At 39.3% G+C, this 285428-nt stretch overlaps 17 protein-coding genes across 26 annotated transcripts; 7 read left to right on the plus strand and 10 right to left on the minus strand.

The window, feature by feature from the left end:
• Positions 1-794: 794 nt before the first annotated feature.
• On the minus strand, positions 795-14813 carry ggt5a (gamma-glutamyltransferase 5a). Its single transcript, XM_041788148.1, has 12 exons — positions 14647-14813; positions 13879-14006; positions 13707-13802; positions 10620-10806; positions 10356-10516; positions 9975-10121; positions 9620-9741; positions 6470-6654; positions 6127-6218; positions 1985-2091; positions 1714-1824; positions 795-1635 (listed from the first exon to the last, which is right to left on the minus strand). The coding sequence occupies exons 1-12, from the start codon at positions 14811-14813 to the stop codon at positions 1489-1491; spliced, it is 1650 nt and encodes a 549-aa protein (XP_041644082.1). The 3' UTR covers positions 795-1488.
• Positions 14814-23158: 8345 nt separating this feature from the next.
• On the plus strand, positions 23159-34318 carry asphd2 (aspartate beta-hydroxylase domain containing 2). 3 transcript variants are annotated; one of them, XM_041788397.1, is made up of 4 exons: positions 23159-23600; positions 24595-25800; positions 29588-29701; positions 29885-34318. In XM_041788397.1, exons 2-4 carry the CDS (start codon positions 24936-24938, stop codon positions 30013-30015), a joined length of 1110 nt encoding a protein of 369 aa, XP_041644331.1. In that variant the 5' UTR covers positions 23159-23600; positions 24595-24935; the 3' UTR covers positions 30016-34318. The 3 variants fall into 3 exon arrangements, with proteins under 3 accessions (XP_041644331.1, XP_041644332.1, XP_041644333.1); XM_041788398.1 differs by having other exon boundaries at positions 23159-23596; XM_041788399.1 differs by lacking the exon at positions 23159-23600 and adding an exon at positions 24093-24169.
• A 19790-nt stretch (positions 34319-54108) lies between these two features.
• cabp1a (calcium binding protein 1a) lies at positions 54109-80866 on the plus strand. Of its 3 annotated transcripts, none has more exons than XM_041786738.1 (7): positions 54109-55056; positions 73148-73178; positions 73339-73482; positions 73591-73700; positions 73783-73857; positions 77812-77884; positions 79851-80866. In XM_041786738.1, exons 1-7 carry the CDS (start codon positions 54220-54222, stop codon positions 79874-79876), a joined length of 1296 nt encoding a protein of 431 aa, XP_041642672.1. In that variant the 5' UTR covers positions 54109-54219; the 3' UTR covers positions 79877-80866. The 3 variants fall into 3 exon arrangements, with proteins under 3 accessions (XP_041642672.1, XP_041642673.1, XP_041642674.1); XM_041786739.1 differs by lacking the exon at positions 54109-55056 and adding an exon at positions 64045-64281; XM_041786740.1 differs by lacking the exon at positions 54109-55056 and adding an exon at positions 73014-73071.
• A 6723-nt stretch (positions 80867-87589) lies between these two features.
• mlec (malectin) lies at positions 87590-99395 on the plus strand. 3 transcript variants are annotated; one of them, XM_041787581.1, is made up of 6 exons: positions 87590-87763; positions 88190-88410; positions 88915-89093; positions 90811-90987; positions 95168-95225; positions 95449-99395. In XM_041787581.1, exons 2-6 carry the CDS (start codon positions 88209-88211, stop codon positions 95694-95696), a joined length of 864 nt encoding a protein of 287 aa, XP_041643515.1. In that variant the 5' UTR covers positions 87590-87763; positions 88190-88208; the 3' UTR covers positions 95697-99395. The 3 variants fall into 3 exon arrangements, with proteins under 3 accessions (XP_041643515.1, XP_041643517.1, XP_041643516.1); XM_041787583.1 differs by having other exon boundaries at positions 95452-99395; XM_041787582.1 differs by lacking the exon at positions 87590-87763 and having other exon boundaries at positions 88120-88410.
• Positions 99396-109112: 9717 nt separating this feature from the next.
• On the minus strand, positions 109113-112541 carry si:ch211-170d8.2 (uncharacterized protein LOC571755 homolog). The gene is made up of 3 exons (XM_041788021.1): positions 112022-112541; positions 109711-109855; positions 109113-109596 (listed from the first exon to the last, which is right to left on the minus strand). Exons 1-3 carry the CDS (start codon positions 112443-112445, stop codon positions 109251-109253), a joined length of 915 nt encoding a protein of 304 aa, XP_041643955.1. The 5' UTR covers positions 112446-112541; the 3' UTR covers positions 109113-109250.
• A 2394-nt stretch (positions 112542-114935) lies between these two features.
• Positions 114936-130505, minus strand: hps4 (HPS4 biogenesis of lysosomal organelles complex 3 subunit 2). 2 transcript variants are annotated; one of them, XM_041788520.1, is made up of 12 exons: positions 130155-130505; positions 126821-126911; positions 125992-126135; positions 125761-125868; positions 125206-125322; positions 123204-123298; positions 123034-123106; positions 121788-121906; positions 121041-121689; positions 117912-118038; positions 117424-117535; positions 114936-117115 (listed from the first exon to the last, which is right to left on the minus strand). In XM_041788520.1, exons 1-12 carry the CDS (start codon positions 130184-130186, stop codon positions 116944-116946), a joined length of 1839 nt encoding a protein of 612 aa, XP_041644454.1. In that variant the 5' UTR covers positions 130187-130505; the 3' UTR covers positions 114936-116943. The 2 variants fall into 2 exon arrangements, with proteins under 2 accessions (XP_041644454.1, XP_041644455.1); XM_041788521.1 differs by lacking the exon at positions 114936-117115 and adding an exon at positions 117736-117762.
• A 6413-nt stretch (positions 130506-136918) lies between these two features.
• On the minus strand, positions 136919-143843 carry LOC121510032. Of its 2 annotated transcripts, none has more exons than XM_041787908.1 (7): positions 143547-143843; positions 143276-143453; positions 140815-140885; positions 140563-140739; positions 138766-138857; positions 138094-138181; positions 136919-138006 (listed from the first exon to the last, which is right to left on the minus strand). In XM_041787908.1, the coding sequence occupies exons 1-7, from the start codon at positions 143560-143562 to the stop codon at positions 137879-137881; spliced, it is 750 nt and encodes a 249-aa protein (XP_041643842.1). In that variant the 5' UTR covers positions 143563-143843; the 3' UTR covers positions 136919-137878. The 2 variants fall into 2 exon arrangements, with proteins under 2 accessions (XP_041643842.1, XP_041643841.1); XM_041787907.1 differs by having other exon boundaries at positions 138086-138181.
• A 3057-nt stretch (positions 143844-146900) lies between these two features.
• LOC121509266 (cytochrome c oxidase subunit 6A, mitochondrial) lies at positions 146901-152401 on the minus strand. Its single transcript, XM_041786500.1, has 3 exons — positions 152251-152401; positions 147315-147457; positions 146901-147218 (listed from the first exon to the last, which is right to left on the minus strand). Exons 1-3 carry the CDS (start codon positions 152351-152353, stop codon positions 147129-147131), a joined length of 336 nt encoding a protein of 111 aa, XP_041642434.1. The 5' UTR covers positions 152354-152401; the 3' UTR covers positions 146901-147128.
• Positions 152402-153031: 630 nt separating this feature from the next.
• asgrl1 (asialoglycoprotein receptor-like 1) lies at positions 153032-158079 on the plus strand. The gene is made up of 8 exons (XM_041787473.1): positions 153032-153097; positions 154135-154255; positions 156797-156880; positions 156985-157071; positions 157158-157211; positions 157298-157437; positions 157549-157661; positions 157752-158079. Exons 2-8 carry the CDS (start codon positions 154174-154176, stop codon positions 157903-157905), a joined length of 714 nt encoding a protein of 237 aa, XP_041643407.1. The 5' UTR covers positions 153032-153097; positions 154135-154173; the 3' UTR covers positions 157906-158079.
• Positions 158080-158156: 77 nt separating this feature from the next.
• Positions 158157-165466, minus strand: LOC121509808 (phospholipase A2-like). The gene is made up of 5 exons (XM_041787475.1): positions 165408-165466; positions 161906-162022; positions 161638-161779; positions 159841-159974; positions 158157-158497 (listed from the first exon to the last, which is right to left on the minus strand). Exons 2-5 carry the CDS (start codon positions 161955-161957, stop codon positions 158379-158381), a joined length of 447 nt encoding a protein of 148 aa, XP_041643409.1. The 5' UTR covers positions 161958-162022; positions 165408-165466; the 3' UTR covers positions 158157-158378.
• On the plus strand, positions 163995-165238 carry LOC121509807 (phospholipase A2, minor isoenzyme-like). Its single transcript, XM_041787474.1, has 4 exons — positions 163995-164132; positions 164313-164469; positions 164551-164678; positions 165082-165238. Exons 1-4 carry the CDS (start codon positions 164093-164095, stop codon positions 165204-165206), a joined length of 450 nt encoding a protein of 149 aa, XP_041643408.1. The 5' UTR covers positions 163995-164092; the 3' UTR covers positions 165207-165238.
• A 1671-nt stretch (positions 165467-167137) lies between the features above and the next one.
• Positions 167138-176206, minus strand: prkab1b (protein kinase, AMP-activated, beta 1 non-catalytic subunit, b). Its single transcript, XM_041787472.1, has 8 exons — positions 175890-176206; positions 175517-175689; positions 172979-173148; positions 172806-172899; positions 172581-172695; positions 172201-172334; positions 172051-172119; positions 167138-168003 (listed from the first exon to the last, which is right to left on the minus strand). The coding sequence occupies exons 2-8, from the start codon at positions 175664-175666 to the stop codon at positions 167926-167928; spliced, it is 810 nt and encodes a 269-aa protein (XP_041643406.1). The 5' UTR covers positions 175667-175689; positions 175890-176206; the 3' UTR covers positions 167138-167925.
• An 11752-nt stretch (positions 176207-187958) lies between these two features.
• On the minus strand, positions 187959-231090 carry msi1b (musashi RNA binding protein 1b). Of its 2 annotated transcripts, none has more exons than XM_041786572.1 (15): positions 230881-231090; positions 230577-230617; positions 230035-230116; positions 229780-229864; positions 215677-215718; positions 209480-209572; positions 198752-198800; positions 198211-198293; positions 198004-198121; positions 195094-195174; positions 192605-192661; positions 192163-192225; positions 190810-190964; positions 189681-189726; positions 187959-189581 (listed from the first exon to the last, which is right to left on the minus strand). In XM_041786572.1, exons 1-14 carry the CDS (start codon positions 230937-230939, stop codon positions 189685-189687), a joined length of 1050 nt encoding a protein of 349 aa, XP_041642506.1. In that variant the 5' UTR covers positions 230940-231090; the 3' UTR covers positions 187959-189581; positions 189681-189684. The 2 variants fall into 2 exon arrangements, with proteins under 2 accessions (XP_041642506.1, XP_041642507.1); XM_041786573.1 differs by having other exon boundaries at positions 230820-230930.
• Positions 231091-240570: 9480 nt separating this feature from the next.
• On the plus strand, positions 240571-249225 carry hnf1a (HNF1 homeobox a). The gene is made up of 10 exons (XM_041786576.1): positions 240571-241191; positions 242154-242353; positions 242467-242647; positions 244426-244628; positions 244869-245011; positions 245661-245802; positions 245888-246076; positions 246156-246268; positions 246355-246439; positions 248610-249225. The coding sequence occupies exons 1-10, from the start codon at positions 240896-240898 to the stop codon at positions 248747-248749; spliced, it is 1692 nt and encodes a 563-aa protein (XP_041642510.1). The 5' UTR covers positions 240571-240895; the 3' UTR covers positions 248750-249225.
• Positions 249136-252050, minus strand: c5h12orf43 (chromosome 5 C12orf43 homolog). Its single transcript, XM_041786577.1, has 6 exons — positions 251920-252050; positions 250372-250402; positions 250050-250148; positions 249893-249960; positions 249709-249796; positions 249136-249620 (listed from the first exon to the last, which is right to left on the minus strand). Exons 1-6 carry the CDS (start codon positions 252035-252037, stop codon positions 249287-249289), a joined length of 738 nt encoding a protein of 245 aa, XP_041642511.1. The 5' UTR covers positions 252038-252050; the 3' UTR covers positions 249136-249286.
• A 4145-nt stretch (positions 252051-256195) lies between these two features.
• On the minus strand, positions 256196-263899 carry unc119.1 (unc-119 homolog 1). The gene is made up of 5 exons (XM_041788634.1): positions 263607-263899; positions 261113-261226; positions 257318-257426; positions 257001-257173; positions 256196-256876 (listed from the first exon to the last, which is right to left on the minus strand). The coding sequence occupies exons 1-5, from the start codon at positions 263839-263841 to the stop codon at positions 256764-256766; spliced, it is 744 nt and encodes a 247-aa protein (XP_041644568.1). The 5' UTR covers positions 263842-263899; the 3' UTR covers positions 256196-256763.
• A 562-nt stretch (positions 263900-264461) lies between these two features.
• Positions 264462-269520, plus strand: pop5 (POP5 homolog, ribonuclease P/MRP subunit). Its single transcript, XM_041787941.1, has 5 exons — positions 264462-264511; positions 264597-264739; positions 268139-268288; positions 268389-268472; positions 268733-269520. Exons 1-5 carry the CDS (start codon positions 264492-264494, stop codon positions 268864-268866), a joined length of 531 nt encoding a protein of 176 aa, XP_041643875.1. The 5' UTR covers positions 264462-264491; the 3' UTR covers positions 268867-269520.
• Positions 269521-285428: the final 15908 nt, after the last annotated feature.

Raw genomic sequence — 285428 nt, forward strand, 5'->3', positions numbered from 1 at the left:
GCCAAAATTGGTTTGGTCCACTCAAAACTGAAATCCTGGCGCCGTCTCTGATTTAGATGAAGAGACGAAGTCTGTTTTCTGGCTCAAATCTCTGTTATGATGCTTTAAATGATCCATAGACCACTGTGGCTGATAGATTTGGCAAATTTTCTTCACAATGAACAGAAAAACAGCATTTAACTGATTGTTAACTTTCAGTAAAGGCAATGACATCAGCTAGCGACAGACTGTACTGAGATGAACTGCTCTGTGATTTTATATTGTGGTGTTAGAGGGGCGGGGTCATTCCCCACTGTGGGCCCACGTATTAGCCCCGCCCACATGAAACCATTAGCCGGGAAAGAGGTGAAAAACTTTCTCACAGTCTCAATCCAAAATTCAATCACATGTAGATCTCAGTGTTTTCACATGTTTACAGCAACCATACTCCAACATATCTAGAGTGTTAAGACAAAACGTTGTGTCGACCTTGTAGAGAAACCAGCTTCTTTACTGAAGAAAAATTCAAGGTATAAAATCTCTTGACCCAGACAGGTCTATACTTTAAGTCATGTCTAGGAAAACATCAAGTTTTGTTACATAGTTCTTTTGTACATTCGACCGACATACTGCATAGTCAGCAGCAAGGACATGAAAGCTTTTCAGAACCTTGGTGTCATAAACACGGCTAACTGCACTTATATAGCTCACTAATCAAGTCTTTGTAAATTATTCCTTTAAAATGTGAAATAAACACAATGCAGTGATTTGCAAATCTTACTTGAATTAGAGACATTCCCCATACAGGGCTTTAAGCAGAGGTGTAAACCTCTCTGTATTTCTCTCCAAACTTTCTCCCAAGAATCCACTCTTCAGTGTGCCTCGGTTTGATCTGATTATCTATAGCTCCAGCTGCTGCGTGCTCTGGCACAAAATGTAAAATAAATATTGTGACATCTACCATGTTGGTCTGTAATACAATATATGTTCAAATCTTGGTCAAGGGGGTGCAACTGGACTTAACTGAGGTTCTTAGAGAGGTATAACCTTAAGATCATCAGCATACCAATGGTCAACTTTTTTTCTAGCACTGGTCCCAGTCACTTTAGCACTGAAGAAGCTTATTTGGAGAAAACCTCAATTTGGATAACTATGACCTAGGTAAATGAGAACCTCCACAGACGATAGAATGCATGAAAATGTCCACACTAAGAATATAAGGATGTAAATATTGACAAGAGCCAAGTGCTTAAAATGTGTAAAAGTAAACTGAAAAAGTCTCAGGAGGTCAGACAGACTCATGTTTCTCCAGCACAAGTTCATCTTGTCCCGGTGTTCAGCTGTAAAATGTTCCTGTTCACCTGAAGAGGCTTATAATTTATCACTTTGTTCATGTTTTTTCAGCAGGATAAAACTCCATCTGTTGCAGTCCTTGTGCTTTAGTGGCTGCAGGGCGTTCTCTATAGCCTTCAGGGCCTCCTCAGTAGCGACTGTCGTTGACCTTCTATCTTAGTAACCGGCAGCTTCACCCAGTTTCCTGGCATCAGACACGGCACAGATACAGCCGTCCTCCTTCTCTACAGCATTGACCACATTGTAGAAACGCTTTGCCGTGTCTTGCTCATGCCCCATCGCCATCAGAGCCTCGATCACATCCTGAAAGACAAAAAGGAGAGCAGGCTCAGATACAGATATGATGTGTTTTTAAAGTTAATAATGAGTTTAGTGTGTTACCTTATCAAATTTGGGTTCAAACTTTGCCGCATTTTGAGAGTCGACAAAAACAACAGGAGTGGCGACGGCCTCCTTAAGGCTCTTTCCAAACCAAAGGTGGTTCATGAGCGTCTGGAGGGGAGACAGTACAGAACATTTCAATCTGTCTGATGGGAAAGTGATGATTACAGAATAGATTATGGACACGCTGAAGACGGCTCTTGCTATGACAACAGTGAGGCGGCAGCAATTTATCTTAATGGCACTTAGCGTGATTGCCCTTGATACGTACCGAGGCAATCCCAGTCGTGATCATGCTGCCACCAGTCGATCCAATCACCAGCGTCTTCGACCGAGACTTCAGCACAGTGGGGGCCATGGAGGAGGGAGGCTGCTCCCCTGTGAGCACAACAAAAGCTTTGATTGACAGAACAGACGCGTCAATGTGAGAAGAATGAAAAGACAACGATTATAAATGCACGCCATCAGGGGGCCGCGAGACAGTGAATCAAAGACGTCCATCAGAGGATGAAGGGCAGTAATTCAACCCCGGCATGTGATTCACCTTTGTTCAACATTTTTCATCCTCTTATAAAAAATAACCAAATATTTCAGAAAAGATGCAGAGGGATATTAAACAGAGTGCCAAATGAAAATTTAAAAAGCCCATTGTGCCTCTATAATTCATGTTGTTATGAGAAAATGAATGCCAAATAAGGTTTAGTATTTCTGTCCAAAAGGAGTACACTCATCCATTTAACAAGAAATATTCATGACACAAGGCTAAAGTTGAGCAGAATCATTTATTTACTCACTACCAAAGATCCTGTGAGGACTCTAGTTAACTCAAAATGAAAAAAAACTCTCAAGTTGTCTTTTTTGCACAACTAAAGACATCTCTGATGTTGACGCTTCGGCAGAAAGCTGTCAACATGAGCCTGTCCAAGTAACCCGCACTGCAATGTGCAATGGGGACGATGCCCAACATTGGGAACCACCGACCAAACGACGCTGGGCTTACCAACTCAATGCTCTTTGACCCCTTGGTTGCTATTTGACCCACCTATCAAATCTTGCCCAATCAAGTGCTTGGTTAACAGAGCAATGTCACATCTGCTTTGCTAAAGCAGGAAGCAACAGTAAGAATTCCAAATCACAGTAAAGATTGTTCAGTTACATTAGTGTCTGGCTATAAATCAATTTATCATGAGGGTTAAGGATTAGAATGAGGGTTGTTTAGGGTTAGGGTTACAGTTTAGGGACAGTGATAGGTGGATCAATAAAACACACCAAAACAAACAGTACAGAGCAAGATTTGGTAGGACGGGTCAAATAGGGTTGCGTGGGTGGTGCCTAATGTTGGGCATTGCCCACATTAAGCGCTGTGTTGTGCACCACCCCCTCTTGCTTACTGCAGTGAAGGGCTTCTTGGTCTACTAGACAAACACCATCCAGCCCATGCTCTGTTCAGGTGGAAGGATTCAGGGTACAACCTGAGGCACCACAGGCCACAGAGCATCCAAACTCACAAGGCCCGCTTCTACAACAGCTTCTTCCGTGCTGCTGTCAGACTAGTTTCACAGGACATTAAAGACCCTGTAAAGTCAGATCCAAAGTTTTTGTCTTAACACTCTAGATACGTTGGAATATGGTTGCTGTAAACATGTGAAAACACTGAGATCTACATGTGACTGAATTTTGGATTGATACAGTTACAAAGTTTTTCATCTATTTTCTGGCTTGGTTTCATGTGGGCGGGGCCAATATGTGGACTTGTGATGTCATGAGCCCACAGTGGGGAATGACCCCGCCCCTCTAACACTACAATATAAAATCACAGAGAAATTCATCTCAGTCCAGTCTGTTAGCTGATGTCACTGCCTTTATTGAAAGTTAAGAGTCAGTTAAATGCTGTTTTTTTTTTTGTTCACAGTGAGGTAAATTTGCCATATCTATCAGCCACAGTGGTCTATGGATCTTTTAAAGTATAACAGAGATTTGATCTAGAAAACAGACTTTGTTTCTTATCTAAGTTTAACAAAAGGTCAAGAGGCTAATGGTGTGAGTGCTTTCCTCAGTTCAGATTGTAGCAATTTCTTAATTTGAGAGGATCGTATTTCTCCTGAGCGGGCGTGGCTTCAGCTCATTAAACAGACACGCCCACACCATCCTGGAGGAGATTTTACTGCCTCATTTTTCATGATTTTGAAGCTTAATTTTATAAACTTAAAGATGTTTTATTTGACTGAAACTTGACTTGGGGATTCACAATACAGTGTCCTGTCATACAACAAACCTAAATACAGATCTATTTTCACGTTACAGGGTCCTTAAAGTGGGAAGGACATATCAGACACATCTCCTGCTCAGTGGACACTTAACTACCTCTCTGGTCATAACACATTAGTAACAAATGTGCAATAATAACTACTGTCAATAAATGCAATTATTGAAGTGTGCAATAACTTGTGTGAAATTATCTCTGTGCAACAACCAATGCAAGAAATCTAAGGTACAATGACAGATGTAGAAATCTTAAAAGTTTTTACAGCTATGTTATTTTATCTATCTTACCTTTTTAAAATTTATTTTGCATTTATTTTATTTTATTTCATTTTATATACTCTTTTAATTTTCATATGTATACATGTGTATTTGTGTACAGTGTACATTCCTTGTGTATTTTGGTAATACAACTTTATTTATTCTCAAGTCTTCTTTATTTTATTGTTATATTTTATACTTTCCTATTTTTATACTTTTTAGTCTTTTGTAGAGCTGACTCAAGAAGCAACACAAAAAATTCTGACCTGTACTGTCCTGCACCTGTGCATATGGCAATAAATATCTATTCTATTCTATTCTATTCTATTCTATTCTATTCTATTCCTGCCCTGTAGCTAGTGAAGGTTTACGTTGCCACTGTAATGGGGCTAAATATTGTCAGTGCTCATGATGGTTAACGCTGGTCTTCATTTCAACAAGGTATATTCTTTATTGTAATATTAATGGTTAATGCTGGTCTATTATAATAGGACACAACAGATAGTATGGTCTAGACCTGCCCTCTGTTGAAAGTATCTTGAGATAACTTTGGTTATGAATTGGCGCTTTTCAAACAAAGATTGATTGACTGATGTTGATGAGGTTGTTGATATAATGCATTGACAAATTTGGGCTTTCAGATACCAAGTGACCAGGTGCTTCCATATCATGCTTTCACATCTTCAGTGTCATCCTCATACTGAAACTCACTCATCCACCTTTGATGTCTACATAAGCTCAAACATCCCTTCCGTGGCTCTCGTACCATGGCTTGGTTATTCTTGCAAAGCAGATGGATTTGCCAGACTCGCTCTCTGTCATCAGGCAAATCCATCTTGAAAAGCTCCCATCCACATTGTTTGTGTCAAACTGAACACTGTTCGGACCAATCAGCATCATTTGAGGAGAACAAGGTGGTAGCTATGGGGTGTGTATAAAGGTGTGTATATGTCAGTATCTGTATCACTAAATCAATTATGGAAATACATGCATATCTGCAAAAATCCAATATCATGCATTCCTATCCAATAGTGACTGATTACAAGCCTAATATATCTGACCTTGGACCATTTGGCACAGCAGTGCCTTTATTTAAATGATAACATGTCCATGGTGACAAAAGCATCCTTACATTAACAGGGTGGAGTATCCTTCTTCCTTATCCTGCGTGTGCATAATAGCATTCACTATAAATACACTTAAAAAGCACAGAGTAGCTCTACTTGATGACAGCATAAATCACCAAAGATCTAAATATTTATCCAAAAAGAGCACTGTTATCTGTACCAGAAATTTACATAACATATCCACTGATGATTTATGTTTAACATGGATAATCACCACTCTTATCAAAAAAGCCAAAAATTAAATTTACTTTTTGCTGTAGTAAAATATAGCGTTATCAAAATTTTAGCCCGGTTTCTTAAATCAAAATTCCCTGTTATTGTAAATGTCAACAACAGTGCAGGAGAAAATTGACTAAAATATTTGGAAAGTAATGTCAGAGTTCATAGCTAAGCTGTGATGTGCACAAATGTCTGGATGCCAGAGAATAAAGTAGAGGGAATGGAAATAAGTGAAATAATTCAGGGAAAGGCAAAAATGGGTCAAGAAAGGCCAAAAAAATGGATGAGAAAAAGGTCTGGTATGTGAATACCATTAAAATACCTCATGATATTAAACCTAACATCAACTACAGGCAGCTGTGAGAGACCCAGGAATTAGAATGTGATATTTAGTCATGTCTGAGTGAATGTAACTCTATTATTCCAGGTAAATAAGGAACAAGAACCTGTTCTAATAGTGTTTAGATAACTTATCTGTACTTGGCTCTCATTTTTCATGATGGCTGAATGAAAATGGACAATGGTGTCATGCTGATGTGATTACCAGGAGAGATGCTATCTACCCTTCCACAGAAGTCAGACAGCTCGTTGTTGAGGATGACTCCGGTGCTCGCAGAAAAGACCTTTGAGCCAAATCTGTGAACGTCAGAGGAAGAAGATTTGAGCTGGTGCAGCCTTAAATACATAAACATGAAGTATTAACGCCGTGTATTAACTGGAAAGCTTTTGGACTGTGAGTACTGAAGTCTCATAAAAAAACAGAGATTTCTTTTTTAAATTCCTTTCACAAAAACACTTGCTCCATAATCTCTTAAATCTTCTTAATCCTCTGCTTTCCAACCAACAACAATATCTGGCGTTTGGAGCAGAACCCTGCGGGGACTGACATGTGGTTGATGGTGCTGGTTACAGACACAGCAGATCCGTCCTCAGCCAGCACAGACACATGCGTGGTGCCGATGCTGTCCAGGTGCGGGGTGATGTTGTAATACTGGGGTTTATGGGTCCTGTCATCACTGATCAAGTTCCGGATGTAGTCGGCAAAGCTGTCTTCTGTGAATTTCTTTGCCATCTGTGCAAGAACAGAGCATTAGAGAACACCCACACAAGAAGAAAAGACATGTTTTAAATCTAAAGTTTTAATCATAATTCAAGCTTGTCACTGCTCTGCAGAGAGAGGGAAAGTACCTGAAAATAACTACATTTTAAAAGCTGATTTTAACCCTTAAATCTTTTTAAAGCCTCCAAACTTTCTTGAATGTTTCAGGCATTGCACACATGCTTGTTGAGGATAATACGTGATGCCAAACATTAAAGTTAAGCTTTATGGTGGATTTGCACATATAAAATTAAGCACATTAAGTACAAAAATGTGTGTTTGGTAGATTATTTCTTTGTTGTAGCAATGCTTCTTGGCAAAAACATGTATACCATTGGAAAGCACGATTATGCCCCGACATTTTACATTTGTTGTAGTTGGCTATTTGCTTGTCTCCATCTCTCTCTTTCTGTCTTTCCAAGTCCGACACAGTCTTTGGAGTTCAACCAGTCCATCCAACCTCTCTCCATCAACATCAAGCCTTCCTCCAAAAACCTCAGAGTTGTTTTGACTCACATTTAAACTTTAACAATTAACAATTAAGCTGGTTCAATCGTGATCTTTCAGTTAAGAGACACTACAAAAATCTGTTTCATACTAAACCCACTAAACCTTTTAACCGCACCTTATTCTTGTCCTGGATCGACTATTGCAACTTTCCCTGCACTGGCATGACTTACTCTTCCATATCACCTCTACAATCGGTACAAAAGGCAGCATCTAGATCACGGGTGTCAAACTCAAGGCCCAGGGGCCAAATGCGGCCCGTGGTGCAGTTTTACCCAGCCTGCAAGAGTTACAAAAGCTTTTAAAATTTGGGAAAGTAGAGAGCAGAAATAATGAGATAAAAAGCCAGGAATGAGGTAAAGAAATGTATTTGTGTTTTCATTATGCATCCCAAGAAAATGATTGCAACTTAGGATTTGGACTTTTTATTTCATATTTTGACCTTTAAAATTCACAATTTTTCATTTTAAATCAAATCTTGACCTTTAAAACTCCTAACTTTGACTTTTAATTCCATGTTTTCATTTTTTTAAACTACTAATCTAGAATTTTATCTCATATTTTGACCTTTGAGAGTTACAATTTTGAATTTTATCTTCTATTTTAACTTTTTAAACTCTTGATTTTGTATTTTATCTCATATCTTAACCTTTAAGTCACGATTTTAACTCTCTATCTCATATATTTGCCTTTAAAAGCCTTATTTTTACTTTTAATTTTGTATTTTGACCTTTAGGATTTAAAGAGTTGACTTTTTATCTCAGATTTATTGATGCTGTGAAATTTAATAATTTTGACTTTTTTTTTTTTAGAAATCTTAAAATCATTTATCATCACTGTTCAATTTTCCCCCAAATTCATTAACTATAAAGGGGGGGGGGGCTTTGTCTGCTCTAAAACTGATTTAGCACACATTAAACAAAATCCTGATACATAAAAAAACGACATATTTTATTCATATTTTATTCACAATAGAACTTAATAACATATCAGATGTTGAATCTGAGACATTTTACTATTTCATGAAAAATATAAGCTCATTCTGAAATTTATGGCAGAAACACATCACATATAAATTGGGACGGGCCAACAAAAGGCTGGAAAAGTAAATGAAAAACAGCTGGAGGAGCATTTTGCAACTAAGCAGGTTTATTGGCAACAGTGCAGTAGCCTGACTGGGTATAAAAGGAGCATTTTAGAGAGTCTCAGAAGTAAAGATGGGCATTGTAGAACAATTTCAGGAAAACGTTCTTCAATGTAAAATGGCTTGGACTTTGAATATCTCACCATCTACAGTACGTAATATCATCAGAAGATTCAGAGAATCTGGAGAGATCTCTGTGAACATGGACAAGGCTGAAGGTCAATACTGGACACCCGTGATCTTTGGGCTTTCAGGCAGCACTGCATCAAAAACAGGTATGATTCTGTACTGGATATCACTGCATGGGCTCAGGAACACTTCCAGAAATCATTGTCTGTCTACACAGAAGGCCATGCCATCCACAAATAACAGAACGTTGTATCGTGCAAAGAAGAGGCCATATGTGAGAACAATCCAGAAACAACGCTGTCTTCTCTGGGACGATGCTAATCTAAAATGGACTGAGGCAAAATGGAAAACTGTTCTGTGGTTAGATGAATCAAAATTTGAAATTATTTTTGGAAATCACAGAACCTGTGTCCTGTGGACTAAAGACAAGAAGGACCATCCTGCTTATCAAAAGCCTGCATAAGATCTACTTACTCAAGGATGAACCATTGATTCGTTTCAAAGACGAGTTTCTCCTAATGAGGGAGAAAAGCTGTTAAAAGGGGCCTTCCCAGTTCGCAGTGTGAACTTTACACTGCAAGCTCACAAATCATCCTCAGATCACTCACAGTGTTAAGCAGGAAGCCCACTTTTCACAGCTTTTCCCCCCCTCGTCAAGTGAAATTCATCCGTGTAAAAAAATATATTGGACTATTTAATACATAATTCATATTAAACACTCTTTATGGAGTGCCGTTTTATTAAGAAGACTCCTCAATTCAAAATTTCAAAATAGCAAATGAGTCCTGAAGGTGGTCCAAACCGAGCTGCACCTCTCTTCTCCATTTGGAAATGTTTGGGACCATTGTGTTTTTAGGCTTGGGGAATGGGGGGTTTACACGTTTTAAGATAAGTTTGAGCTACAGAACATGCAGCCAGTGTCAGAGAATAATCATGGCCCATCACAAGAAAGCATCACAAAACATGAAAGAGATACAGCAACAGAACAGCAGTGTCCAGTAGCAGGTTTTTTGGACTCAAAGGGGGTGTCGGGGGTGATTAGAAGAGTATGATGGTTTACAAACTGTCAATAAAGGAGGTTAAAACTTCCGCTCCTTGGTTATAAGGAACCTAAATGGTGAACCCTGTATATCTCACTCATCATTTTCTCGAGTTTACCTGTGCTGAGCTGGACCAGATGTCTTTCTTTATCCCATTGACAAACTTAAAGGCCTCTATGTAGTGATGATAAGCCAGTTTCTTTTTCTCACCGGTGAGAGAGCCTGGATTCAACCCATAACCTGTGAATAAAACACAGCTTTATCCTTTACATTCCAAGTGTATCTCACATCCAAGCATGTGTTGTATCTAGATTCTCCTGTAACAGACACTCGGAGTCAACAATAGTGTGAAACAGCCTATGACGGTACTAATTTGGCACAGCTCTGCTCACTTCATGAGTGAAGCTAACAAGCTTCTTTATGTGATCTGAGCACATGGAAAAGCAGCTCTGCACACTGCATGCAGCACGAACCTTTCATGATGTTCAGGACGAGGCTGAGTATGATGCCTCCTGCAGGGGGTGGGGGGATGTACATCTGGTACTCTCCCAAAGGAACAGCCCACGCATCCGTCACTGAAACTCTGTATGCTGCCAAGTCCTGCATCGTGAGTGTTCCTCCTGAGCAAAAGCATTGAAACAAATGGTACTGCTGAGCAAAACTGAAAGAAAAGTGTCTCAGTTCCACATAATGGAGACTTTTAATGCATCCAGGCAGCTCGCGGTCTGTGAGTGATCACTGCAGCGCTTCACAGATACAATTGATTTGTTCTTTTGTAATTAGATCACAGAGCCAGGCCGAGATAGAAAATGGTTGAAAAGAGAGGAAGATGAATTAAACCCGTCTGACAATACCTGCCTCCTGTATGTCTTGGATTAAATCCTTTGCTATGCTCCCAGTATAAAAAGGATCCGCCCCGTGGTTTGCAATCACCTCCAAAGTGTCGGCCAGTTTCTCAAACTTTACAATATCACCAGTCTGCAGCAGCCTCCCATTCTTATCTGAAAACAGCTTCCTAAAGGTCAAACACAGTGACAGATGATTTATGCATGAGGTTAAATGTTCTGTTCTCTTTTTGACATCACATTTCTGAGTCACAATGTGAAAGTTTTCTGTACCGTAGTGACTGGGTCTCATTCGAATCAATAAATGAGAGGTATCGGCCCTGGATTTGTGGGATAGGAAACCCTTCTCTGGCCAGCTGGATGGTCGGCTCGAAGAGGGCTTTCCACGGCAGCTTCCCATACAGCTTGTGGGCCATCTCATAACCCCGAAGTTCTCCTGGGACCCCGATCCAGGTAGAGCCTGGAGAGACAGGTGCATGAATGTACAGGTGGGTCAAAGGCCTTAATGGTGTGCTTAAATTTACTACAAGAATGTAAAATGTAAGGGTTTTTTACTCAGAGACATCTATGGCCAAAGGTTGGGCTTTTTGTTGCAGAAATGGCCAAATGAAGTAGTGTAAAGGGGTTAAAATTTTCAAAAATGAGTTAATATTGGTGCTACTGGGGAGGGGCCCTTCTCTGGGATTTTCAGGGGCCCAACTAATTCTGTGGGCGGGCCTGTCTCCTTGTGGCCTGCTGCATTATAGATAATAGGGATAGAGCTCACTGGTAATGCCTAAAAATTTCCTGCATTACAAATACTAGTATGATATTTTTGTTTATTTGAAAGCCCCCTGAGTCTCTGTCTAGACTACATCTGGCCCTTGTGTAAATATACCTGATGACCCCTGCTGTAGAGCATTTATGAGGTCAGGCACTGATGCAGGGCCAGAAGGCCTGGAAGGGGTGGAGGTTAGGGCTCTGTGTGTGTCAGTCATGTTCTTCCACACAATCTCATCAAACCTTGTCTTTATAGTCCTTGCTTTGTGCACCGGGGCACAGTCATGTTGAAACAGAAAAGGGACTTCCCCAAACTGTTGCCACAAAGTTAGAAGTATAGCATTGTCCAAAACATCTTGCTTTGCTGAGGCATTAAGACTGGCCTTCGCTGGAGATAAAGGTCCTAGCCCAAACCCTAAAAAACAGCCCTATACCATTATCCCTCCTCCACCAAAATACACAGCTGGCACAGTGCAGTCAGGCAGGTGATGTTCTTCCAGCATCCACCAAACCCAGAATCACTGCTCCACAGTCCAGTGTCAGTACACATTACATCACTCCATCTGACGCCTGGCATCGGACTTGGTGATGTGAGGCTTGCATGCACCTGGAATGGAAACCCATTCATGAAGCTCCTCCCACACAGTCTGTGCTCTCATTAATACCAGGAGAATTTCAGAACTCGTCAGCTGTGGAATCAGCAGAGCATAGGCCACTTTTACACACCATGCACCTTAGCTGTCGTTGACCTCGCGCTGTGATTTTACTTGGTGGTTGAGTTGCTGTTGTTCCTAAACTCTTCCACTTTGCAGTTGACTGTGGAATATCCAGCAGGGATGAAATTTCACAAACCATCTTATTGCAAAAGTAGCATCATCACGGCATACTTGAAGTCACTGAGCTCTTCAGAACGACCCATTTCATGAGTCAAATGTATGGCTAATGCTCGACTTCATACACCTGTAGTAACAGGTCTGATTGAAACATCTGAATTCAAAGACGAGTGGATGCTGTTCTATCTGCAAAAGGTGGACCACATCCAGAGTTTGAATACTTTTGTCCATATGTATAGTAGTTCTGTTGATCAGTAATAGTCCACATTTTGGCATCTGAGCACAAAGTGTTTAAATTTTTAAATTTGTGTTATAACTGTGCATAGTGACCGCCCTTTATGTCTGACATCCAGGGGCGTAACTAGGGATTCTGGGCCCCCAGAAAGAATTTACACAGGGCCCCCATTAACTGGCGAGACAAGCAACATATGTGAGTCGTGTGAGTCTTTTTTTACAAATATCTATGCATTTTAAGGTATTTTTGAACCATAATTTCCCCATTTGGGAACAACAATTTTACTATGGTTAAATTAAATTTACTTGCATTATTTCATAGCGCTGTACTACACCATTTGGACATTTTTAAGGTAGGAGCAGTATTGTATTTTACTGTGCCAATGCTGATACTGATTCTGAGATATATATATATATATATATTTTTTTTTTTTTTTTACACGTATAAAGTGTGAGGTTACATGAGGCTGTAGTAAACCACCCAGCTCCTCTTATTAAAAAGCAAAAAAAAAAAAAATGAATTGAATTTAAATGTATTCAAAACAAATTTATTTGAACTACTACTAAAAATATATATCAACATTATCCAAAAAACAGGCTTGAAATCCCTGTCTATAATAATATAATGCAATTAAGTGGCATTTAATTGCAAAAGGCAGCTTAAACGGCCATTGAGGATCACTGCTTTAGTCACGTTTGATATAATAATGACACTTATTACTAAGAAATAAATCAAAACACACTTTTCATTGCAGGCTTCCCAAGGGTCCCTCCCTACTGTGGGCCCAGGTAATCAGTACCCTTTATCCCCCCTGTGCTATGCCCATGCTGATATCACCATCTTGGCAGCTGCGCCTGGCATTAACAATATGGAAATCATCAGTCTTGTCAGTGATAGTCTTATTTGTTTCTGTGGCTCATAAAGAGGCATCAGTATCAGTTTCCTCTGTGACATAACTTCCTGAAACTCCTCACTGGATCTGATGTGAGTTACATCGGTGTACTGTGACATTTACTTTAGTAAAGAGTCTTACTGATGCCATTATCAAGGTAGAGTACAATAAAAGATAACAAACATGATTTAACTGAGATGTCCATACAAAGAGCATTGTGAACAATGCTGCTTTTAAAGACTTGTTTTTCTTTTATTTGAGGTATATTGTACATAAAACCACTTTTTCCCTTCTCTGATAACGTCCTCACTATCATACACAGATAAAACTCCCCTGTCTGCAGAAAAGCCTCACAAGTTCATGTCCCAGCAAGATTAATTGCTCCTGTTCCTGTTCCAGGAGTTTGTGTGTGGTCTTGGCTGAAAGCTCAGCGCTGGGATTCATCCTATACATCAGGCCTTCTGGGCCCCAAGTGTGTAAACACTCAGCAGCACAACAGGAATAACTGGAACTCCTCAGCCAAACACTGAGCACGCATCTGTCACGTATGTGGCTGCAGAAGCACGGCTGGCCCGGTGTGAAACATACTAAGACCCTTTAAAAGCATGCAGTTCTTTGAATGGAAAACAGCAGAGCAATACCTGGCACCATCTGAAAGGTCTTGGGACATAATTTCAGCAGGTCTGGATTAAACTTCTGTGGCACCGTCTCTCTGGAGTTGATTATTTTGACATTGCCTTTGAAAAGAGGAGAGATTATGAGTGCAAACAGCCTCCACAGAGGAGCAATCTTCATTCGAGACGCTGTTCTTACCAGATCTGTCCATCACTGTGAATATGGAGCCCCCTCCGATGCCCATGCTCTGTGGGTTTACAAGGGAAGTGCACAGCAGCGCAGCAATGGCGCCATCTACCGCCGAGCCTCCTCTCTGCAGGATGTCCCTGTGAGGTTACAGGCTGATTACTGGTCATGTTGCGCTGTTTTTTTGCCATGCAGTTTGCAGCTGAATGCTGGTATTTTGCAGAGGATGGTGTCTGTGATAGGCTGAGGCTCGAAAGGCTCAAAAAGGGAAATGTTTTTGGGAAGTGGAGGACTGTTACTGTTACTGTTCTGCTGCTTACTTGGAATGTTATAAAAATCCAGGAAAGTTACGTCTAAGTGAAGACCCACTAACAGTGCTCAACGGCTCAAAATAATTAGGAAACAACTGATCAGTAAAGCATATGATCAATTTACAGATAATCATGATCAGATGATAATTAAATGGTGCATTAAATCAAATAACACAACTTAATTGCTCAGAAAAATGAACACTGGAGTGGTAATAAAGTTCCTATAATGAGTTACCGTAATACTTCGAGATATTGCCGGTAAATTTGTTTTTTCCCTTTAAGAAACAATAGCTGAAACATAAAAGTTGATCAGGACTTAAACATTTAAAACATCAAGTTATTGATTAGGGTTACAAGTCGAAAATTTGTATCGTTTTGATTACCGTAATGCCAACGAAGGCGCATTGGGAACAGGAACTTGGTGCGTAAAGATCTTTCAGACCCATACTAAAGGAGAGAAAACACTCACCGTCCAATCTCTGAACATTTCTTGGAGTCTGCAGCCACAGCAGCCTTGGGAAAAGTGTCATCCGGACACTTGCGCCTGATAAGAACAGCAATTAACACAATGACAGCAACCACACACAACAGTATCAGTGCGCAACACCCGCACACCCTCGCCTTTGACCTCGCCATGGCTGGAGTCAATATCCTGTACCTCCGCGGAGATCATTAAAGATCCGTTTTGAGTTTACACGTCATCTCCTCAGAAATATCTAGACCTCACTGACTGAACGCCAGGTTACCCGATCAGATGGGGGCGGGCACCGGGCAGCATGGCTCCACCCGCTTGCCTGGAGCGCACGGAAGAGGGAGAAACAAGAGTAAATGACTGAGTTGATTTTTGCCAGAGGCGTTTTCACTTGAAAGCAACGAGCTAGTTTATGTGGCAGCCACCCAGCAGGGTGCTGGATCAAAGCCATGGAGCAGACAGAAGACTCTGGGTGCAAACATTGAACCTGAGAGCAAACATTGAACTCAAGAGCAACAGAGACAACATTTAAAGTAAGAAAAGGCGCAGATTCAACCAACAGAACACTTTAATATTTATGAGGTTTTCTTAAATATAAGGGCACTCAGCCAGGAAAATAGTCTTTCTGCTTAAAAAAAAAAAAAACTTGTTTTGTAATAAAAAAAATTTAAATAAAAGAAAGTCTACCCTCATGTTTAAAGGAGGCTTTGACTAATGAAACTAAAATGTGCAGCAGTGTTCATGATTCCACTTGCTGTCATTTGCTCTCATCTACACTTTTGAATATGTAAACACTGCCTTTGATGACCTTTACACAAACAGAGGCTACAATGACATTGCATTCAAATACACCTACGTTATTATGGAGCTGGCCCTGCTTTTGCAGCTATAACAGACTCCACTCTTCTTGGAAGGCTTTCCACAACATTTTGGAGTGTTTCTGTGGGAATTTGTACCCATTCATTCTGTAGAGCACTGATCATCAACTGGCAGCCTGGGGGCCAAATCAGGCCCCAAAAGCTTCCTGTCCGGCCCTGAAAGATCATTAAATTCAGAAAAGGAGGAAAAGGAGATTTTAAGAGTATCTGTATATGCTTTAAATGTCTGCAGCTGTTAAATCCATCTCACAAAAAATTAAGATTGAAATAGTTTAAGAATGACTAACCATTTGATCAGTTTTTACAGAAATTTACTGACAAAATTAGTCGATATTTAAAAAATGGTTAAGGTTGGCAGAAGTGTTGCAAAATTTGGCAGAGAAAAGTTGTGAAAAGAGGTTAGAATGCGTCAAAAAATGGTAAAGGAGTAAAAAGGGGCAAAAGGTATCAAAAAATGGTTAAAATTGACAAAAACTAGTGCAAGAAAGTAAAAAAAAAATAGGTTAAAAAATGGCAAAAATAGAAGAAAAGTGACAAAAATGGATAAAAGAGTGGCACAAAAGGGATAAAACAAAAGTGGTTTAAAGGGGGGTTAAATCTTTCAAAAAATGGGTTAATGAGGCAAAAAGGGGTAAAAAGAATCAACAATAGGTTAAAAGTGGGAAAAATGCTTTAAAGTTGCAAAAATTGTTGGAAAAAATGTAATTAAAGGGGTTTAAAAGTGGCAAAAACAGAAGAAAAGTGGCAAAAATTGATAAAAGAGTGGCACAAAGGGGATAAAACATGCAGAAAAAGTGGGTTAAAAGGGCTTAAAACCATGCAAAAATTGGGTTAATGAAGTAAAAAGTATCAACAGTAGGTTAAAAGTGGGAAAAATGCTTTTAAAGTAGCAAAAACTTTTGGAAAAAATATATCAAAGGTGCTAAAAAGTGGCAAAAAACAGAAGAAAAGTGGCAAAAATGGATAAAAGAGTGGCAAAGAGGGGATAAAACATGCAGGAAACATGGTTTAAAAGGGCTTAAAATCATGCAAAATTGGGTTAAAGAGGCAAAAAGTACCAAAAAGGGGTTAAAAGTGTCAAAGTTATAATTGTTGCTAAATGACAGTTAGGGAGGGCCCATTCTCTGGGATTTTCAGGGGTCCAGCCAATCCATTAATCAATTATCAGGCCTGTCTCCTTGTGGCCTGCTGCATTATAGATAACAGGGATAGATCTCACTGGTAATGACTTAAAATGTCCTGTAGTTTACAGGAAAATACAAATACTACTGCAATAGTATTTCAATCACACCAAAATGTTCATATAATTTTGTGTATTTGAAAATCCAGCCCCCTGAGTTTCTGTTGAGACTAAATCTGGCCCTGGTGCAAATGTACTTGATGAGCCCTGCCGTAGAGCAATTCTGAGGTCAGGCACTGATGTTGGTCTAAAAGACCTGGCTCGCAATCTTGGTCTCATTTCATCCCAGAGGTCCCTGATGGGGTGGAGGTCAGGGCTCTGTGTGGGCCAGTCAAGGTCTTCCACACCAAACTCATCAAACCATGTCCTTGCTTCATGCACTTGGGCACAGTCATGTTGGAACAGAAACTGGCATTCCCCAAACTGTTGCCACAAACTCGGAACGTAGCATTGTCCAAAACATCGTGGTATGCTGAAGCATTAAGATTGGCCTTCATTCAGGATAAGGGGCCTAAACCTGAAAACAGCCCGATACCATTAATCCTCCTCCACCAAACTTCATAATTGGCACAGTGCAGTCAAGCTGGTACTGTTGCATGAGCATCCATCAAACCCAGACTCAGCCATCTGACTGCCAAGCACAGAACATGTTTCATCTGCTCCACAGTCCAGTGTCGGTGTGATTTACACCACTCCATCTGGTGCTTTTCTTTGGACTTGGTGATGTGAGGCTTACATGCAGCTCCTTAGCAATGGAAACCCATTCCATGAAGCTCCCACTGCACAGTTTGCGCTTTTATTACTGCCAGTGGAAATTCAAAACCTTTCAGCGCATTTCAGAGCATTGGCCACTGTTACGCACCAAGCACCTTAGCAGTCGCTGTGGTTTTATGTGGTCTTCCACTATTAGGTTGAGTTGCTGTTGTTCCTTAATGCTTCCACTTTCTCATTATATCACTTACAGTGGACTGTGGAATATCCAGCAGGGATGAAATTCCATAAACTGCCTTATTGCAAAGGTGGCATCCATCACAGTACCACACCTGAAGTCACTGAGCTCTTCAGAGCAACCCATTGTGTTTAGACTGCATGGCTCGGTGATTGATATTATACACCTGTGGCAACAGGTCTGAAACACCTGAATTTAATAATTAACAGGTGTGGCCAAATACTTTTGTCCACATAATGCTTCTAAGTTTCCACTGGAACTGGTACTTTTTGTAACATGAGCGCCCTCTGCTGGGCCCCCTGACTTCATTCTCAAATGCCGGAGGATTTTTAAAGAAGAGCTCTGTGACTTCAGGCCCAAACTAGGCAGCAATGAGAGTAGAGAGTGGAGAGGACTAATGTCATCAGATGTTGGACCAGTGTTTTGTCCCTGTTGACATTAAACCAGCAATCACTCTGTGACAGCAGGGCTCCTCACCTGCCAGCTTGTTAACTGATATACCGCTTATCCTGTTTTGGGTTGCAGGGGCTGGAGCCTGTTGTCATTGGGCGAGAGGCGAGGCAGGGTACACCCTGGGCTGGTTGCCACTCAATCACAGGGCTGACAAATAGAGACAGGCCCAGTCTCTTAGTCCACATGCACAAACTCACTGACTTCAAGGTGCATTCATACTAACTTTTTGCACCCTCTCCATGAGCATGAATATCTACAGAGAGTTCCTGGAGATGCAAACCCTATAAAAGCAAAGCGTAAAGGGCAAGGCGGAAAACAAAAAACATGGAAGGTGCAAGAAGCGTTGGTGCTGTAAAAAAAAATTTCCTGTAAGTATATCCTATAAACCAGCCAAATCCACTGAGGAAACTGATCTATAGACAAGGCATGCTTGTTTTTCTCTTTGTTTTTTCTCTGCAAGATGCCCACTGCCCTTACAGCCTCATGCACTCAGTCACTTTCCAGGTGCAGTCAGAACGGCTGAGGGCTCGGGGTTTAGGAAGGAGATTGAGATTCAGCCAATTAAGAGTCACCAGTTAACCAAACGAGCATGTCTTTGGTGGTGGGAGGAAGCCGGAGTACGCAGAGAGAACCCACACAAACATGCTATAGTTTAAACATTAAGATCCAACTCATTATGATGGTTAAAATACACATATGTGATGTCTGTTTGGGAAGCAGGATGGGGCAGTTCATCCTGTTTGATGGGGAGAATCTGAACAGATATTCATGTACAATTAAAATTGTTTATGTTATAGGGTAATGAAGAAAGTCCTTGTTTAGAAGAAGTCACCATTTTTATGTTTTACCCGCTGACCACTGGATTAAGGCTCCTAATAACCACTAAACTAAACAGTTTTCATAGTTTAAGCTGTTAAATTTGGTACAATTTCAGTCAGACTAACACTTAGATGCTGTTAACAGTCCAGTTCACTAACAAAGACCACGCTAGTCAGATATTAGTATGAATAGCTCAAGCTTGGAATGATGAAATGTTAGAGAAATGGAGAGATTAAGGGGTGAGGTAAAGGGTTGAGGGGTGAGGGGATGAGGGGATCAGGGGATGAGGGGATGAAAGGTTGAATTTATGAGGAACTGAGCTGATGGCTGGAGAGATGATGTGGGGTATCCTAAGTTGGTCCAATCCGAGGAAAGCTGAAGGTTTGGGACTTTCTTTAGTAGTGAAGGTTGATCTAAGACAGATGATCGAGGGGTCCGCTGACTTGCTGGTATCCCCAGCTGTTGGTGCAGCCTCCGGGAACCACAGGGGTAGAGACTCAGGGTGGGGGGACCTCTCCTTGTCGCTCTCAGTGAGGAGCACCCTGTCGTTCCTGTAATAAGAGAGAAATTAGAAATAAAGGGGTTTTGGGGGGGGGGGGTGAAAGCAGAGTCAGAGGCGCATGGATGAGTGAGGCGTGCTTATATGCATTGGACAGCGGAAATGGGATTAGCCAGAGGTGTAGTCTTGGTTCCTGAACTAATTTTTTTTAACTACATTTGTAGTTGGACTAGCCCATTAATTAGAAGTTTTCCAGACTTTTTCGGCAGTTTCTCACAGGATATTTAAGCAAAAAAACTAGAATGATCATATCTTTGTAAACTTAAATTAAAGTGTGTGCTGTAAATATTTAACTGTTAAGATATATTCACCTGTATTTATATACCTCACATAATCCCATGATTACTTTCTCCATATCTTTTGTTGAATTGCTTTTGTAAATCATGTTTTTATTTGAAGCACTTCATTTTTGGCAAGGTTCCATAGGAATAAGGGTATTAATTAACTATACACAGTAAAAGTCAGCTGTTTATTACAACATGCCTACAGTTAGATTCCTGTATGTCTAAACAAAAAAATCCCAGCTCTGACTTGTTGATCTGATAATTTTCATACCACAGGTATTTGTCATTAGATAGATGACGCTGCTGCAGCCTTGTTTTATGACTCTCCACAGGTTAAGTCATGAAGAGCAGAGTTTAAAGTTACATCTGCACTCAGACTCTTAACCAGTAAAAGTTTCTGACCCTGATGTCCTTTTCTGTCCCCAACTATCGCTGTCAAACTGCTGCTCTCATGGCATGGTGTGAGCGCAGTCTAAGGAAGGCGCAGTGCATCCTGGGAAATGCTGTCTGCAGCTACATATCGAGCAGTGGTCGATGGACGAGCCATAAAACACACGGAAGAGGGAGGCTCTCTGATAATAGTCAAGTCCCACAGACATAACCAATCAATACAGGATGTAGGGTAAATCTGCCTTCAAAGTAAAATCATCGTGTTAGTGACGCTGCAACTGACAACCATCCTCATCTTAAAACTTGATCTTTGTATCAGGTAACTCAGAATTATTTTTTCTTTTTTTGTTTTACTTTTACTTGAGTAGCTTTATAGACCAGTAGAAGTAATTTCATTTCTACTTAAGTAAATTTCAATCAGAGTAACTGTACTTTAACTTCGGTTCAATGTTCTAGAACTTTCCTAATGAAAAAGGTATCAGAACCAAGATTGAATCCAGAGTTTAATAAAACAGCCTAAAACGACTGTCTCAAATATCATTCATCTTGGAAAGCTCCCAACGAAAGCGTTTGAGAAGGGCAGGACTTTCTGGGAAGATGATTGGAGGAACGTTTCATCTGTCACATTCATGAAGGGCCAATCAGATGCAATGACATTTTGCAAATGCGCTTTTCTAGAGCTGACGGGTTGCCGCTACAGTGGAGTTGTGAATAGCGGAGCTTGAACAAAATTGATGCCAAGGCCGGTCAGGAGACGAGCAAACACATCTTCTCTGTCGAGAACATATTTCAACCCCAAGTACTTGTTTTAAAAAAGAAATGTGGTCCAGTTCCAGTTGAACTGCTGCTTTCCTACAGCTACATCCAAGCTAATGGCTACTGCAGCAGCAGCCTATGGATACACCAGCACACCAAACCTGTAATGATCACAAACCCGTGCAGAAGCAGACCTGGAGAAGAGCAAAAACATCTTTCCTGTCATGAAAAGCTTTCAGTGTGGCTTTCTGCCCTTGTTTTCTTAAATAAATGTTGTCCAGTTCTGACAAAACTGCCGCTTGGCTAAATCAGCTAATCACTCCTGTAGCAGCCATTGTGCACAACAACTCACATGACGACTAACCCTTTCCCCCCTAACTTTCACAAACTCATACCGAAGCAGGTCAGCAGAAGAGCTAAAACATCTTTCTCCTTACCAAAAGCTTTCAGAGTTGTTTTTATTCCTTAATTTCATACAGAAATAAGGTCAAGTTCTGCTAAAATTGACGCTACACAAGAGCTGCATCCAGGCTAATAACCACACTGGAGGAAGCCATGGCAAACGGCATTGAGTACAACTTAACCCCACCTGTAGCAACGGCCTCATTCTCCTCAGCATGAAACCACCCAGGAACCTCCAGCATTTTCCACGCTCTATACACCGCCATTAGATATCACTGTCCCTCCACTGATGCATGTTGCTACCCGATCCATCCCGGAAACCTGATTTGTACTGCGCATGTGCAAACGCGTCTACATCAGCGTCTACATAAATTAATTCTAACCCTAAGCAGTGGAAATTAAAATGCTAAACCTAACCTAAAGCTAATTAAGGCCTATCTAAACTAATGTAAGTTAACCTTAAACTAAGCAAATAGCACAAGGTGGCAAATCCATCTTGCAAAGCTCCCATCTGAACCGTCTGGGCCCGGTTAGAAAGTGACAGGACCAATCAGCAACGAGGGGCAGTCCCTTCGGGCGTGGCAGGGTTGTGACGTAAGCAAGCAGCGACAAAAGGCCGGTGCATCTATGGCGGAAGACATTAGCGTGGATGCTGCTAAAGCGCCAGTTTTATCAGAACTTGACGACATTTCTTCGTTAAAAGAAAAACAAAGAACAGCAGTGATTTTTTTTTCTCTTCAAAAACGACAAAAGTCACGTGCTGACATGTCTACAGTTGCCATGGTTCACGTTGCGTAGGTCTCTATGGAGTTTATTCCTCGGTAGCGGTGCATACGCATCTCAGTAGCGGCTAAGTTGTCACATGTTTTGTTGCTCTGATTGACCTGTAAAGTTGTGACAGACAGAACGTTCATCCAATCACCCTCTGCGATTTTTTTTTTCAAAGGCTCTGCCCTTTCCCAAACACCGTCTACCAGAGGTTTTCCAGATGGATGTGTTTCACATCAGGTTGTCTCTGTACAGCTCTGAAAGTATAGTCAGCCATTCACTCAGTCAGTCGGACACATACAGACCCGTGTGTAGGGCTGAGCCCAGCAGTCAGCCTTTAGGTTAGGGTAGGACTTTAGGACACTACAGCTGATCTTTGATATCAAGAGTGGATTGATGACTTTGTAATGATTTTTTAAAAGATTAATTTGGGGGCTTTTTGCCTCTCTTTTGGTAGGGCAGCTGACCAGAGGCTGGAAATACAGGAAGAAGATACACACCAAACAGCACCAGGATGCATGCAAAGGACTGCAGCCCTTACATATATGGATACCTGCTCTATGAACCAAACCAAATCAGGGCCATATCTAACCACTAATTTTCACCCTGTGTCTTAAAATTGACATAAATAGTAATTGGAGTTTATTTATGGAGAAATAAATGTTTATTTTTCTATCACACTATAAGCTCTGGGGTGCAAATGGGCTAGTGGTTAGGTGGCATCCCATGTGATCAGCCAGTCTGGGTTCAAGTCCAGCCTGTGGCTCCTTTTCTGACTCTATCCTTCTGTTTAAATAAAGACATAAAAAGCCACAGAATGTCTAAAAAACAAACAAAAACTTAAAGCTTCTGTGAGAAGGCTTTCTGTTGATTTTGGGGCCCTCTGTGGACAAAGCGGTATCTTTCATCTCCACATGCAGAAATAGTTGGGAAAGCTTTTTGTCTTTAAAGCAAAAATGTCATGATCTGGTTTGCTTTTGTAGCTCTTAAAGTTGCCTTAGTATTACTTCAAGTCTCTTTCATACCCCAGTTTAAAACTCACCACAGGAGCTTTAAGTCAGAAGTTGCTGCAGTGCTCTCCTTGCTTGGACACTGGACGAATTATAGCAGCCCCCGGGGTTTTTGCTGACTGTGCAAGACGTGGCGGACTTTATTTCGAAAGTCCGACCGGAAGTCTTGCTACCCATTCTTGCGGGAGCTTGACGCTTGGGGTGGCTTTCCTGGTGGAGCTTTAGTATTTACTACAATATTATCAGAAGCCTGTCCGTCGCTGCTGTCCATCACGGACAGACAGGGAGTCAAACCGTCGCGTGGACACTTTTATTTTGTTTATGAGTGTTTACGGCGCGTGTCGCTTCCTGTTCGGACTTCTTTGAAGCATTTGGGGAGATTTCCTATAATGTTGGCGAGTGATATCCGTCTACCGTGTGCACTGCAGTGGTGCGCAGCTTCGCCTGGAGAAACACCTGTGCGCCTCTCCTCTCCACTGGCCACAGGCATGAATGTTGAGTAGGTATGGATTCAAACCTGCGCACGAGCCCACGCACTAAACATCCACGTAGCTTTAGTGTAGGAAACCCGAGGTCTGATACTGCTGTCTTGCTTGTTTACGATGTGTTATTGAACGCTTCAGCTCATCAATGTGTTGGCCGTCAGTTGGTGTGGCAGCTCGGCCGTGGTGGCAGCAGCTCTGTTTTGAAGTATTTGGAGGAATTTTGGAGGTTTTTGGGTGGTTTCATGTTTGGGTTTGGTGGTCAGTCTTTCCTGAAAGCAGCAGGGGAGGTGGGGGGCGTCTTGATGCTGTCAGACAGGATGTAGGGGAGGATCTATGGGAGCAGGATTACCCGACCATTTTTGGCGAGAGAGCATCGTGGACTTCTGATCACAGTTGACGCATTGCACTCCCCGCGTTTTGGCTACTGGTCCATTATAATTATATAATCACACTCCAGTCATGTAAGCGAGCCTTTTTCTTTTTTCCTTCACAGCATACGGCTACAGGGAACAGCTCGCCCCCTCCCTCCCCTCGAGGATCCATTTATGCAGCTCCTGCTGAGCAACCCATGAATGCCAATTATAAATGTGGGTGGGCATCAACACTGTTAAGTTTACATAATTCCGTTTAGTGCGCGCGCTCAGTGTGCGTGGTGCGCAATAATACAAAAGGGAGAGATTTTGGTTAAATGCAGCAATGTGCCCATGACTCATGGGTTTTATAGAGTGCAGCACAAGTGTATGTGTGTGGTGTGAAGTCCACGGTGTGTGGGTGAGTTTCAAGCAGGTGTGTTTTACATGAAGTGCATACTAGATAAAAAATTTCTGAGGAGGAGGATGTGTGTAACTGGCACAAAGTGTGACATTGATCCCTGCATCAGTCCAACTCTGCAAACCAACACTTCACCAGTAAACAGAGCGTTGATATGAACTGCAGTGTCCCTTTTAATGTGAGGTACAGTGTGCACGTCTCTTCTGATCCCTCTTTCTCTCCTTCTGTCTTTGTTTTCCAGAGAACAGATCACCCTAAGGCGCGGTGACTGTCTGCATTCATCTAAAAGAGCAAGAGAGGGAGCAGCACAAATACCGCACAGCCAGACATCATGCAAGGAGCAACCTTCCCTCGCTGCAGAGTGCTGAAATGTTAGCACAGAAGAGCAAGAGTGTCAGATCAAATCAGCAGACTGTTTACATTAGGGGCGGCGATAAGAGCTGCCTGACACCAGACTCCCTAACGCCCTGTGTGTGGTTTAAGGCCCCTTTCAATCACCATCAAGGAGAGACGCGTTAACTGATCTCTCATCAGCACTTTTCTGTTTTTCCGTCAGATTCAGCACTCCCGCGGCGAGCAGAGATGGAGTGGTCACTGGAGAATGTGAGAGAGATGGTGGCAGGAGGGATGCAGTCTATACGGGAGTGTGAGGTCTGCGCTTTCGCTATAGGCATGTGTGTGCTGCTGCTGTTTATGTGGTACTGTTACAGGGTGGGCCGGGAGCATGGGTCCAGCCCTCTGCGTGGGAGGTATCTGACCGGGCCGGGCAGGATTGGAGGAGTGGTGGGGGGCTTTATGAGTTCAGACTGCAGAGGAAGGGGCAAAGGGAAGCATGGATTGTTGCTGGAAGAGCAGAACGGCTTTGCTTTCTGCCAGTCGCCAGAGTGCTTCCGCTGCACCAGTGCTGGAGAGAGCCTTAACCAGAGGCTCTATCACAGCCTGCAGGATTACGCCAAACGCTACACCTGGTCAGGTATGGGCAGGGTGCATAAAGGAGTACGAGATCAAGGCCGATACCTGAACAGCCGTCCCACCATCCAGCGGCCAGAGGTCTTCTTCCTCCCAGATCTGCCATCAGCCCCGTTCTTCTCCAGAGAGATCCAGAGGCACGACGTGGAGCTGCTGGAGCAGAGCTTCCCCGCCCTCCTGGCCGAGTTTGAGAGCATCTATCACCAGCCTCCAGCCCGCAGCGGCTCCTCCCTCCCCCCTGGGTGGAAAGTCAACAACACTCCTCGTGGGCAGTGGTGGACCTACTACCTGGTCAACCAAGGCACGCCTCTGGTTCTCAATGTGAGGAGATGCCCCAGAGCGTGGAGGGTTCTGGGCCAACTGCGCACCTTCATCGCCAACAACGTGTTCGGAAACGCCTGCTTCTCTGTGCTGACGCCTGGGGCTCTCATCACCGAGCATTACGGTCCAACAAACGTCAGGCTGCGCTGCCACCTGGGTAAGAGAGAGAAGTGTTTAGTGAGCTGAATCTGATTCAAACATGTGACGTCTGATGGCTCAGTGGGTATTCAGCTTGGCACAAGAGCAGATGATTACAGTAATAAGCATATTTTACCAGAGCGGTGCAGCTCAGGGAGTCAGCTGCTTTAGAGTGAAAATGTGCATGCTCTTGGATCATGATGCCACATAGATGGGAACGTGACCATACCTTGAAATGCAGTCAGAAACCAGTACAAACATGGGCACTATGGTTAGATTAGACAAATATGAGAACTGCAATAACCAGTAGAAGGTGTTGATTATTTTATAGATGCTTTTGTAATAACCCAACCTTGCAAGGGGTTAATGAAAAATTGTGTTAGATAAAATCTGCATCTTTTAAATGCATAGTATGTGAAATTCAACTTTCAATCAAAACAATAACAAAAGATGACAAGTAGAGATGTGCAGCTCAGCTCTGTCGTGTACTTCTTGTTTTGAATTGAGGTAACCTGAGACACCAAATACATTGTTTCATATATTCATTGCATGGGATATATGACCGGACGAACGCTCTGTCTGTCACATTCATTATGGGCCAATCAGAGCAATAAGACATAGTGATGGAGTTGGCACGGCCAGCTCTGGTGAATATCCTACCTGACATAAGCTTGACAGGAAGGCAGGTGGAGTCATTGTTTACCAACGGTAGAGCCGGTTGCGGAGTAAAACTCATGCTTATGCCGGATGGCTGAAGAACAAAAAGATCTGTCTACTAAAAAACATTTTGTTGTAGTTCTTTTCTCCTCTCTAAATTCATACTTTCCAGTTCTGAGAAGAATTGCCTCTATAGGGCTGAACAATTAACTGAACTTCAGTCGGGAATACTTGTGTTGTACATTTAACCATTTATTGCAAAATGGATACGCAGTTTTACTTGGTGGAGAAGGCTCTGCTCTAAAGATGCTCACAAAGCTAGAAACCTCATATGGATAGATAAATTTATGCCAATGTGTGTTGAGTACAATAAAAGTAGTTAGGAAGCAGTTAATCCACAGTAGCATGAATCTGAGTGAGGGTGTAACAAGCTTTATGCTATAAAGGAGGAGGCTGGGCTGGAGGAGTAAAGGCTTTGCCAGCAGAAGCAGTGTGGTGCATCAGCATTAATGAAGCAGGGATCCGTGAGAAGAACATCATATTTAAATGGACTGACATGTTGAGAGAAAGAGCTGTGATTGGCTGTGGGAGCTGGGAGATAATAATTGGATCAGCTGGCCATCAGCTGATCCTGGCTGGACGTATGCCTTCCATTTCCATAAACCAACACTACTCTTCATTGTCTACAATTTGGACATCTCCAATTTCCAAGTAGCAGGAGGTGCGGTGTGTCTTTAAAGGGAAATGTGTGTCAAAGAATCATTCCAAGTACCATTTTGGTTTCAGTATTTTGCAGCAGAGATGTCCTGGCACACATTTTATACAAAGATGTAAGAATAAATCATGTGCATTTGTGCAGAACTTGCAAAAAATCAAACTCATCACTCATTTTTATACTCTTTAAATAATCGTTTGATATGTTTTTCATTAAAAAAGTGAATAATTATATAATAAATTGTCACTCTTTTGTACAAGAAATCGTGTGGAAATAAAAATATAAATCAAAATAATGTAAAGCAATATAATTTCACAATCCTTTAGCCTTACTTGATAGCTTCATCAGAAATAATTGCTTCACCAATAGCAGCCATTGTTTACTGGCTTGCAGTATAACTAAACCACAACCGTAGCTACCGCCTCATTCTCCTCAAGCACACCTCTAGGAGTGCCGTTTTTAATGAACAGAGTCCTCAATTCAAAACTAGAAGTGAGCCATGGTGGTGGGCAGAGCTGATCTCTGTGTCGGAGCACTGCTTGACATGCAAAACCTTCTGGGGCTACGATGTTGTGGAGGTTAGAGAAAAAGCCTGGTCCATCTCAAGTAAGCAGCACAAAACATGAATGAGATACAGCAACAGAAGAGCAGCTTGCAGTAGCAGTTCCTTCTTCATGATGTAGCAGTTTTTTAAAGTATCATCCAGCATTTCCATGCCAAGACAAGTCCTGCCACAATGGCTCTGTAACAAGGCACATCCCATTACAACTATAATTTCTCTGGCCTTCAAAGTTGTTGGAAATATTTGAGATAATGTAAGATCTTAATTAATATATATATAACATGACAGTCATCATTTTTCAAAAATATTTCAGTCATGGCAGGCCTCCTGGCATTCCTGTGAGACTGGAGATCAGCTGCGTGCAGTCTGTTCCAGATTGCCTGGGCAGAGACCCGCCGGCCAAATCATCCTGCAAACCTTGACTGCAAATCTGGTCTTAGAGTGTAGTCTTCTTGGGAGGTCCACTTCATGGCCTGTCTCTGGCATCGCTTGTTTCTTGGAACTTGGCCCTCAGTTTGGAGATGATAATGCAGTTTTGCAGAACAACCCCTAGGTGCTCAAAACAAGGGTCAATAGCAACAGCAGAATAAGCTGTTTGGCATTGGCAGAGAAGAATTGGATAATTTTTCATGGGTGCAACCCACATACTCAGCTCTGCTGCTCATCCCACAGATGCATGATCCTTACAAATATGGCACCATTCAAAAGGGAAATAAACAGGCTTTAATAGTAGATGATTTGTTAGAAGCATTGTACATAAAAAACAAAGAACTAGCAAACACAAATTTCCTTGCTTTTGTGCTAAGTTTATTTAATATCCACTACGATTAGAAAGAAATCTCCTTTTTTGTTGTCATTTAGAGGAACACTATATCCACTTCAGAACAAAGTATCTGAAAGTATTATGATTGTCTTTACAGTTTGACATCTCTTGCTTCTCCAACTCCTGTGTGCCTTCTGTCTTTGCACGTGGCCATTATACGCCCTTATATGGGCATGTAAAAGTGGCGTTTCTCCATGTTGATTAGGAGAAACATGTACAAACCTCCAGCTTACAAACACCTGGCGTTCAATTTAAGAATGCAGGTGTGATCAGCTCAGCAGTTTAGAGCACATCATGAATCCAACCAAAGTTTCTAGGCATTTTCTTCTGCATATCATTCAATTATATTCAAGTGTTAGAAAAAAAAATGCATTTGGCTTCGCCATTCTCAGTCTAGCATTTTGAGTGCTGATTAGTGCAACACTAAACATTTTATTTTACGTTTCAACCACAATGAAGTTGACGCAAAGAAATGTAGGTCATCTTTTCTTCTCTCCTTTGGTGAAAGATGGTCTAGTATTTAAAGGAGATATTAAAGGAAGGAATGAGGCTCTTTATCATTTAGAGAATTATAACAGCCTTTATCATGACCAGCACTCTCTTGGTAATTTCACTCAGTTAGGGACTTGGGTTTAAGTCTGGCTTATGGCTCTTTCACCACATATTCTCCACTTTCTCATCCCTGCTCCGGTTGTATCCTCTGTCCTGTCTCTTTTAAATAAAAGGAAAAAAAGCCCCTAAATTAATCCCCTCAAAAACGGTGTGTAAGAACAAATTTCTTCTCCAGAGCGTTCGTTGACTGTGGCCCTCTGATTCTGCTTCCTCCTGTGCCCTTTGTGATGCCTATAAATAGTGATTGTAATTGTTGTCCTTGCAGGATCTTTGGTTGGACGCTCTAACAAAGCAAACTGTAGCTATGAGAGCAGGTTTTCTTAGTCTGGGATATTTCACCTGGTGAGGTTGCTAAGCAACACAAACTGCTTTAAAATGCATCTATTTTGCAGGTTTCATAATCACACATGGATGGCCTTGTTGTGTGTCTCTGGCAGGTCTCAGAGTGCCCCCTTCCTGTGAGCTGGTGGTCGGTGGAGAGCCACAGTGCTGGTCTGAGGGCAGCTGTCTGCTTTTCGATGACTCCTTCCTCCACAGGGCTTTCCACGAGGGTAAGAAGGGATTAAAATGTAATCTTGTGTTTCACTCTGCCCTTTTTATGTATTCCTCAAAGGAGGACTGACCTTAAAATGGCCTCGTTCGGAATCGTCGAGGAGAACTGGAGGAGCCTTTTAATGTGAGTTTGATCTGGATTTCATGTTGCACTGTTTGTTTTTCTGATTTTTTTTGTGCAGGCGGGGCAGAGGATGGCCCCAGGGTGGTCTTCATGGTGGACCTCTGGCACCCCAACGTGGCCGCTGCTGAGAGACAAGCCTTGGATTACATTTTTACTCCAGGCCGCTTAGAGGACAAAGAGGGGAAATAGGTGTGAGTGAGAAACCATGTCGACCAACAGACCCATGGAATAGAGAGAGGTGTTTGTAGGATTGGGGAGCATCTCTTTTTCTGCCTCCAGACCAGCTCTCATATCCACGGTGTACATAACTCCGTCCCATACAGTATCTCTCATAACTCCTTTAGCTGATGAACGAACATTGGGCCTCTTTTATCTATAATTATTGTCCATTAACAGTAGAAGAAAGACTCACTTACTGAAACTCAGTAGTAGGGCTGGGCGATATGGCCCAAAATTACATCTCAGTTTTTTCTTATTTTTCTTAATTTGCGGTTTTTTAAATCGATTTTCTTTCCTGCTTTGTATTGCAACATGTAGGTGAGTTGTTTAGAGAAAAACTGACATTTTCAACCAGGAATCTTATGTGGATAAAGTTGATAAAAATGCTTAGATGGTTGGCAGATATAGTCTGAAACTCTCCCCTCTTCACTGCACTCCTGCTCAAATGCATGTGTGTATTTCTGCATGTGTTGAGGAGAGGGAGAAATATTAAGCCTGTGCACAAATGTTTCAAATATTCCTCATTCTGATGAGGCTTTTCCAACCAGTTTGCTTGTACTAAAGTGGGCTGAGAAGGTTCAAGAGATCATCTAAATATTCACGTTTGAAATCTACTTTTTTTACAAATATGATTAATCTTAAAAAATAAATTTATTGCCCAGGCCTACTGGACATTTCAGCCAAATCATCAGTGCTATTTTAGCTATGGTCATTTTTGTTAAACAATGTGGCATAAGATCTGCTAAGATTTTTCAATTACTGATCAAATCATCAAATATCCAGATGATTTATCAGTAATTAAAGGATTTTTTAGAATACGAATGTCAAATATCTGCTTGTGCATTTAAATTTTATTGAAAAAAGTGACCTTTGAAAAATGATTTCAACAAAAGAGGAAATTTAAAGGCAACATTTAAAGCTTTTTAAATTGTGATTTAAAAACTTTATATGAAAATTTTTGTCTAAACAAGAACGTGAAAGAAACATGAAAATCATAAATTCTAGGCCTAATTAGCATGAAACATTTCCATTTGACCCTTTTGTCTGATTTTTGAACTCAAGCATACGTGCTTCCTCATAGTATGATGTGTCTCTGTAGGGGGTTGGGGGTCTCAGGACAAGGGATGGAGCTTGTTCCTTTTTTTGGTAATGATTGTTTTTATTGAAACGCCATAAGGCCGGCTCAGACTGCACAGATTTTGGCCAGACTTCAACATACTGTGATGTAATTAACAACCAAGCGTAAACCTTAAGTCCTGAAAAATAAAGCCAACGTGGAAGTGAAAAAAACTGCAATATGGCGAGTGTCCACTTGAGGCTGGCTGCAGGAATACCAGAAGTCATGTACACAACACGTGTTAAAAAGCTTTTTTTACACTAGGAATAAACAACTAAATGAAATACTTCTCATTAGATTATGTCTAAAGGTCCTCACACTGAACAGGGAGTGATTTTTTTTTTTTTTTTGTTCCACAATCGTTTCAATTTTATTGAGTAAAAACCTCCCTGTGCACTGATTTGCGCATCTTATTTGATTGACAGCTTGACAGGCAGACGTTACCACCAGAAGGCTAGCTTTAGTGATAGCTTAGCTGACAGGAAGTCCAGCTTGGTGGGTGGGCTCTTGTCTGCCTCTAGGTTGATCCAAAGTTTGGTCGAGACAGCGATTTCAATATGAAGGCCACTTCAAAAGCTAAATGCGCTTATTGTAATTGAACAGCTGACGTCACACAGGCCTTGTCCAATTCTTTTAACAGTCTTTGTTAACAACACGTCCAAGACCACGATTCAACAAGACTAGAATACCAGAATTTTTCGTCTTGTGTGACGCCCTGGCCCGACGACAACGATGTGAATCCTGACGCCTACCAACAGGAGAGTGTTTGCTGCTTCATCTTTTTCCATGTTTTCTTCCTCTGGAGATTTATGTATACATACAGTGATTTCTTTTTACATTCATACCTCAAGTTCTATGTGGAGGAGAGCCAGTCCATATTGTCCTCCTCTTGATTTAACTGGAAGAGTCCATAATTGTTCTCTTTCTGTTTTTTTTGTCTTCATTTCAGAGCAAAAGACCGCATGTGTCACAAAGAGCATTTCACTCTCTCTGATCCGCCCCCCCATGACCTCTGAACCCTTGCACAGTTGCAGAGACAGTGGTGTCATCAGCATACAACAACAGTCAGGATCACTCTTGTAGTTTGGCCAGAGTATCATCCAAGACCGGTCAGGATATTAGTTGTATCATCTGACATGGTGCCATTGTGAACAACCAAAGAATCTCTTTAGTCTGAGCCGGCCTTTATAGATACCACTACTGACCAGTTTCCATTGTTTAATACACTTTTAACAAAATAAGAGCTAGAAGCTGAGTAGATCTTGACTGGAAAACTTGAAATCTATTTGATATTGCTGAAAAAACAAACACATTCCTCAAACTGAATTTTAATTTTCTTGATGGGACATTTGAACACATCATTTTATTTACATCTTCTTAGTCGTCCTTTTTACAGAGCCGTCGTTGAACACATCATAATGTAACCATCTGCCTGCTCGTCAAGTCCGCTAATGAACTTTTATTCTGCTGATTTCAACACAGATTTCTGCACTTGATTCATATTTTAACAGAAGCAGCCTTACACCTACACCTTTTTCATGTGATTTCAAAGTCGCAGACAAAATTCTGAGTAAAGTCAGAGTAAAATAATGGGAGTCTTGCTAAAGTTGCAGCTCGCTCCCGTTGTCTCAGTCTTTAAGTGTAAGGTACGGTGGTCATAAGACTCGATTTTAGCAGTTTTAAGGCGGTCTTTCTTTAGTCTTGGCGTTATTAGTAATTAGTCTGGTCATATACAGATTGTGTTTTTCAGTGGCGTGACCATCGTCTACGACCATTGGGAGCCAGTGTTGTGCATAGACACTGTGAATCAATTCATTCTTCAAAATATGAATGTGAGCGTAGATAATTCTAGAGCTGCTGAATATCCACTTAGAACTCAAGAGATTGAAAAACTTTTCTGCTCAGAGCTGCAGTCAGATCTCTGTTCCTGTGTGTTTGTGTCTCGTCTGTCAATTCATCAAGTTTGACATGATACGTACGGTAAACCGCCACTGGGATTTTCAAAGTAAAAGCCAGATCAGTTTGTTTCTGTGGTGAGACAACTCGCATTTTCATATGGTCCTTTTATTCTGAAGCATTTCCGGGATAGTTTCTCGGTTGTTGCAGTAACAGGCAAAGTTGCTTCGGTGTTTAACTTTCCCATCTCCTTCTACATCTTATTCTCTGCTTAAAAATTGTTGATATGAATTTCCACCAGATGCATGATGGGAAAAAAATCTCAAAGAAATCTTCATCTGAGACAAAAAAAACTCCAGACTTGCTGACATATTGTCTTTAGATGTGAGATGTCAGTCTTTTTAGAGTCTTTGAAAAGTCCTCTGTTGTAAGGCCGGCCTAAAGGGACTTTGTAAAAAGTTTGAGACACTTTTCAGTGCTGATCTGAGCAGAGGAGGAAGAAAACTGCAGCTGAGGCCAGTGTTATGGTTGCATGCTACTCCCACCAGCTTCAATTTGATGTACAGTGTTTGAGCTTATGTTCTCCCCAGCAAGTACTGATATTTGTTGTAGCACCAGTGATATGAGAAAAAAAAACTCTGTGAGACCCAATGGCAGTGTCCATAAGCTTAAAGGTTATTGATTTCTAGGTTTTGAAAAAAGAAAAAAAAAAAAAACAGGTTCCAATCTCCATCACATCACTCCACCACTACTCCTAGCGACAGAGTATGAAAATATGATTAAGTATATGATAAGATGATAAGTATATTAGAACTGAATGATTCACGGTAGCAATGAAACATTTGAAAAGAACATAGAGGCAGCTTCAGCATCACGATGTTCATGATGATCACACCGGTCACACAATGACCGTTAATAAACATTGGGACTGCATTTTAGATAAGTCTTTTTGAAAACTATGTTAGCAGGCTTTGAAATATGAAAGAGCTTTAACAGGCCATGGACTAACACACAGAAAAACATGCATACTCTTTACTACAGGATATTTTGCCTTACCTCATTCCTCGCTCACATATACATTTAAAGATTACACTGATGACAATACTAACATTTTTGAATGAAGGGCCTTTCCTTATAGTGAGATGCACAATGTGGACAAAAGTATGTAGGCACCTGACCATTACACCAAAAGGGATTGTAATGACATTGGCACAGTCATGTTGGAATAGAAAAGGGCCTTTCCCAAAATGTTGCCACAAAGTTGGAAGTACAGCATTGTCCAAAGTGTGTTGGTATGCTGAAGCATTAAGATCAGCCTTCACTGGAGATGAGGGGCCTAGCCCAGACCATGAAAAACAGCACCAGACATTTTTTTTTCCATTTTTAACACATTTTTGCCTTTTTCGACTCATTTTTTGCCACCTTTAACTGCTTTTCACCACTTCTGCCACTTTTTGCCTTTCTTAACCCATTCTTGAGGCTATTAGCCCATATTTGCCTATTTTGAACCATTTTTGCCTCTTTCAACCAATTTTTTGCCACTTTTAACTGCTTTTCATCACTTCTAGCATTTTTTGTCTTCCTTAACCCATTTTTTAAAGCTGTTTTTCTGTATTTGCTTCTTTTTACCCATTTTTTGCCACGTTTTACCGCTTTTCACCACTCCTGCACCATTTTTTGTCTTTCTTAACCCATTTTGGAAGCTTTTATCCCATATTTGCCTCTTTTGACCCATTTTGCCCATTTTAATCATTTTAATCTTTTTGTCTTTTTGATTGTTTTATTATTTTCCTCATAAAGTTATTTAGTTCTTTCTAATTCATCCTCCTGCACCCTGACATTTGTGTATGTCATGGCTTAGCCATGAAGTCTGACGTAACTCTCCAAATGGTTTAGTCAGTGCATGAAGAAGAAGAAGAAGAAGAAGAAGAAGAAGAAGAAGAAGGGAATTCTGTTTTCAGAAAAGGACGTGAACATTTTGAAAGAGGCTTTATTGTTTTTCACCACAAATATTTTATTTGTTTGTTTGAAAAGAGTGATTATTGTTCAGGTTAAATATAGAATATGGTAATCACAGTGAACCATAATTTTCCTGACCCCCACTTAGCTGGGTCCCTGAGAGCTCTCAAGTTTTTGGGTAGCTTTGGGTAGCCAAAGCTCACATTGCACAATAGTGCCAAAAACAGAGGCATTCTGGGAGCAAAATAAAACACTTCAAGAATTTCTGGTATAGCATGCAGATGAACCAGCGTCATTTTTTTGCCCCATTTTCACCTAAAACCTGCTAAATAACATGTAGCAGCTATACCTATCTGTTATGCTGTATAGCCTAGCTTCCTTGCCTGTACCAACAGCAAGTCTTCTTAAAAGGACAACACGCACCAAAAGGAGGATAGTGCCACTGCTATCGCCAAGTGCCTCATATGACCCAACTTCTAAAATACTGAAATATCCCTTTAACAAGGCCACTTATTAAACTGCTACACCTGTTCTCAGCATCATCACCAGTGAAGGCTTTAGATCAGCAGTCATCAAGTACATTTGCTCAAGGGGACAGATTTTGTCCTGAAAGAGACTCTTGGGGCCGGACTTTCAAATAAACAAAAATTAGATACATATTTTGGTCTGGTTAACATATTATTGTATTAGTGTTTGTATTCTTTTCAAAAACACGGGACATTTTTATGCCTTACCAGTATGATCTGTCCATATTATCTGTAACATGAGGAGACAGGCCCGCCCACAGAGTGGGCTAGGCCCTCGAAAATCCTGGAGAATGGGGCCTCCCCAGTTGTGATTTAGCACCAGCATTTACTCATTTTGGCACTTTTTAACCTCTTTTCATTACTGTGTTTGGCAATTTCTGCAACGTTTTTTGCCATTCTTAAACCCATTTTCACTACTTTGCCAGGCTATTTTTTGCCATTTTTAACCTGTTTTTCATACTTTCTGCCCCCTTTTTCCTCTCTAATCAAACTTTTTGCTATTCTTTTCCCCCTTTTGAACCACTTTTCCTGCATGTTTTATCCCCTATGTGCAACTCTTTTATCCATTTTTTCAACTTTTCATCTTTTTTGCAACTTTTTAACACCTTTCATTACTTTTTTGCACCATTTTTTCCACTTTTATCTCATTTTTGACACTTTTTTCCCCTTTTTCCTTTGTTAACATTTTTTGCCACACTTTAACTGCTTTTCACCACTTTTCCTGACATGTTTTGTCCCTTTTGTGTAACTCCACAACCCATTTTGACACTTACCGCCCATTCTTCCACTCTCTAACCCCTTTTCACCAATTTATCAGGCCATTTTTACAACATTTCTTTCTTTACCTTTTTTTTAATACTTACCCACAGAGTTGGCTGGGCCCTTGAGAATCCCAGAGAATGAGGCCTCCCTAGTTGTGATTTAGCTCCAGTATTAATTCATTTTTGCCACTTTTTAACCCCTTTTCCCTACTGCATTTGGCAATTTCTTTCTTTTTTTTTAAGATATGTTTTTTGGCCTTTTCTGGATAGAGGAGGAAAGTGGATAGATTCAGAAACAGGGACGAGAGTGGCAGCAAAGGGCCTCAGGCCGGATTTGAACCTGGGCTGCCCGCGTACATGGTACGCACCTTAACCACTCGACTACCGGTGCGCCCTGCATTTGGCAATTTCTGCAACATTTTTTGCCACTCTTAACCCATTTTGATCATGTTTGCTACTTTAAAACCTATTTTTGCCACTTTTTGCCACTCTTTAACCCAGTTTCACTACTTTACTAGTCTATTTTTGCTATATTTTTGCCCGTCTTAACTTTTTTTAATATATACTCAAAACAGATCAAATGTTAAGTCATTGTAGAAATTTTGATACTAATTGTTTTTGGGATGGATTTAAAAGCTGCAGACATTTAAAACCACAACATCTTCTTTTTCTCCTTTTCTGAATGTAATGATCTTCTAGGGGCCAGACAGGAAGCTTTTGGGAGCCTGATATGAGCCTCAGGCCACCAGTTGATAACCAGTGCTTTAGATTTATGATCATTTTTCACAGACAAGTTTCTGATAAATGCTTCTCTTGCACAAGTGAACACATTTTATTCATATTAAAGTATTTCACAATTAAAGCACAAGTTTTCTTTGTTTATTGTTGTAACTAGTCGATAAAAATGCAACAAATATAGGCTAAAAATGGCTGGAGCAGATCCTGAAATAAGCACCTCTGATAGAGAATGACCTGTTAATCAGGAATTAGTTTAACCCCCAAAACTGGATTGGAATCATGATGTACTGAACAATTAATGTGTAGTTTATGTCACCCTCCGGCATCAGCAGAAAATGGCAAAACAACATTTTTAAATAGCATCGCTTTTACTCTTCACATCTCAAGTATCACTAATTGTTTTACTCTCACTAGAACCACCTACATGCACTCAAGCAAGGGCTACGAAATCTAATCATTCATTCTTCCACAACTCATCGTATCCAGTCACAAATCTGTCACACTTAAAAAGATTTTTTTTTTTTTTCCAAAAAACTCCCTCTGACAAATTTAGGACTACCATTCAGCTGTTTGAATATTTATGAAGGTGTGCAAAAAATGTCTGTCTTGCAAAGTCGTGACATATTTTTTAGGCACATTAAACCAGATTACAATTCTGTGCAGTAGAAGCACACTGGTTATATTGCCTTACTGATGTTTTAATTTTAGCTGTGCTACTTTTCCTGCTGCACAATAAGGACTATATAAAATACATGGAACCTGTGACTAGTTCCTATGCTTTTTGCACAGGATGCTAATGCATCAGCTACATAGATTATTACAAAGAGACAAAGAAAAGTGTGTGTTCTGATAACTGAGGTCCAATGTCGATCATGTCATGAATGTTTACAGACGTAGCTACTATATCTGTTCTGACTCCTGCTGGTGTGGTGGTTTGTCGTGCTCCTCTTTCAAAAATCAATCCTGCTTTCACGAGACGTGGTTCGAAAAGCACATTTTTAGGTCACATCGTGTGAGTCGGCCTGTGCTGTGACACTGGAGATGAAGTGTTTTTGGTAAATTTACTAAACTCTTGTAATTTGGTTGCATTTGATATCAGGTTTGTATTTCTGTAAATAGAGTGGAGGTGAAAAGAAAGCGGTCGGTCTGAGATGTTTTGAGATGATTGTCTTTAATGCTATAACTATTGTGAAGTCTTGATTTGCAGCTAAAGCGAGTGCATTTCTGCAAAAGCCAACCATGAACTCATTTTGATAGATGACGATTTGTAGAACCTGTAAAATGTTTATGAAGTACTATCTCTGTTGTTCTGTGGTGTATTTTCCTTTTTTTGATTTTGCAGCGCCACACATTGCACAGTGTAAAAGGTAATGCAAATTAATCCTCTGCAGCTTTACAGGTCCATCGCAACTCAAAATACCAATCCATTCAATCCTAATGTTTACAAAAGTATGATTATTTCTGAGCTGTTTACAACATGGGAGGAGGCTGACACTCACATTGAGCTGTCCTTAATTAGGTTTAAAATCAAGAGTGCTGTTACCAAGAGAATGAATCATTCCCAAAGCATTTGCTTTACATACACAGTACATGGTGGAGCAAACATTTTGTTTACATTTGAATGAAGATTTGTCCTTTAACACATTCTTGTGTGGATTTTGAACAGTATTTCTGTACATTTAATAAATGGACTAGTATCTTATTTAACCAGCTGTTGTCAGGAGTGTTATTTTGACTGCATGCATTAGGGGTGGGAATTTCAGGGTCACTCACAAATGACACGATAACAAAACCATAGTGGCCCCTTTTGAAAACAGAGGCTTTTTCCTTTAAACACAGGGGGTTGTCTTATGAAAGGGGCCTGGACTTTAAAATTCATATATATGTCTAAAAAAGCACAAAGAGCGTGTTAAGAGTGAGGGAGGGGATTCACAGCTGCTGTGTCACAGGGAGGGATGGTGATCGTCCAGAGCAAAGTGGATTCAAGGTGACATATCATTCCCCTTATCCACCTTTTAACACAGTCGCCTGTGGTCTAAATCAGTGTTTTTCAAACTTTTTTCCCCAAGGCACACCTAAGGTCTGGCCAAAATCTCAAGGCACAGCATCTCCATATTCATGCAGAATTGCCTCTTTAACATTTCTTTATTTGTAGCTTTTTTTTACTTGTAGTAATAATGCATGGTTGTTCAAATTCACAACACACACCTTGATGTTCCTTGCCTTCACTATTTGAGAACAACTGAAAGTACACAAATACACTCAAAAAACGTATGTTTTTGCAGCATACACTTTGGTTATTTCTGCCTTATTTACAGTTAATTCTCTGATTAAAGCAATCTGCTGTAGCAAAACCACACTTTTTGCACCTGTTACTAGGCATTTTTCATTTCCATCTGTTAGAAAATGCCAGAAGTACCACATAAAGAGTCTTAGCTTGCAATAAGGCTTTCAAAGAGAATGTCCAATTTTTATGATTCAACTTTTAACACGATGTTTATCATAATAATGCTTATTTGAATCAATGATAGGATCAAAAAATATCAGTACCAGTGCAGCTTTTCTCAGATTCAGTTCAGTTTAAACTAGAAAAGCACTCAGAGAGTGCAGACCTCTGCCATTAGCCCTATCAGTGAACAACAACAGTGAAGAATCCTTTAAAAACATTCCTGGACCCAAACAGTGATCTGGATCACTCCAAAAACCTAATTCGTCAGTTACTCCTTCCCTAGTGAGGTGGACACATGGTGAAGCAAAGCATTGGCTTCACTACGTGTGGACGGTCATGGTGGAAACATTGCCTGCCGGTGCCATCAGATGCACTGACATCTCACCCATGGTCTCACTGGACGACTGGAAGTCAGGGTGAATATTCCTCTATTCCTCCCAGCATTGTGAGTATTCTCACTACAATTCACTGTCTTTCTCTCTGTTACGCTCCGACTCATCTCCTCAACCGGGTGTGCGTCTTTCAAACTCTATAAACTCCAAAACTTTGAATAAAAACACACCAAAAACATGCTGCTGGGATTGAAGTTACTCATGTCCGCCATCTCCTGGTGTGAAGTGGTAATAGCGCAGACCTCCACCATTAGCCCTATCTCCCAATAGTAAAGAATCCTTTAAAAAAATTCCTGGATCCAGATGGTGATCCAGATCAGTCCCAAAATCTAATCAGTTCTTCCTTATGCCATTTCTGACATTTCCTAAAATTTTCATGAAAATCCGTCCACAACTTTATGAGTTATGTTGCTAACAAACTAACAAACAAACCCACCCAATCACATAACCTCCTTGGTGGAGGTAATAACTTAATTTGTCCCCAGGGGGCAATTCAAGGCACTTAAAGCTGCAGCATTACAAAAAAATCAAAGAGCAAGACTCTGTCAAAGATCACAATTAAGAATAAAAAATATAATTTCACTATGCAGAATGTAGTTGTCGCAGAGAAATGGGTTATGTGTCTGTAGTTCCTTTTCTGTAATAGTGTTTTGTTCCTGGATGTGTGTGCCTTGTTTGTCTGTTGCTGCCACCTGCTGGTGAGGCTTGGTATTGAAATGGGTGGTAGGCATGCGCTGTTCACATAGTTGATTGGGAAGGGACACATGGCTGCTGGAGGCTGTCGACACTCAGATGTGGAGAGAGTACGTTTGTTTTGGGGAATTTGGAGAACATAAGGACATGACTGTAACAACTCCTGAATTCTAGTCAGAAGGCACACGCGGTATGTGATGGATGTCCTATTACATAAATATGTTATAGAAAGACTAAAGTCTAAACCTTTAGGGCAGAGTAAGGGGGAAATGTGGTGAGTAGTATTATCTAGGGCAGTGGTTCTCAACAGGTGGGTTGGGATGCAAAAGTGGGTCGTAGAGCTGTTTCCAGTGGGCTGGGAAGAAAAATTGCCAGAGTCTCTGAAGTGCATTCAAATTTTTATATTTTTTTTCCCTGTTCAATTTTTTGAGAGCAGAAAGGAAACTGAAAATAGTGCTTGACAGATTTTTTTTTTTTTTCCGTTTTTTTTTTTTTTTATTGGGAATTAAACTTGAAACTATGAGTAATTTTCCTGGTAAATTTTTTTTTTTTTTTTTTTTTTTTTTTTTAGAAAACTTAGGTCATTTCCCCAAAAGGTTTTAAGAACTTCTCTTTAATTTTTTGGACGTTTTCTGAACGTTTCTGGACGTTTTTGGATTTTTTTTCTGAAACTTTTGTTAAATTCTCAAGGACTTTTCCTATAAATCTCAAAATATTTCTGGAATTTTCAGCATTTATTATGAGGATATTTTGCATTTCAGAACCTTTTAGTAGTCTGTTCTAGGAGTTTTCCAGGGATATTTCAGGAATTTTTGCTGGAGACTTTGGGGAATGTTTGAAAATCTTCCTGGATGCTTTGTGGAATTTATCTTGAATGTGATCTAGAAACTTCCTGGAATCTTGTGTGATACTTTATTGGGAAAAGTTTGGGTATTTTCTACTTTATTGTCCCATTCTGCATTGGTTGAGGTCCAAACAGCACTACTAGTATGTTTCATTTAATACAGATAATAGAAAAAAGAAATTGGGTAGCATTTATTCATTGAGGGGTTGGCGGTGGGACTGGAGGCAGAACCAATTGAGAACCACTGACCTAGGGTACTGTCCAGGCAGGTAGTCAGGTTGCCATTAGCCTTATGTCCTGCTGTTGATGCCCCAAGGGCCCAAAAATCACTGACGGTCTCTGGGCAAACTACTGGTTTTAAAAAAAAAAAAAAAAAAAAGGCCTGGAAAAAAGGGACAGTTAAGTTAACCTTGGCTGTCAAGTGACACACACACGTGTCTTCACTGCTCTCAGAGCTCCATGAGCCTTGGTAAGAGAGATGACTGAGAGCCTGACGGTCACTCTGACTGAGCTCCAGAGATCCTGTGTGGAGATGGGACAACCATCACTGCAGCCCTCCAGAGAGGCAAGACAGAAGCCACAGATTAGTTCAAAATATCTGAGATAAACTTGAAGATGAGAAAAACCCTTTTGTTGCCATAAACTCATGAAATAGTAGCAGTTTTGAAATCAAAATTTCAGGTCTAAATGGGTAAACCATAATCTGCCTTCATCCCTCAAACATTCATCCATGTCTTTTATTGGTTTGGTCTTTTTTTAGTGAATTTCTGTTATATGTGCCACAATGAGGAGTCTTTAATGCACAGATGTCAAACTCAAGGCCGGGGGTCCAAATCCGGCCCATGGATCAGTTAAATCCGGCCCACAAGATGATCTGATATTTCTGTTATAGCTGGCCCGTCAGTCTGAGGCCTGCAGAGTTCCTCAAGTATAAAAATGTGAACTTAACCTGTATGATTTAAGATATCCTTGTTAAGTCACAGAATCTGAACAAGTAAGGAGTAAAAATAGATAACAAGTCAGAAATGTGGGAAAAGAAATTGATAAGTGTTTTAATTTCAAATTTTCAATTTAGTATCTCACAGTTAGGACTCAAAATTTTTATTTCATAGTTTGAGCATTTCAACTCATAATTTTGGCTTCTCGTTTATTATTTTGAGCTTTTAGAGGCATAATTCTTATTTTTAAGTCATATTTTGACCGTTTTAACTAATTATTTTGTTTTTTACCTCATATTTTCAACTCCAAACTTTGACGTCATAATCCCATAGTTTGACCTTTTAGATTTACAATTTAAAATTTTGAATCATATTTTGACTTTTAATTTTATGATTACAAATGTTATTTTATATTTTGACCTTTTAAACTCATGATTTTGACTTTCTTTCTAATATATTTGCCATTAAAAAAAACATATTTCAATTTCAATTTCATGTTTGACCTTTTTGAACTAATACATTTACTTTTCTCAGACTGTGAGCCTTTAAATTTATCTTTTTAACTTTTTAAATGTAAAAATCATTTATCATCAGTGCTAAGTTTTTTTTTGTTTGTTTGTTTGTTTTTTTTGTTTGTTTGTTTTTTTGGTGTTTTCTTACCGGTGAAACAAGGTTGACAGTTTATGGTTAAAAAGGTGACCCTGTTAGGCCCTCAGGTTAGTCCTGAATCCAGAATCCAGCCCCTGCTGTGATTGAGTTTGACACCTCTGCTTTAATGCATTTAGTCACAGGTAAACAAACCTGTTCATTGCGCTGAATCCTTTAAATCAGAATGGGGATATTTGGATCCAGTGGTTCCATATTTATATCAGAAGTCAGGTTGATAATATGTTGCTGTTTTCACATTTTCCCCACCCCTAGCATGCATGCTGTTGAGCTAATTCTGCTGACTCGGCCGTTTCATTGATTAGACTGCTCACACAGCCACTACCTCAGGGCTCAAACGTTGATAAAAACACGCTGCAGAAGCTGAACAGGTCGGCACAGAGAGCATCCTGCAGGAATGCCACTCTGGTATTGATTCTTGACTCAAAATAAAATCAAACCAGGGACTAAATAGATGATGCTTTCTATTTTCAGCCAGATGCAGTTTGATAGTAGGGTCACAGGGAGGCGTAGGCATGCAGTGTTTTCTCAGCAGTTATTTATTGTTTGAGTCTCTGGAGGAGATGAGGCTGGAGACATGCTTAGGTAACATCAGATTTAAAACACTGGTGTCTGTGTCCATCACAGAAGAAGAAATTCTGATCACACTTCAGAGCACTTCTGTTTCAAATAGGCTGAAGTGTGTCTGCCATGGAGAGAGGCACATGTTGACATGAAGCTGACGTCTGTAATAACATCAAGTTCATTTAGAAACACTTTAGTCCTTGTATTTATAAGCCAGGCACAGAGGTGTTTTGTTCCAGTGTCACGGTTCCTGAATTATCACAGCAGGCCCAACGGTTGAAGGAGAACAGAAGGCTAAAGCATGGTGGGAGGTGAGAACAGTTAAAGCTCACGCAGGTATACATGTATGAGGATGCATCTACATCACCCGCTCATGCAGCCTTACATAATAACAAGCACACGGTGCAGAAACATAAGAAAACCAGCCTCCTTTCTAAACCGGTGGGATGAGGAGCTGCAGTGGGCTCAGGGGACCTCTAGGTGTAGCTGATGTGGTGTTATGTGATCCCCAGACGACGCGAGAAGTGCAGATGAGCAGCAGAAACTGAAAATGAAGAGGAAAGAGAACCATTAAATCCTGTGAATTGTTGTTTTATCACCTTATTGTTGTGTTATGATGAAGTTAATCAGAGCTCAGCCAGCAGCTGGACAAGCAGAACACAGCAAATCTGCCATAAGGGAACTTCTACTCAGTAAAATGATCTATTACTGAAATAAACAACAAAAATGAAACTCGCCCAAAGGTGATTAGTCTTCCATTTTCACCTATTTTTTTGTTTTCTATGTTTTATTTGTCCAAATTTATAGTGTAGCCAACGAGAGCAAAAGATGAAGTATTCCCAGTTTCCAAATTCAGCACAACTTGGTAGAAAATACAGAAAAACCGGGCAAAAGCTACAAGGAAAAAAGGATTCACCACCTGGTGGTTGCATGCCTCCACGAGGTACAACTGCTAGACAGTTTAAAGTACAGAGGTAGGTCAAGAAGGCCGGCTGTGGTGGTCTTTGTGGTCAGGGATGATAATGACCTCCATAATGTGATCATTTTTTCATTCATCCTTGAGTCAGAGTGGACATTTGTATAAAGTTTGATGACCTTGACCTTTGGCCTCCAAACACTAATATGACAGTTTTTGAATGAGTGGACTGTTGACTAACACATTATTTTCTTAGTATTTTCTTTCAAAGACAGGACGTTTGAGGCATCACCAGTGAGATCTTATCCTAACATAGACCACAAGGAGACAGGCATGCCCACAGAAATGGCTCAGCTCCTGAAAATCCTGAAAATGGGCACTCAACAACTGTGATTTAGCACCAATGTTAACTCATGTTTCACACTTTTCACTGCCTCACTGCTTCATTCTGCCATTTCTGCAACATTTCATGCCATCTTTAACCAATTTTTGCCCCTTGTCTAGTGTATCACTCTTTAACCAACTTTCAAGCCTTTTCAATACTTTGCCAGTGGCTATTTTTGCACCATTTTGCCACTTTTAACCCATTTTTGATACTTTCTTCCCTTTCTGTCTCTTTAACTCATTTTTTGCCATTCTTTAACTCCTTTAAACCACTTTTGCCTGTCTTAACCCTTTTGTGCCACTCCTTTATCAATTTTTGCCACTTTTTGTCTATTTTTGCCACTTTTCATTACTTTTTCACCATTTTTGCCACTTTGAACCCATTTTTGACATACTTTTTGCCCCTTTTTTCCCATTATACTGATGGTTTGCCACATCTAACCTCTTTTCACTGTGTTTCCTGCAAGTGTTTGTCCCTTTGTGCTACTCCACAACCCATTTTTGCCACTCTCTAACCCAGGGATGTCAAATTCAATCACATAAGGGGCCGGATTCTGGATTTAGGTCTAACCTAAGAGCCTACTAGGGTCAACACTAACCATAACTGTCAACCTCATTTTTACCAGTAATAAAATAAAAAAACAGCACAGATGATAAATCATTTAGAAATTCCAACAAAAGTAAAAATGATTACTTTAAAAGCTTAAAATCTGAGATAAAAAGTCAAAAATATTAGTTGTAAAGGTCAGAACAACAATTAAAAATAGAAAAAAATGTTTTTAAAGAGCAAATGTATAAGTAGAGTTTGAAAGGTCAAAATATGAGATAACATTTGAAACCATAAGTTTAAAAGTTAAAATATGACTTAAAATTTAAAGTGTTAGTCTGATAGGTCAAAATAATAATTATGGGATCAAAAAGCCAAAGTTAGGGGTTGAAAATGTCAAAATATGAGCTAAAATTCAAAATAGTGACTCAAAAAGTAAAAAATATGTCTTAAATTTAAAATTATGAATCTAAAAGGTCAAAATATGATAATAATAAAAATTCCAAATTAGGAATTTAAAATGTAAAAATATGAAAAAAATGTCAAAAATATGAACAAAATTTTAAGTCAAAACATGGGATTTAAAAGCCAAAATAATGAGTTGAAAAGGTCAAAATATGACCCAAAATTTAAAATTGTGAATCTGAAAGATAAAAATATGACGTATAAAGTCTAAATTATGAGTTCAGAAGGTCAAAGTTTGAAGAATTAAGACAAAATCATAAGTTTGGGTCAAAATATAGAGATGCAAAATTCTGACTCGTTATCTAATTTTTCTTACTCTTTACTTTGATTTCTATGGCTTAACAGGGATTTTTTAAATAATCAAGGTTAAGTTTACATTTTCATACAGGAGTAAATCTGCAGACCTCAGACTGATGGGCCAGTTATAACAGAAATATCAGATCATCTTGTGGGCCGGATTTAACTGATCCACGGGCCGGATTTGGACCCCCGGTCTTGAGTTTGACACCTGTGCATTAAAGACTCCTCATTGTGGCACATAAAACAGAATTTCACTTTGATTCCTATGGCTTAACAGAGATTTTTTAAATAATCAAGGTTAAGTTTACATTTTCATACTGGAGTAAATCTGCAGACCTCATACTGGTGGGCCAGGGATAATAGGATTTGAGATGATCTTGTGGGCCTGGTATAACTATTCCACAGGCTGGATCTTGGCACCCCTGCTCTAACACCTTTTCACCACTTTATCTGGCCATTTTTGCCTGTTTTAACACATTTCTTTAATATTAACTCGTAATGGCTGACAAGTGAATTTCTGTAAACAGATCAAATGTGAAGTCGTTCTATAATAGTTTGAGTATTAACTGCTTTTGGGGTGGATTTAACAGCTGCAGACATTTAAAGCCAAAAGATACTCTTAAAACCACAACACCTTCTTTTTCTGCTTTTCTGAATTCAATGATCTTCTGGGGGCTAGACAGGAAGCTTTGGGGGGCCTGATATGGCCCCCGGGCCACCAGTTGATGATCAGTGTTTCAGAGTTTGCATTCACCTGTTGACCTCGATACTTGATCTATGACTTCCACAATCTAATCATATCATCATTGAGTGAGAGTGGACATTTGCACTAAGTTTAAAAAACCCTCTAAATTCTACTTTTGATAGCTTTTTGTAATGGTCCTGGTCCTTGAGACATTTAGTTCAAGAGCTAAGGGCTGGACAAGACACCCTATAATCCTGACCTTTGACATTTACCCTTACAAACCTAATTGCTCATCCCTGAGTCAGAGTGGACATTTGCACCGTGTTTGAATGAATCCCTCAAAATATGCTTGAGATATCTCACCCCAAAGCAAATATGGTAATCAGGTCCAAGTACCCTGATCTGTCCTCCAACCTCTAACCAGATCATCTCTGTCAGAGTGGACATTTGTTCAACATTCAATGAAGGTCCCTCCATGAGTTTTGAGATGAATAGCATAAAAGCAAGGGGTTATACAAGAGGTCCCTTACCTGAGCTTTTAAATTTGCCCTCCGCAGTCCAAGGGGTCAGAGTAGATGTTTGTGCAAAGTTTGATGAAAAATTCACAAATCTTTCTGAGATATCACTTTAGAAACAAGAGATGAACACAAGACCTACGGACCTTGATATGTGATCCATGACTACCACAATCTAATCAGATCATCCTTGAGTCAGAGTGGACATTTGCGCCATGTTTTAAAAAAACAACAGCTCCATATTCTACTAGTTCAAAAGGTAAGGGCTGGACAAGACACCCTACGACCTTGACCTTTGACTTTTGCCCTCCCAAATCCAGTCAATCAGAGTAAACATTTGTGCAACACTGATGATTGTGTGCTCAAAATTTGTAGCCACAATGACCCTCACCTTTGACCTCCAAAATCTTCTCAGTTTATTGAAGAATCAGCAGGCATTGTTGGCTAGTCTGAGGAAAATCTCTTAAAGCATTTTTGATTATCATAGTCACAGGAAAGGAATGGCCATGCGGCATAATGGCCTTAAATCATGATCTGTGACTTCCAATCTTTGGTAAGTTTATGCTTGGGTTGTAGAAGAAATGTCTGCTAAGTCTGAAGAAAATCCCCAAAACATTCTCAAGATATCGCCTGCACAAGGAATGACCATGTGGCCCAATGACCTTGATCTTTGACCTTCAAGACCAGTCAGTTTATCCTTGGATGAGAGAGGACATGCGTGCAAAGGTTGAGGAAAAGCCCTTAAAGCATTTCTTAGGTATTATGTCCACAGGACTGGCCTGAATGGATGGACGAGCAGCCTGAACATAATACCTCTGGCCCTGCTATCACTGATGCAGAGGCATCATTGCATCAACCAATAAATCAGCAGTGTTCAGCAATAATATACTGGATGTGTTTACACTGCTTAAATACTCCTTTGACTGGCTTTAAAACCCTCTAACCATAAACAGCACTCATCTTTGATGATAATAACAGAAATCCTCAACTACTGCAAACCTGGTGTCTGATTTCAGGGCAGTGAGACTGGATGTATGCCTCTTTAACTCTGGGCGAGATGGACTGAGGAAACACGTGAGTGGTGAGACAATGAGTCATTTTACCCAGGAGCCCCTAAGCAGGTTAATCTGCCCCTGGATACAATACAACAGTGTTCTGTCTGTGGTATTTTTTCACCAGGAAGGGCCGAAAGTGGCAGACACATATAGACTGCTGTTATTTTGATTTCCTGCAGTTTCTTCCTTTTTCATCACCAGAAGTAAGCGACTCGCTGCTGTAGCCTGTTAGTTTAAGTCTTATTATGGATGCTTAGTGAATATTTCATTCACTTTAGTTTCATAGTTAAAGCTCCAGTGAGGATTTTTTTGTTTGGGTCAGTTTTGGTGGCCCCTGTGAGAGAGGTTTCTAAAACAGTGACATTAAACCACTCATCAAGAATCATTGCTGTACAATGACCAAAAATTCCAAAAAAGTTGGGACATGTGCTAAATGTAATTGAAAACAGAATGTTATGATTTTCAAACATCATAAACCCATATGGTATCCACAATAAACATAAACAACATATCAGATGTTGAAACTGAGACATTTTAGAGTTTCACAAAATAATATAGCTCATTTTGAATTTGATGGCAGCAACACCTCTCAAAAAAGAAGGGATAGAGCCATGTTACCATTGTGCAGACCCTCCTCTTTTACTTTATCAACAGTCTGAGAAATGAGGAGACCAGTTGCAGGAGTTTTGGGGGAGGAATGTTGTCCCGTTCTTGTCTGATGAAACATTCTACCTGCTCAGGCAGGCCAGTTCAGCATCCTGACTCTTCTACTGTGGAGCCATGCTGTTGTGATGGATGTGGTTTAGCATTGTCTTGCTGGAATATGCAAGGCCTGTTGCGCTAAAACCTCAATCTACTCTTCAGCGTTGATAGAGCCTTTCCAGATGAGTAAACATAGGCATTAATGCAACTCCATATAACAGAGATGCAGGCTTTTGAGCCATGCACTGATAACAAGCCGGGTGGTCCTTTTTCTCTCTAGTCTGCAAGACCAACCTCCATGCATGGTTTCCAGAGATAATTTATATTTTGATTAGTCTGACCACAGAACAGTTTTCCATTTTTCCTCAATACATTTTAAATTAGCTTTGGCTCAGGTCATGATCTCAGCTGTTTTCTCCTCCCTAGTCCTTTTGTTTCAGCTGATTTCCCATCCCTACTATCTGTTGTCTGTTGGTGTGTGTGGCAATCACACGCACCTGTTGCCACTCCTGCTGCCAATCCTGCTACACACCTGAGACCCATCCACTGATCAAGCTGCTGCAGTATACATACCCGGCTCTTCACTCCAGTCTTTGCCTGATTGTTCAGTTTCACCATGTGGTAACTGCTCCTGGCTCTAACCCTTGAGAAATTTTGAAACTTTGAATTTTTGGGAAACTCTGGACCCTTATATTAATCTCTGCTCTCCTTGTCCTAGGATCACTGCTCACCTGGATCAAGTCCAATAACCCCTCCATCATTCATTTCCTGATTGCTACAATAAACATCTTGGAAGCTTCATCTGTGTCTGTTTTTGGGTCCTAAATTTCAACAAACTTGACACATTTATGGCTTGTTTCTCATACGGCATCTTCTTTGTTTTCTGCAAGTGATCCTGAGCCCATGCAGTGATTTCCAGCACAGAATCATGACTGTTTATAATGACTCACTGCCTGAGGGCCCGGAGATCATGAGCATCTGACATTGACATTTATTTTTCTCCCTTGTGCACAGAGATTTCTCCAGACTAACATGATCTTTTGATGATGTTATGACTTGTTGATGGTGGCATTTTAAAAGTCTTCATAATTTTACATTGAGGAACATTTTTCTAAAATTGTTCCACAATTTGGAGACGCAGTTTTTCACAGATTGGTGAACCTCTGCCCATCTTTACTTCTGAGAGACTCTGCCTCTCTAAAATTCTCCTTTTATACCCAGTCATGTTACTGGCCTGTTGCCAATTAACTTATTCAGCTGCTAAATGCTTGTCCAGCTGTTTCTCATAAGTGCTGTTTACTTTTCCAGCCTTTTGTTGTCCTGTCCCTACATTTTTTATTTGTTGCTGCCATCAAATTGAAAATTATCTAATATTTTTGTAAAATGGGAAAATTTCTCAACATCTGGTATGTTGTTTATGTTCTACTGTGGATAAAATACATGTTTATGAGTTTTGCAGATCATTGCATTCTGTTTTAATTTGCATTTTACACAGCGCACCAGCTTTTTTGGAATTGTAGTTTTACACTGCTCTTTATTGTCTCATATCAGTTTATGAATTCAAATGTCATCTGCACCTTTAATTATCAAATATTTACCTTCTTACTGTCCCCTTACTTCCTTTTTAAATCCATTATAAGTTCCTTTTTCCATGGTTAAGTTAATGGCATAATCTTCAGTCTATCCAAAATTTCATTTTTCTTTCTTTTTTAAAATATAGAGCAGGTTTGTATACAAACAGGAAGTCAATTACCCTTGGTGTAAGATGGTGCAAAATTTCAAAATAAAACAAAGACAGGGAAATTTTAACATGCCACAAATTGTGGATATTAACCATGATCAGGAGCGTAGCTAGGAAAAAAATAACAAAGGGCCCCCTTTAACCAGCTAGCCAAGCAACCAATGTTGCATCATGTTTACAAATATCTATGCATTTAAATGTATTTTTGAACCTTTATTTCCCCATCAAAAATTAATATTTTTACTATGGTTAACACATTAAAGCCTGAAAACAAAAATTATAGCCAGAAAATTTGGAACTGAAATGTTTATTTCACTTTCTACTGAAATCCAAAAAAAATTCCATAAAATTTCACATATATATTTTTTGTATCTCATTTGATACATTAGGTGTTTTTGGTAATGGATAATCCACTTGAGGGCATTTTTATCATTTATCCGACTGTATTCAGAATTTTTTTTTAGTAATTTATTGATCTTATTGATGAGATAGAGGTATCATAAAAGTATGTATCAAATAAACTTAAAACAAAAAGTAAAGCAATTTGTGTTTGGTGCATTATTTCTTTGTTGTAACAATGCTTCTTGGTAATAAATCTTATTCTGTTGGAAAGCTTGTTTATTACCCTTTTAAATGATGCCACATTTGTTAGGATCATGCATTTATGGGATGAGCAGCAGAGCTGAGTATGTGGGTTGCGCCCATGAAAAATGTGCCAAATCTTCTCTGCCAATGCCAAACAGCTGATTTTGCTGTTGCTATTGACTCTTGTTTTGAGCTTCTGGTACCCCCAGGTGCTGCCAATCAGGTGCCTGATTGGCAGCACCTGTGAGCATGGGCCCTGCTACAGTGGTCAGTAGATGTCTGCTTCAAGAATCGTCATGCCACGTTTGACTGATCTGGATAGGGCCCGTCGGTTGGGCAACTTCAAGCTGGAGTTCCACAAAACCAAGTTGCAGCATTGTTTGGCGTGAACCCTAGTACCATCTCCAAACTGAAGGCCAAGTTCCATATAACGGGGAATGTCAGAGACAGGCAGCGAAGTGGGCGTCCCAAGAAAACAACACCCCAAGAATACTGTTTTCTCACCCTATCAGCAAGAACTCTACCCTCCACAGAGCGGGGTTTATCAGAGACTACCTCCAGTATTTAGGAGTGGAGAGGATGGAACAGCCTGCCAGCAGTCCTGACCTCAACCCCACTGAACACTTGTGGGATCAGCTTGGGCATGCCGTTCGTACCAGAGTGACCAACACAACCACATTGGCTGACATGCGACAAATGCTGGTTGAAAAATGGGATGCCATCCCACAGCAGTGTGTGACCAGGCTGGTGACCAGCATGAGGAAGAGGAGCCAGGCTGTTGTGGCTGTGTACGGTTCTTCCACACGCTACTGAGGCTCCTGTTTGTTAAATGAATTTATGTCTTGTTTCTTCAAACTTCAATCATCCAATCCACCAAACACCAAATAAGAATCAATGGCAGAATCAGCTGTTTGGCATTTGCAGAGAAGATTTGGCACATTTTTCATGGGTGCAACCTACTTACTCAGCTCTGCTGCTCATCCCACAAATGCAAGATCCTTATAAATGTGGCATCATTTAAAAGGGTAACAAACAAGCTTTCCAACAGTATAAGATTTATTACCAAGAAGCATTGTTACAACAAAGAAATAATATACCAAACACAAATTGCCTTACTTTTTGTTTTAAGTTTATGATACAACAGGTTTTAAGGGGTTAAATTAAATTTACTTGCATTATTTTTCAGCGCTGGACTACACCATTTGGACATTTTGAGTGAGGAGCAGTGCCCCCCCAATGTTGTATTTTACTCTATTTGATGCAAATTCCTAACCTGACACACCAGATGGATTTTTTCACACATCCATCTGGAAAACCTTCAACACTAAGTGTTTGGGAAAGGGCAGAGGATTTGTGTGATTGGATGAAAATTCTGTCTGTCACATCTTTACGGGCCAATCAGAGCAACAAAACACATGACGTAGCCGCAACCGAGGTGCGCGTGCGCAGCTACCAAGCAATAACGTGAACCATGGCGACTGTAGACATGTCAGTACACAACTGTAGTCGTTTTTGGGGGTCTTCCCCCAGAACATTTTCAATTCAGTAGAACCCATTTCCTGTATTCTAGTGCATTTTAACACCATATTAGCACCAGATAATCCAAACTGGTTCTGTGAGATATAGTTCTGGCTCAATATAGATCATTAAAGTCATTGCAGTAGTAATGTTTCACAGTATTTCTTGGTCCTAATGGTCTTCTGGAGTTTAGTGTGTTTTTCTTCACCCAAGAGGGCAGTTTAGTGTGTGTTTTGCCAATGAGCAGGGCACTTTAGCACGCGTTTGGTTCTCGAGGGCACATAAGCCCGTGTTTTGGCTCCGAGGAGGGCACTTTAGCCGCGTTTTTCAACAACTGGGCCACGAGGTGGAGGCGACCGCTGTGCGCACCACTGCGCTTTAGCAGCATCCACGCTAATCTCTTCCTCCATAACTGCACCAGCCTCCTGCTGCTGCTTGCTTACGTCACGACTCTGCCGCCCCTGAAAGTGCTGCCCCTCATCGCTGATTGGTCCTGTCACTTTCTAACCGGGCCCAAAAGGTTCAGTTGGGAGCTTTGCAAGATGGATTCACCAGTGAGAAACACGGAAACGGGCGTATCCATCTGCTTTGCAAGGTTAGCAAACTGCAGGCTGTTGACTGATTCATTTAGTGACACTAGTCATCAAGAAGAAATGAATAAAAACGTTTCATTGTAGGCTTCTCGAGGGCCCCCCCTACTGGGGGCCTGGGTAATCTGTACCCTTCTCCCCCCCTGAGCTACGCCCATGATCATGAGGAACTACAGAAATTGTGTGACAGTCCTACTAATAATATAAACTTAAATATAACTCACCATTCAGACTGAACATCAAGAATATCCTGCATCAATAAGAATAATACTTTTAGTGTTTCTCTAGTAAACAATATTTTCCTGGCCTTTAGTCCATCCATCTTATTATTGATTTATCTTAAATCTCGGTGTTGCCCAGCCCCATCTGTGAGCATTGTTTCTCCGTTGTCTGTGTTTGTAGTGGAAAAGTTGCCATCCACTGGTGGGATTGATCATACTACCGTCCACACCCACGTCACAGCCACGCTGCAGGAGCTCAGCTCTCACATCAATGAAAGGTGACGCGCTCCGCAGCGACGTGTGTGCCCCTGTGTTCGCTGTCTGCGCGCGCTCCTGCCGCGCTGCCGCACAGCATCCAGGTGCTGAAATGTAGCCTAACTTACCGCGGCAGCCCAGGCTCTGCTACATGCTAATATGGGAGCACAATGGAGAGGAGACGGGGTGTGATGTCGACGATCAACACACCGACACGGAGCAGACCAGATCCGCAGCAATGAGCTCTTCCTTTCCAAAATCTGAATCCACGACCTCCTTACTGAAATCGTCCTCCGCGGCGAGGAGACCCACACACCTCCCCGAACGCAGCGCAGAGAGCCGGAGAAGTCAGCACCACCATCAGCATCAGCACCAGCATCACCACCGTCCCGCCGCAGTCCACAGCAGCAGCAGCAAAGCCGAGGAGTCCTTTTGGTCGGCGGAGTGCGACGTCAGCGCCCGGAGACCCCTGTGCCACCCGTCCCTCGTCGGCAGCCAGGACAGTAGTAACAATGCAGCCACGCGGGGCAAGTGCAAGTCACACGCCCCTCACAGCCAAGTCCCCGAGCCACCGGAGCCCAACGGCGAGGCGGGCCGAGGTGTGAGAGAGCGCTCCAGCAGGTCGTCCAAGTCCACCACGCACCACCGGCACCACCACCGCAGGAAGCACCACCGGGAGTCCGAGCGTCCACCGGAGGCTGGAGCCGGAGGACCTGAGCCTGAGCATCCACGACGCTCCCACACGCACAGCCGCACGGTCCCCAGGGTGCCCTCTCTGTCGGATAGCACCGACGACAGGGCTCCTCTGTGCGAGCCGAGGGACCCCAAAGGAGCCAATGGAGGGGGTCAGGTCAGCAGTCCGTCCCCGTCCTCCTGCTCTCTTGTCCCGCTGTCCAGCAGGTCCTCCAGGCGGTCCAGGAGGTCCAGTGCTGCGTCCTCCGCATCTGAGATCAACTTACGCACCATCCTGAACTCACTGTTCGGACAGGTAAGGACCTTACACTGAAATATAAAGAGATCTGTCACTTATGTGCTCCTTAATCACATTCACAGCTGAGAGAGAGAGGTCAGTAACCTGAAGGACCAGGTAGACGTCAGTGAGGCCCTTTAGACAGTCACAGTCAGGGGAAAAACATCTGAAGCCACAGAGAGACATGACTACAAAACATTAACAGATATGACAAAGAAGTATTTTCATATGTGACAGGATAACTCAAAGTCTTTATATGATGGTAACAGGCGAGGTGGAACTTGAAATGAACAATATAAGCTCACAGATTCATGCTTTTAACTCTATTTTTATGCCATTATACCACACAGTAATCCACAGTTTCATTCCATGTCTCCTCCTTAGATCCACTGTATCACAGTCTGTGGGTCTGAAGAAATTGTGGGGGTTTTGATGGGCCAGAGCTCCCACAATGGACATTTTTATACCACTAAATTCTATTTTGATGCTATTTTTATGCACTCTTGGCTCTTTATTTACATTTTAAATCAGGAGTGGGCATCTGGCAGCCCATGGCCAGTCTGTGAGACCCGCAAATGGATTTGAAATATAAAAACCTTAACCCTCCGGCATCATAGGGACATTTTTGTCCATTTGGGCAAATTTTTCCTCTTTCTCACCATGTTGGCTGTGTTAGTGCATATGGTTTAATTTTTTGCAACAAAGTTTCTTTCTGGGCAAATTTTTAAATTCAAATTTCAATCAGTCTAATAGGTCAGGGGAACACTGGGAAACAAATTTACTACCATTTAAAGCCATTAAGGACAAAAATGTCCACGTCCCAAAAACTGCTATAAAACTTAACAGATTTTTTTTTTCTGCTTTTTTTGCAAAACACCCCCCCCCCCCCACACACACACACACACACACACACACATTAGTTATCTGGAATAATTACTGTTTTGTGTGTTTTTTAAGAAAAAATATGACCATCCTATAATCAAACTGGCATTTAAAGGGTTTAAATCCTGAAAATTATTCAATAATTGTTTTAATCAGAACTGAAGTTGATCAAAAGACTTGACCAAAAAAAGTAGGAAAAAGTGTATAGTATTTTTCTTGCCATTTTTGGAAGTGGGCGTTTTTGTCCTTAATGACTCAAAGGGTAGTACATTTTAAATGGGATGCTTCACAAAAACTAAACATGCATCAAAGTCAATACTTTAGCTAATCGTTGATATATCCAAGCTGGATTTAGAAATAATGCCCCAGCCATCCAATATCTGGTTAAAGGAAGATATCACATTTTTTCACTTTAAAAAAAGGGTTAAAATCCTGAAAATAATTAACCTGACATGTCAGATGGATTTGTTTTACACATCCATCTGGGAAAGCTTCAATGGGAAATGTTTGAGAAAAGGCAGAGGCTTTGAAAAAAAACTCAGAGTTTGATTGGATGAACGTCCTGTCTGTCACATCTCTACGGGCCAATCGGAGCAACAAAACACGTGACGTAGCTGCTATAGAGCTGTGCGTGCGCAGCTACTGAGGAATACGTGAAGCATGGCGACTGTAGACATGTCAGTACTCGACTTTTGTTGTTTTTGAAAAGAAAACAAATCACTGCCGTTCCTTGTTCTTCATTTAACGAAGAAATGTTGTCAAGTTCTGATAAAACTGGCGCTTTAGCAGCATCCACGCTAATCTCTTCCTCCATAACTGCACCGGCTCTTGCTGTTGCTTGTTTACATTACGACTCTGCTGCGCCTGAAAGTACTGCCCCTCGTCGCTGACTGGTCCTGTCACTTTCTAACCAGGTCCAAACGTTTCAGATGAGAGCTTTGCAAGATGGATTCGCCAGTGAGAGACACAGAAACGGGCGTATCCATCTGCTTTGCAAGGTTAAAAAACAGTTGAATGTTTGGTAGTTTTGAGCACAGCTGAAGTTGTTCAGGAGGTTTATGCAAAAAAAGCAGAAAAAATATTACTCTGCTAAGTCTAATATTGTTTTTTCAGTGCCGATACTGATACTGATTGTTAGTAGTTCATAAGACCGACAACCTGTATTTAAAAACTGATATGCATTTATTATGATGTACAAAATGTATATAATGTGGCAAAAGTAAAATTGCATGATATCAAAACAGGAGCAAAATAAACATTGACATGAGAAATGGCACAGAGCAGCACGGCAGAAGCAGGGAAACAGGAGCAGTACCCAGGATTAAGTGTTGAACAGCTAGTAGTACTAAAATGTGACTAAAACTAAAATGCATTTGATTTAAAGACTAAAACTAAGACTAAAATGAAAAATAGCTGCCAAAGTTAACTCTGGCCAGTAAAATGAAATGCCGGTACAGATAGCTGGCCAAATGCTAAATATCAGCGTCATGAATTGGTCAGGCTGATAATCGATTGAGCCCTAATCTTTAGTTCTTTGCAAGAAATATGAGCTATGATTGGCTCCATTAATATCTATTTACATTGTAACCTGACATTCCAAATTGACTGTTTCCTTTATCAATTGTGAAGATATGCTTGACAATCATGTGGGAAAGCTCTCATACAAAGTGTCTGGGAAGGGTGGAACTTTTCAAAAACTTCTTGGATAGTAATTGGATTAACGTTCGGTCCATCATATTAACGGTGGGTCAATCAGAGCGACGAGACTAAGTACGTTAGTAGGGATGCAGCTCTGGCAGTAACCTGAGCTCTACCGTTTGGCAGTTGTTGTGGTAGTTTATGAAGAGCAGAGCTTGTTGTTGGATAAAACTCATGCCGAGGCGAGTTGGAAGAAGTGCAAAAACGTCTCCATCAAGAGAAGCTTTCAGTGTGGCTTTTTGCTCTTGTTTTAATATTCAGAATAAAAACATGATACTTGCACCCCACGAAAAGGATCAGCACACAGTGAAGAAATCCCTTACCCATTTCTGTTTGCCTCCTCAAGTCAGCAGAGCTGGCTGATGGGTAGCAAGACGCCAGCACTTCATCAGGGTTGTCAAATGGGAACCGTCCCTAGCCAGTGTTTTGTCCGGTTCAGTCAGGAACACTCCTGTCATACATTTTACAGTTTTATTGCAAAATGGATTTATACAGTTTTACTTGGTGGAGAAGATTCTGAACAAAAGATGCTCTCTGTGTTAGTCAAGCAGCTGCTTTGACTTCCCAGGGAGCGCATGGCTAGAGACCTGATATGGATGGATAAATTTATGACCATGCATATTAAATACAATGAAATTAGTTCAAAAGCAATTCATTCATAGCAGCATTAATCTGAATATGAAGGTGCAGCAAGCTTTATGCTATAAAGGAGGAGGCTGGGGTGGAGGAGGTTAAGTGTCAGCAGCAGTGTGGTGCATCAGCATTAATGCGAGTAGGGATTAGTGAGAAGTTTCATATTCTAATACACCACCATGTTGAGAGAAAGAGCTGTGATTGACTATGAGAGCTGGGAGGCGATAATTGGCATCAGCTGATCACAGCAGGGCGTATGACTACCATGTCCTGCATGAACTACCGGTAAGCTTTATTAGTCTCAGAGGGCTGAAGAGTGAATCCAGCATCTCAGAGCAGTCGCTCCAGATTAAAGAGATCTGGCCCAGTTCTGATAAAACTGCTGCTGTTGCCACATCCGAGTTAATCGCTGCACAGGCAGCAGTCATTGTGCATACCGGCTTACAACACAACTAAACTGCACCCAAAACTCAGGTCCTTTTTCAGACCTGGCACAGTTGATCCATATCAAATGTTTTGTTAAAGGCATTGAAAAATGGCTTAAACTGGCTTAGTCCTTTCATTTTAGCATTACTATTTACATTTGGGTTCAAAAACATAAACGCTGGTATAATAATTTCAGATGAAATTGTTCCTTTGGTTGAATTGTAAGCAATTAATTTGAGAGTATCCAACATTTAGTAGTATTTGGCCCCTTGGCAGTAAGGATGAAATTAATGTGGTCCTCCTCATCATCAAAGTTTGCCCATCCCTGCTCTGAATACTCATCTCAGTTAGTGAAATAAATCTGGTTGGATGCTCACATTGCACCTTTGCCTTGAGGCCCCTTAGTGCACAAGACCCCCTTTGCCTAAGGGTAAAACCACCTACGTAACTAAGCTCCTAAAGTGCATGACTGCTCCTTGACCAAAGCAATCAAAAACTAGAATTCCAATTATGTGAAACTGACTTTGTAGAGCCTTTTCCCCCTGGAGTGACCTGCTGAAGAAATATGATGGTTTTACACATTAATTTAAATGGAACAGGCTACATTAGTTCCTCGAAAAGTACATAAAAAAATCTGATAAATTAAACTCAGTCAGTCTGGCCATGCAGAAATGTTGTTTTTACCACAAAAACACAGATATGAAGTGGTTAACTGTGATTTTCTGGCTCCACTGACGACTTGTTTACAATCAATATACTCTTAATGTGCTCTGTGATGCAGCCTGTAAAACACTGTCATTTCTGGACAGACTATAGAGGCAGAAGCTTCCTCTACACATCCACTCCTTATGTAATTTGTAAATCCAGCACCACCTCCTCAATCAGCAGCCCTGTCTCATTGAAGTGGATGTGCCAGGGCAGATGAAATGTTCTGCTGCAGAGAGGTGGAAATCTCTGATGTGCTAATGTGTATTTGGGAAAAGGACAAAAATATATTCATGATGGTAGCGCTCAATCAGATAACACTGCAGCGATTGTTCTGCAGCGTTTGAAGGGAATCACTTTGATGCTTCTGTCTTAAATAGAGGTTCTATTTCCAGTCTTAAATTTATATTTAAGACAAAAGAAAAAAGAGCTCAGGTTCATCTTGAATTCATCATCAAGCAGTTTTATCTCTCTGCTGATAACACACTGTCTATCTCAGGTGTATTTTTAGTCAAAAACCAGGAAGTAATTCACCTTTACTGCTGAATTAGGAAGCTTTCTGCTCTGAATAGGCTCAGCACAGGAACATAGAGACGTTCCATTGTGGCTCCAAGAGAGAAATCTTCTCGTACTTATAGTATGAAAGCACCAGTCTACAAATAACCTGTGAGTCAGTGAGCGAGCTGCTCTGTGAAAACATTAGTGTGACCTGAAAAAGGTCTTTGATGAGCAAGCTGGATGGAGAGGAGTTCAGTGACGGGCAGAAATGGAACACATGGCTTGAGAGATTCATACTTTGCTTTTGGCATTCGATGGATTTTTTGGGAGGCTTTGGGTTCGTTTTGACGAGCTGGAGTGGGAAAACATGTGAGCAGATGGTGATCTGGTACCTGGGGAGAAGGATTGTTTGAGTCCTTTCACAGAGGGAGTCACATCCTCACTAATTAATTTCCTATGTGGCAGAGATTACCTCACTAGCTATCTTTACTATGCTCTTGATTCTGCAGAGCATCACATACATGTCAGTGTAGAAATGGACTGCACAGTGAGTGCATTGTTTACATGGTGACAGTCCTCATGCACGGCTCTTTGTTTCCACGAGGCTGCCAGAGGTCAGAGTGACCTTGTCTCTTCCTGCAGAGGGCAGAGGAGGATATGATGGGAGTGGGGGTGGTGAAAAAAATAAAAAGAAAATGTGCAGAAATATTAAATGCAGCATATGCATTTAAATGCACAAGGCAAGAATTCAAATCTAAGCAGGTGTATCCATCTAATTTATCACCAACATATCTGATTACTCTTATTTAAGTCACATTCAGCTGATGGGTCCAGATAATCCTCTTATTTCAAGATATAAAGAGCATGATATATGACCTGAATGGCTCATTTATTTAACTAAAAATTTCAAGTACTGGTCACTTCAGGATAATCAAAAAGGCCATTTGCTGACCTCAGTGGCGTTTAGACAAAACACATGTGGTGAATGAAGCAACGACACCATAAAGGCATGACATAGTGTATGTACTGATGATGCATGAAAGGTATTTATCAGAACATATAACTGATAAATACCTACCTCTGACGGCTGATACCAAAAACATATCGAATCTATACAGTATTGTGAAGAACCTTGAGGCATGTTTGGGCCAAAAATTGAGGCTGAAGTAAGGCAAAGATGTGGCGAGTGAGCTGCCTAAGGGCAAGAAGGATTGACACAACCCCAGCAGTGCTCTGGATGTCTGCATATTACCAAGGGCACGGGAAATAACCTGTTAAAAAAATAACAATGTTCACTGGATGTGGCAAGTAAGCACAGCATAGGGTACCATCCGGGTTAGGGTTGCCAAGAGCACCTGGTTGTGCTGTGGATGTCCCAAGGTTCCTAAAAGCACAAGCGGTCTCCAGGTTTATTGCCAAGGCAGAAAAAGAGATGCCATCGAGCTTGACCTAAGCTTCCAAGCAGGCACATTTACACACAGACATCAAAAGGGGCTTTTTCTTCCACGAGAGAAAGCGCCCTTTTTCTGAGGCGTTTTTTTTTCCTCTTTAAAATGAATCTCTCTCTATCTTTTCATATATATATATATTGTATATTCCTGTTTGCGCACAGCTTTCCTGTCAAGGAAACCTAGATTTTGAAAAACTCTAAATAGCAGGTCGGGAGATGACGAGTTCCGATGCCCCCTGCACCCCGCCGCCCCTCCCTCTCCCTTCTCCTGCAGCTGCTGTGAACACACAGACACCAGCAGCAGACTCTAGCTCTCCCATCACAGCCTGCTGCTGTTTCTGATCTTGTGTGGAGGAGAGTGCTAAAGAACAGAGGACTAGAGTTTACAAAAGACCAAGTAGCCTATGGTTAGCGTGGGTCATGCTAACGTTCACATATGAGCCACTAGCTGGTGGCCCCACAAGCTACTAGCGGGGCCCAAAACCGAATGTTCATTCTCATCAGAGAGGAATTAAAATGGCCTGTCTTTATTCCTTATATGCTTATAAATAAATGTCAGAATAAAACAAGCCGCCATGATACACTGAGGGTGTTGTGCAGATGTCTGCAATGTCTCAAATATTTTTCACTTAACATTATTTTAGGATTACTTAAGATTAATTTGGTAAGTTAAGAGTGTATTTTATAGGCCTAAAATAAAAAAAAACCTAGTTATTTATTTTGTGGCTAATAGATATTAGGTCTGTTTTTGATTATTTTGATTTTTGTAGCAGTGGATAATTGCTAACTCAACTGAGTTAGTCGCAGTGTCCCTCTTTTCCACATTTATTAGAACATTTATTGTGACAATACAGTTTGCTAGTTTGATAATCCTGCCTCCATTCCTACAGTTGTGTTACATCAGGTTACCAGCATCTCCGCCATAATTGCACCGGCTTATTGTTGCTGCTTGTTTATGTCACAACTCCGCTGCGCCTGAAAGTACTCCCCCTCGTCGCTGATTGGTCCTGTCACTTTCTAACCGGGCCGAACAGTTCAGACGGGAGCTTTGCAAGATGGATTCACCCATGAGAAACACGGAAACGGGTGAATCCATCTGCTTTGCAAGGTTAGCCTTTATTTGGACAGGACAGCTGAAGAGGGACAGGAAATATAGGGAGAGAGAATGAGAGGAAGACGTGCACCAGACAGCGCCGAGACCAGGAATCAAGCCAACAACCACGGTGTTTAGGACTATGATAAAAGAACTAAAGGCTTGGGCTTAAACAGCGATAAAGCGCATCCAAAGGCACATAACAGGCTGTCATGCTTAATAAATGGAGAGGTTCGGGGGACAGCTGTGTTATTTTAGTGTACAAGTCAGAACTAAAAGAGAACTGATGTTTTTTTCATAGGAATTAAAAATATGCACTGACCTAAGTCATATTAGAGGTAGGTAAGAACTGTAAAGTGCACCCTTGATATAAAATAAAGGTGTTGAATGTGGTGAAATGGATGTTGTCAGACTGTGAATTTGTAAAACCAAATCAGACAGAGCCAGCTGGGATACGCGGCAGATCACAAGACTGTCAGAATGATTTTATCATTAATAGCTTTGCCTTTCTGCTCTCTGGCAAAATCTCTGCAGTTTTTAAATTCCTGTTTAATCGACACTCCACCTTCGGCTTGGTGTTACTGATACTCACAGTACCAACCTTGAGGTCACTGTAGCTCTTCAGAACGGCCCATGTAGGATCACAAATGTTTGCAAATGGAGACTGCATGGCTAGGTGTGGCCAAATACTTTTGTCCATATAGTGTAGTTATGCATTACATCTGTGACTGAATAGACAAAGCTCACAGCTGACAAATGCTCAAGGATACAAGGGATCACTCTTTTGTTTCTTCACATTTAGAGTAAAAGTACTTGATGTATTTCTGCAAGGGGAAAAGTGAAACTTACAGGACACAGAATTAAATGTTCCACATGTGCAGTGTGAGGAGTGTGTGATGCCATGCAACATCTAATGCTTTGCATGCTGTTAGGTACTTGTAGACCAGAGCATAAGGAAAGATGGTTGGGAACCATTGATCTACAGGTATTGTGCAAGGTTTTGTTTTATTTCACCCCTAGGCGAATCGACTGGTCAGTACATGGATGTAACTTCAGTTATCTTAAGTTGACTACAGCCCTGTAAACATTAGTATCAGTGAATCTCTAATTTACTCATCCGCTCACCCTGACTTAAAGCAAAACTTCCCAGCAAAGTCATTGTAAAAACATCAGCAGTTTGAATTCATGCATGCAGCACACCGAAAAACTCTGGAACTGTCTGAGAGTTTTTTGTTTGTGTGGGAACAGCTTAGGTCGCAGATTTGCCTTCCAGTTGAAGGAGCAGGTGAGGAGGACAGCAGGGCTAGAAACAGGTCGTCACACAGTGTTCTTGTAAAGCTGCACAGTCGAGATTTTCAGGGAAAGAGCAAACACAGAGTTACTGACCCTGAAGTTCAGGAATGCTGCCCCGTCATTTTTCACCTTTGTCTTGTTTACACTCATATTCCCGGTCGGTCGGAGCGTGTGGACTTGTTTATGTTGTTTACAGCGGGAGAATAACAGTTTAGTCAGTGTGACAGTTGTGTGAAATATCTCACAGACAGCGCATCACCCTCCTCTCCTTTAATAGGCATCTTTCTGTTTCCCTCCCTGTCCCACTTCACTCTCATTTAGCCTCACACTCCATGACTCCCTTCTTACCCAGTGTTGTTGCTTCAGAAAGTACAGAACCGGACAAGTCACTGTTTTTTAAGAGTAGACGAGCATCCTGGACTTCATGGGTCTATCTGTAACCAGAGTTTGTACTCCTCTAAGGATCCAAACGGCACATTTAAGGGAGAAAAGGTCATCATGGTCCTTTCTGGTGCCTCTGCTCTCCTTTGGAATGGGAAACTGTTTAGACTGGCCTCTGAATATGGTAGGTGTCTTTATAGACGTCTCCTGTGGTTTTTTCCTACATGTGACAGTCTAAAGAAATTTTCTTGATAATTCTGCATCCATTTTTTCACTAGAGTCATATTTAGTCCTAACTAAAACTAACTAAATAACCAAGACTAAAATTCAGAAATAATTTTGGTTAACTGAAACTAAATAAAAACTAAACTTTACCAAAGAAAGGAAAACTAACTAAAACTGTATAGTGCGCTTACAAAACTAACTAAAATAAAAAAGGAGACAAAATATCCTTAGTTTTTGACACAACCAGACTGACTGGCACCGACACACATGACTCTAGAGTGTGTAAAATTGCCTGATCTGATTGGTTAAGACTTCACACAGTGGTAGTTTAATGTCTGGAGTTGTATTCAAACATCATCATTAAGAAAATAAAATAATAAGTGAAGAGAAGCCTGTTTTAATATGTTTTTAAAAATATATGATGCTCACTCAGCCCTGACATCTATCTGTAAAAAACTAAAACTAACACTTAAACTAATCAAAACTAAACTAAAACGAAGGTTTTTTGCAAAATAAAAACTAAACTAACGAATCAGCAGTCAAAATTAATAAAAAATAAACTGAAATCAAACACAGAAAGTGAGAATGAAATAAAAATAGAAACTAATGAAAAATCCAAAACTATGAGACAGTTGCATAGAAGAGAAATGAATCTACCAAAAATCAAATTTTAGACATTAATAACAAGAAATCACACAAAAATGCTTCAGACTAGGGTTGAATAATTCTGGATTTATACCGATATCTGATACGCTGTCATTTCCAAACTCATTTTAGCTGAACTCAAAGAACTCAAAGTTTCTCACGCGCTAGAATCAAGCTGTTATTGAAATTACATCTCTTATGAAAGGCAGGTTCCCGTGGAGGTTCCCAGAGAGAATCGTGGCACAGTTTTAGAAATGAAAAAAATTGCACAACACATCACTGTCAAGTGTAAAAAAAACAACTAGTTGACCTAAAATGTAAGTCCTTACTGCAAAACGCTGAAGGACTGTGGGAGATCTCAGCTGAAGTGTACGTCTGTTGATTCTGCTCTAAACTGCACAAACTGATATGGGTAATTTTCACATCTGCTAAAGTCTGTTTGCTGATGACGTTACATCACAGCGAAGAACTCAGATGGATGGCAAGAAGTGATTTCTGCATAAGAAAGCACTATCAAAAAGTTTTGTGCTGTCAGCAGTCGTGCAAACCCATGTAGTTATGGCTACTTTTGAGTCTGGAAAGTTGTGACACTACCAGGCAAAAGAATGTTAAGTTCTCACGGTGAAACAGCAGCAGACATGGATTAAACATCTGTCTAAAGATAGGACGAGTGGTGTCACACAGCGCTTATAATGGTCTGTGCTCACCAAACAGTCCGGTTTGGTTCATTACATGATGTCACATTTTGGCACAGGTAACCCTGATCTTACTTGTGTTTCCAGAACCCGGTCCAGCCTCAATTGCTGCGATAGAGAATCTCTTTTTAGGGATCTAGATTATCTGGATCAGCTCAATAATGAGAGCTGGTCTTCTGGCTCTAAAATGTCTCTTTGTTTGGTACTAGTTTGGCTTTTTAAACATGTTTTTACCCTCAGATGAGGTTAAAGAAATTTGTACGCTAAGAGGCACATAAAAAAACAATAAAAATTATATCATTAAAACTTTTTTCCAACTTCTTTTGAATACATGTTTTAATCAAGATCAGCCCTGATCATATATATCAAATTTTAATTAATTTTGGGGATTTTTTCCTTTCGATGGCAGTTTAAGTGTAAAACTCTGATGTTTTAATGTCAACAAAAACAAAAGAAAGTTTTTTTCACGTACAAAATGCAAATTGGATTTTCTTAAAGGGGATAATCACAGCCTTGAATGTATCAATATCTATTGATTATTACTGTCGGGGTGTAAGTGACCAAACATGGATGCCATGCATTATTATCCTTAAAAATACCACACATTAAAAAGAATACATTTTTTTTTGCATTAATTTATTAATCAAGGTCAGACCTGATCATAAATATCAAATATTGATATGATTTTAGAAACTGAACCCTTTCAAAGCCAGTTTAAATGATAAACTCCTGATGACTGAAATGTAAAAGAAAAACAAAAAATATACAGTATATTCAAATACAATCTAGAAAGGCTGGGCAATCAAATCGAAAATTAGATTGAATCCAAATATGGCCTGGTGCAATTTTAAATCGCAGAAGCTGCAGTATTTCTTTTACCTGAAATTTGTGACAAAATGCCAGTTTAAAACTTTTTTTTTCAGCAGAGATGTTTTGCATCACATATCATGCAATCATTCATGTGTGATTATTTTGTAAAGGGTCTACTAAAAATCCTACTTTCTTCATTTTGTACATTTTTCTTTTTAAATATGAGAATTAAATAAAAATTATCACCCTCCCTTCAATAAAAATGTTCATCTTTAATTTGCAATACCAATCAAAGTCATCACAGATAGATACTATTTTCAAAATTGTTCAGCCCTTGCTTAATCTAATATTGTGTTGGTTACAATATAGAATGATTTACTGCTTGTGTTTTCCAGAAAATACCGAAGATGAGGGCCTTAACAAATAATTGCATATTAAATCAGCCCTACTATCTAGCCACATTTAGCCTGTTTATTCCTTAATAGAAGCAGGAAGCTAATTGCTAGCCAAATTAAGCCTGTTACATTTTTTACGTTAAGATTTTTATAAACTAAAGCAACAGGAAAAAGGAAAAAAAAGGGGGGGGGGGGGGGGGTACAATTATAGTGGGGTAGTAGCGTTGCCAGGAGCCCCTAGTTGTGCTGTGGATGTCAGCAGTCAGCGGTCTCTGTGCAGTATGAAAAGGCCCAGACTAAAGAGATGCCGTCAAGCTTGACCTTGAGCCAAGTGACACTCGTGTGTTGGCGTGTTGAGCTGGACTCTGCCCACCCCCTCTGGGCCCAGGTTGTGACCTGTGATGAAACCTTAGCGCCCTTCATGCCTAAAGTTCTGCACAGGACTGTATGTAGAGACTTTCTAATGACAACTGCAGCGTGCAGGTCCATTTCCTCCATTCTCATCGATTCCTAACTGCTGTTCTTCACCTCCTGCCCCCATCTGATTTTTGCACGACAGGATCGCATGATTACAAACAACCCATACCAATGATTGACTTCCAGAGCTATTATCTGCCAATATTATGCCAAAAATATGCATCTCCATGTTGGACTATTGCCATGATACAGAGAAAATGATTGATAAAATGTGATTTCTAGTGTTGTGTCAAAGAGTAAAAAATCAGCCCTGTAGGAATCAAAGCCCTTGTATTGGATTTATGTCATTAAACATTCATACTGTTAAATGTTGGTGGTTTAGGGATTGAAATGACCCTATGAATCCTGTCTTATTCTTAGCTTGCACTGCTGTTGTTGGCTCTGGAGTTTATTGTGTTAAACACGTCAGTTTTCCGGCGTCAGAATTTGGCAGACCTTGGTGTGCAACAGGACTTCTTTTTTTTTTTTTTTTTTTACAAGTACAGGATGTCCCACAGAGGAAGATGTTACATAACATCTTCAAAACACAATGCCTTTTGAGAATTCAACACATATAGCCCCTCTCCTGGCGGCTCAGCTCGTCTTTTTCCTGCTTCTGAGCATGTTTACTGTTGAGCTGACTCTGTATAGGTGTGAGGTGCCAGTCCCTTCAATGTGGCAAGTAAACTGTTGTGAATGATGAGCGGAAAGTTGGCAACCTGCTGTTTTATTGTTGCATTTACCTTTCTGCTATGTCTGTCACACACTTGCATAAACACAGTAAGGTCTTTTTGCATCATTTCATGTGTTGCTTATTTTCCAGGATTTACTTTATCAGATACACTTCCTCTCTGGGCATATTTGTGCGCTCATTTCTGCTCCAAATATCTAAAAGTGTTTGTGAGGCTTTCTGAAGATGCTCCAGGACACTGAGAGGGTGTTCAGAGGTGGGCCAGGCCCAGTTTTTTTTTAGTTCTATCAGGGGAAGTTTATGGCACAGTGCTGCATGCTTGGGGACAGAGTACATAACTTTAAAAACTTCGGGTCAAAGCAGCAATCACTCCCAATGCCAGTGACACAACTGTAACAGGACGTGTCTTGTAGTGGAGGCTGTCATGGCGGAGCCACCTTGACAGATATGACTTATTTACCTAAACTAGAAAGCACAAGCTCTTCACTGTGAGTGGAGCCAGTTGATCAATGAAATTCTTTTCACAATAGAGCATAAAAAACACATTAGATGTTGTTGCTGAGACATTTTACCATTAGGCGTCTGAGAAGTGAGGAGACCAGCTGTTGGAGTTTTGGGAGAGGAATGTTGTCCCGTTCTTGTCTGATGTAGGATTCTAGCTGCTCAACAGTCCTGAGTCTTCTTTGATGGATTTTTCCTTTTCTGTTGTCCTAATGTACTCACTCAATGGAGGAAGCAATAATATCATGGACTTAGACCGAAAAGGATGATCTCTGCCCTCTGATGAGGGCTGCACGCCATGGCGTAGCGCTCTAGACTCACTTCCAGTGGGCTCACTCGCTCGCCTTCGGTCGGACCAAACCTTGGGTGCTTCGGTGCACAGCGCAGTCACCCTATGTGGAAATTGCATCTTAGCATTGTCTTGCTGAAATAGTCAAGGCCTTCCTTGAAAGAGATGTTGTCTGGATGGGAGAATATTTTAAAACCTCTTTATTTTTTTCAGCATTGGTAGTGCCTTTCCAGATGTGTAAGCTGCCCCTGCCGTAGGCACGAATACAACCCCATAGTATCAGAGATGCTTTTAACAAGCTGGATGGTCCCTCTCCTCTTCAGTCTGCAGGAAACAGCAGCTGTGGTTTCCAGAGGAATTTTAAATTTTCATTCATCTGGCAACAGAACAGTTTTTCATTTATCCTCAGTCCATTCTATATTAGCTTTGGCCCAGAGAAGACAGCTGCATTTCAGGATCTTGTTCACATAATGGCTTCTTCTTTGCATGATACAGCTTTAACTGTCATTTGTGGATGGCATGGTGACCTATGTGGACAGACGATGATTTCTGGAAATCTTCCTGAGCCCATGCAGTGATTTCTAGCGCAGAATCGTGGCTGTTTTTAATGCACTGCTACCTGAAGGCCCAAAGATCATGAGCATCCAATACTGACCTTCAGCCTTGTCCATTGAGCACAGGGATTTCTCCAGATTCTCTGAATCTTTTGATGATATTTTGTACTGAGTGGGTGGGGTATCAATTCAGATAGCTTTACTTTCTCCCCTTTAAGGGCGACCCTGAGTACAGTACCCTAGTGACTAGCTTCATTTCTGTCCACCACTGCATGTTAGCAACTCAGGGTGATCTGCTTTCCTGAGTAAAGGAGATCAGGACTACTATCCCTTTTATCCACATTCATTTCTTTTTATATCAGCTTTATCACTAACATGGATAGACTTTATCATTTCCAAGCACACTGGCACAACATCTACTTCCGAGCAGTTGTGGGGATACTTGCCTTTATTTTCCATCTAAATATTTTACTATTTCTACTCTCAGTTGTCAAAAAGGATCATGCAGGTTTGGGAAATGATCCTTAGAGTTCACTCACGGTCATAACAGTGTTCTTGAGGAATACAGGTGTATAAATACAGTGCTATTGAGTGCTGTATTATTCATCGTGTCTGTTCTTCACATTAAATGTGTCTTTTCCAACCTCTTTTGTTTGACTGATACTCCACTCATGTCAGACAAGTAAACATATTACTGGAGCTAGCAGCCAATGAGCTAAGCTTAGCACCAAGGCAGGAAACTGTGGAAAACTGCTGGTCTGTGTCTGTTTGGATGTAATAAATGTCATCTGCCAGCACTTTTATATCTCTGTCATTAATGTGTCAAATCTTGTTTATTTAATCCTTTGATAGGGTTTAAAGCAGTGACCCCACTCACTCTAAAAACTAAGCCCCTGAAGCATGCTCAAGGGAAAAAAAACAGTTTCTGTCAAAATCAAAACTGAATTTTAACTGATTTTATAGGAAACCTGAATTAGATGTGTGGCTGATTGAATAGTTTCACATTTCAGAGTGAATAACCAAGGTAAAGATAGTGTGAAGGATTTTGGTAACTAAGAAAAACAACCTGTCAACCATGATGTGAACTTGTTTCAAAATGATAAAGAGGGGAATGCAACAGATTGGAATGAATCAGACAGACGAAATGGAATGATTTAGACTGACAGAATGGAATAGATCTGGAGGACAGAATGGAATGAATCAGACAGACAGAATGAAATTAATCAGACAGACAGAATGGAATCAATCAGACTTGACAGTAGGAATCAATCAGACAGACAGAATGGAATGGAATGAATCAGGAGGACAGAATGGAGCTATTCAGACAGGCAGAATGGAATGAATCGGGGGACAGAATGGAACTATTCAGACGGACAGAATGGAATGAATCAGGGGGACAGAATGGAATCAGAACAAATTGAATCAAACAGACTGACAGGACGGACTCAATAATACAGACAGAATGGAATGAATCTGGAGGACAGAATGGAATCAATCAGACAGACAGAATGGAATGAATCAGGAGGACAGAATGGAGCTATTCAGACAGGCAGAATGGAATGAATCAGGAGGACAGAATGGAACTATTCAGAGGACAGAATGGAATGGATCAGGGGGACAGAATGGAATCAGAACAAATGGAATCAAACAGACTGACAGGATGGACTCAATAACACAGAGAGAACGGAGTGATTCAGCCAGACAGAATGGAATGAATCAGGAGGACAGAATGGAACCAGTCAGACTAAATGGAATCAATCAGACTTGACAGAATGGATTCAGTCAGACAGACAGAATGAAATAAATCAGACAGAATGTAATGACTCAGATGGACAGAATGAAATCAGTCAGACAGACAGAATGGAATGATTCAGACGAACAGAATGAAATCAGTCAGACAGACAGAATGAAATAAATCAGACAGAATGTAATGACTCAGATGGACAGAATGAAATCAGTCAGACAGACAGAATGGAATGATTCAGACTGACAAAATGGAATCAGTCAGGCAGATGGAATGGAACTATTCAGACAGACATAATGTAATGAATCAGGCAATCAGACAGAGAATGAATTTAGTCAGACAGATGAAATGTAAATATTTTTACTGTTCCCTTATTTCCCTGTTTATCTATAACAAATTCTTTTTTCTGTGTTTATTCCTGTCACAATCTTCAACCTACTCAAAGTACATTGTTGCCTTAGAAAATAAAAGCAGGCCAGTTTCCAAAGAAGACTGTCACCCTTGGTTTAAGATGATAAAAAAAAAATTCAAATGAAACAAAAATAGTCTAAATGCAAAATAATTGAATTTCAAAATGCAGAAAATGATTGTGGTTTACTACATAAATTCTGAGATTGATCATGATTTATTTGAAAGCTCTACTTTGTTGGTATATGACATCTTAAGTTGTGCTTCGAATTGTTTGATATAAGCTCATATGATAGCCTGATACGAAAAAAATTTGGAAGAATTCTTTTATTGTAGTATCGCATACCATATTTTACGCTTCTGGCTCTGCCATGTTTCCAAGTCAAGTGAACTTTATTTAAATAGCACATTTAAATAAGTCAGGGTCAACCAAAGTGCTTTACATAGAATAATAATCTCTCTTTTGAAATAATATAATAAGATAATAGTAAAAGTAATATTCTGATTTCCTTGGGTCTTTCAAACTAACGCTGGAATATTTCTAAAAAATCTTTAAGGCCAGCTTCATTAGTAAACAAAAACAGATTGTACTCAGAATTTTTTGTCCTGCAGATGCCAAGTAATTAAAGTTGAAGTGAGAACACAACAGGAAATATTCAGGAAAACTCACCACAGGTGATTGGTAGGGGTTGATGGTGTTCTTACTCCAAGGCACAACTGGTGTAGCTAGTGTGATCTGTTTGTGTGTAATGAAACTGCATCATGATGTTTTTTCTGCTGACCTTTGTGATTTTGTTGATACAATAAATCGAACTACATGTAGCCTTGATATAAAGGAAATAATCTCATCACAGCATCTGACTCAAAGAGTTTTGTCCGACAGTTCTTTCTACAGCATGTCTTACCTCCTGAGACTTCTTTGTCAGGGATGTCGCCCGTCTGTGTTTTGCTTTTGTGAACTCACTCTTCACTATTATGCCATGCAAACGCAGGTAAATTGCATTTAAAGAGCTGCCTTGATAACACAAGGTCATGTCTGTGGAGGTGTTTGTGCCGTGACATGAGTAAAGTGATGACGCCTGCAGCCATCAGTGAAGTGGTGACGGTTAATGAACCGACTGTGATTGATTGACACATTAAAGTGCTGATGGGGACACATACGATCGGCCTCCGTGTCCTAATGTCAGCGCTTCTGGTCAGACGGTTGTTTTTGGGGCCTGACGTCAACGCTCATGTTGTGTTTAGACATCTCTCTGCTCCTGCTGTTAACCCCTGAGGGTTCTGGGATATGTCTGCCTCTCTCTCTGTCCTTTAAAGGTTGCGTTTATTGTAAGCAAGTGCTGAAAAAATAGAAACAGTCACATTCTTCTGTGAACTCCAGGGTTATGGTCCCCAGTCATGCATGATAGGAATCTGACTTTTCATACTGGGAGGTTTGGTCATCGATATGGGGAAGTTTCAGCCCCCAGATTTTCTCCTTACACCGTTAGCCTTCCTGAGGAGAGTTATGGAGAAGATCGCTGGTTTAGGTTTGGGCATCAGAGTCAGAGCGTTGTCAAGGGTATATTTATTATGTCAGGATGTGTGTTATGATTGCTGCTTTTTTTCATATAGTTAATTTATGTTATTTCTTACAGGACAGAGAGCTGAGGCCAGAGGAAATGGATGGTATGTCCTCTTTTTAGCGTTTACTCACAAAATGATCCATGCAATAATTAAACACTGCTCCTTTTCTAGAAAAAGATGACATAACTTACATTTACATGCAAAAATTACAAGTGAATAAACTGAAAATCTTCCTTATGATGCTTCTAATTTTTCTTAACAGAGTTGCGGGATGCTTTCAAGGAGTTTGACAAGGACAAGGATGGTTTCATAAGCTGCAAAGACCTTGGAAACTGTATGAGAACTATGGGATACATGCCCACAGAAATGGAGCTGATCGAGCTGAGTCAACAGATAAACATGAACTGTGAGTACTTCACTGGCCTGTGCATTTAAATGTGAAGCGTTAAATGTTGTTTTACCCTCTGTGTGGACATTGGATTAATTTTTTTTTTGCCTTTGTGTTTTTCTAAAGTGGGAGGTCATGTTGATTTTGAGGATTTTGTTGAGTTGATGGGCCCTAAACTCCTCGCTGAAACTGCAGACATGATCGGAATAAAAGAGTTAAAAGATGCCTTTAGAGAAGTAAGAGTCCTTTGGTTCTCAGATTTCTGATTTTTTTTCTGTTCCAGTTTTAATTTTCTTGATCTGTTTTTGTTGTTCTCAGTTTGATACCAATGGAGATGGTGCCATAAGTACGTCTGAGCTCAGAGACGCCATGAGGAAGCTGTTGGGTCAGCAGGTAATATCTGGATCCTATTTAACCCTCTGATGACACCTTTTGTTTTCACACTCACTTTGCAAAGACAAATTATTGTTATATTATTTTATATTTCACTTTCAAATTCATGATGAAGACAATTATCTGACATTTTTAACAAACTGTAATCTGGAAAAGTTGGGACGCTGTGTAAAATCTGAAAAAAAAAATCAGAAAATAATGATTTGCAAATTATTTTTAACCTATGTTCAACTGAAAATAGCACAAAAACAAGATATTCAGTCAGGAACACGCATACATTTTACCATGTTATTTAAAAATGGAGCTACAGTTTTACTTGGGAGAGAAGGTTCTGCTCTGAAGAAACAGTGCAAACTGACTATAATAACATTAGTTTAAAAGTAATTTATACGCTATATTGCCAAAAGTATTCACCCACCCATCCAAATAATTGAAATCAGGTGTTCCAATCACTTCCATGTCCACAGGTGTATAAAATCAATCACCTAGGCATGCAGACTGTTTCTACAAACGTTTGTGAAAGAATGGGTCGCTCTCAGGAGCTCAGTGAATTCCAGCATGGTACTGTGATAGGATGCCACCTGTGCAACAAGTCCAGTGGTGAAATTTTCTCACTCCTAAATATTCCACAGTCAACTGTCAGTGGTATTATAACAAAGTGGAAGCGATTGGGAACAACAGCAACTCAGCCACCAAGTGGTAGGCCACGTAAAATGACAGAGCTGGGTCAGCGGATGCTGAGGTGCATAGTGCACAGAGGCTGCCAACTTTCTGCAGAGTCAATCACTACAGACCTCCAAACTTCATGTGGCCTTCAGATTAGCTCAAGAACAGTGGGTTGAGAGCTTTATGAATGGGTTTCCATGGCCGAGCAGCTGCATCCAAGCCATACATCAGCAAGTGCAATGCGAAGCGTCAGATGCAGTGGTGTAAAGCATGCCGCCACTGGACTCTAGAGCAGTGGAGACGCATTGTCTGGAGTGACAAATCATGCTTCTCCATTTAGCAATCTGATCGATGAGTCTGGGTTTGGTGGTTGCCAGGAGAACGGTACTTGTCTGACTGCATTGTGCCAAGTGTAAAGTTTGGTGGAGGGGGAATTATGGTGTGGGGTTGTTTTTCAGGAGCTGGGCTTGGCCCCTTAGTTCCAGTCAAAGGAACTCTGAATGCTCCAGCATACCAAGACATTTTGGACAATTCCATGCTCCCAACTTTGTGTGAACAGTTTGGGGATGGCCCCTTCCTGTTCCAACATGACTGTGCACCAGTGCACAAAGCAAGGTCCATAAAGACATGGATGAAAGCGTTTGGTGTGGATGAACTTGACTGGCCTGCACAGAGTCCTGACCTCAACCCAATAGAGCATCTTTGGGATGAATTAGAGCGGAGACTGAGAGCCAGGCCTTCTCTTCACAAATGCGCTTCCGGAGGAATGGTCAAAAATTCCTATAAACACACTTCTGAACCTTGTGGAAAGCCTTCCCAGAGGAGTTGAAGCTGTTATAGCTGCAAAGGGTGGACCGACATCATATTAAACCCTATGGATTAAGAATGGGATATCACTTAAGTTTATATGCAAGTCAAGGCAGGTGAGCGAATACTTTTGGCAATATAGTGTAGCATGCATCTCAGTATGAGGGTGCAACAAGCTTTATGCTATAAAGAAGGAGGCTGGGGTGGAGGATGTTAAGCTTTGCCAGCAGCAGCGCGGTGCATCAGCATTAATGCACGCAGGGATTAGTGGGAAGTACAGCACGTCATATTTCAGTACGCCGCTGTGCTGAGAGAAAGAGTGATTGGCTGTGGGAGCTGGGAGGTGATAATCAGGATCAGCTGGATATCAGCTGATCACGGCTCGGCGTATGACTACCATGTCCTGCATGAACAAATGCTGAGCTTCATTTAATACTCAAGCTGATAAACTTTATTGCCTGGAAAAATACACACATTCTGAATTTGATCCCTGCAATATGTTCCAAAAATGCTGGGACAAGAGCATGCTTACTACTTGTTAATAATAATAACTATTTCTATTGCACTTTTAAAAACAGGGGTTTATAAAGCACTTTGACAATAACCAGAGGTACAAATAAAACAAAACACAACAACAAAGATAAAACCCCAACAAGAGATCCCATGGAAAAAGTCATCCAACATTGTTATCTCAAACAGCATAAGAACTCAGGAGACATAAGGTATGGCTATTAAAAATGAGACTGTGGTTCACAGTCACACCAAGTGTGTACTAAAGGTTGGGTATTCACACACAACTGCTGTAAGTTTACAAGAAGTGATGTTTTTAGTTCACTGCTAGCTACAGAACAGCGGGTGAATCTTTCAGTACATTAACTGAGGTGTATGTGCATGTCATGTGCATGTGTGTTTGAATGGCACAAAAGATTTAGTGAAGGCAGAGAGGCTGTCCAAGACCATGGACATTCTGGGCACTTATGCACATCAAAAACTTCTGAAAACATTCAACAGACTGAACAAATCTTTTAAACATTTGCAACTCAGTATAAGAATGATAGCGGGAATTGTCTGCATTGATAAAGAGACAGTTTGTCATATTTTGCATGAAAATTTGATCATGACAAACATGTTGTCCCAAAACTTCTGACTCCTGATCAAAAGGAAAAACACAAGCAAATTTGTGGAGACATTTGGAACAAATTGAAGGAAACCCAGATTTTTTTAGGAGGGATTACATGAGATGAAACTTGAATCTTCCAATATGATCCTGAGATAAAACGACAGTCAATGCATTGGAAAACACCATCATCACTAGGATGTTGATAGGACAAGTCCATATTCAAGGGCATGTTGACTGTTTTCTTTGACATTAAGAGTTTAATTTTGGAGGAGTGGGTTCTGAAGGGGTCAACAGTGAATAAACACTATTACAAACAGGTTCTATAGAAATACAAGAAAAAGTCTGGAGAAAGAAACCACAGATGTTGAAAATAGTTTCATTCTTAATCAAGACAATGTTCCAGCTCACACTGAGCTCTCAGTAAAGCAGCTCCTAAAAATAGTTCACCTGATCTAGCACTGTGTGACTTCTCTTTTTCTAAGATCAAAACTGTGCTCAAAGGAACACGTTAAGAGTCTGTGTCAGAAGTTAAGAAAAGAACCACAGAGGTTCTGGGACAGAAGATCTACTGCACTGCTTTGATCAATGAAGACCTGAATGCAGGAAGGAGAGGAGACTGAAGGAGGAAGACAACCAGCAGCAGTTGGCTTGTGGAGCTCCTCAACTCCAAAAAGCGCGGAACACACATCCAATTCTACATTAATTTTCACAAAACTGTAAACATTAACAATCATAAACATCAATTTCTTATCTCAAAAACTCCCAGAAGGGGATTTAGTAATGAAATACAAAAAGTCTAAAAACACTCACTCCCTCTGTCTCCTGCTGCCTGCACTGCTCACAGCATGAAAGTTGAGAGTCTAGCGGTTCGATGAAAACACAATCTTTTGAGGCAGAAGAAACAAAATTACACGAAATGATAAACAGTGATTATTTAATCACTTTTATTTTCACTTTAAAAACATTTTCGTTACTTTGTATTTTAATTCCCATGCATTCATTTTCATTAACTAAATTTGTAATTTTTTGTTACTTCATCAAAGCCCTGTTCCTTAAACAACAAATGAAAATGTTTGAGCTGAAAATGAGAGACGGTGAATGAAAAACTTACAAAATGATGAAATGAAATGATTTTTTTATCACATTGCAACAATTTTCATGAAATCAACCTTAAATTTATCAAATCCCTTCATAATTTATCTCTTCATTTTTTAATTCAAATGGGAGTTTTTATTTCTTATCTTTCTAATTCTTGCATTTTTATCACCTCCACTTTTATTGTTTGTTGCTACTTATAACTCTTCTATGAATATCACCTCTATGTGTTTCTCTATTAACTGCTGCCTGTCTGTTGTTTCCAGGTTGGCCTAAAGGAGGTAGAAGATATCCTGAGGGATGTTGACTTAAATGGTGACGGGCTCGTAGACTTTGAAGGTAAATCACCTTTTCTTGTCTACTGTTACAGTTCCAATAAGAAGTATTCACCCCCTTAGATGGTTAACCCCTTTATTTGATTTTATTAATCAATGATGGTCAATATAATTTGGCGTTTTTGACCAAAAAAAACAAAACCTCTTTAATGCCAAAGTGAAAACAGATTTCTACATAATGATTTCAATTGAATAAAAAATATGTGATGAAAATTAAGTGACTGCATAAATATTCAGCCCCTTCAAGTCAGTATTTAGTAGAGTCACCTTTGGCTGCAATCACAGCTCTGAGTCTGTGTGGATAGGCATCACTCAGGCTTGCACATCTGCTGCAATTTGATTCAATTCTTCTTTGCAGAACTGCTCAAGCTCTGTCAGGTTGCAAGGGGATCAGGTGTGCACAGCCCTTTTCAAGTCCTATTGGATCGAGGTCTTGGCTTAGACTCGGCCACTCCAGAACATTCACCTTGTTGTCTTTAAACTATTTCTGTGTAGCTTTCTATGTGTGCTTCAGGTCATTGTCTCGCTGGAAAATAACTCTTCTCCCAAGCCGTAGTTCTCTTGCAGACTGAGTAAGATTGCCCCAGGATTCTCCTGTATTTTGCCACCTGGGTCCAAAACTAAAACTCACTAATTACATTAGATTTTGTCTCTGGCTGATAAATTTTTGAGACCACTCACCACGCTGGCGAGTAATTTTTTTTACCAGCAAAAAATTCATTTTTTTGTTACTGGAGAACGATGCTGGTATCGGCTGGTTTCCTGGCAGAGTAATGTGTATTTCAGACTGAGACCATCTTTGGTCACTTGTGTCAGTCATGATGTCATTCACAGCATGCTGAGGTGGATAGCTGGTTGTTACTGTACCCATACCTCCTTGCTTGTAGAAGAAGAATAAGAAGAAGTAGGAAAAAAGCATTACGTGGCAATGCTGGCCACATGGTGCCTCCTGCAAAAAAAATAAAAAAATAAACCCAAAGAACCTGCTGAGACTGAGGTTTTAATGACCGGCGACCAAAAGACGGAGGTTAATGTTGCTGCTGCCACCACCGCCACCCCCCAGTCTCATCCACCGGCAGCCAGTGGTCAGACATTCATGTTTATATTGGGCTGTTGCAGTCTGGTGGAGCTAAAATTTTATGTCTCAACTGTCCAAAGGAGACTGAAGTCAGTGATTCAGGTAAAATTCCTTACTGAAAGATTCTTTTTGCACTGTAGTAAGAATACTACAGACTTTATTAACCCAAATATTAAAATTAACTTTTGAAACAGTCATTTATATTTTAGCATACATTATTGCTAGTATTAGTGCATACTATGAAAATATTGATTGAGAATCGCATACAAGACCCAAATGACATGTTAAATAATACTGATAGCAAATTACAACACTTAAAAGCAATTTTTATTTGGTTGGCTGGTAAAATATCTGCCTGGCTGGTAAAAAATTTGCCACATTTATTTTGCCCTCTACCTTTATAAGCCTTCCAGTGCCATCTGCCGAGAAGCATCCCCACAGCGTGATGCTGCCACCACCGTGCTTCACAGTGGGGATGGTGTGTTTGTGGTGATGTGCAGTGTTTGGTGTCCCCCAAACTTTCTCCCTCTTGACCATGGAGTCTCCCACATGCCTTTTGGCTTGTTATTGTTTTCTTCAACAGAGGCTTTCTCTTTGCCACTCTCCCATAAAGCTCTGACTGGTGAAGAACCCAACAGTTGTTGTCTGCAGAGTCTCTCTCATCTCAGCTGCTGAAGCTTGTAACTGTCAGAGTAGTCACAGGTGTCTTGGTGGCCTCTCCCACTAATCTCCTTCAGTTTGTGAGGACGGCCTGATCCGGGCAGATTTAGGCCATATTCCTTTCATTTCTTGATGATGATTTAACTGAGCTCCTTTCAAAGAGGTGAACACATTCTATAGTCTGTATTTTGCATTTCATCATTCTCCTTTACTCTCTCTTGTCTTTCCACAGAGTTTGTACGAATGATGTCTCGCTAAGATCCCTCAGTGATCCGTCCTGAATGTGAAGCCGCGTCCTTCTCAACGGAAGACACGCTACGATGTCTGAGCCACCCAAATCTGAACGACACTGGAATTTAAACTCCTTGAATGTTGTGGAGCGAGGAGTCACCTCACACTTTCAGTCAATAAGTGTTCTTCCTGAAAAGTCTCCAGTTCAACTGAGGCAGAATTTGCTGTAGCCTAGCTGATGATTGTCCAACTTTTTGATTTTTGCACTTTAATTCTCACTAAATAACTTCCTGCGTGGATAGATCGCTGGTGTCTTGTCTCGTCTTCTACACGATTTTAAAAGAGTGTCTCACAACATGTCGCCGTCAATGTACATCTGTGTCAGGATGAGGGAGTATCTGTAGAAGAGATATAAACGGTCAGTGCACTGTCAAACGTTTCAGTATGTTTCCACACAGTGTGTGTTATATTTTAGAAACTGTAAGTGGATCGTCCTTTGTGTGACATTGGTGCTCCTTCTAGGAACCCATGTGGCAATATAACACCTGTATTGTAACTGTGTGACCATCTGTGATTCCTCACTGTGCCAGTCCAGTCCTAGAAAAGAATCACTGTCTGAGGAAGCAAATCTCCAATATTAACCAGAGACAGAACTGTGTAACACATTTCATACATGTTGTCCTCTAGTGTCTTACATAAGGCTGGATTGGAATGCTATTTGAAGAAAACTCTCAAAATTTAAACAAAGAGAAATAACGCGCTGACCGACATTTCCTTGTGTAAGACATTAGAGCAGGGTTGTCATATCTGGACTGTATTTACATTGAATGTGATTCTGTTGTTCTCGTACTGTACGTCAATGTCAATATGATTGTAGTTGTGGTTACATTCCACACATCTGTGTTGTCAAAGCAATTTTTATGCATGCCAAAGAAAATTTATTAAATTCAGTATGCACATTTGCATTTTTGTCTAAGAAAGTCAACAAAATAGTTTGCCAAGTTAACTGTAGAACAATAAAAGGTGTTTACATTTGAACTCTCCTTTTCTGCGGTGTTTCTGAAGAAAATACACATGCACCCGTAGGAATCAGATTGGATTTGAGAATGAAATGATATATACTTCAGAAAAGTTTTTCCAAATTGGGGTCCCTAACACAGGGGGTTCACAGAAACGTGGAGGGAAAAAGGGGAGAAAAGAAGTCCACTGATAATCGGCAGTCTGACAGCTTTACCAACACAAACACACTACCTAAAAAGCTCAATTTTACCATTTCTATTCCTGTTGAATATTGTTAAAGGGATATTTCTGTGTTTTTTAAATTGAGTCGTATGAGGTGCGTACATAGACTGTAGAAAGAACTGGACTAAGCTTGTGTGACGTCAGCAGTTTGATTACAATAGGCGGACTTAAACAGCTTTCGAAGGTGGCCTCCATATTGAAATCGCTGTCTCAACTGAACTTTGGAATGGCAGACAAGAGCCCGCCCACTGAGTTCCACTTCCTGTCAGCTAGGCTAGCACCAAAGCCGGCCTTCTGGAGGTAGCTCTTGCCTGTCAAGCTATCTGTCAATCAAATGAGATGCGCCAATCAGTGCGCAGTGAGGTTTGTCCTAAATATAATCTAAACAATTGTGGTAGGAGTGTGGACACTCACTGTATTGCAATATTTTGCACTTCTGTATTGGCTTCATTTTTCAGGACAGGAGGTTGCCGCTTGGGTGCATAGCAGTAGTAGTTGCATTAGCCTCCAGTGATTCGCTCCTTTAAGAAAGAGGAGCCAGGAAGCTAGGCTATACAGCTTAACAGGTGGGTACAGTTTCTCCTTGGTGGGGTGGAAACATGGTGAAGTAAGGCATTAGCTTCACTACAAGTGGACTGTCATGGTGGAAGCGTTGCCTGCTGGTGCCAACAGATGCACTGACAGTCTCACCCATGGTCTCACCGGATGACTGGAAGTCATGGCAGTGGGTGAATATTCCTCTATTCCTCCCAGCATTGTGAGTATTCTTGCTACAATTCGCTGTCTTTCTCTCTGTTACACTCCGACTCGTCTCCTCAACTGGGTGCGTCTTTCAAACTCTATAAACTCCAAAACTTTGAATAGAAACACACCCAAAATGCTGCTGGGATTGAAGTTACTCATGTCCGCCATCTCCTGGTGTAAAGTGGTAACAGCGTAGACTTCCACCATCAGCCCTATCTCCCAATAGTAAGAATCCTTTAAAAAAAATTCCTGGATCCAGATGGTGACCCGATCAGTCCCAAAATCTAATCAGTTCTTCCTTATGCCATTTCTGACAATTCCTGAAAATTTCATCAAAATCCGTCCTTATCTTTTTGAGTTATGTTGCTAAAAACTAACAAACAAACTAACTAACCCCCCCAATCAAATAACCTCTTTGGCGGAGGTAAAAATTAGGCAGTAAAATCTGCTCCAGGATGGTGCGGGAATGAGCTGAAGCCACACCCACTCAGGAGAAATATGATCCTCATTTTAAAAATGTTACAATCTGAATGGAGGACAGCACATACACCATTATCCTGTCTCTTGACCTTTTCTTGACCCCAGAAGAAGAGACAAAGTCTGTTTTTTGGCTCAAATCTCGGTTATGATACTTTCAATGATCCATAGGGCAATATGGCTGATAGATTTGGCAAATTTACCTCAAAATGAACAGCAAAACAGCATTTAACTGACTGTTAACATTCAGTAAAGGCAGTGACATCAGCTAACAACAGACTGGACTGAGATGAACTACTCTGTGATTTATACTGTAGTGTTAGGGGGGCGAGGTCAGACCTTACTGTGGGCTTGTGACATCATGAGCCCACATATTGGCCCCACCCACATGAAACAAAGCCAGAGAAAGAGGTGACAAACTTTCAAATGGTCTAAATCCAGAATTCAGTCACATGTACATCTCAGTGTTTTCACATGTTTACAGCAACCATATTCCAACCAGCATCTGATACTTTGGTCATTATTTGCTGGTGAAAACAATGTTATTGATGGCGAAGATGAGAGGTTTCCCGTTAATAATTTGTTGTGTCATTACTAATGTTTATCATTAAAAAAAAACTTTTTCAAAATCACGCACATTGCCTCTGGCACTAAATGGCAGCCCCTATGCCGATTGGACTTGAAGCACTTAGTGGCGCTAACTGATGTTGTTTCCTCCTGTCTAGATCTTTGTTTGTGTTGTACTTATTCTCAGATGTACATCACTTTGGACCAAAACATTTGCTTGACGACATTGTAACCAGGAAGGCAATTTAGAGGCCCCATTAACCTAATTAGCATATCTTTGGACTGTGAGAGGAAGCCAGAGGGAACCCATGCATGCACTGGTAGAACATGCAAACCCCTCTCCATGGGACTCAAGCCTTCTTGCTGTGAGGCAACGGTGCAAACCCCACATAACAGCTCTATATTTTTTTGTTTTGATTTCAATTAAAGACAGAAATGATGTTTAAAAAACTGAATGACATTAATGACCTCAAGAATTTGAGCTATTATTTGAAATTAGTAAGATATTGTTTAATTATTGATATTTGCCATTGTACTGTATAAGAATTTTAAGAATTTTTGTATGTCGGGGTCCTCGGCATGGTAGTTTAGGGAACCTCTAGTTTACTGAAGAAATCTTTTATTTGTTAAGCTTTATTTCCTCGTCTTTATTACCAAGCTGTATCAAAATGTCATTATAAACATATTCGTGAAGCACTCTGTGCTGTCACTGCATATCTTGAAGGCAAACCTGATAATATCTATTATTCATACATGTCACTGAAAGACTGCAGGCTGCATACACACAACCTGAGCTGCACAGCAGACACAGCATGAACCAAATGAAGACAGATAACTCCCTGAAACCGAGAAGTAATTATTTTTTTCCTACAGACATGTAAAATACAACTCCAATCGCAAGAAAGTTGGGGTGCTGTGTAAAATGTAAATAAAAACAGAATGCAGAGATTTACAAATCTTATAAACCCATATTTTATTCACAATAGAATATAAACATATCTGATGTTGAAGCTGAGATATTTCACCGTTTTTGAAAAATGTTAGCTCATTCTGAACTTGATGACAGCACATCTGAAAAATATAGGCAGGGCCATGTTTGCCAATGTGCAGCATCCCCTCTTCTTTTAACAGTCTGCTAACGTCTGGGAAGTGAGGAGACTAGATGAAAGGAATGTTGTCCCATTCTTGTCTGATGCAGGATTCTAGCCGCTCAACAGTTCTGGGTTTTCTTAATTTCTCATTTTATGATGCTCAAAATGCTTTCTACTGGTGGAAGGTCTGGCCAGTTCAGCATCCGGACTCTTCTGCTGTGAAGCCATGCTGTTGTGATGGATGTGTATGCAGTTTAGCATTGTCTTACTGAAACAGTCAAGGCCCTCCCCGGAAGAGACATTATCTAGATGGGAGCATATGGTTCTCTAAAGCCTCTATAAGTATTGATTGTTCCTTTCCAGATGTGTAAGCTGCCCACACCATAGGCACTATTCTGCCCCATACAATAAGAGATGCAGGCTTTTGAACCGTGCGCTCATAACAAGCTGGATGGTCCTTCTCTTCCTTAGTTCACAGGACATGGCATCAATGGTTTACAAAAAGATATTTAAATTTTGATTCATATGACAACAGAACAGTTTTCCATTTGGCCTCAGTCCATTTTAAATGAGAACTGGCTCGGAGAAGACGGTGGTATTTCTGGATCGTGTTCACATACGGCTTGTTCTTTCCATGATACAGTTTTAACCTACATTTGTGGATGGTATGGTAACTGTGTTGACAGACAATGATTTCTGGAAGTATTCCTGAGCCCACATGGTGATTTCCAGTTCAGAATCATGCCTGTTTTTATTGAGAAACAGTATTTATTTAAATTGAGAAACATTTTCCTGAAATTGTTCAACAATCTTTGAGTGCAGTTTTTTGCAGATTGATGAACCTCTGCTCATATTTACGTCTGAGAGATTCTGCCTCTCAAAAATGCTCCTTTTATACCCAGTCAAGTTACTGATCTGCTGCCAGTTAACCTAATTAGTATGTTCCTTCCACTGGTTTTTATCAGTACCACTTCCCCAGCTTTTTGTTGCCCCGTCCAGGGTTAATTTTGTTGACTAAAACAATGACTAAAAATGTTGTTGACAGCCTTTTTTTCCACAACACAAACTTGACTAAAACTAACAAAAATAGATCTGTGATGGCTAAAACTGACAAAAACTAAGTTTAGTTTTCGTCAAGATGACTAAAACTACACTAAAATGTAATTTCGTTTTCATTGGACATTCAAAATCTGTGATATTTCTCCACTGTGGGTAAATCTGTCAAAAAACAATTGATCTGTAGCTATTCTGCCTCTCAGCTGTAGAAAACAGGGACCCCGGGTTTAGCAGAGTGCAGAGAACACACAACCATGCTTGAACTAAAAGTAAAGACTAAAATGTGAGGACTTTTCATGGACTAAAACTAGACTAAAACTAAAAAGGATAGAAGTGACTGAAATGGGAATAAAACTAAAATGCATTTCATTTAAAGACTAAAACTAAGACTAAAATTAGAAATAGCTGCCAAAATGAACACTGGCCCCATCCCTATTATTATTATCTTTTTTAGATATGTTGCTGCCATCAGTTTCAAAATAAGCTTATACTTTAGAGGGTAAGATGTCTCAGTTTCAACATCTGATATGTTGTTAATGTTCTATTGTGAATAAAATATGGGTTTATGAGATTTTACAATCATTGCATTCTGTTTTTGTACATTTTACAAAGCACCCCAACTTTTTGGAAATAGAGGTTGTAGTCATAGGTTGTGTAAAATATATCATGTCAGAGGGGGTTTGCTTTAGTGCAGCATGTTGAAATTTTATAGAAACGACAACAGTTGAACATAAACAAGCATGCCTGGTGTAAAAACTGTTACTGATAAAAATAGAAGAAATAGTTGCAGTCACAGCGACACCCACAATACTATGCTGCCTCTTGGAGAGCAGAAGCAATGAGGTGGGCAATATGCTTGCACATATGCCAATGCAAAGTGCTTGGTAGGAACATGTCTTTGTAAGAAGTTGATTGACAAGTCTACAGCTCGTCTGTTGTTGTCAAACGTGTAACACTACTGGGCTGGTTAGATCACATTTAGAAAAGAATTGAGTACATTTCCCTGCATGTTTACCAACGCTGCGTTCGGTTAAAAACAGACACAAAACACCTGTCATCCAAAAAGGTATCGCTGTTGCCATAGGAACTATCTTCATTCATTGCTTTCTGGTCTGCTGTCGAGTGCGTGGTGTGCGCGCTGCGTTGGACTCTGCTGATTGGACGAAACTCCGACCATACCACACCGGAAGAAAGGGGGCGGAAAGTCTACTTAAAGAGGACGTGCAGTATTTCTCTCTGGAGGAATTTCATGTTGGGTTTATTTATAAAGTAAGAAGGAAATAAAAGGTCATAGATGTCTAAAATTTGGTTGTGTCTTCTTAGCAGTGTTCATTTTGGCAGCCTTTTTTAGATTTACTTTTGACCTTTAGATTGCATTCTTTAAGTTTTAGTCCAAATATTTGTCATTTTTGAACTTTATAGTATTAGTGCAGTTCCAGTCAACAAAAACTCAAAAACGTTTAAGTCAAGTTTTAGTCAATGCGAAGTCCTTAAACGTTGGTCTGATTTTGGTAAATGCATTTATTTCTTTGTACTAATTAAATCAGCTAAATTGTGATATAAATAAATTTTTAAAAAGACTAACATTTACCCACTAACGATACTTTGCTGATTTAGAATATACTGATTCAAACATGACAGTGGAGAAATATAGATTTCCAGTGCCCAATGAAGTCTAGCTCTAGTCTCTGTGATGATAACTAAACTTGTGTTTTGACAGAGTTTTCATCACAACTGATCTAATTTAAGCTTTTCTTATCTTATTATATTATCATTATTATTTTATATTATTTATTTTTTATCATTTATCATATTTAGTTTCCTCTTAGTCTCATCTTTCTCATGGAAAAAACGGTTGTAAACTAACATTTTTAGTCATACCTTTAGTCCACCAATCAACACTGCTTGCCAGTAGCCTAAATTGATATAATCTTTAAAATTGTGAGTGGAGGATTTATATTGAACAATTGAGCAAAGGAAACCACAATTTTAATACTACATAAGGCCAGTTTTAGAAAGTGAGAGATGCATAAAAAACTGTAAATTTCCCTCCAGTCATAGTTCAGTGGCTTATTTGCCTGTGGTTTTGTACTGATCTATTTTTTTTTTCATTATTATTATTTTAAGATTTCAACGGGTTTCTATCAAACTTCCTCCTATACGTTATCAACGTCTTGTTTGTCAGTCTTTCATGATAAGGGGTGTGTACAGACGCTGTGATTTTTGCCTGCAAGGCTATACGCAGGGCATAGAAAAACTCTAATTTCCCACTTGACGTGGAAAAGGGCAGTTTCCTAGTTCCGTCCATATGAGTTACAATATGGGCATACACTATTTAAAACCCACAAACGCCCTTACCCGTCGTATTCTTGCCATTTGTACATTTTATATAGCGTAAAATGTGATTAACTCATTCTACAAAATGCTATTTAATGGTACAGGAAACCTCAACGCGAGGATGTGATTGGACAGAGAGCCTGTCAATCACTGGTCATTGGAAAGCTAACGTTAGGTAGCTCTGCTCCGCCTCCTGCACACTGGCAGCCACTGTAGCTAGCAGCAAACGGTAGTTTGGATGCACACATTGAATGAAAGTCAGGCTGTAACCACCAAAAACTAAGAATATCAGTAGCAGTAAAGTTATCCACAGTGTACAGACACCCAGTGAGGCTGAGTTAAGACTGATAGATTTACTCACTGGCAAAAAACGGGTTGAAGATATTTAAGGAAGGGGAAGGTAAGATGTATGTGCATTATCGTTAGCCGGTTTCTCATAGACCAAGTATTTCTGGTTAGACAGGTAGGTTAGCCTAGCCTAAATGATAAACCTCACCAGCTGTTAATGTATCATCCTTTTCATTTGTCTGTATAGTAAATGTATAGTACATCATACATTTGATAAGTCGGCATACTTGTTTTTAATTTCATCTGATGTGCTAGTCTGCTAGTGCTACTACCGGTATGGTGTTGGTAATGTTACATTAGCATCCTGGCTAACCTACACATATCATGTTGCATGTCATTAAGACGATCTGGCTAGCTACTTGCGCTAGCTCACCTTATGTGGTTTGTGTTACATTTGGAAAGGTTGCTTCCGTACAGCTGCCGAGCCTGTGCAGCAGGTTGGAAGATACCGATATTGTCTGTCTGTGTCTGTGTCCAGGACCGGGCTGTGTGGGGCAATGCAGCGGGTCACGGCGCAGCTCGTCGTCGGGCTGGTCGCAGCGGTGCTGTCGCTGCTGGCAGAGCAGTGCTCCGCGGACAGCGGGGGCCCCAGCCTCGCCGAGCGGGTCATTTGGGCAGTAAACGCCGGGGGTGAAGCACATGTAGACGTGCATGGTATTCACTTCAAGAAGGACCCGTTAGAAGGGAAGGTTGGCAAAGGTGAGTCGATGTGAATGTGAGTGTGCATGAGTTTGCCTTCATTGCTGTGTTTCACGGACGTGTGCTTCTTGGTGACATTGTTGAGGTAAAAGTGGTTTATCAGAGAAATAGGTAGATCCAGCTGGGACCCTGCATGCTCTGGCTTCCGCAAGTAATCACAAACTAACGAGGAGTCAGCATAAAGCAGCACAGCTCCGCCCCTCTCAGCCAGTAAGAGGAAGCAGGTGATGATATGATCAAATACACTGCAGGGAGTAATTTTTGCCTCTAGTTATGAGGCTAAGATTCTGTAATTGCAAGTTGGAGTAAGCACACTGTGGTAACTTGCCATTTGAGACAGAAGGGCTCTGTGTTTGTGAGAGTGCAGGAAAAGGTCAAGGCTTGTGTAATGTGCAATGTGGTGCTTTGCTTGACTTAAGACCTGCTCAGATTTCCAGTTATGCTGCTATTAATGTGATATGGTGAGCACAGTGCACGCTTAAATAATGCTTTTCTTTTTTGTAGCATCTGATTATGGGGTACGGCTGCCAATACTGCGCTCCAGTCCCGAGGACCAGATTCTGTACCAGACTGAGCGCTACAATGAGGACACATTTGGATATGATGTTCCCATACGAGAGGAGGGGGACTATATCCTAGTAATGAAGTACGCTGAGGTGTACTTTGCACAATCCCAGCAAAAGGTATGGCAATAAATATATCAGATAGTTCTGCATACTTTGTACATGTGTGACCATGCATTAAGCATTTATACCAAAGCCCAGGCAATAGAAACATTAGCCATGATTTCCAAGCAACTATAAGCCTGTTGAATTTGCCTTATGTGCAGATATTACACCCTTTTTACAGATCTAATAAGGCAGAAAATGAAATAGTGTAGTCAAGTAGTTTGTCCACAGTGCATGATCCAACTGCATAGCTTAAAATATTGCTGTGCTGTTTGCAGCACCTAGAGCACAGCTGAGCAGACTAAAGCCAAGGTCAGACTACATATTGTTTTTGTCTGTAAAGATGGTTACTAGGTCACATTAGGTGATCATAGAAGAATAAATTTGTGCCATGACTTCTCTGACAAACTTGACAGGCAACACTGAGGTACACCATCAGTCATTGCTGTCAATGTGATGATGCTGGAAGGAGGAGGGGTGGGGCTAGACTCATCATCTCATCTGGAAAGAAGAGGCTCACACCTGCTTTATAATTGAATTCAGGTGTTTCAATCAGACAAGTTGCCACAGGTGTATAAAATCAGTCACCTAGCCATACAGTCTCCATTTGCAAGCGTTTGTGATATACAATGTGTCTTCTTGAAGAGCTCAAGCTTGGTATTGTGATGATGCCACATTTGAAATAAGAGAGTTTGGGAAATTTCATCCCTGATCGATATTCCACAGTAAACTGTAAGGGATATTTTAGAAAGTGGAAGTGTTTAGGAACAAAAGCAACTCAGCCATAAAGCAGGATACTACTACACAGAGTGGGGTCAATGAGCGCTAATGCTCTGCTCCATAACTTAAGAGTTCTGAACTTCCAGTGGCTTTAATGTAAGCACAAAACTGTGCAGTGAGAGCTTCATGGAACGAGTTTCCATGGCTGAGTAGCTGCATGCAAGCCTCATATCACCAAGTCTAATGCCAAGTGTCATATGGAGCAGTGCTCTGCTGAGTGATGAATCATGGCTTTTTTTTTTTTTTTTGGCAGTCAGATGGGTGAGTCTGGGTTTGGCTGATGCCGGCTTGTTGTTCAGGATTTGGGCTAGGTCCCTTATCTCCAGTGGAGCCCAGTCTTACAGCTTTGTGGCAACAGTTTGGGGAAGGCTCTTTTCTATTCCAAGGACTATAAAGACATGGTTTGATGAGTTTGGTGTGGAAGAACTTGGCTGGCCCACACAGAGCCCTGACTTCAACCCTACTGAGCACCTTTGGGATGAACTGGAATGGAGATTCTGAGCCAGGCTTTCTTGTCCAACGTCAGTGCCTGACCTCGTAAATGCTGTTCAGAACAAATGGGCACAAATTCCCACAAAAACACTCAAATCTTGTGGAAAGCCTTCCATGAAGAGTGTTAGGTGTTATACCATTGTCTATTATTAGGAATCAATGCTCTTAGTAACTTAGGTACAGTCATAATAGTTCCTGCCATATTCCGAATTTGAGGTTTTTCCTTTTAAAGTAATATCTGCATAGTGTCAGAAATCTCATACCGGCCACATTTTGATTGTTTCTTTTTGTTTTCAGATATTTTTGTCATTGTCTTCTTCCTTAGAATACTTTACATTGTGTTTACCAAGAGATGTTTGAAAACCCATCCCTTTTCTTTGCTGATAGCAGCATGAATCTAAGCTGTCTGTGTGGGTGTTTATCATGTCAGCCAGAGCTGATGTTGAATCTGTTTTTCAAGGTGTTTGATGTCCGTCTGAACGGCCACACAGTGGTGAAGGACTTGGATATCTTTGAGCGAGTTGGTCACAGCACGGCTCATGATGAAATAGTCCCTTTCTCCATTAGACGTGGCAAACTGAGCGTGCGGGGAGAGGTGTCTACTTTCAACGGCAAGCTCACTGTGGAATTTGTAAAGGTAAGCCATTTTCATTTGAATGATCTGAGAAATTTGCTTTAAGAGACTGTCTGATTTGTTATTTTAAATCGTGTTCACTTTGTCCTCTATTTGTTGATCTCTCTTGATGAGGTTGAACATAAATTGAATAACAGTTTTTTTCCCCCAAAGTGTGAAAAATATCACTAACAGACTAAATACAAACTGTTACTGTGTTTTATTATTCACGCTGATACGTTTCCATCATTTGTATAGATAAGTGACACTGATGACTTATTCAAACATGAGTGCAGCTTGCACATTTAGTTTATGAGTGTTTGGCAGTGGGAGTGTAAGGGCTATGCAAATATCTAACATTCATCCCACATCTGTTGGCCTTTCATCATAGTCTTTTACTTCACCAATTAGCTTTGCTCACAAGTGTTCATCAGATTACCACAGTCTCTGCATCCATTTTCAGTTTCCCTGCTGTTAACCCTTTCTGCATGTTAGTCACTGCTTGGTTCCAGTTGAAATAGATATACACACTTTTCCGGCCGTGGGCGTGCAGCAGCTCTGGCGTTAGAAACATTTTTGGTGCAAGTGTCTCCCCTTCACATTATCCAACATCCACTCTCTACTTCCTAGACACTTCCTTCAACCTAGTGTGTATTATTTCACCTTTTCATCAATACAGCGTGAAATACGGTACTGCTGTACTTCCTTCACTTTTGACGTGACTTTTTATTGATTGAGAAGAGGAGGAGAGATGAGTAGGACAAAATAAAGGTAGAAGACTGTCTTTTAGCATGGGTGTAATTTAATCTCTGGCTGCAAAATTTGGTATAAATGTTCAAGATCAAGATAAGAATACTTGCTTAAATCTCTAAAAGTGAAACTTTATCTTGAGTGTAGTTTTGCTGTCAGCTGACTTTTGGCTAGAGTTATCTCATCAACGTTTATTCTACCTATTCTTGTTGTCTTTTCGTATTTAAATCTCACTCTAAATCTTCCAAAGAAGCAGAATATCTCCATACAGTCAGGTCAACTTTGATTTAGTTTCCAAATTTGAAAACTCTTTAAAATAGAGGTGATTTTGCTGCAGGCCTTAAGACTACTGCATGTTTTGTTGTCTTTTTCTACCAACATAATTACTATTCCTTTTCAAGCTCTTGGTTTAAACAAATGAAAGACTTTATGCCTGTAGGCTGACTCTGTAGGGTGACTTGCATCTAAAAAGTTTTCTGCAGTGACCTCTTCCTTTTTGTTTGTGTGTGTGTGTGTGTGTGTGTGTAGATCGCTTTTTCTCTCTGTAAAAAGATCCAAGTGGGATACACTGTCCTTGCTTTTTGCAAACACAATAATTATTCTTATTATGAAATGAAAAAAACTCCGATGTGCAGGTGTTTTTTGTTTCAAATCCTAGACTTATCCAGCATGATCCCAACCTGCACCTCGAAATGATTCATTTTAGGGATGCACAAATTCAGTTCTTGCAATTATCTGATAGGCTGATATTTCTAAATTCATTTGGATACTGATAGATTAATGTAGTTCAGACATACAGTTTCGGTTCTTAAAACACACCTGAAACGTAAAGGGTTAAGGCTGAACTAGAACTTAGGCCTACTGGCATTGCCTTGAACTCCACAGAAGTATTCGTGCACAGGGCCGGTATTTACATCCTTATAGGCTGTTATTAACAGCCATACAGTGCTTAACAAATTTATAAGACCACCACCCAAAGTAAGGTTTATGCCACAGCTGCCCTAAATTAACAGCATTGGTAATTACCAGAATCATTTTTTATGTTTTTGCAATTGTTAATACACCAATACGTAGAAGCTCTCTAACCCAAATGATATTTTAATGCTAAAATATCATTGTTACTGTTATTGTTCTACATGAATTTTCAAATTTACTGATTTACGAAAAAAAATGAAAAAATAGTGAAGCACATTATTATTTATTGACTAATATGTCAAATTATAGTTATGTACTTGCATTTCTGAACAGAAAAATGAGTTTTAGTGGCTGAATGTTATGCTTGATTAATTTCTGACTTCTCAGAGAAGCCCAGTGAGCCGGCTCAAATTTGGGTATAAAAAGGTGAATTCAGTTTAAAATTCCTCATTCCTGTTCAAAATGGTAAAATGTGGAGAGCTCACTGAAAATAAAAGCGTCCATATTAAAGCACTTCATGATGCTGGATGGTCTCGGAGACAAATATAACAGGTGGTCTAATAAATTTTTTAAGCACTGTAGGTCCATGTTTAGAGCAAATATTTACAGCTAATATAAGCTGTTATTTAAAGCTGGTACCAGTGTTAATTTTGGCAGCTATCTTTAATTTTAGTCTTAGTTTTAGTCTTTAAATCAAATGCATTTTAGTTTTTGTCACATTTTAGTAATTTCTATCCTTTTTAGTTTTAGTCTAGTTTAGGGCTGAACAATTTGCAAAAATAATCTAATTTTAATTTTTTCCCAAATATTGCGATTGCAGTTTCATATGCGATTATTCCTGGGTTAATCTTAAGTATTTTTCGACAAATTCAAGAAATAAATAATTCCATGAACAAGACGATGGGTACTGAAAACAATGAAATTATTTCCAAAGCAATTAATCCATAGTAGCATGAATCTGAAAATGTTGGTGCAACAAGCTTTAAGCTGTAAAGGAGGCGGCTGGGGTGGGGCATATGAGGCTAGCTACCAGCTGATGGCAGCCGGTGGATGACTTTCATGACATAACGCTAGGCTTCATCAGTTTTAGATAGAATGTGCTATTTTTGCTCATATTGCAAATGTGCTGTCATTTGCTTTGTTTAAGGGCATTATCATTTTTATGTCACTCATTTTGATTAAGAAAAGCATACATAAAACCCAAAAAAGGAGAATTTTTGTAAACCATTCTAAAAAATTGGCACTTGAATGTTTTTCTAATGTGCATAAAATCTCTGCCGCTGCAAAAACAAAAAAAATTTATTTAACTGCTATTTTGAAACATTTCAAGTTAAATAAATATTGCAACTTCTATGATTTGAAAATTGCAGCAGGCAATATTGCGATTTAATCTAATTTGCAATTGATTGCCCAGCCCTAATCTAGTTTTAGTTGACGAAAACTCAAAAACATTTTAGTCTAGTCCATAAAAAGTCCTCTCATTTTAGTCTTTACTTTCTTTTAAGTTGACTAAAGTAACACTGTGGTACAGGTCGATGTTTACTGTTGATATTGGCCAATAATTACAGCTTATCTAGGTTAATATTCACAGCTCATATGGTCTATTTTTAGAGCTGATTTTGGCAAATATTTACAACTGATATGGTCTATTTTTAACAACTGATATAGGCTGTTATTTACAGCCGATATACAGTAGGTCCATGTTTACAGCTGATACAATTATTTACAACCATACAGTTCAGTATTTACAGCAGATATAATTTGATATTTACAGATAATATAATTAGATATTTTCATACTATACAGGCCAATATTAACAGTCGATAAATATCAATATTTACAGCTGATATAGATATTTATGTATAGATAATATAGGCTTGTATTTACAGCCATAGTAGGTTGATATCAACAATCAAAATAGGCCAATATTTACAGCCAGTATAGGTTGATATTTACACCTGATATAGGTCCATATTAAGAGCAGATATGCGATATCGCAGATATTATTTACAGTGATATAAGCTGTTTTATACAGCTGGTACAGGTCAATGTTTATGGTTGATATTGGCCAATATTTACAGCCTATATAGGTTAATATTTATAGCTGATACAGTCTATTTTTACAGCTGATAGAGGCCAATATTTACAGCTTATATGGCCTGTTTTTACAGGCGATATGGGCCAGTATCTACAGATAATATTAAGCTGATATTAACAGCTGATTAAAGTGGACATTTACAGCCAATAATCTTTTTTTTACAGCTGATATAGGCTGATATTTAGAGCCCAGAAGGTCGATATTTGTTGTTTATTTAGATAGAAAATTTTGTCAGAAATATTGAGAGCATTGGAAGAATGTCAAACAAACCACGCAAATGAATGTTCTCAAAGAAAAAAAAAAATAGAACTTTGCCGGGGAAAAATGTTTAAAAACTTTAAGTGTTATTGCACTGAACAGTTTTTCTTCTTCACATGTTTTGACTGCATTTGTGCCTGTTGTGCCTGTGTACATATTGAGCTGATGTGTTCTGTCTTTAAGGGTTATTATGACAATCCCAAGATCTGCGCTCTCTATGTAATGAAGGGGACTTCAGAAGGTAAGACCCCAAAAATACCCTTTAGCATTTTACTTAACACTCATTTTAACTTGTTTATAATGATATGCTGCTCAACCACAGGGGAGTAGTTTAAAATAGTAGTTGTAGAATTAGTTACGAAAGTGTTAAATGAGCTTTAAAATGTCTGTAATTGTGCACAAATGTCTTATGATGTCATTAACACCCTCCTGACCCATCTTCCCTTAACCTTTCTTTTACTCAGCAGATGTGCCCAAACTTCAGCCCCACCCTGGCCTGGAAAAGCCAGAGGAAGAGGAGGAAGAAGAGGAGGAAAGTGAGGTAGGCGAAGACGGTGGGAAGAAAAAGGTCCCTGCAGGTTCAAAGCACAGGGTCCAGTCAGGCCCACGAACACCAAACCCATACGCAGCTGACAACAGCAGCCTCATGTTTCCCATCCTGGTGGCGTTCGGGGTGTTCATCCCCACACTCTTCTGCCTCTGTCGGCTGTGAGCCACGCCCAGCGATCGAGGAGACGTCAGACTGACGTGAGTGACTATGAAGAGAGAGAGGCAGGGAAGGGGGAGGGGGTAATGGTGACGGCAGCACAGGTAAAAGCATACACACAGAAGAGAGCTGGGAGAATACCACGACGACGGATGACAAAAAGAGACAATAACTTTTCAGGAAGCAGCTAGGGGAAGAGGCAGATGCTGCTGCTGTATTCTGATGTTGATGGGGGAGAAGGGAGGTGTAGGAAGTGTTTGCTGCACGCTTCTTTGTGAATGTGTTTCGCATCCACCTCTGCTGCCCCTTTTGAACAATGTTAGTCATTTCCACTCAGAGACTGGGCAGGATTTACAGTGCACAGTTTGAAACCATGTCAGCAGCTGAGAGATGCACAGGAGTGATTAGTCTGGGCCTGTTTTATAAAATTAAAGCATTGTTTGTATCGGGTGTAGCAGAAGCGTACACTCTTTGACACTCCTGCTCAGCATCTGGTCAGATGTGATACCCTGAAATTGGAAATGGTGCTGTGTAGAAATAGGTCGAAATAACAGAAAACTTGAGTCAGACAGTTAGTGGGGGTGCAGTTTCCTTTTGAATGGCTCCCATTTTTTTCAATTTGTCACATTTTTTGTTTTTTTTTTCACTCAGATGTAGTTAGTCCTTTGACGTGCCATCATCCATTTGCCATAAGTCTTTTTAAAGAAGAAACTGGAGGTGTGGAATTATTCAGCTTTGCCTTCATGAGTACAGTTTGCATTTGAAAAGTTTTTGTTCGTCAAAATACTGATTCAGGGCCATGAAAATTGTCCTCAACAATACTCAGATTTTTTTTTTCCACTGAAGGATAAATCCATTTAAAACTCACACTTTACAAGGTTAAAATGTTGAACATTCAGTGGCTGCTTTTAGTGACTGTTGCACACACGAATGCATTTAGTGAGAGGCAAAGTTCATGCTGTGAAGTGCTTCAGCTCAATCTTTACATTGCTTGCTGTATTTTCTCTGACCTCTGCCTTCATTCATTAATTATGCATGCCTGCTTTTTATTTCACCAAAGAATGTCTTTATTTTACTGCATTAGGAAAGGAAGGCTTGGTGGTCTGATTTTAATTTGACACATACTTTGCATAAACAAGCTTCTGTGACGCCTCTGTGGCATTTACTGGTAGTTGAAATGAGATATATTTGGACTTATTCTGCCCTCATGCATCACAGTTAAATTACTCTGGAAGGACAGAGGGTTAGCTACGCCACTGGGAAGATAACAGGTAATGATCAGTGTTGGGTAGCATTACTTTTGAAAGTAATTAATTACTTAACAAGATTACTGCCATGAAAGAAAGTTTTTCTGTTTACTGCATTTTATCCTAATGTGTTAAGCCCATTTAGGACTAAAGATCTATAATGAGTTAAAACATACAGCGAAAGACCATTCTGCAAAATTCTGAAAGCCTGTAGTAGGGCTGGGCGATTATGGCAAAAATCAAAATTATGATTAATTGAACTTTTACCTCAAACACGATTAATGAATGGTTATTCCACCCCAATCTCCAACTCTGTTTTGTAAATATTTTAAAACAAATAACTAAAAGGAACATACAAAGAAAAAAAATGTATGGTCATTTATTGAAGCAACTAAAATTAAAACACACATCAGCTGAAATGAAACTGATGTTCTTGTGTTTCATACACATGGACCAGATGTGGCCATTAAATAGGCTGGGTGGATCCAGCACCGTTTCGTTCATAGAGCAGTTTCAGCAGCTGTTGTATAAAAAGTAGGAAATAAATCTGCTGCTCACATTGCACAGTTGGTTGAGTTCTCGTGGACTGGATGGGATGATGTCACATGACTAGAACTTCTTCTCTTGGGTTTCCAGCGGGCTCCATACCTTGCAACACCTGGCAGCCTATCACGTGACTACACAGCTAGTAATTTATATTTAAGGTTGGAGGTGCATAAGTAGAGAGCGATATTACAAGGGAAAAAATTAAAATAATTGACATGTCAGGTTTTCGTCAGTTAGAGGTTCTAAATGTCAGTTTCGATTAATTGCCCAGCTCTATTCTGTGGTTTACAGCACTGCAAGTGGAGGAGACAATGCATCGTTCCTATTGCAATGAATCTCATTGTCACTCAGTTTAAAGTGACTGATTCCTGCTCAGCTCTAACTCCGTTGCCATCACCACTGTAGCGTCAATTTGTAATTTCAGAGCACATAAACACAAAAATGCTTTGCTAGTTTAGTCTTGTTATTAAGATATCTGCTGAAAATAATATTTTTCCATGGACAACTTTAGCTACTACAGTCTTCAGGTTGTCATATATTAGCAAATACAGTTATGCTTACATGCACAGCCACTGAAGGAGACAGGAGTGTTTGCAGGCTTAAGTTTCCATGTAAAAAGAAAAAAAAAAAGAAAGCTGTAAGACTGATTCTTTCCAAAATTCACAGCTTGATTTTTATAACCTATCAAAATAAGTTTCCCATTTCACATTTATCTGCTTGTGCTGTCCAAAAAACAGCTGTCGGCATTTTCAAGAACTGAATCACAGGAAACATCTCTTCAAGCAATCTCCTTGAGTTGCAGATGTTTTTGCATTACTAAAAAAAGAAACCCTTCTGCCACTTGTAACACATCAGAGACACTGTCTAGACGACAGCCAGTACTTTTTGTCCATCTACCAATGAATCTGTCGACTCTATGGTTTACAGCTTAGTTTACAGCCCATTATCAGTGATTCTGCAGCATTACAGAATAACGGACATGATAACCCTAACAGCTTTTTAATACGCTCACTGTCTGACAGCTGAGCAGAGGCATTCACTATGAGCAACAGCTGTTTCAGTGATTACAACATGGGATCTAAAGCTCATGTTTCATAACAATGTTGCTCTTGTCTCTTTCGTCCAAAAATTCGACATAATGGGGATATTTCTATAAATATAGTCCTCTCTGACATCTCCATTGTTGTGTATAGCCAGGCATACATTGTGCAAATTTCATCCAATTCAGATATTTTGATCAAGGAGATGGCCAACTTTCATTCAGATGGTTTGTCATGATGTACATGGGGACATGACAGCCTGACCGGCTGCTCCTGAATGGTCATAAGAATTTCTGGCATGTTTGATATTTTGGTCATACATCTGCATACACACAGTGAGAGCAGAGCCCTGAGCAGAATCCTCAACTTTGAGGCATTTTTCCTGTTTGTACACTGCCAGACAATGTCCTAAACCACCAAGAAAACGGCAGGAATGGCTTTCTAACCCCCCAAAATAATAATCAAGGAAATAGACTACCAGGAAATATGACTATATACAACTTCAACCTCTGTGTGAGACTTTTTCAAAGTAAACGCCACAGATTTCTGTCGCACTACAGTGTGAGCACTCATGCAGTGCACGACCATCAGACCTTATCATGTGAGTACAGAAATCGTGTGCAATGGTTGTGCATCATAAGCAATGCAGCTGCTAGAGTCTGCTTGAAATCCCACAGTGTATGCCGGGCTTTAGCTATACATATCCCCTGACACAGCTGTAGGTTTACCTTTTGTAGGTACACAACTACACACAGACAAGTAAAGGAAAACCAGAAACAGTGCAGATGGTTTAGGGGTTTCGGTTGTTGGGGGGGAAATGGGAAATACTTTTTTTTTTTTTTTTTTTCCAGATTACTTCTATAAAAAGTAATGAACTAACAGATGACTTGACTTGCAGAAGTTGTGCGTTGTATCATTCTTTAAAACAGGAAAGTAATATAAGCACATTAGATTATGTTCCAAAATCGTTCAGCCCTAGTTTGGACATTCTTCAAAATAAAAGGCATCATTGACCCACTGACAATGGCTTTGTGACCCACTTATGGGTCCCGGCCCACCAGTTGAGAACCAAGGCTCTTACAGGTCACTTTGTAATGCTTTACCCCCAACACTGATGATGATCATTTAGTTTTGCAGTTGAAATCTAAATGCTGAGTAGACTCTGTGAGGCCATGAACTGACGTCCTTCATGTTGTTTAAAAGTTAAAGAAGAGGCTGCAGCAGTGTACTATCAACATAGTGAAATTAGAGTTAAGACATCAGGGCTTCAGAGTATGTTTTCTTACCGGCAGTGAAGCATGAAAGCTTCACACTGGTGGCGAGTAGAAAATCAGTTGTTTACTAGATGTTTAAAACCATTGTTATTGTATGTCCCTTTTTTTCTCTCAGCCTTTTCGGATCTGTTGTCTTAAAACTTTACAGCCTGAACTTTACCATCATGTTACTTCAATGTAAACCTTGAGTGCAATGTTGTTACATGATCTGATCAAATGTTAGGGACTGTTTTAATTTGAGCCTTCTTTTAATCTCTTTTGCCTTTTTTTCTACATTGCCACATCATAGAGTCCTCTTTGTGTGTTTAAGTCTGGCCTTCGTATATCCCTTTCTTCTTTCTCTGCGGATTGAAAAGCAGCTTTGTTCTTCATTTTTCAGCCCAGTTGTGTCGTGAACCCTCCTATTTATGTATCTTATTACCTCCCTTAAGTGCTTAGCTCGACTCCAAGGAAGATTTTGTAACTTTGCCTGTCTCACTAATGCGTCTTAAATGTCCCCTGACTCCTGCCCCCTCTGCCAGTATTGCGGTTACCCAGTGCAGTACTGGGGAAAAGAAACAGTTAATAATTCAGGTGTTGTGGATCCTTTCTCGCTCCCTGATTCTCCTTTCCATTTTTGATCAATGAAAGTTTGTGCCAGAACATATTTGGTCAGTTTTTGATGTTTTTATTTCATTTATTTTTAAACTTTAAATCATGTTTAAGACATGTAAGCAAGCACCTTTTTTTCCTCTGAAAAGATGCAAAAAAGTCACTGAAATCAGCACCAAAGTCACCGTGTTCTGTCCCTCTGCTCGTCTACACAGCTGCGTGTGTATATAAGGTACAAGATCACACTATTTATGGTGTGACAACGGTTTTCTTTTCACTTTGAGTTGTAGCTGAGGTGTTTTTTTTGTTTTTTTATTTTCTCCAGAGGAAGACTTTGTGGCCTTTCTTCTCGGGGAGGAACGTATGTTGGTACAGAGAATAAAACAGGCGGTTAGATGAGCTGACCGCCGTAAAGTAGAATAAATGAGATTATATCTAAAAATGTGGGATCTTCCATTCTATTTTATCTAATTTAAATCAGAGAGGGGCTGATCTGGAGATGTTTTATGATACGCTTGGATTTCTATGTTTGAAATTTTTTTCCTCAGGATCTGTTTTTGTTTTGAGTTTTTAAAACGTGATATTTTATTGGTGTGACATTTTGCACTGCCTCATGTATTTTAAAATCTTTTTTTTGTGTGTGTTTGTCTTTGTTGCCTTGATTTATTGATTACATTGTGCTTTATCGTCATCCGCCTTGAGGTTGCTCTTCTGTTGGCTTACTTCAAATTAGTCTCTTTTCTTTTTTTTCTTCTCTGTTAAAGTCACTCTTCAGGGCTGGATTTTCATTCCACACACAAACACAAACACAGCTCTTGTTGGGATGTATTTAATACATCTCCAGTTAGTGTGTCACACCCTACTCCTTCTCAGAGCAAAGCCAGTCAAAAACAAATGAAAGGTTCATTGTGAGAGTACTCTGTCAAATGTTTATGTGCAGCTGTCTTGTCAAACAGTCTTAAGATGCATTTCCGCCAAGCAGTCTGGCTTAGAGAGGTATGGTATACAGATGATCTATCACCAAACCCTGCCCCCACTAGGACAAACAATCAGCATGCTGCCCAAGTTAACATTAATGGTTTTATGCTGGATGGGCTTTGACTACAATTTAAGCTACATTTAACACTGATGTTTGATTATTTAAGAACAAAAATATGATGTTTAAAAGTTAATATGATGACCTAATGTCACAAAACTAAAGTTGGCCATAATGTTTGCAGCAATTTCCTTAACAGAAATGCCCTGGTGTATAAGCTGCAGTCAGTCTTTTGGACTCTCCCAAATGAAAAGGGTTTAAATTTTTCTCCCGTGGGACAATTTCCATTTTGTTCAGAAAATTCACCATATTGATTTTGCACATCTACAGCTACGGTACGGTAGTTGAGCTCTCAGCCTCGTCTGCTGCTTGCTATCACTATCGTATACTTCACATTTCCTTTAAATCCATGGTTTTGATCTAACAAGGGGGAAAAGCAGTTAAAAAGCTGTGCCAAACCCTACAGGTCTTGTCTGTGTTGTTATGTATTCCAGCACATATTAAGCAGCGTTTGCAATGCACAATAAATGGTATAAACTTTCAGTTGCATTATTTCTTATGCAGCATATGACAGTGGCAGCTGCTCCACTTGCTGTAGATGTCTCATGTCTCAGCCCTTTATGCTGGTATATTTACCGCCCTAGTATTTAACCCTCTGAGATTGGCATCGTAAAAGACAAGGAGAGACATGGTTTATATAAAGTTATATAACTTTTGAATTATAAATCGATACCACTTACTTTTTTCCTCTGAAGCCCTCCATTGTGTCATTCTAATGACGCTATCCATGCTTTTGTAGCCCTTCCAGTGGCTTGTCCAGCAAGCCTGGAATTTGGGTAACTTATGGGGCATTTAAAAATTAAATCCACACCAGTAACACCAAAATTGAACATCTTTTTATTCATTTTTTTAATCCATTTTTGATCATTTCTCCTGTTAGCTTAGCATTAAGCACCATATTGTTTTCCTACAATGGATGTCACATGGGCTGTGACAACCAATGGCAGGCTGTTCCATTGTTGCATCATTTTGCCAAACAAGGCATGTCTATACACTTAGAACCTGGAGGAGACAGCCTGAGTGGCCAATAATGTAGAGAAAGAGACACAGAGAGCTTGTGATGTGTCCCTCTGTGTCTCTGCTGACAGTAATTTATGTTTTCACAGTAGAGAGTTGGGAAAGTACCACAAAATGCCATTTGCCCTTTGGCCGGGATACCAAACTCATCTTTCCAATGTAAAAAGTGGAGCTAGACTCACTGTAATCCACTGATTAGACTAAAGAAGCATTATTTCCTGTTTTGGACAAACACAAAACCTGCCATGTTTTGTGCTGATCTGAACCGCTTTTCTCCCTCCTTTTGTAATAAACATGCTCTACAGGAAATGGTGATTTACTGTTTAGTACAGTTGTTCCCAACCTGGGGTCCAGGACCCACTAGGGGAGCACCAAAGATCTCAGGGGAGGGTGCGAGGCTTGGTCTGCTCTGAGGCTGTCAAAATTAGATGCGCAAATATCAAGTAAAGTCATAAGATACCTAATAAACAGTAAATACAATGGTATTTTGGTAAGAAAACATATGTAGACCCTCTCTCTTTGGGTTTTTTGAATCAGACTATTGAATGGATGTTGATTTTTGGCAACAGTATTTCAATTTTTTGCTGTGGGTTTTGGGGAGGCGCCAAGGAAAAATGGTTGGGAACCAATAGTTTAGTAAATCTCGTAGGTCTCTGGTTAGACTGAAAAAACAAACTGCAGTGACATTGTCATTCTTAAAGCTAGCCACTTTTAAGAGCCGGCTCTTCAAAGTGATCGACGTTGTTTGACATTAAAAGCCAAAATAGTACCAAATGAAGAGCCATTTGGGACCTAAGAAACTGGCTGTTATTGCTAAGCTGAGCCGGATGATCCAGATCTCTACAAAAATCTGATCCCATTACTACAAGTGAGACTGGACAGACATCAGCAAGATCAGGGTTTACTGTACCAAACTGGACTGCCTGGTGGAAACACGCACTTTTACTTGTCATGTATGGAGCATCTTACCAGCCTTTTTAAAAATGACTTTAAAACATCCTATAATTGAATGACCTGGAGTGGAATGAAGATCTACTCTATGTTTTTTACATGAAAACCAAAGAACTCCTGTTAATCCATTATAATTCTTAAACATGGCGTCCAAACAGGACGTTCAGGTTCTTCATTTCTATCATCCCTTTGTTTTTCTCGCCTGGTAAAGCTGTGAATTGACCAGGGAGAACAAACATGTCTCATCTTGTCACATTTGTTGTAACTCATGACACCCATCTTGAAAATGTCATCCTCTGTCATTATTTCAATTGCTCTGCTCTCATCTCTGTACATTTGTTTTGAGATTTTCTGCATATTGCTCTATTTTCTTTCTCATTTAAAAAAAAAAAATCTGTGAGATGAATTGAAACTGAGACAAATTTGAACAGCAAAACATCAGCCAGCCATCGTCCAGGCAGCAGACCACATACAGTGAGGTGACACGGTGTGAGTGTGCTTAAAGAGTCCTACTGTATGGAAGTACATGTGTCGGGGAATTAAATGCTTCTCTGAGGGCTGTCAGGCGGCAGCAGGTGGACTGACAAATGCATCGGAGACCCCTGATCTTACTCAGATGTGGCATATTATCTGCAAAATGGGAAATGCTGATAAATGCTGTCTCTTTTTAATAAATGTGCTATTTTATCAAAATGTGTTGCTGTTTTATTTTAGTCAACATTCTCAGTACTTCAAAACTTCAAAACCAGGTGTTCTGAGTAGGGCTGTCACAATTAATCTTACAATTTCCACAGATGATTGCAATTAATCTTCCTGTTCTGTCGCACAAAAATCCATTATTTCAAAATATTAGAATATTACAAGTAAGAGTTTATAATACAGAAATGTTGACCTTCAGGAAATGATGCTCATTTAGGTATTCAGTAATTGGTTGGAGCTCCTTTTTCACAAATTACTGCATCTATGTGATGTGGCATGGAGGCGATCAGCTTGCGGCACTGCTGTCCAGGTTGCTCTGATAACAGTTTGTCTATTGTTGAGTCTGGTGCCTCCTACTCCTCTTGACTTCTCCCCAGATATTCTCTGAGGGGTTAATGTCTGGCAAGTTTTCTGGCCATTTATACACAGGAATATGATGGTAATTCAACCAGAGTTTGGTGCTTTTGGCAGTGTGAGCAGGCGCCGAGTCCTGCTGAAAAATGAAATAATCATCTCCATAAAGCTTCTTAGCAGATACAATAATTAAGTGCTCTTAAATCTGGTAAACAGCTGAGCTTATGTACTTGTCACTGGTGGACCAACACCAGCAAATAACATGGCTTTCTAAATCATCACTGGAAACTTTACACGGGACTTCAAGTGTCTTGGATTCTGTGCCTTTCTGGTCTTTCTCAAGACTCTGAGACCTTGATTTACAAATGAAATGCAAAATTAAGTTTAATCTGAAAAGAGGACTTTGGACCACTGAGCAACAGCCCAGTTTTTTTCTCCTTAGCCCATGTGAGACACTTCTGACGTCTGGTTCATGAGTAGCTTGACACAAGGAATGCAACACTTGTAAATTGTAAATTATTGAATGTTTAGGGTTTTTTACAAACCTCTCAAGGCTGCAGTTATCCCTGTTGCTTGTGCACCATTTCCTACCACACTTTTTCCTTCCACTCAACTTTCTATGAATATTCTTTGATACAGCACTCTGTGAACAACCGGCTTCTTTAGCAATGATCTTTTGTGGCTTAACCTCCTTGTATCAATGACTGCCCTCTGGTCAACAGTCTTACCCATGATTGTGTAGGCTACTGATCCAGACTGAGAACTTGAACTTTATCACAATATTCACACCAAATTCAGGGTTTTTATTAGCTGTAAGCCATAATCATTATAGTTAACAGATATAATGGCATTAAATATTTCACTCTGTGTGCAATCAATCCATCCAATTTATTGAACTACTGGAAAATAACTTCCTCTGAACTCTAATTTTTTTAGATGCACCTGTAATGGCATGTTTATTGTCTCACAGACAGTGCAGGGGACAAGTCAACACTCAGTCACACAACTTAGGTTCCTTTTTCTGTGATTGAGGTCATGCCATAATCTTCAATCTACCAGAAGTTCTTTATTTCCCTTCAAAATAAAAGCAGCTCTGTATCCAAACAAGAAGTCAATTACCCTTAGTTTCAGAATGTACAACAATCCAAAGTTAAAAAAACTATTTTAGATCCAACATAGAAGATTTTCAAAATGTGACCTAAAGGCAAATTTAATTGTTATTAACTACAGAAATTCTGAGATTAATCACGATCAAAATGATTAATCTTTTCATAGCTCTAATTTTACTAATTATTCAAATGCTCCTAAGTCAATTAAGAAAATGATAATTCCTTGTTAAGCCTTAAGGTTTTAAATAGATAATCTTGTGGTTAATTCAAAGCTTTCACATTGACTTTTTTAATATGTAAAAGAAAGTTGTTGACCTGAGGCAATAACCAATGAGACAAGCCTTAGCTATACATCTACAGAGCACCATCTGAAAAAGAAAACCCATAGAGGAACAAAAATGGATTAATTCCCAATCCTGACATCAAATATTTAGTTTATTACTTGATCAAAATATAATTCAATGGTTCCAAAGTGGGAGTCAGGACCCCTTAGGGTTGCAAGATGCAGTTAGGGGGTTATGAGATACCTTTAAAAAAAATAACTTTAAGTAATACAGTGTTATTTTATATTGAAAGGACGAAACCAGGCACTCAAAACATGAAAAAAAGTTTCAAAAAATGAGGAGGGAAATACTTAAAAAACCTTTATTATAATGCCAAAATCCTTTAAAAACTTTGTGAATGATTTGTCCATTATAATAAAGGCTCTTTAAGTATTTCCTTCCTCTTTTTTTCTTTACATTTTTAATGTTTGAAGTGCCCAGTTCCCTCCTTTTGAACTGCACATTATTTTTCTCTGTTTTCCAAGAGCACACATTTTTTAAAATTCTTCCTCTTGAGTCATACTGAGCAGTCAGTCATCCCCTTTATTCCCTACGGTGTTTTAGAAATGTTCTCATGTCTGTGTTGGGAAAGCTTATTAATGAGTGTGAACTGCTGAGCACATTTTATGCTTTAACCATCTCTAGGGACGGGGATCCTGATACCATCATTCAGTGAAGTGAACAAGCTAATGTTAGCTGATTAGCACTCCCCTGTACTCTGAAGATGGAGAATTTTTGCTTTTTGTTTTCCAAGCCGAGGCTTGATAACCAAACCCATCCTGAGTGCATAAAACTGTCCATACTACTGTCTACTCTAGAGATACAGATACAGAAAGTATTAAACATTTTCATCCTCATTAATCTACCCTCAGTACCTTACCATGACAAAATGAAAACAGTAACTTTGCAACAACACAAAATTTAGCTCAGGTTCCTCCCATTTCTCTGGATCTTTGCTGAGATGTTTCTACACCGTGATTGGAGTCCATCTGTCATGAATTAAACTGACTGGACATGATTTGGAAAGGCACACACCTCTCTATAGAAGGCCTCACAGCTGACAATGCATATCAGCAAAAACCAAAACATGAGGTCAAAGGAACTGCCTGCAGAGCTCAGACAGGATTGTTGCAAGGATTTAAAAATTTCAGCTGCACTGAGGGTTCCCAAGAGCACAGTGGAATAAGTTTGGCTCAACCAGGACTCTTCCAAGAGCTGGTCGCCTGGCCAAACTGAGCGATCGGGAGAGAAGGGCCTTAGTAAGCGAGGTGACAGGGAACCTGATGATCACTCTGGGTGTTTTCAGACACGGTTTTGGTTCTGGCACTGGTTCTGTTCTGGAGTCTCAGAACCTCGGTGCTTTCTGGCAAACCAGCCCACGTTCACACCAGTTTAAGCAGAACCAAAGTGGGAGGACATGATGGACATGTATTACCACATCCTGCTCCACTTTTGCACAAGTCTTTCATGCTGTCCTGGTATTACTTCTTCGGTTTCTTAAAAAAATTAATTATTTGGTCTGGTGTTCAGGTGGACCCAGCCTTTGCACACTCTTCCGTAAGTTCAGCCTATAACTTGCTCTTCCTTGTTCTACTCTCCAGCTTCACCTGGAATTCTGTCGATGACCAGATCAAAACCAAACATTTTGTCTCCCCAGCAGACCCCTTTTTCTCAGTTTTCTGCTCATCTTCACAAGCTGGAATGTGATATGCCCACTGATGATGTCACAGTTCCCAAGAAAGAACCAACTATTTTTGGTTCCAGCTGAGAACCAACTTTTCAGGTTCAGAACCAATTTTTTTCCCGGTTTCTATGCAACGGCAAGTTCAAATTAAAGTTCAGGAACCGGAACCAACACGGAGCCCTGCCAGTCTGAAAAGCCTATCTGACTGCGCTCCAGGGATTCTGTGTGGAGATGGGACAGCGTTCCAGAAGGACAACCATCACTGCAGCCCTTCACTGATCTGGGCTTTATGGCAAAGTGACTAGACAGAAGCCTCTCCTCAGTGCAAAACAAATGAAATCCTGCTTGGAGTTTGCAAAAACTCCAAGTAAGAGCCAAGTAGGCTTTTATGTCTTTTAAATCGAGCTACTCTTGCTTAGTGTGACCAGGAGACCATTTTTTGGAAGAGTCCTGGTTGTGCCAAACTTCTTCCATTTGAGAATTATGGAGGCCATTGTGCTCTTTGGAACTGTCAGCGCAGTAGATTTTTTTGTAGCCTTCCCCAGATCTGTGCCTGTCAACAATCCTGTCTCTGAGCTCTGCAGGCAGTTCCTTTGACCTCATGGCTTGGTTTTTGCTTTGGTTTCATTGTCAGCTGTGAGGCCTTCTGTAGAGAGGAGTGTGCCTTTCCAAATCATGTCAAATCTATAATTTATCACAGGTGGACTCCAATCAAGGCATAGAAACATCTCCAAAACTGGGAGACATGAGAGGAACCTGAGCTAAATTTATAGTTTCATTGCAAAAGGTCAGAATACTTGTGTCACTGTGATTTCAGTTGTTTATGTCTAATATTTTTGAAATAACTGAGTGTACGTCACTGATAGCTAGGAATATGCATGTCACTGTTAGTTTTTTGTACTTTAAAGTATCTCTTTCCAGAGCTGCAGACCTGATGTCTCATTTAATTTAGATTAAAAACTCAGTATATTTCCCAGTCCTATCAGGACTTTTGTTACCTTGGTATCAAAACAGCTGTTGATTTAGTTAACTAGAATGTTGTTGTAGTTTTAAAACCCAGTATCATGACCACCATATTTCTGAGTTGTCTTTCGTGACTCTGTGCTAAATAACACTGAGGCCTTGTGTTAGATTTGATTAGTCTTAATAACACAAACTGTGCCTGTTAATCTGCAGCATGCCAAGTGTGAAGCATTTTGTTGTTATGCAACTCTGAGAGCATCGACTTCTGTAAAAATCTGTCTGTAAATGTGGCAGGACAACTTAGCAGCAGAGTTCATCAGGGTCACAGCACATGTACGGGCCCTTTGCTTGTCCAGGTGTTGTTTCCCACCAACTGTGAAAACTTTAAATAGAAGTTTGGACTAAAAGAGGAACACAGCTGAACAAAGCTGACTGACCACTCACAGAAATGGCCACACACCTGTAGACCATGATGCATGATTAGATCAAGCTTTAATAAGCACAGAACAACTCCATAATGATACAGTATATCCTATTTACATATGTGTATATATATTTAACAAAAAATAACATTTATAAATAATAGATTTGATGTTGAAGTGCATCACTTTGATCCCTGAGTCAGCTGTATGAGCCAGCAGAGGATGTCTGCAGTCCTGTCAAACTTCACCTATAGTACAGAGCAATGAAAGGTGTATGTACGAGGTGAACACCACCAGTCCTGCAGTTCTCCCCTGATCCAGCCCGACTGCAGCTCAGGACCAAGCCCAGCTCCAGAGGAGGCACAGCATTAGCAGCACCATCCCCCCACCCGTCGCCATCAGAGTCCTGCAGAGCTCCCGAAGAGGGCTTCTCTCCCGATCGATCCCCTCTGGAGGAGAACACCACCCGCCGCATGTTCACCAGGCTGGGACCCCCTCTGGCAACACCTGCCGCCTCCTGCAGACTCTGGAAGAGGAAGAGCAGATCCACCCTCAGCTCCACCGTGTCGCCTCGAGACCACAAGCTGTACCTGGAGGAGACGAGAAAGATGGGAGTTAAAATCAGGCCCAGAGGTGTTCAGTTAACACTCCAGTAGTCCTGCTGAGTCTAACGAGGCTCTAACGACAAATTGAAGAGCTGTTACCTTGTCGGAAGGTCACGTTTGGCTAAAGATGAAAGCACAGGATGGATGTCCAGATGTTGAGGGTTGGAAAGTTGAAGGTGGAGCTCTGCCCTCATAACCGTCAGTGATAAGTTATCCCTAGTGAGGAGAAACTCCACACCGCTATCTGAAGAAGAGAAGGAGAAGAGTCAGTTTACTTCACATTAACAGCACATACTCATGTGTCAGGCTTTATTTGGATAAATCCCAGGGATCAGAGTAATATCTCCACCACAGAGGTGATGTTTTCATTCCTAATGCCTCGTTAATCTGTCAGCAGGATTTCTCCACAATACTTAGAGGGCACATTAAGCCAGCTAAACCCCATTTGTATGCAGATAACATTGTCCTCTGCATGAATCAAGCTGTAAATGCAACAGCAGCTTTCACTTTTACAGCTTATGACATTCCTGTAGTGTCACTATTTCACACCATGTGTGTTTCCATATGGCTGCTCATCATGCATCTGTTCTTCTGATACGTGGCACGCTCATTCATTGCTGTACTCAGGAGCTTCTGTGGGTTTGAATGGGATCTTGTACGCTAATGAGAAGTTTGGCTGCTATATAAAACAGAGCAGGGGATATGAAGTGGTGCAGCATTAGGACCCTCTTCAATCTCCTAGATTAAAATATTTTTGGTTTTTGTCACATTTTACTCACGCTGTAGAGTTTTCAGCCACAAAGAAGCATTTCAGTCCACAATTAGTCAAGTAAAAGTCTTTCCATTTCAGTCAAAACAGCTATTTTCTTTAAACTAGTTTTACCATATCCTCCTGAGACCTGAGCTTTCATTTGGAATGCCTTTTTAGTTTCACCCATTTCTGATTTATCAGTCAGATCATCTGACTAGTATTAAGTCTTGTCTTTGAACAGGTTTTTACCAAAAAATTATGCCCACAAATGAGGGCAACAGTCTTACATTACAATGTAACATACACAAAATATAGATTTTTAAAACTGTGTATACATTTTGAGTGTGTTTTGACCAGTTGATAGGAGGTTTTTCAGTCAGTAAGAAATGGTATCAGTCATTCAGAGACATACAATAAAGTCCTTTTTCTGATAATGGACCTGGCAGGTATAAACTAAATTTTAACTAAAATTTCTGAAGATCCCAGAAAAACTTCCCTTTAACAATAATGAGGGATTCCCAAAACATAAAAAAATATCCCCTTGACTATAAGAAAAATTCCCCCAAATCTCCTCAAATGTTCCCCAAATGTTTCAGTAAGCTTTTCTGAAAAGGCCTAAATATTTACATAAAGTTTTCACCTAAATCCCATGAAAATTCCTGAAAAAAATCTAGAAAATTGCCCAAAAAATTCTCATCAAATTAACAGAAATTTACAAATAAATTCGACCCACATTTCCAAGGAAAAATTCCAAACATGTTCCCTCCAAAATCCAAGTTAATTCCCCAAAAGTTCCATAAAAAGTCAGGAAAATGTCAATCAAATCCCCCCAAATTCTAGGAAAAATTCGAGTCCAAGCAAATAACTTTTTAACTTTTCTGAAAATGTGGACAAATACCTCTGAAGTTGGAATGGCAGAAATTGTTACCATGTTGTAGGAAAGTCAAAATGCAATGATGTCCTCTACTGTGCACACAGGGTCTCAGGAGGATATTGTGCATTTAATATAAAAGTAAAACATTCAATGCATTAGCAATACATTAAAATATACCAGAAAAAATACTTATCTTCAGTGCTCTCTACTCTGTATTTCCTTGTGTTCTTGTGCACAATGGAGAAAAATGATGTTTTTTTGTGTTTTTTTTTCCAGTCAAAACTCTATTTTTTAGCTTGTCTTAGTTTTGTCCTTCCACCCAAAATGGAATGAATCGAATAAAGCCTATGTGCATGGAAAGGAAACTATTTCCTCTTAAGTGCATGTTTGTAGAAGTCAGCTGAATTTAACCCAAAATGTGCAACCTAAGTGGAAATACAGTATGACTCAGAGTCTCTGATAGATTACCCAATCACAGGTTACAGACTCAACAGCTTCATACACAACAGTGCACACTAAAAGTGCCTGCATGACCCATTCACGTGCCCCAAACCACCAGCTGAGAACCATAGCTCCATCCAGAAAGGCGTGATAGACCCATACAGACTATCTAGTTTTGTGCGAACTTTATTGAGAATCTAAACGTTTAAATTCGTCATGGGTTCTCGTTTTGCAGTAACATCCACACACAGCTGCTCACTAAAGCCAGGGTGGTGCATTTTTAAATCACCAGTGGGCCAAATAAAAAAAGGTCCATGGTAAAACCTGGACGTCCTTTGTCTTACCTCCTCTCAGGCGACCTTGTATCCCCTTCACGCTCCTGCAGTTCAGCCCCTCCTGACAGCAGCGGTAAACCCTCCGGACGAAGCTGAAAAGATGCTTCCCTGGGAACACCAGGCCCTGAGATGCGCCAGGAGAAAAAGGCCGAACGCGGAGCTGCAGCACTGTTGGATTATCGTCCACAGATTGTTTCGTGTTGTCCAGCCAAGGCGCCGCCAGCTCCGCGCACTGCCCCCCGTGCGTCCCCGCGACTCCGCGCCTCATCCGCGTCGACGCGCCCGTGCGTAAAGCCAGCCCGGGGGATCCATCTGTGGATTTCAGCGGCTGTGACAGAAATCCCTGCTTGTATACTGCACGACCAAGTACTCCACTGTCACTTGTCATAGAGAAAAGAAACACAGCAATCCAAATCCAGCACGAGAAGGCCATGATGGGGACTAAATCCTGCTCTTTGATCAGGGTCTCAGCGGTGCCAACTCTCCAAACTCTGCCTCCTGCGCGTTCACCCTGCCTGCTATATACCCCAATGACAATGGACACATCTTACCACTTAGAATTTGAATCCTGACCCTCCTCACAGACCCTGCCCCTCTTTTTGTTCGTGCCCTCAACCACCCATTTGCCCCCCGCTGCTTTCTTTTAATGCGCGTGCATAATGAGGCGCCCCAAAGAGCGCCGACCCCGTCCATTCACATTCAGCTACTTAGCTAATGACTCTAATGACTCCATATTTGGATCATCAAGAACCATCTTATTTACAACACATGCGTGCAGAAAACATTCGCACACAAACGTGAATAAAAACATTTTGGGAGCATGTCTTTGGTGTTCCAGATAGGCTCGCGCATGTCTTTCAGCCCCGGGCCAGTCGTCCCCACTTTGAAACAAAGCGTTAAGCTCGAGGCTGAAAACAATGAGGCCGGATTTCAGGGTCACATGCAGGCCGATGATGGCTCTAATAAGTCCGTGTAGCTCCTGTGGTTTCAAACAAGCTTCTACAAAAGTAGCAGGACTCAGTGAGAGGATCATGTATTCATTTAATTTCCACTATTAATGCACTACAGCCAATCACAGGGAAGCTCTTCTCAGCATACGTTACAGCACAAATGAAGACTTTAAAAAGGAAGAATGGAGCTGAACACTTCAATAAAAAACAAACAGGTGATCTGAAATAAATAGACATTTCAAGATGAACTGTGGGGTAAACGATGCAGTTTAGCACGTGCTCTGAGGGCAGTGGTTCTCAGCTAGTCTAGCTTCAGGACATAAAAGAAAAAATCTGATTAAGTGAATTAGAAATGCTGTAGTTTGGACCTTAGATTTAGAAAACATTTCTAAAGCCATACAGGCTCTAAAGCAAATTATTATAAAAGCCCTAGGATGCATGCAAACATTTTATTTACTTAATTTCCTGTGATAAAATGTGCATTTCAGTCTTTTTCTACAGATCACTAGACATTCAATAACCCATCACAGGAAAATCAGCCTTATTATTTGAATATAATGAGAAAAAATTGAGATTGTGAGAAAAAAAATGCAAATTTTACTCCTCATCATGAAAAATGGAGTAAAATTAGGGATGCACAATGTTGGATATCTGACATATTCAAAATCATTTTAGTCTATACAGATTTATAAATATAGCCCAGGCCTTAAACTTCAGTCCTTAAAATGCAGTTTAAACTTTAAAGGGACATGTCTGCATTTTTTAAGTTGGGTCATATGAGGTACCCAGTAATAGCAGTGGCATTAGCCTGCAGTGATTCCAGTGAGCATTGCTCACTTAAGAAGACCAGCTGGTCGCTCCAGTGTTAATTTTGGCAGCTATCTTTAATTTCAGTCTGAGTTTTAGTCTTTAAATGAACTGTATTTTAGTCACATTTTAGTCATTTCTATCCTTTTTAGTTTTAGTCAACAAAAACTCAAAACATTTTAGTCTAGTCTTAGTCCATAAAAAGTCCTCATATTTCAGTTTTTACTTTCAGTCCAAGCATTTATTTTCTTGCCTTAATCTGGTGCTAAATCATGGTTGTGTGTTCTCTGCACTCTACCAAACCTTGGGTCCCTGCTTTCTACAGACATGAGGCAGTATAGCTACAGATGCATTGTTTTTTGACAGATTTACCCACAGTGGAGAAATATCACAGATTTTGACTGTCTGATGAAAACTAAATTACATTTTAGTCTAGTTTTAGTCATCTTGATGAAAATGAAACTAAGTTTTTTGTCAGTTTTAGTCATCACAGATCTATTTTTGTTCGTCTAGTTTTTGTCATGGGAAAAAAGGCTGTCGCATGGTTTTAGTGGATGAAGTTAACACTTGATCGTTCAAACGTAAGCTGTATTGAAACATTTTTGAAGCATGTTTTTTTTTCCCACAGAGAGCCTCTGTGTTTAGCACTATTTTGCAATGCAAGCTGCAGAGTTCCCTGCCTTACTGAACGCTGATGTTTTTCAACTTTCCAGAGGTAAATCGGAGAAACCGACCCGACCAGAAGAGCTGAAAAGAAACTTGATTGTTAGGTAAGTTTAAGGCTGCTGCTTTATTATTCTAATGGCTGGTAACTAAAGATACAGTCGGTACGATATGTTTACTTTATGAAAACACTGTGTCAGCTGCAAGGTTTTTATAGATAACTAAAACTAACTAAATAACTAAAACTAAAATTCACAAATCATTTTAGTTTACTGAAACTAAATAAAACTAAGCTTTACCAAAAGAATAAAAACTAACTAAAACTGTATAGTGCGGTTCAAACATCATCAAGTAAATAAAATGATAAGTGAAGAATAGCCTGTTTAATATGTTTTGAAAAATGTATGACGCTCACTCAGCCCTGTTATCTATCCATAAAAAACTAAAACAAACACTAAAATGAATAAAAACTAAACTAAAATGAAGCTTTTTTTTGCAAAATAAAAACTAAACTAAACTAACAAACCAGCAGTCAAAACTAATAAAAACTAAACTGAAATCAAACACAGAAAGTGAAAACTAAATAAAAACTAATGAAAAATCCAAAACTATTATAACCTTGGTCAGCTGTTGGAGTGGAAAACTGGGCTGAAATAAGTAGTTTTAGTTTGTTGTTGTCTGTTCAAACAGCTGAGGGTGCAATGCTCAATGAAATCACCGCAGGCTAATGCTCCTAATATTGCTAAGTACCTCAATCGACCCCACTTAAAAATGCCAAAATATCACTTTAAAGAATGATGATAAACAAGAAAAAGACCTCAGCTGAAGTCTGATGATCCCGCCTTAAACTACACAAATGTTTTTATACATACCACCAATATGACAGCTGCTATATCAGCTGTAGATCTCTGCAGAAATGTCATTTCTTTTGATACTGATATCATGCCAATAAGATCATGCCTACCTAGTTAAAATAAAATGTCTGCATGTATTTCTGCTTAGAGCTTCTGTAATGTTTTGCCCCGTTTACATTTTTGCATTAATGATGAGACCAAGTGGCTGCACTTGATCATTACTGTGCTCTGACAGTACCTGATATCAGAACAGCTCACATATGATTTCTGTGGTTTGGTATGCGCTCACAATGAATGGTGGTGAATTAGTGAATTAGCTAAGAGGCTGGCTGTGCCTCTTTAACAGCTTTTCTCCCTCATTTTCTCATGAACATGTTTTTAAAGGACATGGTGATACACCATCGAACATATGATCTGGTTAGATTGAAATAACAATTTAAGACAAGTAACGAGGGAGTAGTTATGTGTTGTTTGTGGACAAGGTGGTTCAAAGAGCTCCAGTTTAAGAGACTGTTTCTTTTTTTGTTGATTTAAAGATAAAAAAGGTAAAATGGTTCCAAATGAAGAGCTGTTTGGGAGCCAAAAGATCTGAGACAAAATAGCAGGATCCCTAAAGAGATCAGAATTCCCATCACTGTGACTGGATGGACATGAATAAAGCCATGCTTTTTGTTTACCACAGATCACATCAGCTGATGGGTCTTTAGTGCATGCCAGCACACGCTGCATGTCCACAACTAACCCAGTCTGAATGAAGGCATACCAGAACACCTCTGTATCCAATCTGAGCTTTTTGATATCAAACCGTTTTTAGTAAATTATAAAGGATTACCACTTGGTATTTGACGGTCCAGTTATAAATCCCTGATAATGATTTTCTATATATTTTTCCAGGTGCACATTCATGACCCACCTTTGGGTCCCAAATCACCAGTTGAGAACCACTGCTTCAGGATACTATTAAATGATACAAAAAGGGAATGTGGCCTAACAGACATTAAAAATTAGGAGCAAAAGGTCACAAAATGTGTAAACAGAGAAAGTTTTTAGTTCTGGATACAAAAACTAAAGGTTTTCAAACACATTGCTCAACAAAACTAAAATATAAGCAAGTTTATTTGTCTGAGTTCCTGTCAAACGTATCTACATGTTTTAAACATTTGCCTAACAAGTCTAGATACAAATCTCATTTTAAGATATAAAAAACAAAAAATAGGCAGGTATTGCTTGCATTGTTAAAAAAAAATAATCTGCCAGTGAGGCAACCACTTTACTTTTCTCGACTTTCTAAGTGAATTTTCTTTAGTAAATGTGTTTGAAAAGAAATTAGATGAACATACTTGCTTTAGATTTTGCAATAAAGAAGAAAATTGTGAACAAACTATTTTCAAACTCAAAAAAAACGTTGTAAACGTAACTCTAGCTTCCAACAATGCTCTCTGTCAGAGCAGATTCAGAGCTATTGCTAAAAGTTCTGAATATCAGTGTAGTAAAGTTTCTTACATAATAAGTGCTCACATCTATTTAGAGGTAAAACTACAGCAGCTACAAAACTGAGGAGGCTGAATCATATCATAAACATTTCTTAGATTTTAAAGTTACTCACAGGACAGCTCCTCACCGGATAAACAAAAGCAGACACCTTGATGCTGTCCACTCAGAGCAGGTTAACTCCGTGTTTCAGTAGTCTGTGTCGGGCCTTGCTGGGCAGCGAGAAAGCACTGTCCTGGTGGTTAGGGATGCCCGAGTTCCTCAGTGATCCCCCGTGCTGTTGGAAGTAAGTCTCCTGAGCTACGCTGCGGGTTCCATACACAGCAGCCCCAGCACTCCTGGAGAGAAAATGTCCCACACATTAACATTTCAAGCACGTCGAACAATGAAGCATGTAGATCAATGAAGAGCAAACTCATCATAAGAGGGAAATAAAAGCATCAGATTTGTGTTCTTTTAAGCTAGTGTTGCATGTTTGAGAGTGTCTGATACTAGTAGAGGAGAATTATTTAGTTCTGCAGGTATGTGATGATAAACAGGCAATGACAGATCCGACCCCAACCCCCGACTTTTACTCCAGGAGTCATGAAAGGCTCAAGAAACACCCCAACCTCCACCACCACCACCGTGTCACTGCCATACCGACCTGATAATAGCCTCCTGCAGAGTTTCAGTGTTACAGAAATGCGAGTGAAGAAGTGATGTGGCTCTGACAAAAGGACGCTCCGGGGCTCCCCCTGGTCGACCAGACAGGTTGGCTGCAGAGACACACAATAACAAGAGAGTCAGTACCACAGCGGCACATTAACCTGGACAGGCATGCCTGCTGCACAAAGGAATGCTGATCACAGTCTTACTAATTAGCCGTTAGCTTATGCAAAGACAAATATAAACAAGCAACCCCACCCCCTATCCCATGGGCCGCCCAGGTAGAGACGGAGGGGTTTGTGGTACTCACTCTAAAGGAAAAGTGAAAACTGGGAAACTGGAAAAGAAAGATAAGAAAGAGGAGTGAAAGACAGACAAGCAGAGTCAGAGACAGAATTCAGAGAGGACTTACATTAGTATAATAGAAAAGAGAGGACGCACAGTAGTTATGAAGGAGAAAAGAAGAGATTATTACAAGAGCCTCACCTGTCAGTGTACTCTGAATGCAGTCAAAATGGGCAAAGACGTAGGGTCCCGGAGCCCCTGGGGGTCCTGGAGAGATGTTTCTCAGATGGGCCTCCAGCCCATTGAGTGACGCCAAGCTACTGTGATACTGGAGACAAACCATAAATTCATATAAGCATAATAACAGCAAAAAATACAGGTAAAAGTAGGGTGTGGGACAAAATATTGATGCCACAATATATCATAATCCTGACTCATGCAACTATATGAATATATATACATATATATGTGTGTGTGTGTGTGTGTGTGTGAATGGAAGTTAATTGGCAGAAGAAGAAGGTGGCAGATACATGACATCAAGCAGCAGTAACAGGAGGTCAGGGCTTAAGCATAACAAGAGGAAAAAAATGAAAATTCATCAAATTCAGCTAATCGGACAGAAAAATATTTACATTTGAAATTGTTTTGAAGTCTAATTAGTGTAGAACACTGTATTATGATGACTGTATTATATACTGTGAATAACACTGTGAATCCAACCAATAATATAGAACAGTGGTTCCCAAAGTGGGGGTCGGGACCCCCAGGGAGGTCACGAGATAGGGAATGAGGATCACTGGAAGAAATTAAAATATGATTTATAATCAAACATTTTATACATTATTGTAAAAGAACATTATTAAAAAGAGTTCAGTTTAAAATAAAAACATAGTTATCAAGTTATATTTGTGCTTAAATGTAAGTAAAAGTTTTAAAAACTACCTAAAATGAAAGTTTTATGTAACATCGTGCACTTTACCCCCTCAAGGGAAGGTGGGAGTCCCTGATCTCTGACACTTTTATTTTAGGGGTCATGGGCTGAAAAGTTTAGTGTAGAACAGGGACGTCAAACTCAAGGCTCGGGGACCAAATCCGGCCTATGACACAATTATATACAGCCCCCAAGATCATCTCAAATTCTTTTATAACTGACCCACCAGTATGAGGTCTGCAGATTTCCTCAAGTGTAAAAATTTAAACTTAACCTTGATTATTTAAAATATCCTTGTTAAGTCATGAAAATAGGAATAAGTAAAAAGCAAGAATAATTAGATAAAATATCAGGAATATGGGAAAATAAATTAATATATTTTCATTTCATATTCTAAATTTTGAAACTTGAAATTATGACTAAAACTTATGATTTTGACTTTGTTTCATACTCTGACCTTTTCAACTCACAACTTCCTCTTTCTCATATATTTGCCTTCTTAAACATTATTTTCTATTTTAATTTCCTGTTTTGAGCTTTTCAGCTAAAAGTTTGCTTTCTAATTTCAGATTTTGAGCCCTTAAATTATCACTTTGACTTTTTGTTAATTTAAATGATTTATCATCAGCGCTAATTTATTTTTTCATATTCTATTACTGGGGAAAATGAGGTTGACAGTTTATGGTTGAAGTCTGGCCCTGTTAGGCTCTCAGGTTAGACTTAAATCTAGAATCTGGCCCCTGCTGTGATTGAGTTTGAAACCCCTGGTGTAGACGATGACCTACTGCAGCTTATTGTATGACATTATATCAGCTGTATCATATTGTAGCGTTCTGACCTATTGCCCTGTCTGATCATATAGTATTGTATCACGGACAACTATAACGCACAGTATTTTATTATGTCACATACTGTTTCGTATATTGTTTATCATGTCATATTGCATTGTATAATATCATAAACTATATGGACAAAAGTATTTGGCTACAGTTGTTAATTTTTGTACAGTTTGTAATGGGACTTGGCATCCTTGACAATGCTTGAATTTAAAAAAAGAGTTTTCAAGGGTTGAACAGTGCTTGGAATTTATATAAAGTGCTTAAAATTGTAATTGTGTTTTGCTTAAGTTCTAATGTAGAGAAAGTAAATTGGACCCTTTAACATAATAAGCTACAAGGACAAAAGTATTTGGCCACATCTGTTAGTTAATAAACTCAGAAATTTTATCCCTGCTGGATATTCCACAGCCAAGTAATATTATTAGAAAGTGGAAGCATTTAGGAACAACAGCAACTCAGCCACAAAGCAGAAGACCAAGGAAAATCACAGAGAGGGGTCCAGTACTGCTAAGGCACATGGTGCATAAACATCTCCAACACACTGCTGATTCCATAGCTGAGGAGCTATGGCATTAATGTAAGCACAAAAACTGTACAGTGGGAGCTTTATGGAATGGGCTTCTATGGCTGTCAGATGGCTGAGTCTGGGTTTGTGCAGATGCTTGGAGAGCTTGACCTGCCTGACTGCATTGTGCCAATTGTGCTTGGTGAGGAGGGATAATGTATGGGGCTGCATTTCAGGTTTTGGGCTAGACTTCTCATCTCCAGTGAAGACCAATCTTAATGCATACCAAGACATTCTGGACAATGCTATGCTTTCAGCTTTGTGGCAACAGTTTTTTTTTGTAATGTCCTTTTCAAATCTAACGTGGCTATGCCCCAGAGCACAAAGAAGTCCTATAAAGACATGGTTTGAACAGAGCCCTGACCTCAACTCCAACAAGCACCTCTGGGGTGAATTGGAGTTGTGAGCCAGGCCTTCTCATCCAACACCAGTGTCTGAATGCATAAATGCTCTACAGAATGAATGGGCACAAATTCCCACAGAAACACTCCAAAGTCTTGTGGGAAGCCTTACAAGAAGAGTGGAGGCTGTTATAGCTACAACATAGGGCCAACTCCATAATAAAGTACATGGATTTCAAAACAGTGTCATTACAGTCCCTGTTGGTGTAAGGATCAGGCGGCTGAATACTTTTGTCCCATATGGTGTAATATGAACAACCCTGTTATGTCTAAGAGAAAGACTTTGGTTGATGTAGGTCTGTTGATCCTGCCTAAAACTCCCCAAACTTAATCATACATACCACAGACATTTACAGATAAAAATGGACTGTAAATATCTGCATCTTCATATCTGTCTATACCAATAATTGAATTTTAAAGCTATTATCTGCCAATAACAATATCATGCCAATGGTGTCATGCAGCCTGAATCATAACATCGTATTGAACCATATCATATCGTTCTATATTGTCTTTTATCATTTCCTTTTAAATCATAAAATGAGTTGCCTTGTCATGCCCACCCCTATACTTATAAACAAGATGTCTTCTCACCACTTCCTCCATAGATGTCGAGTCACTCAAGAAGTGAGGCTCTGCCAGCAGAGCCAGCACCAGACCTTTAACCCGGTGCAGGTAAAGCATCATGGGAATCAGAGGACTCTCCTCTGAGTTGTCTAAAGAACCAGAGGATGGCGAAGGCCCGCTCCTCTCTGCCTTTGGACTTTGAGAGGTGCTGGCCTCCTCTTCACCCTTCCTGTCATTTTCATTCCCACATTCAGCCCCACTGAAGTTGAACGCAGCATCTCCATCCTCGCCACCTCCATTTAGACGTGGTTTTTCTTCAAACACAGGGCTCTCTCCTTCCTGATGTGCCTGGCTGCCTCCTCCCTCGCTGCTGTGAAAACTGTGGTAGTACGACACGTCGAGCGCCTCCTCCTCGGCTTCTTCAGCGGAGTGATTTCCGTTTGATAAGGAAGACTCTAGCAGCTGAGGTGATGGACTTGCAGGATCGGCGGTACTCTGCGATGTAGATGGGCTGAACACCGAGCAGTCTGACAAGTGAGGGCTGTAGGAAACCTTCATGTAAGACTGGGAGCAACCTGGATCGGAGTTTTCTGACTCTGTGAGGGTCATGTCAGACAGCGTTCTGGACAGGCGGGTCTTCGTTGGGGTTGTGTCTTTGTGTGGCGTTGAATGGGAACTGGAGAGAAAACAGTTTCAGATCCTTGTAAGTCTGAAAATATTGAATCCCATCTTCTGTTAACCAGTTAACAAACGATCAATAAAGGAGGAGGTTACCCAAAATCCTTGTCGATAGGAGCCGACTGCAGATACTGCAGTTCAGCCATGGTCAGGTACACGGTGGTGGCGCAGACATCACCACTAAACGGACTGGAGGTCCTCTCTCCTGTGGGCCTCTGGGCACAAAGCAACAGGAAACCAACAATTTAGGACTTTGTACTGTCACAGGAATAGCTCTGTTAGCAGAGCTAACTTTAGCTGCATTGCCTGTGGGGTCAGTAAATACCCTCTACATCAGGGGTGTCAAACTCAATCACAGCAGGGGCCAGATTCTGAACTTGGGTCTAACCTGACGGCCTAACAGGGTTGATATTTAACCTTAAAATGTCAACCTTATTTTCATCAGAAATGAATTATGGGGGTAAAAAAAAATGGCACTGATGATAAATGATTTTGCATTTAAAACATGAACATGATAAGTTAAAAACTCAAAATCTGAGATAAAAAGTCAAACTTAAAAGTTTAAAAGGTAAAAACAAGACAATTAAAGTCAAAATGATGTTTTCAAAGGCAAAACATGGGATAAATTACTTAAATCATGAATTTTAAAAGTCAAAAACTGAGATAAAAATTCAAAATCCTGATTTTTAACAGTCAAAATATGAAGTAAACATTGAAATCATGAGTTTCAAATGTCAAAAAATGAAATAGAATTAAAAATCATGAGTTTTTAAGGTAAAAAATTAAACAAAAGTTAAAGTTAGGAGTTGAAAAAGGTCAAAACATAAGATAAAAGTCAAAATCATGACTGTAAAAGGTCAAAATAGAATCTAAAATTTAAAATTATGAATCGAAAAGGTAAAAATATGAGATAAAAAGTCAAAGTTAAGAGATGTAAGGGTTAAAATTTGAAATAAAAAGTCAAAAACCATAACTTTTAGTCATAACTGTGAGATGCAAAATTGAAAATATAGAGAAAACATTCATTTCTTTCCTACTTTTTTTTTCAAATTATTTTTACTGTTTACTTTTTCTAATTTTCATAACTCAACAAGGATGTTATAAATCATCAAGGTAAAGGTTACATTATTATACTGGAGGAAATCCTCAGACCTCACACTGGTGGGCCAGTTCTAATTAAAATATCATATGATCTCGTGGGCCAGGTAGAACTGCACCACGGGCTGGATTTGGCCCCCAGGCCTTGAGTTTGACACCCCTGCTCTACATAAATGTTAATCTGTTTGTGTAGGAAAAGAAGAACTTCAGTGCATCATTTGGTAGTTTTACCATCCTGACCTACCCTGTTGTACGTTTCATTCTCATGAACCATCACCTTCATGGTGAGCTGTGGGCTCATCTGTGTGCTCACAACTCTGCAGAGAAAAGGCAGAAAGTCTCATCTAAGAACCTGTCATTTACAAGAAAAAAACATCCTGCTGTCAGGAGGACAAAACCAAAATGTCAGTTTACCTTCCTCTGAAGAGAATACAGCCTGCTAACACTAGAGGGCAGCGCTGACACGCCTGCAGGATGAGGGCCGCTTTGAGCAGGAGGAGGGGGTCAACCTGAGGGCAGGAAGAGCATGAAAAACATAAAACCAAGAAGTATTAGGACATTTACAATGCAAGAATTTCAACAGCTCCATTACTGCATCAAGAGGGTTCAAAAGATATCATGTCAACTCATATCATGCAACACACTCATATGTCTCACAGAAAAAAAATCATGCAAATCATCTTTTAAATAAACACATTTCCAAGTCAAATGCATGCACTTTTAAGATTTTCCAGCACTTTCAAACTTTGGTAAAATATATATTTATACTATAATGGATAATCATGGATAATTGTCAAATTCTTTTTTTATATTAAAAAAATACCAAAGAAACCCAGATAAAACAGAATAAAAGCACAAAGGACCTGATTCACTACAGATTAATTCCCATTATTAAAAGCTCCAAAGATTGCACCTAAATGTTCCTAAAGTTTTGTACATACACTATATGGACAAAGATAAATGATACAGTAGTCACATAAATTTACTTTAATAAGGAGTTGGCCCCTCAGCTGTAACAGCCACCACTCTTCTTGGAAGGCTTCCCACAAGATTTTGGAGTGTTTCAGTGGGGATGTGTGCCCATTCTTTCTGTAAAGATTTATTAGGTCATACACTGATGTTGGACAAGAAGGCCTGGCTTACAATCTCTGTTGCAGTTCATCCCAGAGGTGCTCAATGGGGTTGAGGTCAGGGCTCTGTGCAGGGCAATCAAGTTCTTCCTCATCAAACCATGTCTTTATAGTCCTTGTTTTGTGCACTGGGACACAGTCATGTTGGAATAGAAAAGGGCCTTCTCCAAACTGTTGCCACAAAGCTGGTTAGCATAGTATCGTCCAAAATGTCTTGGCATGCTGAAGCATTAAGATTGGCCTTCACTGGAGATAAGGGGCCTAGCCCAAACCCTGAAAAACAGCCCCATACATTATCCCTCCTTCAGCAAACTTCACAGTTGGCACAATGCAGTCAAGCAGGTAACGTTTTCCCAGCATCCGCCAAACCCAGACTCACGCATCTGACTGCCAAACAGGGCAGCGTGATTTGTCAATCCACAGAACACCTTTTCACTGCTCCACAGTCTAGTATCGGTGTGCTTTGCACCACTCCATCTGATGATTGACATTGGACTTGGTGATGTGAGGCTTACATGCAGCTGCTCGGCCATGGAAACCCATTCATGAACTATCTGCTGCACAGTTTTTGTTTACATTAAGACCTGTAGAAGTTTAAAACTCCTGTGACTTTTATGCACCATGCCTTTTACCAATCACTGACCCCGCTCTGTGATTTTACACAATCTTCTTCTTTGTGGTTGAGTTGCTGTTGTGCCTAAACTCTTCCACTTTCTAATAATATCCCTTACAGCTGACTGTGGAATATCAATCAGGGATGACATTTCATGGACCGTCTTATTGCAAAGGTGGCATCCATCACAGTCACTGAGCTCTTCAGGACAGACCTGTTTGTATCACAAATGTTTGCAAATGGAGACTGCATGGCTAGGTGATTGATTTTAGGTCTGATTGAAACACCTGAACTCAATAATTAACAGGTAAGGCCAAATACTTTTGTCCATATAATGTATCATGTTAAAGCTCCAACTAACTCTGTCTACAAATAAAATTTTAGATGATAGCTCTTAATGATAAGAGAAATGCATTGACAATATCAAGCACTTTGCAAACCTTGAAAACTCTGTGTTAAAATTTAAGCATTGAAAAGGTTGTCAAGTCTCTGGACAAACTCTGTCACTGGGTAGAAAATTTTGAAAGAAGAAATTAGCCCTCTGACTGTTTGAGACACACCGAGCTCTTTCACAATCCCACAGACATTGTGACAGTCACATCCTGTCTGAAAACACCTGTGTGCAGATAACAAGCAGCCCCAGAGAATCCACTAAAATAACACGAGTTCTTACATTAGTTGAGTCGAGAGTCTTCAAGCAGCTGAAGATATAATGAAGCTCTGAGCATCCTGACTGCAGGTACGAAAGGTACTGCGCCCATCGAGCAGCCAGACTCTCCCGACTGTTAAGCTGCAGTACAAAACAAAAGGTCCAAGTTACAAGGTGCACAGTGTTTGAAATTCCCAAACCAGACATGAAAAACCTCAAAATGAAAACAAATGAACCATCCATGCTGTGCTTGTTTGGTTTCCCACTGAGACACAATTTGAATTGACGGATGTGTAATTCATGCCATTGAGGCAAAATATAAATGCTGCAAGGCATATGGCACTGTCATGAACATACACCGTGTAAAGACTTAATGTAAAACTGTCCAGCTGCATGGCTAACGCTATCACATGATGGTCAGAATATGTGCAGCGCTTAAATTAGAGACAAATTTCTACAAGGGGGGAAATAAAGTTTATTTGCTGTATCTTCACTATGTTTAAAATTTTAATCAAAGGTGCTCCAAATTTACTTAAGTACTGTTTTTATCCCTGCCTCCTAGACAGCATGACGATTTACCTGGTAGCTGCGTCTGACGGACCCATTGTAGAAACAAAAGAGGTTTATGAGCTGATCCAGGAGCTCACACACACTGACTGTGGGCACTTCCACTGAGCAGCCCAGAGCCTGTGAGATTAAACAACAAATAAAGCCCCAAAACAGCATTGAAAGACTTACATCCAAGGGAAAAAAGACTCATAAATAAATTCAGATCCATCTTTTTTTAGAGCTGCTGGTGTGGTCACTCACCCAGAAGAAATCATCTTTCATGCGGATGGCAAACTTGTTGCGGCGCAGCCTCAGTATGCGCACAGGAGAGAAAGCAAGTTCAGAGACACAGCGGCCCACACCAGCCAGCTGACCACACAGCAGCTCCTGTTTATCTAAAGATGTCTGACAGAAACACATACATATGATATCAGTGTTAATTTTGCAGACTAAAATTATGACTAAAACTATTCATCGACAGCCTTTTTTCCATGACAAAAACTAGACTAAAACTAACAAAAATAGATCTGTGATGGCTAAAACTGAAAAAAACTAAGTTTAGTTTTTGTCAAAATGACTAAAACTTGACTAAAATGTAATTTAGTTTTTGTTGGACATTCAAAATCTGTGATATTCTCCACTGTGGGTAAATCTGTCAAAATGCAATGCATCTGTATCTATTCTGCCTCTCAGCTGTAGAAATCAGGGACCCCAGGTTTGGCAGGGTGCAGAGAACACACTACCATGATTTAGTACCAGATTAAGGCAAGAAAATAAATGCTTGGACCAAAAGTAAAGACTGAAATGTGAGGACTTTTTATGGACTAAAACTAGACTAAAATGTTTTGAGTTTCCGTCAACTAAAACTAGACCAAAACTAAAAAGGGTTGAAATGACTAAAACGTGACTAAAACTAAAATGCATTTCATTTGAAGACTAAAACTAAAATTAAAAATAGCTGCCAAAATGAACACTGTATGATATATGACCAGCAAGCATAAGGTAGTTCTGATACATTTAAACATACTGCCCTTTGATAATCGCACTCTAAAAGCTCCATCAAACATTTAACTTTTTGTGAACGTCAGACCTCCTCAGGGTAGAAGTAGCAGATTCCCTGTCTCGTAGGGTCCCCCTCTCCTTTGACTTTGGATCCATCATAGAGGAAGAAATACGTACACCTGCAATGCAAAAACATCTGCATTTAAAGGCCTGCAAACAAGCACTGTTGGCTTTAGAGTAGTGTTATGTTTGTGCCCCAGGACTTTGCAGAATAAATAAACAGGCTGTTGTTCCATTAAATCAGTTTATAAAGCACTTGACTAAAAGGCTAAACATTTACTAAAGCTTTGGCTGTGATTGTTCAGCAGAGTGAATGCTGCATTTAAACAAATAACTTTATTATTTCCCCTCAGGGCTGCTGGTTTAGAACAATTTGTTCATTAAAGAAAAACAACAGCAGCATGATAACAGATTTTCAAACTTTGATATGATGGTGACAAAAATCTAAATTTTATTCATAGCTTTCGTTCTCAAACTTCATTTCACAAAATAAGAAGTCCTAGCTGCCAAATATCAGAAACTTTTTTGTTTATAATAATCAAAAATTGAGGCAAACTCCTGCTCACTGTCTAGATTACATAAATGTTCAACCATATATTTAGACGATATGTAGGAATTTGTCTGCTCTTTTTCATGGACTCATTCTTCTCTTAAGCAACTTATGTCTTATGGAGATGAAGTTTTTAAAGCTCCTGCACAAGATTTAAGATATTTATTGTCACAACTGTACTGTGTCTCTAAGGGGCACTTGGTAAATCTTAGACATGAAAAACAAAGAAAACAACACTGTACAATCCATCTGTTGGGATTGTAAGGAGCAGGTGATGAGTGATGCCTGGTTTCCTCCAGATATTGCTTTTTGAACTGAGGCCAAACAGCTCAATCTTAGTTTCATCAGACCAGAGAATCTTGTTTGTCAAGGTCTGAGAGTCCTTCAGGTGCTTTTATTGCAGACTCCAAGCAGGATTTCATGTGTTTTACACTTAGGAGAGGCTTCCGTCTAGCCACTCTGTCATAAAGCCCAGATCAGTGGAGGGCAGCAGTGAAAATTGTCTGTCTGGAGCTTTGTCCCATCTCTACACAGGATCTCTGGAGCTCAGTCAGGGTGACCATCAGGTTCTTGGACACCTCCCTTACTAAAACTCTTCTCCCCCGATTGCTCAGTCTGGCCAGACGACAAGCTCTTGGAGGAGTCCAGGTTGAGCCAAACTTCTTCCATTTGAGAATTATGGAGGCCACTGTGCTCTTGGGAACCTTCAGTGCAGCAGAGGTTTTTGGAGCCTTCCCCAGATCTGTGCCTTGTAACAATCCTGTTTCTGAGCTCTGCAGGCAGTTCCTTTGACCTCATGGCTTGGTTTTTGCTCTCATATCAATGTCAGCTGTGATTCCTTCTATAGAGAGTCTTGTGCCTTTCCAAATCATGTCCAATCAATTTCATTTACCACAGGGGGACTCCAATCAAGGTGTAGAAACTTCTCAGCAACAATAGAGAGAAATGGGAGGAACCTGAGCTACATAGTCAATGTGACATGTATCAGTGCCTATGGCATAGGTGACTTGCACACAGTGGTGTGCGGCGGGGGGTTGCCCCCCCTCGTGGCCCAATTGTTGAAAAACGTGTGCTAAAGTGCCCTCTTGGACGCCAAAACACGTTAAAGTGCCCTCTTTGGAGCCAAAACACGTGCTAAAGTGCCCTCGAGAGCCAATATGCGTGCTAAAGTGCCCTCTTTGGAGCCAAAAACGCATGCTAAAGTGCCCTTCTGGTTGGCAAAACACACTAAACTGCCCTCTTGGCTGGTTAAAATATGATAAACTGTCCACTTGGGTGGCAAAAAGTGTGTTTAAGTACCCTCCTCATTGACAAAACACACTAAACTGCTCTCTTGGGTGAATAAAAACCCCACCAAACTCCAGAAGACCATTAGGACCAAGAAATACTATGAAACATTACTGCTGCAATGACTTTTATGTTGAGGCCTTTTTTGATCTATATTGAGCCAGAACTATATCTCACAGAACCAGTTTGGATTATCTGGTGCTAATATGGTGTTAAAATGCACTAGAATACAGGAAATGGCTTCTACTTCATTGAAAATGTTCTGGGGAAAGACCCCCAGACCCCCTAGGGATTTATTTATTTATTTCTGTGTTCTTCACAGTCCAAGGTTGAATCTACACAGTTCTTGTGGATGCTGATCCTAACTACAAACTAACTTGAGTAGTCTGTCTAGTTATTCTGTTTTAAGGCTATATAATGTGCCATTTGTATAACATATAAACATGTGCCCTCTTAGAACACTTAGTGCCCTCTTCAGCGGCGAGAAAGCGCTGTATGTGCCCTTTTTTTTTTCTTTTCGACCTTGCCCTTGAAAAAGTCTGTGCACACCACTGCTTGCACAACTGTGAAGGCACTGTTAATTTTGTAATGCACATACAGGTTTTGGAGGAACATGTGCTTCCATCCAGTCAATGTCATCATCTAATTTCATCAAGACAATGCCAAGCCACACTCTGCATGAGGTACAAGAGCATGGCTTTGCAGTAAAGGAGCGTGGGTACTAGACTAGCCTGCATGCAGTCCAGACCTGGCTCCCCCTGAAACTGTACAGCACATTATTAAGCATTAAAAGCAAAAGCAGGAAACACGCACTGTTGAGCAACTCAAGATGTACATGAGGCAAGAATGAGAAAGAATTCCGCTTTGAGCACTTCAGCAGAGTGATTGTTAAAAAAAGCTGATATATACAGCGGTAGGGGCTCCTGTCCCAAGATTTTTGGAATGCGTTGCAGGCATCAAATTCAGAATTAATATTAATATTTTTCTTTAATCCAGTTTATCAGTTTGAACATTTAATCATATCTTGTCTTTGTGCTGTTTTTTCGTAGAATATATGTGAAAATGATTTGCAAATGACTGTATTCTGTCCCAACTTTTCTGAGATAGGGTGTGTAAATTATGATAGGGGACTTTGAGAAAATTGTCTATTAAAGGCAAAAAATGCATTACAAAAAACTTCAAATACAGAATAAGATTCAAACGAGATGATAGCTTTGTTAATCTATTTATCATTATAAATCCTGTGAAACCTGAAACTTTAAATAGCAGCAGCCTGTTTACTTCAGTCTTACTGCCAGGTTTCTTGCATAAAATACATCAGCCTTCTCTTATTTTTATGATATAATTTAAGCTTATTGGAAGCTGCAGACTTTATTGTATAATGCATCTAAAGGCTGTGATTGGTTGGTTTTATTCCCTCAGAGAGTAGGGTGTCTGGAGGCTTAGCTGACTCTCCAGACTGTATTTGTTTTTGTAGTGAACCTGAAAGAAAACTGAAACAGGACTCAGTCTCGGTTATGTTTACCTTCTTGAGTCCGACGGCATCAGTTCAGCCATCACCAACACACAGGCCAGAGAAAGCAAAAAGTCCCTCAGTCATCGGTTATCTCGTGTCCATGTATTTCCAACTCAACCAGCTCAGGATGCAGCCAGAAAAAAAAAAAGTAAAAGTGTAGGTTGGAGCTGTGGCCCGAGAAGGTGTTAGGGTACGAAATCCTCCAAGACACCACAGACCGTCCGATAGTAGCTGCTAACAAAAAGAGTAAGTTACATTACATAACGACGGCGACGGACGGTGTTTCATCCCCCGTTTATTTCTATTCTTCAGTGAAGGGAGTCAGTCATACAGAGCTGCTGCTGCCACCTGAGGAATGCGGGTCAGTCACACGCAGAGCGAGTCATGTGAACGTACGGCAAGCGTTCAGGGACAAACTAGCCAGCAACAGCGCGCTACCCAGAGGCGCTCAACAAATCCAAAACAATACATGGAAGAAGAAATTCAGAGAATAAGATTAACCTTTTCGTACCGTAGATCTATGAAAGACTGTAACTCCTTATTCCAAAAAAGTTGGGACGCCGTGCAAATTGTAAATAAAACGGAATGCATTCAATTTTCAAATGTCATAAATCCATTTTTTATTCGCCTCAGAACAGCGTTACTCAACCCTGGACAACCAAAGAGCCAAATTGCTGAGAAAAAAAAATACATTTGCAAGAGCCACAATCTAAGTGGTGAAAAGTGGCAAGAATGGGTTAAAGTAGCAATAAAATTAAGTTAGAGGGGGTAAAATGATCAAAAAGCGGCAAAAAAAGATGAAAAAGGGAAAAGTAAGCATGAAATGTCAAAAACTGAGTGGGGGGGGGTGGCAAAAAGGGCAGAAAGTGGTCAAATTTGGGTGAGAAGTCACACAAAAATGGTCAAAAAGTGGCAAAAACATGACAAAAAATGACTGAAAAGTGACTTATATGGGCAAAAGGCAGCAAAGGGTGGGAGAATGGGCAAAAAGCAGCAAAGAGTGGCAAAAATTGGGGGGGGGGGGGAGTGGCATTTAATGGCAAAAGGCAGCTTCAATGGGTGAAAAGTGGCAAAAAATATCAAAAAGCAGGATAAAAGAGTCAAAAACTGGGGTACACTGGCCAAAAACTGGATAATAGTCACAAAAATGGGCAAAAAGAAGTGACAAAACTAACCTTAAAATGTAAAACTGGATTAAAAGTGGCAAAAAAAATGCAAATGAGGGTTATAGAAATATATAGACAAATAAAAGATTGACAATAAAAGCCAAGCATGGGAAACAAACCGATTAATGTGACTTGCAATTGATAATTTCTGGGGTCAAAGTTTCCCTTTTTAAGGTTTTCTGGGGGAATAATAATTCTAATTAAGCCATAAAAGAGCCACGAATCATCACAAAAGAGCCACTTGCTGAGTATCACTGCCCTAGAACAAAAAAACATATCAGATGTTGAAACTGAGAAATTTTAACGTTCTGTGAAAAATATTAGCTAATTTTAAATTAGACGGCAGCAATGCACCTTTAAAAAGCAGGGACAGGGTCATGTTTACCACTGTGTAGCATCCCCTCTTCTTTACAAACAGCATGTAAACTTCTGGAAAGTGAGGGGACCAGTTTCTGGTGAAGAATGTTGTCCCATTCTTGTTTAATGATGCTCCTAGTGTTTTATGTTGGGGAAAGGTCTGGATTGTAGGCAGGCCAGTTTAGGACCCAGACTCTTCTAGCCTACTGTGAAGTGAAGCCATGATGTTTTAATGGATGTGGTTTGTCTTGCTGCAATATGTAAAGTCTTCCCTGAAAGAGACGTTGTCTGGATGGGACCATAGCATGTTGCCTTAAGGATCTCTGTAATTTTTAGCATTGACAGTGACTTTCCAGATGTGTCCGCTTCCCATGCCAGTGCAACCCCATACCATCAGAGATGCAGGCTTTTGATCTGTGACTGATAACACACGGGATGTTCCCTCTCCTCTTTAGCCTGCAGGAAATTCATCTGACCACAGAACAGTTTCAGTTTTACTTCAGCCAATTTTAAATGAGCTTTGGCCCAAAGAAGACGGCAGCGTTTCTGCATAATGGTCACATATGGCTTCTTCTTTCCATACAGCTTTAACTTCTAGATGGCACTGCCAACAGTGTTGACAGACAATGATTTCTGGAGGTGTTCCTGAGCCCATGCAGTGATTTCCAGCACAGAATCATGCCTGTATTTAATGCAGTGCCACCTGAGGGCCCATCTATCACAAGCATTCGACACTGACCTTTGGCCTTGTCTGTTGCTCACAGAGATTTCTCCAGAGTCTCTGAATCTTGTGATGATATTATGGACTGGAGATGGTGGGATATTCAAAGTCTTTGTGGTTTTGTGTTGAGGAACAATTTTCTGAAATTGCTCCACCATTTTTAGATGCAGTTTGTTGCAGACTGGTGAACCTCTGCCCATTACTACTTCTGTGAGTCTCTGCATCTCTAAAATGTTCCTTTAATACCCAGTCATAAAACTGACCTGTTGCCAATTAACCTAACTTGCTGAAAAATGCTCCTCCAACTGATTTTCATCAGTACCACTTACTTTTCCAGCCTTTTGTTGGTCTGTCCCTACTTTTTTGGATGTGTTGCCGCCATCAAAGCTAATATGTGTCATGAAATGTTAAAACTGCTGTGTCAACATCTGATATATTATGTTTTATTGTGAATTTGCAAATCATTGCATTTTTTATTTACATTTTACACAGCAGCAACCTTTTCAGAATTGTGGTTGTCTTATATTTATTCCTTATAGCCAGTTTAACTTAGGGTTACTTTAAACTAATCACAATGGTTTCAACTAAGAGCCAAGAGAGGAGGCTATTTTATCAGGGAATGTCACACGTGGTTTCGTCAACTTCAAAAGGAGCCTCTTATGTGCGCAGAAACCGTAAAAATTAATGTTTGCAGCCCGTCATTATTTGAAGCCGCGATGAATCGTATTTTCGGCGGTCGATTAATAATGCCCTCAGAAGTTAACCGTGAGCGCGCTCAGCCTTATCAGCCAATGGCTGGGGTTAAATCCCAATCTAACTGGAATCAGCCGGTCAGGATAGAGATCTGGCTGATACGTACGGAATATTCTGAAGCGATGCTTCTTTATCTGACACAGCGAGAGTTGACTTTAAAAGGGACACTAATAAATAGAAACGAGTCCGCCATCTTGATTCGGCTCGGTCCGCCGTGCATGAGTGTGGAGCGCTTGGTGCTGCAGGGTCGATGTGAGACTTCCAGACCTCTGACAGTAAATCCTGGTCCTGGTAGGAGAGACTGTGAACAGCCACACAGAAAGGATGGCGATGAATGGTCCAGTTAACGCTTAGTTTGTCCTTACAGTAACAACAGGAAGATTATTTTTTTTATCCGTTACTGTACTTTTACCAAAACAATCCCACTAATCACAGCAGCGTCTCTAATCTCTTATCACAAATACGTCATTACACGTATGTTAAGGCATTTTTACATTACAAGTCCATATAAACATCTTATTTCAAGATATTTAAAAACTGGAGGCATGCATTACTTATTTAAAGCAATATCAGTAAATCTGACAAATATTTATATGTAGTGACTGGAAATCAGAACTACAAGCTAAACTTACCATGAGAAATTAACATTCACACTTTCAAAACTCATGTCTAAAAAAATAGATCTTTATTCTAAAAAAATGTGCAAGCATGTAGATGCACCGTTTTTAAAAGCAACATTAATATGACTGATAGTTCCATATTTAGTGTTGTGAAGGGAACAACAGACAGAAAACAAAATATTTTTTTTATTTATGACGACAAGAAAGAAAATAAATCAATACAACATGGTGACCTTTACATAGGAAAAAGTTTATTAACCAACCTAAATAGTAACTTGAGGGATAAAATGTGACAAAGAGGCACAACTAATTCCAGATGTGAGACAGGTGAAACCATATTCAAAATAAATAATTTCAGTAGGGAAGCCCAAAGTTGATACTCCTTTTTTCAGTGTAATGAAAACATTTCAGTTATTTTCACAAGATCTTGGCTTATTTGTTTCATTATTTCTGGTTATACATTCTAAAAAAAAAAGAGATTTAACTTGTTATAGTGGGGAAAAAAAGGATTAATACATTTATCTCAATGTGAATACAATGAACCGTGAGATTGACACACCCATGGGTGCAGCATCATCCGTGTTTCAAGTGTACCACAATAGTGAAGAGGGAGCTGAGCATGAAGGCAAGGCTTTCATTTACCGGACAGTTCAGGTTCTCACCTGCAGCTTAGTGACTGAAAGAATGAAATCATAAATTTAAGTAGTAGAAACCATGTTGACAGGAGGCTGTCTGGGCTCAGCCTTAGAAATAGGGGAAAGAGAGAAAAGTAGAGCTGCTGCTCTTTGACATTAAAAAAAAGGTTGAGGAAAACCGTTACTCTCTTCTATGAGAAAACTGAGAATAATGTCCTCTTAGGGCTTCCATAATCTAGGGATGTATGCAAACAAATGACTTTATCTCTTCTTGGTATTTAAAGCAGACATCATTATGGACAAACTCATGTCTGCTTTACTCTACAGGACTATAATGCCATCTCATTTTCAGGTTTTTACCTGGCATGATTCTTTTTTATATCTCAATAAAGATGTTTTGAAATGATAATTTGAGAATCTGCTGAGAATGACCAAGTCTCCCTGAAAAAGGCAGCCACTATTTAACCTTACCTCAGCTGAGCATAATCATTATACAACCCCAATCCCAATACTTGTCATGTTTTTAGACTCTGTAACGGGTCTACTAGGATGATTATGATGTTACATTGCTGGTTTTATCTTTCATGGGTTCCCCTGTTGATGTAGTTTTGTCTTGTTATGTTCTTGCTTGTGTTATGATGATGCTCTGTTTTATTTGTGTTTCTGCTTATAGTCAAAGCACTTTGCAAACCTCTGTTTTTAAAGGAGCTATACACATAAAGTTATTATTATTATTATTATTACTGAATGCTTGTGATAGTTGGGCACTCAGGTGGCACTGCGTTAAAAACAGGATTCTGTACTGGAAATTAAAGCATGGGTTCAGAAACACTTCCAGAAATCATTGTCTGTCATCACAGCTCTAGTTTCATCCATGAATGAAAGTGAAAGGTTGTATCATGTAAAGAAGAAGCCATATGTGAACACAATCCAGAAATGCTGCCATGTTCTCTCAGCCAAAGCTCATTTAAAATGGACCGATGCAAAACGGAAAACTGTTCTGTGGTCAGATGAATCTAAATCTGGCATTCTTTTTGGAAATACACCGTGTCCTGAGGTCTAAGGAGCAGTTCTAAAACCTGCATCTCTGATCATTTTGGGTTGCATTAGTGCCTTTGGTGTGTGCAGCTTACACATGTGTAAAAGTAGAGATTTTAGAGCAGCACATGCTCCCATCCAGACGCCTCTTTCAGGGAAGGCCTTACAGTACATCTGGTCTCCTTGCTCCCCAGCAGTTACACAGAAGAGGGGATGCAACACAATGGTAAGCATGGGCCAGTCTCTACTTTTTCGAGATGTGTTGCTGCCATCAAATTCAAAATATTTTCATGAAATGACAAAATGTCAGTTTCATTATCTGATATGTTGTTTATGTTCTGTGGTGAATAAAATATGGATTTATGAGATTCGCAAATTATTGCATTCTGTTTTTATTTACTCTCTACACACTAAACCAGCCTTTTCAGGACTGAGGTTTTTCATAAATATACAGCTGCATGAAAAAGCCTCTTAACCCTCTATGGTCTCAATATGATGCCAGGTGGTAAAAAAAAATATTTGTGGTGTTTTTTTTGTCATAAAATAGACTAAATAATCTAAGAAAAAATTTTTTTTTTTTTGAAGGGTACTTTTTGGGGCGCGTTGCCTCAAGGCAACACTGCACCATTATGGAATGGAATGAACAAGAAAAACATAATTTAAAATTTGAACAAAAAGTATTTTTCATTAAAGCATACTGGAATTGCAAAGTAGCTGCAACAGGTTGCAATTCATGTTATTTGAACTTTAATGATGAAAATAATTATTTTTAATATCTGTCTTACTATATTATGGTAATATTTGTTGCTGTACATTTACCCTCACTCTCATCGTGATCAATCTCACAGTCCTTGTTTTTATTTCAGTAATCATAGACTTATACCGAAATGCACAATACCAAAATGTAATGGTATCATTGTGTACTCCATCACAGTAAAGTGTTTGCATCATTCCATAATGGTGCGATGTTGCCTCAAGGCAGCATGTATATTTTAACAATTTTCCATTATTTATTGATCAAAAATGCAACATTTAACCACTAGGAATGAAACTTTACCCACCAATAACTATGTACACATTTTTTGCAGTTCTTTTGCAGCACAATGGCCAAGCTGTTTTGTGTGAGAATGTCGGCACAAAAAGTGTTCAAGATGGCATCCAGAGCGTGATACGACAAGTCAAAACACTTTTATAGGTTACTTAAGGTCCTGTCATTTCTTAGAAGTATTTGATCATACTTGAGAATGTATTATGTGAGTGCACAAGGCCAAAACGTGGTATGTTGCCTACAGGCAACACTGGACCATAGAGGGTTAAATAAGCTAAAAACAGAAACAGCAGAAGTAAGGCCAGAACCTCAACAGAGAATATAATGTGAGTCTGCCGATGCTCTCAGAACTCATCCCATCAATAACCAGAAATGTCTGCAACCAAAAGTGAAAAATAATGACTTGCATTGTGCTAAATTGTCTGATAATTTGCAACTTTAATGTTGGGGACATACATAAAAGAGTAACAAGCTTCACACCCCACATCTGATGTGGATGAAACTTTCCTTTAAATGAAAAACATCAGTGAGATACAGTAACCCAGACAAATGTCCCCCCGCGCTCTTCATCATTCATGTGACGTAGCATCCTCCTGCCCTGCATCCTCAGTGGGCTTCTCTTCTGCCTCAGAGCATCTTTTTCCAGGACAATGAGACTGAAATGATTGGTGCGGGACGATTCCAGTATCATCACAGCTTGAGAATAGCACTGGGGAGTTAGTGCACTATTGCATGTCTACAGCTACAAATAACAGCATTAGAGGGGTCTCCAGGAGAGATTACGAACTATTCCAGTTCTTATTCTGGTTTACACATCAGTCGGCTGTTGTAAAGGCAACTTTTAAGTCTGTAAGACAAATTCTGTGACCAAATGCCTCATTCCTTTTTGGTATTTGGGTACATTACCAGATTAATACTGAATAACTGAACATACGCAAGTTTTAAGGCTTTTAATTTAATTAGATTTTAACAATCTTTGCCTATCTTAAATGTTTTTCCTGTTTGGAAAAAGTCTACTGGTATTTCATTAAGCCTTGTACGGTCCTGCATCTTCTCTGCCTCCTACATCTACATAACAGGTACTAAAAATGGAAAAGATTTACATTCAGTCCACACAAACATTCACACAGAGCAGGAGCTGCTAAAGAAAGCAGCAAGCTGCCCATCAGTTACATCAGTATTTAAATAATAAAAGCCATACATTCACATTTAGTGTTAATGCAGAGGCAGTTCTGAGGTTCTCTGCCTCGGGTATTTCATCACTTATGAGTGTTTAATTTGTTTTTTTCAGTCCTCTCTGGAGAATAAATAAAGGTTGAGTGATAATAAAATAGAATGAACATATTCCAACAGCAGGATAAAAAACATAGTTTGAAAAGTCACATCAGCTGTTTATCAAGTAGTAAAATTTCCTTCTCCAACTTTTTCATCTTTAGTGCTCTGTGCGCCATCTGTTGGTCTCGGTTCTCCATCTCCTTTCTGAGGTAGCTGCAGTAAAGAGCCCTTATGTCGTCTTTCTGCCTCTGCAAAAGAAATCCAACACATCCGATCGCATTGATCTGATTTTTCATCAGTACTAGAAGTTATTACAAAAAGCCTCACCTCTGCACCTTTGCTGCCGTTTGCTGCACACGCCGAGTTGGTCGTTTCCAGTAGGTTGCTATTATGTATTCCCTGCAAGGCGCTGTTGTGTATTTCCTAGAAAGAAAAACAAATCCGTGTAAATCCCCAGGGGGAGAGAGAGTTCCCAATACTGGTGTTTACACTCACACTCTAAAGTCCTGAAAATTTCCATGAGCTGTGCAGGAATTTTTCCCCCCAACTTTGCCCATTTTTTGTAGATTTTACATGTGAAATCAGAGTGAGTGCAGTGGGAAATATTCATGTAAATTCAATGCTGGTGAGCAGGAAAGGGCAATCACAGGCATGTCTAAAGCCTCTTAAATCAGTGCTTCTCAACAGGTCTGGTGTCAGCACCCACGACCACCCCTTTAACAAGAAATCGTATCTTAAATATTTTGCATATATAACCAAATGTTGTATTTCAAAATTTGCTAGTTTGGACTTGAGATGTACAGAACAAAGAGATTAAGAAATATCAGTTAAAATAAAAGCACATGATTGACTTTCTAGGTATAATAAAGCATTGTGCTGGTAGAAGTGGTCCTTTTTTATTGATTGCAGTTTGTTCTCCATGTTCAGATACTAAGAATGAAAAAGCGCTACTATGGGTGTTTTAAAAAAACACAGTGCATATTTTGCAGACAAAAACAGCTGTTTACCCCTTCAAACTGAGTGTCGCTGACGTCCGTCTCATCACTGCTCAGGCTCTCTGGTTCAGTCTTTGTTATAGGAAGGAGGAGGACTGGTTGGCCTGGGTGTGGACAGAATAAAACTGAATTAATTTTCACTTTATTCTTCAGCTCTAGCTAAGTGCTGCACCAGCTGAGACAGTTTCAATGTAGGGTTTAGGGTAGACTTTATACCATAACTTATGAAATAAACCCAGGGACAAAGGCCTTTGTGCATGTGACATGTGGACTAAACCAGGGGTTCTCAATCTTTTCAGTCTGCGACCCCCAAAATAAAGGTGCCAGAGACCGGGGACCCTCACTGTACTTGAAGGTGGTTTAACAGTCATGTGCATTCAAGAGTAGTCATGTGTAGACAAGACCGCCCAGAAGGGGGGATAAAGGGGAGTGCTTTCTGGGATCCAGCCAACTTAGGGGCCCATGGAGGTCAGCAAAATCCTGGTCCGTTGTAAAGTTGAGCTGTGATATATATTTTATAATTAACCTGAATAATAGCTCTGATCAAATAAACATTTTTAAATTTCTTTTGTGCTGTAGTAAATATGCTTCTTAAGAATGTAAATCCTTTTTTTAAAAAAAAGAAACAGAATTGAAATGGGTTGAAAATGGCAAAAAAAAATGGTGGAAAAGACAGTGGAATGGGGTTTTGAAAGTAGCAGAAATGGTTTACAAGTGGCAAAAAATGAGCAAAAATGGGTTTAAGTGGCAAAAACATGCATAAAAAGTGGTAAAAGGGGATTAAAAAGTGGCCGAAATGGTTGGGAAATTTGTTGAAGTGGGAAGAAAAATTGGTCTAAACTGGCAAAAAGGGCTTAACTGTGGCAGAAACATGCAAAAAATGGGCAGAAATGGGTTTAACTGGCAAAAATGGGCATGGCAAATATTGAAATGTGGTTGAAATGGGCAAAAACTGGCTTAGAAGGTGGTTAATAGTGGTCAACAGGCAACAATAGGTAGAAAGTGGCAAGAATTGGACGAGGAATTGCAAAAACAGGCAGAAATAAGTGTTGGAAAGGGTTTCAGAATGTCAGAAATGGCTTTGAAGTGGCAAAAATTAGTTAAAATTTGGCAAAATTGGAGGGAAAAAGTGATGAAAACGGGTTAAAGTTTGGCAGAATTGATGTAAAGTGTCAAATGTGTAATTTGAAAAATATTCTTAGTTTTTGTAAGGCATCTGGTGACGCCCCCTAAAAGTTGCGTGAACCCCAAAGGGGTCCCGCCCCCCACATTGAGAACCACTGGACTAAACCAGCAGGTAATCAACGCCCTTTAAGCTTTGTCCTGATATCAGCCGTGCACATAAGTCACCATTCTGGCTTGTGCATACATTTCTTAACACTGCTGCTGCACAGCATCATAACTTCAACCTTTCCCGATGATGCGACCTAAAATTTTTACTTTGTGCTGTCATGCAATGTAAAGAATAGCAGAAAGTTTCTTCTCATTGTCTTTGTTTTTACTGCCATGATAACACTGTTTTAATGCATCAGCCCTGATGTCAGAGGCTTTATGTTTTTGGTTTGTCTGTATGCAGCTACAAGCCGTTCTTGTGAACGTAAACTGCCAAGAACGCTTTGGAAACTGCACAAATGTCCACTACAACTTAGAGGTTAAAGGTCAAGGTCATGGGGCCAATTTGACATTTCTTTGCATCAAACTACCAAAAATTAGTAGCAGTTCTAATTCTCTTTGAGCTTATGGTCATACTATTTTGTCTACTACAGGGGGAAACTGCAGATGTGTAAATCAGAGAACAGATAAACTCACCACTCATGAGGGAGCCTTCTGATTCAGACAGCGGCTCGATGCAGGCCCCAGAAGGGAGGACCTCCACCCTCAGCCTGCTGTTGTCTTTGTGCAGCAGCACATCCTCCTCTGCTGAGTTTAGTGACGGGGTGGCTGACCCTGCTCCAATCCTCATAACCTCCAACCTCCTTCTTTTTGCTGCATAAATTCAGATGTAAAAGGTAAGCCAGCTGATCTGCCAAACGTGCCTAAAGACTTATACTGAATGGCTACCTGTTTGAACGATGTTTTTATGTTTGACTTTCACTTGCTGCCATGTCCTTTTGTAGCCGCTGTCCGATGCCCTGCAAAATCAGGAAATGGGATGAAAACATCTGTTTTAATCAGATGTTATTAAGGCTGTCAAAAATGTTGATACATAAATACTTTTGGAAAATTCATAAGACATGTATATCCGCCAAAATTGCAAGACATCTTCTGCACACTGTCTTGAATGCACAGAAATAATATATCATTATTTATTATTAATGGATTTTCACCTCAATAACATACCAGTCAACACTTCTTTCTCAGGTTTCTCCTGTATTCAGGCCAGCTTCTTTTGTGTTATTTTTTAGGAGAAACTCTTGACTGACATTACACAACTGGCATTAACTGCCTGTATATTTCTATTTGTGCATCATTGTTAAACAGTGTCCTGCTGTGTGCATGCTACATACTTTGGTAGGCTGTTGCATGCATGTACTGGCATCTGTTAAACTTGTTTTATGGGCTGATGTTTGCTTCCCTTCATCAGACATCCAGGTGCATCTAAAAAAGTAGAATATCATTAAAAAATCACGTATTTCCTGTGATTTAATTCAGAAGTGAAACTTCCAATTATTCTAGATTCATCTCATAGAATGAAGGACAATGAATGATTGTCCTCTGGACAAGAGTTAAGTCAGCAGTCTTCCCTATGATTGTGGTTGTGTAAACTGAACCAGAACGAGAGAATGAAGGCTAAGGAAACCTTTCCAAATTGGACTTTTCAAAATATTTTAATATTTTGAGGTAGGGTTCTTTTTTATTATGAAAGCTGTAATCATCAAGATCAAAACAAACAAAAGCCTTGAAATATTTCCCTTTGTATGAGATGAATCCATAAACTATAAAAGTTGAACTGTTTGAAATAAATCATGGGGAAAATGAACTTTTACATGATATTCTGTGTTTTTAGATGCACCTGTATGTTTTGTAAGGTCCTTACACAGGAAAATCTGGGGAGTAATTTCTCTAGAGTAAAGAACATTTTACTCATAAATAGTAAAATTTATTCTTTTTTGAGTGTATTTATTACTCTGTGTTTTTACACAAGTGTTGGAATAAAAACACAGAGTAAATTCTGCTGGAGTAAAACTTTTAACCACATCCACGTAAGTTCAGCTGGCGTCACTCATGGCTGGTCACGGCTGCAGCACGTTAGCTGTCCCAGCTGCAGATAATCCTTGGCAACCAAGACCTCCTCACCTGGAGATGGACTCTCAGACACCTGTGGACTACAGCTCCTAATCAGGTAACGTGGCTCCTCTTCAGCCTTTGATAATCTAGTGATTTTTCAGTGACTTTTTTGCCTCATCTAACTCCATTTTGTCCTTTTTTTTGCAGTGTCTCCACCTCACTGCCAAGATTCTACCAACCAGCAGCCAGCTCACCATCATTTGCACTGCTGTTGTCAAATAAACTTCTTTAACCTTGTCTCATGCTCTGCTCCTGGGTCCTTGTCATATGTTCATCACTACGTATAAGCAAAACAAAACCTTCTCTGTTGTCATGCCCTTTACAGGAGGAAAGGACTTATCTATAAAGAGGAAGCGTAGTGTAAAGAGGAAGATCAATCTATTTAGAATAAGATACAGTCCTACATAAGCATTACTTAATTATAAATGGAGTAGAAATTGTTCAGTAATGAGTAGAAACGTTTCTATAAGGAATGAAAGACAGCTCTGAAAGGACTAAATATCACTTTGCATTAAGAAAAAAACAGCTCTATAATGAGTTAACTAAGGCCTGTGTTACTCTGTAGTGAGTACAGTTGCTGTAGAGTTGTTATTTTCTTCATTATGGATTACATAATCATCATTTAAAGCTAAATAAAAATACTTTCTAGAGTAAAAACCACTGAAAACATTTCTAAAACATTATTCAGCAAGCAGAGGAAATTTTACTCCAAATAGACTGGGACCAAATGTTATATTATTCAGAGTAAAATTTCATTCAATTTGAATAAAATTTACTCATGTAAATTTACTGTGTACATTTACCTGATACTGGTAAGTGATTTGTCCTGCATGTTGCAGGTTGTATTTTGCAGCATTTAGCTGATGCTGCTGCATTTGTTCTGTATTTTGCATGTATTTTTAACGTTTTCTCATGCTGCCTCATGTTTTTCATGCATGCTTAATGCATTTTGTGACTGTGGCTACTATCTGCCCACTCCATTGATTACATGTTACTCTAGATAAGTTGTCATTCATTTTCATTGCCAGGCATTTCTTGTACTCAAAAGTTGTCTTGTTTAATTTTTCTTCATTCCTTCTTTAACCTCTGCCTTCTGATGAAACCCAACTTAGATTTTAAATTCTTGTATCATGGCAGCCTTATTTGATTGGCACGTTAAAAGTAAGATTTTGAGCAATTTGTGGTTTAAATTATAGTTTGAAATGAGCTTTTTTATTTGGATAGGTATGCTTACGCATTTATTTTATCGGCAATTCTCTGCCATGCGTCCTCTCTGTTTCTGGAGGCGCTGGTGGTGTTGGATTTGGCGGTCAGTATCTCTCTCTCTTCTTCATACAACTTCAAAATGAGTTCCTGCTCCTTCGGGCTGAAAAAATGAGCCCTCTCATTCTTTTTCATCATGCGGTAATCTCCTAAAAATACAAAAATAAAAGAAACATTCGTGTAAATTCAAGAATGGTGTCTTTACTGTGTGGTGATTGACTTTGTGAAAACAGGTTCCTCACCTCTGTCAACCTCCATGGATGCTGATCCGGTTATCCGCGTGCGATTGGTCACCCTTTTATGTCGAAGCGGGCTCGCGCAGAGATCCGAGATGTTTCAATGCTAGATTTACTAATCAAATCGTAACCTTCGAGCGCGAGACGCAGTAATCCTGAGCTTAATCGATGCAACCGTTAGCTACGATGCGAATCATCTTATCAATTACTATCCAGGCGAGGGAAACGGAGGAGAGAGAAACGAGGAAATTAAGATATTTCCCAGCGCGCTTTGTTAACCCAGGCTTTTCTAATTCGGCTTAAAGCGCGTTCATGTGACAGAGGAGGAGTCTCAAACAAAGAGCGTGTGACGTCACATGTCAGCGCGTCATGTCAGCTTACATTTCATGAACGTGCGATAAACACAATAATATGGAGGAAAAACAAACAGGTTAAACCCTGCGCCAACGTCTCACTTCTACATGCAGTAGAGGTGGAGTTTGAGCATTTTTTACATCATAGTAAAAAAAACTAGTTTGTCTTTATTTATGATTCAAAACGTCTGAATGTTGACTACAGCCAGATTTATTAATGTGGGATATTTTATAAAGCGAAGTCCAAACAACACTTTACTTTGGTAGTTATTCCTCTCAAGTAATTTCTGTGATTTCAGTTCAATATTTCACCTTTACCCGTTTGTAACCTTTCCTAAATAAACTCATGTCCATCATTACAAAAGAAAAATAGCTTTATTAAACATTAAAATTAAAGATAAAAAACAAAGATAAATTATGATTATAAGATACAAAGTCGAATTTCTGAGAAAGTAAGTCATTAAAATATATTTTTTAACAAGTATAACACATAAGGGCCATAAATTATGAGATCCTAAGCCATAATGACACGATAAAAAGTCAAATTCCCAGTCATAATCATGAGTCTTTAAAAAACAAAATAAGGGTTAAAATTGTGACAAAAAAGCTCAAAATTATGAGCTAAAAAGTCAAAATAAGGACAAAGCGGTTACAGAATATGAAATAGTGAGTCATTAAATTTGAAAAAGGTCAAAATTCTGAATTTATAAATTGTAATTATGAGATATAAAGTCAAAATGATAATAAAAGGGTCAAAATTATGATAGTAAGTTGTGATTACAAGTTTTGTAAAAAGTCAAAATGCCAGAGCCACTCATAATTATGAGGTAAAAGGTCAAAATGACTAGATAAAAGGTCAAACATCTGTTGTAAGTAAAAGGTTAAAAAAAATCTAAATGACAAGAAAATTTGGAAATTTTGCCAGGGACTACAAATTTTACGTTAAATAAAACTCTGGAGATATAGAGTCAAAATTACAATATAATTACAGTAACAAAATTATGATGTAATTAAATTATAGTCATAACATAAAAAGCATAGGCAGAGTGAGGGGGTGGCTTACAGTGCTTTAGCCCTCAGTGTTATTGGTAAAATGTCGTTTTCTTCAGAGTATCATTATGGAGCACAGAGAAATAGATGATAAACAAATTAACCTTGTTGGCCACAATATGAAAATGTCATTGATTTGACACTTTATCCCTCTACTTTGTTATAAAACTTTAGAAATAAACAGTTTCTGTCCTTTTTAGAAGGCAGAAGTGGAAATAATTGACCGTCTGTATGTTGGTTTCCAAAAGACTGGGACTATGAGAACATTTAGATATCAAAAATGATGCTGGCTCTAAAGGATAACTTTTTTATGTGGATCTTATTTTTGCCAAAATGATGTTGATTTATTGGCATTATAAAGTTCTAAGTTATTCTCTACATTAGTATTTGAAATAGCTTTAAAACAGTGTTAATTAACTGCCTGATAAGCAATGTCTTGGTAGCACGTCTCTGCCTCTTCGTAAGTCAGGATAAGCCCCAAATACTAACATGAATAGATAGATATTATCTCACCCGGCTCTTAGCTTGATAAAAAGTCTAAACTAGAAGATAGTATACCATAATTATGAGATGAGAACATTAATGATGTTATGATAATTAGCTAAAAGGTGAAAATCATGAGATCTTTACTCAGACTCACAAGAAATTGCACAAAGTAAACGCAACCTTGAAAGGATTTTGGCCAGGACGGTATGGAAGCATGAATGTCTGCAAGCAGGAAAGTATTTCACCTGCTGTAAAGTCACATTTAAAGTAGTCATCAGTGTACTTACAATCCATTTCTCTGTTGCACTGAAAGGCTCACAGCAAGAGTTCTATACTGTTTAAAGGGATCTCATGATTACGACTATCACATGTCCACTTTTAAAGAAATATTTACTAAACCTAAAGCATCATTTCAGTGACAGTAATTAGCTTCCATACTTTCCTCAGTACATGTGCAAAAGCACATTCATTTATTCATAATTTATGTACATGTGGAAAATTTTAATTGCTGCTCTTACTGGATTTATTGGATTTATGTGTTTTGAGTTGTATTTATTGATTTTGTAAGTGTGGGACAGAGTTTGGGACGTTTCCTTACAGGGACATTAAAGTCTATCATATCTAGAAAGTAAATATGGAGCCAAGAGTGAATAAACAGCATCAAATACTTTGGTTATCCCCCAAAAAAACCCTGGGAAGGACTCTCAACTCAAACAGCAAGGTCCAGGCCCCTAAAAAGCTCCAAAACGTTCACATGTCAAGGTCATTTTAGCAGGTAGATACACTTATAAACACACTGAAACAATAAATTGGTGGATTACTGTATGGTAAAATGACAGTGAATTCATGAAAACACAGGATTGCATCTCCAGGAGTTGATGAGCAAGTAATGTTGGGTATTTTTTGTAATTCTCTGCCTGTTTTTCCAGGAAAAAGAAGCTTTAAAATCTTTTATAGTCTTCATCTGCTGTGATTCAGTCATGAGTGCTGAAGAGAGTCTCTGCATTGTATTTAGTGCATCGGTCTTCAGTGTGACATTGATTTTATACCACAATCAAAGACCAGATTAGATTCTTTGTTCCAAAGCACCCTAAACATTGTCTTTGTTTGTGTCCATGTTACATTAGGTTTTATGTACATTTATTTGTATGTTTTATGCCTCATGCAGCAAGGTAACCATTAGTATTTTTTATGATTCTTAAGGTGCCAGCTGGATCAATCAGGATAAACTGTCTGCTTAAAAACATCTGACTAAGGTGGGTTTAAAACCATGAAAAAAACTCAGTGATGTTGTATACAGTATAAACACTCTGTATAAGCCGGTACTAGAATTCTTCTATACGTTGCATCGGTTGCACTGTAAGTAAATGCAGCAATATGTATTGTCCCTGACAAATAAACAGATAAATAAGAACTGACTGTTGCATAAATATAAATCACAGTAATAATATCCAAACACAGGGGACATGTATCGAGGTAATAACAGTTACTTTATTATTCACGTTAATTCAGTCTAAACAGATATTATGTGTAATGGTCCAGAGTAACGGAACAGTTTTTTCAGGCGCCCCATGTAGGAAGCACAGAGGTAAACCAACCAATAAAATAAAGAGTAAACTGTGAATGGGAGTGTGGTCCAGTAACAGACGCTGAGAGAGGACTGGTCCCTGAACCAGTTGTGAGGTCTGGAAAAAGGGCTTTATTCATCATGGCCCTCGTAGCCATCAGGGAGGGCGTTCGCGTGGGGGTTGTGGAAAAGGGATTTGTTGCCATCTCCCCAAGGGAAACGCTGCGAGTTCAAGAAAATAAAACAGAATATAATGAGATCACAACGTTGATGATGTTAACAAAACAACTGTAGGGAGTAAATGGTGCACTGTCAGACCTTGGTGCGAATGCGAAGGTGGGTGTAGGGGACAAACTCGGGCTGCTCATGGCTGTGACTCTGTTCTTTCAGGTACATGTTCAACATGCACACAGCAACACCGGGCAGAGCTACCACGAAGGTCAGGATCTTCCATGTCTTGGCTGCAAAAGAAGTAATTGTGATTAGGAGACGCACCGATACCAATGTTTGACATCACATTTTAGCTAATAGCCAATTCTGACAGTGTACTGATTTATTCATTACATATGTTTGTTTAACCTAACCACAATGCAATCATTTTCTCTCATGTTTGACCATGAAAACAGATTAAAGTTTGTCTAACATGTCACATCTTCTACCCAATATTGATCTGTTTCTCGTAATCAGGTAAAACAGACACAACAGATGAAAATCTGTTACTGATATCTATCATGACATGTTGTTTGTAGAGGCTGATGTTTATCAAAAGCGCTTATACCAATGTTAAACAGATACATCCATGCATCACTAATGATTACCTTAACAATCGAACCAAAAATCAGCCACCTACAAAACAAATATTATGTGGCATTATGGGTATCCTTTTTTATAAACTCCCTGCAGTTATTTAAAAAAACCCATAAAGAACTGAGATTAAAAAGATCTACCAGCCAGCTGTACTAGCACATATGACGCATGTTAAACGCATACTTATCAGTCCATTCCTGATTAAAGCGGCAGTGTACTGTGTCGACTTTTGTCTTCAGCCGTTCCGGGAGTGCAATTTTTCTGCTTGATTTTTTGCTCATTACTACACCGCGTCTTAGTGTCAAACCCAGTGAAGGACAACATTACAGACCCAGGAATATTCAGCTGAAATGTCTCAATCATCCCTTGTGGCTGGCTTAGGGCCTGATCGCACTGTTAGAGAAAAAAACTGACATACATTTTGGAAGCAAATAAAAATCTTTAAACAATTTATTAGACAAAGGTCTTTTTTAAATCATGATTATGATTTATTTGAGAGTTTAGCCCTCATAGTGCCTGTCAAGGAAAAAAACAGGCCCTTGAACAAATGTTTAAGCTCTATAAATAAGTAAAACACTCCTGGGAAATGAGAAAATTCTGTTTCACAACATAATTTTCAATTGAGACATGCTTCTGCTATCCAAAATGTACTCTCTAACATAATTAATAACTTTTGATTTACATAAACACCAAATATTTAGAAACCACAAATTTGACATTTGAAACGGTGCCACCACAATTTTCCAACTTTTTCATTTTCTTTCAAATTAAAATCAAAGCTTAAAGGGAGGACACAGGAGAGAGACTTATCTGTCAAACTCCTACACTGTCTAAGATATGCATATGAGTTAGCAATGCTGTAATTGTACATATGCAAATAATTTCTTCTTTAAGTTATTTTTTAGAATAGTATTTTGATCGTTTCCTTCAGTAACAACTCTGTTTTGAATTTAACAGTTAAATCCAACATTCTGCGTTTCCTCAAGACGAATTCACGATCACATTTACTCAGTTTGTGGGTTTTTATTGAATTTTTATTCATAAGGTGTTTGCTTTAACCCTCTGTATGAACTGGGTGGGGGGTCTTTACTAACATTTATTATGGATTTCTATTTTTTACTATGTCAAAGATCTGCTCTTATAAAGTCTGATTCAGTCGTTTACAGGGTTGTCACCACACAAGGCTTACTTAGATTTAGAGACGCCCAATATCATCACCATGATATCAGTATCAGCAGAAATTTTGGTATCCGTTGACAGCTGATCTTTTACGGTACATATTGGAAAACTGTACAACTGTACTTGGTTATACCAAAAGGGGGGCCACCCTGAGCCGTGAACATTTTGGATAAAGCCCAGAAAGTAAAAACCACTAGCAGACTGTGTACTCCCCTGCTCCTCTCTCAGCTCTGCTTGACTCAGCCTCTCTCTGCACAGGAGACACTTGGTTCACAAAAATGTGAACTAAATCAAAGGAAAAATGTTTTTTTCCCTGATATTCTTATTCTTTGAAATGCACCTACATATCTGAAAGGCTCTGATGGCACAGTTGCGTGTTTTGCTGATATTCAAGGCTAATATATGACATCTACCCTGCCAATATGTGCAGCCAATACATCAGCTGTAAATATTGCTTCGTCTGAAACAGTAGTAGTAGTACATTTTATTTCGATTTGCCAAGATAACAAATAATTTGTGGATGTTTTAAAAACAACTGCCCTTTTAACCTGTGATCTTATGCTGAAAAAGTTATTTTTCCAAAAGTTACATTTTATGATGGGAAACGTGGGGAAATCAAACATAGACATGAATGCCTTCCTCAGTTTTTTTCAATGGATAAATGTAATTTGATAAAGATATTTTCAGGTCTCAATCCATTTATCACTATGTAGGTGGGCCTTAAGCTTCACATAGCCAAATAAAAGTTGAGAAAAAAGTTTACAAGTATAGAAAGGGTCATAATAACCTGCCTTATAAAATGCCTGTCGACCATCAGGTATTAATCAGTGACTATTCATATCTGAATTTAAATCTCTAGATATAAAATTACAGTTCCCTAATGCACATCTGAGGCTAAATTTTGTATTGCAACAGCTTGTAGAAGTACAGAAATGCCTTTAGTAGGACAGTGGTTTAAAGTCTCTCCAACTGTTTGGCCATGGGAAAACTGAACTGTACCACTAAAGAAAAAATACAGAGTTAATCTACACTTAAAACAGAAAGCACGGCAATTTGTGTTTGGTACATTATTTCTTTGTTGTAACAATGCTTCTTGGTAATAAATCTTATACTGTTGGAAAGCTTGTTTATTACCCTTTGAAATGATGCCACATTTGTAAGGATCATGCATTTATGGGATGAGCAGCAGAGCTGAATATGTGGGTTGTGCCCATGAAAAATGTGCCAAATCTTCTCTGCCAATGCCAAAGAGCTGATTTTGCTGTTGCTGTTGACTCTTGTTTTGAGCTTCTGGTACCCCCAGGTGCTGCCAATCAGGTGCCTGATTGGCAGCACCTGTGAGCATGGGCCCTGCTACAGTGGTCAGTAGATGTCTGCTTCAAGAATCGTCATGCCACGTTTGACTGATCTGGATAGGGCCCGTCGGTTGGGCAACTTCAAGCTGGAGTTCCGCAAAACCAAGTTGCAGCATTGTTTGGGGTGAACCCTAGTACCATCTCCAAACTGAAGGCCAAGTTCCATATAACGGGGAATGTCAGAAACAGGCCGCGAAGTGGGCGTCCCAAGAAGACAACACCCCAAGAATACTGTTTTTTCACCTGTCAGCAAGAACTCTACCCTCCAAGATGACAACACTCGCCCCCACAGAGCGGGGTTTATCAGAGACTACCTCCAGAATTTAGGAGTGGAGAGGATGGAATGGCCTGCCAGCAGTCCTGACCTCAACCCCATTGAACACTTGTGGGATCAGCTTGAGTGTGCTGTTCGTACCAGAGTGACAAATGCTGGTTGAAGAATGGGATGCCATCCCACAGCACTGTGTGACCAGGCTGGTGACCAGCATGAGGAAGAGGAGCCAGGCTGTTGTGGCTGTGTTTGGTTATTCCACATGCTACTGAGGCTCCTGTTTGTTACATGAATTCATTGTTAAATTGCCAATATGTCTTGTTTCTTCAAACTTCAATCATCCAATGCACCAAACAAGAGTCAGTGGCAGAATCAGCTGTTTGGCATTGGCAGAGAAGATTTGGCACATTTTTCATGAGCAAAGCCCACATACTGAGCTCTGCTGCTCATCCTGCAAATGCATAATCCTTACAAATGTGGTATCATTTAAAAGGGTAATAAACAGGCTATCCAATGGTATTAGATTTATTACCAAGAAGCATTGTTACAACAAAGAAATAATAAACCAAACACAAATTGCCTTACTTTTTGTTTTAAGTTTAGAATAAGGAGTCAATTTATTTATCCATCTACAAGGGATGGAAAGTAACAACATTTACTCAAATTACTGCTTTTTGTGTACTTCAACTTTTTTGATAACTAGTTTTACCGAAATATAATTTGGGGTAGCATTGTACTTCATCACATTTGAAGTACTAAGTAAAAAAACGCATGAACGCCAAAAAATGGGAGATCCAAGCTTTCTGCCAACAATGAGAAAATAGCCAACTGTTTGATTTTCACAACACGTAACGATCAGTATTAAACTGATGTCCCGTTTTACTTTAGGTAAAGTCACACCTTATAATAAACGACCTGATTGAGGATCCATATTACAGAGGTTAGTGCACAGTATGTACAGATAATTCACTGTAAAATCCTCTTTGGGTATCAAACAAAGCTACTCAGAACTTAGAGTAAACTTTATATGACTCACTTTTCACTTTTAATTGAGTAGATTTACGGAAAAGTATTTAACTTCAACCCATGTAATTTTTAAGTCAAGTTACAGTACCTACATCCATCTCTGCTATCTACCTACCCACCAAGATGTATGGATAATGTGTGTCTCAAAGTACGTTTGAGCCGTGTATAACTGTATATTTTGTACTTTTGTTACCAAATCAAACAAAATATATATAATACTGAAACATCAAATGCATAACTTGAGAAAAAAAGCCCAGAATTGTCATTCAGTCCTCCTTGACCTGATGTGACTCTCGTGTTGTTGCTCCTCTTCAGATTACAGGACGTGTTGTTCCTGTCATGATACTCACTAAAGTGTTTAAACTAGAAAATAAAACGAAGCTAATTGGCACCACGCGAATGTGTAATCACTCTGATGTTGTTATTTGTCCTTTTTACAGATATTTCTAGTTACAAATATGATATTTTGCCCGGCTACTCCTGCGCTCAAGGATGTTGCGGTAATGCTAACACAGCTAGCGCTAGCTCAACAAGGTCACCGTCTAAACCTAACTCATTGTTTAAAACAGAAGACATCAAACAAAACCCGTGGATTAAAAAAGGTGTGTTTTGTTACCCGCGTCCTCGCCGTGACCGTGGGCAGAGGCAGAAAGCTGACGTTTGGTCTGGGTCAATGAAGACCTCAGCAGTGCTTGGGAGAGCCGCCTGAATGTCGCCATCTTGGTTTCTGAAGAGACACAGCGGCCGGAAGAAACTTATGTAAAGAGAGGTCACGTGGCGGAAGTGATGCTCTACTGTGCCACTTAGTGGTGAGACCAGGTAAACAACGTGTCATACTCGCTGCCTCTTAAGTTTCACGGGTATCTAACATCTGAAATAATGAATAAATAAAAGAATGAAGAAAATAAAATCTTAATTTAGAAATAGTTATTAAAAACAAAAACACTGTAAACAGTTTTAGGACTTAGATTAAGTGTAGCATAATTTGCAGCCACATTTGAGATTCAGTAAACAAGGTTATAATTAGTACAAATTAATAAAATAAAAATGAGGTGAAATATAATATAGTACACAAACCATTGACAAAAATGTGCAAGGACACAGTATTTCATTGTAAGATTAAAAGTAAAACTCTGCTAAGTATTTCAGGCAGCCTACTTACGCTCACAGAAGAACGAAGTGGTATTGAAAATCTGACAATAATAAAGAAAAAACAAATTAACTCCACTATTTAAGTGCTAATATTGTTAAAACTTCCCTAGATTCTCCTCTTTTCACTGCCTTTATGCCACACTTCCATTTTAAATGATAAAAATGTTCGATAATGGAAAATTAAAGCTGAATCAAATCCAAATTTAAAAACAAGTTCCTAAAAACAACTTCCTCTTTAAAGGGGAGGACTTTCTGTGATAACATGGTCAGAGTCCAGTGACACAAATTCAGGCATAATCAGGCGGATGAAGGTAGGTGATATTTGTTATCTTCTCATTTCTGTCCTAATAATCTCATCATTCATCATTACAGAGGTGTTTGTTTGTGCTTTAAAGACAGTTTCATGCATGTAAACATGAGATAAGCAATCATATACTGTTTTTAACTTACAGGAGGTTAAAACTGAAGTAAAATAAACTATGTTTACTAAAGCATTTCATTAATTCAGCCTCATATCTTTGTGAATATATTTATAATATACAGTGTTTGTGGTCAAAGTTCATTTGTATGTATTGGGCCATTAATGGTTAACATATTTGGCCTGAACACACACAGGTAATTGTTTTTCTCTGATATGCTATTGCACATAAAGATCCCATAAAGACTTGATTGTAAACTATAAGCAGCTCTTTCTCTAGAGTTGAAAGGAGAGCAATAAAATCACAAATAAATGTTCATAAAAAAGCCTAAAAATATCTTGCTCTAAAATATTGAAGTGACACTTCACTGCAAAGCTTAAGGGTAACAACAACCTCTTTTAAAACTCTTAAAAGATCATTTTCAAGGTGAGCTAGTTGGCTTATTACAGATGGGATACCTGCACTTAATCCTCACATGTTTTCCCTTTGGCATGTAATAAAAGTAAATAAGATTGTATGAAATTTGATCCCTACATGTTATTGCATACCATGTATGTCTTTATTTCTCCTTTTGTATCTTGGTAAGGTTACTTCTGCCTTGTCCTGTGTTTTGTTAATTGAAAACTAAAAGAACATGCTCCTTCTTACATGTTCAGTCTCTTCCTATTCTTCAGCATGGAAACTAAGGTCATCAGGCCAAACACTTAAAAACATAGCATCACAGCTATTGAGTGCACTCCCTTTGTATTTGAACCATGTAGAGTGTACTGATTTTTAAGAGGCACATTTATTTTGACAGTCTTTTTACTGCAGTTAAGTTTTATGTCTCTTTGTGACTGTGCTTTGTTTTATGTCCGTCTCCTCTAATGTTTTATCCTATTTCATACAGTGCATCTTACATGTCCCATTCTACTTTACTGTGTGTGCAGACATACATCTTGTGCCAAAGAACCTGATCTCCTTCTGCCATGGACACTGAGTATCGACAGTTCAGGTCATCTGATAGCAGCCCTGTCTACGAGAGAGAGTCCACAGTGCCAACACCAAGAGGTGAATTTAGAGATTCACAATATTGAATTTTTGCAGATGCTGATGTGCTTATATTTACAAAATCATTTCAGCTGATACTGATGTATGAATTTAGTTCTGACAAAAATTTCAGCCCTTTCAGCGCATTTTGAATTTAAGGATAAACAAAGAAACATACTTCAGCTGACAAAGGTTGCTGTAACGCCTGCCTTAAACTCCACCTTTTCGTCCAAACAACTGATATTTACAGCCAATATAGGCTGATATTTACAGATGTTACATGGTGCATTCAGACATTTTTAAGACTCCCTTGAGTTTTTTATTTTATGTTGAAACTTGATGCTACAGTAAAATATTTTTATTCTCATTGATCTATACTCAGTACCCCATAATGATAAAGTGAAAACAGAATTGGAGAAATTTTTGCAAAAACAAACCAAAAAAAAAAAGGAAAAGCCACATTGACAGAAGTATTCAGACCCTTTGCAACAACATTTGGGATTTAGCACAGCTGATAATGCATATCAGAGCAAAAACCGAGCCATGAGGTCAGAGGAACTGCCTGCAGAGCTCAGACACAGGACTGGGGAAGGCTACGAAAATTCTGTTGCACTGAAGGTTTCCAAGAGTACGTGGCCCTGATAATTCTCCACTGGAAGAAGTTTGGCACAACCAGGACTCTTCCAAAAGCTGGTCTCCCAGCCAAACTGAGTGATCGGGGGAAAAGGGTCTTAGTATGAGAGGTGATGAAGAACCTGATGGCCACGCTGACTGAGCTTCAGAGATCAGGCTTCGATATGTTTTGCTCCCATCTCCACACAGGATCTCTGGACCTCAGTCAGAGTGATCAACAAGTTGTTGTTCAAGGCCCTTCTCCCCCAGTTGCTCAGCTTGGATGACCAGCTCTTGGAAGAGTACTGGTTGGGCCACACTTCTTCCATTTGAGAATTACCACTGTGCTCTTGGGAGTTTTTAGTGCAGCATTTTTTGGGGGCCTTCCCCAGATCTGTGCCTTGCAGTGCTTTCAAATGCACTGTAGGTCAGTTATCAATATCAGCAGAAATTTTTACATCTGCAGGTACCGCAGTTAAACTTTTTAAGCTTATATCTGCCAAAAACAATATCATGTCGACAATTAATGCAAATCTATGATTTGATTTTGATTCAGTACTATATAGTTTTATCTTGGATGCAAATGATTGATACTTCACTCTTACATAAGTGGGTAAAAAATGACCAGTATAACAATCATTGTGTTTATTTAGCAGTTTTGGTTTACAACATACATGGTACTTGTATTTGGTATTATACTTTGCTTACATAGGGGAAGGCGAGCTCAGCTCAACAGAGTGAAGAGTATCGGTGCCGACTCAAAAACACTAATACACGAAAACCAAGCGATCGGCACCCGTGATAAAGTTTTACACTTTTATAAAAAAGAAAATGAAAACAAAACAAAACAAAAAAAGAAAACAAAAATTACAAAAAAAACATGAGAGGACAAACTCATGTAGTTTATCTTCTTAAATGTCCATGTGTTTTTTATTATGTCAGTAAAACAAAAAGGGAACTCAGGATTCACATATCCGAACACAAAAGCAACATCAGGAATCATGATGAAAGGTCACCGGTGGCCAGAAATTTTAGCTCTGCTGGACGTGGAGTGTGCATGTTAAGGCTTATGGGGACAGAGTCGGTGGGGCCACTCCGGAGAGGAGGTGATAGGGACGAAAAGCTCCTCTAGAGGGAAGCCTTCTGGATTCACCACCTACAAACTGAGTATCCCAGAGGTTTAAATGAGCAGTTGGTCCTCTCATGTTTTTTGTAATTTTTGTTTTTTGGACCATGTATTAAGTGCGATGTTTTGTTTCAATCCACATGTATTTATGGAACTATGGGTTGTGTAACATTGGAAGAGCCATTTGTATAATGATTGTGTGGTTTTTCATTTATGCATTTATTGTTTGTTGAACTTCATTTCCTGGGTTGGCAGAGACTTAAATGTCTAGGGAATATAATATAAATATAATAATGTGATTTATCTGCCTGGGGGATGTTATTACTATTTTTGTGATCAGGGATGAATTAATTTATTCTTTTCAGCTGATGTGTACACATCCTCATGAAATTGAATTTCATTGTTTTCTCCTTATTGTATCATATGGGTTGCTTATTAGCCTATTCTAGTATTGATTTGTCACCTGGTGTTGATTGTTTATGACACACCCACAGGTGTTGTAGAAACGCTGATGAAAGCCTCGGGCTGAAACGCGTCCGTTTTGTTTGCTGCTGCTCTTTGTTTCTTTTTAATAAAAGTGTAAAACTTTATCACAGGTACCGATCGCTTGGTTTTCGTGTATTATACTTTGCTTGCCATGAGAAGATTTCATGTATGGTTTATTTATTAAATTATCTTAATATCTGTCACGCTTTAGCATTGGAAAATAATTTTTAAATTACAAACACAGCCAAAAAGAACCTCATCTGGTCATTTTCAACCTACTTGTGCATCTAAGAGTTAAATGATGCAAAAAATGTCTGTATGTGTTGTTACATTTGCAGGTTTGAAGAATGTAGTGTCATATTTCCTGTATGGAATCCTGGTGCTGCTGCTGTTGATTCTTCTGATGGTCACAGGAATAAAATGTATGACTTTAAACACTCCGGGGAAGTTTATTCATAAATACAGTGGTAATGTTTCTAAATTAACACTCCTTTTCTGTCATATTTAATATTTTTGTATCTGACAGTCTCCCAGTTAAACAAGGAAATCACCGAAGTAAAAAATCAACTCGAGAGAATCAGCAAAACAGGAGGAACCTCATCGTCTCATTCAGGTCAGAAAGTGGTTTTCAGGAAACGATGAAGCACATTTGATTTGATTTATTCAACTTTTCTTTATTTGTGCTTTTCAAAAATGAAGGTCATGCAGCAGTGGTGCAGGATGTCCCCCTGGAGCCACTTGTCCCAGTGAGAGGTAAACACAGGAAACTTTAAATATCAGAAATCAGAGTTGTACTTCCCCCTTTTATGTATAACTTTCCTTAACCATCATCCAAACAGGAACATGTAGGGAGGGATGGTCGTCTTTTAAGAGTGGCTGTTACCTGCTGTCCACCACATTTGTTACCTGGCACAGAGCAGATGAGCAGTGCAAAGCACATGGAAGTCACCTGTTTGTACCGAATAATGTAGAGGAACTGGTAACCCCTTAATTTACCTTAGTTTTATTCTTAGGTTTGGTTTCCTTCAGGCTCAAATGATTTGTTGTTAAAACAGGAAACTGATAAGGCTTTAAATGTTTTTTCTCCAAGGATTACATTTCACAAATAGTTGAAATCAATCATGACTTCTGGATTGGACTGGTGGAGAGAGAAGAGGGCCACTGGACCTGGCTGGATGGCACTGACTTCAGTACAACCACAACGTAAGACAAATGAAAAACTACAAAATAAAACACCCCTAAAGTGTCGACACTAAGAGATAAACCCCCTCCTCCATGGGTGTGTTTGTTTAGATACTGGGATGAAGGCCAGCCTGATGACTGGGACTTCAGAGAGAATGGAGAAGACTGTGGCCAGCTTCACTCTTCTGCGATACGTAAACGCAAACTGTGGAACGATGCGGACTGCGGCCTGAAGTATAGATACATCTGTGAGAGCAAGGCATGAGAGACGGAGGCTCTGACAGAGATGCTTAAGTCTCACTGACATGAAAAAGCCAGATGTGTTGATAATAGGTCAGAATTACACTGATGGTAATGCTGTTTTTGATACCAATGTAGGATTTTTAGTAAAAAATGCATTTATGAAAGCGAGGAAAATAAAAGACAAACATGACAAACATGTCTCCTTTGTTTTGTTGTTTTTCTATGAAATGGTCCCTGAGCCCGGGGGGGGGGGGGGGTAAACTTACGACCAAGGGCCTTGATCAGATCGTACAGTTTAAACAAAAACTGGACTTTTAAAATGCATGTAAACATTTTACTCCAACTAAAAGCGTACTACTTAGAATTTCTTGAAGTCACACTAACACCTGTGTGATGTGGTTTGAGACTGATTTTCCCTTGCATGTACAGCTTGATCTGGCCAGACTTTCTTCACCGAGCTTTGACCCAGAAGCTGAAAAGCATAAATGCTGAGGTTTATTTGCAGCGGCTACTGGGCAGATGAGCGTTGGCTTCATCATAACCTGCCGCGGCGAAACACATGGCTGCCTGGCGGTCACACTCACAGATGAAGCTCTCACAGGGATCGTTGTGATCTAACCAGGAAAGAGAAAAGAGAGGAGCAACAGAAGAAGGGAGGGGAGAGAAATAAACAAAAAAATTACAAATTTGTAATGGGCTAAGTCGCAAAAATGTATGGCTGAACTATAAAAAAGCAGCTGGCTAGCTCAGTGGGTTACATTGCCGACTCTGGTATAAGAGACTGATGGTTTAAATCCCAGTCAGTGTGTGATCAGTGTCCAGTTGGGGCCCTTGTGCAACACCTGTCAGATGACCATTGCTTTGCTTTGGATAAAAGCATCTGCTAAATAATATTGTAAAGTACCACACCTCAAAAAAATCCTCAACACGTTTCATAAGGCAGGTGCACTGGAGGAATGAATCCATGCAATTTTGCATGCAAAAATGTGCTGACTGTCTTCACCAGTGGTTCTCAAATGGTGTGGCAAGGCACACTGGTGTGTCTTAAGAATCTGTGCAACCATGCATGATTGCTTTGACTATACAGCCACTTAAGGCACTTATATGTGTTTGCATTGGTATTTTTGATCCTATCATTGATTCAGATAACCGTTATTATGATAAATATCGGGCTAAAAGTTGAATTATCACAAAGTATCAAAAAAAATGGGACAGCCTCTCAGAAAGCCTTTTTGCAAGCTAAGACTTTTTATGTGGTATTTCCAGCATTTTCTAACCAATAAAAATTAAAAATACCTAGTAACAGGTGCAAAAAGTTTTGGATTTGCTACAGCAGATTGCTTTAATCAGTGAATTAACTGTGAATACGGCAGATATAGCTGAACCGTATGCTGCAAAAACATACATTTTTTAGTGCTTTTGTGTATTTCAGTTGTTCCCAAATGGTGCAGGCCAGGAACGTCTAGGTGTGTGTTGTGAATATAAACAACCATGCATTATTACAACAAGTAAAAAAAAAAAGAACAAACAAATAAAGAAATGTTACAGAGATTTTGCATGAATATGGAGATGGTGTGCCTTGAGATTTTGGCTAGATCTTATGTGTGCCTTTGGGGAAAAAGATTGAAAAACACTGTAGAGATATATTGGTGACAATAGAGTACTGAAAAACTGCCAACTCATTTGTACAATATAGACAGGATGAGGGAGTTTTACTGCCATTTTTGTTAATTAAATCAAGAAATTACCTTATACAGGTGCCCCAGGACTTCTATTATTGTTAAAATGGCCTCAAACCAGGAATCAGTATCATTTGATTTTTTCAAGAATTGTCAAAAAGTTTAAAGTTATTGTATTGTGACAAAATCATGAGCTTTCAAAAATGTCAGAAAAAAACATCGACTTCATGTTCTAGTGTTGGTGAAATTTGGTGATGAAGATGTTGCTGGTTACTCACTCAGACAGGTGACGGTCTTGCTGGCCTCATCACACCTATAGTTGTATAATTCAGTATAGGGGTTGTCAAAGATGGGAAAGCACTCATCGAGCTGATTGGCCTTTTTGTAACACTTGTCGTGGACGTAACAGCATCTACAAGACATAGAGACACAACTCATTAACAGCTTATTCCTGCACCTAACATATCAAAATGAAGAGAGGCCTAATTGTGGTGACTCTTCTTCAAAGATTATGTCTGGAGCTTTTTGTCTTCATTAGAAAAGACGACTGTAGAGAGACAAGATATATCGGGAGGAAGAGTAAAGGAAGATGGAAGATAATACACCAAACAGCATCAGGATTGAGATTCAAACCTGCAACCAGTGCTTTGAGGGCCGTAGCCTATGTATGTGAGAACCAGCTCTACCAGCAAAGCCAGATACACCAAGAAAAATAAAAATCTCTACGATGAATCAACAAGAAAAGAACTCCAAGGCACCGTCTTAAAAGATTAAAATGCCTTTTGACACATTTCAGAATCAAACATTCAGGAAGTCAAAGCAGTCAGTTGTATGACTTCTTGATGAAAGCTTGGTGCCAAAACATAACACGCACAGCTGTGCATGTTATACACACTGACTTGAAAAAGTATTTATCCACATGGATGTTTTACCCTTTCAATGATTTTATAAATCAATCTTGGCTGATATGCTTTGGCTTATTGACAAGAAAAAATATTTTTAAATTCTTTCATTTCAAAGTAAAAGAGATTTCTACAAAGTAATGCCAATTAAATAAAATATGTAATGTGAAATAAGTGACTGCATAAGTATTCACCCACCTTAAAGTGACTGACCTAATTTAACAGAGGTCCAGACAACTGGTGCAAATAGTCTCACAAATGGTGAAATGGGGATCACCTGAATGTGTCTCAAGTGACTGCGGTTTAGACACTGGTTAATTAGTATTCCTGGCTACCATTACACCACGAAGACAAAAGAACACTTAAAGCAACTCAGAGAAAAGTCTATTTAAAGTATAAAAGTACATCCCCCAGAGTTCAGTTAAATCCATCATCAAGAAATGTAAAGAATATGGCACATATGTAAATCTGCCTAGATCAGACCGTCCTCACAAACTGTGTGACCTTGCAAGATGGAGACTAGTGAGAGAGGCCACCAAGACACCTATGACTACTCTGACGGAGTTACAAGCTTCAGCAGCTGAGATGGGAGAGACTCTGCAACAGTTTTTACCCTGGTTCTTCACCAGTCAAAGCTTTGGCAGAGAGAAAGACACTGTTGAAGAAAACTCTGATTAAATCTGGACTATAGTTCACACAAAAGCATGTAGGAGACTCCATGGTCAAGTAGAAGACAATTCTTTGGGACCAAATGTGGGCTTTTTAGCCATCAGACAAGACTCTAAAAAAACTGCACATCACCACAAACATGCCATCTTCACTATGAAGCAGGGTGGTGGCAACATCATGATGTGAGGATGCTTCTAAGCAGCCAGCCCTGGAAGGCTTGTAAAGGTAGAGGGTAAAATGAATGTAGGAAAAATAAAGGAAAATCCTGGAGAACAATCTTATTTAGTCTTGGGAGAAGATTTATTTTCCAGTAAGACAGCTAGCTAAAGGATACAGTCATATGTTTTGTTCCATTTAAGGCCCAAACTCCAGTATCATTCTGGTTTCCCACCACTTCATTGAGTGGTGGACAGTTTTTTTTCTGAGTCACGATTTCTCACTGAGGATTTGTTGGTTTTTGATGAGGTTATGACCACAAAAAGGGCAGTCATTTATCAGTGTTACCTGTCAAGCTCATCCACAGGTGTGCCCGAGCCTCCCAGCCCACAGTAGCAGCCGTAGTCAGCGTAGTCCAGAATAGGCCAGCTGTCAGGTACGGTGCAGAGGATCATGGACCTGAACTGCCACAGAGCTCGGTAACCCAGCACTGTGAGACACAACAGAAGATCTCAGGAGAAACAGCTCAGACCAGACGTGAACATCTTTCATAGTTCCCCCTGAAATGTTAGATTCTTAGTCTAAAGGGCTGAGAGTGGGAGCGGGGGGTACTCACATGCTGGGAGGCTGATGCAGAGGATGAAGAGGGAGAGTGTCAGACGCATCATGCCGGCGCTGGTGTCTGACGTAAAGCTGTAAGTCTTTATTGAACACTGATCTCAACAGGTGACACCTTTTGACCAATTGCCAGAAGTCATGTTATCTCCCCTTTGAACTTATATAACATGTATGTGCAAGCATGTTCTACATATATGTGAGAAAAACTATAATTAAACTATTCTCTGTGCACAAGCATACCAACACAAACTTGTGCTTTTTAATATGAATACTTGGGTGAATATTGGCATCAGGTTCTGTGTTTTTTTTTTCTTTTTGCTAATTTAAAGCATCCAGACTGAGTGACATGTAGCAGGAAGTTGTGGGAATTTAAGCAAGTGTGGGCTATTGACACAGCTGTGTGCTGTATCTGATTTAACCTGAATCTAAAAAAGGCAATTAGCTGACACAAGTGAGAACAGAGAGAACAAGCAAACAGGTCAGGAAGTATTCAACTGGGACATTTAAGAATATCTGAAAACAAAAATCAACAGAAAAGACAGTATATTTCCTATATACCCTCAGTTTTACTGAGTTTGAACAGAGAGAAAACAGAATAAAGCTTCATCCACTGAAGAATGACAGGTTTTGATTTTAACCTAAACCAAAAAACTTCAACAGTCTTCATTAACCTTAAACTCTACTTCTATTTTACTCACTCACTTAGTGTTAGAAAGTAATGGGTTTAAAATATTATTTGTTATTAAATAGAACAAAATGACAGCCACCACACCCAGGGGCGTAGCTAGGGATTTTGGGCCCCCCGAAAGAATCTTATACAGGGTCCCTCTTAACAGGCTAGCCAATATCCATGCATTGCATGAGCAATATTTTTGTTATGGTTAAACTGAATTTACTTCCATTATTTTCACTACACCATTTGGGCATTTTTAAGGGAGGAGCATAGCCCTCCCAGTTAATCATTTTACCCTGATACAAATTTCAGTCTGCGGACCAATTCATTCAGTCACGTTTGATTCAATAATGACACTAGTTACTAAGAAAAACGAAATAAAGACACACTTTTCATTGCAGGCTCCTCAAGGGCCCCTCCCCACTGTAATCAGTCCACATTGGACTGTGGAGCAGTGGAAATGTGTTCTGTGGAGTGATGAACCACGATTCTCTGTTTAGCGGTCAGACTGGCGTGTCTGGGTTTGTTGGATACTACAAGAACATTACTTCCTGACTGCATTGTGCCAACTGTGAAGTTCAGTGGAGGAGGGATAATAGTATGGGGCTGTTTTTCAGGGTCTGGGCTAGGCCTCTTATCTCCATTGAAGGCTAGTCATAATGTTTCAGCATACCAAGACATTTTGGACAATTGTATGCTTCCAACTTTGTGGCAACAGTTTGGGGAAGGCCCTTTACTATTCCAACATGACTGTGCCCCAGTGCACAAAGCAAGGACATGGTTTGATGACTTTGGTGTGGAAGAACTTGACTGGCCCACACAGAGCCCTGACCTCAACCTCACTGAGCACCTCTTGGAGGAAATGGAACGGAGATTGTGAGCCAGGCCTTCTAGTCCAACATCGGTGCGTGACTTAATAACTACTCTGCAGAATGAATGGGCACAAATTCCCACAGAAACTCTCCAAAATCTCGTGGAAAGCCTTCCAAGAAGAGTGGAGGCTGTTATAGCTGCAAAAGTTGGGTGAACTCCATATTAAAGTACAGATATTTGAATACAATTTCATTAAAGTCCATGCTGGTATAGTGGTCAGACAAACAAATTATTTTCTCCATATAGTGCATTTTGCACTTCCTCCATTTTGTTTTAGTCTTAAAGTAGTCAGGCTTGAAAAGCTAAGCTCACACCACACTTTGGCACAGAAGAGTATCTAAAGAATTGGATAATTTACCACTGCTCACTCTTTAGTTTCTCACTTAAGCTATTGAGGTGAATTGCCAAATTCCTTGTCCCCTCTTGCTGCCACATTTTATCTTTTTCAAGACTAGAAGTTTTTTATTAAGTTCTCACACTTGCTAATGAAAGTCTTTCGCACACGATGAAGTCAACAAAACCCTCCAGCAGTAACCCTTCATTTAGGCTTCCACCCTCTAGTTTCCGTCTTATCTCTGCTGTTTTATCACTGCCTATAAGAAGTGCAACAATTCAGTTTCTGCTTTTCAGACTGGAGCCATGAATCTCACAGCTCGTCTGACACTGCTGCTTCTCACTGGTAAGACTGTAAACCATTAAATTAGGCCTACTCCTGCATTTACAGATTATAAGACTGCTCTGAGTACTCACCATTTTACAGACTATTCTTATCATTTTAATGTATTTTCAACTGATCAGTCAGCCAATGCTACGTTTTCTTGATTTGAACATTATTTTTTGTATTCATCTGGCTTTTCAGCCTGTGTGGCCAGTGGTTCGCTGCTGCCCAGGGCTTTGTGGCAGTTTGGGACAATGATCGAGTGTGCTCAGCCGGGCACTAGCGCTTTTGAATACAATAACTACGGCTGTTGGTGTGGCTTCGGAGGATCGGGAACCCCTCTGGACGAAGTGGACGAGTAGGAAGCGCACGTTTTCATTTTCCTGCTACAATTTTTCAATGAAGGATTTTGTAAAACACGCACTTCTTTGTCCTGTAGGTGCTGTAGAGTTCACGATAAGTGCTATGAGAAAAGCAGAAAGACTCCTGGATGCACGGCTGTCTCTGACCTTCCCTATATCCTCTCTTATGACTTCACTTGTTCAAACCAGGAGGTGACCTGCTCAGGTAAGAATAAAGTATCTCTTTTCCACTTAGAAATCAGAAAGTAAGAGTTTTTGTGCACTTTTGTGGTGAGAAATAGAATTACTTTCTTGCTTCGAAAACCTAAATATTAAATCTAAAATAGCTTCTTTAAAAACATAAACAAGTGCTGCACCAGTGCATCAAACAAGGCTGTTTCTGTGGCCCTGTGCATTGGCATAAACTGTATTTAAACAGCTAAATATTGGCCTTACACAGTCATGGGAGTGATTTTAAATCCAACTTTGAAGATCCTGCACTACAACAAAGTGCTCTCAATGTGCAACACAGCCCTGACATGCTTGTTTTCAGCATATGATGATAGAAAGTTGCAGGATGCTCTTCATGTTATTAATAGACAGCTCATTCATCTCCACTGTCTCTGCAGGAACCAACAACAAGTGCCAGGCTGCCGTGTGCGAGTGCGATCGTGTGGCCGCTCACTGCTTCGCTCGGACCACGTACAACCCTGAACACAAGAACGTGGATCCCAAAGTCCACTGTGTCAACTGAGTTACACAATAAACAAACAAAAAAAAACGGCAGCAGAAATTGGATTTTCAACATATTTCTTTAAACTTTAATTTCTTCACAATTTTTAAACAAAATTGGATTTTAAAGTAGTTTGATTTTGGCTTTTCTTAAATAAAAGGCATTAGTAGAAATAAAACAAGCATGTGAGACTCATGGAAAGTTTGAGTTACATGCGCTCACCATGTTCCCGTGTTTGTTTGCTCAGAGCTCAGGTAACAGAGGTTGCAGCTGTGCTCGTCTCACCTAGATGTTGAAAGTTTTCCACTCACTCTCTCTTTATAACTGCAGGTTAGTAAGTAAAAACAGACTGCAAGTGGGTGTGTGATTTCTACGCAAAAATAACATCACACTTAAGAGCTATAGCCACTCAATAGGTCAAGATAAAAATCCTATTTAAGGATATAAAAAAGCATTAAGAGGCCTGTAGTGCAAACATCTACCAAAGGGGCTAGACACTTTAACTAGAGCAGAAGTTCTCAACTGGTCTCGCCTCAGAATTGACTACCTTCTAAATTAGAAATGAGACGCAAATTCCTAAAGAATTTTTCAACCACTTATTTCAGTTTGGAGCTCAAATGGACCTGACAAGACCAAACAAACATGTTTAAATGTACAGAAGCCCTGGGAGGACAAGAGTGCATACATTCTATTTTATCCCATTTCACCTAGAAAGTGGGAAATTTGTGGGATTTATTGAGGAATTATCATGCTATCTTGGAAAAAAAACAGCTTTGTCATCCATAAAAAGGTTGATATGTGAGTCAAAATTTTGCGAAACCACCTAAATTGACTCGTTACCATGGAGAATGGAGTTAAATAAAATGCATGGATGTCTGCTTCGGGCTTCTTTACAGTGCACCCAGAAAGTATTCAGACTGCTTTCATTTTTTTCTATTTTCTAATGTTGCAGCCTGATGCTACAGTTGTTAAAATTCATCTTTATTCTCTTTAACCTGAACTCAGTACCCCATCATGACAAAATAAAACAGAATTTTTGGCAAATCTATCTACTGAAATCTCACATTGATGTAAGTATTAAGACCCTTTGCATAAACACTTCAAATTTAGCTCAGGTTCCTCCCACAGGTTCCATTTCTCTCTATTGTTGCTGAGATGTTTCTACACCTTGATAGGAGTCCATCTGTGGTAAATTAAGTTGGGCCTGATTTTGAAAAGGCACACACTACTCTACAGAAGGCCTCACTGCTGATAATGATAAAGCCAAAACCAAGCCATGAGGTCAAAGGAACTGCCTGCAGGGCTCAGAGACAGCACTGGGGAAATCTTAAAAAATGGTTGCACTGAAGGTTTCCAAGAGCATAGTGGCCATTATAATTCTCCAATGGAATACATTTGGCACAGTCAGGTCTCTTTCAAGAGTTGGCCATCCGGCCAAACTGAGCAATCAAGCAAGAAGGGACTTAGTAAGAGAGATGACCAAGAACCTGATGGCCACTCTGACTGAGCTCCAGAGATCCTGTGTGGAGATGGTAAAAAGTTCCAGTAGGACTACTATCACTGCAGCCCTCCACTGATCTTGGTTTATGGTAGAGTCACGAGACCGATGGCTTTCCTCAGTGTAAAACAAACAGAAGCCTGCTGAGCTTTCATGCGGAGGTTTTTTATTAACTCCAAGTGGGCTTTCATGTGTTTTGCACTCTCCAAAACAACCAAATCATGCATTTACTGGCTGGGCAACCAGCTATTGGAGGAGTCCTGGTTGTGCCAAATTTCTACCATTTGAGAACTATGTAGGCCACTGTGATCTTGGGAACCTTCAGTGCAGCAGACATTTTTTGCAGCCTTCCCCAGATCTGTGCCTGTCAACAATCCTGTCTCTGAGCTCTGCAGGAAGTTCCTTTGACCTCATGGCTTGGTTTTGGCTCTGATATCATTGTCAGCAGTGATGCCTTCTATAGAGAGGTGTGTGCCTATCCAAATTATGTCTAATCAATTTAGTTTACCACAGGTGGACATCTCAGCAACGATCCAGAGAAATAAGAGGGACCTGGGCTAAATTGCAAATACTTTTTTTTGGCAAAACGTCTGAATACTTGGGTCAATTTGATATTTCAGTTTTGTTTTGTGTTTTGTAAAATAGCAAAACTTTTTAAATTCTGTTTTCACTTTGTCATGCTGGGGTACTGAGTGAAGATCAGTGAGAATAAAGACGCGTTTAAATGGCTGTAGCATCAGGCTGCAACATAGCAAAATAGAAAACAGTGAAGGGGGTCTGACTACTTACTTACTACTGAATGCACTCTTAAGTGTTATGGGATATTTCTGATGAGAAATAAGACAACCAAACCAGCTTAGGCTTTAGTTTTTCAAACTTTAAAGAGGTAAGTCTGTACTAAGGCAGATTTTCAGAAATGCATTACATGTTTTGGTCTCTTGTTATCAACTAAAAAACTTTGACATGTGCAGGTCAAAGAGTAAGGAATGACAATATCCACATTTCTTCCTTTGTTCATTTTCCTTAAAACTTTTGGTTGGCACTAATTCATCAGAGGGAACAAGGCTTCAGAGTTCTGGTTGGATCACATAAAACATATTGTAGCACTAAAATAGGGGAATGGTATTAAAAAAGTATGAGATTACAGCGTTATAAGAGGCAGGAACAATTCAAGTAGCAGCCATGTATGACAACAGATGAATAATCATTTTAAAACAAGAGTCTGCATCACTGTAGTGTGGATTATATAGGCTTGTAGAGAAGAGTGGTCACATACTTCTTTTTGTATCTGTGTGTTGCGCTGAGAACCATCACCCCATCCTGAAAGACAACAGGATGAAGATAAACATCAAGTTCAGATTTCAACATGGCATTTAAAAATCTGTCCTCTCTCTGCTACTTTTGTCTAAAACAGCAAAATTATCACAAGACCCATAAAAAAGACAGTACATTCTGTCAGAATTAACATCAACATTTGATTAATCTTTTTATAACCTCAATCAAACATGTGGCTGGTGAAGCAAACTGATATTTTTTAGAGAGGAAAGATGTATTTTTCACAGATTTAACACAGTTTTATTTACAGACCTTTGAATTAACTATCCAGTGAGATGTTTTATCATTATGTTAGTTAATATGTAAGAAATGTCAATGTGACTATTTCAGTCTGGGATGTTTGGTGGCCTTCCACAGAGGGTCCAGAGTTGGGGATGGGAACCAATAAGCTAAAGCAGTGATTCCCAACCTTTTATCCTTTGAGCCCCCCCTAACCCTAACCCTAACCCTAGCCCCTTGGCCAAAATTAACACATATCTTAAATATTTTTTGTGTAAATCCAAATAAAGTAGCCCTAAACACCAATTAATTTACTTAAAAACCATTGTATGAATTATTTAAAGTGTTGTACCATGATTTCTGTTAATATGTGCAAACAACCTCAGGGCAGACAGAGCCACACTTGGGATCTCTGGCGCCCCCCTGAGGGAGTCCTGGATCCCAGGTTGGGGACCAAGGAGCTAAAGCATATTGGCCCTACCATATTGGAAAGTGACAAAGATAAAGAAAAATAGTTTAGTGTACAATTATAATTAGATGAGATAAGACATACTTTATTGTCCCAGAGGGTAAATTTGTCTTAGGCAGAAGTGCACTATACACAGTTCAAACTACGGCTGGGCAAATAATCGCAAATTAGATTGAATCGCAATATGGCCTGCTGCAATTTTCAAATCACAGAAAGTGCAATATTTATTTAACCTGAAATTTGTGTCAAACTACCAGTTTAATATGTTTTTTACAGCAGAGGCGTTATGCATTACATCTCATGCATTCATTCTAGTGGCATATTTTTTGAATAGTGTACAAAAAAAATCTATTTTCTTCATTTTTGTATGTTTTCCTTGTAAAATATTAGAATTATATTAAAATTATCATTCCCTTTAATGCAACAGTTCATATCCGATTTGCAAAATGAGTTAAAATATTCACAATTAGATTTTTTTTTTTAAATTGTCAAGCCTTTGTTTAATCTAATATTGTGTTGGTTATAGTATCAAATTAATTATTGCTTGCTTTTGTTGGAAAATACAAGTGATGAAGAACTTAATAAATATATGAAATAATTGCATAAACATAAAAAAATTGCAGTTAGATTATTTTCCCAAATCTTTCAGCCCTAGTGAAAACATACATTGGCATGTAAAAGGAGGAGCAATTGTACATCTTTAGAATCAGTACAATAAATACCATTCCTGGCTACCATTACACCATGAAGACAAAAGAACACCCCAAGCAACTCAGAGAGAAGCCTACTTAAAAGTATAAGTTAGGGAATTGATACAAAAAAAAATCCAAGGCACTGAACACCCCCCAAAGTTCAATTAAATCCATCATCAAGAAATGGAAGGAATATGGCACATGTGTAAATCTGCCTAGATCAGACCATCCTCACAAATGGAGGGGGACTTGTGAGGGAGGCCACCAAGACACCTGTGACTACTCTGAAGGAGTTACAAGCTTCAGCAGCTGAGATGGGAGAGACTCTGCATACAACAACTGTTAGCCAGGTTCTTCACCAGTCAAAGCTTTATGGGAGAGTGGAAAGAGAAAGCCACTGTTGAAGAAAACTCAGATTAAATCTGGACCAGAGTTCTGTAAAAGGCATTTGGGAGACTCCATGGTCAAGTGGAAGAAAGTTCTTTGATCTGATGAGACCAAAATGGAGCTTTTGGGCCATCAGACAAGATGCTAAATACACTGCACATCACCACAAACAGACCATCCCCACTGTGAAGCATGGTGGTGGCAGCATCATGCTGTGGGGATGCTTCTTGGCAGCCAGCCCTGGAAGGCTTGTAAAAGAGGGTAAAATAAATGCAGCAAAATATGGAATATCCTGGAGGACTATTTTTTTCAGCCTGCAAGAGAACTACTGGTTGGGAGACGATTTATTTTCCAGTAAGACAATGACCTGAAGCGTACAGGGAAAGCTACACAGAAATTGTTTAAAGTAGGGCTGTCAAAGTTAATGCGTTAAGATCGCGTTAACTCAAATTACTTTTAACGCCACTATTTTTTTTGTCGTACGATTAACGCATGCACGTTCTGTGTGACCCTCAACCCACCCCGTAGTTTGCCACATCAGGAAGTAACGTCGTGATGTGGTACAAGCGAGCAAAAATGGATAAAGGACAGAGACTTCTGAATAACAGGTTCAGCTTTCATATCATGCCAGATAAGACAGAAGTTATTTTCTGTTATTGTCGCCATGAACTGAGTTATCAGGAGTTTGTACTAGTAGAGTCTTACACACTCCGTACCACTCGCTAGCCGAGCACACCACTTAAGCAGAGAGCCGCCCCCCTCACCATGCTGGATTGTTTACGCTCAGACAACTGCAAGCAGTGATGGACTCGCTATCTGGCATACCGGGCATTTCCTGGTGGGTTGACGCACTTTTGGGCCTGTATGATTTATTCATTTATTTATATCTGCTATGAACCGGCACTACAGCTGCACTGATCCTTTGTATCGACCATTGACTGGCCCAATCACGTCTCATAAAGGTCAGTTTACTCCCACTCCCATGCCGACTCAGCTCCTGCTTGAAAGTGAAAGTATTCGGACAAAACAAAACTTACTGAAACGATCGACTGGAACAGTAAATAAACGCCATATTAAAAAAAAAAAAAAAACAATCAAGATGCTGCAAAAAGTGTTAAAGACTGCAGTCCCTATAGGAGGGTCTGACGCTGGTGAATATAGGCCAACAGCTGCATCATGATGATGAGGAGGACACAGAGCAGCAGAGGCTGGTGTGTAAACAGGGGAGCAGAGGTTACAGGTGAGCCTGAGAGTGAAGAGGCTGTGTAGAGTATCATAATATAAGCTAAAAGGCATTATTAGACTGTGGGTCCCCTTTATTTATGAAGAAAAAAAAATGCTTGAGTAATCTGTAGTGTAATTCTCTGACTGTATTTGGTCTTTTTGTATCATCCTGTTGTGAGTCCTGATGAGGGATGATTGTGAGCCTTTATTTCCCTCATGTGAGACCAAAATTCTCTGCTTTAGTGTGAAGGATACAGGAATGATCTTTAAGTGATTTGAACTTCACTGAACCATGCTCTTTATGCCAATGTGTGATGATTAGATCTGTTATTCTGTGTTAAGCTGCTGAGAACAGAGGAGTTAACTTCTACAAGTCTGTGGTATTATTCAGTAATGTTACATTAAGGTCAGTATCTTCATTTATTGTGGCTTGGTGGGCTTGAGTTTACCATGTTATGCTCTCAGAAGATTTATAGAGCATTCAGTATCTTTGAGATTAGACTAGAATATTTTCTGGACATTATCTGTTGTGTGTTTTGGGTTGTTGACATGAACAAAGATTTGCATAAAAAACAGTATTGTTGTTCACTCGTGTTGATAAGGGTATTTAAATCTTGAGAAATAGTCCTGTAAGGGGCATTTAGAACAGACAAAAAAAAGTGTGATTAATTTGCGGTTAATCACGAGTTAACTATGGAATTTGTGAGATTAATCGCGATTAAAAATTTTAATCTATTGACAGCCCTAGTTTAAAGACAACAAGGTGAATGTTCTGGAGTGGCTGAGTCAAAGCCAAGACCTCAATCCAATGGCTGGACTTGAAAAGGGCTGTGCATTTGCAAAAACTGCAGTGTCCAGATGTGAGAGCCTGATTGAGACCCAACCACACAGACTCAGTGCCGTGTTTGCAGCCAAAGGTGACTCTACTAAACACTGACCTGAAGGGGGTGAATATTCATGCAGCCACTTGTTTCACATAAGTCAGATCTGTAATTCCCCCTTCATTTAAGAGTAAAATATATAAATATTAGGGACTGTTACCTTGATTGATAGGGCATACAGGTGATTGAGCATTACATGGTTTGGCTCTGGAAGCAACGTTGGGTCACACTGTTAAAGAGGATGAGAATTATTAAACTGCACACTTTCGTAACATGCATTAGTGCATCACAGTATCACGCCTGCACTTACAGAGACACCCGTGTCCTTGTTGAGGAGCACCTGCAGCAGGTGAGGAGGTAGGATGGGAGGATTTTTGATCTTGTCTTCTGACTTGGTAACATAAGGATCCTGTTGGTACGGGCCGGGAGGGGAACTTGACAAGTCTGGAAAAGTCCGCAGATACTAATGAATTATTTGAGGTACTTTAATAATTAAGTTTAAATAGTCTTTTAGGCGCATGCTTACTGTTGACCTGAAAATGCTTCATCTCCTTAAATTCTGTAATACCGCTATATAACATACTAAAATAGTTCTCCATTTCCAAAGGGGAAAAAATACCTTCATATGATATTTAGGCTACATCACCCAGGCCTACTTGAAAGTAGCTGAACTAAAACAAGTGTTGTTACCTGAGATGTCTGCAGAATCCTGTGAGTCAAGTCTGAGGGCGTCAAACACCTCAAAGTCAGTTCTCTTCACGTTGATGACGTTATTGACTGTCCCTGTTTTAGATGTCATCACAGCCTGAGAGAGAGTAAACGGAGATATGAGTGTGGAGTAGGCACTTTTACAAACATAAGAATAATATGGTGATGTATTCCACACAGGAAGGTTATGTTTCAAACTTTACTCACCCCTGTAGGATCGAGCGTCCACTGACCATCTACACAGAACTTGTACTGGTGCTCGCCCTCCGGCAGGTCCACGATCGCCACAAAGTTTTTCTGACTGCATTCAAGATAAATCAGACATTTTCACTCTGATAGAACTTTCAGCCTTGCTTAGCATTCTTCGTGAGTCTAACTACCTTTTGTTGAGAGGGATCTTGGTGGCCCAGTTGTTAAAAGAGCCTGACACAAAGACTTCTTTAGCACCCCCCGTCCACCTGAACACAGTGGGTCTGGCTTGTGTTGGACTTTTGCATTCGCTCTCCAGGTCCTGCTGCCAGGCCAGAAACTCCTGAATTTCCTGTGGAGCCTGGAAGGAGTGATATCAATGTGTTGTTGCCATGTTAATGAGAACACATTCAGCCTCTGTTTTCAAAACACACTTCCTGAAAGAAAGGCAAGCTGAGAAGCAGTTGAAGATGGAGACAAAGGTTTTGTGAGCTGGTATGTGAAGGATTGCTTCTTGCTGACTCTTGTAGCTATGTTCTATGTGTAGAACGAGAATGGACAGAATACAGACGGTTCTTTGATATTTTCAGCTTTGCTTCAACAATCTGGGGCTTAAGGTAAGCCAGATAAGTAAATTTTGTCAGATAACTGTGTAAGCCGCATCTTCATAAGTCATGATTGCATATGGAGCTTTTGTAATTGTACTTTTATTTGCCTTTACACAAAGTAAAACAGTTAAAATGGTCTTTTATTTGTCTGTCATTTGAAAAGCTATATCTGTTCAACTGCTTATTAAGACATTTATCTAATCAAACAATCACATGACAATGCATGTAGACATGGTCAAGATGATGTGCTGAAGTTGAAACCGAGCATCAGAATGGGGAAGAAATGTGATTAAAGTGACTTTGAATGTATGAAAATAGAGAAAACGTCCAGAGAGCAGCAGCAGGTCTGAAAAACCTTGTTGATGGCTGAGGTCAGAGGAGAATGACCAGATGGTTCAAGCTAACAGAAAGGCAACGATAACCCAAGGAACTACTCGTTACAACCGGAGACTGCAGAAGAGCATCTCTCAATGCAAAGAGCATGAAGTTGATGCTATAAACCACTCATGGCTGGACAATAAAAATGGTCAGATGAGTCTAAATTTCAAAAACAACATGCAAGCCTACAAGATCAAATCACCGTAGCAGATTCAAGGATTTGTACATTTTTCATATTAAATATGAGAATGACGTCAAATTAGGGCTGGGCGATTATGGCAAAAATCAAAATCATGATTAGCTGAACTCTTTACCTTGATTATGATTAATGAATGATTATTCCACCCCCAACCTCCTACTCTGTTCTGAAAATCTTTTTTGTAAAAAGTCAAATTTTCCAAGAAAAGTGGAAAATAAACAACTTGTATTTCTTGTTAACAAAATAGATGATTTTGATACTGTTGTATAAAAAGTAGAAAATAACTTTGCCGCTCACTTTGCAGAGTCAGCTCCGTGTTTGAGTTTTAGTGGACTGGATGGGAATGAGCGCATGACTGGTACTTCTTCTCTTGGGTTTACAGCAGGCTACATGCCTTGCAACACCTGGCTACCTATCATGTAACTACACAGCTAGTAGTTTGTTTTTAAGGGGGTGGTACATTAGTAGAGAGAGCATAACAAGGGGAAAAACTGAAATAACTGGCACAGCAGGTTTATGTCGGTTACAGGCTCTAAATGTTGGTTACGATTATTTTTGGATTAATTGCCCAGGTCTACATAAAATTATAACTCCCTTCTATACAACAATTCCTATCCAATTTGCAATACCAGTCAAAATCATCACAATTAGATATTTTTCAAAATTGTTTGGTGCTAGTTTTATTTAACAGTGTTGGTTATAATAAAGAATGATTTATTGTATGTGCTACATAATATAAGGCAGTGGTTCTCAACCTCTTCAGCTGGGACCCCCAAAATAAAGGTACCAGAGACCAGGGACCCCCACTGTACCTGAAGGTGGCTGAACACAGCCATGCACATTCTAGAATAGTCATGCGCAGACAAGGCTGCACATTAAGGGGGCACGAGAGAGCTTTCTGGGGCCCAGCCAAACTGTAAAGTGGCAACAGTGTAATTCAAAAATGTTCCTAGTTTTTTAAGGCATTTGGAGACCCCCTCTCAGTGTCTTGCGACCCCCAATGGGGTTCCAACCCCAACGTTGAGAACCCCAATATAAGGAACTTCAGAAATAATCAAATATCAAATCGAAATTGCAATACTGGGGAAAAACATCGGTATTAGATTATTTTTCCAAATATTTCAGCCCTAATTATAATAATGATAATGATGATAACAATAAAATAAATGACAATAACAATAGCAATAGTGGTAATGAGAATAACAATAACAATAGTAATAATAATAATAATAATAATAGAAAGAGAATGAGTAGAGTTGATTTAAAGATGTAGTAAAAGACAGATAAACTTTGTCAATGCCATTAAAGACCCTATCTCTGCTTTATAAGACTGTTATTTTGGATTCATCTCCTTGAAATGCTGATGTTATTACAATGATTAAAGTGAATGTGGCTTGTTAATTCACAAGCATACTATGGCATTTATCAGAGACTACTCATATTTCATGTGAAACAACATACACAGCACACCCAGTCCTGAATCTGTTATCTGAAGACTATCTGGTTTGATAACACAGAGCCATGGCATGAACCCAGTGTGGTACCTTTGTGTCCTCTCTCTGGAACAGGTCTGCGTCCTCTGTGCTGTCCATCAGGATGTTGGGTCGGGCCTCTTTCCCTCCCTGCTGTCCATCTCTGTAGGATCGGTCCCCCTGACCCCCGCTGGACCCCCGGTCACTGCTGCTGTTCCCCATCCTGCTGCTGGCACCTTTACCCACTACAACACAAACACACCGGTTAGAATCTAACCTGGGGCATGCAGGGGCCCGTTCTTGACCACCAGGGGCCCTTGTTTGAGAAGAGTATTTGTTGGAGAGCGTTTTTAGCAGCTCCAGAAGAACAGAAAGGTGATTGTTAACAAGTGTCACTTTAGCACACACTAACAACTCAATGAGAAAACACACTGTCAGCACCTACCTAAATATTTTCAGTCGCAGTCTTATCACACGGAAGTCTTTGCTTTTGAGTACATCTGTCCGTGGTTTAAAAATATCGTCTCGTGCTCGTATCGATGTCCTTTCCGTCTTTTAACTGCAGAAGTGTTCCTCGCGGGGGCGGAGCAGCAGACCCACTGTCCCAAAGATTCACTATCCTACTCAGAAACAGACACACTAATGTTTTCTACCCTCTCTTTGCCTCTCTTTTAACCTCTTTGTCTTTGTTTACTTCCTCGAGCTCTGCTGAGCAGAGACCGTCTTCGCCGTTCAGTGGAATTCGTTCGAGTCTCGTGAGTAAAACACACCTCTTCCGCCGCCTCCTGTCCTCGAGCTCAGAGTTAAAAATTTAACCCGATTGACGCCGAATAATGCGTGAAAATATCAGCTAGAGATGTAAATGAAGAAATAAATAATACCAGTATAAAGCCCAAGGGTATTTTAATGGATTCCAAAAAAGTTGGGACGCGATGGAAAATGTAAATAAAATAGAATGCAATGATTTTCAAATGTCATAAAAATGGAAGCCCGTTTCCGCCAGTTAAAGGAAAAAAAAAAGAAAACTTAAAAAAAAAACAAAAAGAAATAAAAGAAAAGAAAAAAAAAACAGTTCAGTCTTCCAAGTCAATGATTTTTAATCTTTTTTTGCCCAGGGCACACCAAAAAGCAAGCTGACGTCTCAAGGTACACCATATTAATGTCCTTGCAAAATAGCCTCTTTAGCGTGTGTAGCAAGTAGCAATACGTCACAGTCCCAACTGCATGCAATGTGAGCAAGTGCCAGCTACATCAGTTTAATTACAGAGTTTCCCTATGTAGCATCCATACACTCTGCAAGTGATGCAGTGCAGCTCCCCAGGTTTATCCCCAGTCACCCTGTTCCTATTTTCTCTCTGTCGCTCCTATTAAGATGGACAAGTAACAAGGGAAGAGGTTGCACAAAGGATGAGAAGACACCAGGGGTGTCCCACCGGAGGATATTCTTAACTTTCTTCCACTTTTCTCACTCCCGAAACTTGTTAGCTTGTTTTGCAAAGAAGAGTGTGTTGCATGGATATTCCCTATACCCATTTATGAATTTTTATGGTCTAACTTGTGCTAACATGGAGACAAAACTATGTAGCTCACAGCTGTTAGAGGCACCATTCCTCCGATTTTCTAAGTAAAAGCATGAGATGTCATATTTTTACATGTAAATTTACATTTGCATATTTGACAGATAACAGATGGGCAGTGAGCATGCAATGCTATATGATGCAATGCAAGTGTAGTGCTTGCACGCAGTAGTGACACTGGTTTTAGTCTCTTTAGTTGTTGCATAGTTGTAGTACTTATGTAAAGTCAGACGAATTTTCAAGGCACACCTAGACTTGTCTCAAGGCACACCAGTTTGCCACGGCACACCATTTGAGAACTACTGTACTAAGTCATAATTATGAGATACTTACTAGTCATAATAAGTATCTCATTATTCTGACTTACTATCTCATTATTCTGACTTAGTATCTCATTATTATGACTAAGTTTCTCATCATAATGACTTAGTATCTTATTATTATGACTTACTTTCTCATTATTATGACTTAGTTTCTCATCAAAATAACTTACTATCTCATCATAATGACTTACTATCTCGTTATTATGACTTAGTATCTCATTATTCTGACTTAGTTTCTCATCATAATGACTAAGTATCTTATTATTATGACTTACTTTCTCATTATTATGACTTAGTATCTCATCATAATGACTTAGTATCTCATTATTATGACTTAGTTTCTCATCATAATGACTTAGTATCTCATTATTCTGACTTAGTATCTCATTATTCTGACTAAGTTTCTCATCATAATGACTTAGTATCTCATTATTATGGCTTACTTTCTCATTATTATGACTTAGTTTCTCATCATAATGACTTACTATCTCATCATAATGACTTACTATCTCGTTATTATGACTTAGTATCTCATTATTCTGACTTAGTTTCTCATCATAATGACTTAGTATCTCATTATTCTGACTTAGTATCTCATTATTCTGACTAAGTTTCTCATCATAATGACTTAGTATCTCATTATTCTGACTAAGTTTCTCATCATAATGACTTAGTATCTCATTATTATGACTTAGTATCTCATTATTCTGACTTAGTATCTCATTATTCTGACTAAGTTTCTCATCATAATGACTTAGTATCTCATTATTATGACTTACTTTCTCATTATTATGACTTAGTTTCTCATCATAATGACTTACTATCTCATCATAATGACTTACTATCTCGTTATTATGACTTAGTATCTCATTATTCTGACTTAGTTTCTCATCATAATGACTTAGTATCTCATTATTATGACTTAGTATCTCATCATAATGACTTACTATCCCATTATTCTGACTTAGTATCTCATTATTCTAAGTATCTCATCATTATGACTTAGTATCTCATCATAATGACTTACTATCTCATTATTCTGACTTAGTATTTCATTATTCTGACTTAGTTTCTCATCATGACTTAGTATCTCATTATTACGACTTATTATCTCATTATTATGACTTAGTATCTCATCATAATGACTTACTATCTCATTATTCTGACTTAGTATTTCATTATTCTTACTTAGTTTCTCATCATGACTTAGTATCTCATTATTATGACTTAGTATCTTATTATTATGACTTAGTATCTCATTATTATGACTTAGTATCTTAATGTTACGACCTAGTGTCTCTTTAACTTGAGATACTATCTTATAAATATGACTTATTATCTCATTATTATGACTTAGTATCTTATTATTATGACTTAACAGTTTCTTGTTTATTTGTTTTTGTTTTGTTTTGTTTTGTTTTGAGTTTTTTGTTTTGTTTTGTTTTGTATTTTTCTTACATTTCCTATTTTTTTCTGAACTGGCAGAAATGGGCTTCCATACATAAACCCATTATTTTTTTCACAATACAACATAAACAACATCAGAAGTTGTACCTGAGACATTTTAACATTTCCTGAAAAAAATCTCCTTTTGAATTTTATAGCAGCACATGCACATCTCAAAAAAGTAGGGACAGGGAAGCGTTTTGTGTAGCATTCCTTCTTCTTTTAACAACAGTCTGAAAACGTCTGGGTAGCGAGGAGACCAGTTGCTGGAGTTTTGGGAGAGGAATGTTGTCCCATTCTTGTCTGATGTAGGATTCTCAACAATACTGGGTCTTTTTGCCAGATGAAGATAGAGTTCAGCACCTGAACTCTTCTAATGTGAAGCCATGATGTTGTGATGGATGTGGTATGTGGTTTAGCATTGTTTTGCTGAGATACTTAAGGCCATCCCTGAAGGAGACGTTGTCTGGATGGGAGCATATGTTGCTCTAAAACATCTATCTACTTGATAGTGTCTTTCCAGGTGTGTAAGCTGCCCACCCCATAGGCACTAATGCAACCCCATACTATCAGAGATACAGGCACAGACTGTGCACTGATAACAAGCTGAATGGTCCCTCTCCTCCTTAGTCCACAGGGCATGGCGTCTATTGTTTATTTGTAATCTGACCACAGAACAGTTTTCCATTTTGTCTCAGTTCCTTTTAAAGGAGCTTTGGCCCATGTTGGCTTCTTTCATGATACAGCTTTAACTTGCATTTGTGGATGAAAGGTGATCCATATTGACAGACAGTAATATCTGTAAGAGTTCCTGAACCCATGCAGTGATTTCCAGTAAAGAATCATGCCTGTTTTTATTTCAGTGCTGCCTGAGGGCCTGAAGATTACGAGCATCCAATATTAACCTTCAGCCTTGTCCCTTGCACACAGAGATTTCAGCAGATTCTCTAAATCTTTTGTTGATATTATGGATGGTAGATGCTGGGCAATTCAAAGTCTTCAGAATTTTTACATTGAGGAACATTTTTCTGAAATTGTTCCACATTTTTTAAACACAGCTTTTGCAGATTAGTGAACCTCATCCCATCTTTACTTCTGAGAGATTCTGGTGGTATTGCTTACTTTTTCAGCCTTTGGCTGCCCTCTCCTTACTTTTTGAGATTATTGCTGCCATCAGTTTCAAAAGGAGCAAATACTTTTTCAGGAAACAGTAAAATGTCTCAGTTTCAACATCTGTTATGTTGTTTGTGTTCTGTTATGAATAAAATATGGGTTTGTAGGATGTGGTCCAGTCTCTTCCAATGCTAAGAAGGAAAGCAATAAAGGTGAAATGGATCATGGATGAACCTCCAACTGTTATTATGTGGAAGTCTCTAATTGTAACCCTGGAAAAACTTGGACACTATGTTGATGGAAGGCTCATCTTCTTCTGCAGAAATGGAGGAAGTAACTGGAACAGTTGGGACTTGACTATAACTTGGGCCTTAATAAATAATAGAGCAGACAATTAGAGCATTTTTGGATCTAGAGTAATGGACACGAGAGCGCCTGAACCCTAAAACTTGGTTTACTTTGCAAGCACAGTGTCATGTTTGATTTTCTTATCTATGTCACAACACATTTTAGTCTATGGATTATCCAGTCTTTTAGCTGTATTGTTATTTGTTTGTGTGTTTACTTTGTTCCATTAAAAACTAAAAAAACAGAATTAAAAAACAATGGATTTATGACATTTGCATATCATTACATTCTGTTTGTATTTACTTTTTACACAGCGCCCCAACTTTTTGGAATTGGGGTTGTATATGTTAGGAGAATATTGTTTATTGAAATAATGTATGTTGATCTTTGAAACAAGATGGCAGGTCGAATGCTGAATTATAAGGTTGTTTTCATAAAGAGCAATACAATTTATTTTTAAGTACTCTTAGATGGGTATATATGATGAAAACCAGCTAAAAATATCAGGGTTTAAGTTTTGGTCTGTATTGTCTGTATGTATTTGGGTCTTTTTTGCAAACATATCTTTTGTATGTTTAGATTCACACCGAGTTTTTGTGTTATGTCTGTTTATTTGATTTGATTTTGTGCCATTTGTCATTTATTTCAAAACTTAAAAAATTACGGACAGAGAGGAAAAAAAAGAATATACAAACAGAACCCAAGAAATATGTTTTCAAATGAATGCAGGTTTCACATTTGTACTTTCCAACATGATTATTACTGGTTGCACTGGTAAAGATGAGACAAATATCAGGACACGAAAATAGAAAGAAGACACCTGGTTTTTAAAATCTGAATTTTTTTCATATTCAACTCAATTCAATTATTTGATGATCACTAGTAAACAACGCTTAATTTTACAGGATCAAAATCTACAATCAAATACAACCAAACCATGAAACTGTCAGAGTAGTTTATGACCAACTGTACTAAAAGGCAGTCATTTAAATGAAAAGTGTCTTTGCTTATTTGTGTTTTATGGGTTTTTGAACAGCCTGGCCCACAGTCAACACATGCAGGGTTTAAAAATCCCTTCAGTCCAGGAAAAACAGAGTCACTGGAGCTTATCTCATCTGATGGCTCTGAGGCTTTCTCACAGATATCCTCTTTCAGCTGATTCACAGAGTACACATTCAAAATAAGAAGAGACTCAGTGTTTTTCTCTGTGAGGAGCTCATCTTTTCTGTGCTAACAAGAGGAGTTCAAGTGTGTATATTTACTGCTCTAGTTATTAGTTTATGAAACAGTAACCACCTTTGAAAACAAAATGTTACTCTATCCCTTCTAAGAGTTCAAAGTTTTCCTTATAAGACTGTTCTGAAGCCCATTCATTCTGTAGATCATCTGAGGTCACGCACCGATGTTTGAAAAGAAGGCCTGGCTCAAAATCTCCATTCCAGTTCATCCAAGAGGTTCTCAATGGGGTTGAAGTCAGGACTCAAGTTCTTCCATGTCAAACTCATCAAACCATGTCTTTAGAGTCCTTGCTTTGTGCACTGGGGTACAGTAATGGTGGAATAGACAAAAGGCCTTCCCCAAACTGTTGCCACAAAGTTGGAAGCATAGCATTGTCTAAAATATCTTGGTGCACTGAAGATTTAAGATTGGCCTTCACTGGAGATACAGTTTTTATGAGTTATGCCAACTTCCTGGCAAATCCTCTTGGTTTTATGGACACAGATGCCAAAAGTAACACTGGATAAATAGTTCATTACATGCCTTTAGAAAAACTAAAGTTTGACTTGTGAAGTGAGCTTCTTCCTGAGACATGGGCCTAGTCACTCCTTTAACCTCCTAAGACCCTGCATGCACATATGAGGAAATTACATTTAGGCTTTTCCACAGCAGATTTCTATTAGGTAATTGTCCGATAAGTTTGGAAAATTTTCGAGTATTTTCATGGAAATTTTACAGATACGTTACATTGCCAAAAGAATTAACTCACCCATCCAAATAATTGAAATCAGGTGTTCCAATCACTTCCATGTCCACAGGTGTATAAAATCAAGCACCTAGGCATGCAGACTGTTTCTACAGACATCTGTGAAAGAATGGGTCGCTCTCAGGAGCTCAGAGAATTCCAGCGTGGTACTGTGATAGGATGCCACCTGTGCAACAAGTCCAGTCATGAAATTTCCTCTACAGACCTCCAAACTTCATGTGACCTTCAAATTAGCTCAAGAACAGTGCGCAGAGAGCTACATGGAATGGGTTTCCATGGCCAAGCAGCTGCATCCAAGCCATAAATCACCAAATGCAATGCAAAGCGTTGGATGCAGCGGTGTCAAGCACACCGCCACTGGACTCTAGAGCAGTTGAGTCTGGGTTTGGTGGTTGCCAGGAGAACGGTACCTTTCTGACTGCATTGTACCAAATGTAAAGTTTGGTGGAGGGGGGATTATGGTGTGGGCTTGTTTTTCAGGAGCTGGGCTTGGCCCCTTAATTCCAGTGAAAGGAACTCTGAATGCTTCAGCATACCAAGAGATTTTGGACAATTCCATGCTCCCAACTTTGTGGGAACAGTTTGGGGATGGCCCCTGCCTGTTCCAACATGACTGTGCACCAGTGCACAAAGCAAGGTCCATAAAGACATGGATGAGAGAGTCTGGTGTGGATGAACTTGACTGGCCTAGACAGAGTCCTGACCTCAACCTGACAGAACACCTTTGGGATGAATTAGAGCAGAGACTGAGAGCCAGGCCTTCTCGTCCAACATCAGTGTGTGACCTCACAAATGCGCTTCTGGAAGAATGGTCAAAAAAACACACTCCTAAACCTTGTGGAAAGCCTTCCCAGAAGAGCTAAAGCTGTTATACCTGCAAAGGGTGGGCCGACGTCATATTAAACCCTATGGGTTAAGAATGGGATGTCACTTAAGTTCATATGCCAGTCAAGGCAGGTGAGCGAATACTTTTGGCAATATAGTTTATGTTTGTGTATTTCATTGTAAGTTTGATTTAAAATTTGCTGGGTTTTTTGTTTGTTTTGTTTGTTTGTTGGTGGAAATTTGTTTGGAAATTTTGGTGCATTTCCATGGAAATTTCATGACATTTTTAGTAAATTTGGGGGAATTTTATTGGGTATTGGGGGGGGGGCTTTTTGATTTGCATTAGGTCTTACTGATCCCAAAGAAGTGGGAGAAATTAAAAATGCTTTTCAAACAAAAGCTTGGTCTTAGGAGGATTAAAGCTGCTATTATAACAACTTTAAAAGAAAAAAACTTCTAATCATGTGAACAATAATGTAATCAGAGATGTGTTCAGGAGGGCTGTTGATACCTGCAGCCCAGCAGAGCTGTGATTGCAGATCTCTACAGGACAGTTTGACCTCCACCCCACCTCAGACAGATCGCAAAGAAAGATACTTTAAAAATGTATCCTTCAGTTTATTTTGCACTGTCAGCTATACACCTACTGTGTAAAAGTGTAAGTGAGGATGGATGCAAATAGGTAGTAACAAAAGAAACGGTTCCAAAGAGGAGAGCTTTTGGACCCAGCTGTCTGAGTTTAATGGTAATCTGTACCTGTAGAGTTTTTCATCTTTGTATGGCTTTACATTCCCATTTCTCTTTCAGCTATTATTATAATTCATATTTGTATCAATGCCATCATTTATTTCATACCACAACAAAATAGTTTGCACCATTACCAAAAATAAAAATGCAGCATGAAAGGTGGCATGCATTACTGTCATCTCACAAAGGCAATGTTTTTTCACATTACAGGCACTTTTTCAACCTATGCATCAATTTAGGTGCAGATGTGTTATAATCTTTATCCAGTGCCTTCAGATTGCTACATTTCATGAAATGTCACTTAAATTTTTATTATCGGTATCTGGTCATCTGAAGTCTTCAGAGCTCTGTGTAATTCACAGACACAGTATTAGAGGCCCAGCTGACACAGATGAACAAGGTGAGACAGAGGTAGGTCCTTACAGGTTAAGGGCTCCTCTTCCTCTCAATTCTTCAGGACCTCAGAGTTTTGATCCATGGAGGGTCTGGTGTTTATGACACCTCTGTCTCTCTCTCTGAGGTAGAGCTGAGACTCTGGGAGAGGTGGAGGTGAGGGAGAGGAGGCAGCAGAGCAGTGATGATGAAGGAGAGAAATCAGGAGAGAAAGGCAGCAGAGAGATTAAAGAGAAGCAGAGGAAAACCGCTGGACAAGAACTAGGTGAGCTTGAGACGTAGAGAGAGGGCCAGAGGAAATGATGCAGAGAAATCATCAATTTCAGGCCCACTTTTATGTCCTTTCTAGATGCTGTCATATACATGTAGGTTCATCTAAAAAAGCAGAATATCATGTAAAAGTTTATTTTTCTTATGATTTAAAAGTGATACAAAAACATTGCAAAATTGGGCAAAAACTGGTGAAACAAAGTTAAAAAAAAATGGGCAAAAAGTGGCCAGACAATGGGGTAACAGTGGCAAAAATGTGTTGAAAGTGTCAATAACAAAGAAGAAAATAGTCCAAATTGGTACAATGTAGCAATAATAATAATAATTTTTTTTATTTAGTAGCAAATAATGGATTCAAAGTTGCAAAAAGGTGGAGAAAAGGGATTAAAAATGATGAAAAATTTGGCAAAAAATGGCCTAACTCTAGCAAAAATTGGCAAAAAGTGGCCAGACAATGGGTTAAAAGTGGCAAAACTAGTGAAAATGTCAAAAAGGTGGCAACAATGGGTGACCATTGGCAAAAAGTTCGTAAAAAGGTTAAAAGTGATGAAAAGTATGGCAAAATAGGGCAAAGAAGTGGCCAAACAAAGGCAAAAAATGGGTAAAAATGGGCATAATGTGGCAAAAATGGGTTGAAAGTAGTAAAAACGTGGTAAAGAAATGATTAAAAGTTGCAAACAATTGGTAAAAAGAGAATAAGAGTGATGAAAAATGGCAAAAATGCTGCCGTTCCAACACACATGCACTGATATCAATAAATCACACCAGGGGAGGGTCTCATTGTCAGTTTTTTTTGTTCAGGGGTCCAGCCAGATCTGTGCGAAGGCCTGGTTACAGTACTTGCCATTAAAGTTGTAGTAATAAGGCATAGTTGTACAAATTCCCAAGGCACACCTAGACTTGCCATAGGGCCCACCATTTGAGAAACACTGAATTAGTGGATAATTATGAGGTTAATGGCATACAAATGTCTGTATAGTATCACAAGAAACAATCTGTCACTGATAATGAGCGCATATTCATTTTATTTCTCACTGACATCAGGCTACAAGCTTGTATCTTAATTTTACACGATTTCCATTTGTTTTTATAAATCAGTGCCATTGGTCATCCTTTACATCTGCCAGTGGTTAGAACTCATTTTAAAGCAGTAGTCTAACATATGTCAAAAGGTCCATTTTTGTGGTTCCCTGAAAAAGTGGTGATTTTAGAGAAACCAGTCTTTGACCCAACACCAGCATTATGCAAGTTCCACCTGGCCTAAAGATTTTTCAAGACATTAGCATGTGCTGAGTTTGAGCTGTGAGATGCTTTTCAAAGAAAAAGATGAATTATGGTTGGCTATTTGGGTATTTATAGCTCAAATGGGGCATTTACTGGAGTTCTGTGGCTTTATGAACAGGAGACTTTCTCATTTCTTTCCACTTATTTTTCATTCTTTAGTCAAAGGGGGAGGGGCCTCATATTGGCCTTTGCCCTGGGCCTCCAAATGACTCAAACCAGCCCTGCCTCACACCACACCACAGGGCATATGATATTTTCATCTTTGGCCCAATGACACACGCCGATTCTGCAAGCATCACTCCAAAACCACTATCAACAGTCCCAATAGCAGCAAGGAGCTCTCTATTAAAGACACTGTAGTCTGTGGAATGTCCAGGGACTTTCAGCAGATGGAAGCAGGTTCTAGATTGATCTAATACAGAGTGAAACACTTCAGGACTTTTTGCTTGTTTTAATCTTGATGATTAGTAATGAAAGTTGATGAAAGTAAAAAAAAATCACTCTCAAAATATCAGAATATTGTGGAAAAGTCTAATTTGCAAAGGTTTCCAGATGTATCCAGACTCAACAATACAGATGAGCTGGAGGCTGCTATCAGAGCAACCTGTGCTCCATAACCCCCCAGCAGGACCACGGACTGATCGCCTCCATGACACGTCACATTGTCACAGTAATTCATGCAACTTCTGACCAAGTACTGATGTTTTTCAGAGGGTTAACATGTCTGTATTTTGAATAAAGTTATCGGACATAATTAACTTTTTTATTATATTCTAATTTTTGGAGTTGCGCCTGTACATTTGGATAACACAAGTACTGCATGGGCTGTACGTGGACTGGTGGTCCTGCCCCATGTATGGGGCTGGCAGCCAGGATGGGTCAGAGTCAGATCTGTGGCTCCTTCCTTGTATGTATTTCTCCTCTCCCTGTCAATGATTTCTCATGCTGTCCACTATCCAACCTTCTCCAAATAAAGACAAAAAGGCCAAAAGTAAATTTTCTAAAAATGACACAAGTATAAAGTGCATGCTTATTTAGAACAAAATGTGCAGGAATAAAATAAAAATGTTTAAGTGGTTTTAATATTAAGGAAGGCTGTTTAAAAGGTAAGGAGGAACAGTATGTGAAATAGCAAAAAGGCCAAACACCACCATCTTGTGCAAAGATAGAATAATGACAAAAATCCCAAGCATGGATTCACAAACGTGAAACTTCGTCATAGTTTTCCCTTCCTAAAAACAATCCTTCAAAGTATTCAAAACATATTGTGTTTAACAGAATTGTCTGGATAATGAGGGAGGAACAGTGTCTTGTCTGATTGCAAAAAAGCTCCATTTTGGTCTCATCAGACCAAAACACTTCCTTCCGCTTGACCATGGAGTCTCCTCCATGCCTTTTGGTGAAATCAGTCACAATTTAAGTTTTTACAAAAGAGGCTTTCACTTTGCCAGTCCCCCCTAAAGCTGAATAACTTAAAGTTGTTTGCAGAGTCCTGAAACCTGTCCTGGAACTCCTTCAGAGTAGTCATAGGTGTCTTGATGGCCTCTCTAACTGGTCTCCTTCTCGCACCGTCACTCAGTTTGTGCAGATGGCCTGATCTAGGCAGATTTACAAGTTCCTTCCATTTCATGATGATGGCTTTAACTGAACTACGGGGGAAATTCAGTGCCTTGGAAATATTTTTGTATCCATCCCCTGACTTGTACTCCTCATTAATGTTTTCTCTGAATTGCTCGGAGTGTTCTTTTGTCTTCATGGTGTAATGGTAGCCAGGATACTGATTAAACAGTGACGGGACCTTCCAGACACAGTTGTCTTCATACTGCTATTATTTGAGAAACATTAACTGAACTCAGGTGATCTCCATTTCACTAATTGTGAGGCTACTAGTACCACTACTAGGCCATTCACTTTAAAAGAGTGAATATTTAGGCAGCCACTTATTTTACCTTAATTTCAGAGTTTTTTTTATCAATAAAGCCAGTTGAAATTGACATATTTATAAAATCAATTAAAAAGCTAACCAACCAAGGGGGTGAATACTTTTTATAGGCACTCCAATGTCCCAACATCAGCTTTCACCAGGATAAGGCATAAAAAATACTTCCTTCTTTGAAATAAATATGAATTTATGGTCATCTCTGATTCAGAGGATCTAATGGATAAATAACGGTCAATCAGGACACATGTATGGAATGTTTTAAAATAATTTATTAGGAATTTTAAAAAGTTTTTTTTTTTTTCAAAGGAATAAACATTACAGGAAAATAAAATCAGAAAATGTTACAGTGTGGACACGATTGTTACTTCTCAGTGAAAACAGCATCAAAGTTTGAGCTACCATCGTAGCCCGCAGCAGTGTGAGAGTGTGTGTATCAAAATGTAAAACCTGGTGCTTCGTGGGTCAGAGTGCTTCATTTGTTCTTCAGCTAACATTCGAAGGAGAACACATCATCATCATCATGATCGGCCAGTGCAACGTCTTAGTAGCTCTGAACATGAATGTTTTGGTCTAAAAACAGCGGCCACATTGCTACAGTCTGTGACCTCCAGTGGATACGCAGCGATGGGATGGAGAGGTGGGGGGGCGACAGGTAAACAGGGTTAATAAGACCCCTCCTTGTAAAACATCCCCAAAGATGACAAAGATGTTAATGTAAAACACAAAAAAATCAGATTAAAATTTCACATTTGCAACTGAGGTACCAATCCCTCGAAAGAAAAGAAAAACAGTACATGGCACATTGGAAACCAATGTGTGAAAATGACGACACGCTCACGCAAACATCAACACAACCTGCAGGACGAATCAGTCGTCACTGTGTTAACTGTGCACGGCCGCTCCTGCAAACTACTCCTTCATTTTCCTTCACAAACAATCATCACATGTTGAAAATCACAGTTAAAACAAAAATATGACAAAGTAAGAAAACAGCATGTTTTGTCTCCTGATAGAGGAGCGTTTTCACACCCAAATATCCCCAAAAGTAAAGTGTTTTTTTCCAGACGCAGCCTCCTCATATACAGAATCATCCGTGGGAAATACAGCGTGTGGCTGGTCTGACATTGACATCAAAGATACTGAAATGTTTTCGACCTTTGTGCGAAACTAGGACTGGTAACAGTCAAACTTTCCAACACGAAAGGATTGAATCAGCCTTACCTTGTCTCAAATCCTCCCACACAAAAATCGTTATAGGCCCTCCCCCAGAAACCGGTCATATTTACAATATTTTACAAAATTGTACAGCTCCATGTAGGCCTATTATGTAACTGTGACTAATGACATTATTAGTGTAACAAGTTTTGTTAAAAAATCCTACCAAGATATACACTTTATGACACATTTCTTAGGAAATAGTATTAATCAAATGTTTGTTAAAATTCAGCATGAACAAGTGACAAATATACAGTTTTCCAGTACAAATTACAGCTCCTGACCTTCAAACACTCAGATTCTTCTCCTAATTGGAGGTCAAACGATCCAATAAAACAGCCAAACAGATAAAGAAATAACGCAGCCATCACAAAAAAAACAAAAAAACAAAAAACAAAGTGAAACATTACAACAGAAAAAAAAGACTAAAAATACAGCATGTGTGTCTGTGATGCTATCATGTGTAGTCATGAACGTTTTCGCTCCGTGTGTGATTTTTTTTTTCTTTTTCAGGAGGTGGAGTTTAGTGAGGCGTCAGCGGGGGTGACACCAGGGTGGAGGGGGGTGAAGGTTCAGCAGCCCCGACACAAGAGGAGGGCTGGACCGAGACCGACCAGATCAGCTCCAAAGCAGCTTCAACTCCTTCCAGCTCTCAGTCGACAGCTCTGCACTGAAACATAAAAAACAGCTGGATTACTCGTGGAAAATTAACACTCTCTTACATGTTCATTAGTTTAATTTAAAGCTAGCAGAACTTGAAGGGACTTACTCTCTCAGTGGTAGCCGTTAGTAAAGGCTGTGGCGATCAAAGGGCCCTGTGGGAGAAAAAGACAGATGACTATTTAATCTCAGACTGAGCTTCAGATTTTCTCTTGATCCATTCTTCAGTGTCTGAGTGAGCTGCTTCACCAGCACAGACAAGGACAGAACTTTGTTGGCATGTCATGCTCTTCCTGTAGACAGGATTATTTTTGAAAACAGAAAATGAACAGGCGGCAATACAGCATCCTGTTTTTTTATTCTTTAAGTTGGCACAGCATTGCATTAATGACTGTCATAAAGACAGTGTTCTGTACACTCTGTAATGAGTGCATGTTTATAATAAAGGTCTTGAGAATGTCATTTTTAGAAATAAACATGAGAAAGTTTTTCACTACTTTCCTGGCTGGGTTTAATGTGGGCGGGGCCAATATGTGGGCTGGTGATGTTACGAGCCCACAGTGGGGAATGACCCCGCCCCTCTAACACTACAATATAAAATCACAGAGCAGTTCATCTCACCGTATACAGTCTGTTGTCAGCTGACTCACTGCCACTTAGATGCTGTTTTTTGGTCATTGTGAGGTAAATTTGCCACAGTGGTCTATGGATCATTTAGGCATCATAACAGAGATTTGAGCCAGAAAACGGTTGATGTCAGTGCTTTGGCACAGAGCCAGAAAGCTGCGCTGATGAAGAATATGCACTATACGTCTTTTAAGAGCACCTAAAGTCAAAGGCTAACTCGGTGGATAAGTTCTCTCATGGTGCAAATGTATCTCACATAAGAGACAACAATCCACCAGAAACATGACCACAGGATCAGTGTGCAACATCCAAACACAACTAAACACAGGTAAAAGAAATACTGCACCTTCTGCAATTTGAAAATTGCAGCAGGCCATATTGCAATTTAATCTCATTTGGGATTAATTGCCCAGAAGTAATATAAATACATCTAAAAACATTTAAAATACGACTAGCTTTAGCTTCACATTTCATTGACAGACAAATGTTGAATTACTGAGACCAAAAGCCCTCAACTCTAGCATGAGAAAGAGGTAAAAAGAGAGCAATTCTAGATGAATGTGTTATGTTAACTTTTTCTAGAATATCTGATCAGTAGAGAGTTTAATCACCCCCAGACTATGGCTGAATCCGGTGCTCGGAGCGGGGCTGGCAGCGCTGAGGTAACTGCTGACAGCTGACTCCTGACTGGCTGTTCCGTAGAGATCTGCCATCGGCCCCGGGCTGCTCGTACCTAAGAACCCAGCTGAGCGAGACGGGGTGGAGCCTGAAAGACAAAAAAATAAATAAATAAAAGATTTAATGTTAAAATTACTTAAAAGACTTTAATTAGGAGAGTCAGTGAATTCTGTCTTAATTTACCACTTTTTCTAAAGTGTTTATAAATGTAGTATAAAGTCTCACTTCAGTAAACTTGGGAACTTTATCAGCATTTGAATCATAACTACTTTTAATCCATCCATCATTGATGTATCAGACTGACAGATTTAGCTGTGTAAGGTCCCATGTTTACATATACTTACTTAAGATGGTAACTCACAGATGCATTTGCAAGTCTGAGGAAGAGCATGTTGGCTCGAACCCTCACTTCCTTGCTAAGAAATGCTTGAAATGGGAGCTTCCTGGTAGTTTTGGATCCAGCACCCATTCACTGTTTTGTGTATCTTACTTTGTTTTTTTTTTTTTTATGGAAATGTTTGACCATCATAAAAAGTAAATCGTTTGATTTAGGCTTGTCAGCATTAATGCATTAAATGTGATGCAATTAAGGTCCATAAGTAGTGCATTAATTTGTTTTGATGGCATGCTTTATAGCCCCTTTCAGCGCACTTTGGTTAACTGAAGGATCTCCCTGCAGCCACAGTGATGTAAAAGAAGTCCCCCCCTCTGAAATAAATTCCCCAAAATGCTATGAAAATTCTTGAAAAAATTACAAAGGAGCCCCCTGCTCCAACCAAATTCCCCACAGTTGACAAATAGATTTCCCAAGTTGACGTAAAAAAAACAAATTTAAAAGCAAATTCCCCCCAAAATTCAAAGCAAACTCCCAATCATTTTAAATAAATTTACCAAATTAATATGAAAACACCTGAAAATTTCCGAATTAATTCCCCCAATAAATTTACAACAAACTCCCATGACAATGCTATGAATGTTTCAAAGCAATTTTCCCCAAAAACTTCAAATAAATGTCTCAAAAATATACAAACATGTCTCAAAAATGTCCATAATTATTCTAGAAAATTTCCAAGCAAATTGGCCAAAATAACCATGAAAATTCCTGAAAATTTCCAAGCAAATTCTCCCAACATTTCAAGCAAATGACTTAAACTTCAATGGACCTTCTGGACACTTATCTAAAAAAAATCTAATAGCAGAAATTGTTACTATTTTGTAGGAAAGCCTAGACGTGATGTCCTCATATGTACATGCAGAATCTTAAAAGGATAATTATAAATTCATACCTCTAACTACTGCTGCTGCTGCCGCTGCTGCTGCCATTGGTCCGTATGCTGTGAGAGGAATGGCTAAAGAGACAGAGAAACAAAGACCACATTAAATGTCATAGTATGATTATATAATGATGATAGCATAATGTAAAGTCTCACTTCAGTGAACTCAGTAACTTTATCAACATTTTAATCTGAATTTCACAGAAAAAATCAAAAAGAAATGAGTTACTGCAGCTCATATTCAACAAAGAGGTGTTTATGAGATCACTGGATTGAGCCTTTAAACATTAAAACCTTCCTCATTACTGTCAACAATCCTGCCTTCAGATACAGACCGAGGAGGACTGACAAACACAAACATGCAAACCAAAGACTGATCATGTGATCTGAGCGTGTCGTGTAGCAGACTTGACAACATTGCTGCTTGTAAAGTCCAGAGGAGGGACTGACTGACCTGTGAGCTCAGGGGGGTGGGGTGAAGTCAGAAGGGGAGTCCTCTCTAAGTGGAACTCTAAAACAGAAACATCAGAGTGCTGTGAGACACACGCCACGGCCGTCAGAAAGGAAAATACACTCACACACGCTTACGCACAGGTAGGGGGACACCTGAGAGGTGAGGACAGGAGGTATGGAGAGCACATTTTTAAAAAACACAAGGTTTTAGGAATGCAAACAGGAGTAAGAGGATGGAAGAGTGTGGTATCATCAATAAAGTGATGTTAAATCAATAAAGAAGAGCAAGAAATACAGCAAATAGTACAAAAACATCATCATTTAAGAATGTACTTGAATCGATATTTCACAGTTTGGAACAACTCCTAAATTAACTTCAAACACGCTGCATGCTAACATCCACACACAGACATGAACGCTCCTCAGCGGATGCATTTCCACTCCCTGATATTTACAAGCAGCCATTTACATGTGTTAATGGAAACATGTTTGTATTTGTGACAGTGTCTATTCAGATCAGAGGAGCTCTGACACCTACAGTCATCCCTTTTACTCTCGTAAATTTCTACTTTCTGCTCAGAAAAACGCGATATTTAAGCTGTGCTTTAGTCCAGAGTGATGTTCTCAGGTGATTATTTCCCAAACAGCTTAACGTGTATTTAAATTACATTTAACTGACTAGTTTAAAGTGGAGAAAATGCTCAGGAAACAGTCAGATTCATCATGGGGTTATTGTGTCAGCAGGTGTACGATGTGAGGCTAGTGTGCTGAGTAGAGTGTGGCTAAATTTAGCAGCTATCTCTGCTAGCCTTCAGTCCTCTTTGCAGATTAATATTGTGCTTAATGTCACTTTTGTTGAGTGGTACATGAGCCCAATTCCTACAGCTCATGCAAAACTTTTGTTTTCCAGTTAAAGATTCCAGCACACAACACTGTTACTGCAAGATACTTAACAGTAAGCTTCTCATGTTTATGTCCACAGTAGAGCTGATGGGAAGCTCTGGCAGGAAGGCAGCGAGTGGCAGGTGGCTTCATTACTGTTTTTTAAGAGCTTTTGACCAGGGCTTTGGGCCTGTATTACTACAAAAGGATAGATAATTACTTTAACCGACTATTAAACCTTGTGCTGGCTAATTCTATATCCAAATTTAGTGGACTAACCACAAGCATCCAAACTCAGACTGTGTGTCTTTGTCTTTTTAGCATCTCATAAAGATGCACACATAAATGTTAGTGTCTGTTACAGACAGATGGAGAAAAGAGGAGAGAGATGGCGTTGTCCCTACAAGTCTTTCTTTACATCCCAACTGGCAGACTGATGATGGCTTCACAGCCCTGCACAGGCACTGATACCCATAAAATTACCTAAACATGGAAAAAAAAAAACTAGAAAATTCAGAGAGCAGATTCACAGCATACACTTCTTTGCTTTGGTTTATTTGTGATAATTTAGGGGAAATATTTTATTTAAAGAGGCCCTATGTTTATGTTTTTTAAAATTTTATTTATTTTACCCTCTACTACAAACAGCATGTCAAATTTTAATAGGTGTTTACTATTAACTGAACCTTACTTATGTGCAGGTTAGATATAACAAAAAAAAACTACACAGTTTTGGGTGTTCAAGAGAACATTTTCAGTGTTGTGATATACTTTGCTTTCACAACATTACAGACAGGGTTCCTACACTGTTAAAAATCTAATCTAAGACTTTAAGACTTGAACTGAGAAAAATAATACCACTTTTTGTAAAACTTAAAGGCATGTAGGATGTCTTGGTACACTGGACCAGGGCGGGATTTTCTGATTTCCTGCAGTGTTTATGAAAGTCAAATGGGATAGGAAAAAGAAGTTTTCTGGTCATAAATCCCCACATTTGGTGATTTCTGCCACATTTAATGCCTCTATTGGATCAATTTACCATTTGTGATATTTATAGCAGATTTTTAGCCAGCATGCAGAGCTGATTTTAAACAGTTCAACTACTGAAAAGGAGGACCTGTCAAAATAAAAGTGTGTTAGACACAAAAGGTGTTTCACAATGGTACAACTCTAATACAGTCACAATGAGTGATATAAAATCAGAGGGTGGTCTGAGGGTCCAGAGACATTTTTAGCATCCAACTCTTTATTCCTTGCATTCTAAAGAATATTTATGAAAAAAGTTTTGAAGGAAATTCAGTTAGAAAAACAAAATTACTCATCAATAACAACAAAGAATGCTATTTCCTTTTTGAATCTTAAATTCTGATGCAAAATGTAAGAAATAATAATTAAAAATCTATACAGACATATATATATGGTAATGTTCTTTCTAAAATGTAAGACCTCTCCCAGGTAAAAATGAGACTTTTTTATGACCTTAAATTCCAAAAGTCCATTTTTAGAGTTTTAAGGGCCTCCACGGTGATGAAGACATTAACTAAACACTTAAATTTCACCCAGATGAGACAGACAGCATGTCAGAAGGAGTAAATGTGCTGTGATTACCAGGGAACTGGTAGGTGTATCCAGGTGTGATGCCAGCGTAGCTCCGGCTGGTGTATGTGGCAGTCTGGAAGCCTGGATAACCTGTGGAAAGACATGACGGTGAAGAGTTAATAGATGAAGAATCAGTGAGGCGACTAAAGGAGAAGCATGGTTGTGCTGCCACCTAGCAGTGAAGCCTGGTTCAGTCTGACATACAGGTGGGTGATATTCTACACCTGTGGTCTGATTTCTTCACCGGGACGAGACTGAGCAGCTTACTGCCTTTGTTTCCTGTTTCTCTCTCAGCCGGGTACATTACACACAGATTACCTTTGTTTACAAGCTGACACCTGGGGAACCGACAGCACAGCATCGTGCTGGTGGATGACAATCATGCCGGCTGTTACGAGCATTGTGGAGTAACTACTACTCATCCAATAATCATCTTTGATTAAAGTATGCTGGCATTTGTGATTATACACAGCCCTGCAACACTGAGGTGTTGTTCTTACTTTGAACAGCAGGTGGCAGCATCAGCGTGGTAAGAGGAGCCTCAGAGGCTCAATCAGGTCCACGAGAACAATTGAAATCTGTTAATGTGCTGGCCCTACTGTACAGATTGGATTTAAGGGGAATGAGAGGATCAGAATCAATAAAGGGATTTTACACTAATTTTACACCAGAGGTTCAATTCATGAGAAGTTCTACCCAGCAACAGGTGACACTGCTGTGAAACACTTAAGGGACTTGAGGTGCTGTATTATGGGAAATGTGGGGAAGTTTCTTCTATTTTTACATTAGCAGCTTTATTAAACGTGTCAGCTGTCAAACAATTGAGGCACGTGGCAAAAATACAAGCTGCCCTTTGCTGTGGCCAAATCAGGGCTTTAAACATCAGATGTTTGTACACAAACCTAAGATTAAGAACAGTGATTTAATGCATGAGCTAGCAGAGACTGGAGCCCAGGGACTCGACTTTTGAGTCCTCCATGAGGGCCTCATGCTTGGAGGATATAACATAACTTCAACCAGAGGTTGAAAGATTACAGGACTATTGTAAAAGTTCAGTTACTTTAATGAATATTAACTTAAGTAAAAGTTTAAGTGCTGGTCAATAAATCTACTATTATTTAATTTAGAGTTTACTTAAGTACTGAGAAGATACTAAGGCTGGGCAATTATTTACAATTTTGACTAAATCTCAATGTGTCCTAATGCAATTATCAAATTACAGAAGATGAAATATTTCTCCTAACTGAAATGTGTCAATATACTGGTTTAATACATTTTTACAGTAGAGATATTATGCTCTGCACATCATGCAAACATTAAAATGCCACTTTTTTTTTAAATATTGTACAATAGATCCAACTTTCCTTAATTTTGCATACTTCTTCCTTGTCAAAAATCAGAATTGTTTGGCAGAGCTTTGTTATAATGGTATGATGACTGCTTACAAGGTTGCAAATTTAACAAATCAGAGAATGTCAACCACAGAGATATAAAAATGTATTATTTTATGTTAGTGTGTATGTTTAATACATATGTAGATATGAATACAAATGTATGCACCCATATATATCGTCTAACATAAGAAAAAAAGTATGGCATAAGATCTAAAATCTGCAGATTTCCTCCAGTATAGAAATGAGAATTTAACTTTGAAGATCTGAAATATCCTTTGTTAAGTCATAAAAATGTGAAAAAAAAAAGTTTATAAAATGAGATAGAAAGTAAGGAATTAATTTGTTTTCATTTAATATGTTCAATTTGCATCTCAAAATTCTGACTTAAACTTAGGATTTTGACTTTTTATCTCATTCTGTGAACTTTTGGATTCCAATTCAAAATTTCAAGATCATGGTTTCAAATTTAATCTCATATTTTGCTCTTTTAAACTCCCATCTTGACTTTAAATCCAATATTTTGACTTTTTAAACTCACAATTTAGAATTTCATCTCATAGTTTGACCTTTTAGATTCATAATCTTAAATTCTAAGCTATATTTCAAACTTTGAAACTCATAATTTTGTATCTTATCTCATATTTTGACCTTCAAACTCATGATTTTTACTTTCTATCTTGTATGTTTGCCTTTTGAAACATTGTTTTGACTTTTGATTTTGTGTTCTGACCTTTTTATCTCAGATTTTGAGCCTTTGAACTTATCATTTTGACTTTTTCTCATAAATCTCAAAATCATTTATCATCTGCTTTTCTCCCCCTTAAATAATTACCTATGAAAATAAGGTTTACAGTTTATGGTTAAATGTTGACCCTGTTGGGCCCTCATGTTAGACCTAAATCCAGATTTCGGCCTTTGCTGTGGTGGAGTCTGACACCTCTGATCTATACTATCTGACTTTAGAGACTGTGTGCCAGGCTTTGACCCAAAAGCTGAACAACAGAAATGCTGTGTCAAAGTGTAGTAGAGTAGTATGATGTTGCTGTCTGCCTTAAATATCCTCACAAGTATGAGGGATGGCATTCGTTTTATTTGCATCAAAAGCAAAAAGATTGTGTATGACATGTACAGATCTGAACGCTAAAGGAAGAGAAGACTGAGACAGTTCTTTGGATCAGACATTAAGTTATTAGTGCCTAAATAAGGTACATAAATCTGAGTTATGATTCAGTTTGGTAGGTGCTGGATGTGTTGGTACCATTACTATACCTGTATTGGTTTGTCCTTACTGAAAATTCCGCAGTCCTAGATTGTAATCTTTGTGTAAACACTTACACAGACCAAGCATTGCTCCAGCAGTAAGGAACAACTTCCTTTGAACAGGCAGAAACCTTGAGCAGAACCAGACTCATGGTGAACAGCCACCTGCTGCTACAGCTGATATTTGAGGCAGCTGAGGCCTCAGAGCACGAATAGTTTAACTCTTGCAGCCACATCCTTCCTGTATTGATTAATAAAACCTTACCTAGCATACCAATGCCCAGCATGAAGGCGTCCATTCCATAGGGCATCACACGAGAGCGCCCCCTGGCTGAGCCTGTGGGGGACATCACCTCCTTGGGCTGAGCTTTTTTACACTCCACCTGTTTACAGAAATAAATCACATCAGCACTTGTATTTTTTTAAAGAAAACAGGGGTATTATAAAGTTATGAAGGAGTTAAGGTCTTCACCATTTTGTTGTTGATTTCATGGAAGTGAATCTCGCAGACTTTCTCCACCACATCCTCGTTCTCAAACGTCACAAAACCGAAGCCTGGTGAGGAAACGTTTATGAGAGGAGGTTTCTCACAGTGTGGTTCATGTAGACAGTAGGCCTCTCTGTGCTGCAGTATGGCTAATAGTCTCCAGTAATCAGCGCTGTAATAGCTCCTTAACACATTTGCCCCCCTTGCCCCCCCCCGTTCAACGCTGCACTCATCCTTTCTTCCCTCCCTCCCTTCCAGCCCAGAAGGCCCAGGCAAAGCTGGTAGGCTGTCATAATCGATCAGTCCCAGGGTGGGGAGGAGGTGCTTAAGGAGGCTTTATCCTGATCCAGATTAACGGACTGGCTAATTAGACTAGCCCTGTTCGTCTCCTCCAGATCAGCCCACAGGAAGGAGGGCCAGTAGGGGGGTCGGTGGAGCAGGATCGATAGAACGACCGGAGGAAGAGGAGTAAATCGACAGAGGGACGTAGGAAATAAACGGGCAGAGAGAGGGGTCAGTGTCTCACCTCTGTGTCTGTTGGTGGTCTTGTCGAACATGAGCATGGCATCGTCGACCTGCAGGGACACAAACAACACAGTTTTTTCAGCTCACTTCTCTCTCTCTTCTATCTCTTTCTCACCCTCTCTCTCTCTCTCTCTCGCCACGCGGCATATTGCCTGACCTCAGCCCTTCTCAAGTTCTGCAGGGAGGCTCAGCAACAGATGGACAGAGAGGAGGGGGAAGAGGGAGGGGAGACGAGCGACAGGTTACAAAGAGGAGGCCGAGGGGGCAGAGGCAGCAAAAATGTGAGGAAATACTGTACGGAAAGCCCGGCTGGTGCACGAAACTATCAGACATAATGGGTGGCACGAAAAGTCAGAGTCTGCGTTTGCTGCTAAACTGCCCCGGTCACAATCCTCCTCTCAGACAGCACATAATCCGTCGCCTCTTTCCCCTTTTAAAGTCTGTATGGAGTCATTATTGTCGCAAAACTCAAGAGCACATTTTAAAGTTTTGAGAGAATGACTTACTGATTTGGGGCTCTGATTTTTCTTCAGACTTTCCTGCCTTTGTGCTCAAAACTGCTTCCTTGTGCTTACATTTTCTTTTCATGTCTGCTTGCTCTCAAATCTCAAATTGCTCAGATTCCATGCTCAAACCCTTCTCCTCTCATTTAGGTTTCTTGGCACGTATTAAACTTTCTCTGAATAGAAATCAACAATGTGGTTTAGGATTTGATTATTAGCCAAATTAGCATAAGTACCCAAGTGATTTCCTAGGAGCTATCTGAGTTTGAAAAAGCTCCTGTAGAACAGAGGTTCTCCACCTTTACAGCCCGTAACCCCCAAAATAAAGGTGCCAAATAATGGGGTTCCCCACTGTACCTGAAGGGGATTGAACACAGTCATGCACAATCAAGAACAGTCACGTGCAGAAAAGGCTGCTCATAAGGGGGGTAAAGGGGAGAGCTGTCTGGGGCCCAGCTAAACTGGGGGTATATGGAGGTCAGCAAAATTATGGTCCATCATAAAGTTAAGCTGTGATATCCATACTTTATACTTCAGCTGAATAACAACTCTTATCAAATAAATACATTTTTTATTTTTTTGTTTAAAAAGCCTTCTTAAAAATTGGAAAATCCCTTTTCTGAAAAACCGAATTAACATGGGTTAAAAATTTCTAAAACGGGTAAAAAAAAATGCAAAAATTGGTGGAAAATATGGTAAAAGATTAGACAACGTGGCACAAAATAAGAAAAAAATGGCAAAAATGGGTTAAAGTGGCAAAAAAAGGCATACAAAGTGGTAGAAGGGGATACAACAGTGGTGAAATAGTTTGAAAGTGAGGAAAATGGGTGGAAAATTTGGTGAAATGGGAGAAAAAATGTTTTAAACTGGCAAAAATGGGTTAACTGAGGCAGAAAGTGGGCAAAAGTGTGCAGAAATGGGTTAAACTGGCAAAAAACAGTACAATGAATAGTGAAATGTGGTTAAATTGGGCAAAAATAGGCATAAAAGTGGTAAATAGTGGCAAAAATTGGTCAACAGAGAAAATAATAGGCAGAAAGTGGCAATAATTCGTTTAGAAGTGGCAAAAACAGACACAAAAAAAGTGGTGGAAAGGGTTTAAAATGGACAATATTTGGTTTTAAGTGGCAAAAATGTAAAAATTGGCAAAATTGATGCTGAAAAGTGAAAAAAACAGTCAAAAGTTGACAAAATTGGTGTAAAGTGGCAAATTTGGGAAATAGAAAACACTATTAGTTCTGTCAAGGTATCTATAGACCCCCTCTTAGTGTCTTGCGACTCTCAATGGGGTCCTGATCCCCACATTGAGAACTACTGCTGTAGAAGACCAAAGTTTATCAAAGAATATCAACTTCTTTTCATGATGATGTCAGCCAAAAATTCTGCAATACCCACAATCCTACATTGTCACAGTGGTGTCTCTGATTGGAGGGGTCTCCATGGAAATGCCCATGGCGCCTGCGAACGAAGACTGTCGACTGTTGATGGTGACAATAAATGCCCCCTTAGTATGAAGCGAAATAAAGGCGAAATTTCAAAAACATTTTAAAAAATGTTACATTAAGTATAGGAAGAAAGCACATTTGTGGTTTGAAAGTCTAAAAAGCTTTCATTAACAATGAATAACATGGATCGCAGTGGATTGTGGGATATGTAGTTCCTTGAAGAATGTACACAGTAAAGCTGCTAATTATGGCAAAAATAAGAATCCCAAAACTAGAATGCATCTTTGTAGCATAAAGTGTTACAATTTCATGGTTTTATAAATTCCATCAGGAACGATTCTTTACAGGAAAGATTGAACAGATGTGTAATCAACTAAATTACAAATGAATGCCTGTCAACCACATATATGAATTACTCCTCATTTTACAGGCTATGTGTCATACTTCACAGCAAGGATCTTAGTTATTGTCCTGATCTAAGAAAAACAGTCTACATTAAAAAAGTGAGCTTAAGGAACATGCAGGTGCAGAAACCCAGCCAGAGAGAGGGGCAGAGAGAAATCTTAAACTAATAAATTTAATCCATAACCTGATTTATATTAATAAAATATAGTGTGTATTAACGGCCTTTGTGATTTATGACTATTTTTTGTAAAGACGGTTTGATAGAGACCTGCAGAAGTGTTCACAAAACTTTGCAAGAATCTTCCAAATAAAAGCACTGTTTGAAATCGCAGGAGTCTTACAATTGAAAAATCACATTGTGCTTTTTAGAGGTGTAACAGTATTTGTATTGAACAATCACAGTTAAGGAACATGGAAATGACTATAACTTTTTTTTAGTTTTCACATCTAAATATCAGTCCATTAACACTCCTGCCTCCTCCTTCAGCTGTATTTATACTTTATAGAGATAGATGTAGCCCTAATCATTACCAAGAGGAAGAAAAATGGTAAATGGTAAAATAGAAATGTCTATGACAAGGCGCTCAGTTCTACAGCTGCTCTCATGAGCAGAACACATCGCTTTATAGCAGCGTTTCTTAAATGGTGGGTCGGGGCCCAAAAGCGGTTGAGAAACAGTTTTTAGTGGGTCGTGAATGTGTGTCTGGGAAAAAAATGGTGGCAAAACTCTACAAAGAAGATGTAACCGTGGGACGCAGGTGGCCTAGTGGTTTTAGGCGTGCCCCGTGTACGCGGTAGGTCTAGGTTCGAATCTGGCCTGAGGCCCTTTACTGCATGTCTCTCCCCCACTCTTGTCCTTGTTTCTGAGTCTATCCACTGTCCTCCTCTGTTTAAAAAAGGCACAAAAAAATAAATCTTACAAAAAGAAAAAGAACATGTAACTGCACTGTTTATTTTACTCTGTTTTTATTGTGATAATGGGTAAATTTAAATGTTTTATTGAAATTTCAACATTTTATATAGAGTTGCTTTTACCATCTTAATGAAATACTTTTTCAAGAACTTGGGAAAATAGACTAAAATTTACACATATCATGGGGAAAGGGGGGTGTAAAATGTGAGTTTTGTCCTGTCTCTTGTTCCTGTCATAAATTTTGGTCCATCCAAGATCTTGAGTACAACCCTCTTATTTATTTAAAAGTGCATTGTTCAAAATTGTTTGGAAATTTGGGTCGCAATTTGTCATCAAAGATACTGGTAGGTCTTGAGAGTTGTAGAGAACTACTGCTTTATAGGCTAATACATGACAAATAAAGGCCGTAGGAGCTAAATCTCTCTGTGGAAAAACAATTATTCTCAGTGGACATCTTTGTTATAATAAAACTGACCAAGCAAAGCATTGTTGTGTTTATATGAGTCGTGAAATTTCGTTGCCATACTATGACAGTGATGATAAATGATTGTTACGATGACCGATGGAAAAAACAGATGTATCATTTCCAAATTTAATGGCATGACTGTCTCATAAAATTGGCATTTACAGCTTCTGAAAGGACATGAAAATATCCCTTTTTTCATATTAATGCACTTGCAAGGCTCTAAACCCAGCTGCCTGTGACTTGACTAGCTGAAATGCAGGCGACTGCATCAGACGGCTTGATTCCAGCTCCATCGGCTCAGTTCAGACTGCTGTGACTGTCACCAGCAACGTCTTGTTGCAAATCTGAACTTGGCTTTACTTTAAAGTTTATCCTGGAAGTGTACCGTACCTTAAAGTTTACCAAAGACCTTTTAAAGGCTAGAATGCATGCAGGATATGAAGCACTCTTCGCCTCTCTGTTCCTGATTGCATATGAATGATCATTCAGCCGTTTCAGTTTGAGCTATGCTCACGCCGTCATTAGCTGTGTTTTAAAAGAAAAGTGTGCATGTTCTGTTAACCTTACAATATGAAAGTTATCATTTAGCCTTGATTATGTTGTTTTTATGAACATGGGAAGCTAAAATCATAATTAAAACCCAATTAATTGCTCATCAGAAGTACACAGTCTTGTATCTTTGCCTTTTTCCCAGTTTCTGAATGCTATTTTCTGCCAAACTAAATGCTTCGTAGTCGTGAGAATTCAGGTTGCTTGGTTCATGCATTGAAAGTGTAGTAATAAAGATTTTATGAAATGTCTACACAGGATTTGAATGGCAAATTTTACTGCAGAAACGGTGGGTGTGCACTGCTGAGCTCTATATGTTTTTGCATACAGAGAAAGTTTTTTTTTTTAATGCAACTAAACATATGAGAGCAAGCAGAGAAAAATGAAGCACAAGGAGGCAGATTGAAGAAAAATGTGAGCCCAAAATCACTAAGTCGTGCCCTAAAAACATTAAAATGCACTCTTGAGTTTTGCAACAATAATGACCCCATAAGTTTGACATTCCCATGGCATCAGTACAAAAGTCCATAAAAAAGAACTCTGGCCGACATCAAATATGCTTTTATGAATAGTGAGAGAGTGCCAGTGAGACAAAAGAGGGGGGCAGAGAGGCAAAGAGAGAAACTGTTTAGTCGGCCACAGGCAGAAAGGTGAATCCTGTGGGCAGGTGGAGACTCGATGAGAGGGGAGAGCTGATAGTGAGAGGAATAGCGACAGGTGGAGATACAGTGAAAGAGAGCACAGAGAGTCCTGGAAGAGAGAGGAAGAAAAAAAAGATTGGGTCAAAGTGTAGAGGGAGGAGAAAGAGGAGACAAAAGGAGAGGGAGAACAAAGAGGCCTGGAGGCTTTGTTTGTTGGCACAGTCAGCCATAATTCCTCCTCCTCTTCTCCCTTTGACCTCTCCCTCCGGCCCGGCCTCCCTTTATAGAGCAAAGACACAGGTGTCTATTCTATACACACGCACAGAAAGAGCTCCTCATGTCAAAGTTGTCGTCTCTCCCTGGCTCTCTCTACATGTTTACACTCTGGTCCAGTTGAAATAAACATTTGGTAAATGAATCTGTGCTCTTAGTCTATAATAAGTTTACTGGATAAGGTCCACTGCACAATTTGTCATACTCACGTACTCACAGACGCTCAGTGCTAGCACATAGTGTCTGTGTGAGCGTGTGAGTGGACCCCCAAGGGCAGTTTGCCTACAGAAAGGCCAAAGGTGAAGGAGGAGTGTCAGTGTGAAAGGGGACCTGTTACTCTGATGCGTCTCGAGCCGGCGCTTCCTGCCAGCCTGACATTTACTCGACGGCTGACACGTTCAAATCTCAATCCGTGGTGCAACACTCTGGTCTAGTTCTTTTGCAATTTAACTTTTCTCCAAGAGGCCAGCTAGTAGAAAACCTTAAAAATTATTGTACAAGAGCAAGAATTGAAAGGAAGGCAGCAATTTGACAAAAAGCTGATGTTGCAAAACACCAAGCAAGTGAGAAAAACAAGAATCTAGGCTTCATACTGAGCAACATGTAGAGACAGTAAAGCTGCAGCTGAGTTTTTATCACAGAAATAAGTCTTGATTTTCTTCAGCTGCAAAGAAAAGACTTGTTGCTGCCACTTTATGCCTCTGGGTGATTATGGTGACGTCTTATACATGCATGCATCCTCTCAACGTCATAAATCTTTACTCAACTGGTCATCGGGACCCAGCACTGCCTCCTCAAGGGAATAAAGTAACCCACATTATTTTAAATGTTCAACCAGTGAAATAAATTTAATAAAAAATGTTGCCATTTGGACCCTAAATGTAAAACATGAATGAACAAAGAGAAAGGATAAGACAAGCATGTTTAAAAAGCACATTTTTGCAGAAGGACACACATGCATACATTTTATTTTTAGGGATACACGGATAGATACGCCGATGTTCACAAATCTATTTTAGCTGATACTGATAAGATATTTAAATGTAGTTCCTAAAACTTCAGTCCTTAAAATGCACTTTAAAGTGTAAGGAATGAGGACCTAAGCTTACAGCTAATAAAGGCAGATTTTTATCTGCAAAATATTGGTTTTAACTATCAGCAGAAATATTCATATCTGCTGATATTGATGTCATACTCATAATATCTTGCTTCCTTTTTATTTTACAGAGACAGCATGGAAATTGTACAATTTCTTGGGGAATTTCCACATTATCATGGGATAATCAGTTTTGTTCTACTGGGAAAAAGACATTAATAACTTCAAACCTTGAGAAATAGACCAAAATTTACTCTTTTTCACTGGAAAAATGTATGGATGTACTCTATGTCCACTTAGGGCTTTTGTATATCATGGACTTTTTTTTTTATCCTGGGGTTGTAACGTTCCAGAGGTCATGGTTCAGTTCATCCCTCCAGTTTGGGGTCACTGTTCGGCACAGGTTTGGTTCATCAATAAAAAGGAACATAAAGTTCTAGATTTATTATTCTAGATTTCCCTCATTATTTTTCTTTAAACTAACATCAGTGCAGTTTACTTTGTTCCATCTAGAGGTATTCAGAACTATCAGTGACAGCTGGTTTAGTCTGTAATGTTTTAAACATGACCCAGAACAAGACAAAAACAAAAAATATCCAAAACAAGAAGCAAAGCAGAAATTAACAGCCTTAAATCTCCTGATTTAAAAAAAATAAAATGAAACACAACATAAAATTCAAATTAAAATAGTGCATTTTGGCACAACGTGTAATATTTATAATCTGTGATGTGTGCTGTGGTGAAGTGGGTACTTGTGCAAAATCCTGACTCATGTACATCAGTGAAGGACTGCTAACTTACGTATGTAAACACAGGATGGGACACTGCAACAGAATCCAAGCAGAGTGTTTGAATACACGCTTGTAGTCGCTGTTCTCTACTTCTACAGGTCTGTGCATAGTCTTTAAAACATGTTAGCATCAGTAATGGCTTTTTGAAAACAGCACAGAGACGAGGAGAGGGAGATGAAGCCAGCGGGTCTCTGCTTCTCTTGCAGCAGGAGTTAACTTCCTCTTTGGCTGCGTCTGAAACCACACACTCATTCCCTAATCCCTATCCAAGGTATAGTGGGCAGTAATGGTGGACTATACAGTTGACTTATTTGCAAAACACTAAACTGATTTAGGACACTACTCCGGCCACCTGTCTCACAATTTAAACGTTTAGCACCAAGGGCTCCGATGTATCCATGACAACGGTTTAGGCACGAAATTAACGGTAGAATTTCACTGAAAACTGGTACTTAATGTAATTCACACAAAAAATAAAAAGCTCTGTGACTTTTGTGGCAAAATGTTCTTGAATTTTTTGTGTATTATCACTTATGTTGCATATAGATGATGGTCTTGTGTCTCGTAATCATCATAGGGAAAAAAAGTAACTTTGTTCTGAATCCTTCACACTTTCTTACAGATTAAATACTTTGGTTAAAACTAAACAAACAAAAAATCCCCCCCAAAAAAACAGGTACTGATCTGTGTTCCTGTGCTCCTCCCATGGGTCTGAGAGCAACAACTGCGATGCATGATGGTAAATTTGCAGGGCGAGTGACCATCGGTTGTTCACTACTTTTCACAGTGCATTCTGGGATGGAACAAGTGCACCACATAGTGTATAACAACAATCACTCAGAATATGGACACCACTACAAAATGGCCTTTTCACTATGTAGAGAACAGGGAGTGACTGAGGGCATAGTCTTTGAGTGTTTTGTTTTGTCAGCTTCTTCCTCTTCTTCGTTGGTTGTTTAATAGAAGTTAGCAAACACTATAGATAGTAGAAATAATACACGGGTAAATACTTGTCACATTTGTTCACTTTTTTTAATGGTTCTGATGCATTTGCCGTGTGACTACATTCATCGACCCCTGACGGTTTGGGACAAATACAAACAGCCTGATTTTATCCACATTCTTCTCTCTTGGCACATTTTTTACGACATCTTCCTGACCCACTTTTGGGTCCTGACCCTCCAGTTGAGAACCACTGCTGTAAGTCATAAGGCACTGAGGATCATTACCAGACTAAAGACCCTAACCCATCTTTGAATCCTGTATGATCTGAGTTGGTTGGCCCTCATAAGCTAAATCATTGACATATCCTTATTATCAAGGCTTTAGTAAAGCTGCTTTCATCACACTTGTGTGATTCTATTTGTGTGAGAAGTGCTGGAAGCTACAGTCTTCACTCTGTACTTACTTTTGCTATTGGTTTCTATCTTGAAAAGCAGTTTCAGGTATGCTTGGATTTGTCTTGTGGAGCTGGTCTCTTTGAATCTTTTAAAGTAGACTTCAGGTACTGGAGGTTGATGCTTCAGGTTGCAGATGTTCTGACAGATGACTTCTCTGCTCTGTTTTTATGTTTTTGTCTTTTGCTGCTGCCTGTCTTGCCCAGGACACTTGTGAATGAGACTTTAAACCTCAGTAAGGTTTTCCAGGTGAAATTGATTTAAATTAAAAAAAAGATAAAAATCTAAACTTCTGACAAATTCAAGACAAATTTCCCCAAAACAGGGCAACCAAGACCTCCCAACAACGCCCCTCAGTTTCTGTTTAAAAACCACAAACTGACTTAATTTCACATCATTGCTCGATATTTCAAACACGGGGGCGTTTGAATGCCGTACTGTTGGACAATATTCCCTCTTATCCCCGTTTTTCTCCACCTCTCATCTTCCCTGTTATCCCCTGCCCATCCCTCTCCGCACTCCTTTGTCCTCACCAGGACGGGACACAAAAGGTCCAGTGAGGCAGTCTAATCAGGAACTTCCATGGATGGCTGGAGCCCACATTTCACCGTCCATCCCTCGATATCTCTGTCCGCAAAATTCATCTCCACCTTATGATTGAGGAGGGAGCGTGAGCGAAGCTCGAGGGCCGGAGCTTCGGCGATGAAAAATAAAGTGCCACGCAGTCGGAAATGCGGCGGCTAAATCAGAGCGTCTTACTTTGAAAAGTTTTGAGGCCCTAAGCTGAGGTGACTCCACCTCTTATAGGCTGGAAAACTTCACATATTTCTTTTGTTTGGCCTGATTCATATGTGTGAAATCCACTTCAACTTACATAAAAGTTTTGGAGTTTTCAATAGTTTTCTTTTTTTTTTGTTTTAAATTTTAGTTCAGTTTTAAAACTGCTGGTTTGTTTGTTTAGTTTACGCAGAAATTCTTCTGTTTAGTTTAGTTTTTACTAGTTTTGGTGTCAGTTTTAGTCTTTTTAAATATTATGGGATACTTGTTTAACTTTTTCAATCAAATCTGACTATTTCAACTCCACAGCTTAGTTGCCCATGTCAGACAAAGACTAAAAATTAGGATATTCAGTACTTTATTTTATTGTATTCTAGTTAGTTTTATAAGCACTTAATAAAGTTTTAGCTTGTTTTTAATTCTAGTTTGAGTTTACTAAAATGTCTTTCATTTTAGTATTTTTGTTGGCTTTAGTTAACTAAAACAATCTTGCAGATTAGACACAGCCAGTTTTACACTAGAGGACATATTTCAGCAGCCCAAACAATCCAGAAAAATCCATATGCAGATAAGTTCTGAGCAAACTAACAAAATATTTGCCTAGCTTTGTATAGAGGCATAATGGCCCTCGTAAACCCCCCAACATACACCCCATCTTTGCCCCAGTTCCCCCTCTTACGCCTCCACAAACCCTCTCTCTCTCAATCAGCCCCCCCTCCTCTCTGGTCAGTGCCTTTGTCAGCCGATCATCTATTCTCCACCACACGTCTTTCCGATTAAAACAACTTGCACAAACTTCACACAGAAATATTTTTAAAATACAGCTAATTTATGAAAAAATGAAGGCTCATCTGCAAATTTGAAGTTTTTTGCGCTTTAGCGGAGTTGTATTTTGTTGTTGGTGAACTCCTGAGTTGACCCCCACCCAACTCAAACTCATGCAAACACCCCCGAACACCTCCTCATCCCTCCTCCTCCAGAACAAAACCCCCTTACCCGCAGAATTACTTGGGGACAATGGGCAAGCCAGGTCACCACGGTAACGGGCCAGGAGGGGGGTTGTGGGTAGGAGCAGCTGTTACATCAGATTAATTCAGATTCTGATAATCCCTCCTCCTTCCTCACCATCACCACACACTCACTACAAAACTTTTCTCCCCCCTCCCTCCTCTCTCTCTCCCTCCTCTCTCTCGTCCCCCCCTAACTTCGCCTGCTGCTTTCGAAGCCTCGTTATTTTCCCCTTGCTTCCCCTCGCTGAGCGTTTTTCTCGCCCTCCTCCACCTCCTCGCTGTAACCCCTTCACGTCCAGGCGCTCCCTCGCTTGCTCGACTCCAAGTGAAGTTTTTCTCGAGGACGGTTTGCAGTGAATCAGAGACGGCGTTTCTGCACTAACTACCAAACTAATCCTAATTTACTCCGACAGTGTTATTCAGCATGGCATGACATCCCAACACTTTTACAACCATCGCTCACCTTCCCAAACTGGTCAAAGTACTGTTTGACGTCCTCGATGGTTGTGTTCACTGACAGGCCTCCCACGAAGATCTTCTTGGTTCGAGTCACCAACTGTAAGAGGAGGAAACAAACTGATGAGCACATGTTTGCACCAGCTGTCTTTCACTGAAAACTAGTTTCAGTTTGTCATAAAAGTTTGAGGAAATCCTGCCTTAATTACACAGTCATGTTTCTGACTTAACTGTCTTATCTCTTCTAATTCTTTCTTATTTTTTATCGCCTCTATCTTCTTACAGGTTACACATCCCGGTTCTTGTGTTGCCTTGGTTCTCATGATGAACATGTAGGCATTACATTATAAGAAAATAAAATTAAACACACTCCAGTGGTCTGTCTGTTCCTTCAACATCTGAATCATTTGTCCCTTTATTTTTCTTTAGCGCTATCACTGCATTTCGTCCTGAATAATGTCCATTCCTCCCACTTGTCTTCCATCTGTGCTTCCTGCAATCTCAAACGATGTGTCAGTTTTTCCATTATGAAGATTTCCTCCACTGTCTCAATCCATTGATCCTGGGTTGACAGCTCAACTCTACCCCACTCCCTTGTGATATTTTTTCTTTTTTTGCAACTGTCAACTTAGCACAAAAAGTAAGGATATTTGTGTTTGGCAGATTATTATATTTTTTGTATCAATACCTATTGCAGATTAATCTTATACTGTTGGAAAGCCTGTTTATTTCCCTTTTAAATGGTGCTACATTTGTAAGGAGCATGCATTTGTGGGATGAAGTAGCAGAGCTGAGTATGTGGGTTACGCTCATGAAATATTCTCCAAATCTTTGCTGTCGATGCCAAACTTCTGGTACCCCCAGGTTCTGACAAACAGGGTCCTGATTGGCACCTGTTATGTTCAGCCATGAGTCCAGATTCTGCCTACAGCAGGTGGACTGCATTGTCAAGGTGTTTAGAAGGTGTGGAGACCGTTTTGCCGATTTCTGCACCAATAGAGTAACATGTTTTGGTGGAGGCAGTGTGACAGTGTGGGGCGGCATCTCCCTCACTGGAAAAATGAGGCTTGTCATCATTGGAGGCAATCTCAACGCAGAGAGATACTGAGATAAGATTCTGCAACCAGTGGCAATCCTATATCCCCACAGACTGGGACCAAACTCTATCCTCTGAAATGACAACACTCACCCCCACAGAGCGGGGTCTATCAGCGACTACCTCCAGGATTTGGGAGTTGAGAGGGTGGCCTGCTGTCAGTCCTGACCTGAACCCCATTGAACACTTGTGGGATCAGCTTGGGCATGCTTTTGGTGCTGGAGTGACCAACAGAACCACATTAGCCGACTGTGACCAATGCTGGTTGAAGAATGGGATGCCATTCCGCAGCATTGTATGACCAGGCTGGTGACCAGCATGATTCACGCATAACTGCTGTAAGTTTCCAATAAGTGACGTCTTTAGTTCCCTGCTAGCTACTGATCGAAGTGCACATGTTTTGCTAAGACATCGTTTAGCAATGTTTCGACTTCTCAGAAGTTGTTGAACGTTCTGGGCGCCCATGCACATGAAAAACTCCTGAGAACATTCAACAAACTGGACAAATCAGTTGAAATGATCGACAAGAATGAGAGCACAGATGAACTCCACTATTAAAGAGACAGTTCTGTGGATTTTGCATTAAAATTTGAACATGGCAAAAGTGTGTGCCAAAGCTGTCCCAAAACTCCTGATCAAAAGGAAAAATGCAAACAAATTTAAGGAAAAATTTGTTAGAACTACATGCAATGTGACTTGAATCTTCCAATACAATCCTGGACAAAACAGCAGTCAATGCATTGGAAAACACCATCGTCACCAAGGATGGAGAAAGCAAGTCCAAATTCAAGGTCATGTTGATTGTTTTCTTTCACATTAAGGGTGTTATTTTGGAGGAGTGGGTTCCTGAAGTCAACAGTGATTCAACACATTTACAAGCAGGTGCTAGAAAAACTGAGAAAAAGTCAAAGAAAGAGTCTGCAACTGTGGAAAAAGAGTTTCATTCTTCATCAAGACAACGCCCCAGCTCACACCGTGCTCTCAGTAAAGCAGTTTCCGGACCAAAAACAAATGACAGTGCTTGATCACCCTCCCTGTTCACCTGAACTAGCACTATGTCTTTTTCTTTTTTCCCCAAGATCAACTCTTTGCTCAGAGGAACACGTTTAGAATCTGTGTCAGAAGTTAAGTAAAGAACCACAGAGGTTCTGAGACAGAAGAAGACCTACTGCCCTGCTTTGACCAGTGGAAGACCTGAATGCAGCGCTGTGTCGATGCAGAGGGAGCAGAGATTGTAACATTACACTGACTACTGTATTACAGCATTAGCCATACCTCGTATACTGTAACAATTTTAGATTCCAGTTCTTAAATTTACATTCTAAATTCTCAGTTGAATTAGGTGTCAGTAAGTTGTAAAATATAGATCTGATGCAGTTTTTTTCTATAGATGAAAGTGCACGTCTGGTAAGGGCATTGTTTTGTTTTAACTTCATTGTTCTTTTGGTATTTCTCTGCTTTAACCTGCTCTGCTTCTCAAAGCCTTCAGGTGTTACAAACTAGAGATTTTCTATAAACACTTAACAGCAGTGTATTTGTGACCTGGGCATGATAAGTGTCTCAGCATCATTCTATCTGTGTCCGTGTTAAATACATTTTTTTACCTGCATATTTTGCCCACTGCACATCACAAAGAAGCACGCCAGTTTCTTTCCAACATAGCTGTAATTGTCACCAAACTAAAAAATAAACAAAGGACCAAAATCCAGAGTTTAAATCATAGATTTTAAGGACAGAACTAGTTGTTAAGTTTCTCACCACTGCCCATCAAATCACAAGTAGAATACTCATTATCCTCTGGTTTAAGACTCGGTTAAATAAGACAAAGCTGAACACTTCACTTTATTTTAGTGGAACCAACAAATTCAAAAGCACCGGGAAGACTTTGACCATATTTTCAGCATTTAGTTAAGCAAAAGAGAACATAAATAAATGTTTTTTTAAATTTAGTCATGATTGACTACTTATTAAAAAGGTGTAAGTTGAAAAACAGGGTTTTTAATTACTTACTTAATAAGATGAAAGTGTGTTTTTAGGCACAAGAAATACAAACACCGAGTATTAGGGTAACTTAAAGGAATATCAGCTGCAAGACATCCATCTGAGTTGTTAACAGAGTTAAAAAAAAAAACAATCTGTTACTGGGTAAACAATATTTGGAAATAAGACATACTTTCTAACTCAGTTCATACATCATATTTTAGGATATATAAGTGGTAAATTTTGAATTCTCAATAAGCAGATTTGTTTGACTGTTGTAAACAATGCAGGGCCTGATCTTCAAATCAGATGTTTGTCTTGACTTTTCAAGTAAATGTGACCCTTATTAATTGTGTTGGGTACTTTTTGAAAGGAAACTGGACAAATAATAAATACACTTTCTTAGATGTGAGTTTTTACTGTGCAAAACCAATTTTATCTCAGATGTATTCTTATATTCAAGATAATTTCTTATTTACAATCTTGGTTTGATTCAGAAAGATCTATCAAGACAGTCTGGTAAAGGGTCAAGCAGTGATTGTGATTTCTAGCCGGGTGACCACATTATAACTATGTCTATAACCAAAATGCTATTGTGGTATTTCCTGACTTAAACCACTTTTGGAAAACCTGTGATAAAAGCAAACAACACACAATTCCACTCTCTATCAAGCCTACACGACATGATAGAAAAAGTCTGCTCAGTGTTAACAAGAGGACGACAGGCAGCACCTTCTGGGACAGTTTTCTTTCAGCTGCTAAACACTTACAGTGATGCTAAACTTTTACACAACCTCTAGCATGGCTCTGTGGGTTGTTTTCAGTGGATTGTGAGTTGATGAAAGTTTCTTGGGATTTAGCGAGGAATCAGATTTATTCCTTTAAAACTGGATGTGTGGAAATACTGGAAATATCTGTCTGTACCAGCATGTCAGACACCGCCAACTGTCATAACTTTCAGTGAAACCTTTTTTGATTAAAAAAAAAAACATATATTCCTGCTATTTCAATGATCAAGAGTATTGAAACATACTGAAACTACACAAAACTATACAGTTTCATAAGACAAATGTGTAGGAGGAGAATGAACACATCAAAACTGCAAGCAAACAATTGCATGCTAGGGATGAACAATTTTGAAATATAATATTTAGATTTTTTTCTCCCAAAATCCCAATTTAATGTCATTGTTCTTTAAGTCTCTCATCTAATGTATTTTTCAATCAGAAAAACAATAAATCCTTCTGCAACAAAAAAAAAAACGCCAAGTTTGTCACAATCAAAGTCTCTGTTTCTTACCTTAAAAGGAGATTTTTATTCTAACCATCTGAGCCCTAACTTTTTTTTAACCATTTCATCTCACCTGGACTTTTTGTGTTAAAAAGTTTGTAAATCATCAACCCTGTGGTGCACAGTCAAGCTCTAAACAACTGTTAGTTAAGGACAGTCAGAGCTTTAAGAATATGTGTGCTGCAGTAATGTCACTCTAATTATAAAAAAAACAGTTATGGGAATATAAAGAAAAAAAAAAGAAAATAAAACAAAGATTTTTATAAGACACAGTGAACAATAATTACTAAGACTTTTCTTCCACAAACTTGCTCTCCTATGCCATGGGGACCAAAAAGTGAAAAAAAAAAATCACTCTGTGACAAAAAAAATTCACATATTTACAAAAAAAGTCATTGTGCTTTTTATATGGGCTGATAATGAGCCACTTTTTAAAGCCCTTCCTGTCTGCAGTGACCCCTGAAAGTCACCCAAGTTCCAGTCTTACTAGAAAAGCCATCTTAAGGGCTACGAATGTGTGGATAGCATCATTAGAACGACAAAAATGAGGGCAAGAAAAAGTAGGTGGCTTTGATTTATGGTTCAAAAGTTATTTAACTTTTAATAACCCTCTGACTCCTATACAACGTCAGTCTCAGAGGGTAAAAAAGAAACATCAGGATGAGTATGGATGGAGTATATTCAGCAGCAGCTAAAGAAGTTACATCTCACATGAGACTTAGAGAATGAAATATTAAGAATCCTTCAGTCTTTAAATGGAGGATGAAAATTATAGGGCATGAATGTGATCATGGCTCTGGTGGCTCAAACGTAGAGCTTTCAGATCCAGTAGAGCAGAAAGATGAGTCCTCTGTTTAATTACATACACTTGGAGATGGTTTTCATATCTTAAATATGGCCTGGAGGTTAAAAACAGCATTCTGCCATACAAAAAAAACTAAGATATATATTTTTCTGGGATGCACGATATTGCATTTTTGCAATAATAATTACAAATTAATTTCAGTCCTTAAAACCTACTTAAAAGTGTGAGGAATGATGATGAATAAAGAAAAAGACTTAAGCTGACATAGGTTTGTTGGTCTAGCCTAAAATTCAACTAACTTATTGTCTGTACTTTTATTTGAAACAGGCAGGTTTTTAACAACCAAAATGACTGTAAAAATCTGCAGATATTTTCAAATATGCCGATACTGATATCATGCTATAATATTGTGCACTAGGAATGCACACAAATAATCTGCACCACCTGAAAGCACTGCCTCTTCTTCACCCAGCTACAAATCGCTCCTTTAACTCTGTGAGTTTCATATCAGAGCCCTTAATGAAGACTACACGTAAAAGACAATCAAGCCTTTTCAATGGTTTATGTTAAATAACTTTATCTCATTATACTTAATTGCATTTCACTTTTTGCACACAGGACACAGTTAGTCCTTGTATGACACACTGTGCAGCTGCTATTTCTGCAAATCTGTTGTGTTAAAATCAATGCAAAAAGACCAGGCATGCATCTCTCTGTTCTCACTACCTGTGCTCTTGCAGGCTCAACCAAACAAACCATTCTGTCTCACAGCATTTTGTAGTCAAAGTAAGAGACAAAGTGGCTAAGATCAGCACAGAGTGTCCATGAAACATAATACAGGTGTTAAGGTTGTCTTAACAATAGCGAGTGTCTCTAAAGTTGTGAGGGCTTTTTGTTAACACACGATCACGTAACAGTTCAAGGGATGTCAGCGCTGATCGTGTTCATCAGATTATGAGGCATTAGCCCCGATAAGAGACTGAAACGTTCAACACACACACACATTAACCTGCCGGGAGACGGTTGGACTCACCTTGGGCTGAGCTCTGCGGGGGAAAGCAACCTTTGGGTCAATCTGTAGGAGAAAATATAGAAACAGAGAGGACGGTTAGTCAAGTGTCATGAAGAAGCAGCAGTCAACTTTACTACATGAAACCCTGTCATATTATTTACACTGACTCGCCAATGAAGGGGTAACATATCCATTTTATCCTCCTCAGAGCGTATAATCATGCATTCATTTCTAAATCAAAGTAGCACCTTTATTTAGTTTCTCACTGTTGACGTTGCTGTGCTGAAAGAACAGAAGAGTTATTAAATGTACAGAAATCTCAGAAAAATCACAACTTTTGAAAAGTTTATTATTTTGGGCCTTTTGCCTTTTATTTTGATAGATGGCTGAAGAGAGGAAGGAAATATGGGGGGGAGAGAGTGGGGGAAGACATGCACTAAACGCGCACAGATTGGGATTCAAACCTTTGACAAATGCGTTGAGGACAGTAGCCTCTGTATATCAGCGCCTGCTCTGCAAACTGAGCTAAACTGGTGACACTTTCTAACTAAATCCTGCTTCAGATGTCCAACAACAGTCACCTGGGAGTGAATCCAGAATATTTAGAGCTCCTTCTGCTGACAGGCTGCAGTATAGGTCAAAGTCCCCGCCTCCTCCATGTTAACAGATGGGACATAAGTCAAGATATAAATTTAGATAGATAATTTAGAGATAAATTAATTTTCCTTAAACCTGGAGTTTGTTGCGATGATTTGATATCATCTTGATGATTTATATCACTGTGATTTGTGTTGTTTTAATTCTGTATTTCACATAAGAATAAAGGTCGTATGTAATGACATGATTGACAACTGGATTAGCAGAGTAGAGGAGGAAAGATGGCAGGAAAATAAACAGTACAGTCATTAAACTCTCCATAACAACAACCTGTTCTAAAGTGGACTGTACTGACCTAAGGGATCTTGTGGTGCATTTCCACCAACCTGTCCAGTTTGGCTCAGTACACTTTGGTACGGTACATCTTGCTTGCATTTCCATAGCTAATCGTACCCTTTCTTGGGAGGCAAACTGGTAGGCCAGATGGTGACTGATGTAAGAACACCAACTACATTAGAGAAGTGGTTTTCAAATGATGAGACGAGTCTTGGTGTGTCATGGGAATTTGTATAACGATAAATTATTAATAAAACCATATATCAACTGAACTGTAACAAGATTTAAAAAGACCTTTTTATTTTCATATTTTTGGGCTTTTTATGCCTTTATTATAGAGTGCCACAGCCACAGTATGCAGGTGGCAAAACTTGAACCCAGGCTGCCCGCGTACATTAGGCACAACCTAGCCACTAGGCCATCTGTACCCCTATAGAGGCTATTTTGTAAGGTTATGAATATGGTCTGCCTTGGGCAAAAAAGGTTAAAAAAAACTGCATTACAGCATGTCAAACAACAAAGTGCAATGTGGCTAGATCCACCCTTTATGGGTGTTTCAGACTGGGCATGTGTTTATAAAGATGGTGTTAAGTTTCTCCTCAGTGCTTGGCACTGAAGAGCACAACCTGGAAGTGCAATGGTGCTGTCTATCTTGCCTACGGCATATTCTACCGGTCTGGACAAACATCTGCTTTAACAAGGTAACTATGGTTCACTCTTAATCATTTTTCTGGGTACTCGAGAGAGAGAGATGAGCACAGGCGAGCCCTCTTTTCTCTAGATTAGTGATGTAGCATTTATGCAGGCAGTCTTAAAGCCCTCACTTGTTTGCATGCACTCCAAAATGAAAATCAAGCCGTTACAAAGCTGTTAGGCAGCCGCCACGCACTCAGTCTGAAGTGGACGGTAAGTACCGGTTACTTCGGTACCTTTTCAAACTTTTTAAGGAAATATTTTGGGGCTTTTTATGCCTTTATTTAGAGAGAGGGACAGTGGATAGAGTTGGAAAATAAGGATGAGAGAGTGGGGATGAGACATGCGGGAAAGAGGCTGCAGGCCAAACTCGAACCCGGGCCGCCCCTTGATATGGGGCGCAACCTTACCTCTTGGCCATCTGTGCCCCAACATTTTAAACTTTAAACAGCGGAAATGCAAACAATTGTACTAAACTGCCTGATGGAAACACAGTTGTTTATTATATAGGTCTAATGTATGCTATGGTTAGCAGAAGGGATGTGGCGTCAATTCCTTGGTTTGACCAGCCAGCTAACTGCTGTGAAGGGCTTGACTCCAATCAGCATTTGTTATGGGCTATTCTGGCTTCAAAGTTGTATAATGTAAGGAGCTCAAGAAGCATTGTCCACTCTAATGTACAAATTTTGGGTAGTGACACAGCATTAGATACCATAAGGAGAAAAAATATGCCATTCAGTGGATGATTATTGGCTACATGGTTCTCGTTAAAGGCTCAGGAAACAGAAATTTCCTGGAGAAAAAAATCCTTCCAGATATTTTTGATTTTATTTACTTATACAGTAGGTCCAGACAAATTGGCAGTAACAAAATTAACCAAAATGAATGATAAACTTCCAAATGTGGCACAGGAGTTACCACAAAACATGCTGAAATGATTTTTATGGAAATGTTTATTTGTTGGAATGAAGTTCTGGGTAAGATTTATTTCAAATGTTTTATTATTTTAATGTTGGATGATGTGAATATCAATAATAAAATTCATTGACTTCAGCTGTACTGATAAATAAGGCAAAAAGCTAAAAAAAACTGGCACTAAATGTGTGGTTACCTAAATATGCAGATGATATGATGCTCTTTTTATCGTTTGGTGTAAAAATAACATCTGTATATTGGTTTTGATGCTGAAATTTAAATAAAATCAAACTCTATCAGGTTAGAAAGGATGCACAAGTGTGTTCGTGCAGCTGTGCTCAGGTGGAATGCACAGGACTGTCCCGTGAACTCCTGCCTCTCTCATCACCACCGTGCGACATGTGATCTCCTGGAATCTCACACGGGCACTACAATCACAAACACGCCTCACCTCGGCGAGGAAAGCCCAAGCAAGAAGGAGGCGGGGAAGGAGAGGGGGCACAAGGGAGGACAGAGCGAAGAGAAAGAGAGCAGGACGGGACAGAGGAAGAGGGAGCTGTCAATCAAACCACACCGACAGCAGATCCACCCACTTTTTGTTTGTTTGTGTTTGTTTGTTTTTGCCTCCTTCAGCTTTTTGACGGAGGTGATGCCAACAACAGCGAGGGGAACGTGAGTGCGTCATCCGGTACACGTTAAGGTTGATCCGGATCGTCCTCTACCCTGCTGCTCCTGATGTTTACACCCAGGAAGAAGAATCAGCTTAACATCTTTGAACCTCTTTTAATGTAAATCTTAGCTCTAAAACTACAACAAAACATGAGGATTTAAACATTTAGAGGCCAAACTGGTGGCCGAGGTTAAGATTTGAGAGAGAACCACACCATGCTTTGAAGATGCAATCATAGACAGGCTGTAAAATTGGAATTTGAGACCTCTATATTAGTCTAAACTGGTCTAAAAGAACTAAAGAACAACTAGACTACACCACACTGTACTGCAGTTACACTAACAGATGGTGAGACAGTACAGCGCTAAGATTAGTCCGTAACCATGAGAGGGTAGAGTTCAACTACAGTAGAGAGCTATAGAGCCTCTATGGTAAACCACATGCGTTTACCACAGGAAGGCTAACGGTGTTGTTTCTACTCGGATAAAAGATCACCGCGAGTTTCTCTGTTTCTGTTGTATCTCTTGTTCTAGAGAGCAGAGTGAGAAGACTAAGAGGCTAAGACTGGAGGATCAGATGCAGAGTCTCTACTAGTTTAGTTTCTATGGTGGCTAAGACTACTCTGATAGTCACCTCCGGTCACCAACCCTCCTGATGTCCAACACTCCTGTGCACATTCAAAAACAAACAGACACACACACAAACAAACAGAATCAATCACATGGCAGCACACAGCAGCATCCAGGGGGAGGAAAATGTGGACATTAAACACAAAACGTGGCTGTTTGCATGGAATCAGGTGGATGTTGATCATAGAAAAGGCAAGAAATGTGCATCTTGGTTTCCCTTCAGGTTTAAAACATGCAAATAAGTATAATGACACCAGAATTTTACACTTGGATATTCCAGTAAATACCAAACAGCATCAATACTAAACACCATAGGACCCAATATCATGTGGCCTATGGTTTGTAGTTGCTAAACACTGCAGATAAAGTCCTGCACAATCTCTAAACCACACAAACACACTGGCCAGAAACACTGCCTACATAATCGTGCAAACTAGACACTGTTCAGGTGATTGCTTGTTATTTTTGAATGATCCCTTTCCAACTCAGATCTTATTCAAAAGATGTCATTTTGTAACATTTTGGCATTTTCAAATACTTGTTAATCAATACCTGTAATCAAAAACTGGTAACAGATTTCACTGACCAAATTACAAATGCTACCGAGCAAAACAAATATATAGTTGGATATTTCTTGTCTTATAAAAAATTTCACATTATTGACCATAAACTATTACTGTCTAAATCACAGAGGTACAATATCAGAGGAGTGGCTCATGATTGGCTGACCAGCTGCTTGAAGGACGGGTGTCTTTATCTTTATCAAATTTAAACCTTTCGAAGGTTATTTGTGGGATGCCACAGGGGTCAGTACTTGGACCATTGTTGTTAGGATTGTATTTAAACAACATGTTTTCTTTCAAAGACCCTGAAGTGTATTTTATTTGCTGATGACACATTTAACTTTTGCAGTGTAGGTCATTTAAAACACCTTCTGGATACAGTGGAGAAAAAACTACGGACAAAAAAAAATGGTTTGAATTACTGATAAATTATTACTTCACCTTGGTAAATCAAAATGCATTATTCTCGGAAACCAAGCAACAGACCTTAACAGTCAGATTAGAATGAATGAAGTTGAAATTGGAAAACATATTCAAGTGTAATAGCTGACTATAAACTAAACTGGAGAGCTCACATAAGCCATGTCACAGCCAAAATTAAAAAAAAAAAAAACATTGTAAATCAGTGTAAAGCTTGAGCTTGAGCTTTGAAAACAAAAAAAATAGTTATTAAGTGACAATATAAGTTAAATACACAAAATCTACCCAAAACGCACCTTTGCACACAATGCTTTGTGCAGCATCCTACGCTTTACCCACCTCCAGGGAGGTTGGGGGTCCTCGGTCTCTAATGCTGTCATTTTGGGGGTCAAGGGCTGAAAAGTTTGGGAACCCCTGTTGTACATGCCGTGCTGTGTAGAGCTTAAGGGGAGAACTTAAAAAACAAACACAAGCTCTATTTTTCTTTTGCAAAAGAAAGCCATAAGAATCATCAGCAAAAACCCAACAATAAGCAAACTAATCCTCTATTCTTTCAGATAAATACAATTAAATTTACAGAGTTAGTTGAACACAATACAATAAAAATAAACTGTACAATCATTTCAGAGTATCTAGAGGTTGCTTAAAATGAGGAACATGTGGAATACTTCCTCTAATGGTGATTGCTTGTAATTCTTGATGGCCTTTATATCCTTCATTCATTTGTCTTATGATATCGACGTCCTTTGTAACGTTTAGGCATTTTTTTAAATACTGATTTTTTTTTAAGGGCAATGATATAACAGGGAATGTATTTCAAAACAACTGGTGCCAAAGAGTAAAAAAAAATAGAATTTTTAAAAGCCTTTCAGCTGTAGGTTTGTCGCAGCACTTGGATTTCAAAATGTATTCTAAATGTATTACAGAATTGTAAAAATTATCAAAAAAATGCCAGAATTTCTTTTTCTTAATTATTTTTAAGTTTCTTAAGATTTAATTTTGGGCATTTTAGAGGAGGATAGTGGATAGACTTGGAAACAGGGACGAGAGTGGGGAGAGACATGCAGCAAAGGGCAAAGGCCTGATTCGAACCCTGGCCGCCCGTGTACATGGGGTGTGCCTTAAACCACTCCACCTTCTGTGCGCCCACAAATTGCCTGAATTTCAAAGTGAAAGTGGTTGATACCATAAAACTCAAATGCTTCTCTTTAGCATCTAGTAAGCTTGACCAAATTACCAAAATTATAGGACAAAGTCCTACAAACTGTCAAAACTGACATTCTGAATGGTTGCCTTTTTGCTTATGCAATTTAAAAAATGTAAAGGTGAAAAGGTTAAGGTGCTTGTCTTATCTGTTGGATTTAGTCATTTTCAATGTGCTTATCATACAAAACATATCATTTTGTAGTGCTATGGTTATTTTGACACAATTAATCAATGCATCATTTCAAAACACCTGGTGTCAAAGTGTATCAGGAAGTATCATATTATTCCAAGCGTTGACATTTTTGCCCCCCTGGATCAACATTAGGTTTATAACAGCAGCAGAATTTCAAACTCAAGAAACAACACTGACTCCTGATTTATAATCAGAGAAATCACTATCATATTAAAATATTGTCATTTCCATCTTTATGCTGATGACACTATACTATAATCCTTTGCCAAATCCATTTAAGAAGCTCCTCTAAATCTACAGCTTTCATTTAACCTCTTACGAAACCGTCTGCAGAGGTTGAAACTAAATGAAAAAAAACAAAATGAAAATGAAAAAAAAAATGACTCAACATCAACATAACTTTAAGTGTATGGCACCCAAAACTGACTAATTTCATTCATTCATTTAAGTCCTGAGAAGACACGCTGAGGGGTGACCCTCATTTCAGTGGTGCTGAGGTGTACAACAGAGAAGATTTAGAGAAAGTAAGCAAATACAAGTATGAAAAAAACAGATATGGCAGGCAGTTCTTAAAGTGCTTTATAAATAAATACGCTGGTCTCTTCTTATTGTTAGAGCAGGTAGACCAGTTTTATAATAGAGAAGACAGCCATGAGTTCCATAGCTATCCCCAGTAATAAATCTGAGCTGAATGATGCACTGCATCCAAAGGTTTTAAGGTTGTACCGACTGCATGTCTCCAAATAACATCCTATTAATCCAACACAGAAAGGAAAACTGCTTCTATTATTCTTTTTATAGCAAAAATGGGGAGGCAAGATTTATTCCTATAAAAAAACTCTGTTAAGATTGAATAAAAGCACATCCTTGTGAGTTTTAAAAGTCAGTTTCTCATCAGAGCAGATACCGAGGTATTTATAGGAATACACTTGTTCAATTGTTGTGATTTTCATTTTGTTTGGGAAAAATTTGAACTAGTTTCAACCTATGAAGGCAGTTTTGTAAGATGTTTAATGAAAGCTGTAGATTTAGAGGAGCATGTTGAATGGAATATACTACAGTGTCATCAGCATAAAAATGGAAATGATAATATTTAAATGAGGTGGTTATTTCACTGATATAAAAACCAGTCCAAGTGCGTAACCTTGGGGTTCTCCCTTTGTAATCTGGAGAAAAGATGACAATTATTTGTTTTGACACACTAAATTCTTTCAGAGAGGTAGTTTTAGATCCACTTCAAATTATTGTTTTTAAAACCTAAGTTGTAAATTTGATAAAATAAAAGAAGGGAGTTGTCTTTGGCAAATCAAATTGACTCAAATTTGAGGACAAAGTCCTGAAAATGGTCTAAACTGCAAAAACATAGCGGCAGGTTGCCTGAACGCTGCCACTGTGGTTGCTCAGTTTAGTTTACAGGTGATTGCTTATAATTTTGATGGATTTGCAAGAACTGTAAACTTTGATACAGAACTAGCAGAATAATATCAATACCTGCTTCAACATCACTGCATCTAAACAGAAGAAGTCCTTGGCCCCAAAGTTGATTTTGGGCAATTTCTTGTGTTTCATTTCTCAAAATTGCAGAAAAGTTTTACATTTTATCTGTGATGATATGCACTAATAGTATGCACAAAGTGCCAACATATCTCTGTTTCACTTACAACAGTTATCAGTTGCAAATATGATTTAGAATTATACTTTTTTTGATGAGATTATCTGTTAAATAACTGAGATTGTATTACTTTGACACATAAGGTATTGAAAGGATTTGAAAGCATGTAAGCATCATTGAAAACACATGGTGTTGGAAAAGTATTGATAAAGCACAACAGCTCCAAACCCTTAAAACCAGCATGCTTTTATCACCATCTTCATTTCTCTCTCTTTTCAGACTAACCCAAACACAAGGCTTTTAAATGAACAATGAGCCTGAGCTACCGATTGAAGTGCACGTGTTTTTGCTAAGGCAATTGTTGAGCAATACTTCATCTTGAATCAATTCTTAATTTTTTCCAATTGCCTGTGTTGTTCCTTCTCAACAGGAGTCAGAAGTTTTGGGACAGCTTTGGCACGCTAAATTTTCATGCAAAATTTGCTGAACTGGAGCAACTCAATGGAGACCCTTCTTGCTATTTCCAGAGCGTTCACGGTCTTGGACATCCTCTCTGCCTCCCCTAAATCTTTTGTGTCATTCAAACACACGTGCATGTGACATGCAGTGTTCCCCAAACACCTCAGTTAATGCACCAAAAGATTCAGCTGCTGTTTTCTTCAATTTCACGAAAAAAAGTAAAATTAATGTGTTGCTCAACTTTTCAGCTAAACGTTTTCCAACACCTTAGCTGAACACGTGAACGGCAGTTGTGCGTGAATCCCAGCCTCACTCGGTGTGACCTTGAACCATGTGGTTTTATCCTCATAAGCACAGTCTTAATATTTAATAGCAATACCTCGTATGTGCTGTGGCTCCGTCTGCTCCTCACTTAAATCAAGGTGAGAGCTGTTAAAGTGAAAGCACGGCATGTGTGCTCTATAGGAAAGGAAGTGCACTGCATTCACCACACCAGCCATGGAAAAGTCAATAAAAAACATGCAAAACATGGCATGTATTTGTCTTTTATCATGAGGCCAAAATTGTAGCTGACATCAAAATTGCTCAGCCCTCATCAATAGTATCAATAAGTACCAGAGATTTGGAAAAACTCTTACAGAACAGACATACAGAAGAGGAATAAATCATCAAATCTAGCTAGGAAGCAGTTTCAACCTGTCAGAATTGTACAAAAACATTTACAACATCTCCACATGGGAAAGACGCCGACATATTTGCATATTGTGTTTGTCTGCAGTTTTTGGAAATTAAAAATAAAAGATTGCTGGGTGCAGAACTTCTGTTTTTGTTGGTGTGATGTTGAAGCATATCATTTCATATTTACATGGATTATAATGAAGTTTAAGACTTTGGCATGGTGATAAATCTAATGGGAAAATGGTGATCAAGACTGATATTTGACTTTGTTTTGCAAAGTAAGGGATACCTTCAGTCAAACAGAATTTTGGCAAAAAAAAAAAAACTGGAAGATCATGATTCTGGACCTTCAGCAAGACAGAAAAAGTCTAATTTTATACATTTTAATGAGGCAAAACAGACAAAAAAAGACAAATTATCCCTATAAGAGGTGATTTAAAATTCAAGCCTTTTACTTTTCCTAAAGGGAGTTTTTTTATGTGATTTTGGCATCCTGTTTGCACCTGTCCACCTCAAATTTAAACAAGACTTTCTCTTTTCTTTAAGTGCCTGCTTATTTAGAAAGACACCAAACATGTCCTGTGGGGGATTTTTGACTTAAAAACTCACATAAGGACAGGAGTTGTTATTTTAAGGTGCCCCGAGCCTCACCTCACTGCACCCACAGCGAGGTAACAGCGAAGAAGAGGCTGAGCGTAATTCCAAGAGAGGTTTATGAAATCAGGGCAATCCCCTTTGACCAACTCCATCCCGGCTATGCAACAGTTGGCCGAGGGCGCTGCCTGTCACAGCCTGAGCCGGGAACACACTTAACGCAACGTGCCGATTGGGCCGCACTCGACATCTCAGAGGAACAACTCAAGCTTGTTGACTTCAATCCTATTAGTCAGGAGAGCCACACTAATCACAGATGGGGTTATCCTCCCCCTCTTCTTCCCTCTAAGGTCAGCATGGAAACGGTTAACGGGGGCCACAACTCTGCAAAAAAAGAGCACTGTGACTTTGTTGTAAAAACTGTGCACCTTGGAGCCGCCATTGAATGGAAACTTTGTCCCACAAAGGTGCAGTTTGCATCGGTCGTCACTGACTTTACAGATAGCAGGAAGCTGGGAGGGCACCCAGAGGGGCGACTAACGCAGCAGCAGTTACATAAATCACAGTAAAACCTGCCTTTTCTACACCGGTCAGAACCTGAACGCATCTGTCCTTCAGCACAATAAGTACCAATAAATTCCTCCGCAGAAGCACTGTATTTGCTCTTTAGCCTCTCGGCTGTGCAAAGCTCTGTTAATTCCAGTGCCGGAGCGGTTCAGTCGGTCACAGCATGGCACATTCTTTCTGTTGCCACTGGAGAACTTTTTCTCTCTAACAGGATAACCTGTCTGCATGGGAGAGAGAGAGAGGGGGAGAAAGGGGGGAGGGTGAGTGGTCTGAAAAGGCCTCTACTCTACTCACCATCCGACCCCTGTGGATGATCACTGAGCCCTCTCCACGACAAGAAACGCACTCTCTGAGGCTTGAAAAATGCCAGCGGCACATCCAAAAATCACTCGAATTTACTCAAGTTAGGAGGAAAGACTTTAATTAGGAAGAGGCGATCACTTCCTCTGGAATATTTGCTCATTAATGATCAATAAGTTACAAACACATGGGAAAACTTCCTGATAAACTGCCAGCATCATGACCTATTTATGCCAACTTCATTTCCCATAAGGTTGCCAAATTTTTAAGCTTTAACACTTGTTTGACACCATGTGTTTTAAAATGATACAGTCCTTGTCATTTTGCTGATTTAAAGTACTAAAACTTTATAAAAAAACAAAAATTTATTAAGACAGGTGTGTAGGAATGGTAAGAATTAGGGTTGTCAGTATTAATGCATTATTTGCAATTAATCAAGGTCAATGGTTAGTGCATTAATTCTTCAGAATCACATGAATCACATCCTTTATTGTCCCTTTCAATACACTTAAGAAAAGCCACTGCAGCATCTCTGCAGCTCAGTGGACAAGTCAAAGTAATCAGCACCCATGTTACCGAACATTTACCCTATCTTCTATTCAATCCCTAACAAGTTCCTTTTTCCATGGTTAAGTTATTGTCATAATCTTCCATCTATCCGAAGTTCTTCATTTTCTTTCAAAATAAAAGCAGGTCTTTAGCCAAACAGGAAGTCAGATATGCTTAGTTTAAAGCCAAATTCAGACAAAAGATTCAAGACAAGTTGAAACTTGCAACTACTCTCAACAGTCCTGCGACGTTCTAAGCACCTGTCAGCTCACACCGCTGCAACTGAAGGACATGATGCATCATTTACATTGACATTACGAGCAACTCGCCATATAATTGAGCGTGGCAGTGAAACTGCACAGCACGTAAAAAATGTATCTCACATCTTGTCAGAACTAACATATCTGCCAAGAATAGTTTTTCCATGGACAGATTTAGCTCTGACAGCCTCGAATTTCTCATGTATTATCACAAACAACGCCCAGTGGGCAGGTTATGGAGGAGACAGGAGTGTTTACGGGCTAAAATTTAAGAGTAAAAACTTTCCAAAGAATTAAGATAAATGCAATAATTCAAAATTCAACAACTCTTTTAGGGATGACCAATATCAGTTTTGGCTGATATAAAAATTTCTGCCAGTAATTAATTGTATTCATGATCATTCCTTACACTTTAAAATGGGTTTTAAGGCATGAAATTGACTTATTTGTTCATCCTCAAACTTTAAATTGTGTGTTTTAAGGACTGAATTTTTAGGTCTGAACCTTATGTAAACATTTGTAGAGGTGAAAGATAGCTCAGACCTGAAACTTCAGTCTTTAATATACAATATATAGTTTTAGAATGAGCAAATGAACAAATTTCAGTCCTTAAAACAAACTTCAAAGTGTCAGGAATGATGATCAAAGAAAAGACTTAAAACCTTAAACTCCCTTAACTTATTTGTTTGTTTGGCTGATATTTACAGCTGGTATAACTGATTTTTATAGCCAAATATTGGTTGTAAACAGCAGCAGAAATGTTTCTATCTACAATAGTTCACTTTTAAAGTTAGTATCTGCCGATAACGATATCATACCAACAATGTCTACATCCCTAAAATAATTAATGCCATTATTGACATGATGCATATAGGGAAAAAATCCAATATCGTACATCCCTGAAACTTCTTTTTACTTTTGTCGCCTTGTAACTTTGGTGAATCAGCATTCTGCAACATGCCGAACTGAACTGCAGGCGATGGGCTTAAGTCTAGGGCTGGGCAATTAATCAAAATTAGATTAAATCGCAAAATGGCCTGCTGCAATTTTTAAATCGCAGACGGTGCAATATTTCTTTGATCTGAAATTTGTGTCAAAATACTAATTTGAAACTTTTTTTGCAGCAGAGATATTATGCATGACCTATGCAATCATTCAAGGGCCATTTTTTAGGATAATAACAAAAATCCTACCTTCTTAATTTTTGTACCTTTTTCTTATTAAATATGAGAATGTCAAAAACCCTTCAATGCAACCATTCATATCCAAATGTCAATACGAGTCAAAATCATCAGAATGCAATATTTTTAAAGAACTGTTTAGCCCTTGTTTAGGAGTAAAAGTAAGTTAAGAAATAATCGCATATCAAATCATTCACAATATTGAGGGGCGAAAATCACAATTAGATTATTTTCCAAAATCGTTCAGCCCTACTTAAGACAGGACAAAAATCCAAATGAAACAAAAAGTTTTGAATGCAAAAAAGGGCATTTTCAAAACTCGACAAAAAGAGGCGTTAATGGCGATGGACTACTGAAATTCTGAGCTTAATGTGATTAAGAATGGTAATTGTTTGACAGACCTAGCCTCGATCAGTCAAAAGTTAAGGGCAAACTTCCGCAAAAACACACTGATGATGTTTCATTGCCCATGTATTTGTGCAAAATGTAAAGTGTGCAGGAGTTTGGCAGCAATTTTGGGGCTTTGAAAACAAGAGATGACCCATATGAATGAAAGAAGTATCACTATGTTTATTTCACTAGTTTCAAATCAAAGTTTAAAATTCTGGTGTCATTACAAGCTTCATTTTTAGTATCACAAACATGATTGTAAATGATGTGCTTTGTTATCTTCCTTTTATTTTCTGTGACAGAGCCATTCTTCAACTGTTTAAAAGGGGGAGGGAGTCACTATGGAAACAAACCCCATGGCGAGTTAGTGGCGTCCAACCATGATGGTGCTACTTGTCATAGCTGTCGTGCTTGCAAGTGACACTAGAGCAGAGGGGCACTGAGGGAAACCAAGAAAAAAACTAAATTTAGTTTGACTCCTCCATCACTCCGCTTCCACTGCTGCTAATTTTGGAGTCGTAATAAGGAAAAGGAAAATCTCATTTCCTCGCAACTTTCTTCAGCAGTTTTTTTTTCTCCCTCAGCACTTATCCTCCAAAGACTCGAGAAGGTGCGTTTCTCTGAGCACAAAAGGGGAAAAGGAAGAAATAGCCTCCCCTCATTTCAATACAGTGACTAACCCACAGCCATCACCACTCCCACAGAGGAGGGAGGCGGGGGCAGTGGTCCCTATGGCTACCAACGGGCCACATTGTTCCCCGACCGGCCCACATTCATTACTGACAAAAAAGACACTCACACAATCACACACTAACTGAAACACAGCCGATTAATACATTTCAAGTTAGGATTCACGCAGGTGAGAATGCGTCACGCTGGCTTCAACAGCATCACGGAAATCTGAGTGCTCATCATCCTGAGGTTGTTTGTTTCTGCTTTCACACCTCCGTGGTTTCAGGTTGCGTTTTCTGCCTCCATTGAGGAACTGTTTTCTCTTTTTAAGAGGTCAATCTGCCTCTTGGGATGGGAAAGAAAAAAGCAGAGAGAGGCTTCCAAGAGACTAAGCCACCCTCGCCTGGTTCCTCTTGTTTTGAAGGAAACTGACACTGGCAGAAGGAGAGTTCACTTCATCTCATGTGTGGTGGCTGACACAGACGTGGTTCTTAGAAAAACACCAGCAAAGTGGAACCTCAGCAAACATACTAAAAATGTAGCAATGTTACACCTCTCTAGCGGATTATCGGAAAATCCACTAATCAAACACTGAGCAATGGGATTAGCCGCTGGTGGGAAGTAAATACAGAGAACTCACTGTTTTTGAGTCCAACTCGTGCCTGGTTTGGGCCAAAACTTTATCCACGCCGGCCTGATCAACAAAAGTGACGAATCCAAACCCTCTGTAGGCACCATGGAGCGAGAGTGAGGTAGAGGAGAGAGGGAGAGAGGGGGTATTAATGGCAGGGAAACTGATGTTGACATGTGATGAAACGTTATGAGCAGAGAGGAATCACGGAGGTCAGATAAACTTTCAGCTCCGGCGGAGGAGCCCGGCTCGCAGATCCCTCACCTCGAGCGCTTAGTAACCGGATCTCGCATCACCATACACTCCTTCACCTCGCCGTACTTGCAGAAGTACTCCTTCAGACCCTCTGGGGAGAGAAACACAGAGAGATGGCACGTTAATAGACGAACCAACACGTAAATAAACAGCAACAACTTTTCAGTAGAAAATCTGGAAGGGATTTGGTTTGCAGAGACTGCTGAGATTTAAATTTAAGCATCAAATGAGCCGTGATCAAGCCTCCAAAAACATAAAATCACTCACAGCACCACTAATAATTCCATCTTGAATTCTTTATGTTATTTCTGAGTGAGCAATCTGATTTTGCTCATTTTAATGAGCTTTTAAGAACCACTCATTCATCATATGGCAGCTTTGAATGGCTGCATTCATTCTGGAGGTAGGATTCATGTTCAGAACTTTTTAAAAAAGCCAAAACAAATAAACAAATTCAGCAAAAGCAAACAAAAATAATAAGAAATGCTGCTTTACAAATATCATTTTAAACACATTAAGGCAAATTTGAGTTAGCTAGCTAAAAGATTTACCTTGTGTTGTTTGCCAGCTGAGTCCACCTATGAACATTTTGCTGAAAAATAAAGAAAAACAAAATAAATGCACATTTTATATAAAAGTGGCGGTCTGTGGGTTTAATTAAATACTTTAAATTAAGTTTAAGCACATTAAAACAACTTTATAAAGGGTTAAAGGTGAACTCTTCAGGTCTGAGAGTGTATCTGATTTAACATGAAGGCTCCCTGTGTGGAGGTGGACGTCCTCGCGCAGAATACCTGGTTTGTTTCTGAGGTGTGCGCGTGGAAAGAGCAACAAAAAAAAAAAAGTTTTCGTTACCAGGGGTCGTGAGGGGAGTCCGTGCTGGACAGGCTGCTCTGGCTCCCTTCCGTCTCCATTCCTCGTCCTCGCTGTGTGTGATTGAGTCTGCCGTGAGTGACTGCTGCCGTGTGTCCGAGCAGAGCCGAGCCGAGCCGTGCCGTGCGGGAGAGCGAGCAGGCGGAGAGTGAGTGAGAGGAGCTGGGCGGGTTTGGCCCGGGGTGACACAGAGGGGAGCGGGCCAGATGCAGGCTGGGACAGACTCCTCCTCCTCCTCCACCTCCTCCAGTCAGTCCCCGCCGCTGTCCCTCTCTCATCCCAGCACCGAGGAGGCACGCGGGCACGGTGTGGGGGGGCACGAGCTGTTAACCGCATCGCTTCCGGGGGAGCCTTTAAAAATAAAAGCGGGAATTGCAAACTTCAGTCGAAGAGTTAATGTAAAATAAAAAAGTCAATTTGTTCCTAACCCAGCAAAATACAAGTGGTGAATTTTGATATATTTATTTTATTTTTTAAAACCGAAATTGACTAGCTTTTATGCGCTGGAGGGGAAACACCGTAAAACACTGAACCCTAAGGAGAAACAGGCACACAGACTAGGACATTAATAACAGAAACAATGATTAATAAATGCATTATAAATATATTAGCAGAGGTGGTGAAAGTAATTTAGTAGCCCTGTGCCAAGAGCATTTTGTTAGCATTTTGCTAACCTTGCAAAGCAGAGGATTGTCCAGATTCCATGTCTGTCATCAGGCAAACCCATCCTGCAAATCTCCAATCTGAAACACTAGAGCTCAATAGTGCCCGCCCACTTTTCAGTGGTTCCGGAAGTAAATCCCCCATAGACATTTTGCAACATCCTTATTACAACACTTTTCATACATGACCCCCAAACTAGACAGCTACCTGAGTACTCATGACTTTTAAACAATTGATTCAGTGCAATAATGGCTTTCAAAAGCAGAGAAAAAGGCAAAGGTACAAGAATGTGTGCCCATTACTTTATGAGGAGAGAGGGAACTACATGTCCCACAATCCATTGCAATTAATTTCATTCGTTGTTAATGATAGCTTTTAAATATACAATATGTATACCTCTTTTTTACGCTTATTGTCGTCATCAACAGTTAAACACTTCAACTGCAGACTCGGTGTCTCCTGTTTCCATGGTAACAGGAGAAGCCACTGATAGTTACTTTGACGCCCAAGGTTTGTTGGTATTGTAGTATTTAGCTGAGATTGGGAATGAACAAAAATAAGACTGATATCATACAAACTTTTGTCCTCTAAAGGAGCTTATACTATCTTTTCACTCTTGAGTAGCTCGTAGTAAATCTAACTTTGATACTTCTAACAATGTGGTTAAAATCCACTATGTAGAAAATGAATGGGATTTTTACTTCCAGAACCACACTGTTGAGCTCTATTGTGCTAGGTCTAAAAACAGACCTGACCAATCAGCATCATTTAAGGAGAATGGGGGCGGGGTTTAGTTGTGCTTTGCCGGTATATTCTGTGGCTGCCGCCAGTGGAGTAACTGGCTCAGATGAAGCCATAGTATAGCAGCAGTTTTCTCAGAACTAGCCCACATTTCTTTAGTAAAACAAAAGCAAAGAAGCCCACTGAAAGCTTTCCTGGCCTCGGCACGGGTTTTATCCACCAACAAGCCCCACTGTTCATAACGTGCAGCAGAGACTGCTGAGCTCAGGTTATTATCAGAGCTGTGCATGCCTACTACCTCACTGTCATTCTGATTGGGCCATAATGAATGGGACAGACATTATTCATCCAATCACCTTCTGAGAATTTTTGGAAAAGTCCTGCTCTCTCAAGCATTTTGAAAGGGAGGTTTCCCAGATGAATGTGAAACATCCAGTATATGTGCAGTCTAGCTGGTGTGTCATGTTATTTACATGTGTCACACATGAACAAAATCCCATACTAGCTCAAACGCAACATATAAGGACTTTTCACTCTGACCTTTCTGAACTTGCTTCACACCAGCGCAGCCTAGATACAGATAAATCTGATCAAATTATACAGCTTTCACCCCACCAGTACATGCTTATGTGAAAACAAATCCCCACCTCTTCATTTAACCGCAGTGTGGATTATAATATATCCTCGTTATTCCCACAGTAGGCTCATATGCGTTTTCATATGACAGCATCGGACACAGTAATACCTGTGCCAACCCACCTGTAGTTCTGCAGCTGCTGTGCCTTACATAAGTGGTGGGATCAGGATGTTCAAGGGGAGGAAAATAATTAAAAGGGCACCTGCTTTATGCTGTGGGGCATCAGTGCAAACAAACTGTCATGGTGAAATAGTTAAAAGCTCTAGCTACAATTAAACATTTTTTATTTTGTGGTTCTCCCAACTACCACTGTAACAAAACAGATGAGAAATTACAAATATTTGACTATTTATTTCACAGAAATACACCTGCAAGAATGTAAATGAAACCCAAGTTTTGGACTTGTTTGGGTTAGGTAGGAAAACACACTTTATCATAGTGTGTCCAGAATAAAATGTAAGGACTTTTTATTGACTACAACTGGACTAAAATGTTTTTGAATTTACGTTGACTAAATTTTTATTTATTATTACGATGCAAAGGTATTTTTTCCCTTTTTATTTAGTGTAAAACATGCATTAAATTTAACTGAGCAAAACAAAGTTCCTATTAAAAATGTTTTGTCTGATTCAAATTTCTCACAAAAAGGAAAATTATGAAAATACAGAAAAAAATTTTACCTGCCAAAAGCTTTGCCTCACTGAATTAATAGGAATGAAAGCCAAACACAAAGGTAATTTAAAGCCGATGTGTAATTCTTCTCCCAAATTACTTTCATTAAATTATACACAGTGCGCTTTTATTTTGAAGGAAAAATCTTTACACTTCCGGTCGCGTTCTTTCTAAATTTAAACAGCTTGATACAATTTCCCTCCAAGTTTTGGTGGCGCGTAAATGGCCTCACACAAACACAAATTTCGTGTTTTTTCAACTCGTTTTGAGATGTTTTTTCTCACCAACGTTATTTCTGATATTTAAACGGTCGTTATAAAGAACAAACTTACAGAAAATTAATAATGTAATCTTTTAATTCAATCAGGTGAAGATCATGTAGCCACAAGAAATATAATTTTAACAGGCTTTTTGAGGGCTACTTTGTAAAACAGTTGGACTTCCAACCAATAAGAACAGAGATGAGTTACCACACCTGGCTTATGTCAGTAATCAAAGGTGATTTTAGCTTTTTACAGAGATAGCCTTATGTCCTGGGCCTTGTGCTTTTATTGGGCGTCTAGTCCAGATGTTCATTAAATAATAAGATAGATATCAAAAATTACTTTAAGTGGTTATGACATGTATTTAGAGTCTAAATAAGGTTCAACAGGTGAAAAAAGAAGCATTAATATAGATCTTGATTATCCAAAAAAGTCCTTAGGGAGGACCCCTGGCTCCAACAAGAAGGTCCAAGCAGCTTAAAGATACCTTCATAGCAAGCAGATATCTCTAGGTAGATTACTATCAACATTCTTAAACAATGAATTGGTGGATTATTGTGTAGCATGGGGTCATATGATAAATAAAAATGTAGAATATTTGGCCAATTTATGGATGTTGCACCATTGAAATGAATTAGTAAGTATTTACCTTCCCCAAAGGACAATTTTGTTTGTAACAGACGTCCACACCAGCTATACACACCACAAAAAGTACACAAATACATACAGGACTGTGCAGAACTTTCAGGCATGTTTGGGCCAAAAAATGAGGCTGAAGTAAGGCTTGTAATGGCCGGCTGAGGGCGCTAAGGCAGATTGAAACAACCTCAGTCTTGCTCTGGATGTCCTTGCACATTACCAGGGGCATGGGAAAACAATCATTTGAAAAGATGACAATGTCTACACCTTAAGGGCAGAGTAAACATGGCCTTGGGTACTGTCTGGACAGAGAGCAGGGTTGCTATGAGCCCCTGGTTTTTGAGAATTTTATAAAGTAATATGATTTTTTTTTAAATGTAACGTAAAATGGGTGAAATCATTTCTGTGGTGGTGAGTAGTGAGTTTGTGGTGATGTAGTCTTAGCATCTTGTCTGGCTAAAAAGCTCAATTTTGGTCCCATCAGACCAAAGAACTTCCTTCCCCATGCCCTTTGGTGAACTCCAGTCCAGATTTAATCTGTGTTTTCTTCAACAGTGGCGCTCTCTTTGCCGCTCTCCCATAAAGCTTTGACTGGTGAAGAACCCTGGTAACAGTTGTTGTCTGCAGAGTCTCTCCCATCTCAGCTGCTGAAGCTTGTAACTCCTTTAGAGTAGTCATAGGTGTCTTGGTGGCCGTTCTCACTAGTCTCCTTGCACAATCACTAAGTTTGTGAGGACGGCCTGATATAGGCAGATTTACATGTGACATATTCCTTCCATTTCTTCATGATGGGTTTAACCGAACTCCAGGGGGTGCTTAGTGCCTTTAAAAAAATTTGTATCCACCCCCTGATTTAAACTTTTCATTAACCTTTTCCATGAATATCTTGGAGTGTTCTTTTGTCTTTGTGGTGTAATGGTAGCCAGGAATACTGATTAACCAGTGACTGGACCTTCCGGAAAGAGGTGTCTTTATACTACAATAATCTGACACACATTCTCTGCACTTAGGTGATCCACATTTCACTAACTGTGAGACTACAAGAACCATTTTGCTTTGAAGGGTGTGGATATTTATGCAGTCACCTATTTTACATTATATATCTTTATTTAACTGATGTTACTTTGTAGAAATATGTTTTCACTTTGACATTAAATCAGTCTTTTTGTCAAAAAAGCCAAATTACATTTAACATGATTGGTTTATAAAATCAGTAAAGCATCCAAAGGGGGCGAATGCTTTTAATAGACTCTGTATTTATACCTCAGATTTTGGTATGTCCTGTAGTTCTTTAGCTTTTTGGTTGCTTTCTAAGTGCTTTTTTGATAAATTGGGAAGGGCCTCTCATTGGTCTCTGTGATAATCCTTTAAACCTCACAAGATCTACAGGTGAGTCTGAGGTGCTTCTTATCTGAACTTCTGGCTGAAAATCTTTTTTTTATTCATTTTTTTTATCCTGTAATGTCTATTTAATTTCAAAATCTAACTGTAACTTACCTGATTTGTAACAATGTGCAAACAATGTGTCTGTCTTAACATGCCTTCCATATTTCAAACCAGCTCATGCACCGTGTTAAAGCAGGAGGTTTGTGAGCTCATTCATTGCTGGGGGTTTAAGCATTTAATTAGTAGCAAAGCCAGCTCCGGCTAATCTTCTCAACACTGACTCAACATGTGACCTGGTAACCAACGTGAAGGCCAATCAATAGCCCGATCCGCTCAGAGACAATGGCAGCTTTGACTTACAGTGGGAGTAAAGTGGACGATGTCCTAACAGAGGGACAGAGTTTGATGTAAAGTTTGGGCGATAAAGTCTAATGTAAAGTTTTTTTTTTCCAGCATACAGCCACTTAGAGCTCAGCGGGTGTAGTACGGGATGTTTGGGCACAGATTTAGACTTGTGATTGTTCTTTTTAAGGCTCTTTATCCTCACTGAGTGTCCTGCGTGCACACAGGCCTCCTCTATCCTCTGCAGATGAGCAGATGAAGCTCTGGAAGTGGGACAGGGGCTATTTGGACAGGAATTAAGGGGTGTGTTAAATTTCTGCATGCATGATCAATGGGGTTGAATGGCGTGGTTGGGGATGGGGGACACTGGGCTGAGGCAGAGACAGAGAGACAGCGAGCGGTGAGAACACAGAAAGCAAAGGCTCGCTAATGAGAGATGGACAGTGTGGATTGTATCTCATTACCAATCGACACAGCTTTGAGTCCTCCAGAGAGGGAAAATGCATGTGGTCCATTTCGATAAACCCAGCCTGTGTGCAGCAGCATTAGTCACAGCGGTATCTGAGCTGCTGGAAATCCACACACATTGCCCTCTGTCCGTTTTGGTGAGGAGTTTCCTCTGAATAGTACAATGGGACTTAATTACAGGTCAGTGGCATGTCTCAGGGAGATAGAGGGAGCTCTGTTACCCGTCCAAATACAGTATAATGCCATCTTCCCAAGGGTGGGGTGCGGTAACAAGAGCTCCACACAAAAAGGTGCTGATAGGCCGAACCTGAGAATGGTCTAAGGTAATCCAGGCAGAGAAAGTGAGCGTTTTACACTGAAAAGGAGAGAAAAGATAAAGGACTACATTAACTCTCAAAGGTTTTCTCCTATTCAGTTTGCCCTCTTTCCTTTTACTTTTCCTTCCTCCCAACTTTCTTTCACAAAAGTGGATCAAAAACAAAGAAGTCCTGAATTGGGACTTTTGGAAACTCATTCTTGTTGTAACTGAAAGCAAAACATGCACACAGTTGCAGAATTAATTATGTAAGTTACTCAGGAATAGCCATAACTGTTGTTTCTATAATGTATACTGTTTTTACAAAAAGTAAATGAATGATGCATATTTAGTCGAGATGAGTGGTAAAATAGCTACAGCAAGATATCAACAGGTGAGTGTTCCATAAGTCCTGTTTTTACACATGCTACACTTGCACTTTCTGGAAATTTCCTGACTGTCTTGTCAACACTTGTCCCTCACAGCAGGAAGTTTTCCTTTAGTTTCCCTGTCAGGCAATGGAGGAGCGGGGGAGGGGGGATACCAGAGGAAAGCAGGGAAAATTCAGGGTAAAGAGAGTGAAAAACTCCAACCTGTCAAGCCAGACAGACTGGCTCGTTTGGGACTGGCAGGACTTTTCAAAGGAAATTCTCTGAAGATTGCGATTGGAGGAACGTTCTGTCACATTGATGACGGGCCAATCAGAGCAGCAAGACAAAATGAGGTAGTACATATGTGCAGCTCCAGATGAGCTATACAGGCTTGTCAACGGCTAAAATTCTCCCAGTCCCTGCTGCTTAAAAACAACCCCACAGTATGATGCTGCCACCACCATGCTTCACTGTACGAATGGTATCGGGCAGGTGATACCCAGAGCCTAGTTTCCTCCAGACATTGCTTTTAGAACTGAGGCCAAACTGTTCAATCTTAGTTTCATCAGACAAGAGAGTTTTGTTTCCCACGGTCCAAGAATCCTTCAGGTGCTGTTATGCTAACTCCAATTGGGCTCTCGTGTTTTACACTGAGAAGAGGCTTCCGTCTAACCACTCTGCCATAAAGCTCAGATCAGTGGAGGGCTGCAGCGATGGTTATTCTTCTAGAATTTTGTTCCATAATAATAATAATCTTTATTTATAGAGCACTTTTCAAAACAAAGTTACAAAGTACTTCACAAGAAAAGAAACACATTGCAAGAAAAGGAAATACAGTGCAAATAAAATACCAGTAATCAGGCAGCAAAGTGGGTACAGATAAAAAGATATGTCCAACTCAAATAAAATCAGGTAAATAAGAGGAGTTAAAATTTAAGAAAAATCCAGAAAGGCTCTTCGATAAAAGTATGTCTTAAGAAGAGATTGAAAAGAAGTCACTGACTCAGCCAATCTGATTTCCTCAGGCAGGGAGTTCCAGAGCCCCGGGGCCCTGACCGAAAAAAGCCCTGTCCCCTTTAGATTTCAGCCGGGCCCCTGGGACAACTAGAAGACCCCTGCCCCAGGATCTCAGGGTACATGCTGGCTCATAAGGGGTTAAAAGATCTAAGATGTAGATAGGAGCCAGGCCATTAAGAGCTTTAAAAGTTATCAGTAAAATCTAAATTTTTGCAACGGGCTGTATGTTAGTAAAAAAGGACCCAGCAGATGGCAGCACTTTCTCTATATTATGGTGGGACCCAATGACAAGTATGTCAGTCTTATCTTCATTCAATTGTAAAAAGTTAAAAGGCATCCAGCTCTTCACATCCTCCAAACAGTTTTTCAATGTGCTCAGCTGACCTAGGTCTAAAGAATTAACTGGCATGTATAATTGAGTGTCATCTGCATAGAAATGAAATGAAATGCCATATTTTTCAACAATGTGACCCAGAGGCAGCATGTACAAAGAAAATAGAATGGGTCCCAACACTGACCCCTGGGGCACACCGTACTTAATTTTGGAAAATGATGAGGTATGGCTGTTCGCAGAGACACAGAACCTCCTGTTCGATAAATAAGAACAAAACCACTTTAAAACCGTGCCAGTTCTCCATCTCCACACAGGATCGTTGGAGCTCAGTCAGAGTGACCATCAAGGTTCTTGGTCACCCTGCTATTTGCTGTTATACAAAAAAATGACATTTTTGATGGTATAGTATAGAGTTTTAAATGCCATTCATTTTTGAGGAAAAACTTTAAATTTCCCAGTTTTGACATTAGAAACTCAAATATTTACATTTTTTTTAAAACCAAAAATTTACAACAGTACAATGTCAGAAATTTACAAGAAAGCGAACTGAAAACAGTGGTTGGGTTTTTGTCTTTAAAATCCCCCAAATTTGAAGTTTTGCTTTATGTGTATTTACAACTATCAAAGCTAAATATATTTATATATATTTTTCTCTGTAAATTAATCACTTTTTTTTTCAAAACCTGACAATTAGATTAAGTATTTTTATCTTTAAAATAAACAGCTCCTCTTCAATATTGTTTTCCCTTGAGTGGCCCTAGTATTCTGTTATAAGAATGCATAGTTGATTTATAGATCCTTTATCAAGAACAAGTGTATGTACGCCTGTTATGTTGGGATTTTGTCAATAAAAACTATCAAAATTAATATTTTATTTTTTCAAGTTGACTTTTCATAAATATGAGTGGAATAGGGAGGGTAGAAAGAGAAGGTTTTGACTTGTTTGCTTATAAATTAACAGATTCTCTCTCTTTTTCATCTTTAGGTTGGCCCTAATATGCTGTCATACATTTTCTTTCTAACCATGATTTTTAAAAAACATATACATCTAATTTTGACAAGGTTGGAGCAGACAGGGTCCTGCTGGCATTCATCATACATAGTCATGACAATAAATTAAAAAATAAAAAATAAAATATAATAATAATAATAATAATAATGTCTTAAGGGATTGATGAAAAACATCTTTTTGTCTTCTACCTGTTCTGTTTTATCTCGACTATTTTACTTTATTGATTGTAAATACTTATTCTAGTTGGCATTCTCACCTCTGCAAGCTTCATGTCCTAAATACCCACAAAAAAAGGGAATTACCAAAATAAAACAAAGTTATTAAACCCCCTGATTGATCGATTCCCTTGTTAAATTTGGGCTTAGTGATTTCTCAAAAAGACGAGACCTAAACGTTCCTCCTTTCTAGTTTAATTACGTTGTTTTAACGTGTCCAACATGCAACACCTGGAGTTCACAACAGCAGATAACATAAGTTTGGCCTGAGGACACGTCCTTCTTATGGGACGTTTGGATGTAAACATGAAACAGCAGCGCTCTCTAGTGGCACATAGGACTCTTCACTGTTTTTGCTCAGTTAATCTGATGGTGGTCTTTTCCCTCATTATTACACTTTAAGCCATATGCTTCAAATTCGATATTTAGAGTAACAGTAATTTAAACAAATTTTTAAGGAGCTTTTCTGTGCATCCTAAAGTTTGTTTAAAGGTAATAGAAATATTGAAACACCTACAGAACCACAAACTGCTGCACTTCCTTGGTTTGTTTTTTTCTGTTTGCTTTGTGACATGTTCTTTTCTTTTGCAGCACTTCATTCAGCTGGAACATCGCTGTAATTTGTGTTTTGTTTTAAGTTGCACTTTGGTCACTGTTAGGGACCGAGGGAGAGGGGACAAAGTTCACAGGGCCCATGTAAGGAGGAGGGGGTGAACAGGAGGAGGAAAAAAAAAAGAAAAATTGACCTTTGAAAGCAAAACAGCAGGTGGAGAGAGAAAACCAGGCAGCTCAGGACACATCAGGAGGAAAGTCAAGTCAGGAAAAAATGAAAGTATACGTTCTCTGAAGCTGGGAGGGGTGTAGAGAAGGAATGGGACCTGACGCTGTTGTTTGAAGTGTGACTGAGGGCAGCGTCAACAAGCGAGGCGAGCCATCAGAGTCATGGAGGAGAGGATAGAGGAACGGGCGAAGACGAGGCCGAGCTGTCTCACAGCCCTTCAGAAGCAGCTGATCTGGGCCCTGCTTGGGTCTGGACTGTCCCGGGACGTCCTGGTGCAGGCCTTGGGGGAGCTGGAGCGGGACAGGGCGAACGCTGGCGTGGAGAGAGGAGAGAGGGGGGATGGAGAGAGCTCAGAGGAGGGAGAAATGGATTTCCCACCGCCTATATTCCGAGAGCTGGAGAAGTTTACCCCTGAGGAGGTGGCCAAACTCAGGGCTGAAGTTGATCAGCTGCTGCAGTGAGTAGATCCACAAAAGTAGAGAAAAACCCTCCTTAGTCAATATTTTACAGCTATTCCAATACTGCAATTTGTCTGTATGTATAAAGAGGAAAAAGGGGCACTTATGAGCACCTTTAACCTCTTCAAAACACCTTAGAGTCTGAACAATTTGACTGATATATCCCCCTCCTCTTTCTTAATTCTCTTTAAGCTTCGTTCCCCCTCTTTACCAAATCCTCCCTCCTTCTCCTGCGTCTCTATCTGCCTCTCTCTCTCTGCAATCTGGCTTCTGAGGCGAATTTAAAGAGGGTTCCTCCTTTGCTAGTTACTAATTACCCACCCCCATCATTATTCTCTGGCCATTTCTTAATAAATAAGCTACATGCATAGGTGAAGATTAATGGAGCAGGGCTGGACATGTGAGGCTGTGTTTACATAACGCATGACTGATATTTAAACCTGAACATTTTGAGCCTTTTTTCTGATATTTGGAATACAGTTTGCACTTCTTAGGTGATCTAAATTTCTCTAAAGGATTGAATTTATTCAGTAGAAGTTAAAAACAATACTGTTCTTCAATTGTTTCCTTTAAAAAATATAAAAGTGCCTCCTTGCTGAATCTAAATACAGTATAACAGAGCATTTTTGAGATTTTGTGTATTTTCCTGCTCTTGACATGGCAGTTAGAAAGGGTTAAATTTGGCCCCATAAAAGCTTTCACAGGTTTTCCCCTCCACTGATCTGAAAGAGCTGGACTTTGCCCTGGTGTGCTTTCTCTTATCTCTGTCAGTCAATAAGCTCTGTCTACTTCCCTAAGAGTGGCCATGTTTGTTGTCTAAGGTGTAAAACTGATAAAGAAAGACTTTAAATGTTAGAAATACTCCCAAGCAATGAGGGCAAAGACTAAAGATGGACCAAAAAGTTAAAAATACAAAAAATAAAGGTTTATAAGTGCAATCAAGTGTGTTCCTGTCTAACAGAGGGGATCCTTGGCATGTTGCTAAAATGGTGAAGAGCTACATGCAGCAGCACAACCTCCCTCAGAGAGAGGTGGTAGAGTCCACAGGTCTAAACCAGTCCCACCTCTCCCAGCACCTCAACAAAGGCACGCCCATGAAGAACCAGAAGAGAGCCGCTCTGTACACCTGGTATGTCAAGAAGCAGTGCGAGATTAGCCAGCGTGAGTACACAGAGCAGCTGAAGAGCTGCACTAGTGCAAAAATTCTGCCTTTAAGCAGTCAAATACAGGTTTACTGTTGCATAAAGAGTTTAAGAATTACGACTCACTTGCAGAATTTACCAATGCCAAACACGGGCTCGCTGCCGCAGAGGAGCAGGGAGAGGAGAGCAAGAAAGGGCGGAGAAATAGGTTCAAATGGGGCCCAGCATCTCTGCAGATCCTCTTCCACGCCTACGAGCGACAGAAGAACCCAAGCAAGGAGGAGAGAGAGGGGTTAGTGGACGAGTGCAACAGGTGAGACTAATCAGTTTTGCAGTTTTGAGCCTCCCCTAAGAGAAAATTATTCATTTGGTGGACCCCCACCCACATAAAGATTCAGATTGAAAAAAAACGTAACCATATTTTCAAACATTTATGTCTAATTTTAAATATTTTTAACATTTTTATATCTTTGATATTTTGGTCTGCAGATGTTCCTAAACATCCGTCTTTACCAGGTAATCAGTTATTTGGTTTCAGTGGGGAATTTATTGCCAATACTACCTGATTATTCTGCTCTGATAACCCTTAAAGCAGCGTTACTCAACCCTGCTCAACCAAAGAGCCAAACTGTTGAAAAATAACTTTGCAAGAGCCACAATTAAGTGGTGAAAAGTGGCAAACACAGCTTGAAGTAGGAACAAAAATAAGTTGGCAAAAATGGTCAAAAAGCAGCAAAAATGGGGGGAAATGGGCAAAAATGGAGATAAAAAGTGAAAAAAAAGATGGGTGAGAAGTGACAAAAAAATGAGTAACAGGTGGCAAAAAAAATGCTCCAAAGGTGGCAAAAACAAGGCAAAAAAATTAGTAAAAAAATGGGTAAAAAGCAGTCAAGAGCGGCGAAAATGGGGAAAAAGGAGGGAAAACGGTATTTAATGACAAAAGGATGCTCGAGTGAGTGAAAAATGGCAAAAAAGGGTGAAAAGGGGCAAAATTTGGAAAAAAAATGTGGCAAAAAGAAGTGGCAAAAATTGGAAAAAGGTGGCAAAATGAAGTGGTAAAAATGGGCAAAATGTAGGAAAAAAGTGGTATTTATACCTGATGGCCACTCTGACTGAGCCCCAGAGATCCTGTGTGGAGATGGGACAAAGTCCCAGAAGGACAACCATCACTGCAGCCTCCATCAATCTGGGCTTTATGGCAGAGTGGCTAGACGAAAGTCACTCCTGAGTTCAAAACACATGAAAGCCTGCCTGGAGTTTACAAAAAGCTTCTAGAGGATTGTGAGAAAGAAGATTCTCTGGTCTGATGAAACCAAGATTGAACTGTTTGGTCTCAATTCTAAGCTTTATGTCTGGAAGAAACCAAGCTCCGCTCATCACCTGTCCAACACCATCCCAACAGTGCAGCATGGTGGTGGCAGCATCATGCTGTCGGGGTGTTTTTCAGCAGAAGTCCCTATGGTCAAAAATGTTTCAAAAATACATCTGTTATATTTGTACATTTCTCACCATCAGCCAACAAAGATTTTGCTTCTCCTCCTTTTGGTTCCTTATAACTAAATTTAACCTTTTTTGCCTTATGATACTCAGTAAGCATTAGATTTTATTCCAGATCATGAAGGGATCATGGGAAAAAATCTTTATGAAAACATAAATTTAGGTTGATCTCAAATGTTTTTGCATCATCAGTAACCTCTCGTATTAAAAACCACCATAAGAAAGTAGTTTGCTGTTAAATAGGCTATTGTTTTTCAGGTTTTTTTTAATCAGTTGAATGATGAGGCATCTTATTAACAAAAACAGCCCCAAGCTGGGCAGACCATTTCCCTAAACTCCAGATGGCCAACAGGCAAAACAAGCATGATAATGAACTGGTAAATACTACAGCATGTTAGCTGTGTGTGAGATTCTTATGGCATAGCAGATTGCAAATGAAAACAACATGCTGTATATGAAAGTGAATGCATGCTCTGCACCTCCTTGGTTAGTCACACTAAAACAGTAAGGTCACCCAGGGATGTTCTCTGAAGGCCACTAAATGTATCTGCAGAATATGAATCCCTCCTGACTCCTGTCCTCTTCCTCCCTCAGGGCCGAGTGTCTGCAGAGGGGGGTCTCTCCCTCACAGCTGGCTGGTCTGGGCTCAAACCTCGTCACTGAGGTCCGGGTGTACAACTGGTTTGCCAACCGCCGCAAAGAGGAGGCCTTCAGACACAAACTGGCTCTAGACACACCTTACACACACCAATCTGCCTCCTCTTCTCACCCCAACCTCCCACCAAGTCCTGAGCACGGTAATACCCTCACAGACCTCAGGAAAGAAAAGTTGGACATTCTTATGGCTGACATGTTTTGATTTAAAATAACTAGCTCACTCCAGCAGCTAGATATGACTGTTCTTGTTTGAGTAGGGGCTTCTTCGCTGAGCGCTAACCCTTAAGACTCTCCCTCATGTCAGGGTTAACAGGATCTGAGACTGCTCTCTGAAACAGAGCTCAGGTCAGAGTGGGACATGATTTGTTTTAATCTTCCAGGTGTGAAGTACAGCCAGCAGATCCTGTGTGACACTGCGAGTTCAGCCAGAGGCAGTGGAGGAGAGAGAGTGGGACGTCTGGTGGCCAGCCCCATCCAGCTGGAGCCCAGCCACACACTCCTGGAGACACACAATCCCAAACAGGTGACAGTTCATGCCACAAGTAGGGATGCACGCTGTTAGACATTTATATCCAATAGGCTGAAACACATTTTACAGGGCTGATATAGCTGCACACATTTTCATATCTGCTAATAAAGATAATTACCTGCAAATACCAATAATCAGCCAATAACAATGTGTCCACCGTTAGTTCTCAACTGGTCAAGCCTGAGGACTCACAAGTCTTTTTAATGGCAATTTGCAAACAAAATTTGAAAAAGTAATTCAACAACGCTGGTTTAACTAATGAAAATGTTGCAGTTTGGATCTTGGATGGAACGAAATATAAAACTGAGAAAGAGACAGGAAGAAACGAACACATTTTACACCCCTTTTCTTCATGCTAACGTGACAATTTTCCACAGATCTTGAGGAATTACCACCTAATCAAGAGAAATGCAACTTTGTTGTTGCAAGAAAAGGAGATAAATGCATCAAAATATTGAGAAAATGCTTAAATTTATCCCTTATCATGGTAAAACAGAGAAAATAAAATGTATGAATGCATGTCCACTAAGGACTGCTTGCCACCATTGCCCCTTTTGGGTCCTGACCTACTAGTAGAGAACCACAGGTTTAGACTGCCTACATGTAATTCTGCCATCATGAGTATGCTATCTTCTACCCTCAGGAGTCTAGCAGTGGCCCTCTGCCCCCTGTAAGCACTCTGACCTCCCTGCACAGCCTGTCTGCCTCGCCTGCCTCCTCACAGAGCCTCATCATGGCCTCCCTGCCCAGTGTCATGAGTTTGGGGGAGTCCTCGCTTCTCATTGGTACCCTTCTCTCTAGTTCCACCTCTTTTCTTACAAACATCAAAAAAACAAAGTTTAAAGAACAACTTCACTGATTTATTTCCAGGTTTAGGCTCCGTGCAGCCTCAGACTGTGCCTGTTATTAACAACGTTGGGGCCGGTTTCACCACCCTACAGCCCATCTCTTTCCAGCAGCAGCTTCACGGCTCGCCCCAGCAGCCGTTGTCCCAGCAGCTCCACACTCACATGGGGGCCAGTCCATTCATGGCCACAATGGCACAGCTGCCATGTCACAGTAAGACTACAGGACACATTATGACAGGAACTTAACATGCAAGCTGAGCAAAGATCAACCAGTCTGTCTGTCATTCCAGTGTACAAGTCAGAGTCGCCCCAGTACCATCCGTCCAGCCTGCTGTCTCAAGCTATGGTCATCACAGACGGCAGCAGCCTGGGGACGCTGACCAGCCTCGCTGCTGTCCGACAGGTAACTGCACCTAACGGGCTTCCCCGTTACAATTTAAATGAACTAAATTAGGTGAAAACGGTCCTTTATGTGTTTTTGTTTAATAGATCCTGGCGACGGATCCTGAAGAACAGACTGACCAACCTTTACAGGAAGACTCTCTGCACCTGGAGCCGCACACACCTGTGCCAGGTAGCAATCAGAAAATACAAGTTTACCCTCTGGCATATAAATATCTTTAATACTTTTCAAAAAACTTTACATCTTCTCATGCAAATTTCTGAGAGTCCTCCTTCCTTCTAACTGGTTTTAGACAATTTTATAGACTGAGGGTGAATGCAGCTGAGCCCTGTACCATCTTGACCATGTCTGCATGCATAAATTCATTGGTTTCTGCCTTGCGATTGAATAATTAGGTATTTTTACAATATGTACTTTAGCATTATACCTAATGAGTGATTGGTGAGTGTGCTTTATCTGCAGGAGTATAGACATCAAACAGTCTTCAGTATCTTTATTCTTCCCTTTTTTATTATTGTTTTGCACCAAAACAAGGTCAAATTCTCTGCATGTATAAGTATACATCTCAAAAAATTTAAATATCACATAAAAGTTTTATTTTTCCCCTTAGAATTTAAACGTCTATATATTTAAGATTAGTCTCGAATATATTGAAGTGTCCTAATCTCGATGATTACAGCTTACAGTTCCCAAAAATCAAAAATCCACTATCTCAACATATTAGAATATTGTGGAAAAGTCGAATTAGCAAAGGTCTCCTGAGCCTTTATTCTCTCACCCTGATTCAGCACACACAACCACAATCATGGAGAAGACTGCTGACCTGACCGCTGTCCAGAAAACAATCATTGACACCCTTCAAAAGGAGGGTAAGCAACAGAAAGTCACTGCTTAAAGGGCAGGCTGTTCTCAGTCTGTATCAAAGCAGATTCATGGATACTTGACGGGAAGGAAAAAGTGTGGTAAGAAAAGGAGTACAAGCAACAGGGATGAGCTCAGCCTTCAGAGGATTGCTAAACAAAGAAGATTTAAGAACTTAGGGGAGCTTCACAAGGAGTGGACTGAGATTGGAGTCAGAGGATCAAGAACCACCACACACAGACGGCTCCAGGAAATGGGTTACCAGGGTCATGATCCTAGGGTCAAGCCAATCCTGAACCACAGACTTTAAAAGTGTCTCACCTAGGCTAAGAAGAAAAAGAACTGGACCATTGCTCAGTGGTCCAAAGTCCTGTTTTCCGATGAAAGTAAAATTTGAATTTAACTTGGAAATCAGGGTCTCAGAGTCTGGAGAAAGATCAGAGAAGCACAGAAACCAAGGTGCTTGAAGTCCAGTGTTTTCAGTTTCCACAGTCAGAGATGGTTATGAGGTGTAATGTCATCGGCTGATGTTGGTCAACTTTATCAAGTTGCTTTATCAAGTCCAGAGTCAACGCTGTCAGCCGTCTACCAGGACATTTCAGAACATCTTATTTGAGACACTGATTTTCTTTTTCAGCAGGAGTTGGCACCTGCTGACAGTGAGGCCAGAACTAACAGAAACTGGTTTGTTTGACCACTGTATAACTGTTTCATTGGCCGGCCAACTGGTCTGACCTGAACTACATGGGGAATTTCTGGGAGGAAGATGAGGGACACCAGGCTCAAGAAAACTGAGAAGCTGAAGGCTGCAATCAGAGCAACCTATCAGAGCAGTGCCACGGACTGATCGTCTCAATGACACGTCATATAGATGCAGTAATTTGTGCAAAAAGAGCTCTGACCAATTACTGAGTGCATGCATGAGCACATTTTTCCAGAAGGTCAACTTTTCTGTATTATAAATGCTTTTTTGACTGATGTTTTATATTTATTTTACTATTCTGCGATAGTAGATTTGCTGTAAGCCGTAATCCTCAACATTTAAGCAAAAAAATCTTGAAATATTTCACTTTGGGCATTGTTGCTGTCTGAGCGAGCCCTTTCTTTCACACAGTAGATGACAGACAAATGTTGCCACGGCGTGCTCTTTACAGCACATCAATGTGTTTTCATGTTTTCATGTGGACAAAGATGTTTTTGAGTTTTGCATGTGTGGACAGTACTATCTTTGTGCATGTGGACAAGGCCTTACTTGAGAGAAACTTTGTCGACACAGTCAATCATTTTAGTGACAGTGACACACCAGTCGTGTCCATGTTGCCTTCAGCATCTTCATACGAAAGAACCCAAACACTCCATCTCTAACATGCATACGTGTTCTCTGACACAGCAGAGAAATCTACGTACTAGATTCCTGTTCTCTATTCTTTGTGACTTTGAATATTTCAGCTGAAAGATATTTATATTTTTCCACCTGCAGCTTCTTCTGAGAGCCTGGAGCTGTACCCTGCCTCTCAGTCCACAGACAGTCACCAATCTCACCTCCTCTCGCCTCTCTCCCCTTCACCAACGGACATCAGCTCCTACATCCCTTCACAAATGGTTTCTACTGCACAGTAGAGGAGCTCCGCCAGCGTACTGTCCCTCACTGTCAGCTGGAGTGTGACTGTTTTGGATGGACAGATACTTCTGCTGTAAAAATTCACAAAAACCTGGAGTCAGGGGCTGCAAGGAGGACTGAGCTTTGATGCATCAAAGACGCCCTTAAACCAGTGAAGTATGAACAAGGAGCAGCATTAGAAAAGATTCACTTTTGATGAAAAAAATCAAAAAAATCAGCACGGATGTGTTTTTATTCAAATGTTTTTTAAGATTTAGAAATTGTACTTTGAGTTGAAACTTGTAAACTGCATGTTACCCACGTTTTTATGCCAAGATAGGCTTTTGAAATCCTTAATAAATATCTTTAACTAGAAAGTAGGGCCTAATTCAAGAAACATCGGACATATTTTTACTGGAATTTATTTGTTCTGAAACACGTTTCTTTCTAAAATACACAAAAACATGTAAAATAAAAAACAGTGTAACTATTTCAAGCTTGTGCCTGACATGATGACTCACAGGAATCCTGAAATAGCAGAACAGGTCCTGAAAAATTCAGTCTTTTTCATTTAATTCTTGCTTCTTTTTCTTTTTCACTTTTACTCCCGTGTGTTCCAGCTCTGAGTTTTCGTGCCCACCATTGTTTTGAGCATCAAGAGGAGAAGCTGCAGAGTCTTTATTCTGTTTCCTCTTTTTCTTCTTCTTTTTAACAACATGGCTTTCCTCTTCCTCAGCCACTTTCTTCTTTTTCTTTTTCTTCATTTTTTCTGAGCATGGAGGCGCTGCAGATGGAGCTGGAAGCGTAGACGGTTGGGACAGCGAGGGTAAGAGATCTTTGATGGACACAGCTGCTTCTTTCAGCCTTGTTTCCATCTCGCTGTCGCTGTCACTGCGACCATCAGAGAAATGTGAGGTGTTAAAGTAAGGTACATAATTGTAAAGTTATTTTTCAGAAGAATACATAAAGGATTAAAAACCTTGAGCTGGGAACAGGCCGTCGCCTCACAGGAGCTGGAGGTTCATCAGCTTTTTGTCCTGGGACTGATGAAGAAAAGAGGCGGAATCCTATAGGAGGAGAAAAGGATGAAACAAAAAAAACAAGTGAACACTTTAAAATGACAGAATCCCCATGAATATATACAAAACCTTCACCAACCTTACCTTCATCCTCATCGTCACATTTTGCTGACTCCACACAGGATGAATGTTCACTCTGGATCTCTATATAACTAAAGACAAAAACATTTTACAAGTCACCTGAAAAATGTGCATCTCTTCTCCAGAATCCATGAGGTGAATACGTTTGTTTAAGACTCACTTATCAAGAAAGCTTCCCAGCTTTTTAGCGACGTGTGTTTGAAATCCTTTTGTGACCTGGAGCTCATTTCCATCATGTTCATGGTCAGCCACAACAATACTGAAGCACAGAAAGATGATATTTAAATAATTAACCAATGATATCACACTTCAAAGTTATTAGGCTGCCTTAACCTATATACATGTATTATTTCAACTTCCTTAAGAAGCAAAACATTTACTAGGTTGGATTTTATACATTATGGAGACACCAAAGGTATTTTACACCAGCTCTAACTCCTTGAAAGAATAAAACATTGTAGTGATATTAAGATGAGTCTTACCGCTTTGACTGTGGTATAATGCTGTCTCCATCTACAAAAGACAAAAAAAAGGTGGTTTACCAGCTGAAGAGTTCTGAATTTCCACTGGCATTAATGTAAACACAAAAGTGTGTGGCTGGAGCTTCACTGAATGGGTTTCTATGGCTGAGCAGCATGCAAGCCTCACATGACCAAGTCCGATGCCAAGCGTCAGATGGAGTAGAGCAAAGCACGTCGACACTGTAATGTGGAGCAGTGGAAACATGTTCTACATATCACACTTCTCTGTTTGGCAGTCAGATGGGTGAGTCTGGGTTTAGCGGAGGTTGGGAGAACGTTACCTGCCTGACTGCATTGTGCCAACTGTGAAGTTTGGTGGAGGAGGGGTAATGGTATGGGGCTGTTTTTCAGGATTAGGGGTTATCTCCAGTGAAGGCCAATCTTAATGCTTCAGCATACAAAGACGTTTAAGAAAATACTATGCTAACAACTATGTGGCAACAGTTTGGGGAAGGCTCTCCTCTATTCCAACATGACTGTGCCCCAGTGCACAGAGCTAGCAACATAGAGACATGGTTTGATGAGTCTGGTGTAGAAGAGCTTGACTGACCAGCAAAGAGCCCTGACCTCAACCCCACTGAACACCTTTGGGATGATTTGGAGTGGAGATTGCAAGCCAGGCCTTTCCTTCCAACATCAGTGCCTGACCTCATAAATTGGTCTACATGAATGGGCACAAATTCCCTGTTACAACTGTGGAGCAGGACAAAGCTGCTCAAAACAATTGAGCCAAAAAATCAGTTGCCAAGTGGTAACTATTTTGCAAGAGAATTACTGCCAAAAATGTGCACCAAAGCCCACAAGAGCCTTGTCATATGGCTTGCAAATACGACTCACTTTGTGCTGACCACCTACATGTGGTCCAGCAGGACCTGTGAGCCATATATCAGTGTGACAGTACATTTTGTAGAGGACTGGGAGTTGAAACATGCTTCTCTCCTAACCAGCCATTTCCCCCAGAATCATACTGGAAGGTTTAGTTGAGAAGTATGTTCAATAATAATTATACATACATGTTTACATACACATCCATTTACAAATATGCATACTGATGCTGATCAATATCGCCCAGCCCTAGCTGAAACTGACAAAATGCATGGATAAATACTATCAAAAATACAAAATAACTTCTTACGGACCTTAATTAAACACGATTTGAGCACAACTGCTGATAGCCCAGCACTGTCGGGGGGCTTTTAATCACTAATTCAGCAGAATCGTTTGACAGGACAGCCTGAATGCTGACCTACATGAGACAGCATGTAAATGCAAACGAAAAAATCAATGATCTCTGCAGGGAAGGATGCAAACCCAACCCCCAAAACTGTTATATTTCTGACCGTCATGTAGCTTTAATCAACGTTTAGATAAAAGTAGCTGTCTCTGTCTGAATGAGAAAAATACTGGTGGACATCTCTCCATGTTAATGTCGCATTTCTACTGACGTTTTTTCCGCTTGTACATACATTTGATCTAGGTGCGACAAATAAAATACATAAAAACCTTCACCTTTCTTCTTGTCAGGTTTGGTCTCCCAAACTGCCTCCTGACATCTTTTCAGCACTTCGTCGTCGCTGCTGCTAGAGTCGTCAGAAACACCAACCATCTTTTTAGCGGGGGCCGCCATGATGGAAACATGTGCTGCGAGTGCAGTCTGTTTTGAACCGAGGATTCTGGGTAATGTAGTCCACCAGTTAAGGGGAACTGCTCAGCTTATTTTCATCAATACTAAGTGTAGAATTATTAGAATAAAAATGTTTTTTGACTGCACAAGGAAACATGAGACAAAAGAGAAAAAAGGGAAGAGGATCTAAATCTGAATACTTTCTAAATGCACTGTACTTACCAGCGTATCTGCTGTATTAGCATTCATTTATCAGTGTGTAACACCATAGGGAGGATAGAAACATCCTTTTAAAAATTACTAAGAGCCCGCTAGTAAGGAAAAGACAGCAAACATGTTTTTTCAATCATCCATTTTATTTTACAATAAAACTAATACAACATGTATGTATCCTTGTAAAACCAGCCAGTACAAAAAAAGAGCCGCTGAATCAGTTCATTTTGGGGTCAGTCATCATGTTGTCATTTTGTGTATTTGTATTACATGTATCCATACTTCAGAGACTGTAACTGGATCAAATTTCAACGTCAAAAACTAACTTGAAATGTACGGCAAACAACCTAGTATTGCTGTTAAACAGGAGCCCAAAAGAAGAGCATGAAGTCAGGTTGTATGGAGCTATGGAGCAAAGGCTATACTGGTGCTACAATGTGCATATCCTTATATTATTTTGAGGTTTATTAACAAGCTACATCAAGTCTTTGCTTTATAGCAGTGAGACGTAACCTCTAACAGAAAAGGCAGTTCTGCGAGACACCAAGTTATTAAATGTATCAGATAGATTTACCCAAAGATCACAGGCAGGTTTTTGTAATATTTGTATGAAATCAAAAGAAAGAACATTAAATAAAATATCCCCAAAAATAACTTGAGTTTAAGGTGTGTATCGACAGTATTGTTGAAGTAATGCCAGCCAATTCAACAGTTTTAAACCCTGCTGCTTTCCTTCATATTAAGCTTTTTTAACTGCTGTACAATGTAAACTTTTAACAGGTCAAATCAGCCCATCATATGAGATATTCAGAATGTAAATGACTCAGGAAAGCTGAGGCAAAGCAGCTGGGTTTGTGAGCTCAATCCTTTAAGGACTGTTAAACCTTTCAGAAACACCTGCTGGCAGTAGATGGACACAGTACAGCAGCAGCCTGGTCTTATAATCTCATCTACTTAAATGGAGAGAGAAAAAGCATTGTGGTTTTTAACTTGTGGTTTTAACTTAAAAGGAATCAATTGCTGCAGATTGTACAGGTGCACTTTATAGGCTTGGAAACTTAATTTTACACCTTTAGAAAGCAAAAGTGTCTGTTCTGTCCTCCTAACAGGGCTTCTGTCATAGAAAGATTAAGGAAACTTACTGCCTCATTAAAAATACATCGAATAAGCTACATCACCCTGTGCTGTGTGCTACTTCGTTGGTAGACTAAAAACCTGAGTCCAGAGCAGCAAAAGATGAACTTCCTGCAGATTTATAAGTAAGACACACTGTCTGCAAATTCTAAAGAGAGGGATTCACAGTGTCCTTGTGCCAAGTAAACCGGGAAGACAAACTCAAGGGATGAGTATGTGTATCACAAAGATCAGTAACCTTGCCTGCTGTTATGTTGTTTTTATGTCATAGAACAAGCTAAAGAGTACAAGACAAGGCCTAAGGATGCTGTAAACTGTAGAAAAAAATCAAATGTAACATGCAGTAAATTAAGGATGTAATAAAATCGAACTATAGCAATATGTTGTTATAACACGGCAACTAACAGAAGTCCTGTGTAAGCAATATTGAACAATTTCTTGTTGTTAAAGGGAAAAAAATGTTATACTCCTGCACATCGTCTAGACTGCAGTTACAGTGGCAACATTTCAGGTTACGCATTTTTGTGCATTTACTAAAATGTTGCCAATGTACTATGCTTAACAAATTTATTAGACCACCCTAACCCTAACCAAAGTAAAGTTTATGCCACAGCTGACCTAGATTAACAGCATTGGTAATTACCAAAATCATTTTTTATGTTTCTGCAATGGTTAATACACCAATATGTAGAAGCTCCTTAACCCAAATGATATTTTAAATTCTAAAATAGAATTATTTTTGTTATCCATGAATTTTCAAATTTACTGATTTACAAAAAAAACCTGGAAAAATAGTAAAGCACATTAATATTTCTTGATTAATATGTCAAATTATAGTTATTTATTTGCATTCCTGAACAGAAAAATTAGTTTTAGTGGTTGAATGTTATGCATGATTAATTTCTAACTTCTCAGAGAAGCCCAGTGAGCCGGCTCAAATTTGGGTGAATTCAGTTTGAAATCCCTCATTCCTGTTCAAAATGGTAAAATGTGGAGAGCTGACTGAAAATGAAGGAGTCTGCATTAAAGTACTTCATGATGCTGGATGGTCTTTGAGACAAATATGACAGGTGGTCTAATAAATTTGTGCAACTTAAGCCTAGATCAGTGCAATACAAAATTAAATAGTCTGAAACACTTTTACAAACTTGAAAGAAATTAACAAAGTCCAGCACAATTCTAAAGTCTTAAACACATTAACAAAAGCATTTTTTACATTTCAGAAAACAAATTTTAAGTAAAAAAAAAAGAATAAATTTACACTTTACAAGAAAAAAAAGCACTTTTACATGGTGGGTTCACACAAATTTCAAAGTTGCAGAACATTTTCACAACTTCTGAAAGAAATTTATGAACAATATCTTACAGAAAGGGAATTCACCAAATACTGGAAGTGACCCAGGTTTCAAGTTTTGTTGAAGTGTTTCAAACTATGTAATTTTGTGATGAGACTTTGTAAATTTGTTTCAAGTTTTGTAAAAGCGTTTCAGACTTTGTAATGTTGTATGAGACTTTGTAAATTTGATACAATATTTCTAAGTGTTTCAGACTTTTTAACATTGTACCAGACTTTGTTAATTTGTTTCAAGTTTAGTAAAAGTGTGTCAGGCTTTGTAATGTATTAGACTTTGTAAATTTGTTTTCATTTTTTGTAAGTGTTTCAGACTTTTTAACGTTGTACCAGACTTTGTTAATTTGTTTCAAGTTTTGTAAAAGTGTGTCAAGACTTTGTAATGTTGTATTAGACTTTGTAAATTTGTTTAAATTTTTGTAAGTGTTTCAGACTTTGTAACGTTGTACCAGACTTTCTTAATTTGTTTTAAGTTTTTTGTACAAGTGTTTCAGACTTTGGAATGTTGTATCAGATTTTTAAATTTGTATTGTACTTTTTGTAAAAAAAAATTGTAAATTAATTTCACAATTTGTAAGTGTTTTACTAATGTAAATTTTGATTTGTGAAATGTAAAAATGTTTTGGTTAATGTAAATTTGTTTCAAGCTTTGCAAGTGTTTCAGACTTTGTAATTCTGTATTGCACCTGCAGGCCACCGTAGTCTGGGATGCGCCTGTCCCAAAAATCTGCTATTTCATGATGTGTAGTAGTTTATAATGAATGACGGTCAAGATCATGTCTGAGACACCTCCAAACAGAAAGTCTAGCATGTCTGATTTTTGTCCTGCTTCCTTGATGTCCGTCACGTCGACTAAAAAGAGCACAGAATACTCTGTACACACAGCAGTCAAGAATGTAAACAAACCAAATGGCAAATTGAAGAGTGATTAATTGGTGCTGTGGGATGGAACTGTGAGACAGGGGAAAAGTTCATGAAGATCTGGCAACAACATCCCTGCATTTATCATGTATTGTAGAGACTACCATGAAAAACTTAAAAGTCACAACAGAATTTATGGCTTTGCATCGCCTACTCTGATGTAGTGACCATCATAACAGACAAAAAAAAAACTGAGTCACCCGACCCTGGCTTAAGACGGTGCTCTCTCTATTTTTGTTCATGCAGCTTCAGGTTAAATTTTTGACAGACAATCTGATGTCTCTCTAAAGTTTATGTACTGTTCAATACAATGGATTATGACGTTTTGGTGACTGTATCTTTCAAAACATGGTATTGAAAATATTTTGAAAATTCTGACTATCATGAACTTATTATGAGCTGGACTGAAATTACAGCTGGCCTTATCAATAAAACTCAGTCTGTTCTCGCAAAAAAAAAAAGTCCTACTTAAGACAAAATTGGTAAACCTAATGTTGACACCAAGCTTAAAACTCTGACATGAGCAATCCCAAAGACTGACAAATGATAGAAGATAGTTTATGAAGAATGAAACTATTGCTATATGATCGTCTAAGGCTAACAATACTGTAAAACAACTAGTTTATGCTCGCTTTTCCATACAGGAAGCACAATTGTCACTAGCAAAAGGTAGTTCAAACAAAATGAGCTGAAAACACCTGAAGTACATGAAGTTGAATTTCTGTCAGTCTAAAAGCTTTGCCACAACAGGTCTGAGACTCAAAGTGTCCCTTTCCAGCAGAGATACTTAAGGCAAAAGTGTTCAAGCAGTAACAGGATACTCCTGATGAACCAAAAGACAAAGAGGTTTCAGTCAGATTTAACAGAGAAATATTTGACCGAACATTCCTCAGAGTCCAAGAAACTAAGCTCCATGAGGTACTGATGAATGAATCCATGATTTCATATGGAGGCAGGTGTGGTCCAAAGACTGGAAAATGTGTCATGTTTGTAGGAATGTCCAAAAAGGAGGGAATACTTTCTGTCCCCCAAAATAACAAGCTTTTGGAGAGTCGTAATCCATGAAATTAATCCCCTGGGAAGTATTGCACGAATGTTTCCCCTCAGGCATTACAAACCACCATTATAGGCATAGTCTGCTTTATTGTGCATGATGAGTTTGTTGTCCACAAAGTAGAAACTGTCTGATCTGGTCTCGTAAGGATGCGCCACCATTTGGCATACTGGAAAAAGAGATGGTCAGAAAGATGAGCAGATGGTACAATAAGAAACAAATATTACAGTTTGGATTATCAAATGAAAAAAACTAACTGCAATATAATAAGTAGTTGTGCAAACTAGACTCACTGAGGTCATCGGGAAGCTGTGGAAACTCATAAATGTGTTCACATGTGTTGCGGCTGTTTGGAATGCAGAAGCCGAAGTCAAAATCAAAGTTCTTTAGAAGACGTCCCTGGAAATAATGCCTCTCGATCATGCGGAAGCTGTTAATGGGTCGGTCACCAACTGTGAACTCCACACTGAGGGTGAAAACAGAAACGTAAAATTTACAATTCAGTCCTGACAAAAGTCTTAGCAGAAACTTGTCTCTACACATACAGAAGACAACATTCTCATCATGCTGCTGTCAGTTTTGAATGGAAAGCTCTGGTTCATATACTTACGTAGCACCAACAGTACAAAGTTTGAGGAAGGCTGGTGTAAACTGATATCGCACAAAGCGCCCTGCACTGGCGTCTATGTCTCCAAGCTCATCATCACTCTCTACAGGACCTGATACAGAAAACATAGTGAGCTCAGTGGGATACAATATTCAGATGAGGCAACATTCAAGTATCAATAAAACTGAAACTACCTAATAAAACTAACTGCCCTGGGTGAAGCTTTTAAATTAAGGAGATGATGTTTTTTTAATTTTCTCCTCCTTGAGGATTCATTTATTATTGGCATAATAAAGGACAAGATAAAACAAGGAATGCCTAACAACAGTTTCTAATAGTTTGACTCTCTGTTCTTCAAATGCAGTCCTGAAAATTTCAAGAAAACTTGAGGACTTCAACCTGAAATCCTTCTGGTCTGTTCACCTACGTACGGCTTTGATTTCACTCCAGCCCTGACTCATTTAGCTAGACCGGGTATCGTGATCTACAAAGCTCAGTATCATTCTATAGTCACAGCAAACATATGCATGTTCTCCGTCTCTGTCCTCAGTTGCTTAATAAGGCTATGTGTAGATTGGGGGAAACAAACAACAAAGGCTAAGCAGTTTGGAGGTATTTCATGCTTGTTACACCAACAATGTCTACATGCAATTTATGCACCGCTCAAGGGCATTGGTTTAACAACAAGTTTAACGAAACAAAGAGGGTGGGCAAAATGAAATAAAAGGAAGCAGTTAACTTTGTCAGTTCCATTACAAATACAGGGGAAACTTCCAGTGATGGTTTCAAAGCGACAAAACATTTGGAATCATAATTCTGTTTGTCGGCACATAAATTCTCTCTGAATGCGCTCTGCCTGACCTCCATGTGACAGCATATAACAGCAGAGGTAACCAATGGAAAAGCTGTAAGCTTCTAGAGCAATGCAGCACAGTACAGTGCAACAGGATACAAGCTAAAACTTCCAGGAGTCACACATCAAAAACTTAATTTCAGCTGCCATAAAGCAATTCCCTAATCGGTTTACTGAAGTTTGCGGCACAGTGCTAGAAACATGATAAAGCATAGATTATGAAGGAGTTCACAGCTTTGGCTGCTTCGCAAACACAGTGAAACCAAATGAGGCTCCACTGTAACAGTTTGAAATGCAGCCGAGGCTGTGCAATGGGATGCTGTGCAACGCCTGATGTTTGTATACAGTTCGGTGTTAATTTTGACAGCTATCTTTAACTTTAGTCTCAGTCTCAGTCTTTAGATTAAATGCCTTTTTGTTTTAGTCACATTTTAGTCATTTCTACCCTAAATTAACCTGACATGCCAGATGGATGTGTTTCACATATCCATCTGGGAAAGCTTCAATAGGAAACGTTTGAGAAAAGGCAGAGGATTTGAAAAAAACCCGGAGTGTGATTGGATGAACATTCTGTCTATCACATCGCTATAAGCCAATAAGAGCAACAAAACACGTGATGTAGCAGTTATCGAGCTGCAGGTGCGCAGTTACTAAGGAGTAACGCGAAACATAGCGACTATAGACATGTAAGTACTCGACTTTTGTCGTTTTTGAAAAGAAAATAACTCACTGCTCTTCTTTGTTCTTCTTTTAACAAAGAGATGTTGTCAAGTTCTGATAAAACTGGCGCTTTAGCAGCATCCACGCTAATCTCTTCCTCCATAACTGCACCAGCTCTTGCTGCTGCTTGTTAACGTCACGACTCTGCTGCGCCTGAAGGTGCTGCCCCTCGTCGCTGATTGGTCCTGTCACTTTCTAATCGGGCCCAAACGTTTCAGATGGGTGCTCAACAAGATGGATTTGCCAGTGAAAAACAAGGAAACGGGCGTGTCCATCTGCTTTGCAAGGTTAACCCTAAATGGTTTAATGGTAATGTCAGACAAAAACTAAAATACATTTTACTAAAGTTTTAGCCATCTTGACGAAAATTAAACTTACTTTTGGTCAGTTTTAGGCATCAAAGATCTGTTTTTGGCTAGTCTAAGTCTACTCTTTCTCATGGAAAAAAGGCTGTTGACAAAAATTTTTAGTCATAGTTTTAGACGACAAAAATAACACTGTTGCAGTTAAGACATGGTGAGAGAGGAGATTAGGAACAGGGCGATGAGGGAAAACATCCCACTGCTGCACAGCATGACTCGCGAGTGGTCAGGATACTACAATCAGAATAAATTTAATCAAGCTGATTTTGGTGACGAAGCTCGCTTATGTCGAGTCAAGGTGTCCTAACAGCATTTGAGAGTCAGATGCCATGTCACATTGCACAGCATTACATGCTTTTATGCAGGATGCAGACAAATATTGCACTCTGATAAAAATTAGACCTTTGTAAGTGGAATAGTTTTGTCTCCGTGTTGGCACACATCAAAGCATAACATTCCAAACACAGATATAAATATTTTTAATGAACAACTATCTCCACTTTGTATAACAAGCTAACGAGCTCTGTAGAGCGAGGGGGACATCAAGGATATTTTCCTGTCTGATACTCCTAATGCCTTATCATTTACCTCTTTCCTTGTTTTTCGCCCATCTCAACATCAGAGACCATTTTCTAGCTGTCACAATGCAATCTAGCGTCAGCAACAAAACTTGATTGCTTCCTACCATAGTCCTAACAGTATGCAAGCAGTACAGCACTCAGCAACGTGATGTCACTCTATTCCTATTTCCCCCTCTTTTGCTTGACCTGGTGTCCCAGCAGAGGGTGAGTGATGCTATTACAAGTGTTACACTGATTGTAGAAAAGAATGATCATTTTTATTCAAATAAATGTATGTACTTTTATTTTTTATTTTATTTTATTTTTTTCTACAAAGGTGGTAAAGCCTGATGCTTCCTCACAGATAATCATTCCCAGTCTTGTCAACACAGAGAGGAATATATGGTTAGAAATTCAACACTAGCACTGGATCAGGTTGGGTCGGATCGTATTGGATTGGATCTCCAGTAGTATCAGCACCTCTGCCCAGAAAGTAGTACAGGACTTATGGGGCAAAACTTAGTAAAATTGGGGTTTAAGAAAATGGCAGTTTGCATTCACACATGCAAATCAGGAGTTTTGTGTATGTGTAAAAACACATTTTTTCAAGCTGCACATTAGACCAGTATTTCTGTATCTAATAGGAAACTGAGAAACTGAGATAGAGCAATAATAATGTGATGAAAGCTACACAAAGCCTTCTCCTGGTAGACTTCTGCTATCCTTCCCTTGATGACACTGTGATAACCTGACTGTATGACTCTGTTATTTCAATTTTTAACTTTGAGGTAATGTCTTATATTTTTATTTGTTTTATAATCTTATCTTTAAATACACAGTAATTCACATTTCGGTGTTTTACTTTTGCTCACTGTGATGTTTTCAATGCTCTTACTTGTTCTGCTTTAAACTCACTAAGTACTTTGCATTACTTAAAACAGTGCTAAATTAATACACTTATATTACTGCTGTGTACAAAACCTCAAAGTTAAAATTTAAGGTCATCACTACTGCTATATAAATGCTTTTGATAACTGGCCAGCTTAGCAACAGACTGCTTACCAGTGATACTATAGATAGGAAAACACTGAGTAAGCAGGAAGGGTTCACTGATGTTTACTCTCTTTACAGGATGTGGGCTTGAAAAGAAAAAATCCTTGTTGAATGAAATAATGTAGACAAAAAATGTTGCGACTACTTGCAGTATTTTACAGAGTAACCTCTTAAGATTTTTGCATTTAATCTGAGTCCATCCTACATTTAAGGAGCTTGTTGTGGCAATAAAAGGTAAAATGTCCCTTACCGCTTTGAGGAGGTTTGGCGATCTCAAACAGAACCGTTCCCGTCTCCAGATCTCTGATTTTGAACCTTGTAAAGTCAATGTTGTAGATATTGTCTTCGGGTTTGCAAAGATAGTCTGTAATGTGAAACAACAGAAGGAGTTTGTGTTATGACAAACAGAAACATTCAGTAGTCAGTATATTATTTTACAATAAGAGAGATTCGATAGCATTTGATGAGTAACTAGGGTTTCAGTATCCTCTTTCTGGCTCTTGCACCTTGCAGTAGTGGTGAGTAATGCCAGAGCACAGGCTCCAAGCTTTTCAACCAAGTGTAGTGAAAGAGAAGGGAAGTTAGGTCATTGTTGTCTGGTCCGGGAAAAAGGACAAGGACAATGGGAGGCTTAAGAATCAGCTGCTACTGTGGTGGACTGGGTGTCTGATGACAGACCCAGAGGTCTGACTCAGAGGGCTCAAGGGGGGCAGATACTTGTGGGGTGGAAGGACATGACAAGGGGATAGCTGCAAATAAAAAGTTTTCCGACCACAGATCCAGTGCTTCCATGTGAAAGTCCAGTAATTCACAATTTGAAAAGTGTCCAGGTCAGCTCACATTCTGTTACCGAAGTGTTTACAGCTTTTGTTTTATGCATTTTTGAAATGGCAGTTTTTGACAGAGATTTTAATCTTGCAGAGCGGCTGCCCTTGCATCTTTCTTTGGATTATATATCCTTTAAAAGTTGTCTGTGGTGAAATAATTCTTAAAACACCTGACTATTCCAAAACAAATGGACAGGGGGGTCATTACCAATGAAAACAGAGACGAGAGCAGTTTCCTATTACAAATCAGTGTTCCTTAGGAATTTTAGAACTTGGAATGCAATCTGAGATTGTGCTTAGTTAGCTGAGTTTGTTGTTCCTATAATAACAAAATCTAGGTGTTTGATGTCTCTCGTTACTAAAACCCTTGATATGTTTACTAAAAATGGTGAGTGATGTGGCTTGAAAAACTAACAGAGTGGTTGACAGGTAATGACTAAATGTCCTTATTTAAAACTAAAATTAATAAAAAGAGCAAGTAGAAGAAAAGAGTTCACTTTCTGAACATGCAGATAAGGTTTAACTAAAAAAAAAAAAAAAAAGTGAGTCCGATTCAGCACTAAAGGGATGGAATGATAATGTGAACTGTGAAATTGCTAAGATTACAAAAAGGATCCCGTCTAGACCCTGCAGTCCCTCTCCTTTCTCTATAATCATACTTTTAACACGTCTTTTACCCACTGGTTTGTGGTGCAATAATCAGGTATTCTCAGTCTGTATTTCAGTAGCGGCAGCAGTAGTTTGAGTTGAATTAGCTTACATTAACCCGTAGGACATGTATGCTCTCATCAGTTTAGAAGAACACTGGCATCAGTGAGGTATTTTGCTTTGAGATAGGGTAGTGATCAAACAATAAACATGCATTACTCCAACTGAGCTTGAATTGTAGTCTTTTGACCTTTATAAATATTACAATGCTGTCTAATTCTGTAGCTCTTATGAAACTCCCTTGAGGCAAACAAAAACCAAATAAATAAACACAGAAACATTAAAGCTCCTGCAAGGAACTTTTGGGTTATGTTGATTTTGGCACCCCCTGTGGACACACTGATACCCCATCTCTTGCCTGTATTTTTCCTGCCCAGTGTTGGTCATATTTTTGACAAAAAAAACTATGTTGCAGTTTACAATCAGACACACGGTTCATTATTTCATCTGACACCTACCATGTAACAGCAGCAGTTACAGCCATTACAGCTTGCTTTATCAAAATGAATAATCTTGTCGTTGACAGTCCTATTTGGACTTGTGGGTCATAATGAAGCATTTGTATTCATTTCAGTCTGTTTCAAGACAATTAATAAATCCTCACAGGAGCTTTAATTCAGCATCTACCAAAACAAAGGGTCTTTTGAAATATCCTAAGTGGCCAGTGTTATGGTTAAAAGTGTTACCATGTTAACTGGTGACTTCAACCAAATGTATCCATAGTTGCAGAAGAAGTTGATGACAAGAATTGTTACATCAAAAGTCTCTTTGTTTATTTTTTTTCTCAATAAAGACAGATTTTTTTTCACATAATGATTAAACAGCATAAACAAAGAGGCTTTTGTGAGGAAAATTTCCATCTTCAACATCTTCTGTAACAACATCGCAAAGAGAACAGACGTATTTAACATGCTCATCACTCAAACCGTTTACACATGGAGCTGCTGGATACGCCCCTGGGTACAGCTTGCCTTGTTCGTCAAAAACCAACGTCATAAGTTGCTTTAAACTCAAAATGAGATTACACATTAAATAAAAGCACTTAAACCAATTTAACATTGTTAAGTCTGGTTAGTTAGTGGACTTGCTAAACAGCGTGTCTGTGTATTCGCCACCTAACTTAGCCACACTTAGCATGATTGAAATGGCTTTTCGGTGTGATTAAAACAAAAACTTTCATTATGGCCGAGTTTAATGGCCGTAACTTACCCTCCGTGACAGCCCGGAGACCCAGGACATGGTCCGGGGTGATATCTCCTCCCAGAGCCCGGAGTTCATCCTCTGTAACCACAGGCCACTTATCCGTCTGACTGCGCCTCGACTTCAGTTTCTTCAGCATTCCTCCAACGGTCTTTCTTTCCCTGTGGTTCGTCTCTGAGCCGGTCCCTGCGTCCGTTTGACTCTGGTGTATAGTCGGTGCCGGTTTGTTCCGTGAACCGTTCATGCCGGACACAACAGCAACGGTAAAAAGAGTTCAGCCTCTTATATGAGACTTCACTAACTGCGGGTGTGTTTTCAAGATGGCGTGAACGTGTATGTGAGACGGAAAAGTCGGATTGTGATTGGCTGAAGACGATGAAGATTGCCATAGTTACCGAAGGGGTATGAATGGTTTAAAACCCAGGACTTCCCGTTTGTTCTTGGGGTTTTTTGGTGGTATTTTCACCAAAATGAAACCTATCCTGAGTAAATTATAGTTTTGTACGGTGGCCCCGAAGGCCAATAGGATTAACTATTTCAAAAGCGCGAAATATATTTCACAAAACACAAATAAATTTTACAGAACAAAAATAAATTTCACAGAACACAAACAAATTTCACAGAGCAAAAAATTCACAAAAACACATTTATGTTTTGTGAAAGTTATTTGTGTTCTGTGAAATGTATTTTTGTATTGCATATTCGGTAACTTCAGCTATTTTGGGGGGATATGGTGGTGGTGAAAACCAGTCTACATGTGCTGTAAGAACAAATTCGTGCTGTCCGATATCAATGTTAAGCGCATCCAGCCTAGTTATTACTGTCCAGCAGGTGGCACTAGAGCGCATCTTTACCTAGATCCATATTTGTTGACGGAAGTTCCCACAGAAGAAGATGGTGCGCGTGAAGTCGAGGTAAAAATGTGCTTATGTCCCACTCTTTCACTCTTGCTGACCTCTCAGTGCGTCTCTTACCTGATGTTATTTTTTGCACCTGTAGGTATTTGCTGTGCGAAGTTAACGTGACAGACAGGAGACAGCTGTTTTTGCTGGATGACCAAGCGGTTAGATCGGCAGTAAGGTCAGCAGTGGAGCGCTTACATGGGGACTACGGGACGGCTCTCTGTAGCATCAGGTTTAATGGTTAGTAGGTGACAAGTAAGAATTCACCATCAAATCAGTCGCTGGTTCCTTATCTCAAATTTATATTCAAATTAAAGAGATGTAAAGGCCTTTCTACAGTGGCCCTGAGAATCTTTTTTATAACACAAAAACAATTCACTTCACGCCAAAAACATTCCCTCAGTACCAAAATATTAAACTACACTTTCAAATTATTTCAAAACTTGAAAAATATTTAACTAAAGTAAAAGATATTCGCAAAAACATATAATCAAATACGAAAAACATCTAGACATTTTGCTCTCACAAAAGTATTTAATGAAAGAGGAACATTTTTTATAAAATAAAGGCATTTCTTGAGACACGCAGCTTTAAAGGAGGAATTGGAAAACATTTTGTGAAACGCTCAAACGTTTTGTGAAATAATAACTTTTAAGATTTGTTTTGAAAAGGAGTGTTGTCCAGTTTTAAATAGGGATGAGCACCGTAATCTAGTACTGATATGGTACTGGTACCAACACATTTGATACCTACTGGACCAAAGTACAACACAGACATCGATGCTTTATTTCGGTACCCTGCCACCCCAATGTGCCCCCTGCCATTTCAAATTAAAGGCAAGAAATGCATTGAGGTATTTATGTGATTTATGTGCACTGACATTATTTCAGCAGAGCATTGATGCCTTGTAATTGTTTTGCTATCTGGAGATATGTCTCTCATTTTAACCGATACTGATATTGAATTATTATGTAGTTTAGACCTAAAACTGCATACTGCAAAACTTTTTTTTTTTTTTTTTTGCCTTCATTGGATGGAACAGCCACAGAGACAAAACATACAGGGAAATAGTGGGGATAGACATGCACCAAACATGCACTGAGACTAGGAATTGATCCCACAATCAGTGAGTTGAGGATTATAGTCTCAGTATATGGGTGCCTGCTTTATCAATTGAGCTAAACTGGCACCTATAAAACACACTTTAAGTTAAAGAATAAACAAAGGAATTATCCTTAAAACACACTTGAAAATTTATGGAATGAGGATGGAATAAAGACTTCAGATTCCTAAAACTCCAGAAACTTATTCATATAGTAGTGGCCAAAATTATTATAACACTTGGCATATTTAAGCGGTTTCAGTTGTATTTGTTGAATTGGCCATTAAAATACCCATAAAAGAAATGAAATCTCTACAAAGTCAGCATTACGCTCTATAAACCATAGAATAGAGCCATCATAAGGAGATTTAGGTCATTTTTCTTACAAAAAAAAAACAAGCGAGGCCTATTTCACTGTCATTGTCACACAATCATGTTCCTTCACAGAAGAAGCCAAATTACTTGTGTAATCATTGTCCGGTGTGCTTGTGGTTAAATTGATGGTGATGTAAAAGTCTTAGGAAACAGCTGTTTGATTCTTTTCAATGAACATGGCCTATCCTGCTCATTAAGTGATTGATAACATCAGGGTTTTGTCACTGAGGCCACACCACTAATTGGTATAATTTCAAAGCCTCTAGAAGTAGTCTTAAAGCACATGTTGCTCTTTGAACATGGCTAAGGTGAAGAAGGAGCTAATGAGTGAGCAATGGGTTTGAATGATAATAATTATAATAATAACTTCATTTGTATAGCACCTTTTAAAAACAGAATAAAGGCCCTTTTTGGTGCTGACTGGAGTTACCGCCGCACAGCCAAGGACTTCAGATGCAGTCCAAGCACTGTAAAGTACACTTTAGACCGCCATGATGCCACCAATTCACACCAGAACCGAAAGGGGAGAGGGAGACAAAAAGAAACTTTCAGACAGACAAGTGAAGCATCTCAAAATTCTCAGTCTTAAGGACTGAAGGAAGACCTCATGAGAACTGCGTGATCAACACCACAATGACTAACAGTGCAACAATGTCTTCAAGAACCGTGTACCAGAAACTAGCAGAAGAAGGACTTTTTGGCAGAATAGCAGCAAAGAAACCATTACTGAAAGAGAAAAATAGAGTGAAATGCCTGAAATTTGCAAAAGAGCACACGAAATGGACAAAGGAGGATTGGTGTTAAGTGTTGTGGACTGATGAGTCCAAGTTTGAACAGTTTGGCAACAAGCGAAGAGTGTATGTTTGACAGAGGAAGGGGGAGAGCTATAGAAATGAGTGTCTCTTGCCAACAGTTAAACACAGAGGGGGTAGTATTATGGTGTGGGGTGCCATTTCAGCCTCAAGAACAGGTGACTTAGTGAAAACTGATGGCATCATGGATAAAAAAGTATACCACAACATTGTGGTGAGGCACAGAGTACCATCTGGGATTTGTCTTATTGGGCCTGGATTTATTTTCCAAGAGGACAATGACACTAATCATTCTTATAACTATTGCCAGAACTACCTGCAAAAGAAGGTTTTTGCTGGAACATTTCTTTAGCTGGCCCCGTCAAGGTCCGGACCTCAACCCCATAAAGCAAATTTGGGGCGAGTTGGAAAATAAACTGGACCGATCTATTGTGCATTCAAAGGAAAGCCTTTGGCTTGAGTTGCAAAAGACATGGGGTAACATTAGTGTTGAAGTTCTCAGGAAATACAGTGACAGAGAAACGTGCTGCTGTAATTGCTGCAAAAGGTGGACATACCAAATATTAAAAGTGGATAAAAACAATGGGACTCACTTCATCTGATATTTGTTGTGCTCAGAGCAACCATCTGCATGTTTCATGAACATTATGAAATGAAATTATGTTTTGGAGGCAAAAAAAAAAAACAAAACTTAAATATTTTCAGATCTGTCAGGTTTTCTTATAATTTTGGCCACCACTGTACATTTGGCCAATACTTACATCCAAGATTAACAACAACAATTGTAATAGCAACACAAATACATTTTCTGGACACAAAAGAACTCACTCCAATCTTGTGGATGTTAGTTTGATTTTTTATGAGAAAAATATTGTCAAACTTTGATATGATACTAAACAGAAAATCAAACTAAACAGTCTGATACCCATTTTGACATAAAAGAGACCAAAATATGAGTTCTAGGCACCCAACACTGAGTATCATCCTTTATTAAGCACTGCAAGCAAACTACTACACACCATCAAAACAGCACAAAAACATTGGAAACATTTTAGTACTAAAATACTGCCAGTGTTTTTTTGGTTTTGACATTGATTCGAGGCAGCCTTTGGGTTTCTACAAAAGCCATTCATTTAAGCACCTGCTTGATCCTAAATTTAAGAAAAAACATATTCAGTGGTGCTTAACAGGAGGAATACTGAATATACGGTTGTCCAATCCCTCATAATTGACTCTTACTAACTTTATAAATACTTTTGTGGAAAGAAAAAAAAACATTCAACCATGTTTGGTTGGAGATAGGTTCTAGTTTTCTGGTGTACTAATTCTCCATGTCCTCTCTTTTTTCAGTGATATATTTAAATGCTCATACAGGAATTGTGTTCCTGCGTTTCCCTAAAAGATGCTACAAACTCCTCTGGTCTGCATTGCCATTCATCACCTGTATTGAAACACAGGGGCAGAAGATCCCATGTTTTTTCAATTGTTTGCATGTAGGAGGTGAGAAAATATTGATCTCCATTTCACAATGAATTACAGAGACCTTATTATCATCTTAAGTATTTATTAACAATAATAATGTGTGTTATTTTTTTCCCAGGGACAATCAGAACATGTCAGAAGTTTCTGATCCGATACCACACCCAACAGCTCCATCACATGCTTCCTCGATGTAAAGATGAAAGTAAGGAATTAATAAAATGCTGTCAAATATTTTTCATACTGAACACTGCAGACGGAGCCAGTTGTTTACCTTTTTATTAAACTATGCATTCATATGATAACAAAATCCTAGCTAACAATTTCATTGCTTACCAGGGTTTTGATTTAAACTATTATTACAATGCTATTACTTGAGACTGCAATATTAGTTTCAAAACTTAGGAAGATTATAACAACGATAATACAATATTACAGGTTCCTTCTCTATATCCTCTTTTGCAGAAGAGAAACAAGAGGTACGAGAAGCACTTATGAACTGCTCGCTAACGAGACAAAAGGAAGAATCTGAAGAGGAGTATGACAGTGAGGAAGACGAAGAGGAATCAAAGAGCAAAGAAGACAAAAAAAAGACTTAAGAACAAACAGTACATGGATGGCAGCTGTTGAGCTCTCTGAATATCTTTATGTTCACATTTTGTAAAGGGATTGCCAGAAAAGGGGATATGTGAAGTATTTATGTAAATCTTTGGACCACAGATGCGTGGTGCATTTGAAAGATTCGATACAGGATGTTTGTCACACTTTGTATCATATAATTTGATCTGGTAGTTAGTGTAGCCTCAGAGCTAAGTTTGAACCTACTATCTTCAGAGCTGATACTTAACACTGAGAGTGAATTACTATCTCTTAATGTTTTTTTCTTACCAGATACTGCACAGATGAGGACTTGCTTAGGTCTGCTGAAAGAGAGTTCTTTTTTTTCTAATCAGTCCTTTATGTATTACTACCATGAATGTGCTCATCTGTGTTTTGTTTACAAATTTAATGACTTTTTGGAGGAAATGTATTGGATTAAGCTTTCTAAAATAATATCTGCAAACACCTGATGGGTCTTTTATAATAACAAGAAAAGTGAAGGTTAACAGTTGGTAAAGTGACTTAAAAATACCCTTATTAACGGTTTCACAAGATATAATCTTGACAAAAAAAAAAAAAAACATTTTAAGTAGCATATGATAGCAGACATTAAGCTGTTTTGTACACAATCTAATTAAAGCTCCTGTAAGGAATTTTGGATTTTGTTGATTTTGGAAATGCCTGTGGTTAAAGCAGCACGGCATCTGCTGATTTAAAGACCCCAATTCCAAAAAGGCTGGGTTATTGTGTAAAATAAACATAACAATTTTGAAATCCTTTCCCACCTTTATTCAATTGAATACAGCTCAAAGACACGATATTTAAAGTTGAGTTGACACACTTCAGGATTTTTGATATTGTACACCTATTCTGAAATTGATGCTGCAATACATTTCAAAAAAGCTGGGACAGGATCATATTTACCATTGTTTTGCATCATCTTTTCTTTTAACAATCCTCTCTAAATGTGTTTGGACTAAATACACTAACTGTAAAAGTATTATTTTTGCTCAATGTATGTTGAGTTGCTCAACAGTGTGGGGTTTCCATTGTTGCCTTTTGTGCTTCATAGTTTGCCATGCATTTTCTTTTGGAAAGGCAGTCCAGACTGCATGCAGGCCAGTCTAGTACCAGCACCCTTTTACTATGTAGTCATGCAGTTGTGACTCTAAATTTGTCTTGGCATTGTCTTGCTGAAATAAGTAGAGATGTCCCTGAATAGGACTTCTGGACAGAAGCATATGCTGTTCCAAAACCTTTGTGTACCTCTCAGTATTAATGATGTCTTCACAGATGCCCAAGTTATCCTTTCCATGGATGCTTATAATCTTCTGCACCATCACAGATACTGGCTTTTTACTTTTTTCTTGCTTTTAACATAAAAATCTGGATATTTTATTAATTAAGCCCAGAGGTCTTAACAGGCAATATTTCCAAAAACATGGACTCCACACACCACAGCACCCTTTGTCATATTAGGTCAGTCCATCTCATATGAGGTTAGGCCCAGAGAAGTTGGTGGCGCTCCAGAGGTTGTTGATAGACTATATTGCCAAAAGTATTCACTCACCCATCCAAATAATTGAAATCAGGTGTTCCAATCACTTCCATGGCCACAGGTGTATAAAATCAAATTACACAATCATTATCTTTGATTACATAAATCCACCACCACCACCCTCATCAGAGGACAAATAACTTTATTTTAAGTGAAAAAAAATCTAATAATATATGTTTTTATTTTTTAATTTTTAAAACTTAATGTATTGCATTTTCTAATTATTAAACTAGACAATCATTATCTTTTATAATCTATACCCGCCACCACCACCCCTCATCGGAGGACAAATAACTTTATTCCAGTTACAAAATACAGTAACATAGGACTTTTAATGTTTAAAACTACTTTTATTCTATTCTTCAATTGTTAAACTAGACAATCATTATCTTTTATAATCTAAACCCACCACCACTACCCCTCATCAGAGGACAATTAGCTTTGTTCTAGTGAAAAAACACAATAATAGAAGATTTTTTTAAATAATTTGAAAGTACTTTTATTCTATTTTCTAATTATTAAACTAGACAATCATTATCTTTTATAATCTATACCCGCCACCACCCCCCCTCATTGGAGGACAATTAACTTTTTTCTAGTGAAAAAAGACAATAATGGAAGATTTTCAAATTTAAAAATATTTTTATTCCAGTAACTTAAACCCACCACCACCACTCCTCATCTGAGGACAATTCACTTTGTTCTAATGAAAAAAGACAATAATAGAAGATTTTCAATTTTTAAAATGACTTTTATTCCATTTTCTGAAACCTAGACAATCATTATCTTTTATAATCTAAACCCGCCACCACCCCCCCTCATCGGAGGACAAATAAATGTATTCCAGTGAAAAAATACAGTAACATAGGACTTTTAATGTTTAAAACTACTTTTATTCTATTCTTCAATTGTTAAACTAGACAATCATTATCTTTTATAATATATACCCGCCACCACTACCCCTCATCGGAGGACAAATAACTTTGTTTCAGTTAAAAAACACAATAATAGAAGATTTTTAAAATAATTTAAAGCTACTTTTATTCTATTTTCTAATTATTAAACTAGTCAATCATTAAATTTTATAATCTAAACCCGCCACCACCACCCCTCATCGGAGGACAAATAACTTTGTTCTAGTGAAAAAATACAATAATAGAAGATTTTTTAAAATAATTTGAAAGTCCTTTTATTCTATTTTCTAATTATTAAACTAGACAATCATTATCTTTTATAATCTATACCCGCCACCACCCCCCCTCATTGGAGGACAATTAGCTTTGTTCTAGTGAAAAAATACAATAATAGAAGATTTTCAATTTTTAAAACGACTTTTAATCCATTTTCTAAAACCTAAACTAGACAATCATTAATTTATATAATCTAAACCCGCCACCACCCCCCCTCATCGGAGGACAAATAACTTTGTTCTAGTGAAAAAAGACAATAATATAGAGTTTTTAATTTATTCTATTTTGTAAATTGCTAAATTAGACAATCATTATCTTTGATAACATAAATCCACCACCACCACCCTCATCAGAGGACAAATAACTTTAATTTAAGTGAAAAAACACAATAATATATGTTTTTATTTTTTAATTTTTAAAACTTAATGTATTGCATTTTCTAATTATTAAACTAGACAATCATTATCTTTTATAATCTATACCCGCCACCACCCCCCCTCATCGGAGGACAAATAACTTTGTTCTAGTGAAAAGAGACAATAATAGAAGATTTTCCATTTTTAAAATGACTTTTATTCCATTTTCTAAAACCTAAACTAGACAATCATTATGTTTTATAATCTAAACCCGCCACCACCCCCCCTCATCGGAGGACAAATAACTTTGTTCCAGTGAAAAAATACAATAATAGAAGATTTTCAATTTTTAAAACTACTTTTATTCCATTTTCTAAAACCTAAACTAGACAATCATTATCTTTTATAATCTAAACCCGCCACCACCCCCCCTCATCGGAGGACAATTAACTATGTTCTAGTGACAAAATACAATAACATAGGATTTTTAATGTTTAAAGCTACTTTTATTCTAATTTGTAAAGTGTTACACTAGGACAAATAATGTTATTTTAAGTGAAAAAATCTAATAATTTATGTTTTTTATTTTTAAAACTAAGTGTATTCTTTTTTCTAATTATTAAACTAGATAATCATTGTCTTTTATAATCTAAACCCACCACTACCACCCTCACTGGTACAAATAACTTTAGAGAAAAAAACGCATGAATATAGGTACTTTCATTTTTTAAAAACTTCTATTACTCTAAAAATATTTACTTTCTTTTAATTTTTAAACTCTTTTTTTTTTCATTTTTTTAAACTAGACAATTTTTTAAATCAGTAAGATAATGATCCTCCTTCTTCTCACTTTCCCTTTGCCCTTCCTCCCCCTGCTCCCAACTCTCTATGTTTTCCTGTAAAATTTTTGCAATATACTCCTCCGTCTCTACCTTCTCCCGCTCCTGTCTGTCCTTTTCCCGTGTCTCTCCCACCTCCTTCTCTTTGCTTCTGCTCCTGTCTCTCTTCCTACACCCAACTCACCATGTCTTCCTGCCATGTCACTTTTTTTTCCTGCCATTTTTCCCTCTTCTTTCCAACCATCAGTATCGACTTAGGGGTCTCCAACTCTGTCTGCTTCTTGCCCTCCCCCTCTATCCACCTCAGCCACATTTCCTGTCTCACCTTCAACATCTCTGACAACTCATCCCACTCCTTCATCCAGTCACTTATTTCCTGTCCCTCGCTCTCTTCCTGCTCCTGTCTCTCCTCCTGCATCTGCCCTATACTATCCTGTTCCCCCCTTCTCCTGTACATCCCCTCCTTTCTCTCCTCTCTTTCCCTCTCCTTTCGGCCCCATTCTTCTTGCATCTGTGCATCCCCCTCCTCTTTCTTCAGAACAACGTCTACTCCCTCTTCATTTTTCTTCCAAAGTCCCTTCTCCTTTTTCTTCCTGATCTTTTCTTCTAACGCTTCCCGTTCCCTCAGAAGCTTTTCCCTTTTACCCTCGGTCTTGGACACAGCTTTGATTATGTTTTTTCTGCGGTGTTCCATGTAGCAGAGCCGCAGTCTGGAAATGATGCCCTGTCTCCCTCTCTCCTTTCTTTCCCTCTGCTCCTGTTTCTCCTCCTGCTCCCAACTCTCTATGTCTTCCCGCAACCCTCCATCTATATCCTGTTCTTTTACCATCTCCTCCTTGCTCTTTCTCTTCTCCCACTCCTGGCTCTCCCTCTCTGCCTGCTCCTTTCTGTCCCATTTTTCCTGCATCTGTTGATCCCTTTCTATCTGCTCCTGTGTCTGCTCCTCTATCCATGTCTGCAGCCACCTTTCCTGTGTCTCCTTTATCCATTCAATTATATCCTGTCCCCCTCTCTCTTCCTGCATCTGTCCCATTCTATCCTGTTCCCTCCTTCCCTGCTCCTTTCTGTTCCATTTTTCCTGCATCTGTCGATCCCTCTCTATCTGCTCCTGTGTCTGCCTCTCTATCAACCTCTGCAGCCACCTTTCCTGTGTCTCCTTTATCCACTCAATTATATCCTGTCCCTCTCTCTCTTCCTGCTCCCGTCTCTCCTCCTGCTTCTGTCGCACACTATCCTGTTCCCTTCTTCTCCTGTCCATCCGCTCCTGTTCCCTCTTTCTCCTGTACATCCTCTCCTTTCTCTCCTCTCTTTCCCTCTCCTTTTGGTCCCATTCTTCCCAAAACCTCTCAAAATCCCTCTCTATGTGCAACTGTATTTCTCCCTCTCTCCACCTCAGCGGCCCCATTTTCTTTCTCACCTTCGACAACCTTGAAAGCTCATTCATCTTCGTCAACCACTCAATTTTTTCCTGTCTCTCTTGCTCTTCCTCCTCCTGTCTCTCCTTTGTCTCCCTCCTATGCCTCTCCTCTGACTCCTGTCTTATGCTCTTCTCCTTCTTCTTCCTGATCTTTTCCTCTAAAGCTCCCTGTTCCCTCAGAAGCTTTTCCCTCTTATATTCGGTCTTGGATACAGCTTTAATTATGTTTTTTCTGAGGTGTTCCATGTAGCAGAGCCGCAGTCTGGAAATTATGCCCTGTCTCCCTCTCTCTGCTCTTTCCCCCTGCTCCTGTCTCGCCACCTGCTCCCAACTCTCTATATCTTCCTCTGACTCCTGTCTTACAATCTCCCTCCTGCTCCTTTGTCTCTCTCTGTGCATCCTCTGTCTGTCCAGCATGTCCACTCCCTCTCTTCCCTCACTCTCCTGTCCTCCTCGCTCCTCCTTCCTACTCTTCTCCATACTTACCTGTCTCTCCATCTCCTCCTCCTTCATTCTCTCAATCTCCTCCCTCCTACTCTTTCGCCTCTCTCTGTCTGTCATCTTCTGTTAGTTCTCCGTCCTGTTGTGCCGACTATTCAGTAGTTGATTTCACTCGCCTTATTGTTCTGAAAGATAATTTCCTAATGATGTGTCAGTAAAATTGCAAAACAATTTAAACAAAAACATATTTTCATAACATATCAAAAAAATTAACAACAATATTACTTATCCTATCAAACAGAAAATGTAAAGACCCATACGATCATAACATACACCTTCACTACACTGAAACATTAAAACAAAATCAAAGTACAATAAAGAGAAAAAGAGAGCAGCATGTTAATGTCATGCTATAGAACAGGGGTGTCGAACTTCATCATAGCAGGGATCGGATTTTGAATTTAGGTCCGACCTGAGAGCCTAACAGGGTTGAATTTTACCATAAACTGTCAACCTCATTTACACAAGTATGTAATTATGGGGGAAATAATGATAAATGCTTTTGAGATTTAAGAAGTCACAATAAATCATAAGGCTAAACATCTGCGATAAAAGTCTAACTTGTTTGTTCAAAAGGTCAAAACAAAAAATAATGAGCCAAAACAATGTTTTTTAATAGGTCAAAGAAGTCTGTTTCAAGTAAGTCTGAAAGGTCAAAATATGAGTTAAGTCAAAATCATGACAGTCAAAATATGAGATTAAAATCAAAATGACAAGCTAAAAAGGTCAAAATATGCGATAAATTATGAAATCATGAGTTTAAAAAGTAAAAGTATGTGAAGACATTTGAAATCACGAGTTAAAAAGGTCAAAATATAAGATAAAATTCAAAATCCTGAGTTTAAAAGGTCAAAATTTGAGATTAAAGTCAAAATAATGAGTTTAAAAGGTCAAAATATAAGATTTTAGTTAAAATAAGGAGTCCAAAAGGTCAATTTATAAGAGTAAAGTCAAAATAATGACTTCAAAATGTCGAAATATGACATAAAACTCAAAATCCTGAGTTTAAAAGGTCAAAATATGAGATTTGATTCAAAAATCATGAGTTCAAAAGGTCAAAATATGAGATAAATTCAAAATCATGAGATTTAAAGGTCAAAATATTAGATTAAAGTTAAAATAAGGAGTTTAAAAGGTCAAAATATAAATAAAGTAAAAATCATAGGGTTTAAAAGTCAGAAGATGAGATCATATTCAAAATCGTGAGGTTTAAATGTCAAAATACAATAAAAATGTCCAAATTGTAAGTTTAAAAGGAAAAAGTATAACAAAAAATATTGAAATCATTAGTTGAAAAGATCAAAATATGAGATAAAATTCAAAATCCTGTGTTTAAAAGGTCAAAATATGAGATTACAGTCAAAACCCCAAGTACGATAATAAAGTCAAAATCACAAATTAAGCTAGGGATTAATTAATTTTGAACAAAAAAAACAACAACATGTAATTGGGATCCATTTTGCTCTTATTCTCAATTTGAAGAAGGTAATAATTTCTGTAATTATGTTTATAGAAACAACCATGGAATCTATAACACCAAAGTAGGAAAAATCCTCTCCATGGTCAATTACCACAGATTCCAACACTTCCTTACTGGTAATAACATCCACAACAAACCAGCGTCCTACAAAACATACATTTTACTCTCAAAACCCTGACTGATAGCCTAATGTAAAAAATTAAATCAAGTTCTCATTGTTAAAAAAAAAGGCTTTAAAATCAACTGTCTGCTGTTACTGTTAGAACACTGTTTGACCCATTTAGGGGTAATGGCTATGTACATTTCACTCTATATTATTTTAAAATGACTTGTTTTCTACAGCAGAGTGAAACTCATCACTGATTACTTTATTGCTGCTTAGTACTGTGGCGAAATTTCTTAGGTATTAAAAAACAGGAGTGAATGAATCACAAATGTTGCTGAAAACTTTACTAGCTTGAGAAGAGAAAGCCATTTTGTGAAAATAAATGTTGAAGTCCCACTTTTAAAGGTGAAGTGCGTAATATTTAGCCTATTAGCATTTAGCAAAACAAGTTTGGTTAAAATGAAACATAACATTTATAAGTAGATTGATCTAAATTAGTGTTGACATCTGATATCACATTTTTTAAATTTATGTTTTAAATTAACTCAGAATAAGCCTTTTATTCATACATAGGGAGGGATCCCCTCCAAGGAAGCTGCCATCTTGGATTTTTGCATTTTGCCTGTTTCTATGGCACCATAGAAGGAACCAAATAACAGTTAAGCATGTATTGATTTTTAAACTTCACTGGTTCCCACAGTTATCACCAGAGAAATGAGCATCACACTCCAGAATTGCCTGTTAGATGTTGATAGTCCCAATTTTACACACTGCACCTTTAAAATGACTGAGATTTTTGTTTACATTCAAACTCCAGGTCACAGCCACTTTTGGAAAGTACCTAATGATGTCATTCATTTTGGAACGTTTTTATTTAAACAGATCTCATTTTCTTGGACAAATCAATGCATTAACATGAGGAAAATGTCCCAATTAGATTTTATTTTAATAATGTAACACATAACCTTGTTTTTTTTCTCTTCACTAGACGGATTTCTTTAGATTTTACAGCATTAAAAAAAATCTCATACTTTTAAATTTGATTTAAAATCTTTTAAGGTTTCAAAACCAAACCTAATGTTTCTCAACCACAAACCGTTTGACCTTTTTCAATAAACCTAACAAGATTTCTGACAACAAAGACACTCAATCTTTTTTTCACACCAAAATGACATATTTATTCACAAAAACTAAGCAAAAATACAAGATAACTGAGCTTAGCTAGCTTAAACTAACTTTTAGCCTAGCTTGCTAGCTCAGAATTAACACCTACCTTTCTCCAAGTCTTGGTGAAAAAGGACGAACGTTGGTTTCTGCTTGTATTTATACCCTCGGGATGGATGGTTCTAGAATTAATCTCCACCAATCACAAGTCAGAAACCTTACGTTTTACGTCCATTTAACCAGTGTTGCTTGCATAAATAACGGCGAAATAGTTGTGATTTCTGATTTCTTTATCCGATAAAGGAAATTAACTTAAAGAAAAGAATGAAATATCAAATTATGACTTGCTGATAACTATTCAGTTGAAAAGTTACAAATATAAGACAATAAATACGTTATTAATAAACGCTGTTTCAGAATCAAGTATTATAATTATCAGAAGGATAATTTTCCTGCTTACTAATATCATTGTTTCAAACCTGTTTTGTTATTTAAACGTAAATTTTGATATTTTTCCACCCTGTAGTCCCAAGTTAGATGACTAAGAAAAATCTGGCCAATTTCCGCTGTGTAAGTGTTCAGTCAAAAACAGCCCTAATGACTTCGTTTAAAAAATAATAATAATTTTAAGACACTTTAGACCATACTCTTTGTTATAAGAGTTACATTTATCTGAAATTAATTCATGATTAGCAAACACAACAAATTCAAAGGTATATTTCTTATGTAGTTTTAGGATTTGATTGATCTACTTTGCCTACATTTTTAATTTATGAATGTAGGAACAGTGCACACTGGTTCTAATTTTTTGGGTGCAGATGGTATTCAATTCATCTCACTTCTTTGTATGTGTAGCTGACGCTGTCAGAGTTAAAGCTGCCATGACGACATAAAAGGTTAAAATACCTAACTTTAATTTTTATGATTGCCAGGTTGTTTTGTTTTTATTTGCAATCACAAATGTCTGGTTTGGTCATTTTTGTCACATTATTAGTCAATATTATTATTTTTCAATGTATTATTTTGTCTGTAAAGTTCGTTCTGTCAATAAAGTTTATTGAAAGTGACGTGATCGTGTGAAGCATCGAGGGCCCAGAAAGAAGAAGAGAAGAGAAAATCGCGGGTCCAGCACAAGAACTTCATCCCACTGTCCCTTTTTCCTTCCCTTCTGTTGGTCATCAGGCGAACACGGTAAAAAAAAAATTGTGTTGCCATTATACTGTTTATCCTTTCAAGAAGAAAATGAGAAAATGTAAATTATGTTTAGTTTGTTATTTGGAGTTTAATTTGGTACGATATTGTGGCACTGTAAGTGCATTGTAATTCCTTATTTTACTTTGAAAATACGGTGCTTTATTTTCAAGTCGTTCAGGAAGTATTATTGAGCTGCTCTCACGTAACTCTGCTCTCACAAAGCCACTTGTGTCTGCCTGTGCTTGGAAGGAATAATATTTATTTTATTGCTCACGAGTTGTTAAATCTTATTTTAGGACGTATGTAGGACTTCATATGATTTATTGTTATTCAAACCTGAAATAGTCTTGTTTATTTCAGTTTCATGGGGCTCCATGATGTGAAAATTCTTCTGTGAAGATTAGTAGACTTTGTTGTGGACAACAGTGTGAATCGTGGACTCTTAAAAGACAAGCTGGTACAGTATGTATACTCCTACCCAAACACACACTGACAAATATAATAGCTGTCTGTGACTTCAGGCCTCAGGCCAGGCCAAGTCCAAGTAGATTTGCTTGTAGCCCCATCTTGTGGACTTAAATGGAACTATAGAAAATGAATTATGTTTGAATTACACATGTATTATTATCACCTTCTTAATGAGGAAAAATCACGTTGAAGAGTATTTTAAACAGAGATTACAAGTCTTCTTGTTTTTGCACTTTTTCTTATAAATTGAGAACAGGATTCAAAATGTCCCTCCACATGTTAAGTACATAATCATGTGAGTACGTGAAGTGTCGGCTTAAAAGTGAACTTTTTGATAGGTTTTTTAGGGCTGGCTTAGACTTGGATCAGCTCTTAGGTCCATTTTAGTGTCATTCTGGGCACGTGAAAAGAAAAAGACTAGATTCAGGTCCAGGAGTGTGCTATAAAGGACAAGTGTTCAGTTTAAGTTACTATAGCCCATACAAATGAAATAAAAACAGGATCAAAGCTGTTAAAACTATCTTAAAGATATGTTTTAGATAGTTATGCTGCTACAGGCTTGGGCTGCAAGGAGAACTGGCACTAATCTGGCTGGCTTAAAAGTGTTTTAGACAAGTTGAAAAGTGAGTTAGGATAGTCCAAACAGGAGGAAATTAATGCATCAATAATCATCTCCACCTGAGCTGTGGAAACAGACTGAAGTTATAACTCCATGAGATTTTTAAAAATGTATGCATATGAATTTAAAGATGTAAATTTAGCCTTTAAAGTTAAAGTTGTAATCTACAAGATTAAAAAATAGGCTTAAAGCAGGAAATTGGGTTATTTTTACAGGTGTGAATCCCTCCTTCTTTCGATTCCAGTCTCGATTCATAAGCTACCATTCGATTCACTGACGATCCATTAAAATACAGAACGATTTGGTCTGATTCGATCTGGTACAAACTGATTATGGAAATAAAATAAGTTTTTGCTTTAACAAAAATGAGAAAAAAAGGAGGAAACAAGATAATTTCATAATAATCCAAGTTTATATGAGTTTATTTATAAAAGAGACTAAATGCCAGGCCTGTTCAAAGATTCTGAAATTATATTGAAGAAAGTTTTCATCACACATGTGTCTCACTTTCACAGTTAATTGGAAGATTAATATTAAAATTAGTGTTTACTAGTTTATACATTTTTGTCCTTGTGTACTTGTAAATTCCTTGGCATTATTAGCTTAATCCTGATAACAGTAAAAACTACATATCAAAATTTCCTAATAAGCACAAATTAAAAGCTGTTTAAATCATAAGTAGATTTGGATAGACAGAGCTCTGTGTGTCTGCTGGTACAGGAGAACAAGGGGTTAAAATAATAATGAAAACAGCGTTAGCATCTTAGCTGAACTTTGGCACCGCCGTCTCAACAGGTGAGATTTATGAGCTGCCGTAGTTGTTAATTGCTTTTCTCCAAAGTGCACAGATGGGCAGACATTTTGAAAGTTATCCTTCCTTCATATTTACATGACTTGATTTCTGAGGTGCAGAACTGTAACTGAAAGGCGTTTCAGTGATGACTAGTGAAACACATCCAGCTACTTAGCTACCACCTACAGTGAATGGAACTCCCATTTAAAGGTCAAAGGTCACAGTGGGTTGCGCAGGAGTAAAGACTCTGAGCCAGAGCATGGCAGAGCAGCCTATGATAACAAGCTGCAGAGCCTCAGTGACCCGATCTCTAACGTTAAACCTGTCCAAAGACCGATTCATGCATCACTTTTACCGATCCAGGGCTCCGCAAACCAGTGTACTCAGACCTTTGGTGTTAAGATTGGTTAACCAATCCATATCGGATTATATCTACACCACTACTTTAAACAGTCCTGAACATCTGCAGTCGGGGGCATGTGGCCTCTGCCTCTGCCGACCATATGTTGCTTAAGGCTTCAGATGTTAACACAGCGCCTTTTAGATAGGCATGGTGGACTGACTTACAGGTGGCATTGACATCCCGAGTGGGGGAAATTCTCAGAAAAAGGAAAAAAAATGTCACGGGTAGTACGTACTAGATTGACCCAGTTTTAACTGTAAACAGAGTCCATTGGACGCCAGCCAGGCTAGAGTAGGTCTGACTGATGGCCCAAGGTGCTGGAAGTGTCTTTACAAGGACGGCATATGCTTTCGAGTTTCCCAAAAGCCAACGAGTTTTGGTCAGGGATACGTATCACCATAGGGAAAATTATTGGCCAGGACCTCCCCTTCACTCCTAGTTTGTTTATCTTGGGAGACCTCTCTGCTTTGAAAAAGTTAACTCAACCACTTGCAAGCCAGACATAGACTCCCCTATGCTAGGGAGGAAAATTCTAGTAAGGGAGTGGAAAACATCCTCTGTTCCTGCTCCATCCTACTGGCATACATCTGTCGGTCACCTGGCTGCCTTAGAACGGTTATTTTGTTGGCTCTTGGGTAGGGTGGAGGAGTACAATTCAAAACGGGGGCACTACCATTTATTTTTAATGTCCACTGATGTTACCAGCTTATGTAATAAACAATTAAGAACTTCATAATATTCTGAATAACTGTGGCAAGCATTGTACAGTAGCTTATTTAGGGGGGAAAAGCTGTCTGCGCATTATCATTAAGATAAGATAAATCTTTATTGTCCCTGAGGGGCCATTTGGTTTACAAAAGAAGTTCACACAATCCATACACAGCATCAAAACACATAAATACATACATGTTATACATAACCTCCATGGATTTCATCATGACAGATGGGCAGTGGGATCAACACAATGCAAACAGTCCAACAATCAAAAGTTACACAATTCCATGTGAACTAGTAGTGTCAGCAGTGCCTACAGCTTATTTAAAGACCCAGCAGCTGATGGAATAAATGACCTCAGGTATCGGTCATGACAGGTAGATTTGGCCCTCCTGGCAAAAGTAAGCCTCCTCCCCTCTGTATGCAGAGGGTGCTGAGGGTCTCCCAGGATGGCCTTCGACTTCTGAGTGGCCCTTACATGAAAAACACATACGGGATCATTCGAGTCAGCGCCAGCAATCTTTCTGCAGAGCTTTACGATATTTCCAAGCCTGTTTTTGTTAACCACGCTGAGATTACCAAACCAACAGATCATTGCAAAGGTTAGAATAGACTCAATAAAAGAGGAGAGATCTATCATAACATTAAATCCTCTCAGCTCTCCTAAGAACAGTCTCTGAGTGGCCTTTTTGCAAATGGCGTCAACACAGGTGCCAAAGTTTAGCTTATTATCAAGGATGAAGCGTTAGTATTTATACTGACTCTCCACAGCAATGCCATCAATGAATGTTGGTGCACTAACAGACAGCAGTGGACAGAAATCAATGAACATCTCTTTTGTCTTGAACACTGTTTAATCGTTTAACAAAACTTTCCAGAACTGGACTGTAGCTCATCTCATGGTCCTGCAAGAGGCTGACAAGCTAAGTTGTAGCTGAGTTATCCCCTGAACTTTTCCACATTTCTTCATGTTACAACCACAAACATAAATATATTCATGTGTAGATCAACATGAAGTGGTGCATAATTATGAAGTGAAAGGAAAATTACACATGGCTTTCAAAATTTTTAACAAAATAAAAATCTGAAAAGTGTGGTGTGCAATAAAGTGTGGTGACTCAATACTTTGTAGAGCCACCTTTGGCTGCAGGTACAGCTGCAAGTCTTTTGGGGTATGTCTCTACCAACTTTGCACATCTAGAGACTGACATTTTTGCCCATTCCTCTTTTCTAAATAGTTCAAGCTCAGTCAAATTTGATGGAGAGCATCTGTGAACGGTAACCTTCAAGTCTGGCCACAGATTCTCACTGGGATTTAGGTCTGGACTTTGACTGGGCCATTCTAACTCATGAATATGCTTCAATCCAAACCATTCTATTGTCCCTAGCATACGTCTGAGACCTTCACAGAACAGCTGTTTTTAGAGTGAGATTAGATTACACACAGGTGGACTCTATTTACTAATTAGGGGACTTCTGAAGGCAGTTTGTTGCACTGGATTTTATTCATGGGTATCAGACTCCAGGGAGCTGAAGACTTTGATCACCACACTTTTCAGATTTTCATTTGTAAAAATTGTTGAAAGCCATGTATAATTTTCCTTCCACTTCACAATTATGTGTTACTTTGTTCTTCTATCATGCAAAATCCCAATAAAATACATTTATGTTTGTGGTTGTAACGTGAAGAAATGTGGAAAAGTTCAAGGGGGATGAATACTTTTGCAGGCCGCTGTATGTGGACATCTGTTTTGTTGATGGCTCCTCTATTGGACAAACTCATCATTCCCAGCAGGTTTTGGATCCAAAGAATGAGTGTCCTATGAATCCTGATACTAAGAAGATCATGTAGGGCCCCTGCTTTGGTGCTCTTCAGCACTGATTTCTGATCCCATGAGTCTCGGCTGTCTTTCTCCCAAAGGCCTCCTCCATCTAGTCTTTTCCAGGGTCTTCCTCATCCTCCATCATGCATGGTGTGTGGTGATAGTATCTTGTGTTTGATGGTCAGTCACGTTTCTATTCACTTGGCTTTAATTGAGCTTAAGCGATTACTGCGCTGCATGCCATGTTGTTCCTGTTTTATCCATTTAGATTTAAGAGAGGAGCAGAGAGAGCCATGGCACAGACCATCACCTTCCTAAAATAATGGCCTGTCATTTTTTTTTAACAAAGATGTATTTTTGCCTCAGTCAGCTCTTCATGATGCTGGCCACCTTTGGTAAAACCACCAGCATCCTCATTTGAACAGATTATGTGATCCTACGCCTGTAGTATAAAGAAGAGAGTCAAGAGTGTGACTTAGGCCAGTTTATAAACTTTTCAAGATGGCAGCCACTTCAAAAAGACAGAAGTTCTACCTAGCTGGTGAAGTTATTACCATGGTGCAGGATTGGTTCCCTATAGGTAAGAAATAAGGTTTACTATCATATAGGCTGGGCTATAATGTTGAACAGTTACTAGTCTTTTTAGTTAGCTAAATAGCTAGCTCCGTGAAGCTAGCAGTTGCTGATAATTAGCAAAGAGTGGAGAGGCTCCAGAATCTGGCTGCAGTGAATGCTTCTCAGCAGTTTCACACATTTGAGACCATTTTTGGGTTAATTTTGATGACTGAAACTATGAGTAGAAATTCTCTGATTAATTGTGATTGACTCCTGCCGTCAGTGTTCGGTGCAGTCCATCCAAACAGGAGCAGCAAAAGTTTTCCAGTATATGTTGTCAAATTTAAAGACATTTTTAAAGGAAAACATAAGAGTGCTGCATGGCTGCAGTGATGAAAATACACAGCGGATTTTTAGTTTTAAAGCTCGCACACAAATGCAGTGTTGTGCTCTTAGTGTTCTGCAGGTTTTTGCTTCATGTGTCCTATACAGACTGTTAACCAGAGCTTATAATAGACAGCAGAAGGCCTTTTTCCCTTTCTTTTTATACATGAACCTTTTTTACATCTCTAGCAGCTGTCTATAACTAATAAGCTAATAAGTCATGTAATTCAGCTGTGTGTATCTACAGCTGATCAGACAGAGAAGAAGAGAGAAAGTTAAGATTCCCTCCTGTCAATGTAGAAAGGCAGACGTCCGATGTTAGATATGAACCTCTCCTGTTACTGTGAACTGAAGACAATAGCCCATGCTGTGTCAAAATTTTGTTACAATCTCTTATGCAGCCTCTATTATTTTTTTCAATCATAAAAAGGAGCAGAAAAGGCTGCATGGACTGTAAAAAAAAAAGAACTACCTTTTTACTCTATCATTTTCCTGTTTGTTTGATTCATTAGGCTGGCCACACACTACAGGATTTTAAGCCGGATTTGAGGCCTGATTTGCCTCCCTCTGAGACAGCTGGGATGATCCTGCATCAGACAGAATTCCCACAACAACCAATGAGAGTAAGCAGACCAGTTAGCATCACTAGCCAGGTGTTACGTAGGCGTACTTTCATGCCATACGAACATAAACACAACTGCACCTTCCTTTCTGATTCTTTCCCTTGTTTTATGTTTTTGCTCCAGCTGTAACACACACCGGGACAGCTTATTGTGGAGGGACCATGTTACAGCCGGCACCTACAGCTTCTTTCCTTTCACTGATTTTATTTATTCACTGATTGCATTTATTGATTTAATCAAAGCTTGGATTTCTTTTCTCCACTCTTCAAGGTCCCAGAGTCTGGAGGAAGAGTGGAGAGGCACAGAATCCACATTGCTTGAAGTCCAGTGTGAAGTTTCCACAGTCAGTGATGATTTGGGCTGCCATAGCATCT

Source organism: Cheilinus undulatus, linkage group 5 (assembly GCF_018320785.1).
Source record: "Cheilinus undulatus linkage group 5, ASM1832078v1, whole genome shotgun sequence".
In the NCBI taxonomy this organism is placed as follows: Eukaryota; Metazoa; Chordata; class Actinopteri; order Labriformes; family Labridae; genus Cheilinus; species Cheilinus undulatus.

What these genes read in the sequence shown, in the direction of transcription:
- ggt5a (XM_041788148.1), bottom strand. Translation starts at nt 14,813, where the DNA reads ATGGCGAGGTCAAAGGCGAGGGTGTGCGGGTGTTGCGCACTGATACTG. An exon ending in AATGAGACCCAGTCACTACG is followed by an intron (nt 10,517 to 10,619) that starts GTACAGAAAACT and finishes TTTGACCTTTAG; the next exon opens with GAAGCTGTTTTCAGATAAGA. An exon ending in GGTAGATAGCATCTCTCCTG is followed by an intron (nt 2,092 to 6,126) that starts GTAATCACATCA and finishes TTGTGCTCACAG; the next exon opens with GGGAGCAGCCTCCCTCCTCC.
- asgrl1 (XM_041787473.1), top strand. Translation starts at nt 154,174, where the DNA reads ATGGACACTGAGTATCGACAGTTCAGGTCATCTGATAGCAGCCCTGTC. An exon ending in GCCACTTGTCCCAGTGAGAG is followed by an intron (nt 157,212 to 157,297) that starts GTAAACACAGGA and finishes TCATCCAAACAG; the next exon opens with GAACATGTAGGGAGGGATGG. An exon ending in GACTTCAGTACAACCACAAC is followed by an intron (nt 157,662 to 157,751) that starts GTAAGACAAATG and finishes GTGTTTGTTTAG; the next exon opens with ATACTGGGATGAAGGCCAGC.
- asphd2 (XM_041788397.1), top strand. Translation starts at nt 24,936, where the DNA reads ATGGAGTGGTCACTGGAGAATGTGAGAGAGATGGTGGCAGGAGGGATG. An exon ending in CAGGCTGCGCTGCCACCTGG is followed by an intron (nt 25,801 to 29,587) that starts GTAAGAGAGAGA and finishes TGTCTCTGGCAG; the next exon opens with GTCTCAGAGTGCCCCCTTCC. An exon ending in CCACAGGGCTTTCCACGAGG is followed by an intron (nt 29,702 to 29,884) that starts GTAAGAAGGGAT and finishes TTTTTTGTGCAG; the next exon opens with GCGGGGCAGAGGATGGCCCC.
- LOC121509808 (XM_041787475.1), bottom strand. Translation starts at nt 161,957, where the DNA reads ATGATGCGTCTGACACTCTCCCTCTTCATCCTCTGCATCAGCCTCCCA. An exon ending in CTGCATCAGCCTCCCAGCAT is followed by an intron (nt 161,780 to 161,905) that starts GTGAGTACCCCC and finishes TGTGTCTCACAG; the next exon opens with TGCTGGGTTACCGAGCTCTG. An exon ending in CCTGTGGATGAGCTTGACAG is followed by an intron (nt 159,975 to 161,637) that starts GTAACACTGATA and finishes TATGTCTTGTAG; the next exon opens with ATGCTGTTACGTCCACGACA.
- hnf1a (XM_041786576.1), top strand. Translation starts at nt 240,896, where the DNA reads ATGGAGGAGAGGATAGAGGAACGGGCGAAGACGAGGCCGAGCTGTCTC. An exon ending in GCAGTGCGAGATTAGCCAGC is followed by an intron (nt 242,354 to 242,466) that starts GTGAGTACACAG and finishes ACTCACTTGCAG; the next exon opens with AATTTACCAATGCCAAACAC. An exon ending in AGACACACAATCCCAAACAG is followed by an intron (nt 245,012 to 245,660) that starts GTGACAGTTCAT and finishes TTCTACCCTCAG; the next exon opens with GAGTCTAGCAGTGGCCCTCT.
- mlec (XM_041787581.1), top strand. Translation starts at nt 88,209, where the DNA reads ATGCAGCGGGTCACGGCGCAGCTCGTCGTCGGGCTGGTCGCAGCGGTG. An exon ending in TTGCACAATCCCAGCAAAAG is followed by an intron (nt 89,094 to 90,810) that starts GTATGGCAATAA and finishes CTGTTTTTCAAG; the next exon opens with GTGTTTGATGTCCGTCTGAA. An exon ending in TCACTGTGGAATTTGTAAAG is followed by an intron (nt 90,988 to 95,167) that starts GTAAGCCATTTT and finishes TCTGTCTTTAAG; the next exon opens with GGTTATTATGACAATCCCAA.
- LOC121510032 (XM_041787907.1), bottom strand. An exon ending in GCGACACTCAGTTTGAAGGG is followed by an intron (nt 138,182 to 138,765) that starts GTAAACAGCTGT and finishes TTTTCTTTCTAG; the next exon opens with GAAATACACAACAGCGCCTT. An exon ending in ACGGCAGCAAAGGTGCAGAG is followed by an intron (nt 138,007 to 138,085) that starts GTGAGGCTTTTT and finishes TTTCTTTTGCAG; the next exon opens with AGGCAGAAAGACGACATAAG.
- si:ch211-170d8.2 (XM_041788021.1), bottom strand. Translation starts at nt 112,445, where the DNA reads ATGGCCTTCTCGTGCTGGATTTGGATTGCTGTGTTTCTTTTCTCTATG. An exon ending in ACAAGGTCGCCTGAGAGGAG is followed by an intron (nt 109,856 to 112,021) that starts GTAAGACAAAGG and finishes TCTCTTCTTCAG; the next exon opens with ATAGCGGTGTGGAGTTTCTC. An exon ending in AAACGTGACCTTCCGACAAG is followed by an intron (nt 109,597 to 109,710) that starts GTAACAGCTCTT and finishes CGTCTCCTCCAG; the next exon opens with GTACAGCTTGTGGTCTCGAG.
- LOC121509807 (XM_041787474.1), top strand. Translation starts at nt 164,093, where the DNA reads ATGAATCTCACAGCTCGTCTGACACTGCTGCTTCTCACTG. An exon ending in GACACTGCTGCTTCTCACTG is followed by an intron (nt 164,133 to 164,312) that starts GTAAGACTGTAA and finishes CTGGCTTTTCAG; the next exon opens with CCTGTGTGGCCAGTGGTTCG. An exon ending in CCTCTGGACGAAGTGGACGA is followed by an intron (nt 164,470 to 164,550) that starts GTAGGAAGCGCA and finishes TTTGTCCTGTAG; the next exon opens with GTGCTGTAGAGTTCACGATA.
- cabp1a (XM_041786738.1), top strand. Translation starts at nt 54,220, where the DNA reads ATGCTAATATGGGAGCACAATGGAGAGGAGACGGGGTGTGATGTCGAC. An exon ending in TCAACAGATAAACATGAACT is followed by an intron (nt 73,483 to 73,590) that starts GTGAGTACTTCA and finishes GTTTTTCTAAAG; the next exon opens with TGGGAGGTCATGTTGATTTT. An exon ending in GGAAGCTGTTGGGTCAGCAG is followed by an intron (nt 73,858 to 77,811) that starts GTAATATCTGGA and finishes TGTTGTTTCCAG; the next exon opens with GTTGGCCTAAAGGAGGTAGA.
- pop5 (XM_041787941.1), top strand. Translation starts at nt 264,492, where the DNA reads ATGGTGCGCGTGAAGTCGAG. An exon ending in ATGGTGCGCGTGAAGTCGAG is followed by an intron (nt 264,512 to 264,596) that starts GTAAAAATGTGC and finishes TTGCACCTGTAG; the next exon opens with GTATTTGCTGTGCGAAGTTA. An exon ending in TCCTCGATGTAAAGATGAAA is followed by an intron (nt 268,473 to 268,732) that starts GTAAGGAATTAA and finishes CCTCTTTTGCAG; the next exon opens with AAGAGAAACAAGAGGTACGA.
- msi1b (XM_041786572.1), bottom strand. Translation starts at nt 230,939, where the DNA reads ATGGAGACGGAAGGGAGCCAGAGCAGCCTGTCCAGCACGGACTCCCCT. An exon ending in CCGGTTACTAAGCGCTCGAG is followed by an intron (nt 229,865 to 230,034) that starts GTGAGGGATCTG and finishes TGGTGCCTACAG; the next exon opens with AGGGTTTGGATTCGTCACTT. An exon ending in GATTCAGCCATAGTCTGGGG is followed by an intron (nt 189,727 to 190,809) that starts GTGATTAAACTC and finishes TTTCTCCCACAG; the next exon opens with GGCCCTTTGATCGCCACAGC.
- prkab1b (XM_041787472.1), bottom strand. Translation starts at nt 175,666, where the DNA reads ATGGGGAACAGCAGCAGTGACCGGGGGTCCAGCGGGGGTCAGGGGGAC. An exon ending in GGATTCTGCAGACATCTCAG is followed by an intron (nt 172,335 to 172,580) that starts GTAACAACACTT and finishes GGACTTTTCCAG; the next exon opens with ACTTGTCAAGTTCCCCTCCC. An exon ending in ACAAGGACACGGGTGTCTCT is followed by an intron (nt 172,120 to 172,200) that starts GTAAGTGCAGGC and finishes CCTCTTTAACAG; the next exon opens with TGTGACCCAACGTTGCTTCC.
- c5h12orf43 (XM_041786577.1), bottom strand. Translation starts at nt 252,037, where the DNA reads ATGGCGGCCCCCGCTAAAAAGATGGTTGGTGTTTCTGACGACTCTAGC. An exon ending in CAAACCTGACAAGAAGAAAG is followed by an intron (nt 250,403 to 251,919) that starts GTGAAGGTTTTT and finishes TGTCTTTTGTAG; the next exon opens with ATGGAGACAGCATTATACCA. An exon ending in ATTATACCACAGTCAAAGCG is followed by an intron (nt 250,149 to 250,371) that starts GTAAGACTCATC and finishes TCTGTGCTTCAG; the next exon opens with TATTGTTGTGGCTGACCATG.
- hps4 (XM_041788520.1), bottom strand. Translation starts at nt 130,186, where the DNA reads ATGGCTGAACTGATGCCGTCGGACTCAAGAAG. An exon ending in GCTACTTCTACCCTGAGGAG is followed by an intron (nt 126,136 to 126,820) that starts GTCTGACGTTCA and finishes TGTTTCTGTCAG; the next exon opens with ACATCTTTAGATAAACAGGA. An exon ending in CCTATCGACAAGGATTTTGG is followed by an intron (nt 121,690 to 121,787) that starts GTAACCTCCTCC and finishes TTTTCTCTCCAG; the next exon opens with TTCCCATTCAACGCCACACA.
- unc119.1 (XM_041788634.1), bottom strand. Translation starts at nt 263,841, where the DNA reads ATGAACGGTTCACGGAACAAACCGGCACCGACTATACACCAGAGTCAA. An exon ending in CGCCAAACCTCCTCAAAGCG is followed by an intron (nt 257,427 to 261,112) that starts GTAAGGGACATT and finishes TTTCTGTATCAG; the next exon opens with GTCCTGTAGAGAGTGATGAT. An exon ending in ACAGCTTCCCGATGACCTCA is followed by an intron (nt 256,877 to 257,000) that starts GTGAGTCTAGTT and finishes CTCTTTTTCCAG; the next exon opens with TATGCCAAATGGTGGCGCAT.
- LOC121509266 (XM_041786500.1), bottom strand. Translation starts at nt 152,353, where the DNA reads ATGGCGACATTCAGGCGGCTCTCCCAAGCACTGCTGAGGTCTTCATTG. An exon ending in CGGTCACGGCGAGGACGCGG is followed by an intron (nt 147,458 to 152,250) that starts GTAACAAAACAC and finishes CTTCTTTTGCAG; the next exon opens with CCAAGACATGGAAGATCCTG. An exon ending in ACCTTCGCATTCGCACCAAG is followed by an intron (nt 147,219 to 147,314) that starts GTCTGACAGTGC and finishes TTGAACTCGCAG; the next exon opens with CGTTTCCCTTGGGGAGATGG.